Here is a 216,418-nt window from a genome sequence, read left to right as displayed (position 1 = left end):
TCAAAAATATTTAAACCGGATTCCAACCATAGACTTGTAGCTCGATTAGAACCCAGAGAGTAACATTTCGCCTCTCTGTATAGGCCAGGGTGGCCACCAGATTTCGATTTTCAATTTCCCGGTTTTTTCCCGGTTTTCTCCCGAGACTAGAAGGAATTTTCCGGAATGTTTTTAAACCAAATTACAATGTTTTTTAGGCTAACGTTGGTATCAACATACTTTTGGAACGCATACATTTGGTTCAAAGTTTGAGCTCCTCAAGAAAGCTTTCTAATATCTTGAGTACAAAGTAAGTAAGATGAAAACGAAGCCGTTTTTACCTGTTTCCAATCCAAACCTCTTATTCCCTTAATGATTGGGATTTTTCATCATCATGCTCTATAGATTTTACAAATAAAAAATTAAAAAAAACGTTTTTATTTTTTAGAATAACATAAATTATTATAAGAAAGCAGGAAATGGCATTTACAATTTATTAATTTTGTAGAAAAGATTTTCAAAAATACATTGTTATCAACATTTATATAAAGTCTCGTAAAGTTTCTTTGAAAAAAAGCTTTGTGTATTCAAGAAGAACGATTATTCCAAGAATTATCAATATCTGTGAATTAATTATTATTTTTGGCTAAAATTATGTGAGTACTTTCTTTTTATAACCACACAAATATTTTTGAATCATTAGTCCAAACAAAAATGTAATATCACACTTTGGCAGCAGTGCAGGAAAAGTTCCATACAAATATAAAAAATCGCTATGAATACAAAGAGACGAGTTGTTCCTTTTAATTCCGCTATATATTTTTAATATCTTTGACAGATACGTATTTCGTCTACTACTTGCAGACTTCATCAGTGTTCTGTTCTCGACCAAACCACAGTAAAAAATCGGTAGGTTGAAACTTTTTTTTATCGATTTTTAGTATCTTCGGTTAGTTTGTCTGTATTGATGGGATAAATTTTCGAAAATAATTTCAATTTAAAAAAAAAACTGTCTTAAAACCCCAAAACACAAAATGTTAAAAAATCGTAAAAAATGACCGTGCTGCGATTTTTTCAACAACACATAAGGCTGGTACAAATTTTATTTAAAGTTTTTGTCCCTTCAAAGTTGCTCGAAAAATCAGGGGGCAAAAAATATTTTTTTTTTCAGAATACATCTAAATTTCAATGGAAAATTAAGTGCAATCAGCTGAAATCTATTTGAAATCCATTCCCTTACGTTTGGAATCATTTTTAAGCATGTTTGGGTTGATTTAATAATCTTTTGATTTTTTTTTTAAATTTTCGGTCTTTAATATCGCAAAAAGTTTTTTATCGCAACAAATAATTCTATTTTATCTTTATAAAATTGAATGGTCTTTTCCTGCTTTCTTTGGAGGAAAAATTTTGATCCTTAAATAAAAAAAAATCCGGATTTTAATTTTATGCAAAGCTAATATTTTAGCAAAGAAAGGTCGAATTGACAATATCCAAATTTTGACACATAAGATTTTTTTACTAATATTTTGAATGTTTTTAATTGCAGGCCAAGGGTGAAATGATACCTTTTCGGTTGACACCCGGTGAGGAACATCCTGGAAGGAGCGGAACTACACCCGTAGTGCTGTTAGCTGACCTAGACCTTGGTCAAAACAGCTGCTCTGGTTCCTTGCAAGTTACCCATTTTCTTACCTCCACGTTGGCTTGGTTTCGTCATCATGATGACAACACGTGACCTTGCTGGTGGCCTGTGGAAACGAACTCGTAAACCTTTGACCAGCGAGGGTCAGAGTAGAGACGGCCAAAAGAAAGGGATGCGCAATGTGGGAAGGGAAGATTGTAGACGGTATTGTTTTGATTCACAGCATGTTGAGTTAACTGTTGTGGATGTACCTGATACATCGCAATACGGGGTTTCTCTTCTTTCCACTTTCAGCTACTATCTATCTTCTATTTCTTTATTATGTATAACTGATTTTCTAATTCTGCTTCTGTTTACTATCCACCATTTTATTTTGATTGCATGATCTTTCGTTTCTCTTATTTTCTTATACTAATGCATCTTTTTGTTTTGTTTTGTTTTTGTTTGTTTCCATTTTCATGTCGTGTCTGGGCCTGCGGTTGGAGAACGATTGCACCACGACAACCACTTTGGAGTGATATTATCACACTGGAGCCAACAGCAACAACATAAGAAACCCTGATGTCACTCAGGTTCACGAAAGTAACTGTATCGATATTTTATAGTGTTTATATTTTACTAACATCCCTTTCTTTGCAGAGCATGGACTACATCATAAAGCGGCAATGTGGGAAAGGGAAGTAATTTGTGTTTGTAGAAGGTATTGTTTTGATCCACAGCATGTTGAACGAACTGTTGTGGATGTACCTAGAACATCGCAACTCGGAGTATCTCTTCTTCTTATCTCCAACTACTTTAGTCCTGTTTCACTTATCTGTCAAGTCTCCTCTACTTTATTTGCCAGTTTTAACTGCTATGTGTTTTCCCTAACATCCCCAATCGGCTCCTGAAGTTGTCATTAATGCTATCTAAGCTTATATGATATTATTTATCCTTTATCAGATAGCTTTTTTCATAAATTATTGCCTATATTTTTAATCTACTTCATACAGCTTTTACTCTTTTTTCCTTCAACATACACACAAAAAAATATTTCCGAATGTTACATCATTTATTATGTAACACTTTTGCACATCATTAAACATTTAAATTTAAATGCAAGTTGATGTACATTTTAAACAAATTATACTTAAAATCATGATTTTACGTGTGATTCAACCGTTTACGTCGAATCTCAAGTTTACATCAGCTAAGTTTACATGTGATTCATTTTTTCCGTGTCCAGTAAACTCACATTTTTTTTTCTGTGTACACTTATTCTTTCAGTATCGAACTTTATGTAGTTTGCTTTCCTTTATTGTCTATTGTTTTGATCTACGCCCCTTTCTTCAAACAAGTAAGGTTTGAGTCCTTACTCAATATATTGAATGATCAAAGTCACACACAACGTTATTGTACTTTTGGTAAACTTTTTAATAACATGCTTAGGTTCAAAACATTGTAACAAAACACCGCGACAGAAGAAATAGCAACAGATTAACACGATTCAACATTAGGGAAGATTTCAGGAGAAAACAGTACACAGTAAATAACAATTAGTTTTTGAATTCAAACTAAAAATTAAACAGTTTTTTGCTTTACTGAAAATTGATAGGCACACTATAAATGGTTAGGCGCTTATACTTACATCAAACCCTACGTAATGTACCACCCCCGGCCGAGTTAAAATGCGTAACCGGAAAAGAAGGTGTGCATGCCTGGCACGAACACTCAAAGCGTGTTCTAGCGTGCTGCTCGTACTGACTCAGAGCAAGGGTGAGATGTAGGTGTAAGGGCAGTGCGTGTTCGTCGGGAACCTGGTGCATAAGATCGGTCAAGGCCCGTTCTTACACTGAAAATTGCGAATTGCGAATATTTTGAATGTTTTTAATTAAATGGTAGTTGGCACAATTTACAAATTTGAAACAAGTATTCATAGAAAAAAACAAAAAGATAAAACTTTAAAACGGCGCACTTTACTTTATATTCTAAAAATTTCTTGACGAATGCAAATTATAGGTTTATTATTCAAATATTTTGTTAAACATTTTCTGATTGGTCAAAAATAATTCGCCCGTAAATCACTGCATCTTAAATATGGTTGTTAGATTTTTTGCGTCACATCAATTTGTTTTTTTTTTCTCTTAAATATTTTGTTTGGGACAAATGTCCGCTCTTACGGGGTTTTTCTTCCGGACCCCCTGTGACCGCTCGTGGTACCCCCAGGGGTACATGTACCCCAGGTTGAGAACCGCTGCTGTAGAGAAAAAAAAATGCTTTAAAAAAAACAAATCCGCCAAGTAAAAATATCATGAGATACAACGGAAAAAACATCCATAGCCAAGAAGCATGAGTCTATTACACAAATTCAAACATAGTTTTCGCGAATCTTCATTTAGAATAACAGGAATAAAATTCTATTTAAGAAAAGAACATATCGAATGCATTTAAGAGGCTTTTGTCAAATTTTAAGCAATCTTAAAATATTTTCCCGGTTTGTCAGTCGAATTCCCGAGTTTTTCCCGGTTTTCTCCCGGTGGACAAAAATCCCGGTTTTTTTCCGAGGTGGCCACCCTGGTATAGGCTCTCTAATAAGCGGTAGAGATGCTCTTTGAAGTCAGCCAAGAGATGATGGTGCCCATGGTAGAGATGCCCTAAAACCTTTGTGCGGTGCAGATGTCCTGAGATTTTGTTACGGTAGAAATGTCTTAAGAAGACATCAAATGGGCAGCATCGGCAGCGAAAGCAAGCCAGACAGGGTAAAGAAAACCCCCAAGAAATCATTTTCTCTCCTTTGTTCTGCTGTTCGTAAAGCAATTTCTTGACCTCTTTTCTTGGGAGGTGCGTATTGGCCCTTAAGTGGTTTGAAACCTTTTGCTAACGTAAATTAAAATTATGTGAATATTTACCATAAATATAAGAAAGTATTAAAAATGTTTTATTTTTTGACATTGAAAGTTGATCGAATGGTTCCTTAGATATCGTCATTTGAGCATTGAAATCTTTTTTGTTGACACTCAGAAAATCATTTTTTCAGTGTTTTAAAACTAAGTAAAAAAAATGTCTTCTACAGTAAAAAAAAACCAAGTAAAAAATTATGACATTTAGCTTTCAGAATTTAATGTGAAGTTATTTTAGAATTGATGCCTTATACATTTTTTTATTTAAACAATTCAAGAATTCAAGTGAGAATTTAAGAATTGAGCGATTTGAGATTTTGTTATTTTACAATTTCAAACATTTTAGAACATACAATATTAAGAATCTAAGAATTTGAGAATTAAAGAATTTAATAATTTAAGAATTTCAGCATTTTAGAATTTAAGCATGTTACAATTTTAGAATTAAAGAATTTGAAAATTTAAAAGTTTTAAGTTTTCAACAAGTCGTAACCGCCATCGCGACTTTAAACACTTATTCGATATGATCTCTGAAGCAAATCCATTTTTCATTATTTTTCAGTAAAGATCATCGCAGATGAGCAATTAAAAGCATTTTTGCAATTCCACTGTGAAACTGTCAACTTTTCCTGTCCTTCTGGAGAAACGAAACGGCCTACTTTTTCCTACCAAAAATAACAGAATGGAAAATTAATACCTTTCAATAACAGTGCTGAAAAGTTCTACTTTTCAGCACTGAAATGGGTGCTGAAAAGTTGAACACTAGTACCGAAAAGTAACATTTTTCAATATTTTTTTGCTTTGAACGATGAATTTACTAAACACATGAATATTTGACATAAAATTCCATTAAAGAAGCGTTTTTCGGAATTGCAAAAAATGTTGTAAGCAACTCGTTGCAAAACTTGATTTTTTTCAGCACTCGTCGTATTTATCCAACTCGGTAAACCTCGTTGGATAAATGTACAACTCTTGCTGAAAAAATCTTCTTTTTGCAACTTGTTGCATAAACTACTATTTCGAATTTGATTACGAAGTGATGAAATTGAAAAACTGCTTTTTTAGAACTGGCGCTTTCGGACCTTTTGAAAACCAACCCGAGGTTTTAGAATTAAAAGAGTTAAAGAGTTGAAAATTTCAGAATTTAATAACTTAATATTTAAAGCTTTTGATAGATTAAGAATTTTAAAATTTGATAATTAAAGAATTGAAGAATTTGAGGATTAAATAATTTTAAATTTTAAGAATTTGGGAGTAAAGAAATCAACCAGCTAAAAATTTCTATAATAAAAATAAAAAAATATATAAAACAGGAGTTTCGGATTTTAAGATTTGAAGAATTAAAAATCTAAGAATGTAGTAATTTAAAAATTTGGTAATTTGAGAGTTTTTGAATTAAAAAAATAAATAATTTATGAACTTAGAAATTTAGGAATTAACTGATTTTGGAATCAGAGAATTAAAGATTTCATGAATTTTGTAATTTAAGAATAAAAGAATTTAAGAGTTTAGGGATTTGAGAGTTCAATAATTTAAGAATTTGAGAGTATATGGGTTAAGAATTAAAAAACTTGAAACTCAATAAATCTAGAATTTAAAAATTTAAGCTTTTGATAGTTTATGAATTTATGAATTGAAGAATTTAATCATTTGAGAGTTAAATAATATAAAAAAATATGAATTTGGGAGTAAAGAGTTGAACCCGCCGCCGGCTGAAAAACTCTCTAAAATAGAATAAAAAAGAAAGAATTTTGGTTTTTCATAATTTAAGAATCAATGAATTTAAAATTTAGAAATTTAAGGATTGAAGAATTTATAAATTAAGGAATTTATGTATTTCAGAGTTTCAGAATTAAAGAACCTGGGAAATTGAAAAAAAATATAATTCAGGCATTTAAGCTGAAACGGGAAGTCTTCCTCGACTAGAGTTTTTGGAAGCACCTTTATGGATTGACAACAAACAAAAAATGATAATAATTTAAATTTAAAATATTAAATTTAATTAATTTATTTTTATTTAACTCTGGATTTTTTTTTTCAAAAAAAAGGACCTATAAACTATTGTCTTTTATATGTTTATAGGACCTTTACAAAAACTCTAGAATTTTTGATTCAACGTATCATCCTTGCAGTTAACTTTACGTAGTTGGCCTGGCCATTTAAAAAAGAATGATGTCGGTAGTAATCGCTCCAACATTCCCAAAAATAAAAAAAATATTTGCTTAATTGTGCACATGTTTATATTCTTGTTTTTTTTTTTGGCTGTAAATTTCAGTTTACTTAATTTTTTATGCTTAAAAAATCGTGTTACCACTGAAATGTCATCAAACTTATCAACCCGTTCGGTATCCAAAACAGAAAAAAAAAACACTCCCGTTTTGCTAGTCTCATGTCAGTGCGCGACCACTGTCGCAACAAATTTATTGATATATTCTAGGTTTTACACCATTACACTTTTGTTGTTGTTTTTTTTTTTTTTTTGTTGTGTCCTATACTTAGTTTCGATTAAGCGATTAAAACGTAAATATAAACCAGCAAGAGAAAAAAAAAATAATCCGCTCGCTATAACACACCCTTGCACAGCTTTTCCACTATTATCTACGGCAACAAATTTAAGAGGGGTTATAAATATATTTCACTCTCTAGGAGCGTTTTAAGCCGCGCGAATGCTATGCTATGCTATGCGCGATTGCTGTTTGGGAACACAAAATATATTTAAAAAAAAATGGGAAAAAACCTAACTTCTCTTGATTACGAATACATGTTCCACCACAAATGTTTTACAATAATAGGGCATTAAAAAAAACTTTAAATCACGATTCAGTTTACTTTTGAGCAGAGTCCGAGCTTTTGGTGTGGCGCCCGGCTTGCGTCAGGAATATATGCTGTTTGTTTACTTCTTTGATTAGTTTTTTTTTGTTTTTTTTTGTTTGTTTTTATTGGTTTAATATATATAGAACCTACTCAACTTTGCACCTCTTTCCCTCTCCTTCTCTTTCTCGCTTTTATTTGTTTACTTTGTCTCCCCGTTTATATATAAGATTCTCTCTTTTCCTTTCTCTTCGTGAAAAGTGTTTTTTCTTTCTTTCAACTACACGACTAAGTTTTTTTTTTCTTCTTTGTTTTTGTATATTTTTGTTATCTGTGTTAGCCTTCATCTACATTGATTACGATACTTGTTTTGTTTTACTTCTTATTTTTTGCCTGTTTGTGTTTCTACTGTTTGTTTCAAAACAAAAAAATCTCTCACGTGGAAACCGTTCGCCGTGGCTGGTTTTGAAAGCGAAAAATTAGATTTACAAAAAATGTGAAAACTTAGAAACGCATTCTTGCACTGGTCTTCAAACATCTAGTTTTAAATGTTGTTTTTCTAGAGCCATTAACAGTGTATTGTTTTTTTTTTATTTAAATTGTTTGTAACAAACGCTTCGAAATGCAACGCAAGGCTGCTGCAGATTCTTCAGTTGTTTTTCAGCAGTATATGTGCCTTTAATAATAATAAATTTCATACAGTTTTTGTTTTGTTATTATTGCCTAAATGTCGCTTTTTTAACTGACAGTTTTTTTTTCGATAGCGCAAAAGATAGCTCGGATAACGGGGAATGAATTGTTTTGAATTTGTTATGCCTTAAGGAGTTATTAGATTACGACAAACAAACAAACTTTTTGACAGTTTGGCATTTTCCTGCTTTGTTTGTATGCCTTTGACTTGTTTGCCGCAAACAAGTTTGCAAGTTTAGCAAACTGTCAAACACAAAAAAGTGCGAGTTTGTTTGCCATAGTCTAATAGAATATATATTTGTTTGTTTGCTTTTTTGTTTTCATGGGTTGTATATGAATAGAATTACATCCAGATTTTTGTTTACTATTTCCTTGTTACTGTGCTTATGATGCCCAATTTTGCGCTAATGTTTGCAAGGTTCTTAAACCTTTCCTGAACCAACGCAAAATTGCTAGCGCTAGCGATAATTTTAACGTCTAGTGTCACTACGTTCGTTACTTGATGAAGTGAGCTTTCACTTATGTGAAAATCGCTCAGCTAGTGTGTGTTTTTTGTAGAGTTTAGTGGTCTGTTGGTGGTGATGGTGGTGGCTTTGAAACGTTCTAGGTCCTTTCTCTAAATACGACCCCCTTCGCCGTAATCTGCAGCTGTTTTCCAATATTTCGCTATGCAATTTACGTTAGAGCTTTGTAGTAGACTTAAAACTGCACCCAGTTGGCGTTCGTTTTGCTCGGGGTCGTCGCTTGGGGCTTATCTCTACAAAAGTTCGGAAATCAGACTTAATTTTCAACAATTTGGGACACTAACGCTTACCCGGCCGAAGTAAACTCGCCCCACTCGGTTCCGGCCGGCGCCGCCGCGGAACCAGCCGCGGGTTGATGCGAGGGCGACGGAACCGACGGGGGTGGCGCGATGCGCGTGCTGCTGCCCCCAGGGGGCGGTGGCAACAGACCCAGACCTCCGGCCTTCTTAGCCCCGGCGCCGCGTCCTCCGACCTCGGAGCCGTCCTTTTTCTAAAAATCAAAATTTTATTTAAATTTCCTTTAGAAGATCGTGGAACCCTCAACCAACCGTAATCTTCATGTTGATCTTGATGGTTTCGCCCTCCTTGAAGCCCAGGTCCAGCTGTTGCTTCGGTTCGACCTTTTCCTTCTCGATCTGCTCCTCGTTCTTGACCCACTTGAAGTGGTCCTGCAGAGCGACGTTCAGGTCGAACGAGTCGGACCGGTCGCCGAAGCCGAGCCCGATGAACGCGTTGCGGCCTGCCGGTTTTCAAAAGTAACAAACATGAGTTTGAGTGAAATATTTAGAGAGGGGTAAAAATGGCTGAAATTTGTGCTGCATCTGAACCCGGAACCCAATATTTATATCTTAACCTACACCCTGACTGGCTCAATCGGCCTTGCCATCACGAATCCGTGTGTCTATTTTACTTTTACTGCTCGGACAACCTCCGGGTCATAAGCTGTCTCCAAATGTGTTGCCATCTGACTCGGTTCTGGGCTGCTTCTTTCCAATTCCGACTCGGAACCCCCACACTTTTCAGATCTTCCTCCACTTGGTTCAACCACCTTGCACGTTGCGCCACCGTTGGAGGATTTGGCGTAGCAAAAAGATTTGGTCCGTCGTCGATTTCCCCTCCACGAAACCGGCCTGGTACGTACCAACAAGATCCTTTGCTCGCTCCGACAGAAGATGATCTGAGACAGCACTTTGTAGGCCGCGTTGAGAATAGTGATGGCACGATAGTTGTCACATTCCAACTTGTCCCCCTTCTTGTAGATCGGGCATATAACTCCCTCTTTCCACTCCTCCGGTAGCTGTTCATTTCGGCCCGCGGAATGAAGGCGTTCCGGGATTGACTGAGTTTCTTGTAGAACTTACGCGTTTCATTGGAGCGATACAGCTGTTCCATGTCCCGGAACTTCAACTCTTCCAAGCGGCGCTTCTTATCCCGGAAGAGATGGGTTTGCTGTTTTCGCAACTGTTTGTACGACTCCTTGTTCCCACGGGTGTTGTGCTGCTTGTCCCGCCCTGCTGTCTTCTCGTCCCGAATCGCCTGACATTCCACCGTGAGTCTATAGTTCCGAAATCTATTGTTCTTAATCATGATGGATGACAGATCTCCTGGGGTCTTGTTGGAAGAGTCTGCCTTGTTTCCTTCACGCTTTGTGGAGAGTACTCAGTCACGACATATTCTAACAGAGCTGGTTCTGCCAGAATCCTGCTAAAACGGTAGAACATTTCTGCTAGAATGCTGTTAGAATATCCAGCTCTGTAAGAACTCTGCTAGAATCCTGCTAGAACGTCGTGACTGGGTAACCGGTGACCGGTGGTTTTGAGAATCGGTACCACTTGGCTCTTCAAGATCTTGTATGTTTCCGGAAATACTCCCTAGTACTCATAGATCATCTCCTGGGGATCTTGTTGAAAGAGTCTTCCTGCCTTTTAAGTGAGATTGCTTAAGCGCCACTCCCGAAGGCGATCCGCATGTCCGTAGAGACATCCTGAAGCATCTGGTCCCACGATCTCCTGAAACGAAACAAAACCTTCAAAGATATCCACTCTCCTCTCCCCCTTACCATTGTCGTCCTGTATCCGCAGCACAAAGTACCGCGAGCTGTCCGACACGGACTCGATCGCCACGCCCGGGTACGCCTCGACCGGACAGTTGGCGAACAGCGCCCCGGACGTCTTGTCCTCCAGCTTGAGCGCCAGCGTTTTGCCCTTCGACACCAGCCGCATCCGGCCCGTCCAGGTCGGCTCGGCCAGGTTCCAGTCGGCGGCCCGGTAGCCACGGTTGCTCTGCCGCGGCGGGATCTTGTACACAAACACCTCCTGCTTGACCAGCACCACACTTTCGTACTCCATCCCGGCTGTTTTTTTCGCTGACGAGGGGTTTGTTGTTGTTTTTGCTTTTAGAAGGGGATTTCCTGCTCCGTTCTAAATCTTATCGGATTGCTTCTCCCTTTTTGTTTTCTTTCTTTTTTTTTCGAGAATGACTTTTGCGTTTTATCGCAGCGAGAAAAAATTGGGTCTCGCTTGCTACGACGATTCTAGGAACGAAAACATGAGAATCTCAGCGCAGGAAAAAACGCCCCCAAATTCGTCTAGCCGAAAATCCACTTCCGGTTGCTGCTGCTGAGTTCCAGCTCGGGTTGCTTCGATCGTGCAGTTGCGTGACCAAAATTTCGGGAGGAAAATCCACTCTCGACTTGACACTACTTTTTTTTTTGCTGATGTGAAAACTTTCTTTTCCACCCCAGCGCACTCTCTTTTGTTGTCGATGTCAAAATCGAAGATGCGTTTGAAAGGCTGTGACGTAAGCAGCTTCACCATCACAACTCACACGCTGACGCGTGAGCTGCAATTTTTGATGTGTTGATGTCAAACGTGAGTGAGACGTGAGAGACAGAAGTGAGAGTGAGAGGGGAGTTGGAGTGCTACACCGTGAGGTGATACACCGAGAAAAAGAGTTTTTTTTAATTTTATTTGAAATTTCACAAACCCACACGCAGAAAAATATTTTGTATATTATCTTTTTCACTCAGATCTTTTCAAACACGCACGAAGCAAAATGATCATCGTTCGGTCAAATTGTTCATCGTTTGTGCAAAACAAGAGAGAATTGGGTCCTAAAATGAAGCTTAGATTGCTGATAATATATTATTGTTCACAGCGATAAAGCTTATTTTTCTGAATACAATGACCCTTTGTACGCACGCAGAAAAATAAGGCATATTTGAATCAACAAAACGTTTTGATGATTTGAAAATCTTTTTTTTTTGTTGAATCAACGCTAAACGTCAAAGCAGCTTTTTCGAAACAACAAAAGTCTTTTGTGGAATTGAGAAAATCAAGGTTTGTGATTATATTCAACAAAAATTTTGTTGAGTCGCCTGACAAAAAACTTTTGCTAGAGAGAGATAGGAAAGCTGATGCAAACGAACCTCCAGCTGCAGTTCTCCTGCTGTGCTCTTGAGTGACGGATGTGTGGCAGCCGCGCGCTCGCGGCTTTGTTTACGTTTGGAGGTGTCGTGTTTTGCGGGTCAAAAGTGCCGATAGTGGCCGTCGTGGTTCTTTCGGCGGACTTTCCGCCCCAACATTCCGAGGAATGGAGGCGAACGAGCGCAAAAGGAAGAAAGAGGACGACAGCAAAGTGGAGCAGAATCTGCTCAACAACAACAAGTTCAGCCCGCTAGCGGAAAACAACAACAATGCCAGCCCAGCAGGAGGAGGGAACGCCCCGGCGGTTCCAGCACCCGGCCAGTCGGCAAGTAAACAAAAGCAACCACCTTTGGTGGTGAAGAACACCACGGATTTTTACAAGCTCGTGGCGATAGTGGAAAGTTGTAAATTTGGTTTCGACCCGATACAAACTATTGTACGATCAGTACCTAGCTGGACTCGGTCACTGGAAACGACCGGCGGCTCAGTGACCGACGAAATAGGCGGCGGGCCAGATGCGGGCATAAAAATGTCAAAATCTCTTCCCCCCTCACTTCTTCTCACCATCCAGCTGCAGATTTGTTGACAAACAAACGGAGCACGCGGTCGCATGATGGCGGCATCGAGCCAGAATTAGGGGTGATCATGTGATTAAAAATGAAAGTTTTTTCAAGAAAAATAATATTTTTCCGACCGAATAAAAAAATTGCGAGCATGTTCAAACAATTATTCCTGATGTCGGAGAAGTGATAAAAAAGCAAAATGTTAATCCATAACTTTTCTATAAATTGAATTTTTTCACTCCAACTGGGAACCCCTAGGTCTATCCACGACCGTTTCCAATGATCGTGAGAAGATGCCAGAAAATCCAGCTACGAGCTAAATCCACAATAACCCGATTTGGAACAAAGGTGACCTGCTTCTCTATCAATGATTTTGATAAGTTGCAAGAGCTCCTCAAGAAGAAGAAAGTGGAATTCTACACCCACGGCCGAAGAAGCGAACGATTTCACCGGGTCGTTGTTCGTGGCTTACCTGCTGAACTGAAACCGGACGAGGTCAAGTACCTGCTGAAGAGGGATCTCAAGCTGGACGCGCTGGAGGTGCATGTCATCAAGCGGAAGGAAAAGTCCACCGTGGACGAAACTCCGTACATTGTGGTCTTCCCCAAGGGATACACCAATCTGAAGAAGCTCTCTGCAATGAAGGTTGTGGCAAGCACTATCATCCGGTGGGAGGCCTACCGGCGGCCGAACGTGACTCAGTGCAGGAACTGCTTGCAGCTGGGTCATGGAACCAGGAACTGTCATCTCAAGGGGAGGTGCAACAACTGTGGGGGTCCCCACAAGACGGACGAGTGCAAAGTCCAAGAAGCCGAGCCGAAGCGGTGTGCCAACTGCTCTGGAGCCCACGAAGCCACGGACCGCAGCTGCCCCAAGCGTGCGGACTTCATCCAGAGGCGCCAGCAGGCGTCGAAACCGAAACCGCCGGCAAGGAAGGCGGAGAATCAGAGTCCAGCAGTTCCGGCGTTCACGCCGGCGGAGTTCCCTCCGCTGCCGGGCGCAGTTCCGGACGGAAAATCGAAGGATCGCCCTCGCCCCGCAGGAAGCAGCCAAGGAAGCAGTGGCTCCCGAGACGGTGGAGTGACGGAGGAGAAAGCCGGGGAGGTGCTCCGAGTACATCGGCAGGTTCAAGACCTGTAAGACCCGCTTGGACCAAGTAACCCTCGTCAGTTACATGATCTCCAAGTATGGAGTTTAGGAGTTGTTTTTGTTTCTTGTTATATATGAGTTATTTACCAATCCTCGGTCTCAACCTGGTCACAGCACATAAAAGGACCTAATAAAAATAAGTTAAGAATTAAAAAAAAAAAACCTCCAGCTCCTTATAATACACTTGGGAACGAGCTTGGGAAATTTTATTTTTAATGCTTGTTTAAAGGAATAGATTAATTTTTAATAAAAGTAAAATTAAACAAAAATGTTTACAAAAAGTTGGTACCGAGTTGGTTCGGTACGGTGCGGTTGGTACTTGGTTGGTGTACTTGGATTTAGTAAATTTCATTATCCAGCATAATTCAAACACGACCACTTAGGCTTAAAATGGGTATATTTCCCCTATTTGCACTCTTCAGACAAAATAGTTGAGGTTGCAACACCCTTACCAAAAATCATGATTTTTTGAGTTCCAAATCCCACTTTTCATACGATTTTTTGAGTTCAGGTACTACATAAAAATGGTTATATGGGTTGAACTGAAAAATTCGTATGAAAAGTGGGATTTGGAACTCAAAAAATCATGATTTTTGGTAAAGTACGGTATGCTGATCGGAAGGAAAGCGGTCAAGAAATGTTGCGTGTTCTTTTCGTGACCCCCCCAAGAAAAGTTGACAGCTCGGTTGACAGTTCGGTATGAGCGCGATTGACGGTGTGCGCGATTGAGGTTCTTTCGAGGAAAAAATAAAAAGATTAAAAATATTCAAATCATTCAAAACTTAAAATCAAATAGATTAATAATGTTTATTCAAAAACTTTTAACAACAATTATAAACAAAATTAAGAAATCAATAAATAAAAGAAAATTTAAAAATTCTTATATTCTAAAACAAGAAAAACTGAAATTAAAAAAATATGTAATTATGAAATAAGGAAATTAAAAAACGATGAAATTATGAAATAAGGAAATTAGGAAACCAGGGAATTAGGAAATTTGGAAATTATGATAATAGCAAATTAGTAAAATAATGAAAATAAGAAAATAAGGAAATTGTGAAATTATGAAACAAGGAAATTAAGAAATTAGGAAATTAGAAAATGAATATGTAAGGAAATTAGAATGTTAGGAAATTAGGAAATGAGGAAATTAGGAAGTTAGGCAATTAGGAAATTAGAAAATAAGGAAATAAGGAAATGAAGAAATTTTTAAAATTAGGAAACTAGGAAATTAGGAAGTAAGGAACTTGGGAAATTAGGATATCAGGAAACAAGGAAGTTAGGATATTAGGAAAATGAGAAATTAGGAAATTAGGAAACTAGGAAATTAGGAGTTTAGGAAGTTAGGAAGTAAAGAAATTATGAAATTAATATGTTGGGAAATTAGGAAGCTAGGAAATTAGGAAATTATGAAATAAGGAAAATAGGAAATTCAGAAATTAGAAAATCGTGAAATAAGGAAAATAATATGTAAGGAAATAAGGAAGCTAGGATATCAGGAAACTAGGAAATTATGAAATTAAAAAGTTAGGAAGTTAGGAAATTGAGAAGTTAGGAAATTAGGAAATCAGGAAATTAGGAAGTTAGGAAGTTAAGAAATCAGGAAATTTGGAAGTAAGGAAATTAGGAAATAAGGAAATTAGGATGTATGGCTGGTACAAATGTTTATTTTTTCTGGAATTCTTAAATTCTTAAATTTTTAAATTTTTAAATTTTTAGATTTTTAAATTTTTAAATTTTTAAATTTTTAAATTTTGAAATTTTGAAATTTTTAAAGAGTTCCGTTCGGGCAGCCCAAGCGATCGGATCGTTCTGCAAGCTGCTCCCGCGTCGTGTCTTTTTTCAACAATATTCGGCGTACTTTTTCGAGTGGGATAGTGCTAAATTGTTAAAATTTTCTTTGGTGTACATCCAGTGAAGGGGTGGTTCAGTATTGGCATAGTTTTTAGCAACTAAACGCTGAAAAATGTCATTTTTCTTTTGGTTTCTATCTGAAGCAATTTTTTTTCTTGCTTCATCGGCGTGGGGTTAAGTGTGTGTTTGTGTCATGAAGTCGGGAGAGTCATCGGCTGACTCTTAATGCACATGTGCGAGTGAGAAGCGAACACCAAAGCTGCTCCGAAAAAATGTGATAGCCGAGAATGTATTAGTGTGAGAAGCAAGTTTTTCAAGTGGATTGCCGTCATCCTGTTTGTGTTGGCCGACTACAGTGGCATTTATGCTGCAGCGAAGGGGTGGAAAGAGAATTTGTTATGCATGTGGCTGAGTGTGTGCGGTAGGTTCTGTGGCCACTACCAGCAGGACCAGATTGATTTGCATTTCAACCTGACTGTGTCAACCCACGATCAGAATGCACCAATACAGTCGAAGACGACGAGAAGCGTGCTGTAAAATTTGGTGAGTCTGTTCCAAGCCGTCGGCTTATCTGTTGGTGTGTATGAGAGTGAGCATTGTTTGGGAGAGTGAGAGTGAAAAAGGGATGAAGAAGCGGGGGAGGGGGGTTGGAACAGATAGGTTATGAGGGAGAGCGAGAGGGATAATGACGGTTTATGTTGCTTTCTAGTGTGTGAGTGTAGGAGTGTGTTGCATTTATGAATGAATGTATGTATGAATGTGGATGACGGAAGCATTACTATTTGCAAATGCTATTTAGGAGAGAACTGTCAGAGCTGGCGAATTGCTGCTGACACGTTTGATTGGAATTCATCATTTCTATAGATTTCGGAGAATGACCTCAAAATTGGGTAGCAATTTATATTGAGTGTTAGTTTGCGCAGATTTAAGTTTTTCTTGTCTTTTGTACAAATGAAAGCGACAGATAATGTAGCGGATCGTCAACATTGGGCGGGCTGGTCTGGGGGAGGAAAGAAACAGCAGCGATATGTATGAAGGAAGGGGTTGTGGACGAGCGACGTTCGCTGCAGCGTTTGCTAGTGTTGGTGCTGGTGGCTTGGCACACGGCAGGCGGTTGCTTGGATGCCGGTGACCATGAGTGGCCGGGAGGTGCAGACGACGCGTTGTACTTCAGGAATGTCAGTGGCAGCCGTCGAGATCATTGAAGTTGGTGAGTTCGTTCTTTGTTGGATGTATTTGTGATTTTGAATGTCAGAGAGTATGCGTGAGTAAAACTGGTAGCTATGTTTCGGAATATGAGTTGGTGTGAGTTGCATCATCAGAACATACAGTGTTGCCAAAACTGTAAAAAGCTTCAAGCTAAAATAACATTGCTTAAAACCTCTAAGCTTTCCTGATACGGCTAAGTGACGTAAGCGACATTTTTTTCATTAAATCATAATATTAATTATGTGTTACATTCGGGTTGATATATTTTATACGGTTTTGGTCGTCGCGTCAGACTTTTTGTGCGTTTTCAAAGCATTCTTTTCGATAAATCATTTGCATTAAACGCGCGTGTTTTTAAATTGAAAACAGTAAAATAATTGCAACAACAAAAATCCTTATAACATCATTTCAGCTCGATAAACATCGCAACTCGTCGTTCGCTTCGTTAATCAATACCTCACTAAACATCAATCATTTAAAAATCCATGAATCATCTCAAGTTAAAAGTTACAATGGTTAATCTTTAATTCTATAATTAAAAATTATTTTGGTACTATCTTTCCACAGCCGGCTGTCTAAGATTAAACCATTTCATTAAAAATTAAACAAACGATAAACGGGAAATGTCTCATCCGCAGCATCCGATTGCTTGCCTTGAGAATAATACATAATATCGTTCAACAAACACTATGATTTTGGGTCATATCATCATCTTCTATGATGAATCCTGACCAAATACCCTTTCCTACTAACAAGTTTTCAGGTTCCTGGCGCTCGTGGGGTGTAAGCACAGAGTAAATCAGCTGCCCTAGTAGCAACCTGCGCTAACTAACATTCCCGTCCCTTAAAATCGAGGTCTACAAACTGACATGGCGGGCGCCGTTGGTGGCCAATGACTGTTACCTATTCGCAACTGATCTAGCTTTAGCAATCATGGTGTTTTATCTTTTCAGCGCATTCATACATGCTGTTGATAAGGGAAACACCACTAGATCGTCGAAGCCTATAATCAGTAGTGCTGAAAGGATATTACGGTTCTGTTCAGCAACGGAGGGGCAACCATGGGTGATCTCTCATGCTCATGCATGCTCATTTTGAAATTTTGAAATTTTTAAATTTTTAAACTTTTAAATTTTTAAATTTTTAAATTTTTAAATTTTTAAATTTTTAAATTTTTAAATTTTTAAATCTTTAAATTTTTAAATTTTTAAATTTTTAAATTTTTGAATTTTTAAATTTTTAAATTTTTAAATTTTTAAATTTTTAAATTTTTAAATTTTTAAATTTTTAAATTTTTAAATTTTTAAATTTTTAAATTTTTAAATTTTTAAATTTTTAAATTTTTAAATTTTTAAATTTTTAAATTTTTAAATTTTTAAGATTTTAAATTTTTAAATTTTTAAATTTTTAAATTCTTAAATTCTTAAATTTTTTAAATTTTTAAATTTTTAAATTTTTAAATTTTTAAATTTTTAAATTCTTAAATTTTTTAAATTTCTTAATTCTTAATTTTTTTTTGAATTTCTTTATTCTTAAATTTTCATTCTAGATTTTTTAATTTTGGAAGAAATAGTAAGTAAATCTTTCCCAGTTCCTGAGGGGAACACCCGTGAAGAGTATCGGGGCCGGCATTTACAAAGCGGATTCAGTGGCAGTTTTTCACTCAACTAATGTTAACATGTTTTTTAGGTTAATGTTAACATTCCATAGGTCGCCTCCCTAAGGTGTCGTGATAAGGTCCAGTTTGTGACGATACACTACCTTCCCTTTACTAAGCAATCGAATCCAGAAGGGAAAAGATCACCAGTTGTGTTGGTCCGAGCCGGGATTTGAACCCCGATCTACCGCTGACGAGGCGGAAGCGTTACCACTAAGAAGAAATAGGGTGTTTGATTTTTATAATTTCGATGTTTTCGTAAATTTGTATTTACGAATTTCTATAATATAATATTATTTCCGATTTTTAAAACTTTTGGAATTTCGACTTGTACATTCGTTTCGAATTTTAAAATTTTTGATCTATTGAATTTATAAAAACGTTAAAAATTAAAATTATTATTATTATTATTCAATTCTGCATATTTTTAATTTTACAAATTTCAGATTTTTGTTGAAATTTTCTTTATTATTTAAATAAAATGTAATTTGAAATTTCTGGAATGTTTGTTTTTTTTTCATATCATTGAATTTGTTGTTTGGTTGGATTTCAGATTATTATTGTATTTTCAGTAAGAACATAGATATTTGAATGATTATTGTCAAGTTTAATTTCACTCTGATTTACTTCATTTTGGTCCCGCGAGTGTGGGTAAATCGGACTTAAATTCAGAGGTAGCTGGTTGGTACTAGCAATAAATTGTTGGTGACACGATGGCCGACATCTATAAAGACAACTTCTTTTTTTACTCCATTTCGACCAAAAAACTAAATCTCTCCTTTTAGTTTCAATATTCTGCTTTTTGAGATTCGGCGGGAATTTTAAATATTATTATATCCAATACAAAATTATTAAAACGTTTGTAATTATCAGTCGCATTCAAAAAGAAAAATTACAATTCTTTGATTTTTTCATCAAAACATATTATAAACAAGCACCGCGCGAAGAAACGTCAAACGCAATCTTTCCGTTTCTGTTACTTTTCAGCTGCGTACCGCTTAAGAAAAATCTTTTCGTGACCCTTTCCTTGACCGTTTCTTGGGCGTTTTTTTTGTATGGAGTTTTGCGTTCCTTCCCATCTGCGTATCAGCCTTAAAGCGGTGTATGCACTTCGGAAGGAATTGGTCAAGAAAAATTTCAAATGGGCAGCAGTGGCAGCGAAAGCAAGCCAGAGAGGGTGAAGAAAAGCCCCAAGAAAACGCTCCCTCTCCTTTGTTCTGCTGTTCGTAAAGCTGTTTCTTGACCCCTTTCCTTCCGATCTCCATACTGTCGTGATCGGGGACTTTCTTTTATAATAAAAACACAGATATTTTGCAATCAACAAACAACACGTCTTATTCCACAGAAATTAACCACAAAACTGATTTGACAATCTTCATTCTCCCTTTCGCTGGCCGCGCGCATCTCGTTGTTTTCTCGCTCGTTGTTCTCTCTCGCAGCTCGCTAGCGCGCTCTCGCACTCAATCCACAATCAGCTAACAAGGCAATATTCATGAAAATGCGCACTTTTGTTGCGCTCTTAACTCTTATTTATGAACTATATCAATCTTATAATAAATACTCATTTAATAATTTATTACATATTCAATCCTGCAACCCATAATCCCTACATTCTCCCTCTTTTCTACTCTCAAGATGACGAATATCAATCATAATTCCTAACAGAAAAATTGCATGAATGCTAAATCAAACAATATTTTTTTTTAATTTCCTGAAAGATTTTCGTCGGGTTCCTCGACTTTGTTTTCATGCTGATCTAAATACGAAAGCGCAGTCTTCGAAATGTTTCATCTATGTTGTCCAAGAGACTGACATCCGATCGCAGGAGTTGTAGAAAATGGAATGCGCTGATGAGGTTGAAAATTTAAAAAAACACCTGAAAATATAAGAAAAAGAAAAAACGAGGAGAAAAACAAAAACCACAAATATTTCTCAAATAAACGCAAGTTTATCAATTTTTTATGCAATACGAGATTAGTGATTGTTTACCTGATTTTCTTTAAATTTTATGTAATTTAAAATTAAAAAGCAAATTTTACAAACATTGCTGAAACAACACGATTTAAAAAAATAATAATTCAAATTCAAAAGCAATTTTTATTTTTTTAAACTTTTCGAATGAAATGGAATCACATTATTTTTATTTATTATCATTATGTGAATATGAAATATAAAACAATGTATTCTAAATTCAAAAATCTAACATGTTGCTGACTTAAATAACAAATGAAGCATAGTTCTGGCGTTTTTAAAGTTTTAAATTTATGTGTACCATAAAAAAAAAACAAAGAATAAACATTTCTAAAAATATATACAATGTGGTAATTTATTTAACTTATTTAAAAAAAAAATCTGAAACAAAAACTATGACAGGCACAGATATTGTTTTTACTCAAATTTACACTTTGAATTTATGTGCGCCCGCCACGGAGTTCAAACCGATCTATGGATTATGAGCCCAAGCCCAGTGCCACGTCCGATTGATCCACCAGACGGGACTTGAAGGTAAACATAAACTGATTTCAATATTAAATGCAGTCGTGACGAAAAGTATATGTTTGTAATTAATACCCAAAAACACCCAAAATGGATCTACAAGCAAGCTTATTCCTTCCTCATTTTCAATATTTTTATCTGTACTTTTCTGTAATTTATTCCCAACCAAGCTGTACAGCTAAAACAAACAACTTTTTTTTAAAATAAAGGCTAGTATGGAGATCGGAAGGAAAGAGGTCAAGAAACAGCTTTACGAACAGCAGAACAAAGGAGAGGGAGCGTTTTCTTGGGGCTTTTCTTCACCCTATCTGGCTTGCTTTCGCTTCTACTGCTGCCCATTAGAATTTTTTCTTGAGCGGTTCCTTCCGATGTGCATACACCGCTTAACATTGTATCAAAAATTACCGTAATAAATAAATAAATCATGGCAAAAATTACTAAAATGCAAAATCAGTAATATTTTCGAAGAATTTGTTTTCATCAGTACCGGTACACTTTTATAAAATAAAAAATAGTCCATATTTCAGTTTAAGATGATTTCTTGAAAAGCAATCTCAATAAATGAAGCAAATTGCAAAAATAAAATAAATAATTCAATTAATGCTCAAAATGTGGTTTGCTGCACAAAATACGTTTTTTTTTTTAATAAAATCAAATGTTGTTTATTTTTGCCACAAAAGCTTTCTTTAAAAAAAAAAAAATTACCGATTTAACGATTTTGTTCTGTAAATGCATGGTAGTATCAACATTTTTCAACTTTTATATTAAAAATTTTGAACTTTCTATTAATATTCACTTACACGATCTTTTAACCAGACAAACGATAGTTTTTACCGAATAGTCTTTTTTTTCTCTGTTGTGTCTACTTAATAATATTTTTGTTTATCTTGAAACAAAACATAGTACAGAAAATATTATTCTAACGAATAAAACAAAATCATGTGGTAAATTGTTGCAATAAAAATAAAATATATTAACTGAAATAAATGCCGTTCCGCTATATTCGATTTCTATTATATGTCAAATTAATTTTCTCTTCAAATTGTTTTTATTGTAGCTAAAGTTATGGATTCAAGCACTTTTGATATTACCGTAGATTAGATTATTCAATGTTACATTTAATCATGATCAAAACAATGTTTAAGGTCATATTATTTATATATACCTTCAAAATGTACTATGCTTATCAGATAACAACAAAAAACATATTTTATTCAATTATTCTTGTAATGCATAGATGTATAGATTGCAATCTGACTACTTTCTCAAAGAGTTCCAGCTCAGGCGAAACATTTTTCAAACTACCACCGCAGAGGTCTGTCAGGCTCCAACACGGAGGAGACAATATCCTAACCATAATTTCCTTCAAAACGTACCTTGCTTATCTAAAAACAGCTAAAAGATTTTTTAATGTTTTATATTTAAATATTTTGTTTTATTTTTCTCGTAATGTAAAATGGGTTCCAAGCAACTTTGATATATTACTTGAGTAGATTGTTCACAGAAACTTAATTTTTTTTTAATCACGATCTTTACGATCCCTGTCAATAATTTCTTTTCTTATTTAAAATTTTAACTTTTTATTTGCTGATAAACTCCTGTTATGTAATTTGAAAAAGTTTGGTTTCATAATTATGTACAATCGATTAAAGAACCCCAAAGTTTCTTTAATTTATTTCAAAATAATGTTTCTCTTAATTTAATTTTGATTTATTTACATTACTAAAATTCTGAAAGTTTTTTTTTAACTCAATTAAATGATACAGTGTTAAAATATAATTTCTATTGAAATTAATGAATGATTTTGAATTATTTTGATACAAATAACAGATATTGCATTGAAAAATAAAAATAAATATAATAAATATTTCTTAGTTTTTTTAAAATAATGTTTTTTTTTTCGTTGCTCAAATTGTCACTCATACTTCTCAACTCAAAATTAATATTTAAATATTTGTATTATTTTCTCTTGTGACGCAACGCTCTCACACTTTAAATTATATTTTAAGCATTTCTGATGATTAATCATTCCTTTATTTATTATTTAAAAATGCATCAAATTAATTATTAAGTGAATTATTTTACCTTTTTTTTTAACTAATAATGTATTGTTCATGTTAACGATTATTAAATGTTTACTTCCCTGTGAAATAATGTTGGGTTTCAAGCAACTTTTGTATCACAGCTGAGTAAATCGATTAAAGTAACAATTAACCATAACAACTATCAATATGGAATACCTAATCATTAACGTCTTTCAATTTAGAGGTTTATCTTTCAAGAGAGGACAACTCCAGTGTTAGTGACAACCGTTTTAGTCCTATTTGATGAATTTAAAATCATTTTTTAGGTAGTTCACAGACATAACGCCAAAATACATATTGCTTTATTTGTGGATACCAAAAAGTGCTCACTTTCACATTTAAATTTATTTATTCATTTTCTTAGGTCAATTTCTTTTGTGATGTTAAAGACGGTCCTTAATTGAATGAAAAGATTTGCTGAACAATATATTTTTAAAATCCATAAGGCTCCTTCTGCGAAGTTATTTAAAAAAAAATCATCACAAAAGCCTGTCGGGTTCCTTTATCGAGGAGATTGTTATCTGACTGCTTTCGCAAAGAACTCCAGCACAGATTATTCAGGTCTGTCAGGCTCCAACACAGAGGAGACTTTTTTTCTGACTACCATCGCAGAGGTCTGTCAGGCTCCAACACAGAGGAGACTTTTTTTTCTGACTACCATCGCAGAGGTCTGTCAGGCTCCAACACAGAGGAGACTTTTTTCTGACTACCATCGCAGAGGTCTGTCAGGCTCCAACACAGAGGAGACTTTTTTCTGACTACCATCGCAGAGGTCTGTCAGGCTCCAACACAAAGGAGACTTTTTTCTGACTACCATCGCAGAGGTCTGTCAGGCTCCAACACAGAGGAGACTTTTTTCTGACTACCATCGCAGAGGTCTGTCAGGCTCCAACACAGAGGAGACTTTTTTTCTGACTACCATCGCAGAGGTCTGTCAGGCTCAACACAGAAGAGACTTCAAAATTAACTATGACTAATCAATTATAACGGCAAAAAACGTTGCTCAAATCAAATTTCAAAGCAAAACATTGATTGTCAATTTCTGCATAAATCTATAAAATTTTCATTAGAATTCTAAAACGATAGTTTTCAATTTCCACAGCATCAAGCAACAATCTAATATTGCATCAAATTCACAGTAATAATTTATCGTCAATAATAACAACAATCAAATCTTCATTCAAATGAGAACTAAACATTTTTTCATTAACCATAAAATTAATAATCAAATTTTGCATCAACTTCAAAACAAAACATTGGTCATCAATTACCATATAAACAATCAAATATTGCGTCAAATTTCATACTCAAAATTGCCCATCATAAAACAACAATCAAATATTGCATGAAATTTAAAACCGAAAAAAAAATACCGTTCTATAATAACAAAACTCAAAACTCAGAAAACAAATCTTGGCCTTCGATTGCCACAACAAAAAGCAAATCTATCATCATATTCAAAATAATAACTGGTTTTCGATTACCACAATATCAATCAAACCTCGTATCTTACTCGAAACAAAACATTGGTTTTCATTTATCGCAAAAATAAGCAAATTTGTCATCTTATCATAACAAAACATTGGGCTTTAATTCCCTCATCAACAATCAAATCTTTCAATCAAAATTAAACCTGTAAATTTTGTAATTTGTGATTTTATTGGACTTTGCATCAAGTCATTGCCACAACAAGCATATCTTTCATTAAATTTAAAACAAAACTAACAAGAAGCAAATGCTAGAGCAAATGTTTATCTTATTCAAAAATAAACATTGGTCTTCAATTACCAAAATAACCAGCATCCAATCCAAAATAAAAAATAAAAATAATGATCATCAATAATAACAACAATCCATAACAATCAAATTTTGCATCAAATTCAAAATAAAACGTTGGTCGTCAATTATAATAACAACAATAAAATTCAAACAACAAATCTGATTTCAATTACCAAAACAACAACTAAATTAAAAACAAATTATCTACCTTCAATCGCAAACTAATACTCCATCAAATTCAAAACGAAATATTGATTTTCAATTTCCACAATCTTTTCAAATCTTTTGTCAAATTATAAACAAAATATTGATTTTCATCAATCACAAAAATAAGAAAAAAAAATTGAAGTCTAATTCGTAACAAAACATTGGAGTTCAATTTCCACATCAACAATTATACGTTGCATCAAATTAAAAACAAAACATTGGTCGTCAATCAAAACAACAACAATCAAATCTAAAGCAAAAATGTGATTGTACAAAAACAATCAAATTTCGAGCAAATTATTTGCCTTCAAATTCCACCATAAACTTAGAATAAAACATTGGTTTTCAATTATCACAGCGAAAAGCCAAACTTACTACTTCAAAACAAAACATTCGTTCCCAATAGCACAACAACAAGCAAATCATTCATTAAATTCAAGACCGTCAATTATCGCAGATAGTTTTATGCCTTTTATCAATTTCAAATAACAAGTTCAAGCAAAAATCTACCTGTTTCACACAGGCAAAACAACAAAGCGAAACTTTGGACCTGCATACTGGCAGGTAAACAAAACTGTTGGATTTCACAACACAACAATTCAAGCAAAACAAATGATCTTTCATGAATCAAAAGGTTCGACTTACCGGACTGTGCCATTGTCGTGATCGGGGACTTTCTTTTATAATAAAAACACAGATATTTTGCAATCAACAAACAACACGTCTTATTCCACAGAAATTAACCACAAAACTGATTTGACAATCTTCATTCTCCCTTTCGCTGGCCGCGCGCATCTCGTTGTTTTCTCGCTCGTTGTTCTCTCTCGCAGCTCGCTAGCGCGCTCTCGCACTCAATCCACAATCAGCTAACAAGGCAATATTCATGAAAATGCGCACTTTTGTTGCGCTCTTAACTCTTATTTATGAACTATATCAATCTTATAATAAATACTCATTTAATAATTTATTACATATTCAATCCTGCAACCCATAATCCCTACACATACTAGCCATAAGGGTGAACCTTTTCAGCTCAAAATTTATTCAGCATCAGCAAAAGTTGAGAGCCCGCAAGTTCAAACTTTTTGACATTTCAAACAGTAGAGGCCTTCACCTATTGTTGACAGCAAAATATTTACATCTGGAAGAATCTTTCGAGATTTCAACATAATTTTCGTTTCTAATCAAATTCTTTTGATTTTAAACGATTTTCTGCCTTTAATTTATTTCAAAAATGCACTAACTCACAATCGAATACAATTTCGGTAGTGGATTCCGTCTTGCGGACCACGTTCCGTTCGAACGCATGTAAATAGTATGGTCAAACTGCTCGGAACCATTCCGGAGAAAGCGCCGTCCAAAAGACTTCCGCGACATGGCCGTTAGCGTAAAGGTGAAACCAGGCCGCAGCTTGGGTTCCTCGCGAGGAGGTGAGTTCAAATTAGTCATCAAATTTTGGTTGAGATAAGAACTTGAAATTTTTACTTCTTGCAGACATCACCATCTACGACTTTGCCAACTCGGCGAAGCGAAACGCCCGCGCCCGCAAGTCCTACTCCCGCGTTGCGGTCGAAAAGGGCGACGACGAGGAAGCTATGGAGGATGAAACCGTTGCGACAGCAACGGTGAGGGTGCTTCCTCCTCCGGAGGAGGAGCTGGTCCCGTACGCGGACTACCACATCGACATCTGGCACAGCATCGCGGAACACATCCGGCCGGAGGACGTGGCGCGCTTCGCGCTCATCTGCCGCAAAACGGCCGAGGTGACGCAGTCCGCCAAGTTTTGGCACGCGCTTTATAGAAGGTTTTATGATGGGGAGCTGGAAGAGCAGATGCCGCGACGGCTTCGGCTGGAGAATATGTGGCGGTTGCGCGGGCTGCGGGCCTGCACGATCCGGGCGCTGTTCTACATGTACCGGCCGTTTATCCATCGGATTGCGGCGGCGCCGTTCAACGATCCGCACCGGGTCGCCGGGAGGAGGTTGCTGTTCTGTTGGTGCACGAAGGGGAAGTCGGGTTGGCGGTACTATTTTAAGCTGAGGGCGCGGTTTGGGGCGGGGAGCCGGGTGGCGCGTTCCGCGCGGATGCAACAGGCGCGGGAGGAATCGCTGGAGTACATGCAGGACACGTACGCGAACGCCGAGGAGGGCTGCCAGATTTTGATCGTGATGACGGACACGGCGCACCTGTTGCCGCAGTATGGCGCAGAGCAGCAGTTGTACGTGAAGTCGCTGACGCAGACGCTTGCCTCGGGGATGAGCATGACCAAGTACAAGGTGCGGCTGCAGATTGCGAATTACTGTGGGCGGGTCGTGGACGAGCTGGTGTTTGTGCCGGTGCGGCAGACGCGCGTGCTTGACTGGTGGAATCCGGAATACTACCGGGAGGATCCGACGATTGATGGTGGGGAGGGGAAGGCGGAGGAGGAAGGGGTTGAGGACGGAGACGAGAGTGCGGGTTTTTGGGACGATTGAGACGAGAAATACACGTTGTTTATATGAATTGACAAAATTTGAGATTTAATATCACGGCCTTTCGAAGAACTACGTGGTGATTATTGATCGATCTACCATCAACAAATTACGATCGACGATCAAGAAAATCTCAACATAGGTTCGAAGCTCGTTTTCAAAACATTTAAAAATTCATGTTTTTCAGAAATTTTTAAAAATTTCAATAAATTCAAAAATTTGATTTTTTTTAATAAATTCAAAAACATAAAAAATTGTAAAAATTTGAAAAAAACTAAAATTTGAAAAAAATCTAAAATTTGAAATTTTTTTTAAATTCAAAAATTTAAATTTTAAATATTAAAAAAAATTAAATATTAAAAAAAAAATTAAAAGTACTTGAAAATTTTTAAAACACCAGCAACTTTTTTAAATTTCAAAAACGTTGCCTAATCCACCTTTTTGCAATTCCGCTGTAAAACTGTCAACTTTTCTTGTCCTTCTGAAGAAATGAAACGGCCTACTTTTTCCTACCAAAAATAACAGAATCGAATAGCAACACTTTTCAAAATAAATGCTGAAAAGTTCTACTTTTCAGCACTGAAATGAGTGCTGAAAAGTAAAACTTTTCAACATTTTTTTTAATTTAAACGATTTATTGGAAAAAATACATAAAAATTTTACTTAAAATTTCACTCAATGGGTGTTTTCGGATTTGCAAAAAATGTTGTAAGCAACTCGTTGCAAAACTTGATTTTTTCAACACTCGTCGTATTTATCCAACTCGGTGAACCTCGTTGGATAAATGTACGACTCGTGCTGAAAAAATCCTCATTTTGCAACTTGTTGCATAAACTACTATTAGGGGGTTGCTGCCTTCCTCTAATTATTTTTTTTCAATTTCTTGAATTTCTTTCTTCTATTTTTTTTATTCAACTCTTAAAAAAATGTATTTTTAAAATTGTTATTTTTTTCTTCGTTTAAAATTTTGATTTTTTAATTTTTTCATAATGTTTATTTTGTTATTTTTTAACATTAAAAAAATGGAACTTAGATTTTTTTTTTAAATTTCGTTTAAATAAAAAAATATTTTTAAAAAATGGTATTACAAATAACGATCGTAATTTCTGGGGTTTGAGATTTCCAAAAAGTGTCCACGTAGTTTATAAATGGCCCCCAGAGGCCAATAGACCCCGAACCATTCATAGACCATGTACAATTCAGACAAACCCCTCTCCCCTCGTAGACGTTTATTCATAATGCTTATACATTTTTTTTTCCTACGGATCGCAGCCATTGCAAATCTTCAAAATTTAATCTAAAATTATAAATAAATTAAAATTTTTAAACATTTAATTTATTTTCAAAAATTTTAAGAACTTTTGGAAATTTCATAAAATTTTAAAAATCTTTGAAATTTGAAAATCTTAAGAATTTCTAAAAAATTTCATATTTAAAATATAAAAAATCCAAAATTAAAAAAAAATACAAAAAAAAATAAATTTCAAAATTTTATTAAAAATGTTTTTATTTTTAAAATTTTTAAAATTTGTAAGATTTTAATTTTTTTTTTTTGAAATTTCATATAAACTTTAAAAAATTTTAACTTTTAAAAATTGAAGAAAACCCACCTTGCTCCGTAAAACGAAAACAAAAATTTAAAAATTAAAGAAAATTAAAATTTTCAAAAATTCTATTTTTTCAATTCCCTTTATTTAAAAAAAATCAAGTTTTAGAAATTTCATTAAATTTTAAATATTTCAAAACCTGAGAATTTCAACAACAAAAAATTTCGATATGCCCAAAAAAAGAATTAATTTAAATTTTTTTTTAAGATTTCAAAATTTTCAAAAAAGTAGGAAATTCTAAATTTCTCTTGAAACTTAATTTTTTAAATTCCTTTAATTTCAAGTTTTAAAAATTTCATAAAATTTCAAAACTTTAAAAAATCTGAAAATTTGAAAATTAAAAAAATCTAAAATTCTAAATTTTTCTTAAAATTTTGAAAAAAATCAAATTCCTTTAATTTTCCCTGGGCATGAGTAGAGATCTCAACGCCGTTAGCAATGTTGGCTTAAAAATAAAATTCATTGGATGATATCACCCTCCCCCCAGCCAACATTTTTGCCATGCGAAGCGGGCCTCTAACACTGTGTCTAGGTAACACCTAGCTAGGAGCGATCAGTGGACAAACACAAGAGGTGATCCCAGGGTCGATTAGGAGTTCATGAAGCAAATTAGTCGTCTCCCACCCCTTTTAAATTGAAAAATGAACTCTGAAACCAGCGTCTACTCACAACAACAGAAACCGAGGCCTCTTCTAGGCATTGTAGGGTCTAAATTACTGTTTGCCATACAATTTTGAAATCAATGTTTAGAGTATTTAGGATAATTATTTTCAACATTACAATATTTAACTGTTTGTTATCTTCACATAACTTTCTATAACAGGTTTTAAAAAAATACTTTCTGTTGTTACCTAAGCCTTTTGCTTGTTCAACAGACAATTTAGAAATGATAGGTGTTAAGCGGAATTAAGCTAGACCATTTAGAAATTTAAAAGTGCATTTAGGTTTAGGCACACTTATTTTGCCCATGAGCTTCAGTTTTGTTTTTATTATTATTTAGAGAAGATTTGTAGGGTTTATTTCTTCCTAATGAGTTCTTCGTTCCTTAGAAATTAGGAGAAAAAAGATACTGCCGCCACCTTTGCTTAATATTTGCAGGTACCCAGCCTCATCAGCGGAGCTGGTCAAAGGATGACCAAGTCAAACTCGTTACTGACCAATTCCGACATCTACTGGCGAAGGTGATCTAGGACATCTGACGGTGGTTGCGGAGTCGTCATCTTAAAAGCTAAGTAACAAATTAGTAAGGTAATCGTATTACAGGCCTGCCTATTATGGTCATGTTGAATACGATTAACTACAACACTAACCATTTAAACTTTCAGCAAACAAGACTTATGACGGACGTGACAAGACGAGGGTCTGTTAAGCTGTTAAACATTGTTTTCTGTTGTTTTCTTTGCTTCTGGGAATTAATTGCATAAAAACCATTCTGATTTGTCAAAATTTCCATAGAGTCTCGATCAATCAATAGTGAAATGATATCGGACTAAATTCGTTGATCTGTTGAACTAACGGTTGTCGGATTATGATTGTATCGACCATTGTTGCGAATCGAGGATCTATTGGAATTCTGACGATCAAATGGTCGTCTCTTTTTCAATTCATGACTTGTAAAATATGAACTGTTAATCTATTTTTTAATTTTTTAAAAGAAGCCAGACAGGATTTTAAAGAAACGTTCTAGATTTTTTGGCTATTAATTAAAATGTCGGGGATTTGAGATAAGAGTAGCTTTCGGATAGGTTACTTTAAATCGTGTATTCAATTCAAGTTAGGTAGTTATCCGCAAATGAATATTTGAACTTATATGAATAATTGAACATTTTGGACTTATGAATAACACACAACTGTGCATTTATTCTAGAGTCAGATCCATACAGCGTCAGTGTTTATTTGGTCGAAGTGTACTAATTCATTGGCAGATCTGGTTCTAGTTGTAATGTACGACAAGACTACTGACGGACGTGACAGGACGAGGGCCCAGTTTAGAGGTTTCGACATCAACGATGTGCGGCTGGATCACCCTCCCAAAAAAAAAAAAAAAAAAAAAAAAAAATCAAATTCCTTTAATTTTAAAAAAAATCAAGTTTGAGAAATTTCATAAAATCTGAAAATTTTTAAAATCAAATTAAAAAAAAAACTAAAAAAATAAATAAAAAAAACTTCAAAATGCAAAAAAAAAACAAAACAAAAAATTTGAGATTTAAAAAATTAAATTTTCTATTTTTTTTAAATACCTTCAGCTTTAAAAAAAATCAAGACTTTAAAAAATGTCAAGACATTAAAAAATTTCTTTAAATTTCATAAAATTTCAGAAATTTAAAAAATCTGAAAATTTGAAAATTAAAAAAATTAAATTAAACTTAAGCAAAAAAAAAATCTAAATGCTCAAAAAAATAAATTCAAAAAATCTAGAAATTGAAAGATCTAAAAATTTAGAAAAATTAAATTTAAAAAAAACTAAAATAATAAATAAAAAAAAACTTCAAAATGCAAAAAAAATAAACAAAACAAATAAAATTTTAGAGATTTCAAAAAATAAAAAAAAATCTAATATTCTAAAAAAAAAAAAAATTTCTTGTAATTTTTTTTTAAATACCTTCAACTTCAAAAAACATTCAAGACTTTAAAAAATTTCAAGTTTTAGAAATTTCATAAAATTTTAGAAAATTTTAAAAACTTAAAATTTTAAAAAAGATTTAAAAAAATAAAATATATAAAAAAAATTGGAAATAATTTTTTTTTTAAGATTTCTGGAGTTTTTTTTTGTAAAGGTCCAAAACCAAATTTCCAGTTTTTGCTTTTTGGGTGTTTTTGAAACCGCCTTGAGTTAGGGGTATTAAAAAAACCCAAAAAGCAAAAACTGAAAATTTGGTTTATTGAATCGTTAAAAAAAAAACTCCAGATTTCAAAAATTAAAAAAAAATCTTAAATTCAAAATGTCTCTTAAAATATCTAAAATTTCATTTTTTTTCCAATTCCTTTAATTTAAAAAAAAATCAAGACTTGAAAAAAATTCAAGTTTAAAAAATTTATAAAATTTTGAAAATCGGAAAATAAGAAAATAAAAAAAATAAATAAAAAAAAATCACCAAAAATTCAAAACAAAAATATCAAAATGCTAAAAAAAATAATTGAAAAAATATTAAATTTTGAAGATTTCAAAAATTTATAAAAGTTTAAAATTATAGATTTTTTGAAATTTCTAAATATTTTTTTAAATACCTATAATTTTTAAAAAATTCAAGACCTTAAAAAAATTCAAGTTTTAGAAAGTTCATAAAATTTTAAAAATTTCAAGGGTCTTAAAATTAAATAAAAAATTTCATAAAAAATATAATTTTAAAAATTTCAAAAATTACAAACATCAAAACCTTGAATTTTTTTTAATGTTTTATACAATTTCAAAAATCTTTAAAAAAATTTAAAAAATTTCTGATCTATGTACTTTCTGATCTTTTTTTTCAAAAATTGAAAAAAAATGTTTTTTTAATTTCAAAACTAAAATTTATTAAATATTTTTATATGAAATTCTAGATTTTTTAAATTTAATAATTTTTGACATTTTTCTCGATCGTCGGTCGTAATTTGTCGATGGTAGATCGAGAAATTGCGACCGAATGATCTCAATCTACTATCGACAAATTACAAATCGAGAAATCTCGATCGTGAGTCGAGAAATTACGATCGAATGCAATAATCACCACGTTGATATCACGGCCTTTCGAAGAACACTTACAACTCTGACGATTCGATCAATACAGCGTCGATACTTTATTGTAATTCGCGAAACGCCACACAAAACACTTTACTTGGTCGGTACGCTGAGCGCCGCTCCTTCCGCCGCCACCTGCTGGCTCCTGTTCGGATCGTCCGGTTTCATAGCCGGAAACAGCAGCACCTCCTTGATGTTATTGTTGTCCGTCAAGAACATGGTGAGACGATCGATGCCCATGCCCCATCCACCGGTCGGCGGCAGCCCGTACTCGAGAGCGGTGCAAAAGTTTTCGTCCACGAGCTGCGCCTCGTCATCGCCGGCCGCTTTGTCGGCGGCCTGCTGCTCGAAGCGCTCACGCTGGACGGCCGGATCGTTCAGCTCGGTGTACGCGTTGCACACCTCCTTCTTCATGACGAACAGCTCGAAGCGCTCGGTGAGGCCGGTCGCGTTGCGGTGGTACTTTGCTAGGGGGGACATGATCTGGGGATGGTCGCAGATGAACGTCGGGTTGATGCAGTTCTCCTCGAGGAACTCGCCGACGAGTTTGTCGAGGAGACGGGCGGTCGTGCGGGGCGCTGGACACTCGACCGCGTGTTTGGTGCAGAGATCGCTCAGGAATTTGTTCGCCTCGGGGGTGTTGAGCTTTTCCGCGGCGGGGAACTTGACCTTGAGGATCTCTTCGAGGGTGCTGATCATGGAGACGCGCTTGAAGGGAGGGGTGAAGTCCACTTCGAACTCCTTGCCGTCGGGGCCTTCCGGGTGGTACTTGATCTTGTAGCTGCCGTGGATGCTCTTGACCATGCCGGACACCATCTTCTCGGTCATTTCGATGAGGTCGTTGTAGTCGGCGTACGCCATGTAGAACTCGCACGTGGTGAATTCTGGGTTGTGGGTGAGGTCGATGCCCTCGTTACGGAACTGGCGGCCGATTTCGTACACGCGATCGAGCCCGCCCACGGTCAGCATTTTCAGATAGAGCTCCGGAGCGATTCTCAGAAACAGGTTCATGTTCAAGTCGTTGTGATGGGTGATGAAGGGCTTGGCCGTGGCTCCTCCGGCGATCATGTTCATCATCGGAGTTTCAACCTCCAAGAAGCCCATTCCGTCCAGGAACTGCCGCACGTAGCTGATGATCTTGGCGCGCACGTAGAAGATGTTCCGCACGTGGTTGTTCAGAATCAGATCCAGATATCGCTGCCGGAAGCGCGTCTCCTTGTCCTTCAACCCGTAATGCAGATGAGGCAGCATGTGCAGACACGGCGACAGCAGCTTCAACTTCTTCGGAATCACCGACAGCTCGCCCTTCTTGGTCTTGCCCGGATACCCGACAATCCCAACAATGTCACCCCGGCGCAACCTGGCCGTGTCCTCCCCGAACGTCGCCTCACTCTCGTACAGCTTGGCATTGGCCATGACCTGCAGCTTCACGCCCTCCCCGCGCAGATCGTAAAAGATCAACTTGCCGCCGGACTCGCGGATCGCGTGAATCCGCCCAGCCACCGACAACGACTCGCCCTCCAGCATGTCCCCGTCCTTCAGACCGTCGTACTTCTCGATGAACGCCTCCAGCGAGCTGCTGACCTGGAACTTGTGCGGATACGGGTGCGTCTCGGACTGCTTCTTCAGGTCGGCCACCGCCGCACTGCGCAGCTTAAAGTACTCATTCGGCGAGATTTCCTCCTCGTTGATCTTGGGGGCCGCATCGCTGGACGCGGGTTTGGCCTTGGCCCCACCTTCCGTCGCCGCCGCTGCCTTGTCCTTTTCCTCCTTCTCCTTTGCCTTCTGCTCGGCCTTTAGGCGACGCTTCAGCTCACTGCGGATAGAGAGAATGATGCAATTTATTTCCAAAACTCCGCAGAACATGATTCATACGCCTTTTGCCGGGTGGATTTGAGGCGCACAATTTCGCTGGAAATGACGCAACTCGTCGGATTGCTCGAATTTGTCAACAAAGCTTTGTTGAGCGCGCAAACGGGTCGCAGCAGGCGATTAAATGACAACATTTTTCAAGAGAAAAAGCACGTGCACGGCAAACTTTTCTTTTGCCGAAGGCAAAACTCACTTTTGCGACCTTACCACCCACCGTCCCCACTCAATCTTTCCTCACCCACCCGGCAAATACCAACACATTCCGCGTTCGACGTGGAAAAATCTACTTCCAAACCAGAAGATCTCAACCACAAATCGGAAAAACTCACTTTTTGGACAACTTTTCACCGCCTGCTTCGGACATGGTGACGAATGCACGAATTCGCACGAATTTACGCAAAAAAAAGGAACCGTACGGACCGAAGAAGGCCTGGCCTGTGGCAGCAGCAAATTTGAATCTTCTTTGCACGTTCTTTGCCTGGTGCTTGTTGGCAGCTGAAAAATGCGGTTGCGGCAACGGTACCACGCACACCATCAACCGCGGAGTGGAGGGAGAAATGTCAACACGCGAGCGAGTTTGACGTGTGCGCTGAAGAGTGGCGGGGCGAGGTGAGCGAAAAGCTAAAAAAATTGATTGTGGGTTTGGCTCCCGGGAATTTGAAAAAAATATAAGATATTTATTTATAAAAATACAAAAATATACAAAACAATTAAATGAAGGAACCAAATTTAGAAGAAAATTCATCGTTATATGATCACAGTGTTGTTTTACAATCATTAGTTTAATTGTGTTCGCAAAACGACCTAAATTTAGGATTGTTAAACTATGGAACCAATTTAACCCTCTACTGCCCAAATTTTTTTTTCGAAAATATTTATTTTTCCCGTGTTTAGGAGGTCATTTTGAGCAACTTTTGTTCTACGAAAAACTTTACTTCTCTTGTTTTATGTTTTTCATGTTTTATTTTTAGTATTTTAATTTGCATTTATCTTGTTTAGTTTATGTTTGTTTTTGGTAGTATTTGGCCTACTCTACCACCTAATATAATTACATTTCGCCTATCTAATGTTTTCATGTTTTTACAGTCACTTTTTCATTTTTTTGCATGTTTTTCACATTTTCTGCTGTAGAATCGCACCATCATCATTTAAATTGCAAAAAAATGCGTAGAGGCATAGTCTGGGACACTACAAAAATTACTGCATACTTCTTTTTACTGAAAATATTGAAAATGTTAGTGAAAAACACAGCCTAAGTTGACCCCTAAAAAATGACATTTTTAAAAACATTGGCAAAGTCACATTAAACAAGTTAAACTTCCAACCCTGAAATTTTCTAAAATTTTAAGAGTTCTTCTTTCCAGTGCTTTTTAAAGATCAAAAATTGGTTGAAAAATGGATTTTTGGCGATTTTTCTAATCGAAGCCCGTCTAGAGGCGGGGTTAGGTTGTAGAGGGTTAAATACTGTTCGCCAAAAGTAGCAAGTAATGTAGGGGAAAGTGGGGCAAGACAACCATATGGGGCAAGAGGAACAATTGCCCGTAAAACCATACACACACACGGGCAATTTTCCTCATGCTTTCCCCTAATTGATCATTGAATAAATCGTTTTTTTCTTTTTGCAAAAATGCAAAATCGTAAAACATATGAAACACAAAAGTCCTTTTAAATAAAATCTAGGGGTAAAGATTGGCATTTTTTTTTAAATACACTCAACCCCCGGTGGTTGGCCACTTTTTCGTTTGACATTTTTTAGTTTGCACCCCGTTGGTTTGACAAAGTCAAACTAAAAAGTGACGAACTGTCACTTTTTACACGGCGCTCACGCACACTATCAAAACAAACGTTTGGTAGTGTGTGTGAGCTCCGTGTTAAGAGGTCGTCAAACTAAAAAGTGACCCCGTTCGTTTGACAACAATTGTTGTCAAACCATCGGGGTTTGAGTGTAACTCTGAAAGTGGAAGTTGTATCGAGGTTTTTAAGCGAAGATGGCGTTCGAATGGTGAACGTCCGAAATGTCAAAATCGCGCAGTAGCACCAACATTAGAAAAAAAAATGTGGCTGTCATGCCATGGCACACTTTCTTCGTAATGTTGGTACTGCTGCGTGATTTTGACATTTCGGGCGTTCACCTTTCGAACGCCATTTTCGCTTAAAAACCTGGATACAGAGCTGTTCGGGTCGTAGGTCAATGGGTTCCATTGGATTAGTTGGATAAGATGACAATGTTGCCTCCTTTTAGTAAAATACGTGATCTTTATTATTACAGACAGCGTATTTGCATCGAAAATGGGCTCAGCACACCCGGAAACTTAACAGAATTCAGCGTTGTTGAATCACGAAAAAAATTACCCACTTTCAACGCATCTCTTCGTCAATGGGAAGCAAAAATAAATTGCTGACATCCATACTTTTGTAGTAAATTATGTAGTTCAAAAACACAAATACAAAAAAAAATAAAATGAAACAAAATTGGAAATTTGAAAATTCCGGAATTCAAAAATAAATTATTCTGCAGATTGAAAAAAAACATTGAAATTTATATATTTTCGTATTTTTAAAAAACCTAACAAAAATAAAAATAATTTTAAAAATTCTAAATTCCAATTAATAAAAAAATATATAACGTTTAAATATTCAAAAATGCAAAAAATTACAGGTTCTAAAAAAACACAAATAATCAAATTAATTAGAAATTATATTCAGAGATTAAAGCGAGGATAAAAGCCTCAATCAATCTAAGAATTACCTGACAAAAATTTATAAATTCAGATGTACAAATATAAAAAATTATTATGTGGAAATGAAATATAAATTCAAAAAATTAGAAATTAAAAAAAATAGTAGAAAAATTCTTAAATTTCAAAATTCAAAAGTTTTTAAATTTAAAATTTAAAATTGCTTTCGATGTTCTAAAAATTAATAAAATATACTAAAAAAAATAAAACAAGAAAATTCTAAAAAATTAAAATTCAGTGATATTAAAATTTTGCATTTAGATTTAATTTTAAAATTTTGATGTTTAGAAATAAAAAAATATGCAAACAGAAATTTTAAAATTCGAAAATAATAAAATAAAAGATTTTTGAATTCAAAAATTAAAAATTCTAGGTTTTTAATAAAAAAACAAAATAATTAAAATTTAAAAATTCAAAAATTATAAACTAAAAACTAAAAACAAACGAGCAGGATCCACATTAAAAGTGCTCCGATTTGCCTAAATTTTGACATTGGTAAACATAATTCGACCAGTACCTTTTTGTTTGGCAATTAAGGTGGTCGTATCCAAAATAGGGTGGTCCCAAAATGTATTTTTTTGACTAATTCAGTTAAATAGGATAACTTTTGAACTGTATTTTGCTGGTTTGACAAAAAATTTCAAGTATGAAATTAGATTAAATTTTTAAAATTTAATTAATCCAAATTTTAGGAATTTTAACAGTTCAAGTAGTTATAGTTTGTACTTAATTTCTCGAAGTCTAAATTTCACTCTAGAAAATCGAATCTCAAAATTTATAAAAAATTCTCGGCAAATTCTCGGCATTTGGATCTCTTACTTTAAATAAGGCTTTCTAGGCCCAGTGAAAAAAATATAATTTAACCCAAAAATGACGAACTGCCCCTCACAGTGTCCTGATGCAAACAATGATCGAGCTCGAGCTGTCACAGCCCTGCGAAGTATGTTGGCTGACATATCGGGCGGTGAGTCAAAAAACCAGCTAAAAGTCGCCCGACAAAAAACTTTTGCTAGAAAGAGATAGGAAACCTGATGCAAACAAACGTCCAGCTGTCATGTAAACATACTTTGAATGTGTTGGTAATTTTCTGACTAGAAAGCCTTATATGACTCTCAAAATTAATAATTAAAAAATTATGAATTTTGGAATTGTATTTTTTATTTTAAATTTTAGAAGATTTCTACAGCTTTTTTTGAAAAGGGCCTATATGCTATTGTCTTTCATAAGTTTATACACCCTTACCAAAAATCATGATTTTTTGAGTTCCAAATCCCACTTTTCATACGAATTTTTCAGTTCAACCCATATAACCATTTTTATGGTTGTAGTACCTGAACTCAAAAAATCGTATGAAAAGTGGGATTTGGAACTCAAAAAATCATGATTTCTGGTAAGGGTGTAGGACCTAATCAAAAAAATACTCTGGATTTAAATTTTTGAATCTACATTTGAGTCCATGAATTTGAGTTTTTATTTATTTTATTTTTTTGAATTTTTTAAATATTTTAAACTTTTCATTTTTTTCCTCAACATGTTGCAATCCAAAGCGCACGCAGCGACATACGACATAACCCAACTGAGAATTTTGGCTCGAGCCTCGAGTCGGTTCTCTAAAATATTAAAATTTGTGTATTCTCTAATATTCAGATATATTAATTTTAAAATATTGAATTTCATATTTTTTTATATTTGTTTTAAATTCTGATTGTTTTAATTATTAAATTTTTCTTTGAACTTTTGGATTCACGATTTTTTATACATTTGTATTTTTGAATTTTCTAATTTCTGATTTTTTGATAGAAAATCAAATTATTATTAATTAATAAATTAAATATAATGGTATTACATTTCTTTCTGAATCAAATTTCTTTCAAATTATTGATTCTTTTTTTGTTCAGGTTTTAACCGTATTTTTTTTTTAATTTCTCAAACTTAAAACTTCCGATTTGTTTTATTATTAAAATTTCAAATTAACATTTTTTAAAGGTATTTCCAAGGGTATTTCTTTAAATTTTCGAAGGACCTTTTGAAATCTTTTTCAAATTGATTTCAATAATAAATCTGGAGTTTTTTTTAAAGGTCTAATTATACAAATTTTCAGTTTTTGCTTTTTGGGTGTTTTTAATACCCCTGACTCAAGGCGGTTTCAAAAACACCCAAAAAGCCAAAACTGGAAATTTGGTTTATTGGGCCTTTAAAAAAAACTCCAGTAATGCACATTTTTTCAATTTTATTTTATTGAACATGATTATTTCTAGAGTTAAAAAAAACTTTTTTTTTGCTGAAATTTATTTAACAGTTTTAGATTCAAATAGCGAATAGTCCCACGTCATTCCACTCACCTCTCTCACCTTGCCGGAACTCATTCAGCACATTTGACATTTCGCGCGGGACGCGTTCTTTTCTGCTGGTGACAGCCACTCCATTTTTCTTTGTGTTTGTGCTTTTAGCCTTGAACGCGCTCGCTCGCTGCTCGGCTCGTCTGTCTCTCTCTCTAATGGCGATTGTGCATCAGTCTTGCTGCGAGTAGCTGATTTCGGTTGATTTCCCCCGGAAATAAGGTGAGATTTTGGGTTGATTCGGTGTTAGTTTGTAGATTTCGTTACGGGGAATCGATTGAGCTAATTTGTGGACGTTTTCTTGCAGGAATAGCTGGTCCAGAGTCGATTGAAGAATTTGACACTTTTTTCCCCTTGGCGAGAAGAAAACAAACATGTCGGTCGCTTACTCGCAGCAGGTTTGAGAAATCAAAATATTTTGCTGGTTGAATGGTTCGCTTCAAGGTTTGTGTTTCTTTGCAGCAACAGTCCCAGCAGCCGCCCAACCAGGGCAATCGGGGTGGCCCCGGGGGACCGATGCAGCGTGGAGGGCCACCGCCGCCGCCGAGTCCGATGCACATCCAGAAGATTCTGGACGAGAATGCGGGGCTGATCCAGACCATCCAGGACTTCCAGAATATGGGCAAGGCGAACGAGTGTATGTCGTACCATGTGGCGCTGCACCGGAATCTGGTTTATCTGGCTAATTTGGCCGATCCGCAGCACAATATTCAGGCGCTGCTTCCGCCGCCGCACGTTTTGCAGCACGGCAGTGGTCCGCCGATGCACGGTGTGCCGCCGGGCGGACCGGGAGCTCCGAGTGGGCCGTTGTCTGGGCACGAACCGGGCGATCCCGCCCATCCTGGGCAGCCGGCGGGGCCTAATCAACAGCCGGCGGCTCCCGTTGCTCCGCAAGGGCCTCCCTCGGACCAGCAGCAGCAACCGCCGCCGCCGCAGCAGCAGCAAGGCCCTCCGGGGCAACCTCCGGCTCAGCCGCCCACAAGCCAGGCCCATCAGCCGCCGCCGCCGAATCAGCAGCAACCGGCCGGAGGTTATCGTGGTGGAGCTGGACCTCCTCAGGCGGGTCCGCCACCGTCGACTTCGTCCGCTGGTCAAACGGCGCCCAATCAGGGACCGCCGGTTCCAGGGCAGCCGGGTCGTCCCGGCGTTCCGCCACAGCAGGCGCCGATGGCACCCCAAAACCAGGGCTATCCGCCGCAGCGCGGCCCGTACCAACAGCATGGACACTATCCGGGCTATCCGCCGCCGAATCAGCCGTATCAAGGTCAACCCGGTTATCCGCCGTACGGTCCACCAAACCCGTCCCAGGGTTATCCGCCGCAAAGCTATCATCACGGAGGCATGCCACCGACCACATCCGGATCGGTTCCGCCACAGGGCTCGCCCTACCCCAGCGCAGGTCCTCCACAAGGCCCCCAAGGTGGTCCCCAGCAGGGCAGCTACCAGCAAGGGCCACCGAACGCCCCAACATCACAGCCCCATTACGGCCCACCTGGCCAGTATCCTCCGCAGTCTGCCGGCGGACCTCCGATGCCGCACGCCTACCCAGGTTACGGCAGCCCCAATCCCCCGAACGCGTACGGACAACCCCCGGCAGGTTACCCACCAACCAGTGGCCAACCCGGCTATCCTCCACCGCCGCAGCAACAATATCCAGGTTCCGGTTATCCCACGCCAAGCCAACCCCACGGTCCTCCAACCACGTCGATCCCGACCAGCGCCCCAACTCCACCAGCCAGCGCACCATCAACTCAAACCACCGGAGCGCCGACCTACACCAACCAATCCAGCCCGGCCCCAGGACAAACCTCTTCCCCAAGCCCGGCAGCCAACGCTCCGCCCTCCAGCGCGGCCCACATTCCTCCAACCACGTCAACCGGATACGCCACCGGTCCAGGCGCCCCCGGAGCCCCCCCTCCACCACAAGCATACACGTCCCCTCCAACCCAACCCGGACAACCCCATCCGCCCCAAGGCAGCTACCCTCCCCCACCCCAAGCCGGTGGCCCGCCCCAGTCGTACGCCGCCTCTCCACCCTCGTCCCAACACCAGCAACCCCCGGGCGGTCCCGCTGCTTACCCCCAACCCGGTGGCGGCCCCCCCGGAGCCGGTCCCCAAGGCCAACCCGGACCACCCCCGGGCCCCGGCCCCGTCTACCCGCCCCACGGCTACCACCAGCAAAGCTACTCGCCGATTCCGCCGCCCCAGGGACAGTACCAGCAGGGTGGCTACTCCGGCCAGTACCAGCGGCCACCGAACGCCCAAATGCCACCACCCGGACCGCAAGGACCGCCGCCGCAGGGCGCGTACGGCTACGGATACGGACAGCCGCCGCAGTAAAGCAGAATCTCTTTGTCTTTTTTCGTTTTCTTTTTACAACTCTTTTCAAACGAACAACAATTCCTTGTAATCTTACAGCAGTGGTATGTAGTTTGTAGAGGACGACCGTCGTTGGGGGTGTCGTTTCCCAACGTGCGCGAGCCCCAATTATGTGTATTAACGGATTTTACACCCAAAATCTGGGTGTAAACGACAACAAAAAAAGTGTATTTTGCATACTTGTAATGAATAAACGTCAGTTGTGCAACTGAAAAAAAAAATGTGGATTTACTTCAATTTTACGGAAATTTACGTTGTTTAGAAGCTTCTTCACAACTGTCACATTTTCTACCGGGTCTTTTTTTCGGAGTCGCTCTCCCTATGAGAAAATTTCGAAAATCCAAAGCAACCCTTTTAGTCGACATGGTATGTCGACCCTCCTAATAATCGCAACATTTCACCTATTGAGGTTTTTGAAGTCGAAGTTCTTGGATATCGAATATCTTTTTTGATTTTTAAGCATTTTATTTCTTGAACGAGCAAAATACTGGGTCTGAAGTTTTTCTACTTAAGGATCCACTACACGTGAACATTTTTTGCTTGGACGTTTTTTTTTCAGAAATTTGCATTACTCTGAATAGAAAACAGTTAAAGTCCCACTTTTTGTATTAGATCCTGTTGAAATGTTATGCAAAGTGATTTCACTTCACTTCCTTCAAATGTTATGTTTAGAGAAAACTATGAAGAAACGGAGCAATAAAATTTCGAATTAATCAAGCAAGTAAAATTACATTTTAGTGAAAATTTATTTGGATAAAATTTTGCAACTAATTTATGATCAAATGCCATTCTCTCTAAAACAGCCGATTTTTTATTTTTTTTTTTATTACAGAGAGAGAGGGAGAGAAAGTGAACTTTTTCTTTTAACAAACGCCAAGAAAAAAGCAATGGTTTTTGTCAAAAATGGTTCTGGATATGGCCACCTAGAACAGGTCCAGAAGACATAGTAAATTATAATGTTTAATATGTCGCATGACCAGTTTACGATTTTTGTAAAAAAAAATAAATTCCGGGTGGGAATTTACCTGAGATTTTAAAACATTCTAAAAGCATTGAAAAATAAAAAAAGACCACATATTTCCATTGAAAAAAAAAATTATTCAAAATTGAAAAAAAAGTTTTAAAATTCAGCAATTGAAAAATTAAAAAAATTAGAAGTTTGAAATTTTCTGTAAATGTATAAATTCAGAAATTCCAAAATCCAAAATTTTTTAACATTCAACATAAAAATATTCAGAAATTTAAAAATTCAAAACTTAGAAATTCTAAAATTAAGGGATTTAAAATTTTATAATTCAGAACTCTTTAATTCTGAGATTTATAAATTCAAAACGCGATAATAAAAAACAAAGAAAATTCAGAATTCCAAAACTCTAATATTTTTAAAATTTATAAAATTTAAAATTCAGAAATTGGAAATTTCAAAGCAATTGAAAATCAAAATACGAATGATTTCCAAAATTAAATACGGTTTCTACTTGATTATCCAAGGTCCTTGCGAAATTTTTATTTCTGAATTTCAGGATTTTTTTTTTGAATTTGTCTGATTTAGAAATTTTTGAGTTTCAGAATGAACAAAAAAAATCCCAACTTTTCCATAATCTCAAATAATAGGCATTTCTTATCTGAATTATTCTTATCTTATGATTTCAAACAAAAAAGTCTTTATAAAAAGTCACTATAAACCATAAAAAACCTTATATGAATTTAAAGAAAAAAACTGTTGACAATTTTTGTAAAAACAGAAATTTAACAACAAATTCCTAAAAAACCTTTAAAAATTGAAGCACTCATTAATTTGATTCCGATAAGAAACATAAACAATAAGTCTTTGAAAAAAAAAAAACGAAAGCGTAATAATATTTGTAATTTCAACAATTATTTTTAAAATTGGCAAAAGTATAGTTTTTGAAACTTCGTTTCAACTGGAAATGACTAAAAGTTATAGATAACTAAATTTAAAATTTTATTCTTAAATTGAAAATACGACTGCTGTTTATATTCTTTCAAATAATTTTGAAAATATCCAGGAATTCGGATTTTGTAGATTTTGTTATTGAATTTTGGAAATAATGATGATTTATCTAGTTGTCAGTATTTAACTGCTTTGATTTTTTTTCAATGCAAAAAAAAAAATGATAAGATTTTATGTTTTACCACTTATTTAATGTAAAATGTTTGAAAGAAAATTGTTTTTTAACAAATTTACAATAACTTAAGCCAACATTTGTTAGATATATTTTTTAACAAATTCAATATTTTATGTTTTCAAAACGATGTTCGTTCTGAATGAAAAAAAAGAAATACTATTTTTTTTTCATTCAAAACGAACATTGAAAGGATTTTCCGGTATTTAAAGTAATTTACCCATACTCACACAAAATGCAAGGGAATCATTTGAAAAAAATATTTGAAATGACTTAATAAATTTAGTTCAACAATTAAAAATATTTACCGCAAAAAAAACATTGCCAAACTCAAGTTGGAATCTTTTATCAAATAAAAAAAAATTGTGTCAAATACATCCACCAGAGTTTAGAAGTATTTTTAATGTCTTAAAAACCTTTTAATTTTGAAATAGATTGAAATAATGAAAGAACCCTTAAATTTAAAGTAAGTTACTAATAAAGAATTGAGTGAATAAAATTTTAAATTTTTTCAAAATATTACAAAATAATTCAAGAAATTGACAAAAAATCAAGCAGGTATGCTTGGGATTCCCGACTTTCTGACAAAAAATCACAAATTCCCGACTTTTTACCGATTTTTAGCGGATTTTGGCGTATTCCCTACTTTTTGCGACTTTTCCGATTTCCCGACTTGAGTGGCCCTAATGAAGAATTGCAGGATTTCAGCATTTGGATTACAAAAATAGAATTGGAGGATTTAAAATTTTCTGCTTTTGAATTTGTTTTTTTCATTTTTTAAATTTTTTTTTCTGGAAAAACATTTCAAAAGGGTCAAAATGTTCATTTTCTCTCTTGAAATTTAATGTTTACTTAATGTTATGACATTTTGAAACATTTTTTTAATTGAAAATTTCACTAATATAAATGATTAGATTGCAAATCGAACCAGTGGCTGGTAAGCCACAGAAAAATAGTTATGGCTTAGGTTGTTGCAAACATTTAAAAGTTTTTGTGTCCCACGCAGCCATGCCAGATATACAGATAAATCTGTATTATACAGATTTTTCGATCCCAAAAATCACAAAAATCTGTATATACAGATTTTTTTAAAATGATTTAATTTGAAAATTTCAATAATTTAGTAATTGAATTATGCTTAAATATGATTAAAAAGCTTAAATCTGTTGTGAAAAGTCTAAACAAATCTTCTATGGCTTCGAATTTGTCATGATACAGATAACATACAGATTTATGTTTAAGAAAATACAGATTTCCCATAAAATAATCTGGCAACGTTGGTCCCACGGTATGGCGGAAGCAACATATTCGATCGGTGAAAATTGCGTTTTTCAGAAAAAAGTGTTTTTTCGTACAAGTGGAGACGCCTGGTATTAAATGAAAATTATCATTTTTACCATGTTTTCTTGTGTTTACTACTTAAAGGTAATATAAATGCAAAACATTTTGAAATACGACATATAATAGGGCTTATTAAAAAATTATCAAAATTTACTTGGCCATCGTGCGCCTCCTCCCATGGTACTTTATATGGAAAAACAGGTTTTTTCTTAAAAACGCAATTTTCACCTAGGTGAACCAAGTCTGATACAGACTACTTTATCATAATTTCGCTGCCGGCCAGCGGGTACTGGAGTCCCGCATGAAGTAATTCTTTTTAGCTCTATCCAAACAAAACAGGCTCCACTTCAACAACAATCAACACACATACCTAATTTTTAATCCACCTCACAATCCCACCTTCACCGCCGGCTTCTTCCCGTACTTGTAGTCCTTGTTCAGCGTCTTGGGCAGCTCGATGTTGGTGGACGTGCTCGCGTCATTCAGCTGCACCTGCTCCGGCCAGACGCCATCGCCGGTGAAGTGAAAGTCCAGCTCCATCGTGTACAGACAGAGCGACAGCATTTGCGACGCACTCACCCCGACCAGCTCGATGCCCAGCTCGTCGTGCGGCCGTCCCGTGCGGGCACACTCGTGCAGCTTGTCCAGCTTGGTGGTGATTCGGGAGAGCGGGTAGAGTACGATCTGGATGTTTTCGCCGATGTCTTCGAGGGTGTATTGCTGGGCGCGGAGGTAGTCCATGGTTTCCTGGATTTGGACGGTCGGGATGTGGAACCAGTTGGGGTGTCGCTTGAGGTGGGTGAAGACTTCGTCGGATTTTTGGGCGAAGATCTGGCTGAAGAAGTGGGCGGTGTCTTTGCCCTTGGTTCGATCGCATCCGTCTCGGACGTACTTTTCGAAACCTTGCGAGTGGCTGGCTAGGACGTTGAGGGAGGCGCAGCGGACTTTGAGCTGCTGGAGAAAGTCTAGGCGGATGGCGGCTTTTGTTTGGTACGCGATCAGCTTGGTGATCCGGGGGTGTTTGAGCAGGACTTCGAATTCTTTGGTCTTTTTGATTTGGACTATTCGCGCTTGGATGGTGTCCGGAGCAAGCGTAAGAATAGCTGAGTACTTTAAAATTCCTGACTCGTCAATTTCGTGAGATCGAAGAACTGCGAGAAGTTGCTGGACTTTGTCGCACGGTACCATCATGACCTTCGGCTGCTTGACCATCAACTCTTTTATGTCCATACCGCCGATTGACGGAACTACCGAGGGGTACCGTAGCAGATTCTCCGGATCCGCATGCAGTAAGTACAGATTCCCTACGATCTTCTCCCGACTAAACTTGTAATCGTACTGCAGTATGTCCACCACTCGTTGGGTGTGACCGAAACTCTTGTGCTTAATCTTGGAGTACGATTGCCAGAGCCGTTTCAGCTCAACGTCAGACAACTCCAACCTTTGTCGCAGGAATTCGCTAATAAACTGCTCTCGCAGTGGTTGAACATTCAAGTCATCGCTACTCTTCAAACCCACCGGAAGCACGTCCAACTCGAACTGCTTCCGCAGCTGCTCGACCATGTCCAGATCGGCAGGAATGAGCAGATTTTTCTTCAACGCCCTAACCTTTTGCCGGACCAGTGTGATATACTTGGACAAGGCCGCTAAATTTAGGGATTCCACGAAGCCACATTCTCGCAGGATTGTGGTTCGATTTTCCAGCGTTATCAAGTGGACCATTAGGAGGTTTGGCTGCTGGAGGATTTCCTCGTTGCTAGCCCGCAGATAGCGGAAGTAGTCGAGCTTGCGACGGATGTCGTCCCGCTCGAGCTCCAGCAGGAAGTCGTGCTTGGTGAGGTAGCGGTACATGGTTGGCTCTTTGACGTCTAGAATGCAAGTTTGGGGTTTTACGTTTAAAAACGGAATAAAACATTAAAAATTGTCCCCTTGAAATCAAATTAAATCGTTTAGTCGACACATTTTTTTCAAATTTTATTCAAAAGTCTACATAAGCCTGTGCGGTCGACAATTTTTCTAACTGGGTTGTGTCGGCAATTCTAATCGAAGTTTGTAAACAAAACAAAAGTCGACAATCAATTTTCCCGCAAATATTCAAGTTCAAGTTTCGTTGACCAAGTTGAAGAAAACATTGTCCCTAAAAACCCCAGATTAAAGAAAAACTTTTGACTGACTTACCCAGTAGCGGTGAAAGAAATTTGGCAGCTTCATTGAGTGTGTTGAATTTGTTCACCGTGCAGTAGAAACGCTCGAGTTGGGTGCACTTTTGCGCGAGAAGTTTGAGTCGCAACATCGTTTTAAACTTTTTTCACCTTAAAATTAGTTAAAATAACTTAAATTTTGTATCAAAATAACCGGTTTTTGCACAACTTATTGAAAAATTGAATCGCGGTAACCGGCTGATACCGTGCGATGCAAAATGTAAACAAAAACATGCCACCCCTTCTCGCGATGCCCAGTGTGAAAAATGTCGGGCCTGGACGGTGTCCGATGTCGAGGTAGTCGGGCTTGAATCGGGTCGACCAAATTGAACAAAATTTCAGTTCAGTGAGTGACTTTGAAACGTTGAAATTTTGATTATTTTCGTTAACTTATGGTTCGAGATGTCCGCGTATATTCTACCTGTGATGACATGAATGGTTAAAAGTGTAAAATTATCGATGTTATTGAAAATATCCCGAAGGTTACCGTTTGCTTCAAAAAGAAAAAAAAAAAAAAAGGATCCAAAAGGAAAAATTCCTGATGTCATCAAAGTGCTGTGCCCGGGATATCAGAGACTTCCACCTAAAGGTAAGTGTATCCAGCTTTTTAAGCGAAAATGGCGTTCGAATGGTGAACGCCCGAAATTCTTAAAGAAATCGGCCGATTTCGACCATTTTTCTTTTTTTCTTTTTTTTATTTGGCTCAAACTTTGTGGGGGTATTTCTTATGACCAAAGAACACCCATACATTGCTCCATACAGTATTGACAGCTGTTCATACAAAAATGGTACGTAAATATTTAAAAATAAACTTTTTCAACTTTTGAAGGAATGGTCCTTTTCATTGTTAGCACCACATAAATTAATTTATTTTGTTTTTGATTATTCCATCACTAAACATTTGTGTAATTTCCATGATCTGAACATATTTGGAAAATTTTTGATTCAAGACAACCACTTCAAAATATTGAATATTTGTTCCCTTCAAATTTTAAAAAATTTGTCCTAAAATTAAGCTTAAATTTGTGATATTGTTGTTCACAACGATAAAGCTATGAGTACAATGACCCTTTGTACGACCGCAAAGAATTTAAAATGGATTTTTAAATCTATTTTTAAAAATTAACTTCGCGGCCCTCCTTGACAGAAAAGGTACTACTTGACAGTTGATCCATCGAAAAAATGTTGTTGGGTCAATTTATTTTTTTGCAAAATGAAAAAAAGTGATCAGAAATGGTTTTTAATAGTGTTTTTATTACTGTTGTACATACAAATTTACATAGGGCTTTAGGACCCTTTTGTGAATTTAGGAATTTTTCAATTTTACAATTAAAATTATGAATGAAAAGTATGAAAGAGGTTTAGAGCTTAGAATTAAAAATTTTGATTTTTGAAGTGTTTTTTTTTATTATAATATAGTTTATTTTTACGTGTACAAAAAACCAAGCGAATTTGATAACCTACATTTTTAAAATTAATAATTACAGAGTTTGATGAAAAGTGTGATAGTGGTTTGGAGTTCGAAACTCAAAATTTAGAATTTGGGAATGTTATTTTTTTTATTTTAGAGTTGAGAATTCAATATTCCTAGTTTAAGAATGGAAAAAGAATTTCCATTCAAAAACACAAAAAAATAAAAAATACATTTGTTTTTGTTAGAACACAAAAAAGAAAAAAAACTACAGAATTTTACAATTTTGAATCCAAGAATTCTTAATTTTAAATTTTAGGATTATAAAAGATTTTATATTTTTCTGATTTTTTCTGAATCTGAATTCTGAATTTATGTTACGAATTTTAGATTAAAAAAAAACAGTTTTAAGATTTTAGAACTTCAGTATTTTAAAATTTTACAATTTTTCAATTTCGAGTTTTAAAATGTTAAAATTGTACAATTTTTATACTTTAGAATTTTATGATTTTGAATTTAGAAATTTTAGAGCTTTGAAATTTTAAAATAATATAAGAAATATTAAGATTTTAGAATTTTATTATTTTAAAATTTCAAGATTTTACAATTTTCGAACTTTAGGATTGAAGAATATCAAATTTAATTAATTTTAAAAATTTACTTTTTTTATTGAGTTTTTGAATTCAAGAACTTTTAAAATTTAAAACATTACAGTGAAAATGTTAGAATGTTAAAATTTCACAGCAACTTTTTTTGATTTTAGAATATCAAGATCTTAGAATTTTCGAACTTATGGATTGAAGAATATTAAAATTTGTTTTTTTTTAACAATTTTAGATAATTTTTTTGAGTTTTGAATCCTAGAATTTTTGAAACTTTACAGTTTAAAATTTTGAATAAATTTTAAAATTTCACAGCAAACTTTTTTTAAATTTTAGAAATTTTAATTTTTTCATTGTGAATATCTTGAATTTTTTTCAAGATATTAGAATTTTTGAACTTTAGGATTGAATAACATCAAAGAAGTGCAGTGCTTCTGGGGACGCGCAGTCCTGTTTTTTCTCGATAATTTTCGTCTCTTTTGTGTCGCTATTTGTGTGCATGGGGTGATTGGTCATAATAATTGAATAATGCCTTCATAAGTGCAGTGCCTCTGGGGACGCGCAGTCCGGTTTTTTCGCGATAATTTTCGTCGTAAATGATCGTAAAAATTTATTCCAACTTTCAGTTTTAGTATTAACTCATCAAACTATCGATTTTATGAAGAGTAAAGCGTCATTTATTTACTATTTTTGAAATTTGTTCGCGTTATCTAAATTGTAAAAACAGTAAAATTATACTGATAAGTCCAGCCCATAGCACTACTGCTCGGCTGGCACGCGTTCGATAAAAATAAACCATTTTAAATAATCAATTATCTATCTTTCCGCAGCCGGCTGCCTAAGATTTAAAAAATTTGAACCGATAAACAAAATGCTCATGGTCACATCACTGCCACTCGTGAATCCTGACCTTATACCCATCTACTAACCCCCTCAAAACTCATGTGATACTTTGTCGGAGAAGCAGTCGATTGGGCGGTCTCTATCACTCAAGTATCGGACTAACATTCCCATCCACTTCCCCGTAACTCTACCACTGGTCGTGGCCGGCGCCGGTATTGATCAGCATGATAGGGGCCTTTGAGAAGTTGCGAAGCGAGGAAAGATAGCACCCACTCATCTTCCACGGCTCGTGGATGTAACTTCTGGAGGTCCTGGTCAATAACGGAGTAGCAACTGCGGGTGGGCACCTATGCTTATGCTTATGCTTATGCTTATGCTTTAGGATTGAATAACATCAAAATTTTGATTATTTTAGTAATTTCAGATTTTTTTTTGAGTTTTTGAATCCTAGAATTTTTAAATTTTTAAACTTTACATATTAAAATTTACATAAATGATGTTTGATGTTTGTTGAGATTTCCAAAAAAAGTATCCCCGTGGTTTATGGATGGTCCCAACCTTAGGATTTTGACCTTTAGGATTGAAGAATATTAAAATTTGGTTTATTTTAATAATTTTAGAATATTTTACTTTACAAATAAAATTTTAGAATGCAAAAAAAAAAATCTTTTAAATTTCACAGAATTTTTTTTATTGAATTTTTTCAATTCTGATTTTACCAATTAGAATTTTACAATTTTACAGTTTTTAACTAAGCATTTTAGAAAATTTAAAGTTTTAGAGTTGAAAAGCCTAGAATTTAAAATTTTGTGATTTAAGAATTTATCATTTTTACTACTAAAATTTTTCCGAATTTTTAAATACCTATTTGAATTCAAAAATAATTTTTGAATTTAAATTTTTGTGTTTTGATATTAAAAAAAAAATAGTTTGGGTTTAGAATTTTGTGGCTCACGAATAAAACACACCTGTTTTGGGATGCTTGTAATTTTCGAATTTTTGAATTGTATAATTTGAGCATTGTAGAATCTCACCTGATGCCTACCCCAGTAAAAATCACGCAATTTTATTGGTTGATTAACCGACATCTACAAAAACCAGCCTGATGTTGGTCAATATCTTTCACTGTTTGAATACTTCTAAGATTTATTTATTCACGAGACCTTCTATTATATATTTAAAACAAAAAAGTGCCTTATTTCTTCAAACCCAACATTTCACCTCACTTTCTCCTTATTATACATCGCAACCAAAATATCCCGACAACCCCGGCGCAGTATCTTCCCCGAGGGCGTCATCGGCAGCTCTGCGACAAAGTAAACCCCACCCCGCAGCTGTTTATAATCCCCTAGCTGCGTCCTTATCGATTCCACGATCACCGTCTCAATCTCCGCGTTCGCTTCGTCGTCGTTCCGCTTCACAACCAACGCCGCCGGCAGGTCATTCCCGGGCACCGGAACGCCCGTAACGCACACGTTGATGACGCCCGGGACGGACTGGATGACTGTTTCTAGTTCGGTCGGGGAGATTTGGTATCCGTTGTACTTGATGATGTCCTTTTTGCGATCTACGATGTAGAGGAGGCCGTCCTCGTCGACCCGTCCGATGTCACCGGTGTGGAGCCATCCGTCCGGGTCGAGCATTTCCGCCGTGGCTTCGCTGTTTCCGTAGTAGCCCATGAACGTGCAGAGGCCTGCCCGTACCAGGATCTCGCCCTCTTGGTCGATGTCTAGTGGGCGTCCGGCGTCGTCCACGATCTTCAGCTCGTAGTTGGGCTTGACGAAGCCGCTGGAGCCCTGCTTGTAGGTGGAGTTTTCCGAGCTGGTCACGGCGCCGGCCGCTTCCGACAGTCCGTACAGGGCGCACATCTCGCCGTGCGGGACGGTTCGCTCGAAGAGTTGCTTCAGGTCGCCGGAGATGGAGGCACCGCCGCAGATGCTGACCCGGAGGCTGGCGAGGGTTGATTGCTGGAGTTGGGGGTGCTTGAGAAGTTGGTAGGTTGTTGCCGGTGAGAAGAAGGTAATGGTGACGCGGTATTGGTTGATGAAGTCCAGAGCGAGGTTGGGGCTGTACGGTTCTCGGGTGATGATCCGCTTCGCACCGAAGATGGTTCCCAGGAGGAGGAAGGCGAAGCCGGAGTACCAGTAGAGGGAGCTGAAGCAGAGGATGACGTCGTTGGGGTAGCAGTTGTTGAGTCCGGTTACGCTGACTATGGAGGCACTGTGTGACAAGCTCACGCCTTTGGATCTTCCGGTTGTTCCCGACGAGCACAGGATGATTGCTAGTTCGGTAGAAGCGTCTTCAAAGTGAACGGGACTGTTGAGAAAAGAAGCCTTATTTGTATCCAAAAAAGTCTAACAGAAGGTCATTCTACTCACACAAACTCCTCCTCGACCCCAGTCGGAACCAGCAGATCTTCCACGTACATGAACCCCTCCAAACGCTTCCCAAAAACGACCACGCTCGCTCGAATCCCGGCGATCTCCATCGCAGCGCTCATCTCCCCGATCGTCTCCTGATCGCAGAACACCAGCGTCGGCCGCACCGTCCCAAGCATGTGCCCCAGATCGTCCCGCTTGAACGTCGCGTCCAGCGTATTAACCGGAATGCCCAGCGCAAAGCAGGCAAACAGCGCCGGAGCCACGTGCTCCCCATTGCGAACGGCCATTGCGATGATGTCCGCACGATCCCGCGAGTACCCGAGCCCCGTCAAGGCTTGAGCTACGCGGATCGTGCGCAGGCGGAGCTCGCCGCAGGATACCTCGGCACCGCTGTCGGCACTGACCTGGGCGATCGTGGTTGGGGTTTGGGCGAGGCGGTTCAGGACCAGTTCGCCCAGCGATTGGTTAGGGTTGAAGACCGGGGAGGTTCGGGCGCCACGCCAAATTCGGGTGGTCGGATCGTAGAAGGCGGCGACGTTGCGTGGGGAACGCATGGTTGCTGGAAAGAGCATTTAAAAGGGATCGTTTGTGGGTGAAATAAAGATAAACGATGCATGTTCGACCAATCGATATCGAAACGGTAAAATCAGAACCGCTCGACAACTCGTACGACGAACGGCATTTTTCAAACAGGGATCCCATGGGTTACCTCACTGTTGAGTGACTTCGAAACGAGGCAGTTCAATGTCAATCAACGTAGAGGCACAGAGAACAGATGTACATCTAGGCTCTAACTTGTGTGTAAACACTGTTGCACTAAAAAAGTGCGTTGCATACAATCTTGCATCAAAGATACGTTGCAGGATACGTTGACGGCGCCACCGTCGCGGCTGAGAATACTTGACATAACAATGAAAAAGGCTCAATAATTCCGAAAGAAAATAAATGTAAACCTCGTTTAAATAGAAAATTCCCTTCTGTATAATTCCAGTCGACTAAAAATAATGCAAAAATGCATAAACATAAACATAAACAAATGCAACCTAACAGAAATTTCATTCAAAAATGATTTTTCAAGCGACAACTTAAAATAGTCCCTTTACACATGTTATGTTCGATTTCGTTTTGTTTACCTTCTTTGGCGCGTAAAATTGCAACCCTCTGATGAAGGACAGTCAGACATTGGTCTGATGTCGTTCGTACGGAATGTTTTATGTAGTGATTAGATGGTCCAACGTTCTGCTACTGTAGGCCATCATGATTTTGGAAGTGGCGCTATCTAGGCGGATGGTTCACACCCTAGCTCTTTTCAACGTATTTTGGTTTGAATTTTTATACACGTTTTTCAATGCTGTTTGTTCAATGATATACATCTGTTCTCTGCGGTAGAGGTAACGGAGTGTCATTTGCTGTACTGATTAGACAAAATAGAACAACAACAATGACAATTGCTTGTCATTTCGTGTAATGTTGATTATATCTTAATGAACAGTAACTGTTGACTTTTTCTAGAACTAATGCGTTCGACGTAATTATAGTGTTTTGATTGTCTATCTTTCGTTAAGGCTACACAGTAAAAAAATCATGGTAACATTACTTCTGGGAAAAATGTGCAATTTCACCACTTTCCTAATGTAATGTCACTTATTGAGTCTAAATTAAGGTAAAATTACATCATAAAAGAGGTAATATTCAACCTTAAAAAATGACACCTTTCAAATTTACACAATTTTTTCAACTGTGTAGTACGGAGCTCGGAAGGAACGCAAAACTCCATTTAAAAATTGGTCATGAAACATATTTTTTCTAAACCAGCTTATAATTTTTTTATGATCCTAAACATATTTTTTTTTAATTTAGCTGAAAAGTAACAGAAATGTAAAGTGGCGTCAGACGTTTCTTCGCGCGGTGCTTGTTTGCAAAATGTATTGATGGAAAAATCAAATGAATTTGAAATTGCTTATTTGAATGAGACTGAACATTAAAAACGTTTATATAATTTTGTGTTCGATATAATATTATTGAAACCCCATAATTTCCTCATGAGGCCGAATCTCAAAACGCAGACTCTTGAAATACCAAAAATAAAAAAGAACGGATTTTGTTTTTTGCTCGGAATGAAGTTAAGCAGAAGAAAAAGCCACACAAATATTTATGTTATTGCAAAAATTACAAATTTAGAAAACCAAAAAAAAAAAATAGAAAACTCCAATATTTGAATATTTTAAAATTCACTTTTTTTAAATAGAATTTAAGATTCAAAACAAAATTTATAAATATTAAAATTCCAAAATAATTATAAAATTTAAAAAAATAGGAATTTAAAAATTCAAAAAAATCAAAAATAAAGAAATTAAAAAAAATATTCCGAGATTCCAAAATTTGAAAAATAAAAGTTCAGAAATAGAAAAAAACACAGATATACAGATACCTGCAAATTTTAAACTATTAAAATTCAATAATAAAAAAAATATTTAAAAAAATCAAAGTTGGAATATTCTGAAATTTAAAATTAAAATCTTTAAATAATTAAAACGCAACGATTCAAAAAAAAAAAAACAAAAATTCAGAAGTCTTATGAAATGATGCATAATTTTTAAATACAAAATTCAAAAAAACATTGAAAAAAAATGCAGATATTTAGAACTAAAAAAATAACATTATTCGAAAATTCTGAAATCAACAATTGAAAAAATTAAAGTCAAGAAATAAAATAACAAACATTCAAAAACAAAATTTATTAATATTAAAATTCTAAAATTCACAAATTCAAAAACTTAAAATTTGAGAGATTTCAAAATTGAGAAATTCGGAAATAATAAAACATAACAAGTTTAAAATTCCAAAATCAAAAAAAAAAATCCGAAATTTGAAAAATAAAAGTTTTGAAATAGAATAAAAAAACATTCAAAAATTTAAGATAAAAAACAAATGTTCAAAAACCTACAAATTTATAAATATAAATATTAAACAATATATAAATTTAATTTTTTAGGAATTTCAAAATTGTAAAAATCAAAATTAAAGAAATAAAAAAAATACAAAATTTAGGAATCTCAAAATTTAAAGCATAAAAGTTAAGAATAAAAAAACACAGATATTCAGAAACATGCAAATTTAAAACTATTTAAATTCTCAAATTCCAAAATTAAAAAAATAAAATTATAAAATTTTCAAAATTAAAACGCAGCGATTAAAAAAAACACAAATTCAGAAATTTTATAATACATAATTTTTAAATTCAGAAATCAAAAAAAAAATTACATAAAAAATACAAATATTTAGAACTTAAAAAAAAACATTATTCGTAAATTCTGAAATTAAGAATTCAATAAATTAAAGTCAACAAAAAAATTAACAAATATTCAAAAACTTGCAAATTTATAAATATTTAAATTCTAAAATTCAGGAGTTCAAAACTAAAAATTTGAGAGATTTCAAAATTTAAAAAAAATCGGAAATAAGGAATTAAAAAAAGTTAATAAATTACAAAATTAATTTTTTTTTAATTCCGAAATTAAAAAAAAAACAATTAAATTAAAATTTTAAATTCGGATTTTTAAAACTCAACGATTCAAATTTTAAAAAATCAAAACTTCAGAAATTGTATGATGCATTATTTTAAAATTCAGAATTCAAACAAAAATAATTGAAAAATATACAAATATTTAAAACTTTAAAGAAAATCAATATTCGAAAATTCAGAAATAAAAAATTGAAAAAATTTAAGTCAACAAATAGAATAACAAATATTCAAAAACTTGCTAAATGCAGGAAAAAATGGGAAATAAAAAGGTTAAAAATTCAAAAATTGACAAATTTAGAAATTCCGAAATTAAAAAATAAAAGATAAGAAATAAAAATACTCAAAAACTTGCTTATTTAAAAATATTAATATTCACAAATTCCAGAACTAAAAAATAACATAAAGAATTTTCAAAATTCAAAAATTCGGAAATTTCATATTTTATTTTTCAAATTCTAAAATGCATAGGTTTAAACATTTGAATTTTCAGAATTCAGAAATTTTATGGTGCATAAATTTTAAAATTCAGAATTAAGAAAAGATCGAATCTCAAAACGCAGAATCTTGAAATACAAAAATTTTAAAAGAAAGGATTTTTTTGCTCTGAATGAAGTAAAATAGAGGCAAAATTCATAAAAATAATCATAGAAATTTGTGGCTATAAGAAAATCAAAAAATATCGAAAACCAAAAATAAAAAATAAACATTATTTGATAATTTAGAAATTCAAAAATGGAAAAATTAAAGTAATGATTCGAAAATCCAGAAATTTCTTGGTGCATAATTTTATAATTCAGAATTAAAAATAATTGAAAATTAAAAAAAAAATAAAAGCTTAACATTTTAAAATTTCAAGAAAATATGTATAAATATTTGAAAATTTTGATATTTTAGAAATCCAACATTTGACTGTTTGAAAATTGTTAAAATTCCAACATAAAAAACTCAAGAGTTAAATACAGAGCGGATTCGTTAATTCGAATTTTACTACATCCAATGTTTGTCAATTCGAACGTATTCGAATTAAAAAGAAAACGTCAGCACCAATTGTCAAAAACCCTGTGTTAAAAAATAAATAAAATAAATGCATCTGTAGTTTGTACTGGATAGTCCACATCCTCGCCAAAATTTCAATTTGAGAGGTTAAGAATTTAAGGTGAAACGGGAAGGCAGCGTCATATTGATACCACGACTCGAGTTTTTGGAAGCACCGTTAAGAGAAATACAGTAACTTAGGAAGTTGCACTTTTTGCAGACGATAAAATGGTCGGTAGCATGCAATCTGATGTTGAGTTCAGAAATTGATTAAAGTTAAACAGAAGTTGTCCAGTAACTGGTGTCCCGTTTCACCTTAAGAATTTAGTAATTTGTGTATCCTTGAATTTTGATTTTTCCATTTATCTTTTTATTTTCCTCCCCCAACAACTTCTCTTGTCCGCGTTCCTTCCGAGCTTAGCTCATTAAGTCAACCAATCAGAACTGTTCAATGAACTCCATAACTGTATCAAGATCCCTGATCCAAATTGTTAAGCCCAACTATGTATCTTATGTACTCACTAATCAACCCAGGCGACAATGCACTTTACCTTCGCAATCTCTTCAAAACAAGTTTAAACTTACCTATTCCGTGCGTCTCGTCTCGTGTGCGCGCACGATCTCTCCGGAACAACCAACAGAGAACTAACGATCGCGTACATCGCGTTAGTGCACTTAAATAGCAGGCGCTTGCAACTATACTGTACCTTGTGTGATATCGTGCCGCAAACCGTTCATTTCCCGTACCTGAGATCTGTACCTTCGATGGCAATTAGTTGAATTTTTTAGATGTGTGGAATTCTTCATTGTTTGGTTAGAAATTATATACATTTTTGAACTGTTTATTTCAAACTTTTTTCGAGAATCATCTTCTTAGCTAATACCCGAACAATCTTTCCCGAGGGAGTCATTGGTAGCTGATCTACAAAGTGGACTCCACCTCGAAGGTGTTTGTAGTTTGGAAGGCGCTTCTCCGCCTCCTTCAGTACAAGATCACTGTCAAGCGGGACAGCTGACTTGGGATTTTGGACTACCAAAGCCGTTACCAGATCGTCCCCGGTTTCCGTAGGGAGTCCAACGACGCACACGGTAGCCCCACCGCAAATACTCTGCAGAACAGCTTCCACGTCACTCGGAGATATCTGGTAGTTCCGGTACTTGATCAGGTCCTTCTTGCGATCCACCACGTACAACAGCCCGTCCTCGTCGAACCGTCCAATGTCCCCGGAATGCATCCAACCTTCATCGTCCAGCATTTCCCTGGTAGCCCCATCATTCCCGTAATACCCCAAGAACACATACTTGGTCCTGACCAGGATCTCCCCTTCCTGCCCAATCCCAAGCGTAACCCCACCGTCATCCACAATCTTGATCTCCATCCTTGGTCCCGCAAAGCCCACACTTCCATCCCGGTAAAACTCCCCCTTGGTGTAACTCACCGCGGTAGAAATCTCCGAAAACCCGTACATAACCTCCAACGATCGTCCCGGAATAAGCCGATCGAACGCCTGCTTCAAGCTCGCCGACACCGCACTCCCTCCACACATCGGCAGCCGCAAGCTGGCCAGGGCACTCACCGACGCCGCCGGATCGTTCGCGATCGCCCACGCTTGCGACGGTGGCACGATCACGGCCGACACCCGGTACCGCTGGATGATGTCCAGCGTGCGCGGCACGGTGAAGGTATCGCGGGTGATGATCCTCGTTGCACCTAGGGCCGTTCCGGCCAGCAGCATGATCAACCCGGACAGCCAGTAGAGGGAACTGTACGCGAAGATGACGTCGTCGGTTTGGAGGAGGTAAAAGCTGGCCACGTGAGCGATGCAGATCGAGTGGGACAGCGAGACGGCTTTGGAGCGACCGGTGGTGCCGGAGGAGCAGACTAGGACGGCGGGTTGGTTGTTTGGGGTTTCGATGTTGACGGGGCTGGAAAGGGGTCGGGTTAGGAATTGGTGATCGAGATTGCTGAACAAACTTACACGAAACTGTCCTCGATCCCGGTTGGCACGAGCAGATCTTCAACGTGAGTGTATCCGGCGATCTTATCGCCCAGTACGATCACCTTGGGAGTGACACCCGTCAACTCGCAAGCCGCTGTCAACTCACCAAGCGTTTCGCTGTCACAAAATACCAGCTTGGGCTTAACGATCGCCAGGATGTGACCCAGATCGTCCCGTTGAAAGCTGGGATCCATGGTATTAACGGGGATTCCCAGCGCAAAGCAGGCAAACGCGACCGGTGCCGTATGCTCGCCGTTGCGAACGGCCATCGCGTAGATGTCCCTGGGATTCCCGAGCCCCAACTTGATCAGGTTCTGCGCGACCCGAACCGTCCGCAGGTACATCTCACCTCCGGTAACCTCAACTCCACTGTCCGCACTAATTTGAACCACTTTGCTGGGATTCCGCGCGAGCATTCCGAGGATCAGCTGGCCGAGACCTTGGTCCGGGTTCAGCAACGGTGGAGTCGGTAGACCGCGCCAAACGCGGGTCGCCGGGTCGTAGAACGTGTACAGGTCTCGCAACGGGCGCATGGTGATCGTTGTTGACGCGATCGAGTGTGGAGAATGACTGGCTGGAATCTACCGGCTGATTAGAAGTGGCACACGCGGAAGACAAGATAAGAGCGTGGTTTAACGGGTTAAACGTGATTTGGCTTAATGTGTTGAGTCATTCAGACAACCTCTATCTTTTTTTTTTGGAGTGGACGGGATGTAATCAACATAAATCAATGGGACTTTGGAACGATCTTTTATTCAGAACATTTTTCCAAAACAATCTTTTTCGCTAGTCGTCGGACGACCTTGCCAGACGGAGTCATTGGTAGCTGATCCGCAAAGTAAACTCCACCTCGAAGATGTTTGTAGTCGGGAAGTTTCTGCGCAACTTCCTGAACGATCAACTCGCTACCAAGAGTTTCAGAGCTGCGAACTACCAACGCGGTTACCAAGTCATTCCCGTTCTCCTGAGGGATTCCCACGACGCATACCGCAGCTACTCCTTCAATACCCTGCACCACAGCTTCCACGTCACTCGGAGATATCTGGTAGTTCCCGTATTTGATGATGTCCTTCTTGCGATCTACCACGTACATCAACCCGTCCTCGTCGAACCGTCCAATATCCCCAGTGTGAAGCCAACCGTCACCGTCCAGCATCTCTTCCGTAGCTTCTCGATTCCCAAAATACCCCAAAAACACCAGCTTCGTCCTCACCAGGATCTCCCCGTCCCGTCCGATCCCAACCGCGCAGCTGTCCTCATCCACGATCTTGATCTCAACGCCAGGCCGCGTAAACCCAACGCTCCCATCCCGGTAGAACCCTTCCCGGGTGAACGTCACCGCGTAACCAACCTCCGAGAACCCGTACGCAATCTCCAGGATCTTACCCGGGAAGCGCGCTTCAAACGATCGCTTCAATCCCGCCGAAACGACGCTACCTCCGGCGAACGCCAGTCGCAGCGATCGGAACGAGTCCGCCGTAACCGCTGAATCGTTGACGATCGCCCAAGCTTGTGTCGGCGGGATGAACAGTGCCGATACGCGGAAGCGCTGGACGAGGTCCAGCGTGCGTTGAACGGTGAACGGATCTCGGGTTATGATGCGGGTTGCACCCGCGAGGGTTCCGGCGAGGACCATTACGAGGCCGGACAGCCAGTAGAGGGAGCTGTACGCGAACAGGATGTCGCTGGCGTGGCACTCGAAGAAGTTGGCCACGTGGGCGATGCAGATCGAGTGGGATAGGGAGACCGCTTTGGAGCGACCCGTGGTTCCGGATGAGCAGAGCAGGATGGCGAGTTCCGTTGAGGGGTTGTCGAGGTGAACGGGGCTGAAAGGGAATCGCGTTACTTGATGATCTTGATTGGGGTTTCTGAAGTAGCTTACACGAAGGTGTTTTCAACTCCAGTTGGTACGAGTAGATCTTCAACGTGACTGAATCCGGTGACCTTGTCTCCAAATACGATGACCTTGGGAGCGATACCTGCTATCTCGCAAGCAGGTATCATCTCAACCAGGGTTTCACTTTCGCAAAATACCAACTTGGGCTTCACCGATCCGAGCATGTGAGCAAGATCATCCCGTTGAAAGGTGGGATCCAGGGTATTCACGGGGATTCCCAACGCAAAGCAGGCAAACAGAACTGGTGCCGTATGTTCCCCGTTGCGAACGATCATCGCGAAGACGTTCTTCGGACTCCGCGTCCCGTATCCCAACTTGATCAGGTTCTGAGCTACTCGAACAGTCCGAAGATACATCTCACCTCCGGTAACCTCAACTTCACTGTCCGCAGATATTTGAACGACCTTGTTACGGGTACGATCAAGCATTCCTAGAACCGCCTGGCCAAGACTTTGATCCGGATTCCACAGCGAAGGAGTCGGTAGACCCCGCCAAATGTGGCTCGCTGGATCGTAGAAAGTACGGACGTCTCGTAACTTGTGCATGCTGATTTCCCGGGGTGATGCTCCAGTGATCGTAGGCAGAAGATAACTGACGAGATAGTTGTGTTGTACCTAATTAAATAATGGATGGGATGCAGCTAGATGATGCTGCATTATATATTTGAATAGACGAGCGTTATCAAGAACTGTATAGTCACGTTCGGTATCATAGTTCATACAGCAAACTTCCAGTAGAAGATGCAAAGGGCTCCTGATACCAGTTCTTCACTAGTCCACTTAACGGTAGTCAACCGTTAGGTATAACAATAACAAATACATAAAACGCAGCGTCCCCTCGATGCATTCTTCAATAGTTGATCGAACTACCTCGCCAGTTCTCCATAGCCTTCGAACGCATCAACATCCCACGATCATGCGCAAGTTACGAGACGTTCACACCTTCTACGATCCAGCGAGCCACATTTGGCGAGGTCTACCGACTCCACCGCTGTGGAATCCGGACCAAAGTCTCGGCCAAGCGGTTCTCGGAATGCTCGATCGTACCCGTAGCAAGGTGGTTCAAATTAGCGCTGACAGTGGAGTTGAGGTTACCGGAGGTGAGATGTACCTGAGGACGGTTCGAGTAGCTCAGAACCTGATCCAGTTGGGTTACGGGAATCCCGAGGATATCTTCGCCATGGCCGTTCGCAACGGAGAGCATGCGGCACCGGTTCTGTTTGCCTGCTTTGCGCTGGGAATCCCCGTGAATACCTTGGATCCATCGTTTCAACGGGACGATCTCGGTCACATTCTCGCGATCGTTAAGCCCAAGCTGGTATTTTGTGACAGCGAAACGCTTGGCGAGTTGACAGCGGCTTGCGAGTTGACAGGTGTCACTCCCAAACTAATCGTAGTTGGCGATAAGATCGCTGGCTACACTCACGTTGAAGATCTGCTAACCCCAACTGAGATCGAGGACAGTTTCGTGTAAGTTTGCTCGACAATCTCGATCAACACTTCCTAACCCCTCTTCTTTCCAGCCCCCTTCACCTCGACAACCCTTCGTCAACACCCGCCATCCTCATCTGCTCATCCGGAACCACGGGTCGCTCCAAAGCCGTCTCCCTGTCCCACTCGATCTGCATCGCCCACGTGGCCAACTTCTTCGAGTGCCACCCCAGCGACATCCTCTTCGCGTACAGCTCCCTCTACTGGCTGTCCGGACTGTTCACCCTTCTCGCCGGAACCCTGGCGGGTGCAACCCGCATCATAACTCGAGACCCGTTCACCGTTCAGCGCACGCTGGACATCGTCCAGCGCTACCAGCTGTCCGTCATTTCGTTCCCGCCGTCGCAGGCGTGGGCGATCGTGAACGATCCGGCTGCTACCGCCGACGCGTTCCGATCGCTGCGACTGCCGCTGTGCGGAGGAAGTGTCGTTTCGGCGAGCTTGAAGCGCGCGTTTGAGACGCGCTTCCCGGGGAAGGTTCTGGAAATTGCGTACGGGTTCTCGGAGGTTGGCTACGCGGTTACGACTACGCGGGAAGGGTTCTACCGGGATGGGAGTGTTGGGTTTACGCGGCCTGGCGTTGAGATCAAGATCGTGGATGAAAATAACTGCGCGGTTGGGATTGGACGGGACGGGGAGATTCTGGTGAGGACTAAGCTCGTGTTCTTGGGATATTACGGCAATCAAGCGGCTACCGAAGAGATGCTGGACGGTGAGGGGTGGCTTCACACCGGGGACATTGGACGGTTCGATGAGGACGGGTTGATGTACGTGGTGGATCGCAAGAAGGACATCATCAAGTACGGGAACTACCAGATATCTCCGAGTGACGTTGAAGCTGTGGTGCAGGGTATTGAGGGAGTAGCAGCGGTTTGCGTTGTAGGAATCCCTCAGGAGAACGGGAATGACTTGGCTACCGCGCTGGTGGTTCCTAGTTCGGAAACTGTTGGTACCGAATTTATTCTTCAGGAAACTGCGAAGAAACTACCCGACTATAAGCAACTTCGAGGTGGAGTTCGTTTTGTGGATAAGATTCCAATGACTCCATCAGGGAAGATCTTGCGCAGATTGGCGAAGGAGGTGATCATGGGATAAATTTGCTGAATAAAAAGTCATGATTTTGATTAAGTCTACAATTTTGTCAATAATAAAGAAATTCCAAGTTAAAATGAGAAAAATGAAGGTCTACATTTTAGCTAAATCCGGTCCGATAAGACCAAAAAACGCTTCTTTCTTATGGGGTTTAAGGTACTGTCATATATTGTTTGAGGATCCTTCTCGTACATTCTCAAGGCTAGTACGCAGATCGGAAGGAAAGGGGTCTCTCTGGCTTGCTTTAGCTGCCGCTGCTGCCCATTTGATTTTTTTCTTGACCGGTTCCTTCCGAAGTGCATATACCGCTTCAACTTGAATCACTCAGTTTTCGTCAAATCCTAACCCACACGCAGAAAAATAAAGCATATTTGAATCAACAAAACGTTTTGATGATTTGAAAATCATGATTTTTGTTGAATCAACGCTAAACGTCAAAGCAGGTTTTTTAAAACAACAAAAGACTTTTGTGGAATTGAGAAAACCAAGGTTTGCTTTAACGCAATTTTTGTTGTTGATTATATTCAACTAAAATTTTGTTGATTCAAACCTCATACATGTTGATTCTACAAAACATTTTTCTGCGTGCAATAATGAGTAAGTGGAGTATATTTCAGATTAGAATTACTGTCACCCAGATTTGAGTGAATTTCTGTCAAATGTTGTTAAATTCTGAGTTTTAATCACAAAAATCTGTTATTTTTTATCAATTTACTTAGTCCTCAGTAAGTTTGTATCACGCAGAAAAATATGTTGTACGATCAGCCAGTACGAGGTTTGACTCATCAAATTTTTGTTGAACATAATCAACAATATTTTGCGTTGAATCAAACTTGTTTCTTCTCATTTCCGCAAGAGTTATTTGCTGTTATGAAAAAAGGTGCTTTGACGTTTAGCGTTGATTCAATGAAAATCTTGTTTTTCAAAACGTTTTGTTTATTAAAATTTGCCTTATTTTTCTGCGTGATTTTACTAAAACTGAATGATTTTGAATTTGAGTGTACCATATTTGAGAGGGAGTTTTTGTTAAGGTCCTATCCAGGTTTTAATGCGAAGATGGCGTTTGAATGGTGGACGTCCGAAATGTCAAAATCATGCAGTGGTACCAATATTCCGAAAAAAGTGTGCCATGGCATGACAGCCACATTTGTTTTCTAATGTTGGTGCTTCTGCACGATTTTGACATTACGGATGTTCGCCATTCGAACGCCATATTCGCTTAAAAACCTGGATAAGCTATTGTGTTTCATATGTTTATACACTCAAAATAATGTTCACTACAATGTTGCATGAAAATTCCTGTGGCAGCCAATTTTTGTCCCGAAACAATGTTTTACATGAGTCATGCAACAATCGCCATACATTCATGTCAACTCTTCTTGATTTTCACGCAGCATACACTCATACAACTAAATGTCACGTGAAATTCATGCCTGAAAATTTGGAGGCGTGGCTTGCTGTCAGCTGCTTGTTGGTTTGCATGATAATCATGCAACACCCGCATGGAAACTGGTATGGAAAAAATCCATACACCTTTTCATGCAACATTGTGGTGAAATTGTTAGTGTAAGTTGGTATAGTTGGGATGGTGCATGAAATTCCTGTCTGAAAATTTCTAGCTGGGCGTGCAAGTCTCCAGCCGGTCAGTTTGCTGCTGATTCTCATCAAATGAACATCGTTTCGTTTTTTTTCTCGTTTCCCGAATCTGCTTGCGGTATTTTTTTTCGGAGTAAAATATTTGCGTAAAATAGTAAGTATTTGTTTCATCATTTTGTCAAAAAATTTGATTAATTTTATGTGCATTTTTTCTAGGCCACTGAATCAGTAGTTCCAGCGCGCAACCATCGGAGCCGGCCAACCGTAACCTGGAGCAGGATGCGGGCGAAGCCAAAAAGGTCCAGGTCACCAAGGTTACCAGGGAGCCAACGATGCAGAGGAGTAGGCGACGAAGGCATCGGTCCTGTACGACAACAGGTTAAGACACCCCGCGAGCAGCAAACGATACGCCGGAACCATGGGTGCGTCCTGAATTTCCAGACATGTAAAACGAGTGTATTGTGTAGAGTGTTGTTGTGTTATTGAGATTGTCGTGCTAGTGTGATTGTGTATAAGTGAATAAAAACAGCGAAAATAAAAGTTTAAAACTGCTGCTCAATTATTTCATTCAAAATTAATCATCAATAACAAAAAAAAAAACAAGAAGAAAATGCCCCACCCCCAACCTCCCCCGCTGTAAAAGTCATTAGAAAATCATATGATATTTGCATTCCAATCAGGCAGAGCTTGCGTGAATTTACTGCAACCGTAACGTGACATTCTTGTGATGTGGGGTATGACTGTATTGGTATATTTGAAAATGCATACAGCCTAGCCACTAGAGGTTCACGTAGATTTGGCATGAACATCCATATGGAAAATAACCACATATATTTTCATGCAACATTGTGGTGAACATTATTTTGAGTGTAGGACCTTTAAAAAAAATTCTAGATTTCAAGTCTCTCAAGGTGTGTTCGTTTGGGTTCATTGAGCGAGGGTCCTCACTGAGCCAGTGAGTAACTGTGAGGATTTCACTCAATAGGGTCCTAACTGGGTGATGAATAGAGAGAATGCGTAACGTGATTTTCGAATGATCCCACTTTGTTTACATCTACAAAGTAGGAGGCTGTTCAAGCTTAAGCATGGCTTTTTTCTTACTGGCAAATGAGCTGTTTTATTATCCAAAGTATGTGTTTTATTTTGCCTAGTTTTAAAAAAAAAATTGCTGGAAAATTTTGTGTGTTTTAAAGTTTTGATCGGTTAGAAGTGGTTTATCTTTTTTACGGGTGACGAAGATAAATTCTCTGGCTGATCTCGCCTTAAACTTTCTCAAAACTGACATCACCTCTAGGTTCCAAAAGCCACACAATTTTTATTCTTGCAAAAATACAATTTTTAATGATCGATAACAATACTTTTGTCGAACAGTAAATTGGTTCCACTTTGACAGTTCAAAATTGAGGCCATTTTGCGAACCACTATTCAGCACCCAGGGTCCTAATGTCAATTTTTATGGGAGCATTCTTTTATTACGTAACGCAAAATTTTTGATTTTTAGCCCCCCCCCCCCTCTCGTAACAAAATTTCCATACTAATTTTTAAAAAATTGTATGGAGCGTAACACGGTTTCCGACCCCCCCCCCCCCAACTGCGTTACGTAATAAAAGAACGCTCCCTATGTAAAACGGTAAAAAACACGATTTAAAACTATTTCTGATCACTTTTTTTCATTTTAATGCACAAAAAAATGACAAGTCAAGATTTCCCGATGGATCAACTCAACTCTCTATCAAGAAGGACCACGAAGTAAATTTTTCAAAATTGATTTAAAATCCATTTAAAATTCTTGGCGGTCGTTCAAAGGGTCAATTACTCAGAAAACTAATCTTTATCGTAGTGAACAATTATTTAAAAAAATTGCGTAATTTGAGGACCCAATTCCCAGTGAACTCTGAGTAAAACGCACTCAAATCCGACAGTTACCTTATTTAATCATTTCTGAGTAGGTTCAGTATTGACGAAAACCGAATGATTTTTAAATGTGCGTGTTTATTTATATCCTTTTATGCTTTACACCCTTATTTTAAATTACTCTGTTCTCGTCAAATTCAAACTCAGAAATGTAAGATGAATGTAAGAGTTGTTTAAATATTTCTCATAATTCAATATAAAATGAGTGAAATTCATCCCAAGTCTGACTTATGCGCAACACAGAAAAAAAAGATGGTAAAATTACAACTTGGATGGTGACAGATGTTGTGTTAAAAAAATATGTAAATTTACGTCAGGAACTGGTGCAATTTTCATTAGTTTTTGTTTAATTTTACATTTTTACACATTATCATCAACATTCCAAAATAAGGCTTTCTAGGCCCAGTGAACTATTTAACCCAAAAATGACAAACTTTACGTCACAGTGTCCTGATGCAAACAATGACCAAGCTCGAGCTGTCACTGCCCTGGGAAGCATGTTGGCTGACATATCGTGCGGTCAGTCAAAAAAAAAAAAAACAGCTGGAAGTCGCCTGACAAAAATCTTTGACTAGAAAGAGATAGGAAATCTGATGCAAACAAACATCCAGCAGCCATGTAAACATACTTTAAATGTGTTGGTAAATTTTTAACGAGAAAGCCTTAAGTTTTTGTGCACTTACTCAAGTTCGGTTTTGACGAAAACTGAGTGATTTGATGTCCAAAATCCTTAAATTTTCGACAAAGCCGAACCTGCTCAGAAATTATTAAACTGTCAGTTTTGAGTAAATTTCACTCAGAATTCAACGAAAATTGAGTGAAATTCACCCAGATCTGAGTGAAATCTACACAAATCTGACAATTTAGGGGACTCTTTTTGTGAGTAGGTTCGGTTTTGACGAAAATTGATTGATTTTGAATGTGCGTTTACACAAGAATCAGGGATTGTTCGGACCACAAAAACAAGCTTCATTATTTTTATTATATTTTTATTATCTTTTTCAAATTTACATAATAAAAGCGTTTGCTTCGTTTTTCGCATAATGTTGTGCAGCAGCCTTGCCCACAAATGGTGTGGCAGAAAAAAAAGAGTGTTTGAAAAAAAAGTATTGCAAAAATGAGTTTGTTTCAGTAAAAAGCTGCGCGCTTCCTCCACGATTTTTGGGAAGGATTCGTGTTAATCTTAGTGATAGGGGGTGTTTTTGCTTACGGGCTACAGGTAAATATTTATATGCATACGAGTGTGTGTGTGTGTGTGTGTTAACATTAGGGGTTTTCTGTGCTTGTGTGGCTTTTCCATGTTTTTGTGTGAGTGCTTTACATATCTCTTCTGTTCATTGGTAATTAGGTTTTGCAAGTTTTTTTTTGTTGTGTTATCACTAGATTTTTTTTTCATCTGTTTTTTTTTACTTCTCAAAATATATATAACAAAACTTTCTAACTATTACAATACCACGTTTTTTTTTAAATTTTGCGTCTGCGATTTTGCTAATTTTGTTTGTGTTTTAAAAAGGAAAAAAGCAAAGGTTAGGATATCTCACCTACACCGTCATAAAAATTGTGTTATTGTTTATGTGTGTGTTAGAAGAAAATAAAAGTAACTCCGTACTCTGCTCATTCTTCCTTTTTCTCCGTTTTCGCTGCCCAATTCCGTTTTCCGTACGATTCTATGTAAAATTACGTTGTTTTGATGTTTTTCTCTTCAATTTCAGCTCTCAGTAACCTAAAACTCTAGTATTTTCTCTAGCTCAATGAAAAAATAAGTAAAGGTTGGCGAACAAAAGCAAATGTCTCCGAAACAGAGGGAACAAACCACTAGATATTGTGTGAATTATTTTAGTTTCTATGTTTTTTTTTGTTGTTGAATAGTTTGCGTTTGCGCTTAGCTGAAATGTGTGTTCTTGATTTGTGTAATTAATAACTTAGTAACGATTACAATCACAATCTTTTCGTCTCGCTTTCTCTCTCTATCTCTCTCTCTCGCTCTAGGCTGGTGCGTTTTTTCGTGCAAAACTTCCCTAAGAGGCAGCTTCTTCCGTGTTTTTTTTTTCTGTTTGCTATTCGTCGGGGGGTAGTCAGATGGAATCTTCACTGTGGTGCAGCTTCTTCTTTCGTCGTGTGGCTTTGTGCGTGCTCTTAACTCGTTCTACTACTACTACTACCGCTACTAAACTAACCATCCAGTAATGCGAAATATTAACAGTCAAAAGCGAAAATACTAACATGTAAGTTTAAAAAAAGGGAGGGACAGGAAATATAGCAATAATAATAACATTAAAAACAAATAAATAAAAACGGTTTTCACATTAAAGTTTTGGAGGGGGCGGCGGTTATTGAATAAATAATTTTCTCAAATTAACATAGTAACAACATGAGGGACTACCACTGCAGAGAGGTTTGTTCTTTTTCGATTGTTTGTTTGTTTTTTTTTTGGCTCAAAACTACGCTGAAATCTGCTATAAAGAGTTTGTCGTGTTTTCTAATCCATAAAAAGGGTGGCACTCTCTTGCAATTACTAGAGCTCATTTTTGAAACGTCGATAAATTGATTGTACATATGTAAATACACATTTCCAATCAGGCTTTCGCATTACAACCATATCTTCAACATCCAACAGTGGCGCGATCCCGGCTTTTTCACTGAAAAACAAAACAAAAAGATTTTATAGCAATCACGCGCGTCGCCGCCGCCATTAAGGCGGCAGTTTGACAGCTACACTCTAATTTCAAATCACTTAATTTTCGTTAAAATCTGAACCATTACTCAAAATTGAGTTATTTAATTTTGACAAAAACTGAGTGATTTCAAATCAGCATGCAAATTGAAAAAAATACTTACTCAGCCACTCGGAAGGCGAGTGTGAAGTTATGACGTCGTTGTTGCGGTGTTAATTTGGTAAAATCAAAAGCTTCTGGAAGGAAATGATGAATCAGCGCACAAAATGCCATTCCATCTGACCAGCTGGTGGAAAAGTTCTCTATTTTAACGTGCTGTGGAGGAAATTGAGGGAGTGTTAATTTGATATACATTTTAAAAATTTAAAATAATGGAAAATAATTCTCTGTAGGCACCACCACTTGTGCAAATGCGCTGAATTTGTGTATGTGTGTGTTTTATGCGTGTCGTTACAAAGTTGCTATAATACAAGTAGCTACAAAATTTACTTTGCTATAAAACCAAAACCATAAAATTTGAGTTAGTACAATATGGTTAGAATAAAAAAAGAAGCTTATTTACAGTAGTACTGGCAACACTGGATTCTTAATTAACCCTTTTTTCAAGCAAATCCACGTAAGTGGGTTAAAGTTTTATTTGTAAACAAACAGTGTCTCTCACTCTCGCCAGTCAATGTTTACACAAAAAATACGCTGCTTGTGTACAAACTCAAATTGGTCCATTTATATTGTTTTGTCATGATTTTGGTAATTTTTTTTAACGGAAGATACTTGCAAACAAACGATGAACCTCACTTTTCTTCACCCCCAGCAAACGTCAAATTTATTGTTTTCCCGGAATTGACCAGTACAAGAAGCGATTTTTTGATATTTTTTGACTCAGAAAAATAGTGTCAATTCGAACCTCGATTCGAACTAAAACGTCAAAATCAGTTGTAAACTGTCAAGGTTGTTAATCGATAAAATTATCGTCGATAATATTATCGTATAACGATAATGATAATGGTTATCGTTTTTTGAATGAAATGCTTACATTTTCATAAAATACCGTATTATCTCGAAAAAAACTTTTTTTTTATAATTCACAGTATGGGTATCAAACGATTCGAAATTTTCCATGTATTTTAACTGTTTGAGAGTTTTTTTTGAATGAAATGCTAAAATTTTCACAAAATACCGTATTTTCTTGAAAATACTAAAATTTTTAAAATTTGCGATTAAAATTTTTGCATGCATTTTATACTGTTTTAGAGTTTTTCAATGAAAGATTCAAATTTTCACAAAATACAGTATTTTCTCGATAATACTCAAATTTGTATAATTCGCAATATGGGTATCAAACGATTCAAAATTTCGCATGTATTTTAACTGTTTTAGAGTTTTTTAAATAAAATACTTAAATTTTCACAAAATACCGTATTTTTTCGAAAATACTCAAATTTGTATAATTCGCAATATGGGTATCAAACGATTCGAAAATTTTGCATCCATTTTCACTGTTTTAGAGTTTTTCAATTAAATATTCAAATTTTCACAAATTACCATATTTTCTCGAAAATACTCAAATTTTTATAATTCGCGATATGGATATCAAACGATTCAAAATTTCGCATGTATTTTAACTGTTTTAGAGTTTTTTAAATGAAATACATAAATTTTCACAAAATACCGTATTTTCTCGAAAATACTCAAATTTGTATATTTCGCAATATGGGTATCAAACGATTCAAAATTTTGCATGCATTTTCATTGTTTTAGAGTTTTTCAATGAAATATTAAAATTTTCACAAATTACCGTATTTTCTCGAAAATACTCAAATTTTTATAATTCGCAATATGGGTATCAAACGATTCCAAATTTCGCATGTATTTTAACTGTTTTAGAGTTTTTTAAATAAAATACTTAAATTTTCACAAAATACCGTATTTTCTCGAAAATACTAAAATTTTCAAAATTAATAATATATCAAACGATTCAAAATTTCGCATGCATTTTCACTGTTTTAAAGTTTTTTGAATGACATACTCAAATTTTCACAAAATACCGTATTTTCTCGAAAATACTTAAATTTTTATAATTCTCAATATGAGTATCAAACGATTTGAATTTTGCATGATTTTTTAAACTGTTTTAGAGTTTTTTGAATAAAATACTCAAATTTTCACAAAATACCGTATTTGTTTTGAAAGTATTCAAATTTTTATGATTTGCAATATGGGTATCAAACGAAGCGAAATTTTTTATCTGCTTTTTCATTCAAAAAACTCTAAAACAGTTAAAATACATGCATAATTTCGAATCGTTTGATAACCATACTGCGAATCATAAAAAATTGAATATTTTCGTGAAACTACGGTATTTTGTGAAAATTTAAGCATTTCATAAAAAATCTAAAACAGTTAAAATACATGCAAATTTTCGAATCGTTTGATACCAATGTTGCGAATTATAAAAATTTGTGTGTTTTCGAAAAAATCAATATTTTGTGAAAATTTCGAATTGTTTGATACCCATATTGCAGATTATAACAATTTGAGTACGTTAAAAAAATACGGTATTTTTCAATTTTTTTTTGTATTTATATTTTGAAACTTACCATATTATCAAAAAAATATATATATATACTAAGAGGAAGGTCGAAAGCATAATTTGGTTGGTCACATTTTCTGTGATGTTTGACAAACACGGAAGCTTTCTCGCAGAGTAATACCACCTTGATATCATTTGGATACATCAGAAAAATTGTCTTAAAATTACGCCTATATTTGTATTACGTGCAAAAGAACAATTTCGAGCATGCAGTAAGCAAAAGTAAGGTTAGCTGAGCGATTTGGAACGTCTGTGCCAGTCTGTTTGGTGTGACGACGTGTGTGTGTGTGTATGGTTTTGACAGCCAAAAGAAGGGAAATTGTAAATATTTACAGCGAACGACAACGAAATGTGACACACGACAGATTGAGGTTAGGACGCATCCGTTTCTCCATGTTGCTTGTGGGATTTTAACAAAACGTGACGCGCAAGTTTAGTGTAGAAGTAGGAGGCAGAGCGAGAGTGACAAATCGCTGGCAACACCGGGCAATGTGTCGCGCCAGTTGCCAAATTTGTAAAGGTTATGACAGCGAAAAACAAAACCAGAATGAAAAAAAGAACAGATTTGCCATTTTAGAAACTTCACAGTCCAAAAAAATTACGGTGCAGATAAATTTAAACTGTTGTACCCCTCGGTCGTTGTCAGTTTGACACTTCCAGCCAACCGAGGGGCACGACACTTCAAATCTAAACCGCAACTTTTTTCAAACTGCATCAAAACAAAAGAGCGCAGTGTGTGTTTGGCGGCAGAGTTGACACCTATCAAATTTGCGTGTGTGTGTGTACCTCGTATCCATTTGTCTTCCTCTGGCACCACTGCAGTAATTGGTCCTTTGCGGTCGCGGCGCGGCGGTTCAGTGACGGGTCAGTGAAGGTAAACATGGCGCCGCCGCCGCCGGGCGTTGCTGGAGTCGATGGCGTTTTAGGGGAGCTGCTCGACGCGACAGCACGGTTTGTTTACGTTTTTGAGATTTAGAAAATTCGGTTTGTTTTGGTAAACATTTGCAAAGGGTTTTTTTTTGTTGGAAAAAAAAACACAGAAAGATGGGAAGAGAAGAAAGAAGAAAGGGACACAGAGAGAAAGAGAGAGAAGACGATGAGTTTTGTAATAAACTTTTTTGTTTTTCACGAGGACAGGGTCGGATTTCTGGGGGCAGTCTGACAAGCCTTTCCGGAAGATGGCAACACTGTAATGGGTGTGATCTGCCTTGGGAGAACGAATAACGGCAAGGTTTCGAAAAGGGAGGTGGGGAATGGGTTAGGTCGTCCGTCACGGGTTGGAAAGTTGGTTGGTTCCTCTACAGCTACAGTCGGGTCTTCTACACCGCGGATTACGGGATGAGGTTCATGTTACTTTTGTTAGTTACTTGGCTGTACTGCTTGTTTTCTACCGACCACAAAATGCTTCAAACGCTAAGTTTTAATGAACTTTTACGGATTACTTCAACTTGTACTTGTATTAGTTATGGACGATGAATATTACTCGAATGCTCTCTACCTCTAGAGGTTGGACTAAGTCGATGCGAGATCAAGCTACTGATAAATGATGATAAAATGTTTTTTTTTTTTTTAAATAAAGCCCGTTTGATTAGTTGCGTAAGATTCGCAGCGCGATGCTCGCGCTCGATACGTACTTTGGGGGTGATTGCGATGTGACGGAGTTCTGCTTGTCGAGCTGTCGGAACTTGGCCATCGCGGACATGGGTTTCGCGGTGCCGACCGTTTTCGTGGTTACTGGAAAAAAGAGAGAAAGAAACGTCAGTTAGAACCTCAAAATGCAAAAAAAAACAATTTTTCAGGCAACCTCAAAATAAACAATCTTGGCAGTTTGACAGCTAAGCTAAACCCGATTCATAAAGGCTCAAAATTGTTTGAGCGTGTACAAGTGTTTCGTCAACCGTCAACATCAATTGATCTGTGATGATCGAAGTGATCTGTTTTCATTTTTTTTAGACTCCTCCAGCAAACGTCAAATCAGATTGCACTGTCTTGCCGTTTGCTAGGGGTGTCGAAAAGTTTGGCACGGTGGCCACTCAAATCCCATTTTGTGTAGTTCTCTACAATTTGGGATTTTTTTTCGCGATTTTTAAATATATATTTTTTTGATTTGGATGAAACTTTGGCCATCAGCAATTCTTTGAGATTTTGGTCATTCGATTTTTATGTTTTTTTTTTATCCGTCTTTTTGGTGCCTTCGGTATGCCCAAAGAAGCCATTTTGCATCATTGGTTTGTCCATATAACTTTTCATACAAATTTGGCCGCTGTCCATACAAAAATGATATGTGAAAATTAAAAAATCTGTATCTTTTGAAGACATTTTTTTATCGGTTTGGTGGCTTCGGCAAAGTTATAAGTATGGATAAGAACTACACTGAAAAAAAAGAGACATGGTAAAATTTTTTTTGGTGATTTTTAATTTCACTTTTTGTCACTAAAACTTGATTTGCAAAAAAAAAACACTATTTTTATTTTCTGATATGTTCTAGGGGACATCAAATGCCAACTTTTCAGAAATTTCCAGAACGGGCAAAAAATCTTTGACCGAGTTATATGAGTTTTTGAATCAATACTGATTTTTTTTTCAAAAAATCGAAATATTGGTCGCACAAATTTTTCAACTTCATTTTTCGATGTAAAATCGAATTTGCAATCAAAAAGTACTTTAGTGAATTTTTTATGAAGTGCTCCGTTTTCAAGTTATAGCCAGTTTTAGGTAACTGTTTTGAAAATAGTCGCAGTTTTTCATTTTTTAAAATTAGTGCACATGTTTGCACACTTTCGGAAAAAAATATTTTTGAAAAGCCGAAAAAATGCTCTATATTTTGCTTTTATGAACTTTGTTGATACGAAATTTTTCGATCTTTTCGAAAACAATATTTTTATATTTTTTCAAATCAAGACTAACATTTCAAAAGGGCCAAGCATATAATATTGCAATATATTAATATTCTTTCACAAAAAAACAATGAATTTGTTGCGAAAACTATTTACAAAAAAAAGGCAACCGAACATGATTTCTGAATAAATTTAAAAAAACAAGCTTTTGTCATTTTTTGCAAAAAATAGAAAATTAACAACAAATTAATTCAAAATAAAGTAATTGAGGCATGAAGAGGTACAATTTTTACAATAAGAGAAAAATAAAACAATAAAAAAACTCAAAAATACTTCAGATTTTATAATTATTTTAAACATTGCCTAACATTGAGGTTTGAAAAGATTTTTTTTCTGGAAACGTGCAAAAAAAAAATTATATCAGGTACTATGATATTTTATTCTGAAAATCCATGTTGATTTATAGATTTGTCAGTATTTTAAGTTTTCAATTTTATTGAAATAAAATCCAGTTTCATAAGAATTCATGTTTTACTTTTTGATTTTGATTTTTTTGATGCGAAATTTGTTGAAAAGACAAAATCTTTAAACATATTTGTAATGACCTAATTAAAAAAACAGCTGGAATCTTTTTCAACATTTTTACATTTTTTTCTTCATATTTGTAAACAAACGTTTGGATTTTATTTGACAGTAATGTTTTTTCAATCAATTAAAATCAACCTTAATCTTCATTTGTTTTAACCCAAACTCATAAAAAAGATTAAAAGCAAGATTGTCTAATGTTTTTGAATGGCGGGCCAAATTTAAAGCTTACATGAGCTTGCGAGCCACAAAAGATTATTTTTTTAAATTGAAGTTGCGTTATTTCAATCTTTAAATTTAAAAAGTATCCTTTTTTCAGCTGATTTTTGGAAATTTCAGATATTTTTTTTAAACAATTTCGTCATTTAAGTAATAAACAACAGAAAACAACATTTATCAACAGTTTCGATCAAAATGGAAAACCTTTTCAATTGATTAAAAATTCAAATAACAAAACCAGAATTAACGGATTAAAATATTGAAAGGAACCCAAAAGGAACCTTTTGTTTTTGTTAAGTGCTTAAAACGAATTGAATGTAATTAATTGTAAATTGACAAAAATGTTACAAAATTATTCAAATTCCGACTATTTCTAGCAAAACAATGCAAAAGGGTCGTTGTTTACAAACCCACAACGGCCCTTTGATATTATTTTGGCATAGATTTGACATAGATTGAATCACAAATTCCCAACTTTTTCCCCGTCTTTTTTTTTTGCGATTTCCCGACTCGAGTGGCCACCCTGGTTTGGTTATGTTATTGCTTGCAAAATCAAAACAATTTGCGGGATGTCCAAACAGTTGACAGTTGCCTGAATTTTTTAACGTAATTTGTTTTGACAGTTGTGTGAAGGAGGTTTTAGACAATGACAAACAAACAAACAAACTCTCACTTTTTGACAGTTTGACACAATTTTGGTAGTTTGACAGCTAAACTAAACACGATCAATAATGAGTTAAAATTGTTTGAACGTACTGTGTTGCGTCAACATTGACTGATGCATAATGTAATTTGTTTTCATTCGTTCGACTACCTCAGAAAACGTCAAGTCATACCAAATATTTGCCGGATCTTTTCCGGAAGAGCCGGAAGAAGATCCCGCAGCAAGTTTGTTTTGATTTGGCGTTTGCTAAGTGAGTCAAAATGTTGTTGCTTGCAAAATAAACATAATTGTGGGGTGTTCAGATCGTTGACTGAAGTTTTTGACCTCGATTGTTTTGACAGTTGTTTGAAGTATTCAACGTCGTTTGTTTATCAATTGGAGAGGTTAATGATTGTTGTAGTATTGCGAATTCTTTTGAACTTTTCTAATCTATTCTTTCTCTAACTCTTCTAGGAAGCTGATTTTGACGGATGCCATAAAAGGTAAGCTGCTTGACCGCCATCTTCCTTGAATCACCTAGAAGCTTGCCGATGTTTGTAGTCTTAGTTTGCCCAACTTACCGGTCGTCCGGGTGGTAACCACTCCGCCATCCTGGGACTGCTGCTGCTGCACTTTCGAGGTGGTGGTCACTTCTGAAACAGATGGAAAAAAGAGAAAACACACACACATTAGCGCTTTCCGAGTTGCAACAAACACGAAGCAGGTTGTCTAAAGATCCACTCGGGTACTAAAGGGATTTGGTCAGTAACTATATATTTGGACAAAGCTAACGCTTTGCAGATTAGTACAACTACTAGCCGACGGGAGACGTTTCTACAACACGAGACGAATGGCTAAGCTCGCACAGCTGTGGACACGATAAAAACAACAACAAAACACACAATGAATGATTCGGGACAACAATCTGTGGAAGTTGGTCGCGCAGCGATGATGACAGTTAGGACAGAAAAACAACACATCAGGGAGGCTGCGCGCAGCGCAGCGCAGTTTGCGCGTACAACGGTGGAGCTTTGCATGCAACTTTTGCGCTTTGCATGCAAGTTTTTGATCAGCGAAGCGGGTTTCGACGGCGTTACACATTGAGCACGCAACACGCTAGGGAACACTCACACACAAATCCAGAGATATAAAAGAGACTCACTGAGCTCGCGTTGCGGTTTCAGTACATTTCTTTCGACTGAGATCGCGAATCTTCCGTGGTTGAGGTTGCTGTTAGAGGTTGCGCACATCAAGAGACTTCGGCCAGGTTCGGGCGCGCTTCGAGGTAGCTTCGCGGTGTTCTCGCTTCCGGAATTCGGTTCGTTTAGTAAAACACGCACACAACGGTTCATGTCCCGGGTCGCCATCAACACGAGGTGTTACACGAGTAAGCCTTCAACATTCAGATGGAAACCAAAGCCTTCCACAGAGATAGATATAGTAAACAGCATGCGAGTTTTTTTGTTTGTTTTGGTTTTTGAAGTGTTGGCGCGCGTCTTCTTCGGAAGTTCCTTCCAGCAGGCCGATCCCAATTGGTTTATCCACAGCCTAGGGGGTTCGCTAATATCTACAAACTAACGTTACGACTAGCACGTTCACAGTCATTCGTTGAAGGTTCAACTCTTGCAGAGTACGGGGGTAGCCTTCCAAACATCGTTCGTTACCGGACATCTAATGGAATGTATTTTCCCAGTGTGGGCGCTCGACGACCTTGAGTCGTGCAGATACGACTACACGGCGAACGACTGGTTCATCAGCTGTTCAAATGCGTCCTCGACGTTGTCTTCGTCCAGAAGACTGAGGTTGTTCATGGGGATATGGGGCATGGTTCGGCTCCGGGACAGGCCACCTCCGAGCGGAGGTTGGTAGTACTGCTGCTGCTGGGTCTGCTGAACCGGTTGCTGAACGCGCTGCTGGTACATCGGCTGTTGCTGCCGGTAGTCCTGCTGTTGCGAGTTCATGATGTTGAACTGCGCCGGGTTGTAGCTGTTGCCCATGGCGTACGACACGGGTCGGACAGCGTTCTGGGTCATACCCGACTTGTCGCGCAGAATGTTGTGCGTCGAGGCGGTCTTGGCCAGCGCGTTGAACGTGGGCTTCTGACCGGCGAAGTACGCCTCCATCGTGCGCTGTTTGTCGTTGACAGCCTGGTATTGAGGTTCGTAGCCGCCGTTGTACGGCGCTGGAAGCGCCAGCGTATGGCTTGACTTGGCGCGAGCCAAGCTGATAGGAGCAGCCGCAGGCTGCTGGTTCAGTCGTACCCAGGAGTCGGTGCGTGCCAGCGGAGCTGGCCGTGGAGGCTCGTAAGCCGGGAACCGCTGCACGTTGTTGTAGATGGCGAACTGCGGAGGTTGCGGCTTCGCCGCTTGCGGCGTATTCGGCACGATCTCCACCCGCGGAACGTTGAACTGAGGTTGGTACACCTCGCCGTAGTCCTGCGAGAAGCGCTTCTGGTTCGGCATCATCCGCTTCGGCGGCGTCGGACTCTTCTGCTTGATCAGCTTGAGCGAGCTGTGCAGGTTCTGCGCGATCGCAGATCCGCGCTCCGCGGAACCACCGCCACCACCAAGGTGGGACGGCTTGTTGCTGGAGTAGCTGGCCTGCTGGCTAACCGGTGCCTTCATGACGCGCGTCACGACGCGCATCTCCTGCGAGTCGATCGACTCCAGGTCGTCGTCTTCGACGTTGCTCGGCGAGTCCGAACTCATGGCGTCCGCGACCGTCAAGTAGTTGATCTGCTGGGGAGGAGGAGGAGCAGGAGCGCTGTACTGTTGCGGGCTGTACACCGAGTTGGTGCTGGTCAGCACGAGCGGTTGGTTGTCCGGATTGGTCAGCGAGTCGCTGCGGTTCAGCGTGAACGTCGATACCGACTCGGGCTGGGTGTAGTCCGTGAAGGTGTACGTGATGTCCGGCCGGGACTGGGCCTTGAAGTCGCCGACGTCTGGGAGCGAAGGTCGCTTCGCTTGGATGCGCTCGGGCAGCTGGAAGCTAAGCGGCTTCTCCGCGTACTTGAGCGATCCCTGGTAGGTCAGCGGTTGCTGAGTCGGTAGCGATCCTTTGTTCATGCCGAACTGATTGGCGGTGAACTTGGTGGAGGCGATGCTCGCGACCCGGTTACCACCGCTCGTGTCGGCCGGTTTCTTTCCGATCCAGGGAGCTGCCGGAGCCGGTTGGTCCAGCGGTTCCGCTGGCATGGCTTGGTAGTTCAGCACGTGGTGCGTTGGAGTTCGCTCGATTTTCGGTAGTGGGACGTACGGGGTTTCGTGGTAGCCGGCAGCTGCCAGGGACTTGACGAGACCCAGCTGAACCGGGATCGGTTCCGGCTTGACGTCCGGGGTTTCCTTGAAGCCGGCTTCGACGATCTGCTTGACGATGCCGCACGATACGTGGGCCGGGATTGGTTTCACAATCTCCGGTTCCGGATGGACCGGCTTGAAGTCCAGGTTGACCGGGGGTAGTTTCTTCGGGATTGGTTTAAATGCAGAAGTTGGGGCATGGGTGAACTGGGTAGGGTTGGATTGGGAGGCGGTTGGAGTTTTGGGCTTGGGGACAACAACCGGTGGCGGAGCGGGTTTGGATTTGTCCGGGATCTGAGGAGGTTGCTGGACGGAAGCGACATTCTTCGGTGGAAGCTTGGGTTGGGTCGGTTTCTGAACCGGTTTCGGCGGTTTGGCGAACTCCCGTCTCACAGATTCATCAAACGAAGCGCTCTCTGCCTTCTTCCAAAAGTTCATCGCTGAACACTTGGGAGCGCTCTTGGACGGAGCCACCATCCTGTTGGACTGCTCGGCCTTCTCGAAGTTGTGCTTCAGATGGTCAAACTTGTTGGACCAGTTGTTCCCACCCACGTGCTCCTTCACCGGATTCGACGACCACATCGCCTTCGGCGTCTGATTCTGCTTCTGCAAGAAGGCCATGAACTTCTTGTCATTTTCCGTCTTCGGCTTAAAGTCCGGCACCTCGACAACCGGCTTCACGATCGAAGCAACCGGCGTCTTCGCTTTGACCTCACGCGGTCGCTCCTTGCTCTGCTTCTGCTCGCCCTCCGAATCATCCTCGCTGTCAACTCCGTTGTCCAGCGGCTTCTTCGGAATATCGATCGTGTTGGCACGCTTCATCCGGAGCTTCTTGCTCGTGTACTTGTTCAGCGGTTTGCTGACCTCACCGTTGACGTGCGCTTCCTGCGCGTCTGGAGTTCGGCTTCTCGCGTTCGCCAGCCGGCGATTCGCCGGAGGTTCCTGCTTCACCACCTCTCGACTCACCATCTTATGAACCGTGTTGACAACCGCCTTCGGTGCATTCTTCTGCAGAACCACCTGCTCGGCCGTCTTGTGCGGTTCCTCCTCCTCCGAGGTCGACCCATCGTTGAAGGAGTACTTCTTGACCAGGGCGCGCTGCGCCGCCGTTTGCACCGGCTTCTTGAACGGATCGTTCGGCTTCACGTCGATCGGCTTGTGCTGCGAAGCAGCGGCAGGTTCGTGCCCGTTCGTTGGTGCATCGAAGCTTTGCGACTGACGGAACAGCTTCTGCTTCGCTTTGCGATCGGCTGGTTTGGCGTTAGCTTCCTGGCCGTTTGGTATAAACTGACTTGGACGCTTCATGGCGAACGTCGAAGCGGTGGGAGCTGGAGCTGGAGCGCTGGAGAGGACTGTTCCCAGCGATTGCTGCTTCTGAAGCGAGTACGGGAGTTGGGATTTTTCCGGAGTTTTGGACTTTTCCGGGGTCGCCGAAGGCGAGTGCGAAGACATGGTCTCCATGCGTCCGATTTCCTCGATGAAGCGTCTCGCGTCAGCGAGTTCCTCGCGGCTAACGCCAACCGTGTGGCGATTATTTCGGTTCCGTCTTTTCGCGAAGCGAGCGCTTCCCCTACGAGCCTGGCTATAATCAACCTTGTCCTCTACTCCGTCGACAATCTCTTCGACGGGAGAGACCTGCTCGGGCAGCCGCTCCGGCTGCATCAGCCCCAGCTGAAGCCGACACGCGAGCGTTAGCAGCGCGTTCCGCTTCCCGCTGTCCAAGTTCATGTCCTTTCCATCTCGCAGCGACAGCTGCAACCGCAGCAGTGCCGCTGTAACATCATGCAAAATACCATCGACCCCGTCCTGCTGCCCTCTCGCTACACTACTACCACCTGGCCCGGCAGCGTTAGCCGCTGCCGCAGCCCCAACACCAATACCACGGTACAGTTCCATGTTGTCATGCAAACCGGCCGCCAGAAGCCGCAGGTCTTCGCCGGACTCGGTGCCGGAATCCTCGACCGGGGCCACTGGCTTCTTCTTGTGTAACAAAATGCCCTGCAGCAGTGGCAGCAGCAGCGACTCACCCTGAATGCTGGCGTTAGCGTTAGCGTCGTTCTGCGGTTGCTGTTGTTGTTGTCGCTCGCGCTGCAAGTCGGCCGTTACGCTGGCTACGATGTCGGCACACGCTGGAAGAGAATCGGATGGATTGGTCGGGGGGTCTAGTGGAGTCGGGATCGGGTTGGAAGGCCTGTCGTCGCGGCGATCAGCGTTACCTTGCTTCCTCTTCCTACTTGCTCGCGCTTGTGGGCGTGGCTTACGGTTTCTATGGGAGCGTGTCAGTTTGTTGTTGTTTTGGTGAGGTATGGTCAGGCGTTTGTGGTGACGCAGCTTGGTCTGTCTCATTTGGGCGTTTTATGGGGTTCTGAGATAGAGTTGTTCTGTGGTGGTTGATTGGTTGGGTATTAAACCAAAGAGCAAGATAAAAGTAACGTGAAACGCAGGCCTTTCGAACGGAAATCTTTGGAGTGCGTTTAGTGAGTTTCAGAGAGAGAAAGATAGGGGGTCGCGTTGAGGGTTTTGTTATTGGGCGGTACCTTCTTTCTCGGCCATAATCTGTCGGAGACGGGCGCGGATTCGGCGGCGTTCTTCGTAGTTGGTCGATGAGTCCAGCTGAAATGGTGACCAGCGTTAGCAGTGCTAAACGTACTCCATTTGACAGATGCTAACGCTACCTCATGGCTTGCTTGAATCAAGGCGGATCAACCATCAGGTAACGCATCTGTCAAACAAAATTGCGTCCAAATTTGGACAAGCCAAACTTACCAACTGCTTCAGCGAGGCTTCGTCCCAAATCTGCTCAAGGTTCTCGATGCTTGGCTTCGGAGCGTTGCTGCTGCTGGATGCGGTCGACTTGACGGTACGGGTGGTTGTTACTTTGGAGACCTGTCGGAGCAAACAGAGAACCAAATTTAGTCAGGCCGGTCTCGACTTTTTTAATTCGGAATGAAATTCTTCAAATTGCCGCCGATGCAGCGGATGTGTGTGTGCTAACGCTCAACGCCGGAATGTGCAGTGCGGGTCCTATTTATAAGACGGACGCGCGCAGAACAAAAGCGAAACCATCTCCCCCAAGACGACGACGAACACGACGAAAAGGTGGGAATCTATTTTCGAAAAATCAGAATCGGGGCCCGCGCTGAGTAATTGCCGCGCGCTTTCGCAAGAAACCGTCGCACCACCGCTTTTCCGACGTTTCGGTCACATAACGTATCGTTCGGAGAAGACAGCAAGAGTACAAAGATCGTCAGCTGATCGACTAGAACGTTTAGAGCTCTCCGAGTTCGGTGCGTTCAAGGTCGTTAAAGAAAAGGTAATATTTACACGCGGTTGTTTTTCGTCAACACCGCGTGTGTGCGTCCCCTAATGGGATTGCTGACTTTTCCGGCAGCAGCAGGCGATGATTGATCGTTCCCGAAGGTTGCGTGCTTTAAACTCAACTTTGCGTACGGTTTGTTTGAGCGTGTTTTTTGACAGCTGTCGTTTTGGCCCATGCAGCAAACGCTGCTTAAACTCAACTTTGTTTACATTTTCAATAAACGTGCACTGCGTAATTTTGACCGCTTCGAGACAAAAGGTTCCGCTTCCGGCTCGTCTTTCTTCGTGGAAGAAGGAGCGGGAAAACACCATTTAAAATGTTTTTCGCTCGCAAAATTACTCATCCGACGTAATTAACCATTATAACTGCGCGATATTCCGTGCGGTACAAAGAAGGTCTATTTTAAAGCGGCGGACGCCGCCGCGCAAATACAAGATAAAAGGCCATAATATTTACAATCCTCGGCAGACATCGTGGAATATCGTTTTTTTTTAAACGTCACAAAAAAATTGTCGTCCGAAATTCCCCTTAAGGAAACGGGGTTTGACCTTATTTTGGGTCGGGGCCAATTTCTCGGACAGGGATTTTCCCGGCGATCGGTGAAAAAAGTGGTAATAAGTTATTTGGCGCAATTATTCATCTCTCGGCGAAAGGGAAAACAGTCCATTTAAGGAGATGTGTATACGCTAAAGGAAAGTAGCATCATCATCATCGTCGTCATTATTGTGTGAAATGTGGAAGGCGCAGTAGAACAAGTCGCGTGCCTAGAACGTCATTTGTTGTCGTCGAACCGGTTTCGTTTGATTAATTGGCACCATTTTTTGTGGGTTAGGTACTAAAAAATTTTACCCCAAAAATGCTTCAAAGCAATCTAGGAACATGTAAAGCAAGATGGCGTCCAATATGGCGGTGGCTGATTTTTGAAAATATTCATTATCATTAAATAACTATATGCATTTTGTTATAATTTTTGGTTATCAAATTTGATAACTAAGTTTGAAATTTGTTATTTTGCTGATGTCGTAATACAGTCCAAGCTCGATTATATTGAATGTTGACCTTAAATATTACTAAATGCATTTCTCAATATTTCATAACCGCCTTTTTTGTCCGCCATCTCAGATTTAAAAATTCTAATTAAATTTAGAGTGATTTAGGGGTCATAATAAAGCTCGATAATCAAAATTTAAAAAATAATAATAAAAATAACAAAATATTTTTTAAAGTTACTAAAATTTTTAGGAAATAAAATTGTTGAGAGAATACTCAAATTTTAAAAATCGACATCAGAGGAACCCGGTTCTTTAGGTAAAAATAAGTTACTCGTCAGGGTTAACTCGGATCGTTTGAGGTCTTCTTGTTTGTCACAAAATTTGATATAAGATTTCAAACAAACAGTGAACGTCACCTTTTGAAGGTATTTTGTGATTTTTGCTTTTCCCCATACATTTTTGCGAATTTTCTTCATACAAACTTCAACGCTTAACCGATCTGGTTCAAAATTGTCACAGTTACTTATTTTAACCTAAGATCTTAAGATTTTCCATAATTTTCAACGTTTCTTGTCACCTTAATCTAATCTAATCTGACACAGATCGATGCCTCTGTGCTCTCTTATGCTAACTAGATAGGAAAACCAGCAAGCTAAGAACAAGAGAGCACAGAGGCATCGAGATGCAGCCAGTCCGATAAAAGCATGCTGGAAAGTCTTGTGATTGGATTATACTCCCCAAGCACTTTTCTTGTCATTATTAATAATTGTAGTACATCCGAGAACACCCGAAAATGCATTACAAAAATTAAAGCTGCCAGTATATTTCTGTATATTTCTTGGAATTTGAGTGCAAAATATTAAAATTTACATAAAATATCATATTTTCTAAATAAAAATAGGTATACTCTGAAAAATATTTGAAACGGCCTTAACCCTCTACAACCCAACTCCGCCTTTAGACGGGCTTTTATCTAAAAATTCGCCAAACATCATTTTTTTAACCAATTTTTGATCTTTGAAAAGCATTGTAAGAAGAACTTTTGAAATTTAAGAAAAATTTTCGGTTGGAAGTGTGACTTGTTTTATGAGACTTTGCCAATGTTTCAAAAAAAAAATAAAATCGGGGGCAACTTTGGCTGTGTTTCTTACTAACATTTCCTCTATATTGTGTAAAATAATTATGCAGTAATTTTTGTAGTGCCTTTTTGCCTCTTAGGATTTTTTTTCACAATTTAAATGATAATGGTATCGTTCTATAGTAGAAAATGTTAAAAACAAGCAAAACATTGAAAAAGTGACTGTGAAAAGATGAAAAAATTAGAGAGGCAAAAGGTAATGATAGGAGCAAGTAATATCAGAATCAAACATACACTAAGTAAGATAAATGCAAATGAAATTATTAGACATGAAACAAGAAAAATATAAACAAGAGAATTAAAGTTTTTCGTAAAACAAATGTTGCTCAAAATGACCTTCAGGCGGGAAAATTGAAAAAATCAAAAAAATTGGGCAGTAGAGGGTTAACAAACAACGCCAAATTTGGATTGCCTTTTGTCAGAAATAAAGTTTTTTTATGAGTAAAACACTGAAGTTTTTACAAAGAAAAGTATGTTTTGAAATTGCTTAAATTTTATTTTTTTGCAATACATAATTTTATATTTTTTCAAAATGTTAAAAAAATATGAAATACCGTTTTTAAACTTCCTATTTTTTAAAAGAATTACTCAAATTTTAAATTATTAAACATATTTCGGACATTTCTCATAGATTTCAACAATATTCTTTTTCAAATGCTCAAAATTTTTACACAACAGCGTACTATCAAAAAAGAAAAAAAAAACTGAAATTTCAAGTTTTTTTTTGCGAAATCGGTATTGGAAAATTGCAACTTTCTCTTATTGTAGCAATTTTTTTGAGAAAATATTAAATTTTTAACAAAGCCAAGAATTTTTGAAAATACTAGTACTAAAATTTTTGATTTTTGCAATATGATTTTGTTATATGGGTACAAAATGAACAAGAATTTCAATAATCAAGAATGTGGTCACATTATTTTTCGCAAACTCAAACTTGAAATTTGAGTGCTTTAAAAATTCAAAGTTTTCAAAATAATAATTTTAATAAATTTGATTCCCATATTGCAAAAAACAACAATTGGGTTATGTTTTTCAAAAATACGTATCTTTTTGAATATGTACATTATTTCTAATCTAATAAAAATATAGGAATTTTTTGATAAAATAGTATGTTTTGATTATGATTACAGTTTAAAAACAATTGAAACACCCATGTAAAGCTCAAGCAATATTGCATTTATTTTTTTAAACGGTCCAATGAGATTTCCCATGTTCATGTTTATCTTTTTAAATTAATCCGTTTTTTTTTTGAATACGGGAAAAAACTTATTTTTGCCTTAAAAAATACATGTTTTTTTATTTCAATGAATATGCTGACATCATCCCTATTCAAAAACACTATTATTTTTGTTAAGTTCGGATGAATTTTCATAGAATTATAGGCAATGTCTCCCATATAGCCCAAATCCCATAAGTTCTGAGGTTTAGTTAGGCATGACTGTAAATCAAACGAAAAAATAGTTATTCTACCCGTTTTTTTCCTAACCTAATAACGTCATGATTCGAATTCCCGGACGCTTCGAAACCCGGACACCTCATCTTGTTTTATCAATTATTTGGATATAGGTTCGCATTATGAATGTTAAAGCTGTGTTATTTGATGAATTTTAACATCAACTTTCATCTAAAGTTTGTTTGAACGCTGTAGTTAATGTCAAAACAATTAAATAAAATAAAATTATAAGATTACCAAAAATGCGAAACATTTCACGTGAAATATTTCATAGGCGTCCGAAGCACCGGGAAGGCAAAGCAGAAATTTATGGTTTTGATTTCCTTGAATTCTAGCAAATTTTTATATAAAATATCGATTGTTTTGATGTTAACAGCTTATTTGAGACCTAAAGAATGCCATTCACTAACATTTCAGTCCAAATTTATGCGATTCATTAGCAAAAACGAGTGTCCGGATTTCAAATCAGCTTTTTTCAGTGTCCGGGATTCTAAGCACAACAAGTCATTTTAATTTTAAAATTCTGATGAAAAAATTGTTAGAAAAGACATATTTTGCACGCATTCTCTTAAAACTGGCTGTTTATACTACATTCTGATGATATTTCTACAATTTCAACTTGTTGCATGATTTTTTGCCAGCTATAACAAAAATGATATGCTACTAAGTGTCCAGATTTCAAATCATGACGTTATTACATAACAAAAAAATGGTTCATCACTTAACTTTCCTTCAATTAAAAGTCCAGACTTGTTTACGTTCCACCTGAACGCACTCTACCTCCCTCTCCCTCTCTTGATCGACGATTTTCCGGGCACCACACCTCTTTCCCTTTTGCAGTCAAATGCACTCGCACTGAGAGCATCATCGGGATGCAATTTTGCATATTCAAGCACCGTGTTGCACAGTTTGATGTTTGCTTTTTACCCTACCCGTTATTTTAGGCGTAATGCACTCACAGGTGCACAGGCAGAGTTGTTAGTTTTTTATTTAGCTTTTCCTCCGCTTGAATGCGTTTCCAATGGGCTTGCGCAATTTTTATTTGTATAGTTTAGGATTTACACCAAGCTAATGATTTTTCTTCTCTCGAGAGACGAATTTCAAAGAGACATTCGTCAAGGTAATCGAACGTGAAGCAAACTTTCTCTTCTGACTAAAAATAGCAAAAACGTACAAAAAACAATCCCTTGATCTAAGCTTAAATTAAAGCCCTCCCTTTAATTTTGCCACGTGCTCAAAAAAGGCGGCCAGCGCCACCGACGCACCGAGAACAATGTTTAGGGTCGAGTTGTGATTTAAATTGACACACACGTTAAATTTATCCCCGTCAATTAAGATACCTACTATTCTTTTTCGTCCTCTTCTTCGAAATTCTTCCCACCGACAGAGAATTTCGATTTCATAATCCGAATTTTGTCTTGCGGGTGAATGTGACTTTTGCCGAGCTGACTCGGGTGTTTCGGTTGCGAGCTGGGTCAGCTGTCCGCGTTTTGTCACTCACTCTGTTCTCGGCATGTTGGTTTGGGATAGACACAATGTCAGTTTGTGTCTGTCTTTAAAAAACGGACGCGTGGACGACGTGGATTGGGAATTGTTTGCCGTTAAAAATAGCGCTGTCCAGCGCGAAATTTGATGGATTTTGCGAATCTGGATGTTTAAAATTGTTTTTTCAAAGTGAAATGAATTTGGGATCGAGAAAAAAACGTCAAACTTTAGGAAAAGCATATTTCCATGAATTCTTCGAAGTTATGCAAATATCTATAGGTAATCATGCGTATAAAGCATTTTGATATACATACTTTCTGTTTAGGCCGTTGCAAATATTTTCAAAGTTTATGGCGCAGTTTAATGTTTCTTAAATACTGGAGCAACATTCAAAAAGGGCGCATACACATTTTTTCATTTTACAACGTGAAATATTTATTCCGAGACAACAGGTTAACTGATTAGCAAAATCTGTACTGTTGAAAGGGAGCTATTCGATCCGCTGTGCTCTCTTGTTCTAAGCTTGCTGTGATTCCTATCTAGATAGCATATGAGTGCAACAGCAACAATTTATTTAGAGATGCTGTCGAAAATTTTTTGCATGTAAATTTGCCCGCTAAATGTGAATCTACCCTCAGAATTTAGCTAAAGTGTCAAAAAACAATTTTTGGTTATATTTTGGGTTTCCATGCAAAATTATCATAAAAACCCATAATATGCCCAAAATCGATTTTTTGACACTTAAACTCAATAGAGAATTTGCAGCAAAGCTAAAAGACGCGTGTCGCCACCTATGAACAAATAGCGTAAACCTATGATTTTTAGAAAAAATGTGTTTTTTCCTTAATAATCAACATTTTTATAAAACTTATGCCGGATTCGGATGAGAAAAATTATTTCCAACAATTTGGTGTATAACTTTCCAATATTTGTTTGATTTTTCTATGAGAAAACTGTAGATTTAGAAAAAGATAGTAATTTGGACTATTTGGCAAGAAAGTCTGTCAAAAATCAATACAAATTGTTGAATATACGTTAACACATCTGTTATCAACTATATAACTGTTCATTTCATTGATATATACGGGGAAACTCATTTTTTCGTGTTCCAAAACATGTTTTTTAAAGAAAAAGGTTACAAATTTTTGCGCGCCCAAAAGTTGATGTTCATTATTTTAAAGCAAAAATTTTTTCTCGTCTTTTGCAACCAGTTTCATGAAGATTGATGCAGGGAATCATGAGAAATTAGCGATTTTGTTCTTTAATCGACAGAAAGGCATACGACTTTAGGCAAGTAACCTCATTTTGGCGCCACCTACATTTGAAACGCAGTCGCGCTGCAAAACCTCAATTCTGAGGGCAGATTCGCGATCAAAAGCTCAAAAATTCCGACAGATGGCGCAAAGCATCGAAGAATGACGATTCAGATTTTCGCTGTTCGGTTACATAGGAATGCAAACTTAAAATTGAATTTACAGCTCATAGAACAACTTTTGAGAAAAAATTCAAGTAGTACGATTGTTAACTCTTTGCCCTCTATAAATTAACGCAATAAAAAAAAATTTGAAAAAAAAATAATTTTGAAAAAATAATATTGTTTAAAATGATAGAGCATCAAAAGTTAACAAAGTATCAGCTCGAATTTTCGCTCAAAAGTTGTTTTGAACGCTGGAATTTAACAAAACAGAATTCGCATACATAACCTCAAAGGGCGGAAATTTCAATCGACATTCTTCGTTCTGTTCTGCTACTCAACACTAGGTGTCGCATGTCGTTTGGCTCTTGAACGGCAATAGAGAATTTGCAGCAAAGCTGAAAGACGCGTGTCGCCACCTATGAACAAATAGCGTAAACCTATGATTTTTTGAAAAAATGTGTTTTTTCCTTCCTAATCAACATTATTATAAAACTTATGCCGGATTCGGATGAGAAAAATTATTTCCAACAGTTTGGTGTATAACTTTCCAATATTTGTTTGATTTTTCCATGAGAAAACTGTAAATTTAGAAAAAGATAGTAATTTGGACTATTTGGCAAGAAAGTCTGTCAAAAATCAATACAAATTGTTGAATATACGTTAACACATCTGTTATCAACTATATAACTGTTTATTTCATTGATATATACGGGGAAACTTATTTTTTCGTGTTCCAAAACATGTTTTTTAAAGAAAAAGGTCACAAATTTTTGCGCGCCCAAAAGTTGATGTTCATTATTTTAAAGCAAAAAATTTTTCTCGTCTTTTGCAACCAGTTTCATGAAGATTGATGCAGGGAATCATGAGAAATAAGCGATTTTGTTCTTTAATCGACAGAAAGGCATACGACTTTAGGCAAGTAACCTCATTTTGACGTCACCTACATTTGAAACGCAGTCGCGCTGCAAAACCTCAATTAAGATTTAGCGGGCAAAATTACAGGGAAAAACCAAGGATCTGACACGCTTGTAGTTTCCTGAAGTCACCTTCAGAGGCGCTGTCAATTGTTAACATGTGGTTTTTGAAAAGGTTGTATAAAGTTCATGCATAATTATTTTTCCAAAATATTTTTTTATGTGAGTTTTCACAATCTTTTGCTTTTATTTTTTAGATGATTAAAAGTATTACGTAAATTTTTTCACATTTAACATTTATTAGAATGTTAGATCACAATATTACAAAGTTCCACTTGACCATACAATCAATAGATACAACACAATACAATAAACCAAAAATTATAAATAGATTCAATTTCCTTGAAACAAAATAAATTACGTTTGATTCTTCCTTGGTTTGCGCTTTTAGAATTCTTATTAAAATTCCTTCGAAAATGTTTAAAACTAGTTTTAAATACGTCAAAGTGCTGATATGCCAACATTAGGTGCTCGATGAAATTAAATGCTGTTCTCCTAGTTCAAATCCGAAATAAACTTAAAAAGTTTTATTTTTTGTAAATTTTGACCGATGCGCATTCTACCTTTTCAAATGCTACTCGCCAAAAATTTGGTTCGAACTTGGTTCGATTTTGACTCGCTTTGTTTGTGGATGACAGTCGTGGCGTAGCCGTGGGAAAAACATATAGTAGGACAATTTTCGAGTTTCGTTGTAAATAAGAAATTTTCAAAGGAAAATATCTCGAGTTTAGTATAGCATAGCAATGGTGTCACAAAGGAAAATAAAGTAAATTTTGTGTTTTTCTTTAAACTCGAGATATTTTTCAAAGGAAAATATCTCGAGTTTAAAGAAAAACACAAAATTAACTTGTCAAAAAATAAAAATGTTTGTTTTTTAGAGCTCTAACTATTTTTTGGAGGTTTGCTCAGATGATTTCTCTTAATTTGGATGAATTGGCAAGTCCAACCACTTTCTAGAGACAAAAAAATCCCGAAAATATTCCTGAAAAGTTACATTTTTCAAAACACCCTAATCATGAACTACCCTAATTTTCAAGTAAACCAAAAGTTTCCATTTGCAACAACTCTTGCTCCAAAACTTCGCAATTTTTCGGAAAATGGCCGTTTGAACGACCACAAAAGGTTAAAATTGAATTTTAAATCAATTTTGAAAATGTTGGTTCACAACCATTCCTGATAGAAATTCTCTTGCTTGACAGTACATTCTATGGTATCAAACCAGGCCAAATTTGATTCAGCGAATATATGTTATTTTTCCATATTTTGAATAAAAATTAAAAAAAAATATCAGAAATTGTTCTCTGGCATGCCTTTTATGAATGTATGCTAAAATTAACATAGGACCCAATTCCCAAAATCCGTATTAGATTTTTAGATTTTAGATTTTTTGACATGTTTTGGGGGACCAAAAAAGACATCTATTGAATTTTAAATTAGTATGGAGGATTCAGAAAGGCATTTTTTTGCCGCAAGGTTACAATCTTTTGAAAAAAAATAATCGAGAGCAAACATTTTATTTTGCTTAATTTTTGAATCGCATTTGCAAAATTTTAACTAAACAATTCAGTTTTTCAATTTTTAAAAGCAGTGTCCATGAGTGATCAAAACTTAACAAGATTGGTCATAAAAAAAGTTTTGTTTAAGGTTACAAAATTGAAACTTAAATAGATTTATTTTTTTTTTCAAAAAATGTTTGAAATACTGCGACCGTCGTCTTTGTGTTTTTGCTCTAAATATCTTTTATAGTGAAACAGAGTATCCAAAGATGCTAATTATCCATTTTTTTACCTTTAGTAAAATTTTATGAAGAAATAGCAAATTTCTAGATTACTTTTTCAAACGGTCCTATAAAAATAGGAAACCCATGGCGCATAGGACCTAAGGAAAAGTACTCTAAATTAAATTAAATGTTGTACATTTTTTACATACAATGGGGTTGAAATGTTGACATCAGTTTGACAACTGACATTTTAGTGATTATTAATTTGTGTTTTTTTTTAAAATAGATCCAATATATCAAAACGTTGTATTTTTGTATTCAATTGTGTCGTTACTCTTATAGCTTTTGCAATTTTGTAAACTTTTTAAAAATAAAATAAACAAAATTCTAAAAATATCAAATCTTTCTAAAACTTCCCTTTCTGGTCTCCAACCAAATCTGCAACTCCGTCCATCACCCGAATAAACAACCTCCACCAAAACCAGACCACCTCGCACGCCTTCCAGACAAAACTAATAAAGTTTCAATATTTGATTGATCCGCAAACCCGCACTCTCTCCCCCGCTTTTCTCCCACCCAGCTTGAAAGTATCCTTGCCCGTTAAAACCTGAATGCCTGCCTTCGATTCCGAATGTGCGCCTATTTTTAGCCCGACTCTCAATTGCTGCAAAATCGCACCCACCATCCGATGCGCAAAAATTAGCACACAAAACACACACACAATTTAATTCACGCACGAAAATTCACTTCCTCACTGAACTAAATTGACGGGGGACATTGTTGTGATTGAGGGCGCAACGCGCGGCGATTGCGATTGCTTCCTTGAAATTGACGCAGCGCATTTTGCGTGCAAACGGGCAATATCGGGCCGGATAATGCAAAAGGGCGTAAATTGGGTTGTTAACAATTGCAGTTTGTTGTTTTAAACTGAGGTTAAATTATAATTGTTTACAAATTGACATTTGGCGTTTAAGTCTTAAGTCGATTTGTAAACAATGCGAATGTATTTGTTTACAGAACAATTGGGTCCTAAAATGAAGCTTAGATTGCTGATATTATTGTTTACAGCGATAAAGCTTATTTTTCTGAGTACAATGACCCTTTGTACGACCACAAAGAGTTTAGAATTGATTTTTAAATCAATTTTGAAAAATTAACCTCGCGGTCTTTCTTGACAGAAAAGGTCCTACTTGACAGCTCTTTCCAAGGGAACCATAGTTGATCCATCGAAAAATGTTGTCTTGCCAATATTTTTTTTGCCTTAAAATGAAAAAAAAAGTGATCAGAAATGGGTTTTAATCGTGTTTTTTTACCGTTGTACATAAAAATTTACATAGGGCTTTAGTACCCAATTGTTTTCATATTGACATTTGGCAAAATAGATTGATTTGTAAACAAACTAATGAGGTTTAGTTTTGTAGCGTTCGCGTCAGTCGCCAGTGACCTGGAGTCGCCTCGCACCAATTTACACACAGCGTGTGTGGCGAAACAGACGCGGCACGAGGAAAAACAACAACGATTTTCCCGATCTCCGACCGCTTTTCATGGCCATAAAAGGCGACTCCTACGTGAGCAGCACGAGAGAGAGAGGGATTTTCCCAGCTCTACTTTTGAGGTTAGGTCGAGAGAGTTGGTCGGCTTAGCCACTTCCAGCTCGGACTCGGTTGCGGGATTTCTGGACGATTTGACGTGTTACGTCAGGCGGACCCTCCGCAGGGGGTCAACCCCAAATGTCGTAACGTTCAAACACAATTACTTGCGGGACATTTTTTCCTCTGTTGTCGCTCTAAAGTGGTCGCGACGATCCTCGGCGGAGATGATTCACGTTATTTTTAAATTCACAGCCGCGGTCGCGCCGCGCAAAAACGCGGCATGAAAATCACCTTTTTCCGACCTGCTGCCACGATGATCTGATCGCTGACTAATTCGGCGATCCTCCGGGTTCACGAAACTATATTTGAACACGTGTGACGTGTGCCGTTTGATTAGCACATTGTAGAGCGAGTACGGTTTTGGGATCGACCTTCGCCGAGATCGTTCTAAATTCGCTGGTCACAAGTCACGGTCACTGAGACGAAAGGTTACACTGTTACTTAATCACGCACGCAGATCTTCACGGTAGTTGCGAGGAGTTCAGCTCTCTTCAAGTTTACACGAAGTTTGGAACTGGGAACAGAGGGATTAATTTTTACTCAGAAATAGTTCTGGATTAGCACACTGAGGAGAGAGAGCGAGTTCACGGACGGAACCGAACTCTGCTGCTGCTGCCGTCTGGTCCGTCGATCTTGGTTAGTTGGAGTCGGGTGAAGAACTGTTACTACCGCGGCACGATCGAGCACGATCGCGGGAAAAGCGGCTGAAGATCGGCCAGGCGTGAACGCGGAGGCAAAAAACAGCAAAACCTATGGTCACAGATAGCTGGACGTGAACGCATTTACGGAATAAATCAGCTTTGAACTAACCCATTATTTGTCTTATCTTACGTGAGCGTGTGCCTGTCAAAGTGGGTAAACATACACGCTCATGCAGAACCACTCGTTAAATGGCAATTTTCGGTCAAATATCGCTAAAATTAAATTGAGCAAAACTATGTAAACAAACATTGTTAACAAATAATCCACTATGGCCTTTTTATATTGTTTTGATAGAAGTCTTTCTCTGAATACTGTAAACAATTTTGTAAACAAACAATAAACTTCGAAAAATTAGTCTTAATTTCAAACAAATCTAATCAATTTTGAATTACCGTCTACGAAGCCGAAGTTTGATAACAAAATTTGCAAATCTTCTTGTCTCTGACTGCAACCGACTGCAAACAGACATTCGGGCATCGCGGGAGAAATTGAGAGAGAAGGTGGCTGGCGCAGGCGCGCAAAACTTTGGTTTGAGGAAAGCTAGAAAAAAAAACTACAACACTGAGCCGTTGTACACCGATGATGAGGGGTGATGTTGATCAGAAGAGAACGCTAATCTAAATCTACGTTGAAGGGAAAGAAAAGCGCACTGTTTATGGCGGTATAGAACGGGGAACGCGGTGGGTTTGCTGAAGTTTTGAAAGGTGTTTTTTTTTTGGAAAAGGACACTTTAACGATTTTAGTTGAGTGACTTTTTAAATGAGATAAAACGAATTAAAAAAAAATCGATAAATAAAATAAGACAGTTTTGGCAAACTAAATTAATTTAGAATGTGGTTTTGCTAAAAAAATCTTGGATTAGCAGTTTTTGAATTTGAATTGTTTACTGAGGTGGACCCTTAAACATGATTCTCGTCCAATTTTCAACTGAAATTGACCCTTAATCAGATTTATTTCTAATGTGAGCTTCTTTGTTAATCTTGATCAATTGAAGTGGACAAAGTGACATTTTGTTACAAACAAACGTGGTATAAACTAGAAAGTGTTAAACCATCTTGGGTTTTTTTAGTGTAACTTGGTTAACGGTTCACTGCAGTTAAATTTTCAAATTGCAAATAAAATAGGATAATTTGAGCTATTCTCTACGAAGTCGAGCGATTTCATGAAATTTCAATTTTTATATGTTTTTTCGTTTTTTAGCATAACTTTTGAAGTTCATAATTCTCAATAGCGACTTATGGGACCCCAAGACCGATCGAATGAGACCAAAACGGACAAAATTTGTTCAGCAAGTGCCGAGGTAGTCCAGCGCATTTTTTTAAGAATTTTATTCTGAGTCGATATGTAAACGTGAAGGTGGATCTACGAGGTTTAAATAGTTAATTTTCCGAGTGATTTTACAGCCTTTCCTCAGTCAGGTGAGGAAAGCAAAAATCCAAAAATCTTATGTATTTTTTCATGTTTTTATCCTCTCCCCGTACCCCTTCAAAATTTCCCCAAAAAATCAAACAAAAAAAAAATATTATTGCCTAAAAATTTAAATTTGAATAAAAAAACTTCTATAATCGACTGAAATTTAAAATTTGATCAGAGCTAAGGAACAAAAACATTAAAAAAAAATGTACTAGTCTAAGGCCATTGTAAATTTTATTTCAGGTTTCAAAATTTCCAGAAAAATTGAAAGACAAAAATTATTGCTAATTATTTCAACAATAATTGAAAAAAAACTTGTAAAATTGATTGTAATTTATTGAAAATAGTTATCGAAGATTCTTTTTTGAAAAATTAAAGGCTGTTCTACTTTTTACAAATTTTGAATTTTAGGATCACCCATCGGAAAAAGGCTTCACGCACTGTGAGAAATAAATATTATCATAAATACACTGATATTTAACAAATTTGTGACAGTAGTATAACTATAAGAAAGAATAAAGAATTCTGCGATACTTTTTGCTGAAAAATGTATGATTGAAATTTGAATTATTTTTTTTTGCTGAATGACATACATTCAAAATAAAATTTGTGCAATCAAAAAGTTCATCACATTTTTTTTTAAACTAGGCACCGTTTTCAGATTATTGCCATTTGAGGGTTGATTTCAAGAAATTCAATATTTCATAGTTGAGCCTAACATTTAAAAAGGGCCAAAATATGTGCTTTCGCTCTTTTTGAAATGTTATTCTTGCAATATTTATAAAAAAGAACTATTTAAGAAGATTAACTTATAATTAAGTTATTTCTACCTGCAATCAACCCTCAAATAGCTATAACGTGAAACGGTACTTTTTTTTTCAAAAAAAGAAGTGAAATAATTGCGATTGCATTAAGCTTAGCGAACAAAATAAAAAAATATATAAATTAAAATAACAAGCCATAGTCGCAACATTTGAATGCAAAAAGTGTTTTAAAATGCATTTTACACTAGTTCAGTTGTTTTGCAAACATTAGTTTTCAAAAAATGTAAGTTTTGATGAAAACAATAATTTAACGAAAAAAAACTTTTTGCGATAGTGAACATCGAAAATTTTCAAAAATTCAGGTGATTTTTAAATCAACCCAAACATGCTTAAAAATGATACTAAACGAAGGGGAATGCATTTTCAATTGATTTCAGCTAATTGCACATTAAATTCATTGAAATTTTGAAGTTTTTTGAAAAAATATTTTTTTGCCCCCTGATTTTTCAGGCCAACCTTAGTGATTATGTATTGTTCATGTATTGTTTTGAAAATATTGTTTTAGATTTCAAAAATAAAATTGATCCAATTTAAAATGTTAAAAATTTAAACATTTTTTACGATATTTTTTTACAATCAAAATCAAAATCTTTTTTTTATACATTCTGAATTAACCCTAACATTTAAGAAGGGTCTTAATTTGTGCTTATGGTCTTTTAATTATGTTTGGGCAATTTTTTTTAAATTGTTTTTTTTTTATATTATGATCGATTTTTTCCAAAGTTAGCAACATAGCAAATTAGACCAATAGTACAAAAATATGTGAGATATCGTCATTTTTCTCAAGGAGGTGCTAGACTACAGCAAACGAACAAACAAACTCGCCCTTTTTTCGTGTTTGACACTTAGCCAAACACGTAAACAAAGCAAAATATATGCAGGTTGACTTTTCTGCAAACAAATGCAGGCAAACCAATAAAGCAGGCAAACTGTCAAAAAGTGCGAGTATGTTTTGTTAGTTTGTCATAGTCTAATACCTCCTTAAGTTTCAATGCTTCACAATGCTCTATTCAAACCCTTCCCGCTCAGAGCAAAATCCAGTTTTTTCTACGTTTTTCACCATTACTCGTTACTGGATCGACCGACTTAGATGAAATTTTGATGGTTATAATTTAACATTCTATATAAACTAACGCCGGTTGAACCAGGTTAAAAAAAATGCATAGTTGCAGAGAAATTTAATTTTGAAGTCAACAATTAGTGGTACTCTGGAGTAACCATGGGCGTTAGAGGGATAAGCAACTAGGAGAAATTCTCATATTTTCGGCAGGTTCAGGATTTGGTCCTGTTTTCATCTAATTTGCCGTTTCTGACTAAACTAGCTTGCTCACTTCCTACTGAGCTGTTTGTCAATTGATTTTAGTTGAAAACGTCTTTTATAAAATGCTATTTACCTTGAAGTTGTAAGAGCATGTCGAAGTGCTGATATGCCAATATTAGGTGCCCAATGAGATTACATGCTATTCCCCTAATAATGCTGTTTTTGAGTGAGTGTTATTGAGATTTTTTAAAAATTGACATCAATTTATTATTTTCAAAATCAAAATAACACTTATTTATGCTAAAATTTAACCCTCAAATGATCTAACTTTAAAACAGTGCAAGGTCGTGGCTAGTTAAAATTTATAAAAACAAATAATTTTTCGTTGCACACTTACACTTCTGTTGACGATAGACAAAAAATAACGGTTGATTTCAGCAATGATTTAAATTTAACTATTAAGTGATCTAAAAAACTAGAAATTTTTAAAGAATATCCTTTTTAAGGGTCCACTGCGGCTGGGGGGGAAAAATGCTTAACGGTCCACTTCAAAGTTCAAAATTATTTTTTTTATATCTCTTCTTCAGTTGAAAATTAAAAATAACCTCGTTGAAGGACTAACATGAGGTAGAAATCAAAAACTTATCTATGAGCTTTTTTTAAGGGTCCACCCAAGTTGACAATAATTGAAAAAAAAAACTTTAGAAAAAAAATAATCAAAATTGATGCATAATCTTCAAGATTGTGATAAATTATGACAGCTCGACTTCACCGTGATCTATGCACCTTTTTCTCTCCATAACAGTTTTCTTTCTCTCCCTAAATCTCTCAACTCTACCAAGTTTGGCTACATCGTTCAAGTTGAACCATGTCTGTTTATTCAAAAACGACGAATGCAATATTGCTTGAACTTGCTCCAAGCTGAGTATCAAAAATGTTCCCAAGCAACAGCTGCCAAATTTTACATTTTTTCCACGCACAGGTGAATCCAGCAGCATCGCTTTTCACCAGCTCAAAGATACGATCGCCGGGCTTAGATCTGGAGCAGCACCACGGTCATGGAGCGGCACGATCCAGATGTAGCGCGCGATATAATTTTCCCCTGCTGATGAACACTTTTTGCCTTATAATGGCGGCGCGCTGCAGATTTAGTCGGACCTACTACTAGTAGCCATAAATGCTAATTGTACAACCCGATATGATCACTTCCCGCGAAGCGATCGTTAGTGTGGTGATTTAGGGGGTTGCAGGTAATTTTGAGTTTTGTTTGATTGTTTTTTGAAAGATTGCACCTCGGATTGCACGCTAAATAAAATAGTCCGTAAATTGGGATTCATTTGAAAAAGTGCCGAAATTTACAATGTCCATAAATAGTGCAATTCTCCTAATGATGATGATCATAAGGTAGAGAAATGGAAGGTGAACGAAACACGCTGCCAACGGAAATTTACCGACTCAAAACATACATCTTTGGGATCTATTTTCGCGATTTTGTCTTGTTGTCAGACAAAAAGTAATGAACTCTAAAAGTGTCCATTACTTTTCGTGTCAGCGGAAACCAGGTAAAACACCCCACTCTGAAAAATGGCGGAAGTGACAAAACAACACCTGCGAGGTGTATCCCTCGGCTGTCAGTCGGACTTGTCAAAGTGACGCGGCGCGTCACGTGCCCTTGCCGTTTGACGTTTCGTTACACGATTATGAAAGCAAACCCGTTTTGAGGTTTATTGTCGCAGTTTAGCCATTAGAAAGTCCATTTAGATAAATTTGATGTAAAAATATATAAAACACGCTCTTCATTACCATTCTAAACATCTTACACGCGCACTTGCCACACACAGACCGAGGCGCGTTGAACCGTCGTTGTTCAAAGTTGGTTCTATTTTCGACCCGGTCGGGCAGCTGTTCGCGCCGTGAATCTGCCTGGAGTCGTCCGTCACTTCACTGGCACATGCCGTTGAAGTTCAAAGAAACGCGCTGACAGAAATAACCCATAAGGAAATGAGTAATTTGGGAAAACTGGTCGCGATCTTTCTTCTCGTGCCGGACAAAATCTGCGACAAGCGATCGAGGTCTGGGTCAACGCGCAGTTTGCACCCATTTCTGGTGCTTCGCCCAGCTACGTCGACCTTGTGTGTTCGCAAAACGTAAACAATAGGTCGTCGAATTTTCGTCATCGACGTCACACGGACAATGCGGGTCGACCGACACTTGCCACGCTTGATTAATGGTTCTCACATGTCCGAGCGCGCCGTACGTTGCCACTTAACCGCACATGACTTCTAATTACGGATCTTCTAGCTCGGAAGAACCACTTTCCACCCCAAAAAAAAAAGCGGCCTTAAACCGGTCAAACCGGCGACGCAGTCGACGTAATTCGCGCGAAATTGTGTCCACTAATGAACCGAACAGTAATAAATATGAATACTTTCGACGTGGCCTCATGAACTCTCTCGCGGGTTGACGAGCTCATTAGAGAGAGCGACTTACCTTTTTCGTGCCGGACGTCGGTTCGGTGTCCTCTCCCTTGGCGGCGCCACCCGGCAGCAGCGACTCCATGCCGCTCATCAGCACGGACGCGCCGAGGAACTTGTTCAGCAGGGCGCGAGCCTCGCGATCCTCCGCGCTGTCACCGGACTCTTCCACTGCAAAGGGCAAAGATTAATTTTTTTTAAGTCTGGAAATCTGGATACAAAAGCTTTGTCGACTGTATGTCGACTCGATTTTTAGGTTAGAAAATTGACAGTTCGCATGAACTGTTTACATTTTAACAGAAAAGCTGTAACCTAAAAACGTAGTAGGCGTATTGTTATTTTGCAAGCATTGTCATAACCAAAATTCTGGGTACCCTCCACAACGCAAACCAGTAAAAAGTTGCTGGAGGAGGAGCTTTTTCCCGGATCCCTTCCGGAAAAAGATCCGGCAACAAATTTGTATGGTTTGACGTTTGCGGAGGGTGCCGAAAAGTGTAAACAAATTGATTGGTGCCTGCCGTGAGGGTAGAATTGAAAGTGTGTAACAGTAGAGGCTAGAATATAAGGAAACTGTGTTAAAATTCTGGTAGCGTGTAGTGAGAGAAGTGACAGGAGGCTTGTCAAACGTGTGTGTGAGAGAGATAAATCAGTCTAGTGGTTTGTTTACGCACGGAAAGACGCGTTTTATTGATGTCCGAAAATCGGTTTAAAAGTCAAAAAGATGACATTGGCTGTTGTGCGAAGTGGTTTGTTTACTTTTTTTTCGACTCTTCCTGCAAACGTCAAAGCATACCGAATTGCTGCCGGATCTTTTCCGGAAGAGATTCGGCAACCAATTGGATTTGACGTTTGCTGAAAAGTTTGGTTATGTTACTGCTTGCAAAAAACAAGGAATGTGATCTGTCATTTTAAAGTGTTGTTATGTTTTGTTGATTCTTTCGTTGTTCGTGAATAAATGTAGTTAGCATGGTCCGTGCAATACAGTCCATGCCATTCTAACCTTAAAACCTGAGCCGACGTTACACCCAACACCAAAATTGCACTCACCATTGTCCGCATTGCGCATCCGCTCCAGCACGTCCTGCACCCCGGACACTCGGCTGCCGTCGTTCAGGAACGATCGCGTCTGCTGCTGCCGGCTGCTCTTGCGGAAGAACACCCCCCCGTCCTCGACCTCTTCCTGGTTCGTCGCGTAGGAGCTGGTGGACGTGACGACGCTTTCGCGCACTGCAGTGCTGCTCGACTTGGCGCCCGACCGCAGCTCGACATCGTTCTCGTCAAAGTCGATCGAGCCCGACCGGATGGAGCTGATCTCGCAGGGCGTTGACGATCGGCTCGAGTGACTTTGGGTGGACGAGCGCAGGATGAGGCCGGCCTTCGGGTAGGTCTTCTCCGAGAGCAGGGAGGAAGAGGATTCCTTGTGGACGAATCGCTCGGTCAGTTCCTTGACCGATCCCTTGCGCACGATCTTGGGTTCGCGCTGGGGAACGTCTTCCAGGGTTCCGATTTCGGTCGTTACGTGGCTGCTTCCGTTTCCGATCTTTTCCGTTTTCGTCAGCGAAATCAATCCTTTGCGTGAGTTTTCGCGTTCCAGCAACTTCTCGCGAACTTCAGCCAGGTTGCGCTTGCTGCCGGAAATGTTCAGCTCCTCCAAGTCCTTCGCATCCGAAGAGTAAACCGTAGTCTTGCGTTCACCAACTGGTGCCGATCCGTTCTCCGAGTACAGCGTTTCCGTCACGATCGATCCGGTGATCTTGGTCTCAACATCCGAAGCGGGAGCCGCCTTCTTCTTCAGCGCTCGAATACCAAACAGTGGCAGTCCGTTCTCGTCGGTCGGGCCAACGCCGTAGCTCGATGTGATGCAATCCGTCGGCTTGGTTTCCTTCGGAACCTCTCGCATCACTGGAGTCGCTTTCTTGGTAGCCGTGCTTGTCGTTGAACTGGTCTTGAACGTCCGAGTCGTTTCCGATGCCTTCTTCAGAATATTCCCGGTAGCCCAAATGGGCTTACCATCATCCTTAACCTCCTTCGCTGGAACCTTCTCGCCGAATCTCGACGTCTTCGCCGTTACAGTCGTGGTGCTCGTAACCGTCTTCCCATTCGTCATCGGCTTCGACTTGGTCGGACTCACGCTGCGCTGAACCGGTTCCGACTTCTTCGCCTCCACCTCCACAGTCTTCACGGTCCTCACTTCCGTATCCTGCGAACCCTTCCGCAACGCAGCCCGCGTCGGACTCGGCTCCTTCCGCTTCGGGCTGGCATCCCTAACCCTGCTGTTCGTACGCATCGTCGTCGTGGTGGTCGTCGTTGTCGTAACCTTCTCGCCCGCCTTCTTCACCAGCCGGATCTGCGACCTGATCCGTCTACGCTGCTCGTACCCGTTCACCGATTCCAGCATCTTCTCCAGCGCTTCCAAGTCGAAGATGTCCTCGATTACCGGACTATCGACCGAGCTCTTGCGCTTCGTCGGCGATCCCGTCAGCACGTTACGGCCCGAATCCGTTCGCTTCAGCTCGACGCCAAACTTGCTCGTCTTGACGGCCGTGGTTTCCACGAATTCCTGCTGCTGCAGCAGGGTATTGTCGACCGACTCGCGACGTGACGACATGTTCATGTGCTCCAGCGAGCTTACGGTGTGATTCATGTAGGACGGTTTGCCGCCCGGAGTGGGCGTTTCACGCGAGATGGTGCGCTCGTACTTTTCCGTGATCGAGGGTCGCTTGGTTGTTGATGTTGTCAGCTCGGTGCTTTCCTCTTGCGAAGTTGTGGACTTTACCAGCTCGCTCGTGTCGATCTTCGACGAGGAGATTCTCTTCTCGAACATGTCCTTCTTGGTGGACACGGTATCCCGGATGTAAGCCGGTGTTTTCGGAGTTCCGCTGTCGCGACGCTTCGTAGTGTCCGGTTTAGGTTCCTCAACCTTCGGCTCCGGCTCTTGCTTGGGCTGTGCCTTCTTGTACACACCGATGTCCATCAGCTTGACATCCTTCTGGTTGCTTTCTTGAACCGTTTTCGATTGAGTCTTCTCAACGGTTGTCTGCTCCTTCTTGCGGCGATCCTCCCAAATTGACGGACGGCTCAGGATATCCTTCTGTCTGGCCAGCTCCGCTGCGGCTGGCTTGTTGCCAGTCTCGAAGATCTGCTTCGCCTTCTTGACAGCCTCCGTGCTTCTCAAGCCCACACCTTGCGGGACCTTGTCCCGCGGCTTGGTCAAGGTAGCAGTTGTGTACCTATCGACAATGCTCGTCTTCTGTTCAGCTTCAGCTTCCTCTTGTGTTTGCAGCTCCGACCGCGTAGTCTGCTTCATCACGTTCTTCACCAGTTCCGGCGACTTTTGCGGTGCGACAGCGCTCGAGATGAACTTTTTCTTCTTTTCATCGATTCCGCGCTCTTCCTCGTCTTCCTCGGTTGTCTTGCTAGCGAATTTGGACACCTTGTCGTTCACGCTGAGCAAGCACTCGTCCGACTCGGCCACCTCCACCGTTACCTTGCACTCCGGCACGAACGGTCCCGACGTCCGGATCTTCTTGACCTCTTCGGCCGTCGAGATGAACTTGGTGACCTTGTCCGACACGCTCAGAAGACACTCGTCCGACTTCAGGTGCTCGTCCAGCTCTTCGTACTCGTGGCGTACGAAGCGATTCGGCGTCTTGGTCGTGGGCAGATCCTTCAGCCGGTTCGCTTCCTCCACGAACTTGGACACCTTCTGGTTGACGCTGAGCAGCGATTCATCGTCCTCGGTGACCCGGTCCAGGTTGGTGATGCGACTGGCACGGGCCGCTCGAACTTCGTGGTCTTCCACTTCGGTGATTTCACAGCCGATGTATTCGTTGCTGGTTTCCTCCAGGATCGGGATGTTGCTGACCTTGGGAACGTGCTTCGGTTCGTCGTCCGGTTCCTGCACCGTGTCCGGATAGCGTGGTTTGCCGGTGTCTTCGTCTGGCGAAACCGGGATCGGGATCAGCTTGTTGGGCGTCGGTTCGCGCGAGGACTTGGCCTGCTGAATGTCAATCACAACGTTGTCCAGGTTGTCTGAGTCGATCATGGGTTTGGCGGACAGGTTGATGGTTTTGGTGGTGACGCACTTGACCGGTCTATCGACCGACTTCTTGGCCGAGGTCGTGGTTGCCGTAGCGGCTGTCGTTTTCGTGGTCGTTGTTTTCTTTGCGTTGTTAGTGTTGGCCGTCTTCAGCACGTTATCGCTGGACGATCGAGTGTAGCTCTTCTCCACCTTGCCGGTGGTTCTGTACACCGGGGCGGAATCCTTTCGATCTGTCACTTGATTGTTGGCGTGCTTCTTGGTCGTGGTAATCGTAGTAGTCGTGACGGTTGTCACCGTCTCATCATCCATCTCGTTGTCCGAGATTCCGGTGTCCTTGTCCGACTCCGGTTCGGTTTCGTTGGCGAACTTCCTCGTAGTTTTCGTCGTCTTGGCCGCCGTCTTGGACTTGTCCTCTACCACAAACTTTGACTGGACGGTCTTGCGGACCGGTTCGATCTTGATCTTCGCCACCGTGATGTGATGCTTACTCTTCTCGGTTGTTTTGGTCGGGCTGGTGTCCTGAGTTCGGCGCTTGTCCGGGCTCGTAGCCGGGGTGCGTGGCTTGCCGCGAGCGCTTCGATCAACCATGGTTTCGGTCTTCTCGTAAGCGGCCTTCCGCTTCACGTCAAAGTCCGACGAGCTCTTGTTCGTGACCGCTCGGCTGTTGGTCGTCTTGCGCTCAAACTTGCTGTCCGACGTCTGCTTGGTGAGGATTTTGTCCGCTTTCTTGACCTCGATCACCGGCTGGATGGTGATCTCCGTGACGGACATGTTCTTGCCTTCGGTTTTCTGGTTCACGAGGATGTCGGCTTTTGACGTGCGGGTGGTTCGGATGATCGTGGTGGCGTCGGTTCTGTCGGTTGAGGTTTTTGTAGGAGACGGAGTCTTGGGCTTCTCGACCGGAATGGGTGAACGCTCGTGCGAACGGGAGCATCTGTGTGGGGAGGGCTCCTTCTGCGCTGGCGCACGATCCGGCGATGGTTGCGATCGCTTTCTGACTGGAGATTCCTCAGGTTTCTTAGCTTGACGACGATCGGGAGAGGGTTGTGATGGTTTGCGGATGGGTGATTCCGCGGGCTTCTTGGCTTGCGTCTTCTCAACTGGACGACGATCCGGAGAAGATTGCGATTGCTTACGGACCGGGGAAGACTCCTTCGACTCTGTTGGTTTCTTGACCGGTGTCTGCTCCTTTGGACGACGATCCGGAGAAGGTTGGGACTGCTTACGAACCGGTGAGGCTTCCTTGGATTCCGACGGCTTCTTGACCGGTGAGTCGTCCTTGGGACGACGTTCAGGCGAAGGTTGCGAATACTTGCGAACCGGAGACTGTGAATGCTTGCGCACCGGAGACGACTGCTTCGCTGGCGAGCTCTGCCGTCTGGTAGGGGAAGTCTCGCTAGTTTTGCGGGCAGCCCGCAGCGTTTCGGACTCGATCGTTTTGATTTCCTGCTCGATCTTCTTGCGCTTCTCGCGAATCTCCGAGCTGCGCGTCAGCGTGTTGTCGTACGTGCTGAAGATGCTCGTCGTCGTTTCCGGCTTCTCCGGCTTGTCAGCTTCCGGTTCTACCTGGCCCGGCATGCCGAGGATCTTGCGGCAGCGTTCTTCGAACGTTTCGCTGCGCACTAGGGGTGGCTTCTCCTTGGGGGATTTCTTAGCGGTTGAGGGCTTTTGGTCGCCTACGTCGACTTCCTCGACGGTGGTCGTTACCTCGATGTCGTCGGTTACGTTCTCCAGCTTGACGTTGATCGTGATGTCGTCCAGATCGGTGAGCTGGCTTTCGGTGTGGAACACCTCGACGTCTTCGCGTGTCTGCTGCTGGGTTTTGTCCTTGGTCGAGACGGTTATGGTGGTGTCAACGTTGAACGATTCCGACGAGTTTTCACGAACCAGCTTGGCGGAGGTGATCTTGGACGGTGAAGAATCCCGCTTGATAGGGGACGCAGCTCGGGAGCTGTTGACCGAGCAGAACGGGGACGATTCCTTGGGTGTTTTGGAGACCGGTCGAGAGGATAGCTTGTCTGGAGACGGACCACGAGATGGAGTAGCGTCCGGGGTGTTTTGTGGAACTTTCTTCGGACTGACCGATCGCTCCAAGCGCTCCGATCGTTCCTTCAGTTTAGTTTTGTCCACAGTGTCGTACGCTTCCGTCAAGTTGGACACCTTGCGCTCGGACGTGATCGTGGGTCGCATGTAATCCTTGTGGGTCGTCGAGACGTCCGTACGGCTGGTACGGGTCGTGGTGTGAGTGCTGAATCGACTGGTGTCGGACTCCCGCGAAGGTGATCGTCTTCCCCGGATGGACTTGTCCGGGCTGACGCTGGATCTGCCCGAGTTGGAGCGGACCGATCGGACGCTTTCGCTTGGAGACACACAGCGCAGCGAGCGGGCAAACGAATCGTGAGTTGCGTCCAGGTCGGAAGTGATCTTGGTTGTGGAAGTGGTGATCACTTCGTGCTGCTGTTGCTTCTTGATCTGCTCGGACCGTGCCGTATCGGAGCGTTCTTCCGTGATGAACTGCAGATTGGTGATCTTATCGGCGACGTCCTTCTTGGAAGCTCGAGTTTCAGCTTTCTGAATTTCTTCGTATTCACGCATCAACTCCGTGTTGCTGCGCAACTCCTTCGTCAGGTTTTCCAGCGCCATCGAGGGTTGTTCTCCAATTTTCTCGTACGTTCGTGTTGTGACTTCCGTACCGTCCTCGAGACGCTTGACCGTAGTGATCATCTTGGTGGACGGGTTGATCACGGTGATATCCTCCGTGATGATCGTACCAGGCAAGGCAATCAACCGGAATGCCTTCGCGACACGTTCCGGGTCCTTGGAAAGCGGCTTGCTCGCAATGTTGCCGTCCGTTTCCAGCGACTGCTCCTGCTGCTGTGTACTGCTGGAAGTTCTGGTCGTGTGACTGCTTTTAGTCTCCTGAACGCTGCTAGTCGTTGCGCTCGTCGACCCAAGCTGCTCTGGCCTCGCGAAGTCGGTATCGTCCCCGATGACTTGCTGGGAACGGATCACCTTCGACGAGGAGGACGACGAGATCGAGGTGGACTTTTTCTCGATCTTGCGCCCATCGTCCCCGTCGATCACGGTATTCTCCGCCAGGAACGTTGCCGACTGATCGCCCTTGCTGTGCACAAAGTTCTTCTCGTCACCCTCGAACCGTTCGCTGCGTGCCTCCTCATTCTTCCCTGCGAACGAAGTTCTCCCACCATCCACCTCCTTGGTACCCTCGGTCGTGGCCGAACTGCGCTGCGTGTGCGTCTTACCGTCCGCGCTGACCTCCTCCGACGTCTTGATGTGCCAGCCGCTGTTGTCCGACGGGATGACCGTCCCGAACCGCGTTGGGCTCTCCGAGTCGCGGATCTCCTTCGTCTTGAAGCTCTCGAAGCTCTGGTCGGGCAGCGAGTCGCCGTGGCCGCCCGTTACGGTGCCGCCCTTGCCGGTCAGCCCAAACTTGCCGGAGGTCGTGTTTTGCTGCTCCATGATGAGTTCGGCCCTCGTTGGCGTGACGGGCACCTCCACCGCGTTGTACAGTTCCTTGAGGCGCTCCTCGCGCAGTTTGTACATGTGCGCGCGGATCTCGCGCTTGCGGCCAAAGTCCTGCGCCTCGTGCCACTGGAAACAAACAGAAGGAGGAGACATTTAGTAAACAATTTATAAAAGTTTCTTTTAATTTGGGTGGATATAACTAATCTGTTCCTCAAAGAATCTGCTAAAGACCGTTTCGGATTTTATAAAGATGTTAACTCTTTGGTTGATGTTTGTGAAAAGAGAACGAACAGAGGTTCGTTAGTTTATTTATGCTTTCGTTTTACATGGTTGTATTGGTGACATCGTCGGCAGAGCTGCCAACGTGAGTCAATTGACAGATGTCAATTGTCGGGATGGAACAATAATTTTAAAACGATGTTCTTTTTCAACAAAAACCCAGTCACGAAATATTCTAGCAGAGCTGGTTCTGTCAGAATCCTGCTAGAACGGTAGAACATTTCTGCTAGATTTCTATAAGAATATCCAGCTCTGTAAGAACTCTGCTAGAATCCTGCTAGAACGTCGTGACTGGGAATGAGTTCTTACTGATTTAAAATTTGCTGAAATAATATAAATGTTTTTTTTTTTTTTCAAAAAACACTTTCGATCATCTAAAACATAACCACAAATGATTTTTTTCATAAAATACTTTTTTCCAAAATAATACCTCGCAAAAAAAAATGTTTTTTTGTGCAATTAGGATTTTATAATCGTTGCCCGAAATCTAAACAACCAAAATTAAATTTCTGATTTTATTGTTCCCAACCTCGTTCCCAACAGTAAAGCTTTTATTTCTAAGAATGCTCGAATCAGAAGCCTCGATTAAGGGTCAATTTCAAGGCTCTAGCATGTATATAGCAAAAGTTATTGCAAATTAAATTTTCAAAAAGGCCGAAAAGGACCCCAATACCGTAGGAAGGTTAAATCACGTGGGCACCTTTTTAATTTCAGACATTGTGGAATAATGTTCATATTTTTTTCTGTGGACCGTAGCCACCTCCTTTATATCCGGAATCATTTAAAAAAAAAATCTTGTTTTTTCAAAATTTGCAAATTTGAACAACAATTCAAAGTTTAAAAAATTTAAGGTATTTTTTTTAAATAAGATTAATCTTTTTATATTTTTATTCAAAAAATTTAAAAATCTCGACTGAAATCAATTGTTTCCATAAATTCAGAAAATTTCTAAAATTTAATAAAAATCAAAAAAAATATAATTAAAAAAAAATTAAGTTCTTAAAAAAACATAAACTTTAAACCTTTATTTTTTTTTGAATTTCTGTTTTTTTACTTTTGAAGATTTAAAAAAATTTGAGACAATTATATTGCCAAAAAATACACGTCTCTCAATTTTTGACAGTTGAGTATCAGGAAATGGCAACAGTTTAAGAAATATCGGACCTCCAATTTCACACAAAAGTTCCTTTGATACAAAATTTTTATCCCTTGAAGGTTTCGAGCTGGGTGCTGAAAAGACAGAATGCGTAACGTGATTTTCGAAAGCTCCCCACTGCTCCCCACTAATACAACAGCACTACAGCTGTAAACATAAACAAAGTAGAAGGCTATGTTCAAGCTCAAGCGTGACATATTTTTTGCTGCTGAAGTGAATTGTTTTGAAACATTTTGGATTTGTTGATGTTGATGTTTTCGATGAAAAATTAAGTGCATCCCACTTTTTTCTTCTTATACTAAACGATGGGCGGTCAAAAGAGGCCTTTTTTGTTTTCCACGTGATGAAAAATTGTGTCAAAAGTGGGTGGAATTTCGTGAATCAGAAAAGCAACCGAATGGAAGTTCCGAGAGTATGTATCTTTGATGTGCAGTGATAAAATCGGAATAAGATTATCCAATATTATTTGGCAAGTACCATTCATAGTTATTGATAATTCGCCGCTAACATTTCAAAGAGCGTCATAAACATAGGTTTTGCATGAGACATAGCGATTTTGAAATGTTAGCAACGAATCATGCCAATCTCGATTTCAACCCTCTTCTTAAGATGTGTTGACTTCGAATACCTTAACAGCTCGACGCCATCGACTTTTTTTATTCCTGACAAAATAAATTATAGATCGATCACAATACTTGCCACTTCTTGGTATTATTTTGCGAACAGTAAATTGGTTCCGCTTTGACAGTTCTAAATTGGGGCCGCTTTGCGGACAACTATTCTGCACCCAGGTTTCGAGCTACAAATAACTTAAAAACGTGTCTTAGTAAAAATACAGAATGAAAGGGGTCGTACCAGGGATCTGACAGGCATGCACTTTCCCGAAGTCACCGCCAGAGGCGCTGTCAATGTTGTTTACGTGGGGTTTTTGAATACGTTGTATGAAACAAATTAATAAATTTTTATCTTAAAATTAATAAATTTTTAGTTTTCATCATCTTTTGCTTATATATTTAATCAAATGACAAGTATTACGTACAGATTTCCTCATTTATTATTTATAAGACCGATAAACAAAGTTGTACTAGAACAACACGTAACATTAAACTAAAAATTAAATATATTCAGTTTCCTTGAAACAAAATTAGCTTGGTAAGATTCTTCCTGACTGTTGGTTTAAATTAAATTACATTTTTAGAAGACTCAGTTAATTTAACATTTAAACATAATTCAACCACAAGTTTGATCAACATATTTCGATGATTATTCATTGCATCCTGTTCTAAAATGTGATTTGCTAGGCCTTCAAACCAGGTTGCTTCATTTAAAATTTTGGTTAGAATCGAATTTAACAAACGCTGATAATATTTTGGAACACTGAATTTAGCATTTTCCCCTACTAAAATGTTGAATTAGAATTTTACTAGTTTGCTACAAGTTATTTGAATATTAATTAAAGTTCAAATCTAGAGTTTTTTAGGTCCTATAAACAAATGAAAGACAATAGTTTATTGGTCCTTAAAAAAAAAAACTCTGGAAATCTGAAATTCGATTTTGACTTCACTCGCTTTGTATGTGGATGACAGTCGTGACGTATCCGTGGGTCGTACCGGCCCACCGTCACGAGTTATCGAAGAAAAAAGGACCTCGGATTCGTGATCAAAGACCAAAATTACCCCTAAGAGCATAGTTTCAAGGGAATCGAAGAGGGGTCGGGGCAACTTTTACCGATTTCGTGTGAGTTGACGGTAAATTAACCATCTGAAATTTTTGAAATTTCAGAAATATCAATAAGAATCAATATGAAATACAGTGGACTCTCTGGCTGTCGATCTTCTCGATATCAATATTACTCCAGCTGTCAATAAATTTTTCAGTCCCTTCAAATAGATTGCTTTGATTTTCCGTTCTATAATTTGATAACTCCCGCTCTCGACGGTCCCTTCAATATTGACAACGAGAGAGTCCACTGTATTCAATCAAGATTTTCATGATCGTCAGATGATTTTAAGTTGCCTTGATGCTTGTTCGGAGTGCCTCTTACAACCCAGTGAGAAATGTAGAACTGATGCCGGTCTGATCCTGAAGAAGACTAGGATATTGAGAACGAAAAGGATAATAGATTAAATAAAAATCCAAATGTATTCTGTGGGATTGCGATTGCATCGTTTTTGCATTGATTTTGTTATTTTTTTTTCTTAATATTTTTTTCATAAATGAAAAAAAAAAATGTTTTTAACTGTTAAGATCATTAAAATAAAAGGTCAATAATAAAGCTAATTTAAAAATAGACTGACTTATGCGTCAGTGCGTTCTTCGAATATTCCCAACGCTGCACTTGAGTATTCTAGTACCCTTGACGCAGAGAACTGCAACCTTACAAAAATATAAATGACGAAGCTCTATTGTTTCAAGAATTTGAAATCAACTAACTATATAATATGCCCTGGTTAACTGTACAACCACAGACAACAGACGTTTGGGCTCGATTCTTCCCTTGTGTAAATCATTGCTACAGTATTTTTAGTTGTGGCAATCCGTTTGTGGCGCTGCAGTCGCTTTGCCCTGACACATTGTCCGCTGTCAAAATATCGCTTTCCGCCTACTGTCATTTTCCATTTTTTTTTGTTTTCAACGTTTGTAATCGTTTGTTCTAGATGAAAAGTTGATTTCAGCCGATTTCAACAAAATCTCTCGCGCTTGCAGCTGCTTGACAAATGTGAGGCAACCAAAGTGGCCAACCTGGTTCCTGAACCGATTTTAGCCCCGACGGATTGCCGATTGGAGTACGGCGTCGTTATAGAGGAGGTGTGCAAATTACCGACTCCACTCATGGAAGAGGATGGGAAGGTGAAGGTGTGGGGGTTTTTGAGGATCGCTTGCACTGGAAATCCGATGGGGGAAACTGACGCGCCGGTGAGAACATTCAAGATTTAGGCCTTTGGTATGGCGACGAGGGTTCGCCGGAAGTGGCGGCACTTGAAGGTGGGGTGGGTTTCGAGGGCGTTGAAGTGGTTGGTGTCTTGGAGGTGAGGGTTGAAGTGATCGTGGTAGCTGGTTTGACGGTTCCGGAGATAATCTTCGGAATGCGGTCGTTTGGGGTCAAAACGTTTACGGGGTTGGCCGAAACGCTTACCCATCCTCCCGATTTCCACCGGGTCTCCTCCTCCTTTACGCTCTCCTCTGTTGGTTTTGTTTATAAACACAACCAGCAAGAATTTGACAGCCTCAAGCGCGACCTTGGTTGCTGTGTTTAAAAAAGCATCAGACTAGACTATTTTTTTAATATCGATAATTAAATGAAAAAAAAACTTCCATGTGCTCGTAAATCGTGTTAATTAATAATTAAAGTAGATTTACTATAGAATAAAAACATAATCTTTACCTATTTACTTTTTTTTCGAAAAATTTAAATAATATATTTTTTATTATTTCTGGGTGATGCATTTTCAAACACACCTTCTCAGAAAACCATCATGGCTGCTTCAGAGAGTGGCAATAGGCTAACAGATGGCGCTAGTAGATTAGCAGGATGCGGCTGCCATGTTTTTACACACGATTTTCAAATTATTTTGTTCTAGCCGCTACGTCTGTTGTCTGTGGTACAACTTAGTCAGTATTAATATGGACCAGCATAGAGAAACTTGAAATTCTCAGAGTGTGTCAGAAGTGTTGGAAAATGTTTTTCCAAGCGATTGTGGTATTTTTTGCCACCCAAGCAATTGTCGCTGCTGGTTCCGAGGAACGCCAATACGGCGACTTCCGAGACTGGTACCTGAACAATATTCACATTGCAAACAGCAACTACAACTACTCTGAGCCGGAAGTCTTCAGGCCAGGAATGGACAAGTCGATCCGGCAGTGTGAGGGTGAGTTTGAGATTAGAAGCTTTTGTTTTTAAAGTGCGTAATTGATGATGTTTATTCTTAGAGCGTTACAGGAAGCTCGTCAAGGAGGTGGAATTCCTCCGGAATCTGGTGAGCAAGTGCACCGGATGCGTCGGGAAGCTGTCGAATCCGGCACCCAATGCCGATGGGTGTTTCCCGGGAGCCTGCTACAAGGACGTTCCCTGCACCGTTCGTAATGACGATGAACCCCACTGTGGACTGTGTCCCGTTGGATACGACGGAGATGGATTCTCGTGCAGCAAGCGTAACGCTTGCGACAAGAAGCCGTGCTTCGCTGGAGTGAGGTGTAATCAGAAGGGGGATTTCCCGTACTATGAGAGCGGGTCGTGTCCGGCGGGGTACGAAGGTAACGGAACTGTCTGCAATCAGCTGGACGTTTGTGCGAAAAAGCCATGCTATCGGGGAGTTGACTGTCAATGGATTAAGGATTCACCATACTACAAGTGTGGATCGTGTCCGTCTGGATACGGAGGTGACGGCCGGAACTGTAAGAAGGTGGATTTCTGTGCGAAGCAACCTTGTTTTCCAAATGTCAACTGCTCGTGGAAGGATTCAGCTCCGTACTTCAAGTGTGGATCATGTCCAGCGGGTTACGCAGGAGATGGAATCAGCTGTACGAAATGTTCCCCTGGATATGAAAGTAATGGTCAACACTGTAAAAAGGTGGATAGCTGTGCCGGGAAGCCTTGCATTGGAAACGTTCAGTGCTCGTGGAAGGATTCAGCTCCGTACTTCAAGTGTGGATCATGTCCCGCGGGTTACGCAGGAAATGGAATTAGCTGTACGAAATGTTCCCCTGGATATAATATAATGGTCAACACTGTGAAAATGTGAATAGCTGTGCCAGGAATCCTTGCTTTGGAAACGTTCAGTGCTCGTGGAAGGATTCAGCTCCGTACTTCAAGTGTGGATCATGTCCAGCGGGTTACGCAGGAGATGGAATCAGTTGCGGTACGAATCCCTGCCTGCAGAATCCGTGCTTCAAAGGAGTTAGCTGTCAGAAAAAGGCAGTGGATTCCTACTTTTCGTGTGGTCCGTGTCCGCCGGGACTGGCCGGCAACGGAATTGTGTGCGGGAAAGACTCGGACTCGGACGGATATCCAGATGAGGGACTCGACTGCAAGGAACCTACCTGCACCTGGGATAATTGTAAGGTGCAGCCAAATTCAGGCCAGGAGGACACCAATCGTAACGGGATTGGAGACGCTTGCGAAGATGATATCGACTCGGACGGAGTGAGAAACGACGTCGATAACTGCCCGAAGAAGTTCAACCCCAGACAGAAGGATTCCGACGGAGATGGTGTAGGCGATGAGTGTGATAACTGTGCGAGTGTAAAAAACACAAATCAAATGGATACGGATCGGGATGGGATGGGTGACATCTGCGACGATGACATCGACGGCGATGGGAAGAGGAACTCGGCAGACAACTGTCCGAAAGCGTACAATCCGAAGCAGGAAGACTCCGATCGGGATGGTGTGGGTGATTTGTGTGATAACTGTCCGAAAAGATACAATCCGAAACAAAAAGACTCGGACGGCGATGAAGTCGGCGATGTTTGTTCTTCCAAGTCGGACTCCGATGGGGATGGCCGACAGGATGATCGGGATAACTGTCCGTATGTGGCTAACGCAGGCCAGCTGGACACGGACAATGATGGAGTTGGTGATGCTTGCGATCCCGATAAGGACAACGATGGAGTACCGAATAAAGTGGACAACTGCGAACTTAGGTGGAACTCTAACCAAGCGGATCGCGACAGTAAGATTTGAAACGTGACAATCTTGGACGGAAGACCATTTGAAATTTACATTTACAGGAGATGGCTTGGGCGACGTTTGCGATACGGATTTCGACGGCGATGGTGCTGAAGATTGGAGGGACAACTGCCCAAGAAACGGTCAAATCAGGAGGTCGGACTTTAGTAACTTTTCCAGGGTTGCACTCGACCCGGAGGGTACATCACAGCGAGACCCCGAATGGGAAGTTTTGAATAATGGAGCGGAAATTTTCCAAAAACACAACAGCGATCCCGGGCTAGCTATTGGGTAAGTTTATAACAGTTTCTTAAAGTGTTGTTGTGACTAAAAATTGATGTATTTATTTTTAGTAATGACAAGGTAGAAGGTTTGGACTTTGAAGGAACATTCTTTGTGAAATCCGCTGCCAGGGATGATGACTTTGTTGGGTTCGTTTTCGGCTATGTTAGCAATCGCAAATTTTACTTTGCCTCGTGGAAACGCGAAGAACAAACTTATTGGAAGTCTCATCCGTTTGAAGCCACTGCTACGGCCGGAGTGTTGCTAAAATTGGTTAACAGTCAAACTGGACCGGGAACCATGCTGCGGAACAGCCTCTGGAACGATGCCAGCAAACAGGGACAGACCAAACTGCTGTGGCAGGATCGTGCGAAGAAAGGTTGGGAGTTTAATACGGCGTACCGCTGGAAGTTGCTTCATCGGCCGGAAATTGGATTGATTCGCTTCCGGCTGTTCAGAAAGCAAGTTCTTATGGCAGATTCTGGAAATTTGTTCGATTTTACCATCAAGGGAGGTCGGATGGGGGTTTACTGCTTCTCGCAAGCTCTGATTACGTGGTCAAATTTGAAATATAGCTGCAATGGTAAGTTCGTGAACGATTGTTTCATAAAAATCATTAATTTTTATTTTTTTTAGACGAGATTCCACGAGACATCTACAGCCAATTACCTCCGGAAACACGTAGAAAGGTGAAGCCCTCGAACAACAACTGGTTATCCTAGAATGTTTGACGGTAGAGACGCAGTCCGCTTTCCGAAAGTCCATCTTGCTCAGCGCATCTTTGTCTTTGTTTACGTTCGCGCGTGCGCAGCTGTCAAGCTGTTCGTTACACTCTAAACTGTGTTCACTCAAATAAAGGGTTAAAAGCATTTATAACCTGCAATTTTATTTTTGTTATTTATAACTTAATGATTCGGAATGATATCATGGATATTAAAAAATAATGAGATAATAAATGTGTTTTTTTGTCATTCGACATGTTGCTGGTTTCAAAAGCCTGCCGCCCGATGACAGCTAACATTTTTGTTTACATCAGGACACTGTCACGAGGAGTTCGTCATTTTTGGGTTAAATTATGTTTTTCCACTGCACCTAGAAAGCCTTATTCGAACATTTAAGTTTGTAATATTTTCCCCACTATCAACCATGATTCATTCATTCATTGTCGGGACTTTTTCTCTCTGTTTCTCTGGTAAGCGAATTTTGATAAGCTTCCAATGAACTGGTTGACCGAACCAAACCAGTTAGTTTTATCTGAGCTCCGTCCGAGTATAGAAGGCAAAATGTTCTTCTCGGCGGTTCTGGTCGTACTGACCGCGCAAACCGCTGTCGGTTCCACCGCGGAGCGCCGCTACGGCGACCTCCGGGACTGGTACCTGAACAACGTTCACCTCGTCAACCGGAACCGTAACTATACGGAGGTGGAGGTCGCGATGCCCGGACGGGATATGCCGACGCGGCTTTGTGATGGTGAGTTGAGTGGGTCAAGACTTGAGGCGAGTGAGTAATCGAAGTTTGGGTTATTTGTAGAGCGTTACGGCAAGCTTTTCGAGGAGTTGGAATATCTGAAAAATCTGCTGAGCAAGTGCACCGGCTGCGCCGGGAAGCTGACTCATCCGGCGAGTGGCGACGAGTGCTTGGTGGGAACTTGCTATGACGGCGTTCGTTGTCAGTTGATGAACGATGACGAGCCGCACTGTGGGCTGTGTCCCGTTGGGTACGACGGAGATGGAGTCTCGTGCGGCAAGCGGAACGCTTGCGACAAGAAGCCGTGCTACGCTGGCGTTCAGTGCAGCGCGCGGGATGACTATCCGTACTACGGATGCGGGTCGTGCCCAGCGGGCTACGACGGTGACGGCCGGAAGTGCTGGAAGAAGGACTTGTGCGCGAGACGAGCCTGCTTCCCTGGGGTTACCTGCAAGTGGACGGCTGAATCGCCGTTCTTTGAGTGTGGATCGTGTCCGGTGGGATACGAAGGAGATGGAATCAGTTGCGGAAGGAATCCGTGCCTGCAGAATCCATGCTTTAGAGGAGTGAGCTGTCAGAAGAAGGCGGTGGATCCGTACTTTGCTTGCGGAGCGTGTCCGCCAGGACTGGCGGGAAATGGGATTTTGTGCGGGAAGGACTCGGATTCCGATGGAGCTCCAGATGAGGGGTTGGATTGTGCGGAACGTAGCTGCGCCAAGGACAACTGCCGGATGCAGCCCAACTCTGGCCAGGAGGACACCGATGGGGACGGGATTGGAGACGCTTGCGAAGACGATATCGACTCGGACGGAGTGAAGAACGATGCGGACAACTGTCCGTACGGGTTCAACCCCCGACAGGAGGATTCCGACGGAGACAAGATCGGCGATGCGTGCGATAACTGCAAGTGGGTTAAAAACACGAATCAGTTGGATCTGGATCGTGATGGCAAGGGGGACGTCTGCGACGACGACATTGATGGGGACGGGAAGAAGAACGCTGAAGACAACTGTCAACGCGCGTACAATCCGAAGCAAGAGGACGTTGATTTCGATGGGATTGGGGATGTCTGCGACAACTGTCCCACGGTATACAACCGGTACCAGATAGACTCGGACGGCGACGAAGTCGGCGATGCTTGCACAACCCACTTGGACTCGGACGGAGATGGACGTCAGGACGATCGGGACAACTGTCCGTTCGTGGCGAACGCGGCCCAGTTGGATACGGACAACGATGGAAGGGGGGATGCCTGCGACGACGATAAGGACAACGACGGGGTACCGGATCGGGTGGACAATTGCGAACTCATTTGGAATCCCAACCAAGCGGATCGCGATAGTGAGATTCGAGGGATGGTGAACCAGACACGAATGACAGTTCTGAATTTAAACTTACAGGGGATGGCAGGGGCGACGCTTGTGACAAGGATTTCGACGGGGATTTGGTGGAAGATTCCATGGACAACTGTCCCAGGAACGGACAAATCATGCGGTCTAACTTTATAACTTTACAACGGTGGCGCTTGATCCGGAGGGCATTTCCCAGGATGATCCGTACTGGGTTATTCTGAACGATGGAGCTGAAATATTCCAGAAGTTTAACAGCGATCCAGGTTTAGCGATTGGGTAAGTTCTTGCGCTAATTCGAATGCTCGCAAATTCGAACGTATAAGGCTTCCTAGTCCCAGCGTAAAAAATATAATTTAACCCAAAAATGACGAATTTCTCGTCACAGTGTCCTGATGCAAACAATGATCGAGCTCGAGCTGTCACAGCCCTGCGAAGAATGTTGGCTAACACCTGACAAAAAACTTTTGCTAGAAAGAGATACCAAATCTGATGCAAACAAACGCCCAGTTGCCATGTAAACAAACTTTGAATTTGTTGGTAAATTTCTGACTAGAAAGCCTTATTCGAATTAAAACGCGCTCAAAAGTCAAAACTGAGCCGTCAATCTAATGTTTACATTTCGACCTCTTTGTTCGTCGATTGCCGAGCACGTGGTTTCGTGCTTTTGGACAGCTGTCAGTTTCATTCAAAATAACTTTTTATTACAGTTACGACAAAGTGGAAGGTTTGGATTTCGAGGGCACGTTCTTCATAAAGCCGGAATACTTTCAAGATGACGACTTTGTGGGGTTCGTTTTCGGCTATGTCAGCAATCGCAAGTTCTACTTTGCCTCGTGGAAACGCCTGGCACAAAATTATTGGAAGTCTCATCCGTTTAAAGCCACTGCAACGGCCGGAGTGTTGCTCAAATTGGTAAACAGTCAAACTGGACCGGGAACCATGCTGCGGAACAGCCTCTGGAACGATGCCGGCATACAGGGACAGACCAAACTGCTGTGGCAGGATCGTGCGAAGAAAGGTTGGCAGTTTAATACGGCGTACCGCTGGAAGTTGCTTCATCGGCCGGAAATTGGATTGATTCGCTTCCGGCTGTTCAGGGGGCAGGTTCTTGAGGCAGATTCTGGAAATTTGTTCGATTTTACCATCAAGGGAGGTCGGATGGGAGTTTACTGCTTCTCGCAAGCTCTGATTACGTGGTCAAATTTGAAATATAGCTGCAATGGTGAGTTCGTGAACGATTGTTTGGCAAAAAAATCATTAATTTTAATTTGTTTTTAGACGAGATTCCACGAGACATTTACAGTCAATTAACTCCGGAAACACGTAGAAAGGTGAAGCCCTCGAACAATAACTGGTTATCCTAGAATGTTTGAAATTACACTCCGTTATTTTCGGAGCAAATCTTCCCAATCCCCCGCTTTCCGAAAGTCCATCTTGCTCAGCGCATCTTTGTCTTTGTTTACGTTCGCGCGCGCAGCTGTCAAGCTGTTCGTTACACTCTAAACTGTGTTCACTTAAATAAAGGGTTAAAAGCCTACATTTATGCCATGCAAATTTTCTGTTATCTATCCAGGTTTTTAAGCGAAGATGGCGTTCGAATGGTGAACGTCCAAAATGCCAAAATCACGCAGAGTCAGAATGATATCATGGATATTATAGAACTCGAGGGGCGTGAAACTGGCCTTAATGTATTAAATATTCGCATTTAATACATTAACGAATTAAATTCCACTTGTCAACCACACTTGACAGCGCTACACCTGCTTTCGAAACTTTGATCTGTTTTGCGTCTCTTTCACGCGCTCGCCTGTCAAATTTATGTTTATTTGGTTTTGCTCGAAAATGTATCGATGCCGTTGGTTATTTCGTTTGTTTAAAAAAAGTTTGCGTGAAAGTTTCCGGAACGAAAAAGCGAAATCCCGGTCCCGGTGGAGGATCAAAAATGGCCTGTCGTCCACTTGTACAACCGTGATACGTCGACTTGGTTGATGTCGGAACGGCAAGATAGGCGAAATCATGGTTCACCGCATCTTTTCGACGAACCGACAGCTGGAGAGATTACTGCGGAGAGTTGCAAAATGCTTTGGAACTTCGAGAGCTGCTGGACTTAAAGAAACTTATACAAACCAAGCCAATTCCATAAAAAAGATGCTAAAATCGACCCCCAAAGAATCATGCAACTCCCAGTTGGAAGAATCGTTTCCGGAAGTGAAACCGCTGGAAAATTTGTTTCCAAGGACGTTGCTTTCTCTCCGATGTCGGCAAAGAAAAGACTTGGTATACAGCAAAATGATGAATTCTTGTTGAATAATAATTAAAACAATCCACGCCTAAATCTATACACTCTAGGATGACGACCGCCAAGGCAAGGTTCCCGGTTTAAGATCTCTCACCGATGGAATAGCAACGAATCACAAGCGCAAAGTTAACGATTATCAAAGCCTACTAGAAGCTGAAGTTTTTGAAACCTGCATCACCGGAAGCCGTAGTAACTGTTCTATTATTTCAATAAAATAAATTGTTCGCTCTACAGCATTGCCTTGGCGTTCTCAATTGCGAGATTCCTACTCAAAGCTAGGTGTCCGAAGGCTGATTGTTGAGGCAATTGCAAACCTCTTTTTACACCTAAGCTTCCATCCAACTCGGGTTTCGAACGATCTTTGGATAGCGGATCCTACTGCCTATCAGCGACTCCACCGAGACAGGACCTAAGGAGAAGACCTGGACTCAGCAAACGACCTAACCTCTAGGGCCAACATTCACTTCCCCGTCCGACGGAAGGCGTGATCAGACAAATCTCGTCTCGAAAAATGCCACCGGGATCGAACCCAGGCCAACTTGGGTGAGAGGCAACCACGCTCACCACTACACCACCGGTCCCGGCAATGATGTTAAATAATTTATGCCAAGAATGAAATTCAACTTTTTATACTTTATTATGAGTTTATTATAATTGTATAGATTGAATAAAAAAGTAACATCAGTCTAAGTAATCTTTATTTTTACACGACTCCCACAAATACGGCGGAGAAGTCGGACCGACGTTACTCGCTACTGAATCTTACATTATTTGTGTTGTCAAACGGCTGCCACATGAACACATTGGAAAGCCAAAACACTAAAGAGTATCTGGAGCAGGAAGTGGTCATCTGAACCGACAAAAAGTCTCACTTCCAAAATCCATCTAACTCCCGCTGATCATCACGGCAAACTATAAAAATCTCCACCGAGGCGCTTCTCATCATAATCCCATCGAAGGATTTCTTTCGATTTTGTGGTGCACGCAAAAATCCTTGTCCAGGTTGTTCGAGTTTTGGACGCATTTGGTGAAGTCCCTTCCACCGGAATATTTTTCTTGTCGGACGCCGCTTCTGCGTGAAGCTCTTCAAATCCACTAGCGTTTTTATCCTAAAATAAAACACAAAATTACAATCAAACTTATATGATTTAAAAGTTGAGTTTAGAATCAAACCAGCTGAAGTCGCGGTTGGTGGGAGATTCTGCCAGAAGGGACAGAAGGATTGAGAACCACCCAGGATTCCACAACCTTGAGGTCTCTCGGTTGCATTTCCACAATGGCCAGCTGCAGCACACCATGGTTGCAGGTTAGATTATTCCATCTGCCGTGTTGACGCCAAAGATCTTCAAGCCCTGTGAATTGTTACAAAACTATTTAAAAAAAAAAACGCACACATCTCGTCAGTTTCCGTAGCCACTTTACATCTTAATATTCGAAAGCCAGGACCGGGGTCAAGTCCAGAACCAACTCCATCAAAATTTTCTAATGCCCGTGCCAAATCGAATTATTCAACAAAAGTTGGCTCTCCTTTCCGGCTTTCTGCTGCTGCTCATGATGACGACAAAAATCCTCAACCAAGCAAAACAAAAATAAACAAGCTCGCGCAATGTCAAACTGTCAAGTCCGAGTTCAAACCAATGTGGTGTAAAGAGAGGTGAGCGTTGTTTTGACGGTAAACAATCGTTAATGTATTAAATTCCGACCGTTAATTAATTAAATTATTTAATTTCTTACTATTGTCGCGCCCCTCGATAGAACTAATAGAGATAATATTGAGATAATAAATGTTTTTTTTTGTCATGCGACTTGTTGCTGGTTTCGAAAGCCTGCCGCCAGATGACAGCTAACATTTTTGTTTACATCAGGACACTGTGACGAGGAGTTCGTCATATTTGAATTAAATTATGTTTTTTCACTGGGCCTACAAAGTCTTATTCGAACATTTAAGTTTGTAATATTCTCCCCACTATCATCCATGATTCATTCAAACACTGTCGGGACTTTTTCTCTCTGTTTCTCTGGTAAGCGAATTTTGATAAGCTTCCAATGAACTGGTTGACCGAACCAAACGAGTTAGTTTTATCTGAGCTCCGTCCGAGCATTGAAGGCAAAATGTTCTTCTCGGCGGTTCTGGTCGTACTAGCCGCGCAAACCGCTGTCGGTTCCACCGCGGAGCGCCGCTACGGCGACCTCCGGGACTGGTACCTGAACAACGTTCACCTCGTCAACCGGAACCGTAACTATACGGAGGTGGAGTTCGCGATGCCCGGACGGGATATGCCGACGCGGCTTTGTGATGGTGAGTTGAGTGGGTCAAGACTTGAGGCGAGTGAGTAATCGAAGTTTGGGTTATTTGTAGAGCGTTACGGCAAGCTTTTCGAGGAGTTGGAATATCTGAAAAATCTGCTGAGCAAGTGCACCGGCTGCGCCGGGAAGCTGACTCATCCGGCGGATGGTGACGAGTGCTCGGTGGGAACTTGCTATGACGGCGTTCGTTGTCAGTTGATGAACGATGACGAGCCGCACTGTGGGCTGTGTCCCGTTGGGTACGACGGAGATGGAGTCTCGTGCGGCAAGCGGAACGCTTGCGACAAGAAGCCGTGCTTCGCTGGCGTTCAGTGCAGCACGCGGGATGACTTCCCGTACTACGGATGCGGGTCGTGCCCAGCGGGTTACGACGGTGACGGCCGGAAGTGCTGGAAGAAGGACCTGTGCGCGAGACGAGCTTGCTTCCCTGGTGTTACCTGCAAGTGGACGGATGAATCGCCGTTCTTTGAGTGTGGATCGTGTCCGGTGGGATACGAAGGAGATGGAATCAGTTGCGGTAGGAATCCGTGCCTGCAGAATCCATGCTTTAGGGGAGTGAGCTGTCAGAAGAAGGCGGTGGATCCGTACTTTGCTTGCGGAGCGTGTCCGCCAGGACTGGCGGGAAATGGGATTTTGTGCGGGAAGGACTCGGATTCCGATGGTGCTCCAGATGAGGGGCTCGATTGTCCGGAACGAAGCTGCGCCAAGGACAACTGCCGGATGCAGCCCAACTCTGGCCAGGAGGACACCGATGGGGACGGGATTGGTGACGCTTGCGAGGATGATATCGACTCGGACGGAGTGAAGAACGACGCGGACAACTGTCCGTACGGGTTCAACCCCCGACAGGAGGATTCCGATGGGGACAAGATTGGCGATGCGTGCGATAACTGCAAGTGGGTTAAAAACACGAATCAGCTGGATCTGGATCGTGATGGCAAGGGGGACGTCTGCGACGACGACATTGATGGGGACGGGAAGAAGAACGCTGAAGACAACTGTCAACGTGCGTACAATCCGAAGCAAGAGGACGTTGATTTTGATGGGATCGGGGATGTCTGCGACAACTGTCCCACGGTGTACAACCGGTACCAGGTAGACTCGGACGGCGACGAAGTCGGTGATGCTTGTGCAACCAGCTTGGACTCGGACGGAGATGGACGTCAGGACGATCGGGACAACTGTCCGTTCGTGGCGAACGCGGCCCAGTTGGATACGGACAACGATGGAAGGGGGGATGCCTGCGACGATGATAAGGACAACGACGGGGTACCGGATCGGGTGGACAATTGCGAACTCATTTGGAATCCCAACCAAGCGGATCGCGATAGTGAGATTCGAGGGTTGGTGAACCAGACACGAATGACAGTTCTGAATTTAAACTTACAGGGGATGGCAGGGGCGACGCTTGTGACAAGGATTTCGACGGGGATTTGGTGGAAGATTCCATGGACAACTGTCCCAGGAACGGACAAATCATGCGGTCTAACTTTTATAACTTTACAACGGTGGCGCTTGATCCGGAGGGCATTTCCCAGGATGATCCGTACTGGGTTATTCTGAACGATGGAGCTGAAATATTCCAGAAGTTTAACAGCGATCCAGGTTTAGCGATTGGGTAAGTTCTTGCGCTAATTCGAATGCTCGCAAATTCGAACGTATAAGGCTTTCTAGTCCAAGTGAAAAAAATATAATTTAACCCAAAAATGATGAACTTCTCGTCACAGTGTCCTGATACAAACAATGATCGAGCTCGAGCTGTCACTGTCGAAAAAACCAGCTACAAGTCGCCTGACCAAAAACTTTTGCTAGAAAGAGATAGCAAATCTGATGCAAACAAACGCCCAGCTGCCATGTAAACATACTTTGAATTTGTTGGTAAATTTCTGACTAGAAAGCCTTATTCGATTTGAAAAGCACTCAAACGTCAAAACTGAGCTGTCAAACTAATGTTTACATTTCGACCCCTATGTTCGTCGATTGCCGAGCACGTGGTTTCGTGCTTTTGACAGCTGTCAGTTTCATTTAAAATAACGAATCCACTTTTAATTACAGTTACGACAAAGTGGAAGGTTTGGATTTCGAGGGGACGTTCTTTATTAAGCCGGAATACCTTCAAGATGACGATTTCGTTGGGTTCATTTTCGGCTATGTCAGCAATCGCAAGTTCTACTTTGCTTCGTGGAAACGTGATGATCAAATTTATTGGGAATTAAACCCGTTTCAAGCCACTGCAACGTCTGGGGTGCTGCTAAAATTGGTAGACAGTCAAACTGGACCGGGGACCATGTTGCGGAACAGCCTCTGGAACGATGCCGGCATACAGGGACAAACCAAACTGCTGTGGCAGGATCGTGCGAAGAAAGGTTGGCAGTTTAATACGGCGTACCGCTGGAAGTTGCTTCATCGGCCGGAAATTGGATTGATTCGGTTCCGGCTGTTCCGAGGGTCAGTTCTTGAGGCAGATTCTGGAAACTTGTTCGATTATACCATCAAGGGAGGTCGGATGGGAGTTTACTGCTTCTCGCAAGCTCTGATTACGTGGTCAAATCTGGTATACCGTTGTAATGGTAAATTGATCTTGTGGCAACATCACTTCGTTTTCATTGCTATTTTGCTTTTCAGACGAGATTCCTCGCGATATCTACAACCTTTTAGGGTCAGAGCAACGCAAACTGGTGAAACCCTCAAACGATAATTGGTTATCGTGAACTGGAACCCAGTACTCGTATAATGTATAATACTATAACAATCGTAATAAATGTCTACTCAAAGCACTCCCTCAAACTCTACGGAATTCCCCTCTGTTATCACAGCAATGAGTATCAAATGTCAGCAAAAACCTTCTAGTCCCAACGCCCCCTTTAATTCAAACGAGTCTTCGCCGTCGGTCCGAGATGTTCGAATACCTCTCCGTGCTGCTACTAATATCCGCGGACTTGACCGCCACCCAAGACCTGCGCCGTTACGGCGACCTGCGGGACTGGTACCTGGACAGCGTGCTCGTGCCGAATCGCCTGGCCAAGCCCATACGGGACCAACCCGGACGGAGAGGTGACTTCCTTACGGCGAACTGCGACGGCTATTACGGCACGATCTACGCCGAGCTGGTGCTGGTTCGGAACCTGCTGGGCAAGTGCACCGGCTGCAGCCGGAACCTAACCTATATGGTGCCCGGGGAGGACGAGTGCTATCCGGGACTGTGCTACGAGGGAGTTGGGTGTGACCTGCGGGATGACGGAGAGAACGAGCAGGCCTACTGTGAGCAGTGTCCGATCGGGTACGACGGTGACGGGCGGGTTTGTGCGAAGCGGAACGATTGCCGGGAGGGGTCGTGCGCGGCGAGGGTGGAGTGTGCGGCGGCGGAGGAGTATCCGTACTTCCGGTGCGGGCCGTGTCCGGCCGGGTACGAAGGGGATGGACGGAATTGCGGGAAGATTGACAGGTGTGTTGAGAATCCGTGCTTTGAGGGGGTTGATTGCGGTTGGACGGAGGTGGATCCGTTTTACCGGTGTGGATCGTGTCCTCCAGGATTCTCTGGAGATGGATCGAAATGTCAAAAGATTGACAAGTGCATTGAACATCCATGCTTTGAAGGGGTTGATTGTCAATGGTCGGACCAGGATCCGTACTATCAGTGTGGGAAGTGTCCGTCCGGATACAAAGGTGACGGCAAAACTTGCACAAAAATTGACATCTGTGCAAAGGGACCATGCTTCAAAGATGTGGACTGTGCATGGAAAGCGTACTCTCCGTATTACCAATGTGCATCATGTCCTCTGGGATTCGAAGGAGATGGAATAACCTGTACCAAGATTGATGTCTGTTCACGAGGACCGTGTTTCGAGGGAGTGGACTGCATTTGGACAGAAAAGGATCCACACTACCAGTGTGGAGCGTGTCCCCCAGGATTCTCTGGAGATGGATCGGAATGTCAAAAGATTGACAGGTGTATTGAGAATCCATGCTTTAAAGGGGTTGATTGTCAATGGGCGGACCAGAATCCGTACTACCAGTGTGGAGATTGTCCGTCCGGATACGAAGGTGACGGTAAAACTTGCAGAAAAATTGACATCTGTGCAACGAGACCGTGCTTCGATGGCGTGGACTGTGCATGGAATGCGGACCCCCCGTATTACCAATGCGCTTCTTGTCCTCTAGGATTCGAAGGAGATGGAATAACCTGTACCAAGATTGATGTCTGTGCAAAGGGACCATGCTTCGCGGGCGTGGACTGCACTTGGACAGAAAATGATCCACACTACCAGTGTGGATCGTGTCCCCCAGGATTCTCTGGAGATGGATCGAAATGTCAAAAGATTGACAAGTGCAGTGAGAATCCATGCTTTCAATGGGTTGATTGTCAATGGTCGGACCAGGATCCGTACTTTCAGTGTGGAGACTGTCCTTCCGGATATGAAGGAGACGGTAGAACTTGCAGAAAAATTGACATCTGTGCAAAAGGACCATGCTTCAAAGGTGTAGATTGTGCATGGAAAGCGGACCCTCCGTATTACCAATGCGCTTCTTGCCCTCTAGGATTCGAAGGAGATGGAATCACTTGTACCAAAATTGATGTTTGTTCAAGAAGACCATGCTTCGCGGACGTGGACTGCACTTGGACAGAAAAGGATCCACACTACAAGTGTGGATCGTGTCCCCCAGGATTCTCTGGAAATGGCAAAAATTGCACCAAATTGGACACCTGCTCCAAAGATCCATGCTTCCCGACCGTACTCTGTCAATGGAGCGCGGTTACACCGCACTACCAGTGCGGACCGTGTCCCTCAGGTTACACCGGTGACGGCCGCGCGTGCACCAAGCTGAACACCTGCGAACCCTCACCCTGCTACCCGGGACTTCAATGTAGTTGGTCCGACAGTCCACCCAACTTCCAGTGCGAACCCTGCCCGTCCGGTTACGAAGGAGATGGAGTCTACTGCAGTAGGAATCCCTGCCTGCAGAATCCATGCTTTAGCGGGGTTAGCTGCCGGAAGATGGCGTCGGATCCGTTCTTTGCGTGCGGATCGTGTCCGACGGGACTGGCGGGTAACGGAATTTTGTGCGGGAACGACTTGGACTCCGACGGGTATCCGGATGAGGGACTCAACTGTGCGGATCCTAAGTGCAGTAAGGATAACTGCCTGCGGCAGCCAAACTCTGGCCAGGAGGATTCCGACGGCAATGGAGTCGGGGATGCCTGCGAGAATGACGTGGATTCGGACGGAATTACCAACGGAGTGGACAACTGTCCGTACGTATCGAATGAGGATCAGTCAGATCGGGACAAGGACAACATCGGGGATGTATGCGACAATTGCGCTTTGACGAGCAACACCGAACAGATGGATCTTGATAAGGATGGAGTTGGTGATGCGTGCGATCCGGATATTGACGGAGATGGATTCTCGAACCAGTTAGACAACTGCAAACTTCAGTACAATCCGAGTCAGGAGGACTACGATCGGGACGGTGTTGGAGACGTCTGTGACAACTGTCCAAAAATCGCGAATCGAAATCAAAAAGACACAGATTCGGACCAGATTGGCGATGTGTGTGATACCGATGAGGATTTCGACGAAGACGGACTCCAGGACAACAGGGATAACTGTCCGAAGGTGGCGAACGTTAACCAGTGTGACAGCGATGGAGATGGAATAGGTGACGCGTGCGATGTCGACCAAGATAACGATGGAGTGTTGAATGAAGCGGACAACTGTCCTCTGGTTGCGAACGTCGACCAGACCGATCTCAACAGTAAGTAAAAGTTCCGAAGGGTGTCTCTACTTCTGAGGGGATCAAAACTTGAAAATTAAAAATAAACTTAAAATTCATAATTAAAAAAAAACTTAAAATTCATAATTAAAAAAACCAATGTAATAAAAAATTAAAATAATTAAAATAATTAAAATATTTAAAATAATTGAAATAATTAAAATAATTAAAATAATTAAATTAATTAAAATAATTAAAATAATTAAAATAATTAAAATAATTAAAATAATTAAAATAATTAAAATAATTAAAATAATTAAAATAATTAAAATAATTAAAATAATTAAAATAATTAAAATATTTAAAATAATTGAAATAATTAAAATAATTCAAATAATTAAAATAATTAAAATAATTAAAATAATTAAATTAATTAAAATAATTAAAATAATTAAAATAATTAAAATAATTAAAATAATTAAAATAATTAAAATAATTAAAATAATTAAAATAATTAAAATAATTAAAATAATTAAAATAATTAAAAAAATTAAAATAATTAAAATAATTAAAATAATTAAAATAATTAAAATAATTAAAATAATTAAAATAATTAAAAAAATCAAAATATTTAAAATATTTAAAATAATTAAAATAATTAAAATAATTAAAATAATTAAAATATTTAAAATAATTAAAATAATTAAAATAACTAAAATAATTAAAATAATTAAAATAATTAAAATAATTAAAATAATTAAAATAATTAAAATAATTAAAATAATTAAAATAATTAAAATAATTAAAATAATTAAAATAATTAAAATAATTAAAATAATTAAAATAATTGAAATAATTAAAATAATTAAAATAATTAAATTAATTAAAATAATTAAAATAATTAAAATAATTAAAATAATTAAAATAATTAAAATAATTAAAATAATTAAAATAATTGAAATAATTAAAATAATTAAAATAATTAAAATAATTAAAATAATTAAAATAATTAAAATAATTAAAATAATTAAAATAATTAAAATAATTAAAATAATTAAAATAATTAAAATAATTAAAATAATTAAAATAATTAAAATAATTAAAATAATTAAAATAATTAAAATAATTAAAATAATTAAAATAATTAAAATAATTAAAATAATTAAAAAAATTAAAATAATTAAAATACTTAAAATAATTAAAATAATTATAAAAATTAAAATAATTGAAAATTATAGAACGAAAAATCCAAGCAATCTTCTTGATGGGACTGACTTATTGACAGCTGGAGCAATATTGATATCGAGAAGATCGACAGCCAGAGAGTCCACTGTAATAAATATAATTAAAATAGTTTAAATAATTTTTATAATTTAATTAGTTCAAATAATTTTAATAATTTAAAAAAAGTAAATAAAAATAAATTTATAAATTAAAATATTTAAAGTAGTTTAAAATATTTAATATATTAAATTATTTTAATTATAATTCATAGACTTTCAAAATTATTAAAAATTCTCAAACTTCTAAACATTCTAAATAAGGAAAAAAAATAACAGAAAAACTAAAAGAGGTATTAGACTATGACAAACTTGCACTCTTTGACAGTTTTCCTGTATTTATTTGTAGAAAACACAGCCTGCATACATTTTGCATTGTTTGCGAATTTGGCTAACTGTCAAACACGTCGAAGTTTGAGTTTGTTTGTTTGTCAAATTCCTGTCATTTACAGAGGACAGCAAAAAATTTGAAAAATTTGAAGAATTTTAAGAATTTCAAGAATTTCAAGAATTTCAAGAATTTCAAGAATTTCAAGAATTTCAAGAATTTCAAGAATTTCAAGAATTTCAAGAATTTCAAGAATTTCAAGAATTTCAAGAATTTCAAGAATTTCAAGAATTTTAAGAATTTCAAGAATTTCAAGAATTTCAAGAATTTCAAGAATTTCAAGAATTTCAAGAATTTCAAGAATTTCAAGAATTTCAAGAATTTCAAGAATTTCAAGAATTTCAAGAATTTTAAGAATTTCAAGAATTTCAAGAATTTCAAGAATTTCAAGAATTTCAAGAATTTCAAGAATTTCAAGAATTTCAAGAATTTCAAGAATTTCAAGAATTTCAAGAATTTCAAGAATTTCAAGAATTTCAAGAATTTCAAGAATTTCAAGAATTTCAAGAATTTCAAGAATTTCAAGAATTTCAAGAATTTCAAGAATTTTAAGAATTTTAAGAATTTCAAGAATTTCAAGAATTTCAAGAATTTCAAGAATTTCAAAAATTTCAAGAATTTCAAGAATTTTAAGAATTTTAAGAATTTTAAGAATTTTAAGAATTTTAAGAATTTTAAGAATTTTAAGAATTTTAAGAATTTTAAGAATTTTAAGAATTTTAAGAATTTTAAGAATTTTAAGAATTTTAAGAATTTTAAGAATTTTAAGAATTTTAAGAATTTTAAGAATTTTAAGAATTTTAAGAATTTTAAGAATTTTAAGAATTTTAAGAATTTTAAGAATTTTATGAATTTTAAGAATTTTAAGAATTTTAAGAATTTTAAGAATTTTAAGAATTTTAAGAATTTTAAGAATTTTAAGAATTTTAAGAATTTTAAGAATTTTAAGAATTTTAAGAATTTTAAGAATTTTAAGAATTTTAAGAATTTTAAGAATTTTAAGAATTTTAAGTTTTTTTTTTTTTTTTTTTTTGAAATTAAATATGTCTTTATTGAACTTTCTTATAATAATTACATTTCTTTTACATGCTAAGTGGTATGGCCTAATGCTCTTCATCTTTGTTGTATTTTTCGTTTTATTATTAACTGATAAAATTTATTTTATTTACTTCAAATTGTTTTACATTATTGCATTTACTCGAATACATTTGGGTAAAAAAGAAAAAAATCACTTTAACAACTAATCCTAACTTAAAACTAAAAAAATAAATTCATTGAAATATTCAAAATCATTACAACGAGTAAACTACGAACTGTATTTTAAGATAAATGCTCCAAGCGTTCTTACTTGTTCCTGGCGAGTTTTGCAACCACGCAGTGTTGTTGTCATCTCGATGAAAATGTTCAGAAGTTCTTGTGGTGAAAACAGGTCACAACTGCCTTCACCCGTTGATGCTGGTTGGTTTTCCCTCGGTTGCTGACTGAAGCCTGGAGGTGTTGTATTCTCTGCAACTTTTTGCCGCTGATTCAACGGCAATGGCTGCAGATTTGGAACCACTCGAGTAGATCCTGATCCTGGTGACGCCAAAGCAGGAAAATCCACGTCCGTGTATGCTGGTGGTGTTTTGCGACGATTTGGTTGGTGCCTCGTCGTCGCTTGCTGCCGAATTTTTACAAACTCAGCACGTTTTGGGCAGCTTCGATTCTTGGTAGAATGGTCGCCGCCGCAATTGAAGCATTTAGCTTCGATGTTCTCGTTGATTGTTTCGCATGCTTGAGTTTTGTGCTCACCTCCGCAGGTTGCACAACGACTCTTGATGAAACAGTTCCTTCCACCATGTCCAAACTGCAAGCAGTTCGAACATTGCGTCACGTCACGGTGCACTGGGCGATAACGTTCCCAAGTCACGATGATGTTGAAAATTGCCCGAACTGCTTTCAGCTCAGACGGCGTTGTCGATCCTTTCTCGAGATGAACCAGGTACAGCTGATCACGATACTTGATGTCCTTGTTGTGTCTCGTCATCTTGAAGACTTCGATCACGTTCAACTTAAGAGTTTTGAGCTCTTCTTTCAGCACACTCACATCCATGTCGTACAGGCCTCGGAGGACCTGTTTCATGGGGCGTTTACCTGGGTCGTCATGGCTGTAGTATTCAATCTTTGTGTTGTTCAGGAAATCCCGAACGTAGTTGTAATCCTTTCTGGTAGGTAGCAGAATTTTGAGTCCATCAGCACACAAGCGAATGGAAGCTCGTAAAGCACCAGATTTGATAAACCCGGTCAGCCACTTTCGCACCGAATCCGATGACGATGTTTTCACAAAAATGGGTGGCAACTTTTCCCGTCGTTCAAATTCTTCTTTCTCGCTCACGTCCACAGGGAGGGTAGCGAACTGGTTTCCAGACGAATTTTGAGCGTCCTTGCTCAAACTGCCTGGCTTTGCAGGTAGCGCTTCGGCATTCTTTAGCTTCTTCAAATCTGCCGATCCTGCTGGTGAGGACCGCCTCTTTTTCTTGCCGTGAGGCATTTTTTGCACTTTTGAAGCACTTTTCAGGAGCTAAAATCCAGGAGTACCTCACTGATCGGTGGTCCACAAGGGAGTGGATAAGAATTTTAAGAATTTTAAGAATTTTAAGAATTTTAAGAATTTTAAGAATTTTAAGAATTTTAAGAATTTTAAGAATTTTAAGAATTTTAAGAATTTTAAGAATTTTAAGAATTTTAAGAATTTTAAGAATTTTAAGAATTTTATGAATTTTAAGAATTTTAAGAATTTTAAGAATTTTAAGAATTTTAAGAATTTTAAGAATTTTAAGAATTTTAAGAATTTTAAGAATTTTAAGAATTTTAAGAATTTTAAGAATTTTAAGAATTTTAAGAATTTTAAGAATTTTAAGAATTTTAAGAATTTTAAGAATTTTAAGAATTTTAAAAATTTTAAGAATTTTAAGAATTTTAAGAATTTTAAGAATTTTAAGAATTTTAAGAATTTTAAGAATTTTAAGAATTTTAAGAATTTTAAGAATTTTAAGAATTTTAAGAATTTTAAGAATTTTAAGAATTTTAAGAATTTTAAGAATTTTAAGAATTTTAAGAATTTTAAGAATTTTAAGAATTTTAAGAATTTTAAGAATTTTAAGAATTTTAAGAATTTTAAGAATTTTAAGAATTTTAAAAATTTTAAAAATTTTAAAAATTTTAAGAATTTTAAGAATTTTAAGAATTTTATGAATTTTATGAATTTTATGAATTTTAAGAATTTTAAGAATTTTAACAATTTTAAGAATTTTAAGAATTTTAAAAATTTTAAAAATTTTAAGAATTTTAAGAATTTTAAGAATTTTAAGAATTTTAAGAATTTTAAGAATTTTAAGAATTTTAAGAATTTTAAGAATTTTAAGAATTTTAAGAATTTTAAGAATTTTAAGAATTTTAAGAATTTTAAGAATTTTAAGAATTTTAAGAATTTTAAGAATTTTAAGAATTTTAAGAATTTTAAGAATTTTAAGAATTTTAAGAATTTCAAGAATTTCAAGAATTTTAAGAATTTTAAGAATTTTAAGACTAAACAAACAAATTCGCACTTTTTGACAGTTTGACTTTTTGCCTACTTTGTTTGTTTGCCTGCATTTGTTTGTAGAAACGTCAGCCTGCATACATTTGCGAGTTGTTTGTCATAGTGTATTACCTCCTTAAGCAAATTCTCATCATTTTCAGAGGACGGCAAAGGCGATTGCTGTGAGAACGACTTTGACGGGGACGCTGTCACCGACAGGATCGACAACTGCCCCGCCAACCGGAACATTATGGAGTCCGACTTTCGAAACTTTACCACGGTGGCGCTTGATCCGGAAGATGATGCTCAGGCCGATCCTCACTGGGAGATTCTGAACGATGGAGCGGAGATCTTTCAAAAGTTCAACAGTGATCCGGGGCTGGCGGTTGGCCGTCACAAGCTGGAGGGCGTGGACTTTGAGGGGACGTTCTTCATCGCTCCGGACCCGAACGACGTTGTTGCGGATGACGATTTTGTTGGGTTTGTTTTTGGGTATTTGAATGAACGCAAGTTTTATGTTGTTTCTTGGAAAGCAAAGTTTCAAAGGTATTGGAGAGAACCTAGACCAGTTGCGAAGGCTGGTATCACGCTGAAACTAGTAAACAGTACGTCGGGGCCCGGACCGAAACTCCGTAACGCGTTATGGAACGATGAAAGCGTGGAGGGAGAAACTGTCAAATTGTGGCAAAGTAAGAAGTTAGGCTGGAAGTTTGACACCGCGTACCGCTGGAAACTGATGCATCGTCCAGCAATAGGATTGATTCGTTTCGAGCTGTTCAAAGGAAATCAAAAAGTGGTAGACTCCGGGAACAGGTACGACCACCACATCAAGGGTGGTCAACTCGGCGTCTACTGCTTCTCGCAAGCAATGATAAAGTGGTCTAATCTGGTGTACCGCTGCAACGGTAAGATATTCAAATGTTTAGTAATAATCATCGAAATTAATCTTCCCCATAATAATTACAGAAACGAATCCAGCCAACCTCTAAACGCGCCGCGGTGGTCCTAAACGCACCAATCTCCAAGATGGCGTCGTTTGTCAAAAAACAAGTTCCCGCGTCCCACGTCAATTTGAACAACAACGCCAGATCCGTATCCCAAACTAGTCCCAAAAGCTGCAGTTTTGCCCGTTTACGGAGAATCGCCCAAAAAGATCAAATGACCGAATTTGGGGTCTGCCGGTCATAAGTTATTTCTTAATTTTCACTCACTTATCAGCCGCCATTATCGGACGGCGGCGGCTGGTTATTTTGAGCCGCCCACGCGAACTGTTGTTGAATTGCTGTGTCTTCTTTTGTCTATCTGCCATGTTTGACTCCCACTTGGAGATGAGATCTGACGGAAGGCTTACCGTTTTCGGATGTGGCGGTGGTGCCCATATGTGTTATTAGCCTATTAAAAAGCAGTAAAAACTGTCAGACCTTAATGTGGACGGAACCGCCGTCGAAAATGTTTGTGATGGAGTGTGGGACTAATCCGGGGCGCATCTGTTTGTGTGGTATTTTTGTTTTTGAGAGTATAATAAAAAAATATTTTAAAAATCACATTGAATGAATTATTAATTTCAAATCCAGCTGTTCAAATCTGTTCACAGCAGCATTCCTTTAAGATAATAAAAGAAGCATTAAAAAAACGAGTCAATTCAATGCAATTAGTATAATTTAAGGCGCATTCAATTGCGATGTGTGAGACTACAGAGCGAATTCGGTGATTCGAATAACGCTTTTCCAAATGATCGCTAATTCGGTGCAGTAAATTTTACGCCGACTCGATTTTTAGGTTAGAAATTTGACAGCTTGGCTGCACTGTTTACGTTTTTTTTTCACGTGTGTCTCATTGAAAATATGTGTGCGTGTGCGCTCGTGACGTCACGCTGTAAAACCTAATTGCAATTAAAAGCACTGAGATGTCATAGATTGGTTGTCAACTTCATGTTTACCTCTAAAATTTACTACAGTCCAGACTCGATTATCCGAAGCTTTGTATGGGACTTCGGATAATCGAATCACGTCAAAAATATATTTTTTTCGTTTTTTTCTTTTTCTTGTTTTAAATATCAAATTCGAGTTCTGCGACCCCATTCAAATTGGAATAGATGATTGCCTGTTAAATAATAAAATGCATTTTTTCAATATTTCGTCACCGCCATATGATTTTGAGTAAATTTAAGTAAGGAGCTAAAGAAATCTCATTTTATTCGTTTTTCTTGAACAAAATTCTAATAATGCTGGAAACTCGAAAATCCTGAAATTTTGAAAAACCTTGAAAATCTTAACAATTCTGAAAAATCTGGAAATTCTTAAAATTCTAAAAATTCTACAAATATCTTGAAAATCTTGAATCTTAAAAATCTTAAAAATCTTAAAAATCTTAAAAATCTTAAAAATCTTAAAAATCTTAAAAATCTTAAAAATCTTAAAAATCTTAAAAATCTTAAAAATCTTAAAAATCTTAAAAATCTTAAAAATCTTAAAAATCTTAAAAATCTTAAAAATCTTAAAAATCTTAAAAATCTTAAAAATCTTAAAAATCTTAAAAATCTTAAAAATCTTAAAAATCTTAAAAATCTTAAAAATCTTAAAAATCTTAAAAATCTTAAAAATCTTAAAAATCTTAAAAATCTTAAAAATCTTAAAAATCTTAAAAATCTTAAAAATCTTAAAAATCTTAAAAATCTTAAAAATCTTAAAAATCTTAAAAATCTTAAAAATCTTAAAAATCTTAAAAATCTTAAAAATCTTAAAAATCTTAAAAATCTTAAAAATCTTAAAAATCTTAAAAATCTTAAAAATCTTAAAAATCTTAAAAATCTTAAAAATCTTAAAAATCTTAAAAATCTTAAAAATCTTAAAAATTTTAAAAATCTTAAAAATCTTAAAAATTTTAAAAATCTTAAAAATCTAAAAAATCTTAAAGATCTTAAAAATTTTAAAAATCTTAAAAATCTAAAAAATCTAAAAATTTAGAAAATTCAGAAAATTCTGAAAATTCAGAAAATTTACAAATTTTAGAAAATTTAGAAAATTCAGAAAATTTAGAAAATTCAGAAAATTCAAAAAATTTAGAAAATTCAGAAAATTTAGAAAATTCAAAAAAATTTAGAAAATTTAAAAAAAATTTAAAAAATTTAGAAAATTCAGAAAATTTAGAAAATTCAAAAAAAATTAGAAAATTTAGAAATTTTAGAAAATTTAGAAAATTCAGAAAATTTAGAAAATTTAGAAAAATTAGAAAATTTAGAAAATTTAGAAAATTTAGAAAATTTAGAAAATTTAGAAAATTTAGAAAATTTAGAAAATTTAGAAAATTTAGAAAATTTAGAAAATTTAGAAAATTTAGAAAATTTAGAAAATTTAGAAAATTTAGAAAATTTAGAAAATTTAGAAAATTTAGAAAATTTAGAAAATTTAGAAAATTTAGAAAATTTAGAAAATTTAGAAAATTTAGAAAATTTAGAAAATTTAGAAAATTTAGAAAATTTAGAAAATTTAGAAAATTTAGAAAATTTAGAAAATTTAGAAAATTTAGAAAATTTAGAAAATTTAGAAAATTTAGAAAATTTAGAAAATTTAGAAAATTTAGAAAATTTAGAAAATTTAGAAAATTTAGAAAATTTAGAAAATTTAGAAAATTTAGAAAATTTAGAAAATTTAGAAAATTTGGAAAATTTAGAAAATTTAGAAAACTTAGAAAATTTAGAAAATTTAGAAAATTTAGAAAATTTAGAAAATTTAGAAAATTTAGAAAATTTAGAAAATTTAGAAAATTTAGAAAATTTAGAAAATTTAGAAAATTTAGAAAATTTAGAAAATTTAGAAAATTTAGAAAATTTAGAAAATTTAGAAAATTTAGAAAATTTAGAAAATTTAGAAAATTTAGAAAATTTAGAAAATTTAGAAAATTTAGAAAATTTAGAAAATTTAGAAAATTTAGAAAATTTAGAAAATTTAGAAAATTTAGAAAATTTAGAAAATTTAGAAAATTTAGAAAATTTAGAAAATTTAGAAAATTTAGAAAATTTAGAAAATTTAGAAAATTTAGAAAATTTAGAAAATTTAGAAAATTTAGAAAATTTAGAAAATTTAGAAAATTTAGAAAATTTAGAAAATTTAGAAAATTTAGAAAATTTAGAAAATTTAAAAAATTTAGAAAATTTAGAAAATTTAGAAAATTTAGAAAATTTAGAAAATTTAGAAAATATAGAAAATTTAGAAAACTCAGAAAATTCAGAAAATTTAGAAAAATTAGAAAATTTAAAAAAATTAGAACATTCTGAAAATTCAGAAAACTCAGAAAATTCAGAAAATTCAAAAAACTCAAAAATTATAGAAAATTTAGAAAATTTAGAAAATTTAGAAAATTTAGAAAATTCAGAAAACTCAGAAAACTCAGAAAATTCAGAAAATTCAGAAAGTTCAAAAAACTCAAAAATTATAGAAAATTTAGAAAATACAGAAAATACAGAAAATTCAGAAAATTCAGACAATTCAGACAATTCAGAAAATTCAGAAAATTCAGAAAATTCAGAAAATTCAGAAAATTCAGAAAATTCAGAAAATTCAGAAAATTCATAAAATTCAGAAATTTCAGAAAATTTAGAAAATTCAGAAAATTCAGAAAATTCAGAAAATTCAGAAAATTCAGAAAATTCAGAAAATTCAGAAAATTCAGAAAATTCAGAAAATTCAGAAATTTCAGAAAATTCAGAAAATTCAAAAAATTCAGAAAATTCAAAAAATTCAGAAAATTCAGAAAATTCAGAAAATTCAGAAAATTCAGAAAATTCAGAAAATTCAGAAAATTAAGAAAATTCAGAAAATTTAGAAAATTCAGAAAATTCAGAAAATTCAAAAAAATTCAGAAAATTCAGAAAATTCAGAAAATTTATAAAATTCAGAAAATTCAGAAAATTCAGAAAATTCAGAAAATTCAGAAAATTCAGAAAATTCAGAAAATTAAGAAAATTCAGAAAATTCAGAAAATTCAGAAAATTCAGAAAATTCAGAAAATTCAGAAAATTCAGAAAATTCAGAAAATTAAAAAAAATCCAAAAATTTAGAAAATTCAGAAATTTCAGAAAATTCAGAAAATTCATAAAATTTAGAAAATTCAGAAAATTCAGAAAATTCAGAAAATTCAGAAAATTCAGAAAATTTAGAAAATTCAGAAAATTCAGAAAATTCAGAAAATTCATCAAATTCATAAAATTCATAAAATTCAGAAATTTTTTTGAAAAATTTAAAATTCTAAAATTTCTAAAAATTAAAAAAAGATCTGAAAATTTAAAAATTCAGAAAATTAGAAATTTTGAAAATTTAAAAAAAATTGAAAATTTTTAAAAATTTTAAAATTTTGAAAATTCTGAAAATTTTAAAAATTCTGAACATTCTAAAAATTCTGCAAATCCTAAAAATTCTGAAAATTCTAAATATCCTGAACTTATTGTAAATTATAAAAAAAATCAGAAAAGTTTAAAAAATTAAGAACTCAGAATTTTTTTTTAAATTCCTTTTTTTTAATTAAAAATTTTAAAAATTCTGAAAATTCTAAAAAAAATAAAAATTCTAAGAATTCTGAAATTTTAGATTTTTTTTGAAGTTCTGAAATCTTGAAAATTTTAATAAAAATTGAAAATTGTGGCGAGCGAGATGTCAAATTGAAAAAGTGATCTAATTTTCTGTCATACTAATGGCGTTTTAGTGTAATGTATTGTTCAGCTTAATTATAAGTAATTTGCTTTTAATGACCTACAAAACAGTCCGAAATCAAAATGAGACTCAAAATTCAGTTGTCTGTTGATCTCTACGAAGTAAACATGTTATTCAAATCATTTTTTCTATTACTTTGCACATCAGCCATGTGTCAAATTCAACCAATGGTAAAAAAATAATCGGTTTTGCCTTGAACTCAATGTTCTTCAAAATTTACATAAAATCACAGCTCAAACCCAAAATCAACCTGGAGACGCTCACTCGCAACCCTTCCTGTGACCTGAACTACTTCAGATTTGACAGTCTCAACATCGTGGACCAAGCGCTGTCCGGTACGGTCTTTCTCCGGCAGGACATCCCCGCCAACGGAGACTTCAAGCTGTACTCGGAACTGTTCAAAGTTCTGCCCCACCGGGATCTCGGCATCGTGTGGCAGCAGGTCAAAATCTGTCAAATTCTAGCCAAAGGCAGCGCCGTATGGCACATCACGGTGCACCCTACCCGGCAGCAGCAGCAGCAGCAATGTCCACTCCGGGCAGGGGCGTACTCTGTGTCCAATTTCACCCTGCAGTACAGCATTTTGCGCAATTTGCCCGCGGGAAGGTACTACCTTTCGACGGCGTTGTACCGCAACGATGTGCCGATTTGCGGGGCCAAGCTGACGTTTGCAGTTGTGTTAAATTAAATAAAAATTTCATTACGGTTTCTTGGTCCTATCCGGTACGAAATTAGCAAAATTTTCCCCTTGTCGGGCCGACACAAACTAAATGTAGTCCGATGTTGAGTTTACTAATGTCACTGAAACTTTTTGACAGCTGTTTCTTTGTCAAACGAGAAACGTACACGTTAAAATCGAAAGACTCATTTTTGTTAATGTTTAGTTCGGATAGAATCAAACGACAACGGTGGCGCCACTCGTGTCAAATGTGGCTCCTCGTCGAACTACGACTACAAGCTGACTTGAATGGTTTAAAAAATTCCAACGTTCAGCTTGACCTAACCAAAGAATGCATTCTGACGGCGACGGCGGCACGTTCCGACCCTTTGAGTCGGGTGTGACGTGACCGGGGTTAAATAAATAACGTAAATGGTAAAAGAGAGAGGAAGAAAAGAGTAAAAATAAAAAGGAAAGCATTGGATAGAACAAGTGTGCGAGCTTGAACGGCTTGTTTTGAGTCGGTTCCGCTTTGTAGAGAAGGAGAAGAAGAAGAAGAAGAAGTGTCAGACGGCAATAGAGCCAGTGTTAAAGGTGTGGAATGTGTTATACGTTTAGAGGCGCGTCAAAAGAAGGGGTTACGAACACGTGTGAAGCAGTTGTACTGTACGCATGAATGACTCGGTAAATTCTTTGGAGTAAAAGAGTGTTGAAGCTGTAGTACGTTTTCTTGTTCTTTCTGAAGCGAAATTTCCCAAACCTAACTTTGTTTTATCGTTGATTAACATTGAAATGCATTGATTTTAAGCAAATCTAAGGTTAGCCAACATTGAGGTAACCTAAACTTGCAAACTGTCAAAATCACACTCAAAATCAGAAGTACCCCTCATAAAGGGTTAGATTTACCCTTTATCTGTCAACACAAGGTAAACCAACCCTTTTTGAGGGTTACTTCCACCCTTTTTTGAGTTTACCCGTCGTTATCCCTTTGCAAAAGGTTACAACTAGAGACCCTTAATAGGGAGACTGGTCTAAGCTGGCTAAATCGATCTGGCAACGTATGTTTTGAGTTTGGCAACACTGATAAGTTTTTCTGGTCGTAAAGGCAAATGCTCGTTTGGATACGTCAAACTCGTGTCTGCTTGGGTACGTCAAATTCCCTTCGACCAGTCTCTATATTAAGGATCTCTAGTTACCACCGGTAACAAATTTAAAAAAGGGTAGAAATAACCCTCAAGAAGGGTTTGTTTACCTTGTGTTGACAGATAAAAGGGTAAATCTAACCCTTTTTGAGGGGTACCTCTGATTTTGTGTGTAAACAAACTCTTTTCCAGTGTAAACATCGACTGAGGTAAGCAAGATTGTGAATTGTTTTGATTGAATTCGATATAATGTATAAGATACACGCACATTCAAAATCACTCACTTGGCGTCAAGACCGAACCTTATCAGAAATTAGTAAATAGGGCATCAGTCAGAGTTGAGATCATTTCACTCAGAGTTCGAGTGGAATAACTCACCCAGATCTGAGTGAAATTCACTAAATCTGACAGATGCCCCATTTACTCATTTCTGAGTAGGTCCGGTTTTGACGAAAACTGAGTGTTTTGAAATGAGGGTGTACGTGACAAATAGTTTGCGAAGGGTAATGTCACCAAAACATGTCCAACTGTTTGGTGATTTTTGGTAACTTTTCAAAAGGCGTAACCTTGGATGTAAACAAACAGTTTATTCCATAATTCTACGAATGTTTATATTGAATGTGAGCGGAATGAGTTGTTTGTTTACATAAAAAAGTTTGTTATTGAAAAAAAACTTTCTTCAATAATTTTTCAAGCAATTTTCAAAAAAAAACATGCAATCACAACAAACTCAACTCCCCTTTTTCATCTGACAGATCGCATGTTTCGCGGTCAAAAGCAACCGAAGCGAAAACTGCTGGAGGGGGGATCTTTAAAGATATTTGCACCTTGTCTAGGGTACCCAATCGTGGCGCGAGTGTGGTACACACACACACAGATAATTGATTAACAGCTGTGGTTTGGTACGCACCAATTGCGCTGCCACCACAACACAGGGGTAAAGCGGCTCGCGTATGTTTAAACCACATTCGGAGCAGCCAACCTTTCAGCCTGGCTGTCAGTCTGATCGTTTTGAGTAGGTTTCTGATGGAGTGAGCATTATTATTTTCACTATTTTAAGGGGATTTGCGCTATTTTGGGTTGTTCAACTAAAAAAGGTTACCCAATTGTTGCTGCAACCAAAACTGCAACAGCAGTGCAACAAGTTTTTTTTTTAATTTAATTTTCAAGCAATTTAGATATTTTTCCAAGAAATTGTCACATAATTTTGAAAATCAAGGTTACTAAAATTCAAGACAAGCTCTGAAAAAAAATTAAGGTGACAAATAAATGCCACCTTACCCTATGTTTTGGTTGCCCGCTCATAATCTTGAGCTCAATTTAAGGGTTCCGGTTCGAAAAGTTTTAAATTTCACTCATAGATTGATGAGCGCAGTTTAGAGTCAAACTGCTGATATCAAATTTGAATCATCACGAAGCTAAATTTTGCGCTTAAAACCGCAGAAAAAGATGGTGCATCGAAACGTGAAGATGAGGAAATTTGACAAGTCACTCAAGTCAGGTACGTGATTGCCGAGCAAAATGGTTCATTAAGATGACACGGGCAAATCTCCTAAAAAGGACAGGAACAAGGAAACTGACGATGGCTAATGTTTACGTGCCCGGAGACAATAACAACAAACTGGTTTTGTCTAAGCAAACGGTCGTTTCTGGGAAAATAAATAGTTTGTCTGTGTCTTGTTTTGTTGTTTTTGGCGTGACACATAAATCATATCTCTTTGCTGGTGATTTTTAGCGTTGAAGGTGTTGAATAAAAGATGATTTATGATATCAAGCAAGACATTTAAAACGAATCGTAGTAAGTTTGTGAACAAACAGTAAATCAAGATTCTGTGAAATGTGATCCGTTCACAGAATCCTCTCTGCGGTTAATGCAACGCAGTAGGCCTGGCCGCTTTTATGAGTGTAATACGTTTCGGGGATGCTCGAATGTACTACAATCATTAATATTGACAAGAAAGAACATGGGGCGTAATCTAATCACATGTTCTTCCAGGATGCTTTCTTCGGACTGGCTGCGTTTGTGTTTGATTAGATTAGATTAGATTTAGACAAACAGTAAATCAAGGTCAAACTAAAGAATCTCAATATTATGCCTTTTTAAATTGTTTTACTCTTTAACGTTAGGTGCACGCTTATTCAAAATCACTCAGTTTTCGTCAAAACTGAACTCAGAAATGAGTAAACAAAGCTTCTGTCAATTTGACTTAATTCTGGGTGAATTCCACTCAATATTCGTTGAATTCTGAGTGAAATTCACTCAAACCTGACAGATGCCCCATTTACTCAATTCTGAGTAGGTTCGGTTTTGATGAAAATTGAGTGATTTTGACATGTGCGTGCTGCCAACTTGGATAAATGTTTAGCGGTGCGGTTGTCACTGAATTTGTTTATGTTTGTTGTTTCCCTAGCGAGGTCCAATGTCTTTTGCAAGCAGAACATAACCAAACTTTTCGGCACCCTCAGCAAACGTCAAATTAATACAAATTGCTGCCGGATCTTTTTCCAGATCTCTCCTGGAATAGATCCGGCAGCAATTTTGTATGGTTTGACGTTATCAAAGGGTGCCGAAAAAAGCTAAATAAATCACTTCGTGCATCAGCCAATTTTTCTTTTGTTATTGTTTTGGTTTTAGTGGCACGGTGTGATGCACTCATATTTGAGCAAAGCGAGATGACGCGTACCTATGATATACAGTCTTGACCCATTGTTGTGACAGATGTCAAATCGATGTGCTGTCAAATTTGTAGGGAGAAATTTTTCACAACAAATTATCCAATCGATGAAGAAAAAAGTGACTGAAATCTTCAAATTTTCGAAACTTGAAAACTACAACTATAAATATATTTACAACTCTAGTCAAAAAATCTCCCCAACCCGCATTTTCCAACGCGATCCAACGCCGTCGGATCCGCAGCTCAACCTGGAATGTTATTATACACTCCCCTAAATCTAAATTTCGTTAGGTACCGTTCTTCTGCAGATCCGATATCCTCCTCCTCTTCTCAGCGCCAACCATTCCCCCGTCCAATTATTGGACCATTACTTCAAATTCTTGCTCGATTGCTGTTCGATTCTCCGCCAGCTCCATAAATCGCTCCCACACAATCGAACGAAAAGCCATGCTCAATAGACTAGTTCAGTTTTAGTCGATTCGATCTAGATAAGTTTTGTCGAAGATCACGAAGTGATCCGAGTTAAGTCAAATCTGAGTCTTGTTGTAACATTGACCACTTTCTTCCTCAAAACATCCCAAACAAACCCTCGAACCAGTCTAACACGATCTGACGAACGGTCCGCGGACGGAACCGCCTTCTCGGGGTTCATTTTCGCACCGGCTGGTGGCGCTTTTGTTTTTAGGTTCGTCCAGCGCTTCGCGCTTCAGCGCAGAAATGCCTCAATAAAACGCTAATTTGCCTTCAAGAGAGCCCCTTGCTTAGATTTATGTTCAAGATTGAACACTGAGTTTGAACTCTGCGTTTGACAGATGGCTTACCTCCACCAATGTTTACATTGATGTTTCGAGCGCAACCAAAGTGAATCATTCAAGGAGGTAGCTAACTGTCAAGGGACAGCGTTTGACAGATAAAGGTAAACAATACAAAAGGTAAGACAGGTACAGTCTTGAACACCACTCTATGAACCAGCTGAAGCAAAGCGGCTTCGAAATTCCTATCTATCGAGCATTATGTTCAACAACGACGTCGTTGCGGGGCTCTGAGTCATACCAGACAGCATTTCCCGCTGAAGCTCAGTCCAGCTGGAACCACAAGAACGATACCTAAACAGTAACTGATAAGACATTCCACGTGACTGCGCGAGGGGTCCACCAACGTTTAAGGGGAAAAAATAATAAAAACTTAGATTAAAAGCTTCAAATCTCGTCGAAAGTGCCTTCCAATTAGGGGAAAATTAGCTCTGACTAATCGAATTTACCTAAAAGAGCAATAAAACCCTGCTCTTAAGTACACCTTAAAGTGGCGCCCCCTTTGGCTGCCCAGGAATTTCTGACTGACTCATGCCATAGAAGTGCAGCGTGGAGTAGAGGTAAAAAAAAACGTCGGTAGATAAAATAAAACCACGTAGAACATAATCGCTGTTCTTCAGGTACAGGGAAAGCTTGAGACGAACAACAACAACAAGAAGGGCAAAGGAATAAAATATGCTTTATGCGATTGAAACAGTGCAGCGGAACGAAGCACGGAATTTCTAGCTATTTATGGATGCCGGAACCTGCCGACCGCGCGGTGAACTTGACCGGGTGGAATGGCAATTGTTCACGAAGGGGAAGAAATTGCGAACCCCAAGAAAAAAACAGCTTGAAGTTTGGCAAACCCTTTTCAACTGGAAGCTTTTTTCCAAAGTGACAGCTCTTTGTTTACCGCACGCGAAGCGTGCACGCTGACAAAGAACTCCCCAAAAAACGTTAATTTTCGAATTTGGTGGCGCCAACTGCGTCGAAATCTTTCGTTTTCGCCGCTTTCAATTTGGCAACTTCAACACAACCTTGCGCCGCGCGTTCCCGTTGGTCGAACCCCCCTCCAGCTGTTGGTTGGTTGGTCGGTTCAAGAACATCGACCTGCCGCAAACCTGCGCCGGCGCGATTGGGAGCGAACAAGAAGCTGTCGAAATTGGTTCAGTGCTCAGATTCGCACCACGCCAGATGGTCCGAATTTACATTTCCCCATCATCATCATCATCATCATCATCAACGCTAGAGTCTTTCCGATTGTAGAAGCTCTCGGATTCCGAAATTCCACCAAAGACCGTGCATTTCCTGGTTGTTCAACCCGCACGCGCAAACCTTTTCGGTCAAGAACTTCCACCTTCGCGTAATATAAGTTAGAGAGCGCAAGAGAGTGAGATCAGCCCGGTAACGGCTGTTTGTTCAGAGACCTCGGAGTGGCGGATTTATGGCGACGAGAGGTGACAGTATGGCAGTAGAGACAGTCTGCGGGTAACACCACGGGGATGCTACGGCTGTCATCTGCATACAATGTCACTGAAGCCTAAAAAGTACCAAAGTTTTGGTGTCTAGTGTCAAAATTATGGGGAGTAACATGACGAAAAGGGCGCAAAATCGAATGGACGAAAATATTTTTTTCTTTATTTTTGTTTTGTTAGTTAAAATTAAATTAAATGTGTACAATTATCCGGGGCAAATCGGGACACATGGGTTGAATTGGGAAGTGATTTTATCATTGTTTTAGCACAATATTTGGATATTTTTTTTATTGGTTTCAGTTATAGATTAGACGCAAAATTAGTTTCTAAATTTGAACTTTTATGTTCAAAAACAGCTGTTCATAGAAGGTTTTCAGGTCGAAAATTTACCAACACATTCAAACCACGGGTACCATAGAAGTTGGTTTGTTTGACTCAAAAACGTAAATGTGGTAAAATGTACCATGCTTCCTCGAAACTGTATGGTGAGCTCCACGACGTCCCTAACAATGGACTATGCCCTGTTCGTGGACTCGCTCTTAAGGTTTCTCAACAACATAGTTGAGCTCACATATTGGTTCAACCGCCTCAAATTGCAGATAAAAATTAAAATTATGATGATCTGTAAGTTAATTGGCCAAATTAGAATTTGCGAAATACATTTCAGATGATTTTAAAAAGACACCTGCTGGTAAGCTTTGCCTGAGAACTGATGCTAGACATATATTGTTGTTGGTGGCATTTTTGGTTTATTTCAGTTAAAAGAATCATTTCGAGCAGCAACAGGACTTTTTTTTCCAAAAAAATTAAATAAGATTTATTATATTTTGATTTGTGACCCTCTGAAATGTTAATCCCGAAACAGCGCCACCAAACATTTGGTGGCGGCTTCAGCAAGCTACGTCAGTATCACGGGCCTGGGTAACACCCACCATCTGAGACTGACTGACGGTTCTTTACTGCTGCGAGAGGTGTGTGATCTTGGCCTGATTTAGATCAGAGAAGCGAGATATAAAATTGCACGGTTGTGCGTTGAAAAGCTCTTTCTAAGGCTGAAGTCAATATTGCCGACTCCTAGATTTATTTTCCAAATTTGGTAGTTTAAAAATAAAACGGTAAACCAACTGTCAAAAATACTCGGACAATGCAAGAGTGTCAAAAAACTGCAAATGAAATTTCCCTTAATTGAATACCACCTTAAGAAATTATAAATATATAAATGCAAGAAATTATTGACAGTGGAAGTTTCAGGAAAGACACCATAATATAGAATGCACAGCCGGATAAAGTAATGGATCTAGTTAGGGTTTGAATCTGAACTGTGGAAGAGAATCTTGGATAGACATTTGGTTCTAGGCCCAATTAAGGGACATTTGCTTTAGAGCAAACCATTACTGTTTACATGAACTTTGTTTGAAAAACCCGGTTTAATATCACCAAGAGATGAAATAGAGCCTTTCTTACAAAATGATGATGTAAATCCGACAAAAATCTTGTCGTTTTTTTTAAACTAGCAAAATCTCCTGACAGTGCTCCCAGATTGTCAGAATTTATTTTATGTATCCGTAAATACTTAAATTGATATACTATACAGTCGGAATATAATATTCATAAAAACGTACAATTACGGACCAAAAAAAGTTTATTAATTCTTTTTAGGAAGCAATATCTCAAGACAGAGTTGCCAAAACTTTTGAATATTACGACTCATTGTAATCCAACATATGTGCAGCAAAGGTGTTTTAATTCCAATTCTCAGCACTCAGCTTAGAATATATTAGAGGTGGGCAAAACCGCTATTTTTAAGGAGCTGCGCATTTTCGTTCGCTCATTAAAATGAGCGGCTCTTCCGCTCTCTATCAAAATTTTGATGAAAAGGCTATTTTAATGAGATGATTTGCTTGAAAACCATAGTTCTTGGCGGTCTCTTTATCAAGGTTTCTATTCGAACCTAAACGTTAGAATAATTGGATGTGGAGAGCACCCAAATTTAAATCTAGGATTTTGGAGAAAACAATTCTATCAATATTATTGTGTTTATTTCAGAGTTCGGAAAACCACTCACACTCACAAATCGAGTAGGTTTCCTCACAGCAAACACTCTCGATACTCACCGTGAGTGTGAGGGCTGAGTAAATTTACTCATATTTGAGTAAAATGAGGGTGTGAGTAGGCCGTTTCCAACAATTTGTTATTTACAAAATCAATGACAACATCAATTCAAAATCATGTGTCTTTATTAATCGGTTGTACATTGGAGGTAGCGTCAATGTCTATAAATCCGAAGGTTCAGGGTTGGTATTAATGTGGTATCAATATTCTTTTTTTGTCTGTCTGTAATTTTTTTCATTGCTTCAAAAGAAACCTGGGATTGTCAAAGTCCAATAGATGGGCAATTAATTTCATAATTTTAAGATTGGTGACCGGTCGAATCCGTTGTGGATAGACCTACCGCAGGACAAATCGGAGGCCGCATACGGGGGCAGCTTCTGCGGGTGGATGTTGGCAGCCATACCAAAAGAAGATGGCCGTGTTGCTGTGGGTAATGGTGGTCACTCCCTTCGACAGCTGTGCAACTGTGGCCACTTCCGATCGCTGACAGTTCTACCAATATGTCTTGCCTAAGAACCAGGACACGCCAGTGGAGCCTCAGCAGCCGCCGGTGGCGCTAGCCTAAAGCTGTTTAAAGCACTGGATCGGCCTTTTTTAGTTTTCAGTGAACCTCCAAGCCAAAGCCACCGGCGGCTACTGCAACTTCTTCGGCATGTCCCGATGCTGAACCAAAACACATTTGTACAACTGTCGACGACCGGGAGTGGCCACTTACCTCAGCAACACGGCCATCCACTGCTGGTAAAGCTGTAAAAATCCACCCGCAGAGGCATCCCCCGTCTAAACAACCTCTAACCTATCCGTCGGTAGGACAGCTGGAAGCTGACAACAAACTATGTGATTAAAAAAATAAACTCGCTGAAAAAAAACAGATAAAAATCAGGAATTGAACCACTGTGATACAAAAACATCTAATTGATAGCTCTGCGCCTCTACCATCAGGACTACTTTTTCGCTGTTGAGTGAACAAGAAAATCACCGATCTAGAGTTCGACATCTCGAAATTTGTTTTCTAAAATAGCCCTCATGAGCGCTCAAAGCCCTCTTTGTGAGTAAATGAGGAAGGCCCTCACACTCACCGAGAGTGATGAGTAATTTACTCGCAGGTAACTTAGTTTTTCCTCATAGTTGAGTGCCTCGTGAGTGAGTTTCCGAACTCTGAGTTTATTTTAGTATATAAATGCAAAAGTTTAATCAGGCCAATTCATTTTTTTCCAAAATGTCAAAGTTGGGCATTTTGAAATGCTCAAATTTTTATCAGGATAATACTTTAATACATTTGCAAGCATTTAAATATTTGCTATTACATTTTCATTTCTCAAAAACAAATTTAATACTACAATTTGCGGTACATTCAATGAATTATATTTTTAAACTTAAAAAAAGACAAAAATTTAAAAATCATTCCATTTGGAACGGTTCTATCAAAATACCTGAGTTTCAAAAAGAGCCGCGGTTGTTTTTTTGTGAGCCATGGTTCGTTCGTTCTTTTTAGTGAACCGGATCTTTGAACGGCTCGCTCATTTTTTGCCCACCTCTAGAATATATTGTTTGATAAATAATATTTTACAACAGTGTTGCCAGATCTTTAAAATCTATTTTTCTAAAATAAAATTAAAAAAAATGCGGATGTTAATCTCAATCTTAGGACAGTTTCGGAAGCAATTTCGTATAAAATTCATCTCACCTAGCTAAGAAAAATTATGTAAACTTCGTGTATGGACTAACAACTGAAACAGTGTTGCCAGTTCTTCAATACCAATAACAGTAGGGTGACAAGAAAAAAATATTAAAATTCTGGAAAATCCAAAGAAATACCCTCTGGTTTGATTTTTTAGACATAAATAAGTAACTGTGCCAATTTTGAGTCAAATCGGTTAAGATTTGAGGGTCACTTTTTCTTGTTGAAGTTTGTATGGAAAAAATCGCAAAAATGTATGGGGAAGAGCATAAATTTAAAAATGCCACCAAAAGGTGGGGTTAAATGTGTTGGATCATTATCAAGTGTAAGATTTTTATGTAAAATTTATTGACAAACAACTTTGTCGAAGACCGCAAAACGATCCGAGCTAACCCTGAAGAATTATTAGCGATTTATAGAAGACGTTTCTGTATGAAAAGTTTTTTTTTTCAGCAGCTTTAACGATCCCTTAAACCTAAACAGATTTCGCTAAAATTTTTCACAGTTACTTATTTTTGCTTAATGCTTAATCAGAGGGTATCCCTGAGGTCGATTATTTTTATTGTCACCCTACTGAACAGTAGGTGACATTAAAGTTGGTATGGGAATGCAAAAATGGAATGGGAAAAAGATCGATTCAGAATATTGTTGACAGGTAGCGCTGGTATCGTCCGAATATCCACAGGCATAAGATCACTCAGGGAATTGAACATTTTGCCAAAGTGTGCAAAACGATACGAGTTGATCCGGGACTTCAAATAAAATTGGCATTCACTTAATTGATTTTTTTCAACTTTTGTAGCATTGATTTGACTTCGTATGTCAGATAATAAAAACATTATCGAAATTTTAAAATTACAGCTATAAATTACAAGTGCTGAAAAGTTGATTTTTTCAGCACTCAAATGAGTGCTATATTAAACGATTCAGCACTGTTTTTTTGTTTTTTGGTGGTGGTGGACAGGAAAAATAATTCATTTCTAAACGGAATTGCAAAAAATAATATTTTTTTTCTGTAATTCTATTTTTTTGCAAGGTCAAAGTAACCACAGGTCAGATCGAAAAATTCATAACTAAGTCTATTTAACAGGAAATTTTGCATTTTTGTGATGTTTACTAAAACATATAAAACAAATAAGAAAATCAAAGTTGCTACTATTTGTTAAAATCTATTGACATTTGATTGAAATTGATATTGTTTTTGGAGTGTTAAATTTTTTTTCTTGAATATACTTGATCATTCTACAACTATTCCGAAGACTCCAATTAAAAAAAAAATCATGGAACTTTGTATGGACAACCCCCAAAATTGCATGTCAACTTGAAAAGATGCAAACTAGCTTAGTTGATCATAGGAAATTGATGGATAAAGTTTCATACAAATCAATAAATTTTAAATTGGAAAACGTGAAAAATTTAAATAAAAAAATGAAATTTTGAAAATTTCAAATTTAATCTCCCTTTTTGTTGACACAAAATCCACAAACATTTTGCGATGTAGCATGATTTTTAAACTGTGTAGAATTATGAAGAAGTTAAATTTTGGACACTTAGATTTCTTAACCGAATTCGGTAGTTGAAAAGTCGGTAAAGTTTAGATCGGTAAATCGTCTGTCAAAATGAACCAAAAATAACCGAAAATCGGTAGTAAGATGAACAATAATGAACTTCATTATTGAATTTCAGTAAGATTTTACTAAATTCGGTTGTTTTCAGTTTACCGAACTGTTCAGCAGTTGAAAAAATGTTAAAATTTACCGAATACGGTAAACAAATCTAAGTGTACACACTTAGATTTATTTCCCAAATTCGGTGGTTGAAAAATCGGTAATGTTTAGATTGGTAGATTCTGTCAAAATGAACAAAGTTTTACCGAATTTCGGTTGTATGATGAACTTCATTACCGAATTTCGGTAAGTTTTTACCGAATTCGGTAATTTTCAAATTACCGAACTGTTCAGCAGTTGAAAATTCGGTAAACTTTACCGAATTCGGTAAAAAAATCTAAGTGTGTAGGTTGAAAGAATTATAAAACTATAGGAAACAAATATTAATTTATTGAAATAAACCACTCACATTTATTTAACTATTATAATACATTTTTTAACCTTGAATGTAAGAACATAAATTGGACGCTCTATTAAGCGAAGTAGACAAAAAACTAACAATACTAAAAAAATAAGCTGAGAACCTTTCCCCCTTCACATTGTCATGCAAATATATTTGAAAGTGATCAAATGAATGCACGAAACAAATTATAATTTCACATTCGAAACAACTTCGAGCTGACCTCACGCGCTGCGGAGGTCTCCCAAAAAGCTGATTTTTTCGCACGATCTAACAGTTTCTGAGATGTCTTGGAGCTTTGGGCTATTTGGCGCGGAGGCGTTGCGAAGTAGTGTTTCCCTTTTTCGGGAATTTTTAATGATGGTGTTTATCATTAAAAGCAAGCAGCAGCAGTTGGATCTTTTTTTTTGTCTAATCCGGAAAACATTTCCGTTCTCACCTTCTATTTTTTCCGCGAGATGAGATGACTCTGATGTTGTTTTTTCTTCAGGGATTTCCCGTTTGTTTTGCCCGATGGAATCACCGAACTTTCTTAAACTTTTTTCACCTTAAAAAACCGATGAGGTACACTCACTGCTGCAAATGCAAATGAATCGCAAATTCTTCCCTTTATTTGGCTTGCACGTCTTCGTACACAACAAACACACACTCTTTCTGGTGTGCAAACTCATAAATAGTGCACTCGTTATCTCCAGGTAGTGACACTGACTCAGTATCAATCTTCAAACAGTGGAATCTTCTCCGCAGAAAGCGAAACACTCTCAGCGACACAGATGTCGCTCTACTTCTTGACCCAAATCATCACACCAAACCCACAACACATGAATCGGAATAAATTACCTCGAAAAAAAACACTCGAAAAAACACTTAAATTTTGTTATGCCCCGCGCGCGCCGCGATCGAAATCTTCGGGTTCGTCACTTGTGAGGTCACACACTGTCGCGCAAGTCGCTGTCACCGACGACGACGAACTCTTTTGCAGTGAGAGCGAGACTAGCGGGGAAACGTTCTTAACCGGTTCGCGTCTAAAATCAAACTAAGCCAGTGCTCAGGAAAGTGTGACCGGAAAAAGTCCGGCCTGGAGAACAGACGAAAAAAAAAATGCAAAAGGAGGAGAGAAAAAAAAGTAAATAAAATCAGCTTAAGGGGAACTCATGTGTTTTGTGTTGGCGTGAGTTACCCGGCTCAAGTTACTGGACGGCGATGACTGGTGTGTGATGCATGCGAAGGTGTATCGGACCAACCAACAGCACCCCGCGTTTGGTAGAGCGGATTAAATAAATAAATAAGAGATTCAAACGCCTCCGGAGTTCGGTTCTTGGCAGAGACCCCCGATCGCCAGCCGGCCGGCAGGCCTGGGGAGCCGCGAGAGTGCGCTCTTGGAGATTTGGAGGGCATGGGTGTGGTGGAGAGGGGAGGATTTTTCGAGTAGGTAGTTTCGAAAAATTGTGAAATTATTATTAAATATTTTTTCATAATTTTAAAAATTAAAGAAATATTGAGAACGCATGTTAAATGACAATCAAAAGGAGTAAAAAATAGATTTTTTTTTAAATCACACTGAAATTGTCTGTTGTTTGTGGTCCAGATAGCAAAATAAAGTAGAGAATGAATTTCCGAAAAAATGGTGAAGAATAGAAGCTTTGAAATCTTCAAAAGAATTTTTGCAAATGGAAAGAGGAATTTTTTGACCTGGTTGAAAGTAAGGGTGGTTACTGGTTAGGGATGCTATTAGGGTGTTTTGTAAAATCTAACTTTCCAGGAATATTTTTGAGATTTTTTCTTCTCTCTAGAGAGTTATTGAGTCCCTGAAGATAATTAATAATAGCTATAAGAAAAATGTAATTACGAAAGCCGACTAGGTCCAAACCAGAGCGCAGGCCATCTATATATATAACAAATTTCGAAGGTTTTGTTCGAACGCGAATCAATTCAGAATGGAACGTCGGATCGAGGCGCTCTTTGTTGCGTTCGGTTCGTATAAGCCCAAGGAAGGTTCTTACGCCAAAAAGTTACAACTTTGGCCACTCTGGAACCGATTCCGGAAAATCTGCAGATTGTATCGGAAAAGTTGCGTATAATCAAATTTTGATCACAGGAGGCTTAATTAGCAAACAACAAGAAACGTCAGGAAACCAAAAAAGGGCAAGACGAAGTTTGCCGGGAAGAGCTTGTATTTTATAAAATAACCATGTAAACCCTTAGAAAACCCAAAATATAAGCGATAATCGATATTACATTGAAAAAACATTGTTGGGAAATTGTCGAAATTCGTTAGGGTGATCTCAAACACATTTCCCCTGAAAAAAAAGACATTTTCAAATTATGATATCTCGAGTTACACAGCAAAAAATTGTGTAAATTTTGAAGCTGTAATTTTGGAAGGTTTAATATTACCTCTTTTATGATGTAATTTTACCTCAATTTAGACTGAAAAAGCGACATTACACCAAAATAGTGGTAAAATTACACATTTTCAGAGGTAAAATTACACATTTTTTCTGACATAAAAGATGTACTTCTTCCCAGATGTAATATTACCATGATTTTTTTTCTGTGTAGAAGACAATGTTTGTAGCGCTAGATCTCCCCATGAAATTCAACCTGCCGCTTAAAATTTTGCAAACGCTTTTTGAGATATTTAAGTTTTAAAATTGCATATAATTTACCTTAAAATGGCTGTAACTTTTGAGCCATAAGTTCAAAATATGTTTTTCAAAAACGAAAATGTTTGTTTTTTAGAGCTCTCTTGCCTTTAAATGTTAATCCTGAATTGCTAAGTTCAACAAACTGATTTTTCAAGGTTTGTTCTGCCGCTATTGACATAATTGATCGTAGAATACGTAGATTGCGAGATAAAGTTTTATTTATTTTTTGACAAAGTTGCTTGGATTGGCATGCTCAAAAACTTTCTAGAAAAGAACGTAAACATATTTCTGGAAAGTTAGATTTTATAAAACATCCTAATCGTGAACCACCTTAAACTTCAACCAGACTAAAAGTTGCCTCTTCCGATTTGCAACAACTCTCCTAATGACAAAACTCCAAAAATTCACCATTTATCAGAAAATCCATAATTTTGCGATATTAAACATACTCAAAAAAAATATTTCCGAATGTTACATCATTTATGATGTAACATTTTTGCACGTCATGAAACATTTAAATTTAAATGCAATTTGATGTAAATTTGCAACAAATTATACCTAAAAACACGATTTTACGTGTGATTCAACTGTTTACGTCGAAGCTCAAGTTTACATCAACTGAGTTTACATTCGATTCATTTTTTCCGTGTCGAGTAAATTCATTTTTTTCTCTGTAAACAGCTCTTACAAAAAAGCTTTTTTCTAATTTTCTGAGTTTTATATTTTTGATAAAAGTATTTTTCTTATTTGCTTTTGCTTTAAAACCCTGATTTTTCGCTTCTTAAAAAAAATTAACTGAAATTTACCACATATGACAAAATGGAATAGGTTTTCAAGCAATATTTAGAAAATAAACGGATTCAATTTTTTAAACCAAGGTTTTCACAATACTAATGTTAAGTATTTACAGGATTCTTTGATATCATATTTGGCACTATTAACACATCCTGATTTACTCTTTCTTGCATTGCCATTATTTTTTTTTAATTTTAATTTATCAAGATTATTAAAGGAAGTTTGTCGATTGGTCCTAGCAATTATCTTTAAAATTTAAGAAGCTGTCGAGGATTACAGTGAAATTTTGCGTTACTCTGTATCTTGAGAAGATACTTTTATATCGATTTGGGGGCAAAGTTGGAGGTTATGATAAAACCTAACTAACACAAAATAGAAAAAAAAGGAAAATGAAGTGGAACATAAAACAGTCAAATTCAATTAAAATGTAATTAATGTAAAGTTGTAATTCAATGTCATCTGTCCAATGACATGTACTTGTACATTAAGAATTTTACATGCGATTTGATGTAAATTTCCATGCAACTTGCATTTGAATTTACATTGCCATGTTACATGTTACCTTTTGGTACCGTTAAACGGGGTGACTTTTATAGCAGGGGTTACTTTGATAAGTTTGAGATTTTTCCGCAAAATGAAATGTACATGTTAAATACGTACGGAATGGTATTAAATCATACTGACCGTGGTAGAGAAGTATTCAAAGGAGCTCAAGAAGACCTTTTCATAAAATGAGAAAACTTTTGATTCGTGCTTCGAATTCAGTTAAAGATGCAATTTAAATCGAAAATTTTATAAAATAAAATTAGTTTTGACAAATTTCAGGCAAATTTCTGACTTTTTAACAATTTCACCTAAAATTTCTATGTATTTTGTTAAAAAGCTTAAAAAATTAAATAAAAAAAATATGAACATTGTTTTTTTTTCTGGAAAACTATATCAACATCCTTAGTGATGGTAGATTTGACGTAAAAATAAAGTTTGAGCGCCTTGAATCTGATTTAAACAAAAAAGTGTATCAAAGTCATCCCGGAAATCAAATTAAGAATTTTTAACGCAACTATTTTTTAAACACAATTGTCCGGTGGTTTAGTGGTTAGCGTGGTAGCCTCTAAATCCCAGTATGGCCTGGGTTCAATCCCAGACGGACCCGGTGGCATTTTTCGAGACGAGATTTGCCTGACCACGCCTTCTATCGGATGGGGAAGTAAAACGTCGGTCCATTTGCGTAAAAGAGGTTTTGGGTGACTCACCACACATAACCTTCGAACGCCTAGAAATGAGCAGAAACTTGCAACAGAGACCACAAAAGACCCGGGGGTCGTTAAAGTGGATTACTTTGCTTTTTTGAAAAAAATATTCCAAAAATAAATTGAAATCCTATCAATGTTACCCCGGTTTACGATCATGCATTTAATTCAGTGTATGTAACATCTCTTATTATTATTTTCTAATTATACAAAATTTATTTTGACGAATTGAAAAAATGTGTAAAAGAACAAAAATTAGCTTTATTAAACTTTTTGGTTACTTTGAAATAAGGCCGTTGCAAATATTTTTCAAAGTTTATGTCGCCCCCTTCAAAATTGTTCTGTGAAATCAGGGGCAAAAAAAATATTTTTCCAAAAAACTTCAAAATTTTCATGAAAATAGAAGTCGAATCAACTGAAAACATTCTAAAATGCATTTTTCTGCATTGATAGTAATATTTAGCATGTTTGGGCTTGTTTGAAAATGTTTTGAATTTTTATAAAATTCCAATATACACCACCGCAAAAAAAATATTTTTCGCAAAAAATAAAATGTTCGTCAATACTTGGATATTTTGGAAATAAATGATGGCAAAACAACTGGACAGGTGTATAATGCATTTTAAACACTTTTTTCATTAAAATATTGAAACCATTGCTCGTAATTTCAATTTGTATACTTTTTTTGTTTTTTTGCCCCCCCCCTCGACTTTGGTCAGAGTCGAGGGACATAAACTTCAAAAAATATTTGCAACGGCCAAATTACGTTTTATTCTTTTGTGAAATTTTCCGAAAACACAAAAAAATATTAAAAGTAATTTACACATTCATTGATAAAGTTCATAGTTTTCGAATAAAAGCCACTTTAAGTTTAAACTTTCGATTTTTCAAATTGTTCGTATAAGAGCCTATTTCTGAAAATATGTCTTTGTCTATGTTTCCTAATGGTGCCTACAGTGTAGAAGCGACAAGTGACGCGACGCGACTAAAATTTTTTTTTATTGAATTCGTAAAAAAATCAAAATATTTTCTAAAGCCTTTTTTAAACTTCAAACTAACTTTTGCAATGTTATTTGAAGAAAAATTTTTTTTTCTCAAAATCAAAAGCGACTTTATTTTTTAATCACTTTTCGAAAAAAGGTGCTTTTTTGGTTCCCTAAGCCAATGCACAGACAAAGCGACATTAATCATTGAACAACTTTATCAAAAAACCATCAATCACTTCTCACTACAGCCATCAAGTGGCGAACGCGTAAAAATCTAGATTTTTTTTTAAAAAGGTCCTATAAACATATTAAAAACACTAACTTATAGGATCTTTAAAAAACTTTAGAAATGAACTGTGGTGAGTTCAAATTGGCTGTGGTGATTTTCCGATCATTTGAACTGAACGTTAAATTTTTGCTTCATGATTTTAAAGAAATTGATGTAAATACTTGTTTTTAAGCTGATAAAACCCTCTCCTAACACGCCCATGCCCTCCAACATAAAACATTGCTGCATTGGCGCGAGAGAGGGCAAACCGGTGGAGAAGAATCAATCGGTTGAACGGGTGAGCATGATATGAAAAAGTAAAGCAGCAGCACGGAGGGGGGAAGAGATCGGAAAAGGGAATGATCGTCGGTCCCGATTGCGGAGAAAGAGTATTTTCTAGCGGTCGAAGAAGACAAACGGTCACTCTCGTACTCTCTTGTTTGTACAGTGGGAACATCTCAAATATAGAGAGAATCAAATTTCACTGAAATAGAGGGACTTCAAGTATAAATGGTACAAAATTTATGGATGATCCCTTAGGGTTTAAACATTTTCACATGTCTAAATATTTAAAAAAAAAAACAATTTTGCTTTAAAATTAAGATCTGATCTGAAGGAGCACGATTCCCGGACGACCCTGAACCGAACTGAACTGTCTCTTTGGGGCAAGATTCTCGGACCTTCTTCGTGAATGAGCGAAACCGCAACCCCGATGAATAAGGTTTGTTGTTCTTGCAGCAGAAAAACTCGCCGCGGCAGACTCTGGCAGAGGCCAGCGACCGCCGCGGTGCGGAAGGAATGACCGGCTACCGGAGATTCGCGAGGAATGTGCCGGCTGAGAAGACGGTGAAGAGAGCGTGAGAGCCAAGTTTTTTCTTCTCCAGCGCTGCCCAACAAAAGAACTGGATCATCGCTCTGGAGCGGGGAGTAATTCAACTAAAGATTGAGAAGTTGAACAGATGTTGCTGGGACCGTTGTGCGAACTTAACAATATGTTGTACAAGGATTTCTGCAACTGCAGTGCCACAAAAATTGTATTTTTTCAGAAACTTAAATTACAATACTTTTCACAACCAATCCCGCAACGAATTACAAAAAAAAACAAGATCAAGTCTCGTCTGGAACCCCAGGGTAAAGTTTTTTTTTTTTTTCGCAAAGTGGTTCGAGAGTTGCCCACCAACGCAGCCGATTGCAACTTGCTTGGAAAATGACAACATGGTTTCGAGTGGGTCCACACTCCGGTCCTTATTTGGAACTGTTGGAAAAGGCGAGAGGAAGGAACTCTCGCGCGCGCGAACTGGTTATGGTTTTATCGATATATAGTGTGTGTGTTATCCAAAAATGAGAACTCCTACTTGAAGATGAAACTGCGCCGCTGCTTTCCCCCCAGCACTGGTTGTAGAGTTGGAGAAGTCTGGTGAGATAATTTTGAGTCATTTAATTTTGAGCTTAAAAAAAATTCTTCACAATTTGATAATTTTGTGTCTTATTTTATTACAATTGTAAAAAAATCTTGTTTCAAGCATCACTATCAAAATTTCATGGCAAAAAGTATCAAAGAATGATCACAATTTTTATATCGTTAAAAAAAATCAAACGGCAAAGAAACATTCTTTGAAGTTATTCGTGTTTTACTGATCTGTACACGGAAAAAAATCATATCTCGAAATCGTGAATTGTGTTCATGAATTTGAGAACCACGAAGAAATATATTCTCAAATCCATGATCACAATTTACGATTATGGGAATTGATTTATTTTCTGTGTAGACCAATAAATTCGAATAATTTAAATAGCTTAATAGTGTTCTATTTTAGTAAAAACGAACAAAATAAATGATTTAAATTTCAATTTTATAATAAAACTTTAAAACTTTTTGAAAAGGCTCTTCACATACTTTTCCGGCAATGTACAAACAACGACCAAGAAGGTTAAAGGTGCCATAAATAAATAAATTAACAACAACAACAAGCAGGTTCTTGAGTAATTTTGTACGTTTTTGCAAATCTACTTTTTTTTATCTTTTATTCAAAAGTTACTTTGTCCGTGAATTCCCTATGTCATAAGAAGCCATTTTGCATCAATAGTTCCATACCAAGGTTGTTAATCGTTAGAATTATCGTCGATAATATTATCGTTTTACGATAACGATAATGGTTATCGTTATCGTCATTCCGATTATTCTATCGGCAATAATCTCATAGTTGATAACGGACGAAAACTCATTTTTAAATATATATTTTTTTTAAATTGGCTTAATCCATCAATATCATGTTAAATTTTCAATGCAATTGATAAAAAAAAATAATAATGTAGTAAGATTCAAAGCATTAATAAAAAAAAAATTAATAAAATACCGTTTTATTAACGTACTTAAATTTTCTTAATTTGTAATATGGATATCAAACGAAAAAAAAATTTACCTGTATTTTCACTGTTTTAGAGTTTTTTGAATGAAATACTAAAATGATCACAAAATACCGTATTTTCTCGAAAATACTAAAAATTTTATAATTTGCAATATGGGTATCAAACGATTCGAAATTTTGCATGCATTTTCAATGTTTTAGAGTTTTTTGAATGAAATGCTAAAATTTTCACAAAATACTGTATTTTCTCGAAAATATTAAAAAAATATAATTCCCAATATGGGTATCAAACAATTTGAAATTTTGCATGCATTTTCAATGTTTTAGAGTTTTTGAATGAAATGCTCAAAGTTTCACAAAATACCGTATTTTCTCGAAAATACTCAAATTTTTATAATTCGCAATATTGGTATCAAACGATTCGAAATTTTGCATGCATTTTCACTGTTTTAGAGTTTTTTGAATGAAATACTCAAATTTTCACAGAATACCGTTTTTTCTCGACTATTCTCAAATTTATATTATTCGCAATATGGGCGTCAAACGATTAGAAATATTGCTACTGTTTTAGAGTTTTTTTTTGAGTATTTCATTCAAAAAAATCGAAAACAGTAAAAATGCAGGTTGAATTTCGCTTCGTTTGATACCCATATTGAAAATTATGAAAATGTGAGTACTTTTAAAAAAATAGGATATTTTGTAAAAATTTTAGTATAGGATTCAAAAAACTCTAAAACAGTGACAATGCAGGTAAAATTTAGCTTCGTTTGAAATCCATATTGCAAATTATGAAAATATTAATATTTTCAAGAAAATACGGAACTACGGTATTTAAAAAAATAGTATTTCATTCAAAAAAACTCTAAAAAAAGAAAATGCAGGTAAAATTTCACTACGTTTGCTACCCATATTACGAATTATAAAAATATTAATATTTTCAAGAAAATACGGATTTTTTTTACAATTTAAGTATTTCATTAAAAAAAACTCTAAAAAAGTGAAAATGCAAGCAAAATGTCAAATAGTTGGATACTCATATTGCGAATTCTAAAAATTTGAGTATCTTCGAGAAATTTTTTTTTTAGTATTTCATTAAAAAAAAATCCAAAACAGTGAAAATGAAAGCAAAATTTTGAATCGTTAGATACCCAACATAGAAAATGCATCCAAAATATCGAATCGTTTGATACCGATATTTCGAATTATTAAAATTTGAGTATCTAATCTAATCTAATCGAACACAAGCGCAGCCAGTCCGAAGAAAGCATCCGGGAAGAACTTATGGTTAGATTACGCCTCAAGTTCTTTCTTGTCATTATTAATGATTGCAGTACTTTCGAGAACCCCCGAAATGTATTACACTCACTAAAGCGGCCCGGCCTACTGCGTTGCATTAACCGCAAGAGACAGATTCTATGAACGGAACCCACATTTCATAGAATCATCAGGGGAAGAAGAAGAAGTGAGGACATACCGTACCAACCACTTCGAGTTATTTATAGAATATGGTGTGTAGTGTGTGTAGGGCAATCGTTGGGAAAGGGATTGTTGTATTATATAGTAAATTCCCTTGTGACATTATTTCACCACTACGGATTAATTCACTCAAGGGGTATCAACTCCTCGGTGGCCGAGTGGCTAGAGCATCTGACTATCAATCCAAAGGTGTGAGTTCGAATCCCACCTGATTCCATGCGTTTTTTGTTCATATTGAAAGTTCAATTATAGTCGAATAAATTCAAGGAGACCGGTCGGGAATCAAACCCGAAACCTTCCGCTTATGAGGCGGGAGCCGTAGCCATTAAGCCACGGCCCGGTCTCGAATTATTAAAATTTGCGTATTTTAAAAAAATAGGGTATTTTGTGAAAATTTTAGTATGTCCTTAAAAAAAACTCTAAAACAATGAAAACGCAAGCAAAATTTCGAATCGTTTGATACTCATATTGCATGTTTAAAAAAAATAAGTATTTCATTCAAATAACTCTGAAACAGAGAAAATTTAAGCAAAATTTCGAATCGTTTGATATCCTTATCGAAAATTATAGAAATGAGTATTTTCGAGAAAATACGGTATTTCAATTAAAAAAAACTCTAAAAAAGTGAAAATGCAGGTAAAATTTCGCTTCGTTTGATATTCTTATTGAAAATTATAGAAATTTGAGTCTTTTCGAGAAAATACGGTATTTTGTGAATATATTAGTATTATATTGACCGATTCTTTCGTGACGGGACAACGTTTGTACGCATATGTTTTCAGTTTTTTGCTGTTAACTTTAAAATCTGTGGGAAAAGGTACCAATATTTATACAAATTTGGAAAGTACATTAAATTTCCAATAAGATTCACTCCAGCAAATATTTAAAAACACAAAGTTTGAGTCAAGTGAGATACAAATGTAGCGTGACGGGACAACATCGTACTATTGGATCATTTTGATTTTTATACACAAAAGTGAAGAACTCTGCTCTCCTAGTAAGTGTTTGAAAAAACCTTCTTCTACAGTTGTTTCTAAATTGAAAAACGAAGATTTTGCTTCCTGGACCACCCAATTTCGTCAAATTTTGTTGATTTGACAGGTACTTCTTTTCGTGACGGGACAACGCAGATATTTTGCAAAAGAGGGTTTTGCTCGCGTTGTCCCGTCACGAAATGAAGCAATTGTGAAAATCTCTACTGACTAGTCAAATTTAACTAATTTGGGGTCGCTGAACTTGAATATAAGCCATATAATACTCCAAAGTACTCAGGGAATGTGCAATCCAAGATGGCGGCCAATATGGCGAAGCTAAAAAAGATATATTTTTTCAGATATGTAACCGGCAATCACGGATCAAATTTAACTTATTTGGGATCGCTGAACTTTAATATGAGCCATATAATACTACAAAGTACTAAGGTAATGTGCAATCCAACATGGCGGCCAATATGGCGAAGCTAGAAAATTTGATTTTTTTTTCAGGGTTGTAACAGGCAATCAACTAGTCAAATTTAACTAATTTGGGGTCGCTGAACTTGAATATAAGCCATATAATACTCCAAAGTACTCAGGGAATGTGCAATCCAAGATGGCGGCCAATATGGCGAAGCTAGAAAATTTGATTTTTTTTTCAGGGTTGTAACAGGCAATCAACTAGTCAAATTTAACTAATTTGGGGTCGCTGAACTTGAATATAAGCCATATAATACTCCAAAGTACTCAGGGAATGTGCAATCCAAGATGGCGGCCAATATGGCGAAGCTAGAAAATTTGATTTTTTTTTCAGGGTTGTAACAGGCAATCAACTAGTCAAATTTAACTAATTTGGGGTCGCTGAACTTGAATATAAGCCATATAATACTCCAAAGTACTCAGGGAATGTGCAATCCAAGATGGCGGCCAATATGGCGAAGCTAGAAAATTGAATTGCATTCCCTGAGTACTTATTTATTTATTTGTCACCGTATTTGGCAATATGCCGCACAGACTGTTCCAAGGACTTTACAATATTCTAAGGATTATATTCGAGTTCAGCATCCCCAAATTAATTAAATTTGACCTGTTGGCTGCCTGTTACATTTCTGTATAAAAAATTCCAATATTCTATGTTCGCCATCTTGGCCGCCATCTTGGATTGTACATTTCCTGAGTACTTTGGAGTATTATATGGCTCATATTCGAGTTCAGCGACCCCAAATTAGTTAAATTTGACTAGTTGATTGAACTTAAAAATCCTTTTATGGTGTTTTTTTTCCATTCAGCCGCCATATTAGACGCCATCTTGAATATCTCGCTTCCCTTTGAGACTCAGGAAAATCAACAGACAAATTTGGATTCAGGAGGGTCGATTTAGTCTAGATCGATCAAAAACTGGCCTGTTACACAATTTGCTTCTAGACACGACAAATGAGCATCTTTTTTTGAATTCGTGCCTTGACCAAAAAATTGGCGTGACGGGACAACGCAAACTTGCGTCAGTCGTAACTCTGGTTCCTTTTGACCAATTTTCGATTTCTAATAAGCATATTAAAGGATTTTTCGAGTACGAAGAGAATCCAAAATATGATGCAAATCCGATTTCAAGAACGATTGCAAATTAAACAATTGTCATTTTTCGTGACGGGACAACGCTTCTATATACCCCCTTTTTAAATGTACTGTATAATTTTATACCTACAGAATCTGCTTTTGTCAATAAGAAGGCTGATAAAAGAGTCATTTTACTATAAAATTCAGTTTAGAATGATTAAATATCTGCATTCCATCGATTGATTTGAGCAATTATTTAAAAAAGTTGGGAAAATTAAAAATTTTCAGCGTTTATACATTTTACAACTTCTGCTCACAGATATGTTTAGAATAAGAACTTTGGTGTGGAAATATGTTTTTTGTGTCGTTCAAATAGTTGGAAAACATGGAAAATTATCAGAACCATCCAAAGTTCAACTTGAAAAAATGACTGCTTGGTAAACAAGTGCTAAGAATCGGTCTATTAATCAAAACTCTTAAACGGAGAAAATGCAAGCAAAATTTCGAATCCTTTGATACCGATACTGCGAATTAAAAAAAAAATCGAGAAAATACGATACTTTGTGTTTTTTTTGTATTTATACTTTGAAACTCACCTTATTATCGAAAGCATATTTTATAGGAGAAGCTTAAAATTCAACATAATTTGGTTGGATTCAGTCAATTTTAGAAATCTATCAAATATAAATTATCGTCCGTTATCGTCGATAAAATTCACAAAAAAACGAAATATTTTTAATCAATCCCAAACATGTTATCTTTATCCACCTTTTTATTTAATATAATTGTAACAATGAAATTTTGTTTGACTGATTTTCCATTATTTTTAACAATAGCGCAAAATATGCCTTTCTTGGTCCCCTAATACATTAGACAAAATGCGGTTTTTTACTAAATTATTCAGTTTGTTACCAAATTTACAACATACTTTAGGTTCAAATCAGTGTTGCCATATTGTCTAAAGCTTTTTTTTTTGTAAATTTCAAAAACTCTCTCAAACGATGTAAAAAACATATTAGAAATAAAAGCGACTTTCAAAAATTATATTTCGATCCTTCAAATCGCTAAAATTTCAGACAGTGTTGCCAGATTATAAAATATAATGTCTTATTTCAAAGTTTCTTCAAGTAATAAATTCAACCTTCTAGCTCAAAATGGTTTCGTAAGTTTTTATCAACTGCAAAGTTTAATAAATTTCACTAAAGTTACAAAATCTGAGGACAGTGTTACCATGATTTCAAACTGTGGTTTATCAAAATGTTTTGGAAGTTATTTTGAATCAAATTAATAGCGTTTGGCGTCGAAAAGGACTATATTATTTTACATACAAGTAAGTTCTCAACATTTTTGATAGTCTTGATATCTTGGATGTCAACAAATTTCTAACTCAGAATTTCAATTATTCGTGTAGATTATTTCTAATAAATAGCCATCTCTTTAAATAAAATCATGAAATACTTCAATAAAATGACAGATTGATGAAATCTTTCTATACATAAAGAATATTTTTTTGCTGGTAAAACCTAATTGTTTTGAGTTGTGATTTTTTTTGGGGTATTTGAAGATTTAAAAAAAAACTAAATTTAATAATAATAGGCTTTCATAAAGATTATTAAACAATTTAAACTTGATGTAGACAAAACAATCAAGGTTTACAAAACCAATGACATGTGACTTCTTAATAGTCTATTACTATTTCATTCAGGTTTGCAGCCTCTACTAGAATCCACATGATTCACATCTAACCGCACCGCGCCGTCACGTATCAAGCGCCATAAATCCACCCTCGACATGACCACGCGTGTGCGTGGTCATTTGTCGACCGTTGGTCACACACCGCCGACCGACAAAAAAGCACCACTATCAATATTCCGCGAACCCTGTCCACTTGTCCAAGCCACGTTCCAAATCTGGGGTGATGTACTGCCGTTTAAGCTTGTAAAAGAGGAGGTTTTGGGAAAAGTTCGTTAATTACGTAACAGAAAGTAAGTAAGTGAAATCGTATCGTTTTCAACATTTGCAACGAAGTTGCGTAATGGAAGAAACTCCCCGTTGCGAAATACATCACGTCGAACGTCGCAGGTTCAATACCTGCGCTCGTAACGCACCGGATCTCGCTGCGCTTCTGGTGTAGGAGTTTCGCACTCAAACTATCCCCTATATACGGGGACACGGAGTCAGTTTTATTTTAAACCAATTACGTCAAGTTGAAGCTGCAGCTATAAAGTTGTCCAAGACGACGACCCGCGCGCCCGGTGACACATCGTTACGTCGGACGAGACCATCCCCCGCGTAGACTCGGATCCGCTCTCTGATCGATGGCTGTCCCGATTTGGACGGAACAGAGCGGGTACTACCGAGAAGTGCGTCATTCGGTGCCAACTTAAGGCCACGCACGACTCCGTTCGCGGAGTTCGCGGAGACATTGTGGAGTCGGCAACTTTCCTAAAAAAACTTACTCCAATATCTAATTCATAATCCCGTAAAAAGGCAAGCTTTTGCCATCACCAGCTCGTGAGAAGATAAACCGGCAGCGCGGTGAGTGACAAATTGAGTCTCTCTGGCAGTTGAAAAAGGGCTTAGCGAAATATGAAATGTCACACTTGGGCGATTAACGTCTCCACCTATCCAGTCGTCCAGTCGAATTATGGTTTGCTGAGAGAGGAAGAGGGAGAAAACATCAATCATCGGTCTAATTTGGAGCGGCAAACTTGAAAGTCGATCAGATGTTTACACGCAGTAACGGAGTTTTTTTTGCATATCATTATTTGAATTTGGAGAGAAAATTTGCAGTTTTGCTGCACATTTATAAAAAAATATGTAGATTAAAATAAGTTCAGAAATTTTAAACAATCTCTCAACAAATCTTAGCACTTCTAAACATTTCTAAACAATTTTGAACAACTTTCAACAAGATATGGAACAATATTAAACAATACTTAGCATTTCAAGGCGATTCTAAACAATTCTAAACTGTTATGATTAATTCTTAACAGTTTTCATAACAATTTGTAACAAAGTATGAAACAATTTTAAACCATTTTTAGCACCTCTAAACTATGGATAAGTTCAGTGCTTCTGGGGACGCGCAGTCCTGTTTTTTCGCGATAATTTCGTCTCTTTTGTGTGGCTGTTTGTGTGCATGGGGTGATTGGTCAGTATAATTGAATAATGCCGTCATAAGTTCAGTGCTTCTGGGGACGCGCAGTCCTGTTTTTTCGCGATAATTTCGTCTCTTTTGTGTGGCTGTTTGTGTGCATGGGGTGATTGGTCAGTATAATTGAATAATGCCGTCATAAGTTCAGTGTTTCTGGGGACGCGCAGTCCTGTTTTTTCGCGATAATTTTCGTCTCTTTTGTGTGGCTGTTTGTGTGCATGGGGTGATTGGTTAGTATAATTAAATAATGCCGTCATAAGTTCAGTGTTTCTGGGGACGCGCAGTCCTGTTTTTTCGCGATAATTTTCGTCTCTTTTGTGTGGCTGTTTGTGTGCATGGGGTGATTGGTTAGTATAATTAAATAATGCCGTCATAAGTTCAGTGTTTCTGGGGACGCGCAGTCCTGTTTTTTCGCGATAATTTTCGTCTCTTTTGTGTGGCTGTTTGTGCGTAATGTTCCGTCAATGCAAGCGGATGGTTGTGTTTGTGTGCAAAGTGCCCTTTCTTCATCATTGCTGGTTTTAAAGGCAATTTGACGGTTGAGTTCGTTAGTTTTACCGCGTAAAATAATATTTTAATTCATCAAGAACGTTGTGTGGTGTGCGAGTCTTTTTTTTGTGTTGAAAAGACCTTCCCATAGCTCCGCAGCTCGGAGGGCTCGACGTCGGTTGTTTATGTGTTAAGCCCTCTCCATAGCATCGTAGCTCGAGAGGCAACGATAATCAATACCTCATCTAGTTAACAGAAATAAGATCGGAAGGCATTTGATGGTTGAGTTCGTAGCTTCGTTTCCGTAACAAATTTATGAATTAAATGGTTATATAATTAAGAATCAGACTACGATATCATTGCAGCATTGCGTTTAACACCTCATTCTTTAAATAAACATTATTTGGCTTTATCTTTCCACAGCCGGCTGTCTAAGATGAAACCATTTCATTTAAAATTTAACAACAGTTAAACGGGAAATGTCTCATCCGCAGCATCCGATTGTTTGCCTTGAGAATAAAATATAATACCTTTCAACAAACACTATGATTTTGGGTCGCATCATCATCTTCTATGATGAATCCTGACCAAACACCCTATCCTACTAACAAGTTTTCAGGTTCCTGGCGCTCGTGGGGTGTAAGCACAGAGTAAATCAGCTGCCCTAGTAGCAACCTGCGCTAACTAACATTCCCGTCCCTTAAAATCGAGGTCTACAAACTGACATGGCGGGCGCCGTTGGTGGCCAATGACTGTTACCTATTCGCAACTCATCTAGCTTTAGCAATCATGGTGTTTTGTCTTTTCAGCGCATTCATACATGCTGTTGATAAGAGAAACACCACTAGATCGTCGAAGCCTATAATCAGTAGTGCTGAAAGGATATTACGGTTCTGTTCAGCAACGGAGGGGCAACCATGGGTGATCTCTCATGCTCATGCTCATGCTCATGCTCATGCTCATTTTTAGCACCTCTAAACTATGATGATCAATTCTCAAAAACATGCAATAAGATATAAAGCAAGTTTAAACAATTCTTAGCACTTCTTAGAAATTCTAAACAATTCTAAACAGTTAAGATCAATTTTCAACACCTTTCAACAAGATATAAAACGATTTCAAACAATTCTTATCATTTTAAAGCAATTCTAAGCAATTATGATTGGATTCCGGCTGAAAAACTCTATAATACAGAATTAAAAAAATATTATCAATTTGAAACATCTTTCGACAAGATATGGAACATTTTTAACAATCCTTAGCATTTTAAAGCAATTCTAAACAATTATGACCAATTCGAAACTACTTGGAACAAGAAATGAAACAATTTCAAACAATTCAAAGCATTTTAAAGCAATTCCATCAATTAAGATCAATTAGAAACAACTTGAGACAAAATATGAAACATTTTTAACAATTTTTAGTATTTTAAGGCTGGTACAAATATTTTTAAAAGTTTTTGTCACCCCCCCCCCCCCCCCCCCTTCAAAGTTGGCCCGAAAAATCAGGGGGCAAAAAAAATATTTTTACAATAAACTTCAAAATTTAAATGGAAATTCAAGTGCAACCAACTGAAATCAAATTAAAATACATTCTCCTGCGTTTAAAATCATTTTTAGCATGTTTGGGTTTATTAAAAAATCTTAAGATTTTTTGAAAATTTTCGATGCAAAATCTTTTTTTTCGATACAATTTTTGTTTCTGTCAGATCTTAGATTTTTTGAAAACTAATGATTGCAAAACAGCTGAACTAGTGTAAAATGCATTTTAAAACACTTTTTTCATTTAAATGTGAAGACTATGGCTTGTTATTAAAATTTTTATATTTTTTATTTTTTTGCCCCCCCCCCTTGACCTCGGCCAGGGCCGAGGGACAAAAACTTTTTTAAATATTTGCATCGGCCTAAAGCAATCCTCAAAAATTATGATCAATTCGAAACAACTTGAATCAAGAAATGAAAAAAATCTAACATTTTCAAACAATTTTTAGCCATTAAAAGCAACTCTAAACAATTATGATCAATTCTAAACAACTTGAAATAAAAAAATAATCTTTTAAGCACTCCAAAGCAATTCTAAACAATTCAAAACCATTTGGTTCAATTCTTAACAACTTGCAACAAGAATTAATTTCAAACAATTCTAAGCATTTTAAAGCAATTCATAACAATTATGATCAATTCTAAATAACTTGCGACAAAATATGAAACATTAACAACAATTTTGAGCATTTTAAAGCAATTCTAAACAATAATGATCAATTCTTAACAACTTGAAACAATTTGAAACATTTTTTAAGCACTTCTAAACAGTTCAAAACAATTTTGTTCAGTTCTAAACAACTTGCAACAAGATATGAAACAAGTTCAAACAATTCTATCATTTTGAAGCAATTCAAAACAATTATGATCAATTCGAAACAACTTGCGACAAGTTATGATTTTTTTTTAAATTCTTCGCATTTTAAAGCAATTTTAAACAAATATGATCAACTCGAAACAACTTGAAACAATAAATAAAACAATTTCAAACATTTTTAAATCATTTTTAAAACTTTAAACCAATTCTAAACAATTTTGATCAATTCTAAACAACTTGCAACAAGATATAAAACAATTTCAAACAATTATAATATTTTCAAATCAATTCTAAACAATCATGTTCAATTCGAAACAACTTGCGACAAGATATGAAACGTTTTCAACAATTCTTAGCATTTTAAAGCAATTCTAAACAATTATGATCAATTCGAAACAACTTTAAACAAGAAATGAAACAATTTCAAACAACGTTTGAAATTTTTTAATTGCACTTCAAAGCAATTCTAAACAATTCAAAGCTATTTCTAAACAATTCAAAGCTATTTTGTTTAATTTTAAACAACTTGCAGCAAGATATGAAACAATTCCAAACAATTCTAAGCATTTTAAAGCAATTCTAAACAATTATAATCAATTCGAAACAACTTGCGACAAGACATGAAACAGTTTTTTAACATTTTTTAGCGTTTCAAGGCAATTCTTTATAAATCTTAACAAATCCTTAACAATTTGCAACAAGATTGGATTTTTGATAGCTTTAAAAAAATGCTTTGATAATGATTTTGCCAATTCTTAACAATTCCTAACTGTTCTTAGCAATTATAAACAAATGTATGAAATAATTGATTTTTGGTTGCCTATTGTAAAATATGCTCTCATTAACCTTTTGGTAAACTCTCGAAAGCCTCAACAATTCTTAACTATTCTAAGCAAATCGAGGCCATACCAATCAACTTGTAACAAAAAGTATTTAGAGTTTACAATTGTTTATTGGTTGCTTTAAAAAAAATACTGCTGTGCTCAACCTTATGCCAGTTTTGACAAGTTCCTAATTTTTCTAAGCAATTCTGAACATTTTAAAATATGAATTAATACATGAATTAATTGATTTTTGGGCTGTTTATTTGAATATACGATGCTCCGTTTAACATTTTGCCAACTCTTAACAGTTTTCAACTAGTCGTAACTAGTCTAAGCAATTCTAAACAATACTTAACAATTGGAAGCAAGAAACAAAGAAAATATATTTTAATGATTTTAAAAAGAGATATTCTGTTTAACTTTTTGTGAATGTTGTTGTTTATTTTGTTAACGTGACTTTAACCTATTTTTTGTGAATGAATTCTTTACAATGCTAAACTTTTCTAAGCATTTATACAATTCTAAACAATAACAAATATTTTTTGCATTAATTTATTTTTGATATCGTCTAACTTTTTGCCAAACTCTTACAAGTTTTCAACAATTTTTAAATATTCTAAGCAATTCTAAACAATACTAAAATACACGAATCAGATATAAATAATTGATTTATGGTTGCTTTAAAAGAAGTAATACTCTGTTTAACCGTTTGACAATTCTAAACAATTCTTAATTTTTCTAGACAATTCTAAGCAATTCTTCTAACGCTAAACAACTCGAAACAAGAAAGAAAATAATCGATTTTATCTTGTTTGTCTAGGCAGTTCTAAACAATTTGAAGCAAGACAAGAAATATTGATTTTTGATTCCATTTTATAAAAAATAATGCTCTGACCTTTTGTCAATTCTAAACAATTCTAAGCAAATCTAGGGAATATTGAACAACGTGAATAAAAAAATGATTCTTGGTACTTGGTACAATATGCTCTTTATAACTTATCACAAATTCAAAAAAAAATCTAAACAGTTCTTAGTGAAACCAAACAACTTTAAACAAGATATGAAATTAATCTTTTTTTTTGTTGCGAAGAAAAACGATTATGCATTGTTGAATCTTATATTAAATCTTGAGAATTTAATCAATTTCAAGTTATTATAAACAACTTATAACAAATAATGTAAAACTTGACTGCGCTGTTCAACCCAATTCAGAAAATATTCTCAACAGTTCTAAGCAATACCAAGCAACTTGAAACCAGGTATGAAAAAATGTCCTGTTACTATGCAAACAAAGCTCGATTTGTTGCCAATACTGAGGATTTCCTAACAATTCTGAACAATCCTCAACAATTTTAAGAAATTCTAAACAATTCTAAACAAACTAAAATAAAATAAGAAATTATTGTCGTTCGGTTGCCTTTCTAAAAAAAATGATTCTATTTAACCTGTTTACAATTCTAAGCAATTCTACACAAATAAAATCAATTTATATAACTGTTTATTTTATACAGAAGTTATTTTTTACTTAATTTTGTCTTTTTTCTCGCTCTATCTTTTGTATCTTTTTCTATATAATTTTGTATTACGTTATATTTTTTTCTGGACATTCATTTTTATAAAACAAATTACTTTATGAATTTCTAAATTCTAAAATATGTTTTTTTTTGTGAAAAAGACTAGGTGAATTTTTTCTGTTTGTTTACTTTTGACTATAACTATGATAATTATCAGTATTGATAGCTAAGAACCCAAATTTGATAACTTAAAAAAAGCTTTTCAGCATTATGTTCAAAACTCAACAATTAAAGTGTTCATCTTAAAATACTAATGCAAATAACCCGTTCGGACAGGCTTCGAGAGCGCACGTGGGCGTAATCATCATTTAGCAAAACAACAAAGTCAATCCCTCTCGCGAATGCTCGCGCGGGCAGGCAGCACAAAAAAGGAAATCGCCTTCTGTCAATAAAAAAATATTAATATTGAATTATAAGTCACTTCTGGGAAAAACCCCAAGCAGCAGTTCATCGAAATATTTACGGCTGCTCTGAGAATTCTCCAATAAAGAGAGCTGCCTTTTGTGATGCAGAAAAGAGTCAAATTAGAGCTTTTACCAAAATTAGAATGCCATACTTTTTTTGTGATCGTCCACCAGAGAAAGGTGGTCACCAGTTTGGGTGATCATTTACAACTCTTTCGTAAATTTGGTCCGGATAGGTCGTAAAATAGTTTCAATCAAGCTCGGAGTTCGAAAACCTGTGGCGCGCAGTTTATGGCTTTTTGGTGGTGAGTGAATCGTAGAAAATTTGAATTTATGGGAAAAACGGAACCGAGTCCTAAGAGGTTAAGTGTATTTGAAGAAATGATCAAAGAAATGCGCTTGATAATAAATAATGATTTGCTAAGCTTTGAACAAACGGAGTGAAACAATTTAAATCTTACTAACAATCTGCAAAAAAATACATTTTAATTTAAATTTGATTTGTTGAAGTTCAGAATTTTTCAGAAATGCATAGAATTTTTCAGGATTGCATAGAATTATTCAGAATTGCTTAGAATTGTTCAGAATTGCTTAGAATTTTAAACAAATGTTTGGAATTGTTCACAAATGCTTAGAATTGTTCAAAATTGCTTAGAATTGTTTGGAATTGCTCAGAATTGTTCAGAATTGCATCGAAATGTTTAAAATCAGTTAATTATAAAAAAAAACGTTAGCATTTGCAATAAAAGTTTTCGATTTCGATCTTACCCCCTTCAAGTATGCAACACTGAGTGCACCTCATCGCAGAAGAAAGCTTCCAAGCCTTGAGAAACGCGTGCGCATGCGCATCATGCCTGTCACCTTTTGGGCCAAAAGTTTTGGCGCAACGTAAATTCCTCACATTCACCTTAACCAAACAAACGTTTGCGCGCGCCACATCGCATCCCGTCCTTGACAGGCACTTAAGCCCAAACTGGCTTACCTTCCAACATGACGGAACTGCAACAAAGTGTAAATGGCCCCGTAAAAATCACACACACATACGCTCAGACACATGAGTTAATCTTTAATTCCTTTTATCTCGCGGCCAAACTCCAATACGGTTCCCCCCATCACGGTGAGATTTCCTTTTAGGGAAGTATGGTTTACCTTCTACCGCAAAACTCTGAGGAATTAACGCCGCAGTCGTCAGATATGTGCGTTTAAGTCACTCTGAGAGAACAGCTCAGCCAAGTAGTAGCAGCAGCAGGGATGACCTTCTCTCCCTCAACATGAGAAGCACAGTGAGAAAAAAGTTACAGGGATTTCGTGTAAAATTACACGAACCTAATTTTTATTGTTTCGATTTTAAAAAAGTAAAATAACTTCGATCTGTGATATTAATATATCATGTTGTGGAGTAATCACGTAAATTTACATGTCCTGTAAAAATCACGTAAATTTACATGTTATCAAAAATCACGTCAATTTACACGACTTTTGTAAATCTATTTAAAAATTAATCTTCACATTTAAGTTACTCAAAACTCTACAAAGAAAAAAGAAGCCTGCATGAAAACTTTTGTAAATTTCAACATTGAATAACATATCATTGTATGTAATTTTTTGTCTCTCCAAATCATCCAAAGTGTGAAAACCTCACTTTCCGAACCGAAATGCAGCCACCACCAACTGCCATCTCATTTCGTCAACTCCTCAAATGGCCATATCACACCTTTACGGTTATAGGTTATGGTCGTCGTTTTCGTCACCGACACGTAATTTTGCGTCTCGCGCGCATCAAATTTGGGATTAAATTTAGTGTAATTGCTGCGTACTTGACGTGTGCGCCTCAAGTCTGTTATTATCTGTGGTGGCGTCGCCGGCGACGACGATGGGTGATGATGATGATTGTTGAGGGAAGATTTATGGTGGCCGCCAAGTCATGGAGGATACTCTCGCACGGGGCCTGACAAAGGGTTTGACCTCAAAATTTGGTTTATTTATTGGTGCGGTGGCTTGAAATGGGTTTGGTTGTGGGGTCACGGGGAAAGATTGAGGGCTGTGAGCACTTTAATTGCGGGGTGTAAATTTTCGCAGGAGTTTCGAAATAATTAACGTGTCAACACGCAATGAAACTACATAGAAAAAAATCATGGTAATTTTACATCTGGGAAGGGGTACATATTTTATGTCACAAAAAATGTGTAATTTTACCACTTTTCTGTTGTAATGTCACTTTTTCAGTCTAAATTGAGGTAAAATTACATCATAAAAGAGGTAATATTCAACCTTCCAAAATTACACCTTCCAAATTTACACAATTTTTTAATGTGTACAAAATAATTTACGATTAAAGTAATAAAGTACCCAGTACACAAAAATTTTGGTAATTTTGCACACTAGCATGGTCAGCTCATCAAGGTGGGAGAGCAATATGGAAGATTTGTAATTACATCATTTGAGGATAACCCCTGGCAAAATTTCGATTATTTTTTCGAGTTAGCGGTTTAATTTAGTAATGTTGAAAATTTTATGGATGAATAATCCCTCATTTATTTTTTTGTAATTTTGCCTAAAACAATTTGTAAAAAAGTGAAATTCGACAGAAACTAATGAAAATTTTATCTGTTCCTGATGTAAAATTACACAAAATTAAACAAGGTTGAAAACCTTCAAAAATGAAACTTTTTTACACATATAGTGATTGTAAAATCTGGGAATGTAGACACATTTTGTCTCAGAAAAAAAGTTAACTGTTGCATCAAAAATGCGTAAAATTACATACACAGAGAAATAAAGTTAAATTTTGGAAGGCTGAAATTTTGGTTGATTGAATATTATCTCTTTTTGGAGTAATATTACTTAAAAATGTGTAAAAATGTGAACCTGTTGAATATTCATCAGAAACTGATGTAGTATTACACATTTTATTTGACACAAAATTTGTCAACATTTCCTGATGAACATTACCATTTTTTTTTTCTGTGTATACAAATTACATATTATTGATAATAGATTGCAAATTTTTCATAGAAATTGAGAAATAATAAGTTTTAAAGAAGATGTGTACAGTCAAAATGTGTAATTTTTTATTTTTTTATGAATTTTTAGGAATTTTTAGTAGAATATAACCACTTATTCATTTGAGATTCGTTAAAATCTAACACACAGCTAAATTAGTGAATTTGGAAGATGTTATACACCCTAACTAAAAATCATGATTTTCCGAGTTCAATATCCCACTTTTCATACGAATTTTTCAGTTCAACCCATATAACCATTTTTATGGTTATAGTACCTGAACTCAAAAAATCGTATGAAAAGTGGGATATTGAAATCAGAAAACCATGATTTTTGGTAAAAAATATGTAAAATTAAATCAGGGAATGAGCACATCATTTATGTCAGAAAAAAAAACAATTAAAATTCTACCTCTAAAAATGTGTCAATTTATCACTTTTTAGTTGCAATGCCACTTTTTCGGTCTAAATTGAGGTAATATTAAAGCATAAAAGAAGTAATATTGAACACCTTCCAAATTTACACAATTTTTAGCTGTTGTGAAATTTAACCTCAATTATAGTTCAAAAGGTGAAATTACACATACAAAAATGGCTACATCTTTTCTGACACAAAAGTTCAAAAAATGTTATACACATATATTTGTTTGTGTCTCTTTTTAGGACAATTTAAATTTTTTATCATGAATTGAGGTAAAATAACACCAATAAATTTCACACATTCATACGCTACACACACAGAAAAAAAAATCATAGTAATATTACATCTGGGAAGGGGTACATCTTTAATGTCAGAAAAAAGGTGTAATTTTACCTCTGGAAATGTGTAATTTTACCACTTTTCTTGTGTAATGTCACTTTTTCTATCTAAATTGAGGTAAAATTACATCATAAAAGAGGTAATATTCAACCTTCCAAAATTACTGCTTTCAAATTTACATTATTTTTTACTGTGCAGTAAAAAATAATATAAATTTGGAAGCTGTAATTTTGGAAGATTGAATATTACCTATTACCATGAGCTTGGTGAAATTTGAACCACTCTAGTCTTGAAAGAATTTTGAATTTTTCTAAACAAAAAACCTAAAAACTTTTTTTTTCATACTTTCTAAGATTTTTTAAAATTAAATTCAATAAATAATAGTAGGATCCCCGAAGGAATAATCTTACAAATTTCAAATGCATCAAATTTTCAGCCCGAAAAATTGCTGTTTCACCAAAAAAAATCTAATTTTACAGTTAAATTTGTATTTCTAACAAAACTTCAGATGAAAAAGCGCCATACTGTAGGGTGGTGCAAATTCTGATTTCAGAGTTATGATTCTATGAAACAATCCATTTTTTAGGAAAAATTGTAAATAATATCGGAAAAAAAAAATAAAGCAATTTTCTTAATCTGATGCAATATTTGCTGTCAAAAAGTTTTTTGCTGGAATTATGATCACTTATCATTTAAGAAATTAGAATTTTGGAACCACAGATGGAAAATAAACGGAATACTGAGTCTGCGATCAGCAGTGAAGCGAGTCAGACGTGCGTCTCTCACAAACCAAAAAAGTGCTAAAAAGTGCAAAAAATGCCTCACGGCAAGAAAAAGAGGCGGTCCTCACCAGCAGGATCGGCAGATTTGAAGAAGCTAAAGAATGCCGAAGCGCTACCTGCAAAGCCAGGCAGTTTGAGCAAGGACGCTCAAAAATTGTCTGGAAACCAGTTCGCTACCCTCCCTGTGGACGTGAGCGAGAAGGAAGAATTTGAACGACGGGAAAAGTTGCCACCTATTTTTGTGAAAACATCGTCATCGGATGCGGTGCGAAAGTGGCTGACCGGGTTTATCAAATCTGGTGCTTTACGAGCTTCCATTCGCCTGTGTGCTGATGGACTCAAAAATCTGCTACCTACCAGAAAGGATTACAACTACGTTCGGGATTTCCTGAACAACACCAAGATTGAATACTACAGCCATGACGACCAGGTAAACGCCCCATGAAACAGGTCCTCCGTGGCCTGTACGACATGGATGTGAGTGTGCTGAAAGAAGAGCTCAAAACTCTTAAGTTGAACGTGATCGAAGTCTTCAAGATGACGAGACACAACAAGGACATCAAGTATCGTGATCAACTGTACCTGGTTCATCTCGAGAAAGGATCGACAACGCCGTCTGAGCTGAAAGCAGTTCGGGCAATTTTCAACATCATCGTGACTTGGGAACGTTATCGTCCAGTGCACCGTGACGTGACACAATAGGGTGTAATATGGTTGTATGGAAAAAAATAAAGTTGTCCAAATTTGGCTAGCACAGCAACTTTTTGGTTCCTTATAGAGTCCTTAACAACTCCCCAAAGTTTGGGAACGATTGGTTTAGTCCTCACTTTGCGCAAAGCAATTCAATTTTCCATACAAATTTGTATGGGAAAAATCTTTTTTTTGAATTTTTATATTTTAAAAATCCAACTTTCACGCTATACTAAAACCGGATTCATATTCGGATGCTCCGGAATGTGCTCTACAACTTTCCCGAAGAGAGTATGGTGCTAACTTGCTCCTATAAAAAGATATAGCGTGTTCAAAACTCGTCTAAAACGTGTTTTTTGATCGAAAATCACGTTTTAGACGAGTTTTGAGGACGCTGTATCTTTTTATAGGAGCAAGTTAGCACCATACTCTCTTCGGGAAAGTTGTAGAGCACATTCCAGAGCATCCGAATATGAATCCGGTTTTGATATAGCGTGAAACGTGGATTTTTTAAATATCAAAATTCAAAAAAAAAATTTTCCCATACAAATTTGTATGGAAAATTGAATTGCTTTGCGCAAAGTGAGGACTAAACCAATCGTTCCCAAACTTTGGGGAGTTGATTAGGACCCCAAAAGGAACTAAAATAATGCTGTGCTGGAAAATCGATTTTGATATTACACCCTAGTGTTTCATCAAGAGTCGTTGTGCAACTTGCGGAGGTGAGCACAAAACTCAAGCTTGTGAAACAATCAACGAGAACATCGAAGCGAAATGCTTCAATTGCGGCGGCGACCATTCTACCAAGAATCTAAGCTGCCCAAAACGAGCTGAGTTTGTAAAAATTCGGCAGCAAGCGACGACGAGGCACCAACCAAATCGTCGCAAAACACCACCAGCATACACGGACGTGGATTTTCCTGCTTTGGCGTCACCTGGAGCGGGATCTGTTCGAGTGGTTCCCAATCTGCAGCCATTGCCGTTGAATCAGCGGCAAAGAGTTGCAGAGAATACAACACCTCCTGGCTTCAGTCAGCAACCGAGGGAAAACCAACCAGCATCAACGGGTGAAGGCAGTAGTGACCTGTTTTCACCACAAGAACTTATGAACATTTTCATCGAGATGACAACAACACTGCGTGGTTGCAAAACTCGTGCGGAACAAGTAAGAACGCTTGGAGGATTTATCTTAAAATACAGTTCGTAGTTTACTCGTTCTAATGATTTTGAATATTTCAATGAATTTACATTTTTAGTTTTAAGTTAGGATTAGTTGTTAAAGTGATTTTTTTTTCTTTTTTACCCAAATGTATTCGATTGAAGATGAAGAGCATGTAGCCATACCACTTAGAATGTAAATGAAATGTAATTATTATAAGAAAGTTCAATAAAGACATATTTAATTTCAAAAAAAAATTCAAATTTAACGGAATACTTGAGGATGAAAGGTATTTTGGAGAATTCATTGTTTTTTTGTTTTTTTTTTTTTTTTTGGTTTAAGCTTTTAATTAAAAGGCTGATATTTTTTTGATTTTATGCAAAAAAGAAGGTTTTCTCAGAAATGCTCTTATTTAACTTGTAATTAACTGTTTAATTACTGTTTCTTTATGTACCATTTTCAAATGATCATAAAACAACATCCTTCCCAGCAAACCCTGACCCCACCCAGCAGCCGCAGCAGCATCCCATTTGCATCCACAATGGATGACCGTGTAATTCCCGACGACTCGTCCAATTGACGGCGCGCAAATGCATAAAATCAACTGGAGGGGGGCACCTCCTAATAGGACAAAAAAGGCGTTGTCGTCGTCTCCGCTCATCGGAGGACTCTAGCTCTAGCTACTTCTATGTAGTGTGGCCATCACACGTCAGTCACACAGCCTCACAGCATCTTGGATGGAGATCGTCGTCAATTGTACAACTTCGCTAGTTTGGCAACTTTCAGTCAAGAAATTTCTTCTGGTTTTGACGTTTGCTAAGGGTCAATGCAAAAGTCAACTAAACATTGTTGTCAAACTATAGCCCTTTCACTGTAAATAGGGTGGTGGGTAATAAATCTAGCCGCGCACAACCCGTGAACAGTTCAGCGCCTTAAGGCGCCTTGGTCAACGCGCGCGCGCACCGCCTAATTAAGCGGTTAAACTACCGTGCTCAACTAGGAGGCAGCAACAACAACATAGTCACACCACATCAGGGCTTAATGGCATCGGTTTTATAAGGAGGCTCGAGCAATTTCTTTGCTTTGACGGAGCAGTGTAGAATAATTGCACGCAGGGAGGTTTTTACGGCCGTATGGAAAGTTGTAATGATCACATAAAAGAAAGTTCCTACCAATAAAATAAAATAACTAATAAAAATTTAAACTAAAATCCAAAACTCACCAGCCTCCGGAGCACATCCTCGTCCTTGATCGTGGTGATGTCCGTGTTGCCAATGTTCAGTTTGGTGGACATCTTGGCAATTTTTTCTCAGAATGAGTACGCACAATTTAACGTGTATCACTTCGGCTTCGTAAGCTTACGTCAGGTTCACTACTACTCGTCTTACGCACTTCACTTCAACAACACTACTCGTCACATCGGAGAATTCGAAAGCGTTAAAAAAAAATTGTACTTTTTCGTACTACTTGATGACCACGGGTCTTGAATATCTGAAAGGAAAAGAGAGAGAAGAGGAAGAAAAAAACATGAATGGGTGATTTAACACAAATTAAGTGCTTGAAATGTGTTGGTTTGGAATTTATTTATGTATTTTATTAGTTAAAGAACATCTCTGAAAGAATGCAAAAACTCATTTGATAATCTTTTTAAACTAAAATTGCTGAAGTATAAAGAAAAATCTCATCGCCCGATCACGATAGTATTCATCTTCATCGTTTTTGACCTAATTCAGACAAAACACTATCAGATTTTAGAAATATGTGTCGAAATTTAGCATTTTCAAAAGTAAAAGTACTCAAAAGATTCCCAAAGCATTATTTTTCACAAAATCAAATCTATGTTCTATAAACATATGAAAGACAATAGCTTATAGGACCTTTAAAAAACTCTAGAAATATTCATATTTTTCATATATTTTCAGTATTTGATTTTTTTGGTGTAAAAAACTCAATTTTTTTATTTAAATACTAAAAGTTTCTTGATTCGCAATGTGGGTGTCAACGTACAAACATTTCTCATGGAATAAATAAAGAAAACTAAACTAAGTTACATGCCATAAATTCAAAATTAATAAGCAAAAAGAATCAAAAAATGCTTTATGCATTATTATTTGCAAAATATCATTGAATTTATGAAAATAGTGTTATATCTTTTTCGACCTGTGGTTCGAAAATTCAAAATTTGAAAATAGTCTGAAAGTACCCTATTTGATTGAAAATACAAAAATTAAATATTAATTGAAAATACAAAAAAGTATACAGTTAACATATTAAATTTCTGAAATTTTGTTTTTGCCCCCTGTTTTTTTTTGTAAAATCAAAAAAAATCAGGAATTCAAAAAAATAAAAAATTCAAGAAATTCAAGAAATTCAAAAAATTCAAGAAATTCAAGAAATTCAAGAAATTCAAGAAATTCAAGAAATTCAAAAAATTCAAGAAATTCAAGAAATTCAAGAAATTCAAGAAATTCAAGAAATTCAAGAAATTCAAGAAATTCAAGAAATTCAAGAAATTCAAGAAATTCAAGAAATTCAAGAAATTCAAGAAATTCAAGAAATTCAAGAAATTCAAGAAATTCAAGAAATTTAAGAAATTCAAGAAATTCAAGAAATTCAAGAAATTCAAGAAATTCAAAAAATTCAAAAAAATCAAGAAATTTAAGAAATTCAAAAAAATCACGAAATTCAAGAAATTCAAAAAAATCAAGAAATTCAAGGTATCTAAAAAATTCAAGAAATTCAAGAAATTAAAAAAACTCAGGAAATTCAAGGAATTTAAGAAATTCAAAAAAATCAAGAATTCCATAAAATTAAAGAAATCCGAGGAATAAAAAAATCCAGAAAATCCAGAAATTCAAGAAATTTAAAAAATTGAACAAAAATCATGAAATTATGCAAAACATCGAAAAATCAAAAAAAAAGTATTCAAGCAAAATTAAGAATGAATAAAATCAATGAATTCAAATACATTTTTAAAAGATAAGAAAACAAACTAAAAAACTAACAAGAAATAAAAAATAAATAAAAAAATCGCTGAATTCTACAAATTTAAGAATTTGAGAAATTTATTATTAAATTAGAGCGTCCAATTTCCCGGGGTCACACAATTCCCGGGAAACGGGAAATTTTCAACAAATTTCCCGGGAAATCCCGGGAATTCCCGGGAAATTTAAAATTTATCGAAAATTGTTCTGATCTTGGTTCTGATTATTATTTTGCAATCTAATTGAACAGACTAGCAACTTAAGTATTGAAAATAAGAGTTGGGATCAATTAATGCTTTCACTGCTTTAAAAAAACATATAACTTAAAGAAAATACAGAAATTTTCTAAATTTATAAGCTGTTTTGAAAATTCGCACAAAATATCAAAAAATAATCAGTCGTGTTTTTTGTGTTAAGAAGTATTATTTTTCTAATCACAGTGAATAGTATGAGAGAATTTGGTCAAGCATAATATTGACACATTAAGTTGAAATAAAAACAAAAACCATGCAAAAAATATGTTTTTCTTTGCAAATCTTTTTTCCAGAACAAATCTTACTTGTTTAAGTTCAAGCTCATCATTCATAGATTAGCATTGAATTTACATTAAAAATCTGCTTTTTCACTTGAAATACCATTTTTATTAAATCACATCTCAAAGTTTTCATAAATTTGGAGCGAGTTTCTGAAACATGAATTCATTTTTGGGCACCATTTTTTCTTAGGCTTGGTAGCTCCATGGCCCTTAAAATTTCCAACTTTAAACTGTAATTTATTGAACACATTTAATCAAATTAAAAAAATTCTTGCGCAACCTTTTTGAGACATTTTATGATACCAATTTAATTTTCATCCAATTTGGTCATGGTAAACAAAAACGTAAAAAAAACTCAATTTTGATCTTGGCGGTAAGGGGTACCTTATTTTCAAATCAAATAAAAACAATTTTCGTTTAAAATCTTACCAAAATTATAAAAGTTTAGTTTCATTCAATCAAATCGTAATTTTTGTTGCCCACAAATAAACAAGAAATATTCCCAGTTGTGAATAGTTCACAAATTAATATTATTTGAAATAAACCTTGACAGGAAATTTTAAGTAGAATTGATAAGTTCAATAATTACACAAAATAAAATAAAATTGAGCTCTTTAATTATTTTTTGATAAATTTGAAAAAGTGCCAAAAAGTTTAGAAAATGTAAATTCCGCTTGAATTTCGGGAATTCCCGGGAAATTTACAAATTTCCCGGGAAACGGGAAATATTTTTTTTCGGGAAATCCCGGGAATTCCCGGGATTTTTTTTTCCCGGGACGGGAAATTGGACGCTCTATATTAAATTGAAGGATTTCGAAACATCAAGACAAGTAATAAAAAAAATAAAAAAAAACTAAATATTCAAGCAATTTAAAAAACTTGAATAATTTATCAAATTCATGAAAATCAAAAATATGTGAAAAGTATGAAATTTATCGAATTGAAGAGATATAAAAAAAAAGTAATTTAAGATCTGGGCCGAAATCTAGAATTTCTGATTCTATTGAATTTATTTAAATTTTCAATTTTTTTTCAATTCGTTATTTTATTTTTAATTTCAAGTCATTTTCTGGATTACTAGAGTTTTTCAAATTTCCCAATTTTCTTGAATTTGACCGAATAATTATAATTTTGTGGTATTTCTTGCTTTTTTTCAATTTTCATGAATACGGTCATCTAGAGAAAATCGGGACTACAGTTTGAATAGAGACAGCAGTTTTAAAGCATTCAAAAGCTTCAAATTAGGCAATCGATAATATTTACCAAAACACCACAAAATTATAACTATTCGGTCATATTCAAAAAATTTGGGAAATTTTAAAAATTCTAGAAATCCAAAAAATGTTTGAAAAAAAATAAGGCTGGTACAAATATTTTTAAAAGTTTTTGTCCCCCCCCCCCCTTCAAAATTGGCCCGAAAAATCAGGGGGCAAAAAAAATATTTTTACAATAAACTTCAAAATTTCAATGAAAATTCAAGTGCAACCAGCTGAAATCAAATTAAAATACATTCTTCTGCGTTTAAAATCATTTTTAGCATGTTTGGGTTTATTAAAAAAATCTTAAGATTTTTAGAAAATTTTCGATGCAAAATCATTTTTTTCGATACAATTTTTGTTTTTGTCATATCTTAGATTTTTTGAAAACTAATGATTGCAAAACAACTGAACTAGTGTAAAATGCATTTTAAAACACTTTTTTCATTTAAACGTGAAGACTATGGCTTGTTATTTAGATTTTTATATTTTTTTTTTATTTTTTTGCCCCCCCCTTGACCTCGGCCAGGGTCGAGGGACAAAAACTTTTTTAAATATTTGCATCGGCCTAAAGAATTGAAAAAAATATTTAAAATTTAAATAAATTCAAAAACATCAGAAATTTTTAAAATTTAAGAAAGAAATTAAAGAAATAGAAGAAAAAAATTAGGATTTCAAGAAATTCAAGAAAAAAAATAGTTTGAAAGTCAACAAGAGTTGATTTCCCGCATCTTTGTAAAAAAGTTTATAATTTTTTAAATCACGCCTAAGGCCTAAAGGCCTTTCAAAATATTAGGATAGCTGGACGAGAATAGTTTCAAATCTTTTGTCTATAGGTTCTGATCAAGGCCAAGGAGGGAGATTTAAAAAAATAAAAAACCTTCAATGCTGAATTTTGTTTAAAAAGTGAGGAAATTTGGAAGGGGGAGGGGATAAAATTTGAAATAAAATTTAGATTTTTTAAAAATAATTTTCATTAATTTTTAATAATTTGTATTTATTTGTATTAATTTGTATTTTTTTAAATCAAGTTTAATACATATTTTTGTATTGTAGATCATACATTTATTTTCAAGTTTTTAGTTTTTTTGTAATAATTTGAAATAATTTGTATTAATTTTAAAAACTTTTGTGAATTTTATTATTCTTAACCATTTTCTCATTATTTATCAAATTTTATGGCGATTTTTTAAAAACAAAATGTTAATGTAATTTAATTCTCATCAACTGAAAACAGTCTAAAGTGTCCCCCATCGACTTTGGTAAGAGTCATAAACTTTAAAAATAAAGGGTCATAAACTTAAAAAGAATCGCAAATGCCTCATTTTTGTTAGTTGCCTTAAGTATTTTATTTTTTTTTTGCTTATTTCATTATTTTATTTTATTAATTTTTATTTAGACCATTTTAAATATTAAGCATCAGCCTTTTTTTTTTTTGATTGTTTTTATTAATTTATCATATTTTTTATATTTTTACTGTTTTGTTTATTTATTTATTTATTTATTTTTTTGTTTCGTTTTACTAATTTGTATACATATTTACTTAAGTACAAACATCTTATAGTGGGCAAATCCATTCTTAATTTTGCTTAGAAATTCTAGTTTCCATTACATAAACAGTTCTTGGGAAAAATATAAGTTTTTTTTATTAGTGTTATGAAAATCAATAACAATATCATATCTGGATTCATTGGACTCCATATTGTGAATTATGGATTTTTAAGTGTATTCATAAAATACTGTATTTTAAGAACACTTAAGTTTTTTTAAATTATAATTACAATGCCGTTTCAAATATTGTTCAATGTTAATGTTGTTTCAGGCATTTTCAGAAGTTTTTTTTAAAACAAGTTCAATTTTTTGCAATTTGAAAATATATCTTGAAAAAAGCATCCGTGTAAAAAAATTAAAAGCTTTTATTATTTTAATTTTAAAATAATGCTCAAAATCTTTATCCTTTGTACCAGATTTTGCACCATCCTAACGCAAGAGATGCTTTCCCTTCCCTTCTCTAAAAAAAATATTTTCCCGTGATTTTTTTTTTGTCAAGTTCTAATCTTTATCTTTTATCATCTAAACTTAATTCTTTTAATTTTATGATTAACAGAAATTAACTATTTTTGATGTATTTAGAAAAGACAGGTTGATATTTAATAATTTTAATATTATTATTTTTTCATTTATTTATTCTTCCCGATTCGAATAACAGGAAATTTCCACGTTTAAATTCCTGTCACAAACATCATTTTACCTCAAAAACAGCTCAATTTCACTTCTCTCCCTCTTGCACTGTGTTATTCACAACATCGATGCAAATTATCACCACCAATTAGCCACCGCCGCCGATACAACAATCACCACCACCACAGCCACAGCCACACTTTCAACAATCCTTCAAAATCCGCGCGTCACACTCACTTTCAAGCTGCGATATTCATTGAACTTAATTATGATTACGCGCGCGCGCCCTTAAACGCGTCAACTAATTGCACGATCTGCTTCCTTTTGGCTTTGGCCAATCTAATAATTTTCAATTTCCGATTTCACGGCTCCAAGTAGCCACCCTGTTTATCTCGTGAGTCCATAAAAGTTGTGTTATCACTTGGGACTAAAGATGTGAAACTTTTTTTTGTTTTCTTCTTTTTTATGACTTTAGCACCACCCTTATCACTGATTAAATCGATCGGTTTTCCATTCTTTAAACTTTTTTTTCTCCCCCACTAAAAAAACAACACTCGGACTTTAAGTCAGGTTAAGAGTCACGCGTTAATCATCGCGATCGCGCGGTCGCGTCTAGTCGGTTTGATTGCAAATTGAGCACTGACCGTCCGAGGCTCGGCCACACGCCGAAATTGGGCTCTCGAAGATCACTACCACATCACACACACATGGCATGAGTCCCCCAGACACCCCCCCAACCACCCACCGAGGGGAGGGGGGTGGTGGACGACGACGACGCCAATGTTGTCATGAACAGTGACTATACTTGGTCTTAGCGCGAGATTTTAAGGCTCGTGCAGGTTGTTGTTGTTGTTGCATGGCTTGCTTGGTTCCAGTCGGAAGGCTAAGCTGCAATGGGGTGTTTTGGCGGGAAAAAGGGTTTTTTCTTCTTATTTTTTAGTGTGGCGTCGTTTAGGGTCGAGCAAGGTCAGGCGACAAATTTGGAAAGGGGAGCTTTCTAGGTATTTAAAAAATAAACTTTTATTGGCGGTTAAGGACCCTATTGGTTGGGGGAATTCTTCTGGAAGGAAGAGAAGCGAAACAAAAAACACACTTTCAGGAATTCATTGACAGTATTGACGGGCGCAGGAATGCCAAGGGATGATCACCTAGCAGTTAGCACGAAGCTCTCCTGTACAAAATCAGCCTGGATTTTTTAAATTATTTTGCATATTAACATATTTTTTAGAAATCTCCAACCGGAGTCGAGATATAGATATATGTTGCTAAAAATTACAACTCAAATTGTGTACATTATCCCAAATCGACTATTCATTGACGGACGAGTTGTTGTTTGCCAAGCTATGATTTTTTGATAATAAAACTGTAAAAAAAGTTGCTTCTTCTAGAAATTGTCATGAAAAAAATCTTGTACATTCAATTGTAAATCATTTAAAATACATTGTAAAACGCATTAATGATCATTTAGAGGAATTTAAAGCTTTTAACTTATTTTGGTATTTGAGATAGCAACCCGTAAAAAGCAATGAATTTGTTGAAATGAATTTGTTGAAATTTTACAAATCAGGATTTTTATTTGGTTTCCAATAAAATATTTATTTTTTTTGTTTTTGGGTGTTATTCGAACCCCCTTAAGTCAAGGATATTCTAAAATCCCAAAATGAAAAAAAATGTTTATTGGACCTTTGAAAAAATACTCCAGAAATTATTCATAGTTATAAAACTAAATAAGAGAATTTCATATTAAACTATCCAATCATTCCAAAATCCTGGAATCCAAAAGATAATTGAGAGATTTTTAACTTTCAAAAATTTATCATAAAATTTGTGAAAATAAAAGAAAATATTTCAAACAAAAAAATTAAAATAAAGAAAATAAAAAAATGTAAGAATAAAAAATCAAGAAAATAAAAAGATTTAAATAATTTTCAGAAATAAAAAAAAAACAAGAAATAAAAAACATAAACACCAAAAATGTGAAAAATATTAAAAATACACAAGAACAAAAAAATAAGCAAACAACACTTCCAACAATCTCAGAATTTTTTTTTTGAAACTCAGCAAATTTCAGAAATTTAAGATTTATAACTGATTCAGAAAATTCTCAAAAATTCTAAAAGTGTTAGCAATTATAAAATTTTAAAAAAGCAAAAACTTCTTAATAATTAAAAAAATTAAAAAGTTTTAAACATAAAAAAATTTAGAAAACACTCAAAATTTAGAAACACTGAAAATTAAAAAAAATAGGAAATTCAAAGAATTTGACAAAAATATTTTCAAAAATTTTAAATAAAAAAAATAAAAAAGCGAGTAGTTTTAGAAATTGAAAAAAGTAAACATTCAAGAAACTCGAACATTTTAAAAATTACAATAAATTGGACAAAAAATCAAGAAATTTTACAAATTTCAGAATTTCAAAAACTCATGAATTTTAAGAAATTCAGGAAATTTATGAGATTCAATATATGAGGAATGTATGAAATTATGGAGATTTTCAAAATTTAAGGAATTCAAGAATTTGAAAAAATCAAGAAATTTAACAAAAAAGAAATTCATTAAATAAAAAATAATAGATCAATAAATTCAATTCTAGAAATTAAAGAAATTCAACAGCTTGAAAAAAAACAAGTGAAATTCATGAAATAAAAATATTAATAATAAAAAATAGAAATTTGAGTATTTTAAAAATTACAATAAATTGAACGAAAAATCAAGAAATTTAATAAATTTCAGAATTTCAAAAACTCATGAATTTTAAGAAAATCAAGAGGTTCAAGAAAATCAAGAGGTTCAAGAAATTCAAGAAATTCAAGAAATTCAAAAAATTCAAGAAATTCAAGAAATTCAAGAAATTTAAGAAATTCAAGAAATTCAAGAAATTCAAGAAATTTAAGAAATTCAAGAAATTCAAGAAATTCAAGAAATTTAAGAAATTCAAGAAATTCAAGAAATTCAAGAAAGTCAAGAAATTCAAGAAATTCAAAAAATTTAAGCAATTCAAGAAATTCAAAAAAATTGAGAAATTTGAGTAATTGAAGATATTCAAGAAGTTCAAGAAATTCAAGAATTTCATGTAATTTAAGAAATTTAAGAAATTTGAGATATTCAATAAATTAAATATGAAATTTAAGAAATTCATGAAATTTATAAATTGAAAAAAGTCAACAAATTTTATTTCGAAAATTTAAAAATTTCTTCAAATTTAAAAGTTTTAATAAAATCAAAAAAATGTAAAAAACAATAATGAAAATTTATAAACTTAACAAAATTTATACATTAAAAAAATCAAATACAATTGGAAAAAATAAATTTAAAAAGTATAAAAATTAAGAGGAATTTAAAGAAGTCTTTTTCAAAAAATTCTAAAGTTGGTAAAAAAACTCAAGAAATTTCAAAAATATAAAAAGGAATAAAACATTGAAGGTGAAGAAATTAAAGAAAGAATACAAAATAATTAGATATTCAAGAAAAAAAAAATCAAATCAAATTATTCGCTCTACAGCATTGCCTTGGCGTTCTCGATTACGAGATTCCTACTCGAAACTCGAAACTAGGTGTCCGAAGGCTTGATTGTTGAGGCAATTGCAAACCTCTTTTTACACCTTAGCTTCCATCCACCCCGGGATTCGAACTGACGACCTTTGGATTGTTAGTCCAACTGCCTAACAGCGACTCCACCGAGGCAGGACCCAGGGAGACGACTCCTACACCTGGACTGAGCTAACGACCTAACCTCCAGGTTAGACCGGGGCCAACATTTACTTCCCGTCCGACGGAAGGCGTGATCAGACAAATCTCGTCTCGAAAAATGCCACCGGGACCGTCTGGGATCGAACCCAGGCCGACTGGGTGAGAGGCAATCACGCTTACCCCTACACCACGGTCCCGGCTAGATATTCAAGAAACTCAATAAATTAATCAAAATGTTCAAAATTTATAAAATTTATATAAATCAAGGACAAACTTTCAAAAATTCTGATTTTTTAAAAACTCAAATAGTTCAAAAATTACAAAAATTAACCATAAAATTTACAAAACTTAAGAAGTAAAAAGAATAAAAAGAAATAAAGAAATTATAGAAATTCAAGCAATTTTCGAAATTCAAGAAATTAATTATGACGATTCAACAAGATCTTTTTTTTATGAAATGCATAAAATTCTAAAAGTCAAGAAATTTTAGAATTTTTAAAAATATTTAAGCAATTCAGGAAGATTGAGATATTTTGAAAATAAAATAAAAATCCAAGAAATTCAAGAAATTAAAAAAATCTGAAGCTCAGGGTATTTAAGAAAATTAAATAATTGTTGAAATTTTAAATATTAAAAAAAAACAATAGGAAATTCATGAAATCAAAAAGTAACAATCCAAAAGTTCTATTATTTTAAACCAATACTTTGAAAATTACCTTGATTTTGATTTTTAAACTTAAAAATTGAAGGAGCTGAATTTATAAATTTTCCTAAAGTCCTACATTCACGACTTTCCGAGCGGCCCAAAATAACTCCAAATACTTGCAAGTAAGCGCAACGTGACCGAAGCGGGTTTTTTAAAGGTTTGAAGATTTTTAAGGAGGCATACTGACCGACCACCAAAGTCGAATGCTCCCTTCAAGATTGATTGCCTCCAATCAATCTTGATTGTGATCATTTGTACTGTAAAACGGATTACGGGAAGGAGGTTGGTGCGATTTACGTGTTTTAAATGAAGGTAAATGTTTGTTTTAGAATCGTAACTATATAATTCAATATAGATTTAAATTATGTTAAATGCTCTTCCAAATTAAAACCACGATGATTATGCCAAATACAGCCATCAATCACTTCAATATCAACGGACAGAAAGGCCCGAAAAACCAACAAAGCAAAAGTGGACCACCCGTTCTTAAGGACAGTATCATTTATGGAATAAACCAACAACTTCATTTGATCGACAACAACTCAAACAAAAAAAGGTCCTCTTGACTCGAGGATCACTTTGGATTGCCGCGCGCATAATCAGGCATCTCTCGGTCGTCCGTTGAATGACACCTGACCATTGTCGGTAAGGCCAAGAGCAGCTGAATCTACACACATGACTATGGGGACTTCCGGAACCATAATTCTTTACGCGAGAGGAAGAAGCCGCTTTCCTTGAAGTCGCGCAAAGCCCGCAGAGCAGTGCGAAAGTTTCCAGAAAACCCCCTCTCGTTCTTCAGGTGCTCCGCGGGGTCCGTAACTAATTGAACTACCCCGGACCATGCATTTGGTTTGATTCGCAATTAAATTGCCATCATGTCTGGCGCTGTTACGTGGCGGTCCGATAGTGGAGCGCCAAGAAGTTGGTCTGCTTCTGGGAATTATCGAGCGGGTAACCCTTGGCTCACCTTTGGAACTTAACTTCTTTAGATGGTAAGATATCCTTAGAATTTGATAAAGTCAGAAATTGGTAGCGAGAAATTTTGGTAGCGATATTTCTAGCTGCCATCAGACCTTGGTAGTGGCAAATAGTGGTCTCGTCAGATCTTCATATTTTGGTAACGCGTCAAACTTTGGTAGCGAAAGATATTGGTAACGCCTGACATTGATAATTTCGAATATTGCTAGTGTCATTTCTGGTTTCAGAGTTTTATAGCATTAGATCTTGGTTTGAAGTCTCAAGACCTTGTTAACTGTAGATATTGGTATCATCTGACCTTGGTAGCGAAAGACTTTGGTAGCGTGAGATCTACACTCAAAATCAGAAGTACCCTTTATCTGTCATCCCATAGAAAAAAAAACCTTTTTGAGGGTTACTTCCATCCTTTTTTCAAGTTTACCGGTAGTAACCCTTTGCAAAAGAGTGACGACGGTTAAACTTAAAAAAGGGTGGAAGTAACCCTCAAAAAGGGTTTTTTTTCTTTGGGATGACAGATAAAGGGTAGATAGAACCCTTTTTGAAGGGTACTTCTGATTTTGAGTGTATATGCCATCGGACCTTGGTAGTTTCAAATAGTGATCTCGTCAGATCCTGATCTTGACAGATCTTGACATCGTTTGGAGCTGGCAGCTTTAGATATTGATAACATATGTTTATAGTAGCGTCTTAGCAGGGTGACCACTCAAATCCCATTTTGAAATTCCCGACTTTATCCCGACTTTTCCAGAATCTCAAATAGTAGGCATTTCTTATCTAAAGAATAATTAAAAAAAAACTCTTTATATAAAGTCAGTATAAACCATCAAAATAATCTAAATGAATTTAAAGAAAATAAAACTATTGACAATTTTCGTAAAAAACAGAAATTCAACAAAAATTCCTGAAAAAAACCTTTAAAAATTGAAGCACTCATTATTTTGATTCCGATTAGAAACATAAACAATTAGTCTTTGAAAAATAACCGAAAGCTTTATAATATTTGTGATTTTAATGTTTATTTTTAAAATTGGCAAAAGTATAGTTTTTGATACTTCGTTTCAACTGGAAATGACAAAAAGTTAAAGATAACTAAATTTAAAATTTTATTCCTAAATGTTTTTACTAAGTTTCCTTTTCAATTTTGTAAATTTTGAATTGATGTGATTTATCTAGTTGTCAGTATTTAACTGCTTTAAATTTTTTTTTCAATGAAAAAAAAAAACAGTTTATTTAGATTTTATGTTTTATCCTAGGTTTTACCACTTATTTTATGTGAAATGTTTAAAGAGGAAAATATCGTTTAACATATTGGATTTGCAATAACTTAACCAAAATTTGTTGGATTTTTTTTTAATTCAATATTTGTTCATGTTTTCAAAATGTTCGTTCCGAAAATCGAATGGATTTTTACGATATTGAAGTTTTCCGATAACTGAAAATCAAGCTTTATCTAAAGTAATTTACCCATACTAAAGTAATTTACCCAAAAAATCAAGGGAATCATTTGGAAAAAAAATATTTGAGATGACTCAATGAATTTAGTTCATCAATTAATAATACTTAATTACCACAAAAAAAAACATTGCTAAACTCAAGTTGGAATCTTTTATCAAATATTCAATCAATGTAATGAAATGAAACATAATCATACGTTTGCGCTAGCCATAATCGTTAAAATTAGGCTCAATTTTTGTATTAATTTTTCATTTACTTTGTTGTTGTTTTAAGTTAGAGTAAGAACAAGTGGTAATGTTTGATAAACTAAAAAAAAAACTTTTGATTAATAAAACAAATATTTTAAAATTCTGTGTCAAATAAATCCAGAGTTTATAAGTATTTTCAATGTCTTAAAAATCTTTAATTTTTCCGACTTTCTGACAAAATATCACAAATTCCTGACTTTTTTCCCAATTTTCAGCGAATTTTGGTGCATTCCCGACTTTTTCCCGACTTTCCCGACTTGAGTGGCCACCCTGCCGTCTTGGTAGCGTTAAACTTTGATAGCGAAAGATGTTGATAACGGCTGACATTGATAGTTTCAGATATTGGTAGTGTCAAATCCGGTTCCCGTCAGATTTTTGTAGTATTAGATCTTAGATTTTGGTAACGTTATCTATTGCTATCCTCTGACCTTGGTAGCGAACGATTTTGGTAACGTCAGATCTTGGTATCATCTGGTTTTAGTAGCGTCTTCCTTGGTAGCGTCAGCTTTTAGTAACATTAGTAACGTTATCTATTGGTATCCTCTGACCTTGGTAGCGAACGATTTTGGTATCGTCAGATCTTGATATCATCTGGTTTTAGTAGCGTCAGCTCTTTGTAACGTCAGATCTAGGTATCGACTCATCTTTGTCGTGTCATATTGGTAGCTTTAGATCTTGGTAGCGTCAAATCTTGGTAACAGCTTATGTTGTTTTTTTATACATATTTTGGTAGTACCAGAAATTGGTATCATCAGATCTTAGTATGCTGAGAAGATAACTTTAGCTACTGGGAAAGAATAATCTTGGTCTCGTCAGATTTTGGTAGAATTAGACTTTGGTTACGTTAGATCTTGGTAGCGTCTAAGATTTGTAGCGTTTGATATTGGTAGCACCAAACTTCTGTATCACCACAGACGTTTTAGATTTGATATCGTCAGATCAAATATCGTTAGAAATCAAATTTTGGTAGCGTGATCCTTGGTAGCTTATTGGTAGAGATCAATCTTATCATCGTCAGATTTTGCTAGCGTTAGTTTTCGGTAGTGTAAGATTTTGGTAGCGTTATATTTTGGATACGCCAGAGCTTGCCGATTAGACTCGTCAGATTTTGGTAGCATCAGATCCTGATCACCAGAACATCTGTATAAATCGCAATACTCGAACCAAGGGTCGCCCAGATCCCATTTGTGCGTACTATTCGCGTCTCTCCTCTCTCGCCCAGGCTCCTCCAAGTTTCTTCTCACACGACAAGCCCGACGGCGTAGATCGAGTTATGAATTATACCTGCGGCAGCGGGTAGAGAGCCCGCGATCGAGGTGGCTCACCATTGAGCGGTCCCATTTAGCCATCTACGGTGTCAATTCCTTAAAAGGGAAGCAGTTTGCCTGAATAATAATAACCAATAACTACTCTACTAGAGGCAAGTCGTGGCCGGGCATTCGATCATGGTCCACGATCGCGCGGCACGGTGACCACTTGATACTCTCGGTTTCACTCTCAGAACCTGAGCGACGATGACGGTGTCAGAAACGTGTTTTTACCAACTCTGGCGCTTCTTAAAAACCAATGAAAAGCCCAGTCAGAGGACATTGTCTTTTTTTCGTTTGTGGTAGATCTGAGGTTGCTGGCCGCTTCCTTAGCCTCGGTCAATCCAGTTTGTCGGGTACCCGTGACTTTGGAACACTTTCTGGAATTTGAAATGCAAGGGGAGACCAAACACATGCTATTTGTGGTTTTGATCTTTTTTTCTGGTTTGGATTACAAACTTTCAGAATCCGAAAAATATCATCTAACGATGAAGTGTGTCAGGCTTAGGGACTTAGACCTTCAACACTAAAAGTCTTAAAGACAAGTTGTTGACTTGAATTATTGATAAAGTCTTGTAGAATTCAAGAATTAGCAGACTTGTTATCTTGTAGTCTCGACTTCTTGGAGATCAATTTGGGTCACACAGAATTTCCAAACCGATGACCAACTCGTTCTGTCTGATGACCTAGATTCGCGATCGCGATCGGTTGTGCTAATTTGCCGAAATGAGTCAGAATCGCAGCCGCAGAACACAGCCGCGATCGTGACATCATGATTCTCGGCGAAACCGCGCCAAGAACTCCGTCTTGAATAATTACCATACAATAAACGCCGTCATGTCGACACCAGGATCACGGCAGCCTTGTCAACGACCAACCTTGAACCTGAAACGCAACCGGCCGTTAGGACCTTGGCCACCTTCCCAACCCACACTTTGCAACTTTCTCGAGTCAAAGTCCTTTGCGGTGACTCGTCGAAACCTTGACCATTTCGGTGAAATGGGGCAGTTTCGGAACAGATGGCTCGAGTTCCTTGTGGTGGCTTGACCCATTACTACTCCCCCCCTTCGGACCTCCCCAAATGAAACTCCACATACGTGTGTGTTTGTTTTCGTCGGTGGTTCGGTCCTTCTCCTCCCAGTTTCGTGGTGGCGCTGTTGTTGTTGTTGTTGTTGCGGTTGGGTCGTGCGAAATTGTTAAGCCGTAAAAAAATGCGAATCATTCGTGACTGTTTTTTTTTTTGTGGAGCGCGGAAGCGAAATGCGGTTTTACGGTGAAATGTTTCAATTTTATTTATTTGAAGTGTCTCGCCCCTGGGATCCAATTAATACTGAGTTGTATTGTTGAACTTACAATTCCGCAGTAACAGTTCCCTTTTGCTCAAGTGACAATTCACGTCAAGTAAGAGGGGGATAGACTGCTTGTTTGGGACCATCCATAAACCACGTGGACACTTAAGGGGGTATGGCGATTGTCCACGATCCATACAAAAAAGTTTTTTTTTGTATGGACAATTGTCCACGAGGGGGGGGGGGGTTGAGATTCCCAAAAAAGTGTCCACGTGGTTTATGGATGGTCCCTTTACAAACGCAGATTCGCCCTATTGAACTGTTACTACGGAATTTTGGTGTTTTTTTTTTTGGAAACATTTCATCGCACAAATTTAATGACACATGTCAGGCTGACGTTTAAGCATAAGCATAAGCATAAGCATAGGTGCCCACCCGCAGTTGCTACTCCGTTATTGACCAGGACCTCCAGAAGTTACATCCACGAGCCGTGGAAGATGAGTGGGTGCTATCTTTCCTCGCTTCGCAACTTCTCAAAGGCCCCTATCATGCTGATCAATACCGGCGCCGGCCACGACCAGTGGTAGGGTCACGGGGAAGTGGATGGGAATGTTAGTCCGATACTTGAGTGATAGAGACCGCCCAATCGACTGCTTCTCCGACAAAGTATCACATGAGTTTTGAGGGGGTTAGTAGATGGGTATGAGGTCAGGATTCACGAGTGGCAGTGATGTGACCATGAGCATTTTGTTTATCGGTTGAAATTTTTTAAATCTTAGGCAGCCGGCTGCGGAAAGATAGATAATTGATTATTTAAAATGGTTTATTTTTATCGTACGCGAGCCAGCCAAGCAGTAGTGCTATGGGCTGGACTTATCAGTATAATTTTACTGTTTTTACGATTTAGATAACGCGAGCAAATTTCAAAAATAGTAAATAAATGACGCTTTACTCTTCATAAAATCGATAGTTTGAGGAGTTAATATTAAAACTGAAAGTTGGAATAAATTTTTACGATCATTTACGACGAAAATTATCGCGAAAAAACCGGACTGCGCGTCTCCAGAAGCACTGCACTTATGAAGGCATTATTCAATTATTATGACCAATCACCCCATGCACACAAATAACGACACAAAAGAGACGAAAATTATCGCGAAAAAAAACAGGACTGCGCGTCCCCAGTAGCACTGCACTTATCATAATGACACATGTCAGGATGACGTTTGTTGAAGAAGTGTCAATTTCCGCCAAATTTTTCACCGACATAACATGAGAAAATTTACCGATGAAACGTTTCAAATGAATCCACCAAAATTGTAGCTTTAACAATTTAACGGCTCTGTTAACATGTCCATTTGACAGTTTTTTATGAAATGTTTCATTGGAGCAACTCTCTACGAAATCGGTATTTTGCTATGAATTTTAATTTTTGTATTTTTTAATCCGGCTGAATCTTTTTTGGTGCCTTCGGTATGCCCAAAGAAACCATTTTGCATCATTAGTTTGTCCATATAATTTTCCATACAAATTCCATTCTGTATCTTTTGATGGAATTTTTTGATCGATTTGGTGTTTTCAGCAACGTTGTAGGTACGGATAAGGACTAAACTGAAAAAAATTATACTCGGTAAAAATGCGTTTTATTGAATGTATGGCCCTTTTGAAATGTTAGTCTTGATTTAATTTTTTTAAATATTTTTTTTCGAACAGATCGAAACATTTCACGAATGTTTCATACTATAACATTGAAAATCGGACCATTAGTTGCTGATATATCGACATTAGAAAATGGTGGGTTATTTGATTGAGTCCTAGAAAACATCAATTTTCCTGTTTTTAAATCTTTGCATGTCAATATCTCAGCAACTAAGGGTCGTATCAACAATGCACAGTGTTCGGAATGGCAAAATTAAGTGGAATAAATTGATAACTCCTTTATTTGACGTCCTAGCCAAATGGTGTCTTCGGAAGAGTTGTTGTACTTTATAAGGGCTATCTTTTGAAGTTATTGACATACAGGGTGACGACCTTCCAGGGTGTCAACCAAAAACTAACTTTGTTGGATGACGTTGTAGGGCTTTGGTGTCTTCGGCAAAGTTGTAGAGGAGAAAATTTCATGAAAGTTTGTTGAAGGCGCCAAATTTGTAGCTCTTAATCTACTCGAGATATACGCCATTTTTGCAAAAAAGGTCAAAAAGCACTTTTTGGTGATAACTCAAAATGTTTGCATTTTAGCGGCCTACTATGTTCTGAAGAGTTGTTTATAACATAAAATTACACAACTTTGCCGAAGATAGCAAAATGTTTTGAGCCTTTATTGAGGAGTTATAACCATTTTTAAGTGATTTTGAGCCTATTTTCAAGTTGCTATGTTTTCAAAATGGCGCATTTTGGCGCAAAACCCAACAATGCACCTGAAAGTACACACTTTCAACTACATTTCCTGAAAATATCTCCGTGTCTATCGGTGTCTATTTTTAGATATCTCAATTTGAATTTGACGGTTTTTAATCAATTTATTTATAATTTTTAAGCAAAATCTTATTGAAAACGTGGTAATAATCGGTAAATTGAAGGGTAAATTGATCGGTTTTTATGGAAAATACATTGTCTATGCTTAAAATTATGACACACATTCTAAAATTATGAATAAAAACTTGTTTAGCCCAAAAATAATGCAAGTTAAAATTTTTAAAAATTGTTCGTATTTAAAATTGAATATTTCTTTTTATATTTGGTCACTTTAGAAAGGTTGTCGTTTTTTTCAATAGATAATGTATTTTCCATAAAAATCGATCAATTTACCCTTCAATTTACCGATTATTACCACGTTTTCAATAAGATTTTGCTTAAAAATTATAAATAAATTGATTAAAAACCGTCAAATTCACATTAAGATATCTAAAAATAGACACCGATAGACACGGAGATATTTTCAGGAAATGTAGTTGAAAGTGTGTACTTTCAGGTGCATTGTTGGGTTTTGCGCCAAAATGCGCCATTTTGAAAACATAGCAACTTGAAAATAGGCTCAAAATCACTTAAAAATGGTTATAACTCCTCAATAAAGGCTCAAAACATTTTGCTATCTTCGGCAAAGTTGTGTAATTTTATGTTATAAACAACTCTTCAGAACATAGTAGGCCGCTAAAATGCAAACATTTTGAGTTATCACCAAAAAAGTGCTTTTTTGGACCTTTTTTGCAAAAATGGCGTATATCTCGAGTAGATTAAGAGCTACAAATTTGGCGCCTTCAACAAACTTTCATGAAATTTTCTCCTCTACAACTTTGCCGAAGACACCAAAGCCCTACAACGTCATCCAACAAAGTTAGTTTTTGGTTGACACCCTGGAAGGTCGTCACCCAGTATGTCAATAACTTCAAAAGATAGCCCTTATAAAGTACAACAACTCTTCCGAAGACACCGTTTGGCTAGGACGTCAAATAAAGGAGTTATCAATTTATTCCACTTAATTTTGCCATTCCGAACACTGTGCAATGTTCAAAAGAGCAAAATATTGAGAATTTTCTCAACTTTTCGAAACTATTTTTTCAAAAGTGGGCAAACATGGGCACTAATTAAAAAAAGAAAAGATGTGACTATTTTCAAAAAAGTTACATGAAAATGGCTATAACTTGAAAACGGTGCACTTTTTCAAAATTTCACTGAACCTAGGGGTCGGACAACTCCGTCAATAGGCTAACAATAGTTGGTTAACATATTTATATTTCGTCAATATATTAACGCGACCTTACCTTGTATTATGGAACCTTGATCCAAGAACGTTGTCAGGTTCAAATGTCAAATAAACGTAAACACAACACAAGCACCAGACACAGGAAGTGATTTATTTTCTTCCACCTGAATCTACGGCAATTTTTACCATCCGCGGTGCTCGAGAACAACCTGGAATGTTCCAGCGGTGCTGATTTGCCGTAAAGGATTTTGATGCCCTGGAGCCGGGAGATCATGGAGGTTCATCACTAGAAGAACCACAAAGTCTACGTCACGAATCTGCACCTCTGTAACGAACATTATCCAACTGGACGGTGCCATCAAGTTCTACCGCGGTGGCAACATCAACCACTCAATCTTCCGGAAAGACTTCTCGCTCGCGACCAGTCGGATTCGTTGGCCATGCTGAAGAATGGCCTCGAGCGGGACTTGCATGGGCTGGAGATTATCAAGAAGTAGACGAAGGCCGCCGCCGTGGCCGTCGAGGGTTTGAGTTGGGCTACAAGAAGACGAAATCTCTTTTGTTATTGCCTGCCCAAACCAGGACCCGCTGGAGGCAACCACTATTCGGAACCGACATGGTGGCCCAACTTCGCCGATTCCATCTGGGACGTTGGCAACTTGAAAGATGTCTCCGAGCGGTTCATGTTTTGGAGCGTGGAAATGCAATCATTTGGTTTAAAATGTTATTGTACTATAAGAGTCGGCATGAAATCCAGAAATATAGTGTTCGTTTTGGAAGTAAAATTAATTAAAATGATTGCGGCGATTTTGAGGATAATTTGGATTTTTACTTTGCACGGAACTGGGCATGAACGGAAACATGGGCCGGTACAAGTCATGTCGCTTCTTTCCACCTTCAAGGCGAAGCCTTGCCAATCCTGTGCACTGGCCGGGAGACATAACATCCTGCTCCTGCTATGGACCTTCCTCCTGCTGTGGACGTTCTCTTGCGTGACCCTGTACGGACCGTTCTGCAGTCCGTGCGAAAAGGAAACGAGCCGCGATCCGCTAAGCCAGTGCATTCTGGCCGTCAGCTGCGCGTGTTCCGGCACGCCAAGTTCGCACAGACGCGGAAGAGGAGAAAGTTGAGCTTGAGTGGTTATGGTGAAGGACACCGGACCGGAGATCCAACCGAGGAACCCGTTAAAATCCTGCCTCCTCCTTTGCAAGCTGTACCGGAGGTGCTCCTTTTGCTTGCTGCTCTGAAACTTTCTCCCGTTTTAACTCCGTTTAACTCGGTCTTAAGAGCAGATGCGGTAGGTACAAGCTCTCTCTTCCGATGGCCGGATTAGACTCAATTTTGGAATAAGGAGGTCTTATTTCCAATAAATTTAGAATGTTGCCACAGATTTCTCGAAAACGGCAAAAAATTTCTGTTGTCAAAATGCGGTTGTTATTTTTATCTGTCATCTGTCAAACCAAGGTGTCCAAATGCAGGTCGAAACGTTTTTCGTCAATGTATTGACCAATAGATCAATAACAACGTCAATATATCGACGAATAGTTAAAATTTTTACTTTGTCCAACCCCTAGCACTGAACCAACATTTCGATTTTTTTTTAAATCAGTATTGATTCAAAAATGTCTAACTCTGTCAAAGATTTTTTGCACATTCTGGAAATTTTTGAAAAGTTGGCATTTGATGTCCCCTAAAACATATCAGAAAATAAAAAAAATAATGTTTTTTGCAAATCATGTTTAAGTGAGAAAAAGTGAAATTAAAAATCACCAAACTCTGTTTACCGTGTATCAATTTTTTTCAGAGTAGTCCTTATCCATACCTACAACTTTGCCGAAGACAAAAAATCGATCAAAAATTTTTTTTCAAAAGATACAGATTTTTGAATTTTCATGCATCACTTTTGGACAGCTGTCAAATTTGTATGGAAAATTATATGGCTAATGATGCAAAATTGCTTCTTTTGGCATACAGAAGGCACCAAAAAAGTTTCGGCTGGATTAAAAAATACAAAAAAAAAATCGAATGACCGAAATCTCAGAGAATTGCTCATTGGTCAAATTTAACAGCTCAGTCAATTCGTGTCACATAGTTCTTAACATTTTCTGAATTTATCGTTGTATGAAAACATTGTTGTCAATAATTGTCAATTTTGGCAGCTCAAAGGGAGTGTTCTTTTATAACGTAACGCAACAATTTGGATTTTTGGCCCACCGTTTCCCCCCTAACAAAATTTCGTAATAAACGTAATAAAAGAACGCTCCCATATCGGTTCGACGTCTGTCACAACTTAGAAATATTTCACTCACTATCCAAAAACTGCCGAAAATTTGAAAAAAATGCTGGTATTTGTTTACATTCATTGATAAAATCTTCAATGCAACACGTACTGTACACGCACATACAAAATCACTCAGTTTTCGTCAAAACTGAACCTACTCAGAAATGAGTAAAGGGGGCATCTGTCAGATTTGAGTGAATTTCACTCAGAATTCCACGAAAACTGAGTGATATTCACCCAGACCTGAGTGACATTCAGTCAAATTTGACAGATGGCCCCTTTACTCATTTCTGAGTAGGTTCGGTTTTGACGAAAACTGAGTGATTTTCAACGTGCGCGTGTACGTTAACTATCAAATTCTTGAGATGAGTCACAATCAATCAGAGTCAGAACTCAACAAAAGCTGAAGAAAGGATTAAATCACTTTTAGATCTCACTAAAAATCGTGCACTTGCTCGGCGCCGACCTCGTCAATCCTTTGCGTGTGCCATAAATCTTTGCCCGTAAGTGTGACGTCATTTACGGCGACGGGTTGTGCACATTACATTTTTGGACATTATTGTCCGCACACTTGTCCGCGGAGCGGAGGCACGTGGCCCGTTGTCGAAATTGATTCCAGCCCGCTGATAACGCCGGATCGTGGCGCAAAATGGCAAACTTTAAGCTTAAAACTGATGTTTTTGTTGTTTTGCGTTCAAAATCTGTTCAGGGACGCCATTGACTTCTACAGGTCATGATTTATAGGCATAATATTTGAACCGCTTGAATATACTTTCGATCCAACTATTCATTACTAACTATTCTTTCTTTGACTATTAGATGAAATGTTTCATCAGTCAACATTTTCATATGTGATCGATGTCCAACCGTTATGTACTGTCAAAATTGTCGGGTAAAATAAACAATCGTCACAGTCGATTCACGTCAAACGTTTGATCGACATGATTTGTCAGTCATTGAAATATTTCAAATGATCGTAATGCATATTTTGAAAATACGCATCTTAAGCAAATTTCAAATCAAATGCAATAAATGAAATTAGGTCGAATTTTTGCAATAATTATGAAAACAAAAAACTTTAATCTCAGAGTTCCCCACGTCACCCAGGAAGAATTAGCGACCGCCTCGAGCAACCTGCATAAATTATGGTTTCGAGGATTTTCCCCAATATGGCTAAAAAGACCCCGACCATGCTCGTCTCTTGGGATCGACACCGTTCCACTTGCCAGTCCGAATCTCCTTCGGCTTTGGCGGGTTCTCCCCCTCCGTATGACCCGATTTGGAAACTAGCTTCTGCTTCTGATCTGTTTCTTATCCACGTTTAGCTGACGTGATGCAGAAATTACGATATGGCCAGCACGAGTCAAGGATACGTTGGCATGCATCGTGGTCATCGGTCCCCATCAGGGACGATCAATCCTTCGGAACCGGCGCGAAGGATCGCGCGCAAAACTTCAAAGAAGGAATATTTGCGCAGGAGATGGCGCTTCGGTTTTGTTTCTTTTTGCAGTGTCAATTTATGAGTGATGGAAGTAATAAATGATGTTGCGGCTTCTTTTATGTGTTGCATGTTGATTTTGCTGCGTGATAAACTTTAAATTTTTTGACAGCCATTATAGCAAGAATTATAACTTGTCCAGTGTCAAAAATAATTACCTTCATTGAATACCACATTGCATACCCTTTTTTTATTTTTATTTTAAAGCCTAATATAAAAAATAAACAATAAAAACAGACAAAAGCAGCCTTCCCACACGTTATTTGCCCAAATTAACACCTTTCTTATTTAGCCAAAACAAATCGAAAGCGTTAAAAGTCAACTCCACCAGTTGATTAACCCCTTGCAAAAATGTAAACATGCGCGCTCGTCAACACATTACTGGCATATTTACACGTGTGCTCAACAGTTTAGGCCCCTCAGATAATAAGTCCCCCTTGGGCGGCAATAAACTAGCGGTTGGTGTCAGTCAGTCCGTTTAATTAGCATCGCAGATTAACATGTGCCGAGATTAGTACCCTCCTCCCCTCATCGCCATCCCCCGTTGAACTGACAGCTAATCGTTGCGTAGGTGGCGACACACCCCGACGGAAGTGCAAACTAGTCATTGGAAGATTTATTAATTGGAATGGTAATGTGGTGCATCTTAAAATTAACTTTGTTTTTATTTTTATTTAGAATTGAAAAATCAACAAAGTCACCTGTCAGCCAAACGTAAACAAAAAGGGAGGTCATCTAATGACAGCTGATGCACGTATATGGCGATCCGGCAGGGCCTACTAATCCACTTGCAAATTAGATCAAATTGCTGCAGCACACAACAATAAAAAGCAACCGGTTTTTGCAAAAAGTGCCGCCACCGCTTGCTGCACCACCAGACAATTGCATCATCAACATTGTCGCCATATGTCACAGAGCACTTCCGGCGCAAACGAGTTGGAAAAGTTGCAAGATGCAACCACACGAACGGGTCTGCTGCAGCAGCAAAATTGCAATTAATAGGCCCCGTTTTTGAGCCCCGCGTGTACTTGACAATAAACAAGCCAGACACCTTGACAGGTGATGGGGGAGGGGTATGTGGTGGACGTGCTCTAATAAATCTCGGCGGCTAAAAGTGACAGTTGTTGTGTGTTGCACAAATCTGTCAATTAAACATTTGAAGAAGTAATGGCATTGGCACGCCCCTCGGCTTGCGGGACGTGGGATGTCACTTTGACAGTTTAGGCGTATTGCTAAACTGATCATTTTGGTGGATGTTTTGAAACATTTCATCGGCTTTTTGTTGTCAAATGTCATCCTGATGCTAAATGGTCATTAAATAAAACGATATACATCTCTAATAAATTCTAATAGACATTTAAATTGCGGAACTGTCCAGAATCGATCAGCAATTACATTCGTCAGCAAAATATGACAACTGGTAGGATAATTAAAAGGCGTGAACCGACTGTTTTCTCGTATGCAAATTATTTAGCCCCCGTAAAACAAGGCAAGAAATGTATTAAAGAATTTTCTTACACTTAGAAGAAAGTTTTACAAGGGAAAACTAAAAAAGAACAATTTTTCAAGATTTTGTTAATATTTAAAATTCATAAACAACACAATTTAAGTCACAATTCAGACGAAACTGTGACCATATGGTCACTCGTCCGGCCCCAAATAAGTACTAAGTGGCGGCAAGATTGCAAATATAGAATCGCCCGAGGGGACCATCCCGGGCTGTCATTACCAGCCAGCCCGCGGAAGCACTAATTAAGCTTCGACCAAACGCAGCCAATAACGTGAAACGGCAAAAAAAAACAACAACATGCAGCAGCAGTGTCGATTGGAAATGGATTATGATCCAGTGAGCGAGAGAGACGTTAAGAAAGACAAACAGACGCGATGTGGAATCGACGCTTCTTGATGAAATATTTCATCCGTTAATTTTGACAGCCAAAGCGTGAAATATTTCGAAAAATCCTTAAAAAAAATAATTTAGCGATGCGATTCAAATATCGAATCGCCATCTATAGCAACAAAGTCAAATCGCGTCAAAAATTTCGAGCAAAACATTGTAAATGGGCCAATGCCGAAGTGTAAACAAAGAGCCTGTCCTGCTCACGTCAGTTGATGTTTACATTAGGAACAAGCAGGCTAGACTCTTTGTTTACACTTCGTCATTGACCCAGTTGTATTGTTTTGCTAAATTTGATCAGCTTGCCAAAGTTGTCTGATGAAACATTTCACTGATCATTCATCAACCGTTGGAAATAAGAAAGCGTCTGAAATCTTAAGGAGCTATTGACTATGGCAAACAAACTCGCACTTTTTTGTGTTTGACAGTTTGCCAAACTCGCAAACAATGCCAAATGTATGCAGGTTGACGTTTCTGGTAACAAATGCAGGCAAACAAACAGAGCAGGCAGGTTTGTTTGTTTGTTTGTTTGTCGTAGTCTAATACTTCCTTTACTTACAACTTTGGTGGATTTTTGAAACATTTCATCGACAAATTTAGCGACTCATGTTAGGCTGACATTTGGCAAAGAAGAGAAAACTAATCGATGAAACTTTTCAAAACTATTTTTGTAAGCAAACTAAAACAAACTAGTAAATTGAAATATCAACACAGCCGTGAGCAAATTTTGAACTAATTTGACTAGTTGTGACTTCAGTGTAGTCGTCCATTTGTCTGTGTAGAGCGAGCGAGCTCGTGTGGGAGAGGAAGTTCCCATTACCGAGCTGACCACAGTTCAGTGTGGGTTTTAAAGTTTGCCAATTTGTTGTTTTTTTTTTTTTGTTGTTTTTGTTTTTTTTTGTGGAAACATCCTATTTTGGGCCCCACTATCTTTTGTTTATGGAGACAGCAATTTAAAAGCATGTCTTCATCGCGTGATGAGTGGCTGGCGGCGAATAAAAATATTTATGTGAAAACTTGTTTAAACAGGTCTCCTTAAATTGATTTATGTAACTCGTTAAAAATTCAAAATCAGAAATCTGACTAAATTTGTGCAAACAAGGTTGACATAACCAAAAATCAGCTCGATGTTGGACAAACTGAAATCTGACCTTTGCAACTGGGAGTCACTCAAAAGTGACAGCTATTTGTTTACCTCACGAAACGTGCACACTAAAATTTAAAGACCCCTTCTTAGGTTTCAAATACATTTTAAAACTAATAATTCACGGTCAATCAATCCACCTGTTCGTTTTTTTGTTCCTTTCTGCTCCATAAAGTCGGTAGCGACCCCCGCGTAGAGGAGTGAAATTGGTCATTCCGCGTCAGTGCGCAAGGAAAATATTTGTCCAATCGAGAAAATTATAGACCATTCGTTACGGCTAGTTCAATCGAAACCAAAAACCGGACTCGCTAGCTTGTGTATCAAATGAGTAGTACAAACGCGTGAATTAACCCTTATCAAAATTGCCTAATCGAACACGAAAAAAAAATCTGGATTTGTGAATTCCGATTCATGAATTCATGAATAATTGTAACGTTTTTACGATTTTTTTCGTGATTCCATGAACTAAATCGTGAATTTAAATCATGAATTCGTGAACTTTATTCATGACTCAGTAAAATTCACATGCTTTGGTGAATTTTTATTCAACATTTTATGAAGATTTTTTTGTTTCGATTTTTTCAGCTTATTTTCTTCAAAAGACACAATCGATTGTGAAAAAACACGAAAAAAAATAACAGAGAAGAAATGCATTGAGGGTTAATTTTCTCTGACCCGAAATTTATCCAAAATCAAGTTCAACAAGCCCCACGTGGAGCGACCAGGTGGAAAGATTAATTGCTCGGATAAGCCGTGCTTGGAAAGTATTTAGAAGATGTGGTCAAAACAGAAGAAAAACATCGTCGAAATTGAGCCCCTTTTTGGATTTTATTTGTAATTAATATCAATTTGGATGCTCCGTTACGTTCCTGGAGCGCGCTTTTTACGCTCATTACTGGGGATGCCTTGAAATATTTCCCAACGACATTCCAATCGGTGTGAGTCATGGAGTGAAAACAAATGGCTTAACTTTGATTTGAAGAAAAAAGTTGTTTTGATTAGTTTTGGGCGACTTCTAGTAAAGAGTAAAGAGTAAAGAGTAAAGAGTAAAGAGTAAAGAGTAAAGAGTAAAGAGTAAAGAGTAAAGAGTAAAGAGTAAAGAGTAAAGAGTAAAGAGTAAAGAGTAAAGAGTATAGAGTCAAGAGTAAAGAGTATAGAGTAAAGAGTAAAGAGTAAAGAGTAAAGAGTAAAGAGTAAAGAGTAAAGAGTCAAGAGTCAAGAGTCAAGAGTCAAGAGTCAAGAGGCAAGAGTCAAGAGTCAAGAGTCAAGAGTCAAGAGACAAGAGTAAAAATAAGAATAAAGAGTTGAGAATAAAGTAGAGAATTTGGGTCGAAAATTTCCCTGAGCTGGCAACACTGGTATTTCAACTTGCAAAAAAATTTCTGCTATCTTTATGTAAAATCAGTTGACAAATTGCTACCAAATTGGTGACCCAACCCAAACCAAAATTTTCGTCGTGATAAACAACTCCAGAACCCGGCTCGAACAAGTGGCCGATGAAAAATTGCCCATTTTCAGGCAGGCAAGTTACTATTTTTGGCAACACACTAATCTGTTTGGGCAAGTTACAAACTGTAAGTCATGCTGCCGTCATCACTACAGATTGTCGAGGGAGACAGATTGGCCGATGCAAAATAAATCGGCACTGGCAACGTATGTTTTGCGCTTGCAACACTGCCAGTTTTGCTGGGCGTAAAGGGCGGTTGGTGTCCAGCACGTTTGGTGTCCAGAAACATTGGCCAATCTGTTTGCCTTGACAATCTGTAGTCATCACCATTCAATTTAAGAGAACTCATTGCGACGACGCCGCCGCGGTCAGTCGTCCACCCTCTCTCTTTCCCATAACCCAACCCAACGGCTTAATAACCGAAATGCCCATTTTTGACCATCATCCGCACTGTGTGTGTCGTCTGTCACTCCCTTCGCCGGTCGACACTAAATAAATAAAGACCGACCAACCAGAGAGGAGGAGGAGGAGGGGTTGTACCCATTGACCATAAGTCGCGTTGAGGTCTGATATTTGTTTATGAATGTTTCAATAAATCTTCTCCTTAAAAACTTGTGCGCGAGTTCTCTTTGCTGCCACGGGATGAATAATGTATGAATCTTTTAAAGAAGAAAAAAAAGAGGTACGCATCGGTGGCCTCCACCGCCGACAGATGTCGCCGTTTCAAATATGGTCATCCGCGCGAATGACATCTCGGCAATTGCATAATACACGGCGCGCGCGCGCGCAAATTGTTGTTGATCCTGTCCGCGGAGGGCTTGCGAACTGTCACCAATAGATCTCGCCGAGATCTTGCCCAGATCTCGCCGGTCTAGACGGCGGCGTCATTCGGATTATCGCACCTTCAACGTGCGCAGCTGTCAACGTGCATTACCGATCTAGTAGGCTCCGACGACGCACACGGGATGAATCACCCCAGAGTGGCTCGGCCCACTAGATGGCGCTATTCAAATGTCAAACGTCGGCGCATGATGGAAGAGTGCCACATCTTTATCTTTCCCCTCTTGAGACAAGTTGTCATAGCCAACTGCTTCTAATCCAACGCACGATTCGACACGACAAATTGATGATCATGATCGCGGATGACTCACCTGAGAGAGAGAGAGAAAAAGAGTCAATTTTACCTTTTAAGGGACCCCCAACCAATCAAATCAAACGAGCTTTTCTTTCTTCTTTATCGGTGGGAGCGCTATTAAAGTGAGTTCAGGAACAGGTTCCCGAATTAAGATCATTTTTCACGGCTCCCACTCGGGGTCTCGGGGGAGAAAAATGTCCCCTCATTTGGGTGAGGTGCTACCTGCGGAGATTAATCCAAATGCATCGCGTCGTTTTGGGTGGTTTCGGTGGGATTGAATGATGAACGGGTATTAATGGCGCTTTTGAGACGTTATTTATTGGCTTGACTAATTTGAAGCGTGAACTGTGAAATTTGATTGGAGCAGGTAAAATTTGGATTCTTTCTTAATTTTTGATTCTTAGAAATTTTATGATTTGACAGAAACGTTAGGCCATTTAGCATAATTAAAGCTAAAAAAAATGTAAATGAGCCAATGCTGACGATTTGCCACTCTCATTTTGTATACATGATTTGTTTAACGTATTTCTTTTCTTTTCCAAAACCTTGTACAGAAATGTGTTTTTTCGAAAATAAAAAAAAATCAATAAGGGAGCGTTCTATTATAACGTAACGCAAAAAAAGATTTTTTGACCCCTTGTAGAAAAATTCTATACAAATTTCAAAATTTTTTATGGAGCGTAACATGGCCTTCACTTTGTCAAAAAATTAAAATATTTGTTTTTTTCGAGCATAAAAGTGCACTTAACCTCAATTTTCTCTAAAACTTAACCCTGAATTGCTACGTTCAAAAGACTGTTTTTTGAAGGTTTGCTTAGATGCTTTCTCTAAATTTGGTCGTAGAAGGCGTAGATTGCGAGATAAAATGTTGGTATCTTGGCCAAAGTTGCACGGATTGGCAAGTCCAAAAACTTTCTAAAAGAAAAAAAACTCAAAAATATTTATGAAAAATAAAATCTAAATCACCCTAATCGTCAACCACCTTAATTTTCAACCAAACCAAAAGTTGCCCCTTTCTATTTGCAACAACTATTCAGAAGACACCAAAGCTCCAAAAATTCAACATTTCTAGGAAAAACCATTTTCGACTAAATTTTCCGATCTGGATCAAAATTAGGGTGGTTCACGATTAGGGTGATTTTGAAAATCTAACTTATCAGGAATATTTTTGAGATTTTTTCGTCTTTTAAGCAACTTTATCGAAGACACCAAAATTGTATTATGAAATCATCTGAGCAAACCTTCAAAAATCAGTTTTTTGAACGTAGCAATTCAGGGTTAAATTTTAGAGAAAGTGTTGTTCGGAGCACTTTTAGCGCTCTAAAAAATGAACATTTTTATTTTCTGGCATGTCAATTTGGACTTAAAGGTCAAAAGTTACAGCCATTTTAAGGTAAAAAAGATGCAAATTTCAAACTCAAATTAGCACTATAAACACTGAAAAAATCCCAGGGGTATTTTACTTTGAACTCGAGATACACAGTAAAAAATAATGTAAATTTGGAAGCTGTAATTTTGGAAGGTTGAATATTACCTCTTTTATGATGTAATTTTACCTCAATTTAGACTGAAAAAGTGACATTACACCAGAAAAGTGGTAAAATTACACATTTCCAGAGGTAAAATTACACCTTTTTTCTGACATAAAAGATGTACCCTTCCCAGATGTAAAAATACCATGATTTTTTTTTCTGTGTATCTTCATTTTAAAATTTCTAATTTTCAAAGGAAAAGTGTATGAGATTACCCTAACGAAATACGAATATTGTCTAACTATCCAGCTTTTTAAGCGAAAATGGCGTTCGAATGGCGAACGCCCGAAATGTCAAAATCGCGCAGTGGTACCAACATTGCGAAAAAAGTGTGCCAAGGCATGACAGCCACATTTGTTGTCTAATGTTGGTGCTACTGCGCGATTTTGACATATCGGACTTTCAACATTCGAACGCCATCTTCGCTTAAAAACCTGGATATGTTTTTCCATGTAATTTTGCCCGCTGAATCTGAATCTGCCCTCAGAATTTAGCCAAATTGTCAAAAAAACGATTTTTGGTCATATTTAAGGTTTTCTACGTAAAATTAAAATTTTTTGACAAATTTTTGAAGCTTTGCTCAGATGCTTTCTCTAAATTTGGTCGTAGAAGGCGAAGATTGCGTGATAAAATTGTTGTGTCTTCGAAAAAGTTGCTTGGGTTAGCAAGCCCAACAACTTGTTAGAAGACGAAAAATTCCCAAAAAAAATCCTGAAAAGTTAGATTTTCAAAATCACCTTAATCGTGAACCACCCTTATTTTGAACCAAACCAAAAGTTGCTCTTTTCCATTTGCAACAACTCTTCTGAAGACACCCACACCAAACCGTCATTACTGAATTCAGTTAAATTTACTGAAATCTGCATTACTGAAATTTTCGGTAAAAGAAAACTTGCTGAACTTTTCAGTTAACTTTGACAGCTCCATACAAATTTTAACTGAAGTTCAGCGAAAAACTAACTGAAAATTTCAGTAGTGCAGTTTTCAGTAAATATTAACTGAAAACGAACATTCAAAATTTGGTGTGCAAAGCTCCAAAACGTCACAATTTTTCGGAAAATCAATTTTCCACTTAATTTTGCGATCTGGACCACTGTGCAGTGTTGCCAGATCTTCAACTTTTTGGACTCGTTTGAAAGGTATTTTAAATACCTATCCAACGATAGGACAGATTATTAATCCAGACAAATTTTTCCATATAAATATGTGTGATTCGGCTTCAAAAAAGTACATAAATACCACTTAAGTGGTCATAACTTGACATTAGAAAATGGTGGGTTGTTTGGGTGAAACTTAGAAAACTGATGTTTCCTGTTTTTAAACCTTTGCATGGCAATACCTCAGCAACTAAGGGTCGTATCAACAAAGTTCGAAAATGCAAAATATAGAGAAATTTTTAAATAATTAAAAATATTTTTTTCAAAAGTGGGCAAACATGCGCACTAATTTAAAAAATGAATAACTGCAACTATTTTCAAAAAAGTTACCTAAAAATGGCTATAACTTGAAAACTGTGTACTGTGTACTGTGTGTAATTTCACTAATGTACTTTTCGATTGCAAATTCGATTTTACATCGAAAAATGCAGTTGACCAATATTTCGATTTTTTTTTAAATTAGAATCATAACTCGGTCAAAGATTTTTTTGCACAACCTGGAAATTTCTGAAAAGTTGGCATTTGATGTCCACTAAAACATATCAGAAAATAAAAAAAATATAAATAGTGTTTTTGGCAAATCAAGTTTTAGTGACAAAAATTGAAACTAAAAATCGCAAAAAAATTAACCGTGTTTTTTTTATTCAATGTAGTCCTTGTCCATACCTACAACTTTGCCGAAGACACCAAATGGATAAAAAAAAATCCTTCAAAAGATACAGATTTTTGAATTTTCATGTATCATTTTTGTATAGACAGCTGCCAAATTTGTATGGAAAATGATATGGACAAACTAATGATGCAAAATGGCTTCTTTGGGCATACCGAAGGCACCACAGAAGTTTCAGACGGATAGAAAAATACAAAAATTAAAGAAACTATACCGATTTCGTAGAGAACTGTTTAGCAAAAGTTTTTTGTCAGGCGACTTCTAGCTAGTTTTTTTGACTGACCGCCCGATATGTCAGCCAACTTACTTCGCAGGGCTGTGACAGCTCGTGCTCGATCATTGTTTGCATCATGACACTGTGACGAGAAGTTCGTCATTTTTGGATTAAATTATATTTTTTTTTTCACTAGGCCTAGAAAGCCTTATACGTGAAGGTGGGTCTACGAGCTTTCTGTGAAAAGTTTAGTTTTAGAGCGAGATTATAGCCTTACCACTGTGAGGAAGGCAAAACTAAAACACAATTTTTGTTTAAGCCGTTGCAAATATTTTTTAAAACTTTTTTTTCGAAAATCACGTTCCGCTTTTTTGTGTCACAATAGGGTCCTAAAGCACCATGTAAATTTAATGCAAAAAAAAGTGTTTTCAAGACAACCTTTTTTCGATGGATCAACTATGTCCCCCTTGGAATGAGCTGTCAAGTAGGAACTTTTTTGTCAAGACCGCGAGGTCAATTTTTCAAAATTTATTTAAAAATCAATTTTAAACTCTTTGTGGACCCAATTGGGTACTAAAGCCCTATATAAATTTTTATGTACAACGGTAAAAAACACGATTAAAAACCATTTCTGATCACTTTTTTTTCATTTTAATGCACTGTCACTTTGACAAGCTGAGTAATGCAAAAAATTTTTTGACAAGACAACATTTTTTCGATGGGTCAACTATGGTCCCCTTGGAACGAGCTGTCAAGTAGGAGCTTTTCTGTCAAGAAGGACCGCGAGGTTAATTTTTCAAAATTGATTTAAAAATCTATTTTAAACTCTTTGTGGTCGTACAAAGGGTCATTGTACTCAGAAAAATAAGCTTTATCGCTGTAAACAATAATATCAGCAATCTAAGCTTCATTTTAGGACCCAATTGAATGAAACTTGTATTTGCTCGATAACTCGTTCCTTTTTCTTAAAAAAATTCTTTCATAATAAAAATTTTCCTTTTAATAAGTTATTTATTGTTACGATTTATTTTCTCAAACTGAAAAAATCGTGAAAAATTTACTTACAAATTCCAAACAAACCTTTCCACGTGCTTATCTCCCAAAAAAAGCGTTTTTCGCCAATTCTTAGTCACCTTCACACTGTGGGAAAAGTGTGTACAAGTACCTTCTTCAAATGGACGTCCAACAAAACCACCAAACCGAAAACAATAACAACAACAACAAAAATCGCAAATGTTTTATCATTCATGGCCTGCCACAGCACAACAACAGAACATTGTGGCCTAAGAGTGCGGCACATCCAGCCAAGGTCCATCCATTTTTACGACGTTTTGTTTAGTCTTGGAAGATTTGGGTGTACTTTAACGGGGTGTGAAGGTGCGTACTTAGGGTATTTATTTCTTTTTTCGTGCGAAAATCAAACAGCTGTCACTTTGACAAGCTTCGCTTGCCCAACATCGAGGTAATATTTTGCTTTGTCGGTCCTACAAGTAAATTTTAGGCAGATTTCTTATGGGGTGTTGCGTAGTAGTTTTTTCGTTTAAAAAGCCTTATTTGTGTTTGAAATAAAACAGAATTAGATCGTACTTACGTAATCGGGGACCTCGCAGTCAACTTAGAACAGATATTCCACTCAAAAGCATCGATTGTCCTCATCAACAGCCAATAAAACGCGACGATGATCGTGGCTCGCGTTACCCAATATTCAGTTTGAATTAGAACCACCTGAGTAATCGTCAACAATTTGCCAGTTGAAAGAACACACGACGACGACAGCACAACAAAGGTTGTTCTGATGTTGTTGTTGACACAAACACGTTCGCACAGGTCACAGACACCACAATCACTGGCACGCAGCGAAACCACAGAAAAAAATATAACAGCGCACTCTTTGGTGACTTTTGCCAACTACACACACGCACACACACACTAAACAGGAATCACACACACACACACTGATGGCAACCATGCATGTACAGGATATTATTTTACCAAATGCGAAATGTATCACGTTTAACTTGTTCACTCTGTCACCCTTAGTAGGCCGTTGTTCTTGCTCAACGACTGCTTTGTTTTGAGGTTAAATGTCAGTTTTTAGAATTTTTCACATTTTGCTTGTTTGAAATTAACTTTTTATGGTTTTTAAACTTTTTTTCGAATTTTCACCAATTTTACCAGACAAAAGGGAAAAATCCCACCCCCTCGAAGAGAGGAAGATCCGGCGGCGCGTTCACAGACGATGACAGACGACTTGCGACTGAGGCCGCGGCCCGGCCTTAGACGACTTTGTGGAGTAGTTGCAGGGGGAAAAGAGAGTAGACCCACAACACTGATAGAGGGCCCGCCACCGCCACGAGTGAGAGAATAGAAATGCATCATCCCGCATCAAACAGTTGGTTGTGGGAGCGCGCGATCGACAAGTCGTCGTCGTCGGTCATAGTTGGCGGCGGGAACTTGTTGGGGGACATGAAAGAGAACGTAGAACCTGCGGCAGGTATTGATATCACAGGTGGAAGGAGGAACAAGAAGTCGAGGGGTTTGACTAAAACAAAGCAGGCCTGGTTCGGAACTGTTGTTGTTGTTGTTGTTTGGAAAGGGAAATAATGAGTGAGATAATAAATAAATAAAAATGCAAAAAAACGAGAGACAGACAAAAGTTGCAACACACGGCTCAGTAATTCAAGACGACATCAACGCAACGGTCTGTACCTGGACGCACAGGCAAACAGAGGCATTTTTTGAAGGTTTGCTAGTTTGACGTTTGTCCGCAGCTGCGCCTG

General features: G+C 37.5%; 14 protein-coding genes, 2 long non-coding RNA genes and 1 pseudogene across 20 annotated transcripts; 8 read left to right on the top strand and 9 right to left on the bottom strand.

The window, feature by feature from the left end:
* Positions 1-6,876: 6,876 nt before the first annotated feature.
* Positions 6,877-11,313, bottom strand: LOC6051121 (NECAP-like protein CG9132). Its single transcript, XM_001867570.2, has 4 exons — positions 10,585-11,313; positions 9,074-9,264; positions 8,816-9,015; positions 6,877-8,758 (listed from the first exon to the last, which is right to left on the bottom strand). The coding sequence occupies exons 1-4, from the start codon at positions 10,871-10,873 to the stop codon at positions 8,701-8,703; spliced, it is 738 nt and encodes a 245-aa protein (XP_001867605.1). The 5' UTR covers positions 10,874-11,313; the 3' UTR covers positions 6,877-8,700.
* A 14,744-nt stretch (positions 11,314-26,057) lies between these two features.
* LOC6051127 (transmembrane protein 183) lies at positions 26,058-27,431 on the top strand. Its single transcript, XM_001867576.2, has 2 exons — positions 26,058-26,378; positions 26,443-27,431. Exons 1-2 carry the CDS (start codon positions 26,324-26,326, stop codon positions 27,420-27,422), a joined length of 1,035 nt encoding a protein of 344 aa, XP_001867611.2. The 5' UTR covers positions 26,058-26,323; the 3' UTR covers positions 27,423-27,431.
* Positions 27,432-32,774: 5,343 nt separating this feature from the next.
* LOC6051126 (lysine--tRNA ligase) lies at positions 32,775-35,155 on the bottom strand. Of its 2 annotated transcripts, none has more exons than XM_001867575.2 (2): positions 34,946-35,155; positions 32,775-34,560 (listed from the first exon to the last, which is right to left on the bottom strand). In XM_001867575.2, exons 1-2 carry the CDS (start codon positions 35,149-35,151, stop codon positions 32,838-32,840), a joined length of 1,929 nt encoding a protein of 642 aa, XP_001867610.2. In that variant the 5' UTR covers positions 35,152-35,155; the 3' UTR covers positions 32,775-32,837. The 2 variants fall into 2 exon arrangements, with proteins under 2 accessions (XP_001867610.2, XP_038104521.1); XM_038248593.1 differs by lacking the exon at positions 34,946-35,155 and adding an exon at positions 34,620-34,804.
* Positions 35,156-39,770: 4,615 nt separating this feature from the next.
* LOC6051129 (basic salivary proline-rich protein 2) lies at positions 39,771-42,293 on the top strand. Of its 3 annotated transcripts, none has more exons than XM_038248418.1 (3): positions 39,771-39,915; positions 40,001-40,091; positions 40,156-42,293. In XM_038248418.1, exons 2-3 carry the CDS (start codon positions 40,068-40,070, stop codon positions 42,031-42,033), a joined length of 1,902 nt encoding a protein of 633 aa, XP_038104346.1. In that variant the 5' UTR covers positions 39,771-39,915; positions 40,001-40,067; the 3' UTR covers positions 42,034-42,293. The 3 variants fall into 3 exon arrangements, with proteins under 3 accessions (XP_038104346.1, XP_038104348.1, XP_038104347.1); XM_038248420.1 differs by having other exon boundaries at positions 39,823-39,915; positions 40,007-40,091; XM_038248419.1 differs by having other exon boundaries at positions 39,827-39,927.
* A 3,613-nt stretch (positions 42,294-45,906) lies between these two features.
* Positions 45,907-47,975, bottom strand: LOC6051130 (transcription termination factor 5, mitochondrial). The gene is made up of 2 exons (XM_001867579.2): positions 47,739-47,975; positions 45,907-47,428 (listed from the first exon to the last, which is right to left on the bottom strand). The coding sequence occupies exons 1-2, from the start codon at positions 47,851-47,853 to the stop codon at positions 45,948-45,950; spliced, it is 1,596 nt and encodes a 531-aa protein (XP_001867614.2). The 5' UTR covers positions 47,854-47,975; the 3' UTR covers positions 45,907-45,947.
* Positions 47,976-51,605: 3,630 nt separating this feature from the next.
* Positions 51,606-58,248, bottom strand: LOC6051131 (4-coumarate--CoA ligase 1). Its single transcript, XM_038249487.1, has 3 exons — positions 58,145-58,248; positions 52,996-53,557; positions 51,606-52,933 (listed from the first exon to the last, which is right to left on the bottom strand). Exons 2-3 carry the CDS (start codon positions 53,550-53,552, stop codon positions 51,835-51,837), a joined length of 1,656 nt encoding a protein of 551 aa, XP_038105415.1. The 5' UTR covers positions 53,553-53,557; positions 58,145-58,248; the 3' UTR covers positions 51,606-51,834.
* Positions 58,249-58,394: 146 nt separating this feature from the next.
* LOC6051132 (probable 4-coumarate--CoA ligase 1) lies at positions 58,395-60,092 on the bottom strand. Its single transcript, XM_001867581.2, has 2 exons — positions 59,539-60,092; positions 58,395-59,485 (listed from the first exon to the last, which is right to left on the bottom strand). The coding sequence occupies exons 1-2, from the start codon at positions 60,090-60,092 to the stop codon at positions 58,402-58,404; spliced, it is 1,638 nt and encodes a 545-aa protein (XP_001867616.2). The 3' UTR covers positions 58,395-58,401.
* Positions 60,093-60,293: 201 nt separating this feature from the next.
* LOC6051133 (probable 4-coumarate--CoA ligase 1) lies at positions 60,294-62,068 on the bottom strand. Its single transcript, XM_001867582.2, has 2 exons — positions 61,442-62,068; positions 60,294-61,385 (listed from the first exon to the last, which is right to left on the bottom strand). The coding sequence occupies exons 1-2, from the start codon at positions 61,999-62,001 to the stop codon at positions 60,311-60,313; spliced, it is 1,635 nt and encodes a 544-aa protein (XP_001867617.2). The 5' UTR covers positions 62,002-62,068; the 3' UTR covers positions 60,294-60,310.
* A 75-nt stretch (positions 62,069-62,143) lies between these two features.
* LOC6050120 (luciferin 4-monooxygenase) lies at positions 62,144-64,078 on the top strand. Its single transcript, XM_001866738.2, has 2 exons — positions 62,144-62,925; positions 62,979-64,078. Exons 1-2 carry the CDS (start codon positions 62,297-62,299, stop codon positions 64,039-64,041), a joined length of 1,692 nt encoding a protein of 563 aa, XP_001866773.2. The 5' UTR covers positions 62,144-62,296; the 3' UTR covers positions 64,042-64,078.
* A 1,615-nt stretch (positions 64,079-65,693) lies between these two features.
* Positions 65,694-66,187, top strand: LOC119765440. The gene is made up of 2 exons (XR_005276727.1): positions 65,694-65,788; positions 65,851-66,187. It is a non-coding gene; the product is annotated as an uncharacterized LOC119765440 (long non-coding RNA).
* A 2,862-nt stretch (positions 66,188-69,049) lies between these two features.
* On the bottom strand, positions 69,050-78,783 carry LOC119768890 (smoothelin-like protein 1). Its single transcript, XM_038260662.1, has 6 exons — positions 78,260-78,783; positions 77,679-77,750; positions 74,448-74,547; positions 73,600-73,744; positions 70,387-70,538; positions 69,050-70,187 (listed from the first exon to the last, which is right to left on the bottom strand). Exons 1-6 carry the CDS (start codon positions 78,462-78,464, stop codon positions 70,064-70,066), a joined length of 798 nt encoding a protein of 265 aa, XP_038116590.1. The 5' UTR covers positions 78,465-78,783; the 3' UTR covers positions 69,050-70,063.
* On the bottom strand, positions 78,580-215,904 carry LOC6050116. 2 transcript variants are annotated; one of them, XM_038260620.1, is made up of 7 exons: positions 215,230-215,904; positions 181,554-181,822; positions 102,265-108,871; positions 101,234-101,388; positions 83,160-83,279; positions 82,931-83,006; positions 78,580-82,522 (listed from the first exon to the last, which is right to left on the bottom strand). In XM_038260620.1, the coding sequence occupies exons 2-7, from the start codon at positions 181,623-181,625 to the stop codon at positions 78,828-78,830; spliced, it is 10,725 nt and encodes a 3,574-aa protein (XP_038116548.1). In that variant the 5' UTR covers positions 181,626-181,822; positions 215,230-215,904; the 3' UTR covers positions 78,580-78,827. The 2 variants fall into 2 exon arrangements, with proteins under 2 accessions (XP_038116548.1, XP_038116554.1); XM_038260626.1 differs by lacking the exons at positions 181,554-181,822; positions 215,230-215,904 and adding an exon at positions 153,249-153,857.
* Positions 117,376-120,507, top strand: LOC6050119 (cartilage oligomeric matrix protein). Its single transcript, XM_038260655.1, is given in 6 exon segments — positions 117,376-117,600; positions 117,661-118,938; positions 118,998-119,099; positions 119,102-119,225; positions 119,657-120,171; positions 120,228-120,507. Coding segments are annotated over 6 exon segments (2,292 nt in total). The 5' UTR covers positions 117,376-117,413; the 3' UTR covers positions 120,314-120,507.
* Positions 121,988-122,953, bottom strand: LOC119768893. The gene is made up of 3 exons (XR_005278286.1): positions 122,671-122,953; positions 122,422-122,600; positions 121,988-122,357 (listed from the first exon to the last, which is right to left on the bottom strand). It is a non-coding gene; the product is annotated as an uncharacterized LOC119768893 (long non-coding RNA).
* On the top strand, positions 123,312-126,342 carry LOC119768888 (cartilage oligomeric matrix protein-like). Its single transcript, XM_038260642.1, has 5 exons — positions 123,312-123,547; positions 123,608-124,885; positions 124,945-125,173; positions 125,611-126,125; positions 126,181-126,342. The coding sequence occupies exons 1-5, from the start codon at positions 123,361-123,363 to the stop codon at positions 126,264-126,266; spliced, it is 2,295 nt and encodes a 764-aa protein (XP_038116570.1). The 5' UTR covers positions 123,312-123,360; the 3' UTR covers positions 126,267-126,342.
* On the top strand, positions 126,444-136,006 carry LOC6050121 (cartilage oligomeric matrix protein). The gene is made up of 3 exons (XM_038260633.1): positions 126,444-129,312; positions 134,659-135,402; positions 135,464-136,006. Exons 1-3 carry the CDS (start codon positions 126,453-126,455, stop codon positions 135,484-135,486), a joined length of 3,627 nt encoding a protein of 1,208 aa, XP_038116561.1. The 5' UTR covers positions 126,444-126,452; the 3' UTR covers positions 135,487-136,006.
* LOC119771111 lies at positions 200,915-201,326 on the top strand (annotated as a pseudogene).
* Positions 215,905-216,418: the final 514 nt, after the last annotated feature.

Source organism: Culex quinquefasciatus, chromosome 1 (assembly GCF_015732765.1).
Source record: "Culex quinquefasciatus strain JHB chromosome 1, VPISU_Cqui_1.0_pri_paternal, whole genome shotgun sequence".
In the NCBI taxonomy this organism is placed as follows: Eukaryota; Metazoa; Arthropoda; class Insecta; order Diptera; family Culicidae; genus Culex; species Culex quinquefasciatus.
The sequence above is the reverse complement of the archived record's forward strand: the minus strand, read 5'-3'. Positions and strand labels throughout refer to the sequence as shown.

Coding starts and splice junctions, on each gene's coding strand:
- LOC6051121 (XM_001867570.2), bottom strand. CDS start 10,873: ATGGAGTACGAAAGTGTGGTGCTGGTCAAGCAGGAGGTGTTTGTGTAC. Junction 9,265..10,584: donor GCGGATACAGGACGACAATG/GTAAGGGGGAGA, acceptor GAAAACCGGCAG/GCCGCAACGCGTTCATCGGG. Junction 8,759..8,815: donor GGCGAGTTTACTTCGGCCGG/GTAAGCGTTAGT, acceptor GAACTTTTGTAG/AGATAAGCCCCAAGCGACGA.
- LOC6051127 (XM_001867576.2), top strand. CDS start 26,324: ATGGCCGTTAGCGTAAAGGTGAAACCAGGCCGCAGCTTGGGTTCCTCG. Junction 26,379..26,442: donor CTTGGGTTCCTCGCGAGGAG/GTGAGTTCAAAT, acceptor TACTTCTTGCAG/ACATCACCATCTACGACTTT.
- LOC6051126 (XM_001867575.2), bottom strand. CDS start 35,151: ATGGTGTGCGTGGTACCGTTGCCGCAACCGCATTTTTCAGCTGCCAAC. Junction 34,561..34,945: donor GGTGAAAAGTTGTCCAAAAA/GTGAGTTTTTCC, acceptor CTCTATCCGCAG/TGAGCTGAAGCGTCGCCTAA.
- LOC6051129 (XM_038248418.1), top strand. CDS start 40,068: ATGTCGGTCGCTTACTCGCAGCAG. Junction 40,092..40,155: donor CGGTCGCTTACTCGCAGCAG/GTTTGAGAAATC, acceptor GTTTCTTTGCAG/CAACAGTCCCAGCAGCCGCC.
- LOC6051130 (XM_001867579.2), bottom strand. CDS start 47,853: ATGTTGCGACTCAAACTTCTCGCGCAAAAGTGCACCCAACTCGAGCGT. Junction 47,429..47,738: donor ATTTCTTTCACCGCTACTGG/GTAAGTCAGTCA, acceptor CTTGCATTCTAG/ACGTCAAAGAGCCAACCATG.
- LOC6051131 (XM_038249487.1), bottom strand. CDS start 53,552: ATGCGTTCCCCACGCAACGTCGCCGCCTTCTACGATCCGACCACCCGA. Junction 52,934..52,995: donor GGGGTCGAGGAGGAGTTTGT/GTGAGTAGAATG, acceptor TTTTCTCAACAG/TCCCGTTCACTTTGAAGACG.
- LOC6051132 (XM_001867581.2), bottom strand. CDS start 60,092: ATGCGCCCGTTGCGAGACCTGTACACGTTCTACGACCCGGCGACCCGC. Junction 59,486..59,538: donor GGGATCGAGGACAGTTTCGT/GTAAGTTTGTTC, acceptor ACCCCTTTCCAG/CCCCGTCAACATCGAAACCC.
- LOC6051133 (XM_001867582.2), bottom strand. CDS start 62,001: ATGCACAAGTTACGAGACGTCCGTACTTTCTACGATCCAGCGAGCCAC. Junction 61,386..61,441: donor GGAGTTGAAAACACCTTCGT/GTAAGCTACTTC, acceptor ATTCCCTTTCAG/CCCCGTTCACCTCGACAACC.
- LOC6050120 (XM_001866738.2), top strand. CDS start 62,297: ATGCATTCTTCAATAGTTGATCGAACTACCTCGCCAGTTCTCCATAGC. Junction 62,926..62,978: donor GAGATCGAGGACAGTTTCGT/GTAAGTTTGCTC, acceptor TCTTCTTTCCAG/CCCCCTTCACCTCGACAACC.
- LOC119768890 (XM_038260662.1), bottom strand. CDS start 78,464: ATGGCGACCCGGGACATGAACCGTTGTGTGCGTGTTTTACTAAACGAA. Junction 77,751..78,259: donor GAAACCGCAACGCGAGCTCA/GTGAGTCTCTTT, acceptor CATCTGTTTCAG/AAGTGACCACCACCTCGAAA. Junction 73,745..74,447: donor ACATCGCAATCACCCCCAAA/GTACGTATCGAG, acceptor CGCGTCGAGCAG/CTCCCCTAAAACGCCATCGA.
- LOC119768888 (XM_038260642.1), top strand. CDS start 123,361: ATGTTCTTCTCGGCGGTTCTGGTCGTACTAGCCGCGCAAACCGCTGTC. Junction 125,174..125,610: donor GATCCAGGTTTAGCGATTGG/GTAAGTTCTTGC, acceptor TTTTAATTACAG/TTACGACAAAGTGGAAGGTT. Junction 126,126..126,180: donor TCTGGTATACCGTTGTAATG/GTAAATTGATCT, acceptor TTTGCTTTTCAG/ACGAGATTCCTCGCGATATC.
- LOC6050121 (XM_038260633.1), top strand. CDS start 126,453: ATGTTCGAATACCTCTCCGTGCTGCTACTAATATCCGCGGACTTGACC. Junction 129,313..134,658: donor CGACCAGACCGATCTCAACA/GTAAGTAAAAGT, acceptor CATCATTTTCAG/AGGACGGCAAAGGCGATTGC. Junction 135,403..135,463: donor TCTGGTGTACCGCTGCAACG/GTAAGATATTCA, acceptor TAATAATTACAG/AAACGAATCCAGCCAACCTC.
- LOC6050116 (XM_038260620.1), bottom strand. CDS start 181,625: ATGTCCACCAAACTGAACATTGGCAACACGGACATCACCACGATCAAG. Junction 101,389..102,264: donor GATGCGCAATGCGGACAATG/GTGAGTGCAATT, acceptor TGCCCTTTGCAG/TGGAAGAGTCCGGTGACAGC. Junction 83,007..83,159: donor AAGCCTCGCTGAAGCAGTTG/GTAAGTTTGGCT, acceptor TCACCATTTCAG/CTGGACTCATCGACCAACTA.